General features: G+C 42.7%; 15 protein-coding genes and 1 pseudogene across 32 annotated transcripts; 7 read left to right on the top strand and 9 right to left on the bottom strand.

The window, feature by feature from the left end:
- Nucleotides 1–4,199: 4,199 nt before the first annotated feature.
- mphosph9 (M-phase phosphoprotein 9) lies at nt 4,200–23,572 on the bottom strand. Of its 2 annotated transcripts, none has more exons than XM_080018385.1 (24): nt 23,494–23,572; nt 22,343–22,611; nt 20,989–21,136; nt 19,901–19,990; nt 19,293–19,819; nt 19,009–19,156; nt 18,824–18,896; nt 16,231–16,334; nt 15,248–15,352; nt 13,240–13,706; nt 12,956–13,105; nt 12,779–12,866; nt 11,934–12,149; nt 11,653–11,700; nt 11,432–11,496; nt 10,279–10,380; nt 8,678–8,908; nt 8,376–8,581; nt 7,805–8,050; nt 7,559–7,679; nt 6,272–6,363; nt 5,930–6,120; nt 5,350–5,418; nt 4,200–5,201 (listed from the first exon to the last, which is right to left on the bottom strand). In XM_080018385.1, the coding sequence occupies exons 2-24, from the start codon at nt 22,573–22,575 to the stop codon at nt 5,100–5,102; spliced, it is 3,822 nt and encodes a 1,273-aa protein (XP_079874511.1). In that variant the 5' UTR covers nt 22,576–22,611; nt 23,494–23,572; the 3' UTR covers nt 4,200–5,099. The 2 variants fall into 2 exon arrangements, with proteins under 2 accessions (XP_079874511.1, XP_079874512.1); XM_080018386.1 differs by having other exon boundaries at nt 8,400–8,581.
- A 1,400-nt stretch (nt 23,573–24,972) lies between these two features.
- Nucleotides 24,973–28,369, bottom strand: cdk2ap1 (cyclin dependent kinase 2 associated protein 1). Of its 2 annotated transcripts, none has more exons than XM_080017862.1 (4): nt 28,230–28,369; nt 26,067–26,167; nt 25,786–25,912; nt 24,973–25,657 (listed from the first exon to the last, which is right to left on the bottom strand). In XM_080017862.1, the coding sequence occupies exons 1-4, from the start codon at nt 28,252–28,254 to the stop codon at nt 25,590–25,592; spliced, it is 321 nt and encodes a 106-aa protein (XP_079873988.1). In that variant the 5' UTR covers nt 28,255–28,369; the 3' UTR covers nt 24,973–25,589. The 2 variants fall into 2 exon arrangements, with proteins under 2 accessions (XP_079873988.1, XP_079873987.1); XM_080017861.1 differs by lacking the exon at nt 28,230–28,369 and adding an exon at nt 27,496–27,633.
- Nucleotides 28,370–32,045: 3,676 nt separating this feature from the next.
- Nucleotides 32,046–51,367, bottom strand: sbno1 (strawberry notch homolog 1). Its single transcript, XM_080017863.1, has 32 exons — nt 51,251–51,367; nt 51,062–51,160; nt 50,723–50,950; nt 50,423–50,561; nt 49,319–49,419; nt 49,105–49,201; nt 47,479–47,639; nt 45,984–46,117; nt 43,168–43,258; nt 42,906–43,067; nt 42,623–42,758; nt 42,256–42,361; nt 42,019–42,172; nt 41,200–41,382; nt 40,975–41,072; nt 40,719–40,864; nt 39,277–39,477; nt 38,986–39,153; nt 38,714–38,883; nt 38,467–38,598; nt 38,242–38,377; nt 38,025–38,137; nt 37,862–37,933; nt 37,611–37,710; nt 36,538–36,612; nt 36,277–36,423; nt 36,076–36,170; nt 35,892–35,978; nt 35,101–35,238; nt 34,920–34,996; nt 34,627–34,820; nt 32,046–34,098 (listed from the first exon to the last, which is right to left on the bottom strand). Exons 1-32 carry the CDS (start codon nt 51,362–51,364, stop codon nt 33,956–33,958), a joined length of 4,197 nt encoding a protein of 1,398 aa, XP_079873989.1. The 5' UTR covers nt 51,365–51,367; the 3' UTR covers nt 32,046–33,955.
- Nucleotides 51,368–55,665: 4,298 nt separating this feature from the next.
- On the top strand, nt 55,666–74,928 carry kmt5aa (lysine methyltransferase 5Aa). Its single transcript, XM_080018247.1, has 7 exons — nt 55,666–55,888; nt 63,265–63,328; nt 64,947–65,211; nt 65,559–65,646; nt 65,762–65,821; nt 66,765–66,955; nt 73,229–74,928. The coding sequence occupies exons 1-7, from the start codon at nt 55,880–55,882 to the stop codon at nt 73,437–73,439; spliced, it is 888 nt and encodes a 295-aa protein (XP_079874373.1). The 5' UTR covers nt 55,666–55,879; the 3' UTR covers nt 73,440–74,928.
- A 1,050-nt stretch (nt 74,929–75,978) lies between these two features.
- On the bottom strand, nt 75,979–90,038 carry rilpl1 (Rab interacting lysosomal protein-like 1). Of its 5 annotated transcripts, XM_080017396.1 has the most exons (10): nt 89,418–90,038; nt 88,432–88,579; nt 86,463–86,581; nt 86,059–86,304; nt 84,135–84,317; nt 82,738–82,788; nt 82,498–82,652; nt 81,945–82,049; nt 81,173–81,260; nt 78,922–79,062 (listed from the first exon to the last, which is right to left on the bottom strand). In XM_080017396.1, exons 1-10 carry the CDS (start codon nt 89,703–89,705, stop codon nt 79,057–79,059), a joined length of 1,389 nt encoding a protein of 462 aa, XP_079873522.1. In that variant the 5' UTR covers nt 89,706–90,038; the 3' UTR covers nt 78,922–79,056. The 5 variants fall into 5 exon arrangements, with proteins under 5 accessions (XP_079873521.1, XP_079873523.1, XP_079873524.1 ...); XM_080017395.1 differs by lacking the exon at nt 81,173–81,260 and having other exon boundaries at nt 75,979–79,062; XM_080017397.1 differs by lacking the exons at nt 81,173–81,260; nt 82,738–82,788 and having other exon boundaries at nt 75,979–79,062.
- Nucleotides 90,039–94,229: 4,191 nt separating this feature from the next.
- On the bottom strand, nt 94,230–106,924 carry hip1r (huntingtin interacting protein 1 related; the record flags this gene model as incomplete). The annotated part of the gene is made up of 33 exons (XM_080018356.1): nt 94,230–94,239; nt 94,277–94,647; nt 94,761–94,822; nt 94,913–95,036; nt 95,150–95,255; nt 95,352–95,452; nt 95,856–95,918; nt 96,040–96,070; nt 96,201–96,259; nt 96,419–96,529; nt 97,818–97,954; nt 98,048–98,155; nt 98,256–98,342; nt 98,724–98,871; nt 98,965–99,159; nt 99,243–99,353; nt 102,160–102,354; nt 102,445–102,546; nt 102,644–102,760; nt 102,883–102,971; nt 103,057–103,240; nt 103,330–103,452; nt 103,983–104,117; nt 104,386–104,461; nt 104,538–104,595; nt 104,673–104,813; nt 104,959–105,020; nt 105,449–105,525; nt 105,629–105,709; nt 105,839–105,895; nt 106,083–106,225; nt 106,489–106,552; nt 106,844–106,924. 33 exons carry the CDS (start codon nt 106,922–106,924, stop codon nt 94,230–94,232), a joined length of 3,609 nt encoding a protein of 1,202 aa, XP_079874482.1.
- Nucleotides 106,925–107,232: 308 nt separating this feature from the next.
- On the bottom strand, nt 107,233–115,342 carry ccdc62 (coiled-coil domain containing 62). 3 transcript variants are annotated; one of them, XM_080018299.1, is made up of 13 exons: nt 115,020–115,342; nt 114,764–114,801; nt 114,593–114,673; nt 114,002–114,194; nt 113,650–113,816; nt 111,818–111,919; nt 111,554–111,725; nt 111,274–111,375; nt 110,539–110,627; nt 109,593–109,693; nt 108,289–108,418; nt 107,957–108,163; nt 107,233–107,855 (listed from the first exon to the last, which is right to left on the bottom strand). In XM_080018299.1, exons 1-13 carry the CDS (start codon nt 115,090–115,092, stop codon nt 107,829–107,831), a joined length of 1,482 nt encoding a protein of 493 aa, XP_079874425.1. In that variant the 5' UTR covers nt 115,093–115,342; the 3' UTR covers nt 107,233–107,828. The 3 variants fall into 3 exon arrangements, with proteins under 3 accessions (XP_079874425.1, XP_079874427.1, XP_079874426.1); XM_080018301.1 differs by lacking the exon at nt 107,957–108,163; XM_080018300.1 differs by lacking the exon at nt 114,764–114,801 and having other exon boundaries at nt 115,020–115,077.
- A 10,973-nt stretch (nt 115,343–126,315) lies between these two features.
- Nucleotides 126,316–131,513, top strand: denr (density-regulated protein). 4 transcript variants are annotated; one of them, XM_080017405.1, is made up of 8 exons: nt 126,316–126,453; nt 127,112–127,225; nt 127,315–127,334; nt 127,500–127,585; nt 127,782–127,870; nt 128,754–128,870; nt 128,962–129,101; nt 130,975–131,513. In XM_080017405.1, exons 2-8 carry the CDS (start codon nt 127,120–127,122, stop codon nt 131,017–131,019), a joined length of 603 nt encoding a protein of 200 aa, XP_079873531.1. In that variant the 5' UTR covers nt 126,316–126,453; nt 127,112–127,119; the 3' UTR covers nt 131,020–131,513. The 4 variants fall into 4 exon arrangements, with proteins under 4 accessions (XP_079873531.1, XP_079873533.1, XP_079873530.1 ...); XM_080017407.1 differs by having other exon boundaries at nt 127,109–127,225; nt 127,500–127,584; nt 127,790–127,870; XM_080017404.1 differs by having other exon boundaries at nt 127,109–127,225.
- Nucleotides 131,514–131,694: 181 nt separating this feature from the next.
- hcar1-2 (hydroxycarboxylic acid receptor 1-2) lies at nt 131,695–132,953 on the top strand (the record flags this gene model as incomplete). Its single annotated transcript, XM_080017403.1, is given in 6 exon segments — nt 131,695–131,885; nt 131,887–131,947; nt 131,951–132,111; nt 132,113–132,177; nt 132,180–132,334; nt 132,337–132,953. Coding segments are annotated over 6 exon segments (750 nt in total). The 3' UTR covers nt 132,454–132,953.
- A 1,240-nt stretch (nt 132,954–134,193) lies between these two features.
- clip1b (CAP-GLY domain containing linker protein 1b) lies at nt 134,194–164,280 on the top strand. 3 transcript variants are annotated; one of them, XM_080017301.1, is made up of 23 exons: nt 134,194–134,274; nt 138,152–138,324; nt 138,908–139,288; nt 139,386–139,522; nt 139,627–139,751; nt 140,644–140,845; nt 140,940–141,137; nt 142,423–142,526; nt 142,669–142,729; nt 143,654–143,758; nt 145,994–146,155; nt 146,987–147,082; nt 147,465–147,522; nt 148,061–148,158; nt 148,618–148,692; nt 155,953–156,029; nt 160,797–160,842; nt 161,025–161,065; nt 161,662–161,761; nt 161,847–162,012; nt 162,118–162,170; nt 162,259–162,371; nt 163,504–164,280. In XM_080017301.1, the coding sequence occupies exons 2-23, from the start codon at nt 138,237–138,239 to the stop codon at nt 163,736–163,738; spliced, it is 2,721 nt and encodes a 906-aa protein (XP_079873427.1). In that variant the 5' UTR covers nt 134,194–134,274; nt 138,152–138,236; the 3' UTR covers nt 163,739–164,280. The 3 variants fall into 3 exon arrangements, with proteins under 3 accessions (XP_079873427.1, XP_079873426.1, XP_079873428.1); XM_080017300.1 differs by having other exon boundaries at nt 161,022–161,065; XM_080017302.1 differs by lacking the exon at nt 143,654–143,758 and having other exon boundaries at nt 161,022–161,065.
- A 4,806-nt stretch (nt 164,281–169,086) lies between these two features.
- bcl7a (BAF chromatin remodeling complex subunit BCL7A) lies at nt 169,087–179,021 on the bottom strand. The gene is made up of 6 exons (XM_080018015.1): nt 178,915–179,021; nt 177,928–178,009; nt 176,995–177,091; nt 176,714–176,860; nt 175,523–175,629; nt 169,087–169,226 (listed from the first exon to the last, which is right to left on the bottom strand). Exons 1-6 carry the CDS (start codon nt 179,004–179,006, stop codon nt 169,152–169,154), a joined length of 600 nt encoding a protein of 199 aa, XP_079874141.1. The 5' UTR covers nt 179,007–179,021; the 3' UTR covers nt 169,087–169,151.
- Nucleotides 179,022–186,900: 7,879 nt separating this feature from the next.
- eif2b1 (eukaryotic translation initiation factor 2B, subunit 1 alpha) lies at nt 186,901–189,830 on the top strand. Of its 2 annotated transcripts, XM_080018376.1 has the most exons (9): nt 186,901–187,187; nt 187,295–187,396; nt 187,498–187,634; nt 187,734–187,850; nt 187,958–188,070; nt 188,155–188,223; nt 188,328–188,403; nt 189,313–189,438; nt 189,525–189,830. In XM_080018376.1, exons 1-9 carry the CDS (start codon nt 187,175–187,177, stop codon nt 189,678–189,680), a joined length of 909 nt encoding a protein of 302 aa, XP_079874502.1. In that variant the 5' UTR covers nt 186,901–187,174; the 3' UTR covers nt 189,681–189,830. The 2 variants fall into 2 exon arrangements, with proteins under 2 accessions (XP_079874502.1, XP_079874501.1); XM_080018375.1 differs by having other exon boundaries at nt 187,498–187,850; nt 189,525–189,708.
- A 15-nt stretch (nt 189,831–189,845) lies between these two features.
- Nucleotides 189,846–194,355, bottom strand: ddx55 (DEAD (Asp-Glu-Ala-Asp) box polypeptide 55; the record flags this gene model as incomplete). Its single annotated transcript, XM_080018374.1, has 14 exons — nt 189,846–189,980; nt 190,622–190,914; nt 191,029–191,197; nt 191,530–191,644; nt 191,760–191,852; nt 191,963–192,094; nt 192,187–192,269; nt 192,415–192,604; nt 192,778–192,927; nt 193,372–193,434; nt 193,556–193,647; nt 193,736–193,822; nt 194,028–194,078; nt 194,248–194,355. 14 exons carry the CDS (start codon nt 194,353–194,355, stop codon nt 189,861–189,863), a joined length of 1,746 nt encoding a protein of 581 aa, XP_079874500.1. The 3' UTR covers nt 189,846–189,860.
- A 223-nt stretch (nt 194,356–194,578) lies between these two features.
- Nucleotides 194,579–198,105, bottom strand: tmed2 (transmembrane p24 trafficking protein 2). 3 transcript variants are annotated; one of them, XM_080018131.1, is made up of 5 exons: nt 197,758–198,105; nt 196,836–197,028; nt 196,716–196,733; nt 196,270–196,377; nt 194,579–196,141 (listed from the first exon to the last, which is right to left on the bottom strand). In XM_080018131.1, the coding sequence occupies exons 1-5, from the start codon at nt 197,935–197,937 to the stop codon at nt 196,017–196,019; spliced, it is 624 nt and encodes a 207-aa protein (XP_079874257.1). In that variant the 5' UTR covers nt 197,938–198,105; the 3' UTR covers nt 194,579–196,016. The 3 variants fall into 3 exon arrangements, with proteins under 3 accessions (XP_079874257.1, XP_079874256.1, XP_079874258.1); XM_080018130.1 differs by having other exon boundaries at nt 196,716–197,028; XM_080018132.1 differs by lacking the exon at nt 196,716–196,733.
- Nucleotides 198,106–200,877: 2,772 nt separating this feature from the next.
- Nucleotides 200,878–213,576, top strand: ptpn11a (protein tyrosine phosphatase non-receptor type 11a). The gene is made up of 16 exons (XM_080018165.1): nt 200,878–201,194; nt 201,893–202,015; nt 205,454–205,648; nt 206,452–206,644; nt 206,829–206,945; nt 207,060–207,173; nt 208,909–209,005; nt 209,102–209,199; nt 209,430–209,588; nt 210,365–210,496; nt 211,422–211,576; nt 211,670–211,737; nt 212,412–212,563; nt 212,667–212,785; nt 213,297–213,382; nt 213,472–213,576. Exons 1-15 carry the CDS (start codon nt 201,181–201,183, stop codon nt 213,364–213,366), a joined length of 1,806 nt encoding a protein of 601 aa, XP_079874291.1. The 5' UTR covers nt 200,878–201,180; the 3' UTR covers nt 213,367–213,382; nt 213,472–213,576.
- A 3,374-nt stretch (nt 213,577–216,950) lies between these two features.
- Nucleotides 216,951–234,158, top strand: LOC307243526 (cytochrome P450 2D14-like; annotated as a pseudogene). The gene is made up of 9 exons: nt 216,951–217,109; nt 217,842–217,990; nt 218,673–218,776; nt 218,849–219,025; nt 219,127–219,215; nt 219,929–220,050; nt 220,151–220,292; nt 228,185–228,261; nt 234,102–234,158. The product of its transcript is annotated as a cytochrome P450 2D14-like (transcript).
- The last annotated feature ends 13,423 nt before the right edge of the window (nt 234,159–247,581 follow it).

Below are 247,581 nucleotides of genomic sequence, written 5' to 3'. Positions count from 1 at the left end.
TCCAGAATTTAAAAATGCCTTTTTGAGACGTGGCTTAATTTAGGATGAATGAGTCCTAGACTAGGAAGTCCTAGACTAAGGTAATGAGGGACTAGTCAGATCCTTCTGTCTGGTCTTAGTGCTGGTCTTAGTCCAGATCCATTAACCCAAAGATAAACCTACCTTGAAGGGTTCACTTAGACCTAGATCAGCTCTAATCTTCCTTCTGGAAATCAGATTTTATATATTTTTTTTTTAACCAAAACCAAGGCAAGTCTTTTAAGTATTTTAAACCGTGACCGAGAAAGGCTGAGAAATTTTACTTAGTGCAGAGTCTAATAAGATTAGGCCTGACGTGCAGATACATTTTGTGAAGCAATATATCAGTAAAACACATATCGGCGTGGTGGAGTATGAAACAAGATCTATTACACACACACACACACACACACACACACACACACACACACACACACCTGTGGAAAATCCAAGTGCAATATTTGATCAAAAAAATAAAAAGTACAATCCCTGATGTGCAATGTGTCAAAATATGTGCAATACGCTTAGTACTCTGATTCCTATTAATGGTGTTTTTTTTCTTTAAATGTTATATTGTTCAGAGTTCTAACCCTGATATGCTCTCTCTTTTCTGCTGTCACTTTTTGCTGCTGTAACAAGGTAAATATCCCCACTGTGGGACTAATAAAGGTTTATCTGATCTGATCTGATCTGATCTGATCTATCTTATCTTATCTTATCTTATATAACAGCAGAGGAAGGCGCCGTCGTCAGTCGAGCCAGAAGATGACGGTACCCTGAGGAAACCGCCGAGGCGCTTCCAACCCAATACAATTACCGCCTGGCCCTCATCCAGGCATCTGGGGCCACCGGCCCCAGCCCAGGACCTTACCCTGCGCTGCCCTGCCCCGGAACAGGAGCCGCTCCACACTGACACCGGGGCCTTCCACCCACTCACATTTTGTCGTTTGCCGCTCATCTTTTGCTGGATGACGCGTCCTTTCGGACCAAAGGCCCCGTTCTTTGATTACTCCTCGTCAGAAGAGAGCAGTGGGGGGGGGGGGGGGGGGGGGATGCTGACCCGAGCAACATCCATGTACTTCAACCGGTGAACGCAACGTAAATAACTAGGTAAAATGGCCCTGAATGTGCATCGTGTATTTTTCCGGATCTCGTCAATTAAGATTTTGATTTGGGAGATGAAAGAATGCTCTTCACTAACACAAGTAAGGAGTCGCAGGGTGCGATTTGTGTGTGTGTGTGTGTGCGTGTTAATATTTGATGAGGTGGTGATGCATCGCTGCCTATGAACAAAGCTCCAGGACTGTTAATTAGAGTGAGTGCTCATAGCTCTAAATACGCCGCACATTGGGATGCTGACATGACAATTACCTGACCTTGGACTCACATGAACTGGGGTGGAGGGCGACATAGTTCTGTAGGGCTTTCACAGGGTTCCAGGTAAAATCGCACTATTTTTAGAGGGGGTCTTCAAAAAAAGGCCACAACTCGATTGTCCCATCAGAGTCTTGAGGTCGGTGTCCGTTTATAGAAGGAAGACTTGTGCATGCATGCAACTCAATCAGCACTCAAAGGAGAGTGTACAGAATGTATGCGAGAGAGTATACGCGCGTGTGTGTGCGAGAGAGAGAGAGAGAGAGAGAGAGAGAGAGAGAGAGAGCGAGAGAGAGAGAGAGAGAGAGAGCTATTTGCAGCAGAATTCATCCGTGAGAGCTTGAAGAGGAAAGAACACACTGATGATCCCCAAAAGCAGCAGTGGCAGAGCAGACAGACGGATATGGAAAGACGGACCTAGAGAGACAAACAGACAGACAGACAGACACACAGACAGACAGACAGACAGACAGACCCATCCAGTACAACAAACCACCACCCTGCTAGGTCTGTCTGACTGGCTTTGCCATGATCAGTGGGCTGGAATCCCTCTGTTTACTCTGCTAAAAATAGATTCCACTCACTGCTGATGACGTGAGATCCAGTGACAGCCACCCTCACACCCACACTCCCCCACACTCCTCCACACTCCCCCACACCCACCAACCCACCAACCCACTCCCACTCCCACTCCCACTCCCCATTTCTACCCACATTCAGCTCTAAAGTGCCGAAGGAACCGCGCTGTTATTGGCATGGGGCGCTCTGGCTTGGCTGTGTGCCACCTCTCCTCCACTCTGGAAGGTGAGACAGCAGGTGGAATGGGAATATTGGAAGAGGGGAGCGAAGAGAAGGGGGGGGAGAGGTGACGAAAAGAAAAGAAAAGCGGGCGATTACAGGACAATATGAGCTCAAAGGTGCAAAAGCATGGATGGATGGATGGACGGACACAGAAATAAAGGGGGCGAGCAGCAGGGAGGAAGTGAGCCAGTGAGAAAGCGCAAGTGGAGGGAGGGGATCAATACTATGACTCATTCTTTCTGTGCTCGGCTGCTTCCTAACAACATTCATTAAAAAGTAAACCTAATCATTTGGCCGGTCTAATCAGATCCAGAGGGGCTCCATCTTTCACTTCCATGCAGAGTGACCCCGGAAAGGAGGGGGTGAAGGCCCAATTTCTGATCAAATGGCTCCGATAGAGTTGATAGGGCCGCGCGCTGGGTGTACCCTGAATACTGTACCCACGAATATATTCATAGAAATAACTTATTTTTTAAGCCAGATGACCTAGGACCCGTTACCGCGTCAAAACGTCAAAACACTAAGTTCCTACGCTGTACCATTCTGAAGACTGAATGGGATGTTAAATATGTTCTTACGTGTGAAAAAAGAAAGAAAGCTGTGGTTGTCCAAGATGTGGTGGTGGCGGTAGTGGTGGGGGCACAAAAAAAAAAAACAGGGATTGAAATCAGGCCCTGGAACTTCAGTGCGATGTGTGATCCAATCCAAGACAGAAATTATGACAATTAGTCTTAATAGTCTCTTTTTTTTTTAGGACTTGGTGTAATAAGATAATATAATAATCAAATAGGATAGAATAGATTAAAACTGATGCTGATCCCGTATTTCAGTAACCTGTATTTATGTATTTATTTACTTAGTCATATATTATTATTATTATTATTATTATTATTAATAATAATAATAATAATAATAATAATAACTATTCGTGTATCTTTATTTAAAATATATGTTTTTATTAGTAGTAGTATTATTATGGCAAAGACTAACACGCCCTTCTGAAATTGCTGATTTGACCAGCAATCTGGAAGGACCAAAACTGAAAATCCTTTGAGCACCAATCATTTCGAAGATTCTTACTATGCGTCTGTGTCCAGCAAACATATTCCAAATAAATAGGAGGGCTCTGGGCCATCTGTTGACAGTGCAATATTCATGCATGGGGTTGATGTTGAATTGCTGAAATATATAGTGGTGATTGTTGTTATCATCATTGATATCAATGCAAAAAAAAAAATAAAAAAAAAAAACAACACTCACCTGCAAGAGGCTGGAGTCCTCTGGGTGTTGGTGCTCGGCTGTTTCCCCACCGATCCCGGGTTGTTAGCGTGTGGAACGGCAACGTTTCACCAGCCGATCGGACCGGATGACAACCTGACAGCGCCGCGGAGATCCACGAGATGTTCTGCGACCGTGGGCTGTGCGTACACCGCTGCCCCGCGTTCCTGCGGCCTCTCGTCGACCCCCGCGCCGTGGACTCGTCGCGCCGATCCACCTCCACCATCGGAACCGCTGCGGCTGTGCAATTTCCCGGTAGTTTCCCCACCAGCCCGACCACGTCCGGTACCTACCGGGCAGGTTGTAGGGGCACCAGCGCGTCGCTCCGCCGTCACCGCGGCCAAACACCGACCCCCAACGGCCCGCGTTGGGTATTGCACGGGGTGTGATTAAACGACTTTGCCCATAAGCAGTGAATAACCAATTACGAGTACTTGGTTACTGCACTTAAGTACATTCAGTTTCAGATATTTCCGACTATGATTGCACTACATTTAAAAAAAAAAATATATCTATATTCTTTTCCTCTAAAGTCACTTTTCACTAAGAACAAAAAAGAAAAAAAAAAATGATATTTATATATAATAACAATAATCATGGAATGTATCCATTAAACTGATGAACTGAAAAAAAGCCCTTATACTATACTTATTGTATGTACTTATTTCAACATGCTCAAAAGGAAGGAGATGCTTTTACAAAAAAAAGAAAAGAGAAAAGAGCACGTGTTCTACAGTATATCAAAAGCTTGCTTTATTGTGCAAGGACAACGATGTTATACTGTAGCTCCAGTGAAATTCAGTTCAGATAGGTCATTGCAAACAGCTCAGAAACCTGCGATGCAACATAAAAAGTGCAAAAGATACACATGCATCAGACCTGTTGATAAAAATACTCAGTTTGATAAGCGTGTACTGTGTTTGCGTCTGTTGACGTCTGCTGGTTTGGATTTTACAAGTGGTCATTACTTCGAGATGGTCTCAGCAAGCGAGCTAAAAAGCAATTTAATGCAAAACAGAAGGTAAAGCCGTGTAAAGTAATGTTTAAAAAAAATATACAAAAAAGGCAACGTAATAAAGTAGGCAAAATATTTTTCAAGTTTTTGTGATTTGAACAAATGCAACAAAAGGAAAAACAGAACAACTTATTTGAATGCACTTGCAATTAACCCGTTAAAGTAGAAAAAAATGTCATGTAAAATATTGGAACTTACTGGAAATGTACACAAAAGAAAATACAAGAAAAAGACTCACATCCACACTGAAACGGCTGATTTAAAAACCTACCTCGTATACCTGAACATGGTAAGTAAAACCTACTCATATCTCCTGTGGCTAAAAAAGTAAGTGCCTTTACAAATCTGTGCATTACTAAAAATATACTTCACAACTGTGAGATCTTTCCAACATAGATATATGTATAAAAACATATTTTTCCCCAGAGTTATAAAGTAAAGTATAAAGTACTCCATTGGGCAGCTGTACAGATGGACGATGGCACAGAGAGAAACTCCAACACAATCAGTGCTGCGTAGAAAAACGGAGAGGCTGTACATCCCTATCTACACGACGGTCAAAAAAAATAAAATTTAAAATTAAATACAATTTTTTTTAAAAAGACAGACATTGCTATATATTGGCGGAGGAGCGGAGAACGTGGAATCTCTTCAATGTCATGCGGATGTAACCCAAATCGTGGTTCAGTCTCTCCAGGCGATTCTCTAAGGCCACCTGCGGACGCAACAGACAAGTGAGAGTGTGAGACAGCATCGGTTGCTACGTTGGTGGATGTACTGCTGTGTTGAGACATGCAAAACGTGACACATATTTAAGTTGAAATGATCACTTGATGGGAAATTCAGAACTGAGCGGCCTTTACCTCGTCCATCCTGCTCTGTAAACTCATTCGACCGCCTGCTCCCGGCATCCGACTCAGAGCCGCTTCGACCTGCTCGTCCGACGCGCACGAGCGCACACACACGCACAAAATTCAAGAACTTTCATGTAAGGTTTTAAGCAGTATTTTTTTTTTTTCCCCCATTGTCAAGGACAATGCAAAACAAATATAATCAATTTTCAATGTGATCTGTAATAATTTAAAAAATATATAATTCTCAATCTCTATTATTTATATTATTAAATCTTTATATCTTATCAACCTCATTGTCATCTATTAATACCTCTAGTCTATTTCCGACCATGCTGGATTCAATTTACAGTTCCCTGGCGTAATCTGTCATAAAAGCATTTTTTTCAAGGACTTTAAGCATTTCAGCACGAAAGGGGCTATTTTCAAGGTATTACACTACTTCAATTTCCGAGGACGAAATTCAAGCACTGCTAGCATCTCAAGGACACGGTAAGATCCCTGGTTTAGGGTCCAGATTACCAGCACGCTGTGATCTAAATTCCTGCGTGCCGCTTTTTGAATTTAGTATTATTGTTCAGATGGGACCTACCTGTATTTTCTCTTGCGTCAGCTCATCAAAAAGCTTTTCGGCCTCGCTCAACGAGTGAACCCTTTCCAGCACCGGCGAGTCTTCAAATGTGTCCTGCACATTTAACAAAGCCGACGCCCCGTCCTCACCGCGACCGAGCTGCGTGTTCCGTTCGACCGGGCCGGCCGCACCGCTGCCTTGCTGCTGCGGCTCTGCACAACAATACGAATGTTAGTTCTACAGTCATAGGGATAGATCTACCTCTACCTTTTTTTCTTTTTTTTTTTAAATACTGCAATAATCATTTAAAAATATCATAATCACTGATTCATTTCTTCAACTTTTCCTGGTTAGAAACATTACCTTCCGCTTTGTTGGGTGATGCAAAGTGGAGCCTCTTCCTCAGACTGGGACTGTGAAACGAGTGACGCCTCTGGTCTTGGGCTCCATCGATCCTGCGGAGATGGAACGGTGACCTAACCCTCTGGGGAACAGGAACACTTTCCCATCCCTCTTGTCTGGGACTTTAAGTAAATATATTACGGCTTAAAGGAGCGGCAGACAGGTCTCCCAGAAATAAGGAGTAACCACCATTGTTAAATACTTCAGTGTGTGAGTCAGTGGGAAGAGCTGAATTTTCTAAAGTGGCTGGGGCTCGATGAGTGCAGGATAGTAGTTGGCATGTGGAAGGTTACAATCGGGGCGGAAATGACGAGGGGGAAAGGGGGGGTCCAGACCCCTCTGCCTGGGAAAAACAGAGACGTCCCCCTCAATTTATCATTGTAACATAACTATATCATTTGAAATAATCACGACTCTGCGCCCCGATAGCAACCGTCTCTGATGGTACCAACTGTGACCATGGCGCGCCGGGTCCCCCGCTGTCGTGTCCGCCCCCCCCCCCCTTTTCAAACCAAATTTATGCCCTTAGTTACAATATTCACTTAAAACACACAAATATAATTTCTACTGTAATATAGGGATTTCTGCTGAAACATTATACTTGATATTGTACAAGACATTTATACTGTATTAGACATAGAGACTTGGTTAAATGTGTTTTTAGCACTATTTTGTCTTGGTTCTCGAAGGTCAATAGCAACAGTGGTGAACTTGTTAATAAAAGAAGAACAGGAAGGCAGAGTGTATAAGGGGAGGACCCGGTACTCAGTAGGATTAGGTATGTGTGTGTGTGTGTGTGTGTGTGTGTGTGTGTGTGTGTGTGTGTGTGTGTGTGTGTGTGTGTGTGTGTGTGTGTGTGTGTGTGTGTGTGTGTGTATGTATGTATGTGTATATATATCTTTTTTAAGTCATTTGTTTCACTTCCTTCTTTATCCTCTCCCACTGTGACAAATCCAAAACCATTCAGCTCACACAGGTCGCTAAAAGCAAGACAATATTTCCATGTCGTATTTTTTGTCAGATTCAACTAATCAATGTTTTTATTCAGAAGACTAAATGACTATCCTTGATAGAATTTAGAATATAATTATGTAAAATTATATTTTTATAAAAAAATAAAAAAATAAAAAAAAAAAAAAAAATATATATATATATATATATATATATATATATATATATATATATATATATATATATATATATATATATATATATATATATTTGTTTCAATCTGTGGGTATTGCCCACCTCGTCTGCAGGTATTGCTGCCTTGGCAACAGATGACCAAACGCAGTGGAATAGTTCTCGGTCGGAGAACGTTTGGGGCTGGACTTGGCAGACAGAGGCATGAGCAAGCTTTCTCTTTTTGCTGGAGAGAGAGAGACAGGATATTTCATCATCAGCTGAAATCACGGAACACCACTTAATCTTCTTCTTTTTTTTTTTTTTTTTTTTTTTAACACTAGGCTCAGAGAGAACGCTGGGGATACATACTGGGTGTAGCTGGAGGTAAGCTGCGGTGGGCCGGAGGGGGCAGAGATGAGGATCTGTGTCCTTCTGGAGATAGGCTCCTCTGGGCCCTCAGGAGAGGCGTCTCCGGTCCACCGCTGTACTTGACTGATCCAGATCCGTGGGCGCTCCGGGCCACGCCCCTGTCTGTCGGAACCCTGACTCTGTCTTCAACAGGATCTTTGTGTCTCCTTTCCACAAAGCCCATAGTGGTCCTCTGACTGCCACCCCCTGCAAAGATGAACCCCTCATTATGACACATGGAAAGTTCAATAACACACACTAAGCTGACAAGTATGCAGCATTAAAACCATAAGTATGTCAAAATTACACAGAAGGATGAAGATAACTTTCAGAACTCAAACTACGAACACTTTAACCTACTTCACTGGTAATCTTTAAAAATTACAAAGCAAATTACAAAATTTAAAAAAGTTTCAGTGCAAACAATTAATCAAAAAACGTATTTGAAGTAATTATGCTATCAATACCACCATGAAAATAAACATGGTGGTTATCTTATCCGTTTCAATCAGCAGCATCATGTTAGTCCTACTGTGGCACGTGGAGCTGTTCTTACAGGGCGCCCGGCTCTCTGTCGCTCTAGTGTCTTCTAGCTCCATTAAGGCTCTCATTGTGGGCGTCAGTTGGCTCGGCCCCTCTCTCCTACCCGGGTCCCGTGGTCCATCGTGCTGCTCTTGGGGCTGAGACTGATGCAACGACTGAGGGTGAAACTGATCACGCTCTGGGGGAGACGAACATCTATAAAGACATTTTTCATGTAAGCCAAAATGTCCTACATGAAATTATTTAAGCTGTATTAATATCAACTTAAATTATGAAAAAGAAGAAATTTACTTCCAAGTGCCTCCCTTTAAGAAGGTGTCCATAGAGTCTCCGGAGACCAATGACGTATCATTTTGTAGAGGGGATTTCCTTTGGCCGTTTGATCCATTAGTTGGATGGAATGGTGATTTCCTGCCTCCATTTGACTGGTCAACTGCAGAACAAGGAGACCTCCGGTGGGTAATATCTGGCTCTGTTTTGCATTTGCTGGGCGACAGCAGCAAATCAGGATGATGGAAAAGACTAGGGAGACATGAAACATGAAATTTAGGATCAGGGAGAGGATCTCAGGATCTTAGAGCCAAAATATTTTTAACAGTGACAAAAAAATTAAGTGGCCTTAAAATACTTAAACCAAAGACAAGAACACATATGAAATTGACAGCACAAAATTGTAATACAAGTACTCCTCACCTGACGACCTACCTGTCGAACGACCGTTCGGACTGACAACCAGCTCTCTGACCAGCCTGTACTGTACACTATGTACAATACCGCAGTGTCTCAGCATCAAGCATCTCATCACGCATCACCCTTTATATACTACATACACTGTATATACTAAATACACACACACACACACACACACACACACACACACACACACACACACACACACACACACACACACACACACACACACACACACACACACACACACACACACACACACACACACACACACACACACTACAGTGGTACTTTGACTTACGAGTTTAATTTGTTCCGTGACATAGAGCTCGTAATTCAATCTGCTCAAATTACCAATCAATTTTCCCCATTGAAATGAACTGAAATGCCATTAATCCGTTCCAGCCCCCAAAAAACCACCCCAATTTTTTTTTGGTGTTTTTAAATAAGAAAAATGTATTTATGAAAAACAAATATTGTATAAAAACATAATGAAATATAATAAAAGAGAATGTAAAGAAATAAACAGTTTTTTCCTACGATTTCATGCTTTAATTCAATCGACATCATCCGCTTCTTCTTCTCAGCACTTACTTTCTAAGGACCCATGATTAGAAAAAAAAAAAAGGTAAAACAACTGCACAAAAAGCACAAAACGTGAGCACAAAACACGAAAGAGATGCTTCCACGTTCAGGTAACCACGTGAAGTGAAGGAGTGACACGCGGGATGCTGGCCACATTCGCTCGCCACGCCAATTAGCGGCGGCGCACCTGAAAGTGGCTCCTTGTAACTCACATTTTTGCTCGCAAATCAATACAAAAAAATAATAATAATAAAAATTAAATTAAATTAAAAAAATCGATGGAACGACGGCTCGTAACTCGGAAAACTCCTATGTTAGTGCACTCGTAATTCATGGTACCACTGTTTACACTATATATACTATATATACACTGTATACATCTAATCTCATCACTGTTCTCAGTCTCAGCCTTGTTCCCTCAGTCTGTCAGTATTCACTACACTATCGTTCTCAATGGCCACGCCCCCTTACCGTGAAATAACACGGTCCTCACTTATCGACCAATTCACTTAACGACCTTATCCAAGGAACAGAACTCGGTCGTTAAGTGAGGAGTACCAGTATTTAAAAATGTAATCAATAGTCAATCTCAGCACGTATACTTTTCGAGTACTTACCCGGCCCCAGAAGGCTGTGTGTTACTGTGGGATGCAAAGCGCACCCGAGTCTGGCTCTCATGCTCCAGTTGTTTCACCTGAGACTCCAGCTTAGAGATCACCCTGATAAAGTAATCCCCAGGTACAATTTGTTGTATTTTAAAATTGTAAAATAGTTCAAACTGAAACCTTGAAAGAAATATCAAGTATATTTATTATAGTACACTCAGAATTGCTCATATTGCCTGCACTAAACAATGTACAACTGGCCACCCTTCTATACATGCAGCAGGGCTGCATTGAAGGAAGAAAGACCTTGATATGCACAGGCAGCATTGCTGTTGTAGTTTAAAGCTTTTATCTCTTCCATCAGAAATGTTTTTAAGAAGGTGGACAAAAAAACAAAGTGGTATTTGTCACATCTCTGATATGTTTTTTTAATTTAATTTGTCTACAAATACCATGTGTTGTAGACACAGCCTGCTGACAGCACAGGTTGAAAAGATAAATAAATAGATGAAAGCGGTATTAGGCCATCCTTAAGCTGGGTTTACACTGAATTTGAAAACGCATCTCATAGTCGGCTCCTCCCTCCTAGCGGCCGTCAGATGACCTGTGTCTCGGGTTTCTCGTCACAAAATATGTCAAGGAAAATGGGAGAGCTTGGTTTTTTCCAGGAAACAGCGAGTAGTTTTCTCAGCTCACATTTACCATTTTCCATGAATTAAAGAGCTTAGAAATCCCTTTATATAGTGTCTCCAAAGTGCAGAAAAAACACACAATTAATATAAAAATGTATTTATAGATAGTGAATATGGTGACCAATGTTAACCTTAATAACGTTGTTATTTTATATACGTACAGCAACTTATTTACTTAGTTTTAAGCCCAGTTCCAATAAAAAAGTGACTTTTAGTTATAGTGTCAGATCCAAAATTTGTTGCAATAGTTGAAAGATTGGAAGCATCAAGGGCCCTCGATCGGAATGCCCAATTCTCGGATCGCAGCATTTGGGGTGCAGAATCTGACTATTCTTACAAATCAATAGACTTCTGGTTGCTTGTCAGATTCAGTGTAAAGGCAACTTAGTATCAGTATGACATTATGCAAACATACATACATTGCACTGCAACATATTTTAGAAACACTATCCATACACAGCCAATAGCCTTACCTGTTCAGATCAGATATCTGCTCATTTGCGTCGATAAGCTTGTTTTCTGTTGACACCATGGTGTCCTGTAAAAAAGAAAAATACATCAAATTTGTTTCATAAAAAATGTGCCATGCTTATTTACAACAATTATTTTCAACAAAGCCATCACTGCCACAACATTACTCCAATCTGGAATTTGAGTGAAGGATCATACATTACATTTAGTTACAAAAAGTTACCTTGACTCCTTCATATTCCTTTCGCAGGGAGTCATATTCTCCAAGAAGCTGAGGAAATACAAAGGTTCAGGTTACTAACATCAATGGCCAACAAGTTGACCTCTTAGATACCTACACTCTATTGTTATAAGGTAGGTATGTTATAGAATAGAGGAAAAATGCCAATGTTCAATTACACTGTTCTATGAATTAAATGCATTAAATGTAGCCGGTATGTAGCATGTAGTTCATGCTAAATAAGTGGAAAAATGACCCTGCTCTGCATCTCCAGCAACACTCACATCCTGCAGCATTTTGTATTCCCTCTCCCTCCTGGCCTCCTTCTCATCTGTTTCCCGGCAGGATTTCTGTAAGGCCTCCTCTAGTTGTCGTATCTGAGCTTTCAGATGGGCTGCCAAGTTGTCCTTATCGTTGCCGGACCGTTTGCCGTCCTCCAGTTGCTGCTGAAGGGATTTCACTGTGGCACCTGCTACAGCGTAGCGCTCTGGCCATTCAGCCTGACAAAAAAATAATAATAATACAATTAAAAATTAAAAATAAAAATCACATTTCACATTGTCTAGGATGTCCTTCGTTTGTGATTGTGGCAGACAAGGTAGGTACATGTGGGTAGAGACTCCCACAGTTATATTTTCTTTCTTTATCTTTAAGTGTGGCACTAAATCATTTGACATCTCTATCTCAGAGCTTTACAGCGCCATTAAGTTCTTGCTGAGCAGGGAGATTTTTTGGTCCCGTCAAAATAAAAGCAGAGCCATCGACCGTGTCGTGAACATTTTGAAATCAAAGATGTCATGTCAAGATAGGTAATTATTTTGGTAAGTCAAGATCAGTAAAACAACCCAGGATGGAGTGTCACAATGGCCAAAAGTTTGACTTCTATCTGCAACTTTCTAAATAACTTCAAAGTTGTACTGTATTTGGGAAAGATGTACGTTACTTGGGGAAGTGACAGGGAGAAACATATGTGTACACCAAATGCAGTTTATAAATCAAAAATGTAGTGAATTCTACATATACAATACATATGTTGGCAATAACAAGCTTTTCCTCTAATTTGTGTCTCAAATTGACTAAGAAAAATAACATGGTGTTTGTACGCCTGAATTCTAAAAAGGAATCATACCAGTTTCTTCTCCAGGTAACTATTTTTGGCCTCCAGGTCTTGAACACGACTGGTGGCTTCAGCTAGTGCTTTCTCTAGATGCTTACACCTATAGATATACAAAAATAAGAATAGCATGAGGGAAATAACTCCATTCTATGCAGAGGAAAGTTTTAACAACACCTTTACTGAACAAACCTGTCTTTGAGCGCATGGTTGCTCTTCTCCAAATCCTGGGGCAGATCTCTGAGGCTAAATTTTTCTCTGAGGAACTTAATCTCAGATTCATAATAAGCTTTGAGATTGGCCACGTGTCTGGAGTGCTTTTCCCTCAGGTTCTGCCGAAGTCTAGGGAAGGAGGAAGAATAAAGCAGAGTAGAGAAGCAGGTGATTGGGTGGTGGTTTACCAACTTAAGCAATGCTCACTACACAGGGACTAAATCAACACAGAAGGATTGAGAAAATTGCGCTTTTGCACTCACAGAGACAGTACAACAGGGTCTTCTAGAGATGAGGCTCTCTCTCTGTGGGGGCTGATGGGAACTGCACCAGAGGCTGAGCAAGGCTTCAGGGTGCTGGTGTTGGTGTGGCTGCCCTCCTCCTCACTGGCTAAAGGGGCATTGGCTCTGTATTGCTGGCTGCTGGTGAGGAGGGGCTGGGGTTTATCCCGGGAGGTAGAGGGGACCATATGGGATGGGCTTCCCCAGGAGCGGTCCACCTTTTTGGGGGAAGTCGTGGCGACAGAAAGGCTGGAGGCGCGTGATGCACAGTCTGCGCTTCCCGGGTTGGCACTGCAATCGAAATTGCTGTCGGGGGTACCGGGAGTCCCGACGCGGGGATTTAGGTGTGACTGAATGGGAAAAGATGGATTGCTGAAGTGTGAGGGCGATGTGAAGCCAGAGGTACGGTCTGATTGCATCATGAGTCCCGCTGGGTTCAAGATCATCACCTTGGTAACAAACAGAGAGAAAGGTACCCCCAAGGTTCCCAAAGTTAAATGTAAGACTTTTTAAGATGTTTTAATACCACTTTGAATGAAATTTAATGCCAACTTCACAGCCGTACTGGAAAAAGTATGAAGGAGATAATGGAAAATCGGTATGGGTTTTAAACCCTAGAAAATAATTATTTACCAAATACTTGAATGTAATAAAACCTTTTATTACAATATTAACATTCTTATTTAATACATAATAGCTTTGTGAGGTGTGTAATCTAATAGCATAAAATGAAAAAGATACGTATTTGTTAAGAGCCCCCATCGCGGGTGCTATGTGAGGCCATGGAGCGGCCATGGCCTCACAGAGCACCTTTTGGTCACCAAAGCTCCTATTTGAACTGAAGCAAATTTGCACATTGTGCACATTGGCACAAACTGTTTTCAGTAAACAAAAAATAAAATATAATAAATAAATAAAGCAGGTATCAATGAGCAGGGTCCAGGTTAGTCGCAGCAATTGCACCTATGTGAAAACAAGCCAAAAAACTGAAATAAACGATAACTAACAAACCCCTCATTAACCACAAATAATATGTTCCCGTCAAACACAAGAGTTTGAAGTGTTGTTTCAAATGTCACCAAAATTCAGATAAATAGGAAATTATATTAATTTGTGTTTTAATAATCTATACTGAGATAAGCCTGCACTGTCCCTTTGAGTTTAAGTCGCCACTTGATGATGTCATTTCTCTGCTGCGCCATGGTGGCAACGGACACAGAACACAATTCCCATGTTCACGGGTGTGCGACCAGACCAGATATTCATGAAGTAACAGTTTGTTTAATCCTACAAAAGTTAAGGAAAAATATACGATTTTTTCTAAACGTAATTTAATATGTTGTAACGAAATTCAATACTTTAAAAGGCCTTATTTTGAGAATACTAAATTCAATGCTTTTTTAATACTTTTAAGACCCAGTGTATCCTTGAGTCTGAGACTCGGGAGATCCACCATAATGTCTGTATCGCATTTGTCCAGGGGCAGAATTTATAGGGGGTGGGGGACGACAGAGAGTTGTCCCCCTCAATATATCATTGGAAACATAACTATATAAAAAAAAATGTTTTTCGATTTTTTTTTGGGGGGGGCATTTTCATGCTGTATTTGACAGTGATAGTGGGGGAAGAAAGGGACCAGAGAGAGGATGGCATGCAGTATATAGCCACGTGCCGGAACCTAACCCAGGCCGCTGCGGTAAGGACTGAGCCCTGTATACGGTGCGCGCTAACTGGTGAGCTACCGGAGCGCCCCATAACTACATCATTTTAAATAATATAATAATATGCATTCAAAGCCCTCAATTATAGACGCAAAAAAATGCCACTCCATGAGTGTGTCGTCTCCTCTCCACCAATTTGCACCGCTTTTAATTTTAGATCATGTCATGTACTTGTTTCTCAAGCACGGTGTGATCTGTGCCGCATCACGCATGGCAACCCCCCTACACACACTTCTCAAATCAACTTTACACCCTTGCATGTGCCGTACCTGTGGTGACAAAGAACTCGAGGAAAGGGAGCAATCCCAGTCCGCGCATTTGGTGGCCGTTTTCTGCTTGCTCTGATAGATCTCTCGAAGAGACAGCTGAGGCTCCTGAGGCAGAGTTTATGGGGAAACGGAAAATGTTGGTTGGAAATAACAAATGCCACTAGTCAATTTCCAGCACAGTTCTATCGACCACTGATTATGTAACAATCATGGTTTATATATAACCAGCCTCTTCTAAAACCATCACTTGATTGAGATAATAAAATTTGCTGGTGAATTTTGGGATCCATCAATGACTTTAGTTAATTGCCCTCCGTGAAATGGTCAGCAACCCTGACTAATAATGAGGCAGACAGATTTTAACAGCAATACACCAATCAGCCACAACATTAAACTGTAGGCCATTGTAGACGCTTTCGGCGGTGGACAGGGGTCATTATGGGCACTCTGGCTGGTCTGCAGGTACGCAGACTCATACGCAGCAAGCTACGATGCACGGTGTGTTCTTACGCCTTTCTATCATAGTCAGCATTCAATTTTTCAGAAATTTGTGCTACAGTAGCTCTTCTGTGGGATCTGACAAGGTGGGTTATCCTTCGCTCCCCACGCCCATCAATGAGCCCATGGGCACCCATGACCGTGTTGCCAGTTAACAGCTCGTCCTTCCGTGGACAACTTTTAGGAAGGTTCTAACCACTGTATACCGGTAGCACCCCACAAGAACTGCCCTTTTGAGATCCTCTGACCCAGTTTTCTAGCCATCACAATTTGGCCCCTGTCAAAGTTGCTCAGATCCTTACACTTGCCCATTTTTTCTGCTTACAACACATCAACTTCAAGAACTGACTGTTCACTTGCTGCCTAATATATCCCACCCCTTCACAGGTGCCACTGGAACAAGATGATCAATGTTATTCACTTCACCTGTCAGTGGTTTTAATCTTGCGGTAGTGTATATTAAGCATTTAAGTGCTTCAACCTACAGTACTCAATGACGCCTCCTGCAGGAAGGGGTAGGCACCGCTGTCAAAACTGTCCGGTAGCGGCCGATAGAGGTCATTCTCACTCGAGCGCCAATATGTAAAACCTGAGAGAAGGAAAACATAAGAGAATCTGGAACAATTTGCATTTTAACATAAATTCATCATGGAGCTAGTCAGGCTGATATTGCCATTTCCAAGAGAATTTTATGGAATTTGTTCCAAGTTGTGCAACATGAAGGACCTCACATTTCATATGTTATATCCAACATCGGGGCCAGACATGGTTCTGCTCTCCGAAGCCTCAAAGCAGGTCATCCCCTTGGAACTCACTGTTCCTTGGGAAGACCACATTGAGGAAGCCAGCGAGAGGAAGAGAGGCAAGTACGCCGAGCTGGTGGAGCAGTGCCGCGCCAATGGGTGGCGAGCAAGGTATGAGCCTATCGAAGTAGGGAGCAGAGGGTTCGCTGGCCAGTCCCTCTGTAGGGCCTATAACATGTTGGGCATCACTGAACTGAGGAAGCGAAGGGCCATAAAGATGGTCACAGAGGCAGCTGAAATTGCCATAAGGCGGCTGTGGATCAGGAGAGGAGAGGCGTGGGCAAGGTAGTGCTGCCTGGACACAAGCTGGGACTTGGCCAATCCCGGCTGGGTCGCCTGGGCGACGTTGTCTGTTGCAAGACCCGAAACACCTGATGAACCCAGGATACAACACTGATGATGTGTTCAGGCACATCGCAAGATGTATATATAAAGCTTCTTTCTGGTTCAACCAGTGACTACCAGGAAGTCTGGCTGACTGCCAAGAATAGAGTGGCGACAGCTGGAGAGACAGCAGACAGCCCGGAGAGACGGCAACCGGGGTAGTTAGGGTTAGCAGCCCAACCTGCATCTTCAGAGACGGAGAACCCAAATTAAGCTACGAATCAACCCACGAAAAGATACCCCCAGGGGTGCCTGAGAAGGGGAGGATGAGCACCCCAGCTGGACGGACCAAAGAATGACAACAAATGGCAACGGAACTCGACAACGATTACAGTTTGTGTTTGCAGCAAAGTTTGCAAGAACCCACGTGGCCTGAAGATCCACCAGGCCAAAATGGGATGCGTGCAGACGGTGCAAGTGGCACAGCGCACAGGAGCAACTCCTGGTGAGATGCAGGAGGAGCCAGGTATGGAGTCAACCCACAATGCTCGGAACCTCCAGGTGACAAGCTGCAGCCTCACGCATTTCAGAACATCGTTGGGTCAAGTGGCCCTAAGCTAGCAAGGAGAAGGGGTGACTCCAGTTCAATGAAGACGCTGATTCCATCTTAGAAGGAAAAGCTAAGGGGGAAGCTGACAGATGCCTCCAATCAATGATCACCATCATTGTCTCTCTTGCCGCGGAGAGATTCGGGCTGGAGGAAAAGAAAGCAGCAAAGGCCCCACACAGCATGAGCAACAGAGCAACCAAGCTCCTCCAGCTCAGGAACAACCTGTAGATCCTGAGGCAATAGTGGAGCAACCCGAAGGTCTCCCAGGCCGGCATTCAGGTCAGAACAAATCAAAAGTGGAAGGCAACAGAGGCCGTCGAGGTTGCTGAGTCTCGTCTGAGACACAGCGCACTGGTGGGCACGGTGACGCGTAGAAGGACTGGCTTTGGTAGTATCACAAAATCACGCTACAACAAGGTGAAGGGGAAGGATAGCAGGAGGAGCATGCTACCGTTGGCATCATGACCAAGTCCTTAAGGTCATAGCCGACACCATCTGCAGCGGAATTAACCACTGCAAGCGCATCCGCCCACTGAAGAAAACCATCCCTTTCATCAGAGCTGGTCAGAGGCCAACAGCAGCTTCCAGGACCTCCTCCTCCGGCCTGCTCTCAACTGCACAGGACTAGGAGCTGAAGGTCGACCTGGTGAAGCAACTCAAGTTCCCAGTAAATGTTGCCCTCATAACATTGAGGCCAGACATGGTGCTGCTTTCCGAAGCGTCAAAGCAGGTCAACCTCTTGAAACTCACTGTCCCTTGCATCGAGAAAAACAACGAGAGGAAGAGAGGGAAGTACGCCGAGCTGGTAGAGCAGTGCCGCGCCAATGGGTGGCGAGCGAGATGTGAGCCCATCGAAGTAGGGAGCAGAGAGTTCGCTGGCCAGTCCCTCTGTAGGGCCTATAACATGTTGGGCATCACAGCAGTGAGGAAGCAAAGGGCTATCAAGATGGTCACAGAAGGAGCTGAAATTGCCTCAAGGTGACTGTGGATGAGGAGAGGAGAGGCGTGGGTGAGGTGGTGCTACCTGGACACAAGCCGGGACTTGATTAATCCCGACTGGGTCGCCTGGGCGAGGGTGTCTGTTGCAAGACCCAAACACCTAATGAACCCTGGATACAACGCTGATGATGTGTCTAGGAGCATTGCAAGATGTATATATAAAATTGATAAAAAACACAATACAATGGCACAATCTAATGGTCACTTAGTGTCCTACATGCCAATCCAGCGCTTATTGACAAAGAAGTAGAAATATGCTGTATGTGTGTACATATACAGTATACACAGATACACTACATACACACATCACTGTTTGTTGCTTGGTGTACAGTGTATAGTTACCTGATGCCTCCGACATCAGACTATCACTCCTCCTCAGAGGAAATAAGTTATGGAAGGCTCCAGTTGGTTGATGCTGAAACCCAATTGAGACAGAGTGGATGAGCCAAAAGAGCAGAAATGAAAAAGAGGCCATGGTGAGAGATGAGAAAGGAACCATCATTAAGAGAAAGCCTCGAGATTTATACCAGGTTCTGGAAGGCTGCATGTTCTGAGGGGCCGTGTTTGGGGGGTTCCCTTGGGCTCACTGGTAGCTCCTGGTAATCCTGGATTTGTCCCACCTTGGTCTTCTTTGACATTAGTTTCTGCCTCTGGGCCCAGGAGGTCAAAGGTTGGCTGACAGGACAAATGAAGAAGGGAGTTTAAATTAAAAGTTTCCGTCGTGTAAATGTAATATGCTGAAATATTAAAAAAAACGAAATGGTTTTAATCACAACTGAGCAAATGAACGCAAGACCAACTTAAGACCTACACAGATTCTTCTTGTTGGTGGGGCATTGGCCTGGGCTCCTTCATTCTGGCGTCATTACATACGCTCTCATGGCTTGCAATCACAGTATTGTCTGCGTCTTCCTGGAGAGGGGAGGACCAGAGTCGGTTCTCATACCTTTGTGCAGGATTGACCTCCTCAACCTCCTCAGCACAACCTTCCCGGTCCAGGCATGTTTCCCAGGCATTTAAAGTCCCATAGCCACTGCTCAGCACTGTTGTCGGCCGGTCTTCGAGGGTGTCCACTGGGTTGACCGTCTCTGTTCTATGAAGGGTAGGTGACAGGGAGCTGAAGGGAGTACGGGATGGGGCAGCCAGCCGGTCATTCCCGCTGGGCAAGGTGGTCGAGGGTGGGGGGTCGTCTGAGATGAACAGCAAATTATAGTCCTTTGTGGAAGCGGGGGTGGTGGTGGTGGTTGTAACAGGGGTCTGAGTGAAGTCTGCATGTGGCTGGCCGCTGCCCGGGCGGTTTTGAAGTTGAACCAGGGCTTTGATCTCATCTTGAATCAGCTGGAAAACCAAAGATTATTTACTGTAAATATAAAGAACATAAAAACTTTCAGAATTAGAGTTGACTGGCTACAGTCTCACCTGAATTTGGCACTGATATTGTTCCTGTTGAGCAAGGATTTGCTCTTGGTATTGCTTCTCAACAAGCTGAAAAAGATGCAACCATCTCCCCTGTTGGGTGAAAGAAAACAAAAAAACATTATGGCCTAGAGTTTCAATAAAAGGTGTGGATTGTATAAAACTATCATATTTTGGGTAGTTAAATTTTGCCCTTGCTAAATATTAAGGTCGTTTTCACAGCTAGCCCAGAGAGTCTGCCGGTCAGTTCATTTAACGCATCTTTTTGATTTTAGTCCGGTGCGTTTGTGTGTATACCCAACCACATTTCAGACCAATTAACACACACCCAGCGTACACTGCTTTATTTATACATGGCCACCATACATTGTTGTGTCTCATAAGAAAACCTTTATTGGTGCGTCTTCAACCTTGCAGTGTAAGACGAACCGCATTAAAACAAAAACCTAACCAAACTGTGGTGCAGTTTGTGTCGGTAAAAGTTACAAACGTTCTCAACAGGGAGAATGGACTGCTCCCTGCCTTTGAAGATGGCCTATAGGACAATAAAAAGCGACAAAATGACATACTAAAATTAGACATGATGATAGTTTTCCTCAAACATAATTTTTCAAATTTTAGGTGTCTGTGTGACATTTTTATTATTATTATTATTATTATTATTATTATATTCTTATATGGCATTTTTTAAATATTATTGTTTTTTTTAATATATATATTATATGATTATTATTATTCTTTTATATCAATAGAAATAAAGCAATGATTGTTATAAGACAAGACATCAGGTCATGAAAACTTTGCAGTGTGGTTCCTTCCAGTATGGGGTAGCGCGAGTTGTCTGTTCCCCGTAAATCATGCCGTGCGAGTGTGGCGTTATGTGTGGGGCATGGGTGGGGGGGGTGGGGGGGTGGCTGTCTACATCCTGTTGTCAGCTGTGATCCAGATAAAATCTGAAAGTGACAGCCAAGAATTGAGGCTGCCAGCTGCCTCCTGTGGTGCATGGGAATAACCGCTACAACAGCTAACCAACACGTAACCTTTTAATTGTCATAAGCACACGTGCATTTTCACGCGCACATGCTCCTCACCTCGCAGTCCTTCCAGATCTCAGGGTCTGTCTCCCCACTGCTCTGGATCTCCTGCACCAGGGCCCTGAGCGTCTCCAGTGAGCTTGGGTTGATGAAGGGGAGGTTCTTCCCCTGTTCGAAAGCATCATTTGTGCTCAGACACAGACTCCTACAAGAGAGCATGGAATTAAAGCTAATGATGATGTACAACATAATACAATACCAGACCTGCCAACCTTGGGAAAATATTGAGTACCACAATAGTGTAACAGGGAGTCTCCGTGGCGTTTGAGTTACTGCAGCTAAATGACTCCATCAGTTATTCACACCGAAGCCGCCTCATAATGAGGCTAAACACATCGTATGCGAGCTACTACGGCTAACTATATACAGTATACAAATTCATCTGATTAGGATATATACCCCTTGAAATGCATCGTCTCGTAAAGTTACCGAACATGTTTATCAACTAGAGATGCACAGAATGCAATTTTCTTGGCCAACTCAGATTCCTAATTTTTTTTTAAGTCTGACCTTCTGATTCCGATTTCCGATCTGCTGTATGTCGATGACTAATACATCATGTGATCTGATCACACTCACCTGATTGGACAGCTGCACATATGGACTACCGCTGCAATTTTCAGTTACCACAATAAGGAGATTGCTGATTTTGACACTGTTAAATATTGTTCATTATTCACTATGGAACAATAATAGAACATGAAACTGTCCCTGAGTTCCAACAAAATAAAATACATGGAACGTTCACTGAGTGCCAGTAAAATAGAATATGGGACTGTCACCAAGTTTCAGTATAATTCAAGCTGTAACTCACTGAGTTTTAGTAGGACACAACATATAACCAACATTGAAATGTCCAGTTCAAACTTCAAATGAAAGTCTCTTTCACTTCTATATTCCCCCCCCCCCCCAAAAACAAATATTTTTTTTATAAATATTCGTAACCAGCAAAGCTTCCAGTCTCCAATTTTGTGCAATTTGAACATGTGACACAAGTAATATTAATAAACTTTCAATAAACAGTGAACAGCGAGCCAGCAGGGCTTCAGGGTTCTGCATCCGAGTTACAAAGGGTGTCTTTCACTTGTGTAAGACTATAACCGGCAGTTACATCTTCCATTGTGGAACACGGGACTGAATCATTGACATTTTGTTCAACTGTGCCATTAACATGTCTGAGAAAGTCTTCAACTTGGAACAGGCATGTACCAGTTACTATAATTTCAGCCCTTGAATTTCCCTTACAGGATCAAGGTTGTGGTTATCTATATTTCCTGTTATAAACCGACCGCTCTACAAATATATCTCTATATCTTAACTGTATAGCTCTACAGCTCGCAGCTTTCTGCACCTGATCTTGTCGCATGCTGGTGTAATGTTGATCTGTCTGCTCCCTCCTGCACCACCGGATGTTGGGGAGGTGCGGGCGCATTCGTCCTCCGGCCCAGCATGCCCCGAAGCCGACGTCCCCTCAGAGGACACGCAGGAGACCTCGCTCTCCTTACCCCCATCAGCACTAACCTGGCAGTGGCTTAAAGCCCCCAAACTGGACACGTCCTCAGAGATACTATCATCTGTGGACATGGTTATGGGCCCGTGGAAAGGGGGTCAGCCGTACAACTGTAAAGAAATACAGAGAGAGAGAGAAACAAGATGTAAACAGGAAGGCCATGTTGAATTCTCATGATATTTCTTTAGTCCTTTCTTATAACCAGGGTGTCGTTGCTGTTGCCCATATTGTATTGTTGCTGGTGTTCCTATTATCGTGGGGTTATGGACGTCAAGCTCAAGAGTCCCTTGGCAATAATCACAACAATTTCAATATTGTTTCAAAATCGCTTGCCCCGGCGACAGAAAACTATGAATAAAGCACCGTTTTCCTCTTACCTCAACCATCTCAACAGGTGGCACAGTGCACATATGAAGCGATCCCAGTGACAGCGTTTGAGCGGCAAGGTGTTGTAGCGCCAAAACAAGACAGCGGCGTCCCCGTCTGTCAGGAGCACTGACAGCCCCAGTCGCTGAGCGAGTAGCCCCCGTTAACTCAACCAGCACAATATCATTTCGACAATGATGAAGCATTTTATTTATTCTTCCCCCCCCCAACACGCTTCGCCTTCAGAAGCACCTTACACATGTTAGCTAACATGTACCGTGGGAAAACGTGGCCGTGTAAACGTCACCGTTTTTGTTTTTTGTTGGTTTGGATTTTGTTCCCCCCCCCCCCCCCCCACGGCAGGCTGTCAAAGTTGCCCGTCAACTCCTGAGACGGAGTTAGAACATTTTAGGAAATACTCCACTGGACACATTTTCTGGATAAAAAAAAAAAACCACCGAAAGGCGTCGCAAACAACGCACCGGGCCAGCCCGCTAAGATTAGCAGCACTAGCCTGGGACAGGCTCACCAGCGCACCGCGAGAAACCCCGCTCAACGGCGTCCAGCTACGAACAAACCGTGAGGGTCTCGGAAGGCGCCACCGCGGGAGGGGGACCATACCGTACCAGTGAACTCGTAGCATCAGCTCCTCCATGGTTCCCCACTCGGTAGAGGTTGGCTCCGCTAGCTGCCGCTCGCTGGTTGGACGCCGCGCCGCAGTGGACGGAGCGGCGGCCGCTCCGCCTTCCCGCCCACGGCCCCGCATTGGACGACACGTGACCGGAAACGCAGACGCGCGATTGGCTGTTCCGCCGGTGCTGCCTTCCCATTGGTTGGCGTCAATCGGACGCGTCGCCAAAACGCCAAAACCAAGCGCACCAGGAATCACCGCTTGCTCCGTTTCCCTTTTGGGCATTTTTCATCTGTTCCATTTTCATTCTGTTTTATTTTTGTTTTATTCCCAAAAAAAAACAAACAAACATCCTATCTGATGTAATTTGTTACACTTTCAAGCGTTTTGTTTTTTTTCCTGAGGTATTATTAGTTTCAATGTGTGATGTTATTTCATAAGATGTACTTTTACTCTTATATCACTTATATTGGACTTGAAGATTAAAATCCACTTGACATCAGATATCTATATTGCTAGTCATGCTCACGTTTGATAACACTATTTAATGTTCATGGGACATTGTTATTGTAGAAAAGTAATAACAAATGGCAAATAATGTAAAAATTATATATCTTTAAACTCACTCCTTGGAAAAGGCCAAATACCCATTTTTCCAAACAGTTTATCTGACTGAGTTCCTGCATGTTGCATGTGCTGGTCAAACAGTTAAATTAAAGTTACTGTGTCATTTAACAACGTGCGATCAGCTATTTTCATTTTTTTCTACCTCTATAAAGAGCACTTATCTATCATAACCTGACCAAAACAAACCAAGAACAGCCAGTTGGAGTCCAGCTTGAGGCCTTTACTTTCCGTGGATCTCCCCATCTTGTAAAGGCTACTTCAATATTTCTTATGGCTTTTTTTTCCCCTCACCCTTTGTCTGATATTCTCGGCAACTAATGTGGCTTCTAAGTCTCCAGAGACAACAGGTCAAATACAAACTGGACTTTGTCATCGCATAGATAAACTACAATTACAACTTGATAGTTAAACTACTTACTGCAGGTCTCGCTCATGTAAAATTGACAGAAAATCCGATATGATTATCCTAAAATGCCTATATGTATTAAATGTGACAATGCTCCAAAAGCTTCAGAGGTAATGGCATATAAAACTAAAATTGATGGCGTCACCTTAGGGTGGCACTATGAAGCTCAAAATCTGTTGGATATCCAGAACATCCTTGTCCACTCCTCATGATGCGCAAAATGAAATGAGGATCACATGGCGCTTGTATTTACAACAGAAGCTATAGTGAGTTTAGTATTAAATGAGCATCTAGAGGGGGAAAAAAATGTCTAAAGACCCTGCCATGTCGGGGATAATCATAATAATAACAATAATAGTAATAATGAGGAAACTAACAAACAAAATACACTAACACTTTGTGTTTGAGCGATGTATAAAATGTTTAACCATGACAACGGTATTGAAAATACAATTTATTACACCGAGTAATAAATACATACAAAGATGCAAGTAACATTTTCCATTTTTATACCAAAAAACAACCTCAAAATGAACAAACCAATGCATTTGGCACGTCTCTGCTCTTCGCCTGCCCTGCATGGTTGCTAAGGGTCTCAAAATCAGACCAAATTTCAAAAAGAGTTCCTTTCCTTCTAGTCTAGCCCTGTACAAGCCATGCAGTGTGTACAGTCAACCCATGGGTTATCATGGGTCCATTGGCATGCATTAACCGATGTTTTAAATATGTAGTCAAAACTAAGACCCCCAAAGTGGAGCAATTAAAAAAAAGAAAATTTAAAAAAAAAAAGAAAAAGAAACCGCACAGTATGCTTTCAGTTGTCTGCCAATAACTCACACATTCTCGTTTTTTTTCCCCCCAGAACTCTAATGAATCATTATACAATTATGCTCTTGTAATATTTTCAGTTTTTCCCCCCATATTTTCTTTTTTTTGTGTCCATTTGAAATCTTTCATCTATTTAAAAGGAAATTTGAATAGATGCAATTTTTTGTTGTTGTTTTTGCAATGAGACGTTATTGGTTCTAGCAGAGCCAACTGCACGACCGACTCTGCGGCTAGGACCTGGCGTTCCGCTCCGTCTCCGCCAAGCACTCGCGTACCAACCCCCTGGCGTGGATTATACCTTGGAAAAAAAAAAAAAAAGAAAAGAAAAAAAAAACCCAACATGAAATTCATCAACAAACATCTCATCGGGGTGACCGGTGTTTACGAGCCATTTGTTGGACGCTTTGTGTGCAACGTGGACCGTACCTCGTTTAAGTCTCTCCATGGCACTTTTACTTCCAGCGTACGTTGGCCTAATCTCCTTCCCTAGCTCCTCGATGATGGCAAGTAGCTCTGCATATTTGCTCTGAGGCACCTGATTACCACTGGAACCCTGTTTTGTTTTTTTATTTTTTTTAATTTGGGGGTTGGGTTCGCAGGAGGTTAAAACAACACAAAATATTTCACATATAATCAACACTTCCACCACAATTGTGTGGCTTACTGTGGCCACGAAAGAGGGAGAGTGAAATGGTGCTGGCGGTTACCTGAGAGAATCCCAAAGAGGGCGGCCCGTAATCGTTCACCAGGGGCCTGTACGACTGTAATGTGGCCAAGTTGGCTGCTGAAGGAGACTGGATATTTCCAACTATAGGAGAGAGAAAAAAATAAATAATAATAAATAAACATAAATGCACAAAAAATATATATATATATTTATTTTTTTAAACAGACATTTTATGTTTACATGTTATACTATAGTCATTCCTGTGTAGATTTAAATTGGGAAATGAAAATGCGATCGAATGTACATTTTCACTTTGTACTGTGTTAATATCTAGGGACAAAAAGAATCATTTCATACACCTTTTGTGTTGTATTTTTTTTTTTAAATGTCAAAGCTACAATAGACAATTTTGTAGCTTGCGTTGACGGTGTGTATTGCAGGTATTTTCAGTCTACATGCAATTTCCCCAATTAAAATATTTTGAAATGGGAAAACATACTTTGACATTTATATTCTGTAATAGTTTGAGATATCTGACTATTTATGACACACACACACACGCGCGCGCACACACACTTTTTTCAGACTGTAAAACTTGTTATTTTTAAACGCCAATTGTCTCTATAAAAGTTATCACGATCCTGAAATAATGCTGGATCTCACATTCTGAAAATTAAAAAAAAAAATTAAATAAAACTATGGAAAATATCCATTTCTCTGAGCATATCCAACACAGTGCAGATTGTGATTTCGCCACAGCATTTAAAAAAGTTAATATTAAAATGCTATTTTTTAATTTTTTTGGGGGGGCGGATTAATATGGATGTACTCGTGTTTGAGGGGAAAAAAAACGGCACAACTAAAAACGTGCAATTATTGTCAGGAATAATCATTTAAAAAAGAATAATAATAATAATTATTATTATTATTATTATTATTATTATTATTATTATTATTATTATTATTATTATTATTATTATTGTCCGCGGTCTTTTCGGGCTGGCCCGTGTAATGCGCACCGGCCGCCGCTGGGTGTCCTCGAAGGGTCGCGGAAAGCAACAATCCCACCGGCAGATCAATCAGCAGCTCGGCGCGGGGGAGCATCATGGAGGAAACGGAACGAGGCTCAAGAAGACAAAGTGAGAGGTTCTTGTCACGGCGCGGCGGCGCCTCCCGGGCGGGCGGGCCGGCGCCGCGGGGTGCGGGGGGCCACGCCGGCGAACCCTTCGCCCTCCCTCGACCCGCTCCGAGCCCGTTAGCGTCGCGGATGGCGCGCGGAACATTAGTAATAATGGCGGATGGGAATTAGCCTAGCTCCCAGGATCTGACCCTACACACACACACACACACACAAGTGGACAGAAAAAAACTACAGACGCGGTCTTTCTCCAGGTATTCTCCGAGACCCCGCGCCGAACACTCGATTTAACGCGCCGAGGCTCGGATTTTCGCCGGGCTTTTCCCCTTACCCTGGTTCGCGGAAGTTCCCGGAACGTGCTGGTGGACGTTGGGTTTGTAGGACATTCCCAGAGACATGGTAAATGAAAGAAATAAAAATGACCCGAAATTCAGTGAAGCGTCTGTCTCTCACTTTTTGTTTACAACAGCGGCACCGGCAAATATGGCCGTCACTTTATATTGACACCCACTGCGCTTTGTAGCGCTGGAACTCTGCGTTCGGGGATTTCTGGGTGAAATAAGTACAAAAAAAAAAAAAAAAAAACCCGCTTTTTATCCCCCCCACGTCGGGTCAACTTCTATTAACCGGCGCTTTATTTAAGAGCTTCCAATTTTTAATTTTTCCCCCCCTCCACTTAATTACTTAGTTAGGGAATGTATTCGAAAGTGGCTTTTTAAACGCACTACCGAGCGCCAAGTTTCATAGTAAAAAAAAAAAAAAATAATAATAATAATAATTAAAAAAAATAATAAAAAAAAAAAATAAATAAAGCATCTCAACTCTCAGGACTCTTGGAAGTTTTCCCACTTTTTGGAATCACATTTTACTTTTTTTTGTTTTCCCCCCCTCTATGGTGATATAACAGATAGTGGGGCTGGATAGTGGTAACATGTTAGTTTAAAGTTGTTGTTTTTTTTTTTTTTTAAAGTGGTTTATCCGCTTTTGTTTGCCGAGAGGAGAGAACACACGCGCATCTTGTAATATATACAATATGTAAACATATACATATATATGTATATATACCTGGTTTTGACTGAGCCGCATCCATGGCTTTTCCCTCCAAGGTTGATGTTGTACGAACGGAGTGTTGTTTTTTTTGTGTGTTCTTCTCACGTGGCGTGGATCCGCTCCTCCATTCAGCTTGGTGTGTACGTCGTGTCCGGGCGGCACATCTGCTCCGCTTGGCCGCTGGCGGACACACGCGGAGCCGCTGCTTCGGGCCCCGCAGCCCCACGCACGCACGCACGCACGCACGAACGTGTCCTCGTGTGTGGCTCCACGCACGCCGGGTGACTGTTTTCAGTTCATCTGTGTGGACTCAATGTCCCCCTGCAACGCCCACTGAACATGCGTATATAGGCCTGCGCGTGTTTCAGGGTTATGATATTTAAATTAAAATCTGGTATAATATTGAATCGTCATCAATTAGTGGGAAGTCATTTGATCCACAGTAATAGATGGATAAATATTTTTGACCCCTGATTTGAACACTATTAACTTGTGGTGACTGCTAAAAAGCAACCTTTATTTTCAACCAACTGTTCATGGAGGACAGTGCTTTTAAGTGGGATCAACACATCCGGCCGTTATTAGCTGTGTCCATATATTATTATAATAGATATCATGATGATATATCCATTATATTTCATATTTTCATATGTATACCCACTGACACCTTGCATCCTTACTTGAGAAAGTCCATAGGTTTTTGACATACAATGTAAAACATGTGAAAATGCTCAATACAGAGTTCATGCAAATTCAACCTTATGCGCCGTAAGAAAGGGCAGAATAGTACAATAATGAGGCTCCAGACGCTTCTCCCACAATAACACCGTCATGTCAGAAATGTCACAGCTACACACTGACGCGTCTCAATATTGCACCATAGGATATGATATGACGGAACAAACAGACAGAACATGGGTGTTTAAGTGAGATACTGTTACTCCACTATTAACCAGCGGTGGAAAAACATGTCGATGATAAAGGCCAAAATATACATATATATATATATATATGTATTTATAATTTTTAAATTCCATCAGTGTACAGTGTCTTCTCCTTTTCCGAGCAGGCTTTGTGTGGTTTTTTTTCTTGTGTGGGCGGGGCCTGAGCGCCACTTATGCAAATGACGCCCAACCCCCATCGATCGGTGTGTCGACGGGCGAAGGGGCGCGACACCGCGGCGCTGCCAAAAGCCGTGGCGCGGCCCAGAAATGGCGGCACACCGACACTCAAACTGGGTGTTGGTAAACAATCGCTTCACCCCACACGATGCTACACAGCGGGCAGGGCCGGGGTGTGCGGGTTTGGCGAAAGACGATTTTGAAATTCGGGACAGTCGGACATGCGCGCCACGCGTCGAATGTCCACCTGGGAATGCACGTTTTAAGTGTTATGTAAAATAAAACCTGATCGTCAAGCCAGTTACAAAACAAAAGTTACAGTCAGGCCCGCTGGAGAAAGGTAGACCAATACGGGGGCAGGATACTAATACCGCAATACTCTAGCCGGTTTGGGTATTTGATTGTTGTTTTTTCTCCTTTTCTAAGAAATCTAAGAAATGCATGTTCTATTTAGGACAACCTGAAGGGAATGGATGAGTCTGGGCTGTGGGTAGAAAATGTATTAATGCATTCATTTGTATTAATGTATCAATCATACTGTTGGAAACACTGCAATAGGCTACGGCATCGGCCGTATCACCCAACCCACCCAGCCATCCCAGTGTGGTTTCGGAATTTTAGATACTCGAAGGATACCTAAATGGAGTTGGGACAAACGTCAGGTGGTACGGCCACTTCAGATGGAAGGAAGGACGGAAGTTAGGACATGCGAAACAAAGCTCCCGAGACATCGGTCGATTTCGATCATCGGCGCAATGATTAAGAAATATATATACATTCGGTATATTTAGGTGAGTCTGTGAAACGCAGGGGGATCGCTGCTGGATGTCAGCCTTCATCTCACAGGAGCTACGCTAGCTGATTCCATATGCAGCCCTGCATTGCGCTAACACAGTTAGCGTGCAAGGGTAATATCCCCCGAAAACTGGAGTATCCCTATTTCCCTATTTTTTTTTTGCACCATAAACCTGTCTCATGCTACCTTATGAGGTACCACTGATCATGTGCAGTAATATTAATTTGCATGAGTAGTAGACAAGTGTGGGTATTTGTTTGATTCAACATGATATTAGCAGCGTGTTCCTGTAAAAAGTTGCATCCTCAGAATAGCCAAGTGACATTTCCAAAAGCGCCAAAGGGTTTGAGACCATTTATCCATGTGTTAATATTACGTAATCCGGTACATTATGTCTGAGCTGTAGGATCCAACCGAGGACATGTGACTTACTTTGGCCAGAACAACCCGGGCCACCTGAGCATGCATTGGCCTGGGAGACCGGGTTATAGACATGGACGTATGACCACAACAAACTTCTCAGCAAACGGAATCCTCCGCGGGGCCCCTTTGAGGACCTTCATGGCGGAAATGGCTGCTATACTGTGGGAGCCATTGGTGTGGCCGTCATGGCGGCGGCACAGAAACCTGGTGGGTGGTGGAAGTGGTGGGGGTGGGGCGGCGGGGGCTGTCAGGCAGAAAGAGGCCTCCCGGGCCTGCTTGGCAGCGCCTGATACAGCAGACAGGCACCAGCATGTGGACAAGGCTGCAGCTCCTGCACTTTAAGAGGCCAAATCCCCCAGCGTGGGAGGAGCGCGGAGAAGCCTGGGAGAGTTGGGTTCGAGCGGCCTCAGCGAAGCCGTTGAAGACGATGACCGCGTTTCACCTGTGCATCGTATCCCATCACATCTCGACCCCTGGAATCATCGGCAGGGTTATTTGATCGACTGAAATAGCGCACTGCAGAGCACCACTCAGAAAACACGAGCTTTTTATTTTTAGAACCGGTATCCCGCATCAGTCATTTACAGCCCACTTGGTATGAAAACTGGGAATGTCAAGCTCAAAATTTGGCCCGCTTTCTAACATTTATCAATTCTTTCGAAGTCTACGTCTAAATATAAATAAGAGAAAATGCTATTTCCAATTTTTAACCTGGGAAACCTGAAAACATTTCAACCACAAAAGACTTTCTTGGATTCGTAATCGAATATGAAATGAACATGGACGATATGCGGCTTGCAGTAATGCATGTGTGATCTGGTCTTCAAATACAAATGGTTTGCGTTTATTTTTTAAATGTTGGAATAACATTCGTCAATGTTTGGGTTTTTGATCGACAAAATGTGAGAACATTTCTTACAAAGCTCAAACATGTACAAACTAAAAAATATGCGTTCATTTGATCATATTTTTCACTTGACTCGTGCATGATCACGTGCATCAAACATTTTGAGAATTATGCTTTCCACTTTTTTTTGTGATTTTTCCAAAGACTAGGTCGTACAGCATTTGTTAAAAAAAAAAAAAAAAGGGCAAATTAGGCCCCGGTGGAATGATTCAAACAGAAAATCATCTCTGGGGCCCGCCCCTCACTCATTTCTATCTAACTTCAAACGGGGCTATTGACATTTAAACATTAGCAGGAAAACAATGTGGAATTGTGGGTACATGCAGTTAGGTCTCAGGACTTCAGTCGTGCAGCACTGATTTATAGTGAGGAAAACTAATTTCTCACCAACTCGAGCACTTCAGAACTACCATTAAAAAAGGAGAGCTTGACATCTTCACGTTTGAAGACAAGAAGTAATCACGTCAAGATATTTCTAAACTTGTAGAGCCAATCCAATATCACGGGGCACAATCACTTGTATTTCTCATCCAACAAGGACGGCAGCTGGAGAAGTATACCAAGCTTTATTGGTCATTGCACTCATTCAACGTAACGCAGCCTTTTTTTTTTGTACAAGTCAATCAGTAGTGCAACTCGTGCATGGATAGAAAGGAAAGTCCTGTTGGGGTTCCCCCTCTGCTAACTCAACAAATCACCGGTTGGAACATTACACACACACACACACACACACACACACACACACACACACACACACACACACGAGCGCGCGCACAGACACACGAGCGCACACACACGCACAGTTCAGCAACGGGAAAGTGCATCTGCTCCCCAGAAACACTTTCCGCTGCGTCGCTGAACTGCGTACAAAATGAACATCGTTACGAGGAACCACTCCTGGCTCCCATTTGAACAATTATTTATTTTTATTTTTTTTAACTCGGGTAGAAGAAAATATTCACAGGTGAAGGAGTGCTAAATCCACAGGTTAAGGGTGTCTGGAAATACCGCCTGTGACGCGTTCCTTTACAGCCGTTCTTATTAACTACTTCACTGCTTGTAGTGCCAGACTTTGGTCTGTTGCTTCCAGTGGCAGTCTCGAGTGAATTTGAAGAAAGATTTGTGTCATTTGTCAGAGCTAAAAGTGTAAAAGTAAGATTTGGAAAGTAAAGGTCATGCGTTGTTTTTAAACTTTTGGCTTTTCCCATTTTGATTTGAAAAGGACGGTGGTCGAGTTGTCACCCCTGAGCTCAATGCCGTTCATGAGGGGAAGAGAGAGGGGGGGGAGAAAAAAAAAAAAAGTGCCTGCAGTGCCTGGAACTGGTCTAAGTGACAGAAAGGAAAAATCAGTACTTGCATTTTTGTCAATAAAATATATTTAGTCAATATATTTCACATCCTTCTATGTTCAACTTTTGTCAAGACAAAGACAATATTAAGACCAAAAGGTGGAGGTGACGCAGGTTAAAATTTTCAGACTTGATGTAAATAATTTACAAATTTAGAAGCATTGTTACCCAAGCAAAAAGAAACAAAAAAACAAAACTACAATATCATACAAGTTTCTATTTGTAATAGTCTCATACTTATAAAAGGATTGAGGAAAATTCCAAATTACAAGTGTGATCACTTTAATGCAGCTGAATTTTTTCGAATATATCGTTTATGGATATAGTAAATCAAGAACGCTAAGTCATAAGCATCACTGGTCATATGAAAATCATTTGGGAATGATGGACTGATTATAAATGGCAAAAAAAAAAAAAATGTAAAAAAAAAAAAAAAAAAAAAAAGACACCTTTACTCACACCTGGTATTGTGTACTGTGACAACTACTACTTAAACTGAAGGAAAATCACAAATAAGAAATACAGGTATGACATTGTAGTCCGCCCCCCAAAAAGACAATTTCTTTACATTTCTAAGCTTTTAAATCCCTTGTGAATAAACCTAATTTAGTGCAGTTGGTCTGATTGACCTTTCTGCAGATCTTCCAAAAGGGCCTGGTCACATTTGGGACAGTGTGAATTTAAACACATGCACAGGGGGGGGGGGGTATCTATACAATTTGGGGGGTGGGGGAGCCTCAGGACCTCCCCCATCTCTCTCAAGAAATGCATCTCAAATCCTTCACTCTGAATGTCAGAGGACTGTAAATAATCCACCGGCCTGTTTAGGTCAGAGCATCTGGTCTTCAAAGACAGAAAGATTAAAAAAAAAAAAAAACCCTGAAATCAGTTCTGTGTGACTGCTGCTTCACAATAAGGAGTACCATTATGGGATGGCTCTCAGGAAAGACCGAGAATTCACAGATCCGGAAGGAGGAATAATGGTGATGATGAAATGAACTCCTTTTAGGTTGGGAGGCGATTTGTCAAGTTCGGAGGGGGGACACACACACACACACACACACACACACACACACACACACACACACACACACACACACACACACACACACACACACACACACACACACACACACACACACACACTATGTGCCAGGCAAATGACTGAGACTTTGGGGGTGAAGCTGCTGCCACTTCTGCTGCTCCTGCACGGCCAGCTGCTGGCACTGGTCTGAGGTCGACAGGATGTTGAGCAAAGGCGACACACAGTTTGCGGGAATAATCAAGCCTGGGGAGGAAGATGGGGGGGGGGGAGCAATATATTTCTGTTAAGGACAACTGAAATCTTGATGTTTGACACTGCACATTACAAAATGAAATTCAAGGGCTATCAAGTACTTTTTCAAGCCCTGTTTCAAGGACTTCAAAACCAATGTAATCCTATTCTTAATGTCATCTTAATTCATTAAAATATAGTCATTATCTCATTGTCTATTATTTAATCTAAGTATATCTAACATACATACAAATCTCATTGTCATCTATTATAAGTGTTTCAAACTATTCTGGATTAAATTAAAATTTCCCTGTAATCATTTTATTACATTAGGATTTGAACAACCAAACCAGGGGGAATATCACAGGTTTTCAATGGCTGCATTTTTTCCCCCCTCCAAGTACTTTTCAGGCACTCAGCACAAAAGGGGTCTATTTTCATGGTATTCCAGTACTTAAAATTTCTGAGCATGAAATTCAAGCACCCGGGTAAGAACCCCACTAATGTGAAGCGCTCCAAACCCTGGGCTCCTTGGCCTACCGACTATCCTTTGTCCATCTTCCGTTCGGAGACGAACGATCTGCATCTTGACATTGGTTCCGCTGACGGAGGAGAGCACATTCTCCACCTTCGTCCACACGCTGAGCACGGAGCCACACAGGACGTAGTACGATCTGCACCGCAGGCCAACATCGCACTGCAGACCCACCGAGACCTTCTTACAGTTCCCACGCCTGTGGGCAGATCAACAGCCAACAATGAAATATGTTGCTTAAAAAAAAATAAAAATAAAATAGTAATAGTAAAAAAAAGTGTGGACATAGTGCACATACCAGTATGCATGAGAACAGATCTTTGCAGAGGACATGTACTGGTCAATCCAGTGTTGCTTGGCGTCTTCTGACAAGACCTGGAGGCCAAAAGAAACAAAAACCCAATCGTGATTCAACACATCAGGAGAGTCACCCAGTGTGTTCTAAGGTGGTGGTGTCAGCGGCATCAGGGTGACGTTACCTTTTTACAGCGCTTCTTGATGTCGGTGTATGGCTCCAGTTTGAGCTGTTTGCCGGTGTTGGGCCTGTACACCAAGAAGAGCCGCTTCTTGGTGTTCACCTCCTTCACCAATATGGCCGTTTTCCTGTTGTTCCGGATCTTAACGTGAAAGTGGGATGCACAGGAGACACATTATCATGATGAAACTGAATTTAAATACCCCAGATGAACTCCACTCAAGTCTCAGTGACTAGAGTTCTGCTTCTTGCACGTAATATTCTGCTACAGTTACACAATATATAATTAGGGATGGGACGATACCACCTTTTCGTTTCAAAATTTTATTTAACCTAAGTATCTGCCGATTCTGATCAAAACTGTTTTTGGTCTCAAACAAGAACTAAGCTGATCATTTGCATCTAAAAACCCAATATTCACCGTAGCGTTGGGGGGGGGGGGTTATTCATTGACAATGGCATTGGATTACAACATATATTATTTCTGATATGCGATCCAGTCTATTTGGCCAATATATATGATTTCAAAGAAATGTTGTGTTGTTTATATTAACATTCATTATTTGTTAACTGTTATTATGGGAGATTAAAGCTGCATTAAGCAACGTTATAATAATTCAATTTAATCTAAAGACTCCCTGTGTGTGAACGGCAGGACCGCCTGAGTGCCAAGGTTAAGGACTCATTCTCAGCAACCATGCGTTTTCTGTTTGGTTCTCGGGTGCGGCAAGCAGACGTAGTAAATATCAGAGTTTGTTAACATCAACAGTCATTTCCTTGAACATCCATCCATACCTGTACGTAGAAGCCATCGTCTGGTCCACTCTGCTCCGCCCAAGCATGGGTGGCTTCTTCCCACGACAACCCCCTTTCCACACTTACCTACAAGAGCCACAACGATTAGAGTGATACGAGTGCCGTGCAGCAGCTGATAAGCAGAGTACGGTCAAAGTGGTCATCCTGTGACACTTAAACATACTGTGTAAAGTTCGACGTGTCCTGAGGTTGTGTAGCCAGGTGTGAGGAACTTCTTGCAGTCCATTTTCTTCACCTTCTCATCACCCGAGCCCAGATCTGTAAAAAGAACCGGGGGGGGGGGTGTCAAGGTGATGTAATGCCTTCAACATCCAAGGCTTTTCTTCTAGATTCCTTTCTCGTGCAACTTGGACACCGTGCTCACCCAAGATGCCCATGTCGTATCTGCCATTCCTCTTGGCTTCCAGAATGACCGCCGCTAGCGTTTCAGAGAAGTAATGGAAGAGGGCATTCTGTTGCTGCACCTCCATGCCCAGTATACGGTTGAGGAACTTCCCTATGTTGTTGTAGTCTGGAGAAGGCGGCGACAGATTTGTTTTTTTTAAACTCCACGACCATCATTGCAGGGAAAAATAAAAAAATAAAAGAGCATCGGGGTCAGCGTAATATTGTTCATACCACCTACCTTTGTCAAGTGACATTGAGCCGAGTCTGTCTTCTACATTGATGAGACCAACTCCTATTAGTCCACCTTGAATTTCTGCAGAGGACCCATCCAAAAATAATGTTTTTTCGTGTCTTACATAAAATAAACAAACTACATGAAAATCCTTGGAGTGAACCTAGTGCAGGGCAACGAAACGATAATAACCCCATTATTTTTTTCCTCAATGTTGAAATAAAGAGCTTGGTAATGAGATTTGTAAAGTTATTGACGCGTTTGTCAAGTGGCAACGCAAAGCGAATCAATTTGGACGACGTAAAGATGACCTTTCACCTCTAGCCAATTACGTTTGTAGGTCAGCCCCTCCCTCCTGGGAAGGTTGCGCTTGCAAATATACACTGCAGCGGAGACAGAGCGGTTGACAAGAGGGCCACATACATCGATATTTTGGCGTTTATTTTGGGGACAATTAAGTTCCGTCCCAAAGAAGACGGGAAATATCCATTGTGCCACAAACTTTATTATCTCTTTAGATTTTGGCCTACTTGCCATATTTATTTTATCTAAATGTTATGTAAGTGAAATGTTAATTAAAGCAGCTGCACTTGTTCACTTCTAACTTACATCACGAGAGCTGTGCAATGTACATTATATAATTCTGTTTCGCATTTTATCTTCAGATTTGTTATCACCCCTTATTTTCTTTTGATATTTATTTTGTAAAAAAAACAAACAAAAAAAATAACTAAGAAGGTGAAAGAGGATGCTTAATGCTGCCAAGTTTTGTTGGAAATGTATATATATTTTTTTACAATTATGTGTTTCATTTTAGGAGTGTTTATTTTGGACTATTTTATGCCACCAATAAATGCGCTTTTAAAATGCATCATGGCATACAACTGTCTTCTTTATATATATATATATATATATATATTAAAAAAAAAGAAAGAATTTATAATTGAAATATTTTGCTATCGAATGGTATAAAGTATTTTATCGTGATAACATTTTTGGCCATATTGCCCAGCACTAAGTGAACGACACCAAAGAAACCTGTCCAAAGATACATTTGTAAAAGCTTGCGACGCTCGAACCTTTGAAGAAATCCCCTTCAAAGTCCGAAGGCGGCGACACAAGGGGAACGTCGAGTTTCACAATGGATTTCATCACAATCTCCAGAGCATTTCTGCCATACTAGAGAGAGAGAGAGACACAATGTCCGTCTGCTGCATTAGAATGCGTCTCAAGTAACACCTTGTCATCGGCTCTAACTTCTGGAGTTCAGGACCAGCAAATACAAACAGACGTAAATTCAGAGATTTCCATTTTAGACAATGTTCCTTACCTTGTTGTCAAAATTATATCGGCTGAGGTCTCTGGTTTCCGTGGCTCGCCGGTCTCCATGAGTGAGTGCACCCTGATAGAAAAAGCAACAGATGTACTGTAAGGGGCCACCAGTCATCCACCAACAAATATGTATAGTTCCTCTACATTAAACCTGAACATACCAGGCTTTCTAGCCTTTTGGCGACGATGGATGCAAATCTCTGTTCCCCTGCCAGCTCTGATATGAGAAACACATATTCGGGAGCGGTGACCTGATTGGACCTGTGTGTTCTCCCTGTGTGGAATAAGAAGAAGAGAGGGAGGACGATCAGCACCTTTGGATTTATTTTTATTATTATTTTCTTTATTTTTAATCGCAAAGACAAGGTGTGCACTGACCGAACTGCTGAATGGCTCGGTCTGCACTCCAAGGCAGCTCCAGAGTCATGTGAACTCGCCGCCTCTGGTTCTTGACACGACGATCGGCCTGCAAGGATATACCCGAGCTGGCAGCTTCGGAGATGATCGCGATGTTCTTGAGAATAAAATAGAATAAAATAAATCGGGGATTATTTCCCTATTCAAATCCACCAAAGACGAGCAGAAATGTACATTTCCGCCTACCTTCTCTCCGTCCATGAACCTCTGCTTCTCTGTGAGATTGAGGATTTCAACCGGCACGTCAAGCTCTGAGCGTGACTCATATGTTATGCTCCCATCGTCGTTGCTGACCACCCGACCCTTCCGCCCGGTCATCTAAAGCGTTGGGGGGAATTGGAGACATCAGCCCACTTAAAACGTACGAACCAAACTCATAATGTAGATCCGAACTAATAGAATTCACGACAGCCACTTGGAAGGTCACCAGTACCTCCGCTACGTTGTCCGGTCCTCCCAGTTCGTCTATCAGCTCGTCCAGGGTGTTGGGAGGCAGATCCCCGGCCAGCTTCTCAAGCTTCTCCATCAGGTCTCTCTTCATCTTCTGGGCGTCTTCCACAGCATCCTGACCCGTGAGGCAGCTGTCCTCGCTCTCGGCCTTGACTAGTGAGGGTCCCGCGGGGTAAGAAAGAAGAAGAGGTTACCATTATGCCTTTTAAAATTATTATTCTGCAAAACGTGCTTAAAAAGAGCTCAGAGACTAACCTAAGGTATTCCTGGTGGAGGGTGTGACAACAGGTGCTGTGAACGCCAGCCTGGTCGAGCCGAGCCCAGAAGCTAACAAGGCACTTTGAATGGAGTCTGGGTCGATGGTCTTCTTTTTCCTTTTCTTCTCTTTCCCTTTCTTAGGTTCTTTCCTGATAAGCCACGGATCTAGAAAAGAGAGTATATTAATGTTACAAAAAAAGCTGTGGTACCCACCCAAATGATCGATTTTTTAAAATAAATAAATAAATAAATAAATAACTACTAATAATAATTAAAAAAAACCCTCACCGTCTTCATCGTCTGACTCATCTCTGAACGGGTTGAAATCGTCGTCGTCTGCGGAGCTGACTGACTTTAAACTGTCGTCGCTCTCGCAATCCCTATCAGAGTCTTTGTCTGACTGCTCCGACTGGCTCTCCTCCGAACTGCTGGCCGAAAGCCCACCGTGCTTACGGGGCTTCTTTTTGAACTGCTTTTTCAGTTCTGGACCTGCGGTGCAAATCAATTTGGGAGCTACGATGAGTCCTGCACACCCTTACCATTATGGAATGAGTGAAGATTAAACTGATCATGTGGCACAATTGTCTTCCTACTAGGGCCCAACTATTTGGATAATTTATTTTATTTGGATTATTTATTTTGGATAAATAATCGAGTAGCGTTTTTTTTGGACCAATATTGCGATTAGTTTTTTTAGATAAGTATGCAATTTTTTTCCCTTAAGTTCCTTATCTTCTGTATTATTCACTCAACACAAGCAATAAATCCTTTTATAGCAGTGGTACTCAACATTTCCCAGGTCAGGAGCCACATTACTAGAAAATATTTTTACAAGAGCAAAATTTCTGTAACGTCCCTTTCCGCCATGAAACCATTATGCATATAAACAAATAAAATAAAAAAGGCTACTAGTAATCTTATTAAGGAATGAACAGGGTTAGATGTATGCAATAAAGGAAATTATTATTATGACCATATTATTATTACCATGTTTTTATTATCATTGCAACCACAAATTTACTATTATCCACTAATTATGTATGAATGTATACGGTAGATGGGAGACGGCGAACCGGAAGTGACGTCACAAAAGCGACAAGCCAACTCTACTGCGCGTGTCTGCTGTGGCTGAGTGCAGGGTTTCTGCGCTGCAGTGGTAGATGCAGTGGAATGTGGATGTCTGGAATATCGCACTTAAATTAAGTTAAATGGCTTAAATAAAAACCGTGTATTGGTATAAAAGTTTTTCGGCTGTTGTGGTGCTTGTCGCTTGGAAGCAGATGAAGGATTTGGACACAGTGGTCTTGCGTGGTACGATTCGTCTGGTGATAAGTTGCGGCTCCAGGTTATTACCTATATACGGTAATAATCTAATTAAATATGAATAATTGATAAAATTGCCACTGGAAACCAGGTGATCAGCCATTGATCAGTCAGTAAACGGATCATTGATCACTACCAGGAAACAGATCTCTATAGATGTCACAGAGATTGACGTGTCTAATAGGAAGTTCATTTTTGAATACTGCAGACAATGTCTCAGACAAAATCTATTGAAATACTAAATAACACTTTAAAGAGCTGCAACCAGTTTGAAAAGAGCAGCGGATTGAGTATCACTGGGTTAGATCGTGGAACATAAAACAACATTTTTTTTTTTTTTTTTTTTTTTTTATAAATCGCAGCCTTTGCGGTTTGAATTTGATTAATCGTTCAGCCCTACTTCCTACCTTTCCTTTTCTTGCCCTTTTGCTCGACTGCCTTTGCAGCAGGAGTGGGCATCTTTTTGGCTGAGAGGTCAATGCCCAGCAGACTGAAGAGCTTCTGTCTGTCGGGTGCCGGGAAGTGCTTCTCAACCAGGGACTGGAGCACACCTCTGGGGAAAAAAAAGGAGAAATTATAACGAAAAAATAAACTCAGCACTTGATATTGTGTGTCATTTTTTTTTTTATATAGTGTGAATCAGGTGATTGTGTAAATGATTACTTTGCAGTGGAAACAAAGTCATTTAGCTCTCCTCCCCCTTCTTCCAAGGCCTCGAGTGTCCGTGCCTCCCCTGTTGACTGAAGACCAATAACCACACACTGGGGCAGAAAAGAAAGTTTGTCAGATGAATTCACAATAATAATAATAACAACTGTGGGCAGCAATACACAATATAAATAATGATTAAAAAAAAAAAAAAAAAAAAAAAAAAAGACTCCATCCCACCTTCCCATTTTGGATCTCTTCCCTCGCCAGCTGGACCACCCTGCGGACCTTGGAGGCGATGCAGAGGTATTTGAAGAATCTCTGGTGAGCAGACCAGAACTGGCCCCACATGGACTTCTTCATGCGCTGTTCAGCGTCCATCAGGTTGGCTGCCTGCTGGAACTTTTCACGAGCGCTGACCCACTGTGGCAGAGGAACGGGGGCAGAGGGGCAAAGTGATTTGTGAGGCTTTTTGCTGAACACGCCAAGGGGCTATAGGAGCTCTGGCTGTAAAATAACCTTCCTGGGCAATTTGTGCTATCAAAGTTGGGACGCTGACCGCTGATGCTTATCCACCCTAGTTGACTTTTACACATTTGATGTGAACATTTAAAATTAATTAACAGTGTGACTGGGTTCATCCTGGCACTACAAAATACAAGTACCCAAAAGTCAAAGACTTAACTACTTTACTTATTCATCCACATGGATGTCAGGACCCAAGGTTTACCAGCAGAACATTGCCCAGAGCATCACACTGCCTCCGCCTTTTTAGCCATCCAGTTTTCTAGCCATCACAATTGGGCCCTTGTCAAAGTCGCTCAGATCCTTACGCTTGCCCATTTTTCCTGTTTCCACCACTAACTACGAGAACCGACTGTTCACATGTCCCATAATATATCTCACCCCTTCACAGGTGCCATTGGACTGAGAGGAGCAATGTTATTCACTTTACTTGTCACTTGGTTTTAATGTTGTGGCTGGTTGGCACACACACACACACACACACACACACACACACACACACACACACACACACAATGTGCCAGGCGTTCTTACCAGACGCACGGATTTGTTGTACATCTTGATGTACTGCTGGGTCAGTGGGACCTCCTCGATCTTGAAAGTCACACCCGTAAAGCTCAGCTGCCTTGCAATGTACATCCCCCTCAGTTTCATATCCATGGCCACGATTTCCATCGCACCGACACCTCTAAAAATCAGAATAAAATAAACGTGATGTCATCACTCATCACCCCACCAGACCACACCATTTTGACAATTAAATGTATTCACCTGCGCTCAACGGCTTGGATGAAATTTCCAAATTCCTTGAACGGGGTTCCCTCGCCCCAGATGCCAAGTCTGTTCATGTAGGCCATGTTGCGAGGTTCGGAGGCACCTGGATGATGAGAGTAGAGGAAACAAATAAACAAACAATCTGAGAGCCCCGACAAGCACCTTTCCATTCTGCGCCGCGTCAAACAGGCATTAACTATTTATTAACTATTAATTGAATATACAGAAAGGGTGTTATATCGTGATGTATATAGTTATCGAGATACGAAACGACCCATATAGGGATAGAAGATTTTGGTGTATGGCCCTGCCCAAGCCTGATCCAGTTCGTATTAGCTGGATGTGGAACTCCATATGCGCTCACCTGTCGCACTGGCGTACACGACCCGCGCCTTGGGAAGTTTGTTCTGCAGCTCTTGCACTGCCAGCCCAGTTTTAGTCGGCTTTGACGATCCCACTGGACACACGTTTTTCGCCTTGTGACACTCATCGTAGACGATCTTAAGATTTTTACAGTTAAAGAAAATCACAACTTAATTACTAGGTGCAATAACAATTATATTGAGTACGATCCAGAAGGTAAAAAAGGATTAAAGTGTATAAAAAAAAAAATAAAAGTCTTGGCGTGGCCTGCGTGAAAAGGATACAACTCCATCAAAGTCCTCCCCGCACCAGTGGAGGAGCTGTTGGAATCTGGTCTTGTATTTGCCTCCGGATTGGCTCTCGCCAATCAGCGAAGAGTATGTGGCGAAAATCACACCTTTCTTTACACTCCCATTGTGTTTGGAAGAAATCTTGCCATATTTGAACTGCGTATTAAAAGACAAGAAACAATTCAACGTTTAACACCCAAGTCACAAGGAAATGAATGCATCATGCATGGGAGTGTTTGGTGATATATCTCTGTACCTTATTTAGCGAATGGACTTGGATGTTCTTTGCTCCTATATCCCGAAGATCCCTCTCGGCATCGTACTTCAAGTCATTCGAAACGCTAAACCTAAACGAAAAAAAGATGTCAACATGTCAAGAATGTGTTATTCCTTCGTGCTTAACCATTTGTGACTGTGTTCACAGTCCCTTTCCCATATGGAATGAAAGCTTTAAAGCCACTGCAATGTTTTGCATTGGGGTAATGTGGGAAAAGGAGCCGTGTCAATGCTCTGTAAAAATAGTTAAAAATTTTTCCACTCTTGACCTAGTATCATTCCCAGGAAAATGCTGGTACGGCTGTGAATGGAAACAGTAACATTGCCGGGACAAGAACGCAAGGCAGGGGTGGAGCTGAATGTGAGTACCGGCAAAGCACAAACAGTGGGTTTCTACAAATATTTATTTCGTACAAATTTTTTGAAAGTGATTTGACTGGCAAGAGGGAAAGAAATGCAAGAAATTAAATAAATAAATGAATGAATGAATGAATGAACGAACGAATGGATACAATTTCAGAAAAATGCTGAGTCCGATCCAAACTGTGGGGCTGTTTCAAAGATGGGAAACTGAAATACGTTCAGTCTCTAAGGAGACGGGTCTTTTTATTCTTACATTTTTCTTCTTAAAAAAGGCCACTTAGACCCTAGACGTGGTCTTTTAGAGTCAAGAGTGTGGTGCGGGCACATCAGGCATACAGTGGGGCAAAGAAGTATTTAGTCAGCCACCAATTGTGCAAGTTCTCCCACTTAAAAAGATAAGAGAGGCCTGTAATTTTCATCATAGGTACACTTCGATTATGAGAGACAGAATGGGGGGAAAGAATCAAGGAAATCACATTGTAGGATTTTTAATGAATTAATTGGTAAATTCCTCGGTAAAATAAGTATTTGGTCAGCTACAAACAAGCAAGATTTCTGGTTTTCGCAGACCTGTAACTTTTTCTTTAAGAGGCTCCTCTGTCCTCCACTCGTTACCTGTATCAATGGCACCTGTTTGAACTCGTTATCAGTATAAAAGACACCTGTCCACAACCTCAAACAGTCACACTCCAAACTCCACTATGGCCAAGACCAAAGAGCTGTCAAAGGACACCAGAAACAAAATTGTAGACCTGCACCAGGCTGGGAAGACTGAATCTGCAATAGGTGTGTGCTTGTTGTGGAGAAATCAACTGTGGGAGCAATTATTAGAAAATGGAAGACATACAAGACCACTGATAATCTCCCTCGATCTGGGGCTCCACGCAAGATCTCACCCCGTGGGGTCAAAATGATCACAAGAACGGTGAGCAAACATCCCAGAAGCACACGGGGGGACCTAGTGAATGACCTGCAGAGAGCTGGGACCAAAGTAACAAAGGCTACCATCAGTAACACACTACGCCGCCAGGGACACAAATCCTGCAGTGCCAGACGTGTCCCCCTGCTTAAGCCAGTACATGTCCAGGCCGTCTGAAGTTTGCTAGAGAGCATTTGGATGATCCAGAAGAGGATTGGGAGAATGTCATATGGTCAGATGAAACCAAAATAGAACTTTTTGGTAAAAACTCAACTTGTCATGTTTGGAGGAGAAAGAAAGCTGAGTTGCATCCAAAGAACACCATACCTACTGTGAAGCATGGGGGTGGAAACATCATGCTTTGGGGCTGTTTTTCTGCAAAGGGACCAGGACGACTGACCCGTGTAAAGGAAAGAATGAATGGGGCCATGTATCGTGAGATTTTGAGTGAAAACCTCCTTCCACCAGCAAGGGCATTGAAGATGAAAAGTGGCTGGGTCTTTCAGCATGACAATGATCCCAAACACACCGCCCGGGCAACGAAGGAATGGCTTCGTAAGAAGCATTTCAAGGTCCTGGAGTGGCCTAGCCAGTCTCCAGATCTCAACCCCATAGAAAATCTTTGGAGGGCGTTGAAAGTCCGTGTTGCCCAGCGACAGCCCCAAAACATCACATCTGCATGGAGGAATGGGCCAAAATACCAGCAACAGTGTGTGAAAACCTTGTGAAGACTTACAGAAAACGTTTGACCTCTGTCATTGCAAACAAAGGGTATATAACAAAGTATTGAGAGGAACTTTTGTTATTGACCAAATACTTATTTTCCACCATAATTTGCAAATAAATTCTTTAAAAATCAGACAATGTGATTTTCTGGATTTATTTTTTCCTCATTTTGTCGCTCATAGTTGAGGTATACCTATGATGAAAATAACAGGCCTCTCTCATCTTTAAAGTGGGAGAACTTGCACAATTGGTGGCTGACTAAATACTTTTTTGCCCCACTGTAAGTGCTTTCCTTGCCCGCCAGCGGCACTGGAGTGCGGCGCCAGAGAGGGAACGAGCGGAAAGGGAGAGGTAGAAAGGGTGGAGAACTTTACTTCTCTGGAAGCAGGGAGTGTAGGACAGGTTGAAAATGATCACACCGATTTAACAAATTTGGGTGAGGGTTATTGCGTCCGGGGACTGGGCTCTGTCCCCGCTCCCTCAGCGGAGGGAACCGAATCCACCAGGGAGGGGCAGGGGGACGGGAAGCGAAGGTCTCTGAGAGTCAGGAAAAAACTAAACCAATTCCATGACCGTTGCCAAGATTGTCCAAACGATCGCATCTACACTGGACGTAACGTACTAACCTTAACCAATTACGTAATGTATCTGTAAGAGACATAATGTGGGAACAGACTTCATATAGAACTTTTCTGTAAAGGAGGCCAATGTGTGAATGCCTGCCTACTGCCTTTGCTGGATATTTTTTATCCAGCAATGTTCCAGATTCCATGTGGGGAAGGGCTTACCAAAGTGACCTCTTCCTCCCCAAAAGGTAATTTTCATAGATTATCCCAGCGATGGTTCTTCCTTTCCCAACACCAGCTCCATCTCCTATCAGATAGGCGGCTCGGTCGCCGTTAGGAAGGAATGTCTCATGTTGCTTTAAAAAGGAAAAATAAAATACATTTTAGCTTTGTAACAAACAAATGTCTAACAGATCGCTCTCAAGCTACTTTTTGGTTCAAGGCTACGAGGGACCCATGCACCCCCACACACCTTTCCCTTTGAAAGCAACTACACCACCCGAGGATAACATTATGTCCCAATATCACCCTTTGCATTATTAGACTTCAATTAGAAATAAACACAGACATCAAATGTTTTTTCCCCCTCGTCTTAGTTTCAGCTTTCCGGGTCAAAGCTAGCTTTATTTCATTAGTTATTGTATATTACCAAATGTTACCATTTTAAGTTATTTTCCTGTTTATCATTAGGTTATTTATTTAGGTTTATTTTTTATTTTTTATTATGTACTGTCAACTAAGATTTTGTATTTCCACAATTTTCTTTTTTATATTTTTATTCCATTGCTTTATTATTTAATGTGAGCTGTTGCCGCCATTGCAATTTCCCACGGCAATGAATAAAATATCTAATCTAACTATGAAGGAAGAACTGTCTGTATGTCCTTCGATTATCTTGACAACCGTTCATCTGATCGACTTCAAATATGGGGTGTGTATTGCTCGGGACCCAAGGGCGTGCAGTGTCGAATTTGGTGCAATTTAGACATGTGACACATGTAATATTAATAAACTTTCAATAAGCAGCAAACAGTGAGGGCGGGACTTCAGGGGTCTGCGAGTCACAAAGAGTGACTTTCCTTTTAACCGGCAATTTCATCTTCCATTGTGGAACACAGGACTGAATCAATGACCATTGAATTTTGTTGTGCCATTAAATGTCTTCAATTTTGACTGGACACAAATAATCTTTATAATGCTCCAAATGCAAGTACTAATTTCATGAAAGTTATTCTCACCATACACTGGCACACTGTATATAGGCCAGTATGTTAACACAATACTAGAAAACACAATATATAAAAACAATGTATAATAATAGTAGTCCATGCAGGATCACTGGGTGGTGAAGCTATACTCGGACAGTTTAATTCAAAAAATAAAAAGGCCCTATTTTACTTATGTCAGACTACTTTATCCAAGCCTGGTTGAAGCAGTCACAGACCTAAAGGGCTATAATTTGTAAATTGAAAGAACATATAGTGTTAACAATAATAAAACAATCCTTTTTTAGATGAAAAACACTCAATATAAAGCTGGTCAATTAATGTTCTTTTTTCTCTCCATTTTTCCTACCAAAAAAATAAAATAAAATAAAAAATAAAAAGGCCATTGAATTAGACCGTTACTCATTCTCCTGCTGTCTGGTCACTGTATTATCAGTCAACAACAAGATACATCTTCAAGCTAGGTAGTTAAGAGAAAAGGAGGTAAAAACCTGAGCTGCATATGTGATAGCTTCCAGCTGCAGTGCCGACAGCCAGCCATGATCGATGGTCTCTTCTGTGATGGACAGTCTGTACCAAACGTCAGGGGGGTTGACGCTGGAGAGAGAGCTGGTCTCCACGACGGCGTCGGGATGCCGAAGGCCAATTCTCACTGAAATGCAAAGACGAGAATGGTCCACGGACCAACCATCGGGATCGCGGCTGGATAAACAGGAGTCTGCATACCGGCCATGAACCAATACGTGTCCCACCACAGCAAAACTCGCCGCCTGGCGCATTTCTAAAATCGCCCGGAGCAGCCAAATAATTTTTTGGGGAAAAAAAACAAAAATAAAAAAAACCTTTCTTGAAGGAAATTTAGATTTTTCCAGATTCGTGTTCCTTTGTTTTTTTTTTTTTTGTTTTTTTTTTTGTTTTTTTTTAATCTCAACGTATTTTCAAAACCGAGTTTGATTTATAAATAGTAGAAAAATGTTAAACTGTGGAGTTACATATTCTCGTTTGATTACATGGGGAAACGCAGTTCACTTACGAGACACGGAACAGCGCTGAATAACGCCGATCGATGGTTTCCTTTAAAGCGAGCGTCCAGGTGAAGATCATTCATCCATATTCCACACGATATGAAGTCATAATGTGAAACTGTTTTGATAGTATTCAACCTTTAAATTGTACTACTTTCACACACACAGAGCCACAGTTGTAAATCAGGCGTAGAAGAAGACGAAGAAACGCGTCACGCACCTACGTCACTTCCGTAAACAGCCGGTTAAAGCGCAGCACGGGGGTGTTTCGGTCTCACTTATCTGTGAAAACTTTATTCTCCGCATTGTTATGGATCACGCAAAGTGGGTGGCGGAGGCTCTGAATCGTTTTTCAGACCTTAATCTGACCAGTGCAATAGGTCCAAGTCAGTGCTAGCAGCGCGTACTGGACTTTATTTTCCCCTATGATAGTTCTCCGACAGGGACACGGAGAACGACAGCGACGCTGAATCTGATATTATTCCGGACTTGGAGAACATTTCAAACAGTAGATTTCAAACTTAATGTGACAATGAAACTTGAGTATTTTCAAGAACCACCGGTTGAGACCGATGATACGTCCGTTGTTGTTACAACGGAAGAAGTTGATGACGTGAGTCCGTTGAGTTGGGGACAGATTTTCTGAGACTCGTATTATTGATACTCTACATTTTGTTCTGTTGTCCGTACTTTTAAACTCTAAAATATTACACTTTTATAAAACATGTATATTCTTACTGTTAAATAAAAGCTTTTTTAAAAACCAAGTTAGTTGTGTTGTTGAGCTGTTCGTGAGTGGCCCATTCAGCAGTATGTTAAGTAGCCATGAGGCTTTGTGTGTCCACCAACCATTTGCATTCTGGGAGCTGGCTGAATGAACCTGGTGTGGGTAAAACTTTGGCGTTGATGATCTCAGAAACACAGTTTGCCACACCCTTGTGATTAACAAGTCATAGCTTTAAAAATATTTGCTTGATTTGCACAAGTGACACCTTGTTTGGAAGCTCTGATTCTCCACTTTCAAATGATGCGAGAAAAAAAGAAAATCGCGAAAGCCGCCAAATGACCCTTAGGTGGGTTACATATATTTACATTTCATGGGCATGTATTCAGCATAGGTCTCTGCATGACCCAGTTCTTCCTCTTCTTCCTCCTCAGGTTCATCCTCCTCCTTCATTCCGGAAGTTTTCTAAACGTAAGATTTAGACACATTTAGATGGTAAGGAAAACAATAAGCGAACATGATGATTTAATGCTATCAATTGGGGATTGTATTTCCCCTCCCACATCAACTTAATATACTTACAAGAGAATGGGAAAAATGTTGCACTTTCATGTCGTCGTTAATCCAAATGCGGGTAGGATCTTTAATTGACATCTCCTTTTTTATTCCATTGTTAAGCTCATCTGAAAAACAAGGACAGTCTAAAAAAACAACTATCATATTAAAGAGACGTAACATTAATAGTAGGAATAGGCACAGGTGCATGATCGCTGACTCTACAGGTATGATGCACCTGGACACCCTTTGTCTATTATGAGAATATTTACAGGATATACTAGCTCCCCAAATGTCCTAATCAAAACAATGCTTTGCAGGAACTTAAGTCATACAGACTGTATTTCCCCAAGAAATGATATGGACAGTTAGAATCATGCCGTTACCCATTTAATAGTAAAACAGGACAAACAATGTGGACTTGGAAAAAAAAATTAAGATGATGCCATCATCATCATGCCATATTACCATCAAACAAGTTAATATTGAACCAAAAAGGTGAATTGCATCACATTAACAAAAGATAGATTGCTAAAAAGTTTTTTTTGGTAAAATATTAAATGGTTATGTCTGACACACCCAACAACCCTATTCTATTTAAAAGCAGCATGTTCCAGTAAAATGTGCCATAACATATTGATGTCTAAATTTAGGCATGACCTGCAACAATGACTTGGTTAGGCCAGCCTCCTTAGATTAGTTAGTGCTGGTTGGCTGCAGAGATAAATAGCTGGATAGTTCCCTGTCGTCATGCTTGAATAAAATAAAAAAAATAAACAGCAGATAACCATCGAACTTATATTGAAACTCATGATTGAACAGATTTGGATTTTTTTTTTCATGCAAACCTTCATAAATAAACATCTGAACATACAAAGCAGATGAATTTTCAATGAATTAATAATAATAATAATTCAATTATTTATTATTATATTATTCTTTGTTATTTAAATTATTCATTGAATAACTAAAAGCAGCCATTTTCAAACAGTGTAAAATCTGCCTCAAAAAAAAAATAAAAATAAAATAAAAATAAAAAACCCAATCTGTATTGTTAAAATAGTTCATGTTGTCTTTATCAGGCATGGTATTCATTCCGGAGGAATAAAGTGAGTCAACACGTTCACTTACTTCCACCTGTAGATGTTGCTGTAGCCACGGGTTGGGCAATGTCTGGCGGAGGCTTGAGTTTCATGAGCTCCATCAGACTATTGCCCTTTAGAGTAGTGCCCTTCAGGTTGCTCGTCCTAAGAAGGTCCTTCAACTGAATCTTTATTAAAAATAAATAAATTCAAAAAATAAAACACACATACACCACAGGAAAAATAAATGTGCAAGTACACCTGAGCTAATAGGATCTGTTATTCTTTGCCCTGTACTTTATCATTTTGTTTTAAGAAAAGAGACACCCTGTGCATTCCAAAAACGTACTTGTTCTCTGTTAGAAGGCACCGCTGTGGACACGGAAGGAGAGAGATTTGGAGAAGAGAGGCTGGTTGATGATCCTCGCAAAGCCGAGGCGACATGCACCACCTTAGTTACCGTTATGGTGTGTTTGATGGGGTTTGTCGTTGATTGCTTGGTTACAACGGTTCCTAGCGACGGCAACTGATTCAGTTGATTTAAGACAAAGTTGGTAGTTGATGGCTGAGGTTTGTGCTGTGGGTAGAATTATGAAGACAACAGGAGGGAAAGAATGTTGAGTGTTAAACAGAAACAAATCAGCAGCACCAGAACATCGTGGCTTTTTGGAATGGCTCTTCTACTTACTCTGATCAAAACTGTGGAAAGGGGAGCTGCGGCGTCGCTCCTAAGCGCTCCCATGGTCTCAGCCCCCTGACCATCATCAAGGGCACTGATCGATATGGGCTGAAAGAAGGGAAGTAATATCATTAACAAACAGTCTCATGATGCTAAAAATCAAGACTCCTATGAAGAAATGATGTAGGACAGCCTTACTTGCTGAGCTGAAGAAGACTGTGAAACATCCTGAGAATCAACATCGAACAAATCATTTGGGCAAATGCCACTCTCACTTAAGGCTGTCAGAAGCAAATCCTGTCCAGGATCCATCTGCAATAATAAAACGATAACAAAAAAAATACATGTAAGCACTATTTCAACCAATCATACGACTTTTTGAAAACAAGGTCATATTCGGCAGAGCATGGTGTTACCCACAGAGATACAAATATTTGTAAATAAGTCTAGAATAGCAATTAAATGACAATACTTCAGTCACAGCCAGCCTTGGATTATTATTGCACTTGCTATTGGCCAAGATACATCATTGCATTCTTTGCAGAATGTCCAAATGTTTACACGCAGCCCTATCATTCACTGACTCAATTTTCTATTATTAAAGCTGTAATAAAATTGTTATATATTTTCATAATATAGCTGCTACCATGAATAACAACGGTGTCATTAAACACTAAATAACGGAGGAACAAAAACGGGAATGTAATGAAAAGGAAAGAGTGATGAATAGCCCAATAAAAACCTTAAGTGTATAAGATATGAAGTACAGTATATAAATATATTACAAAAAATAAACATGCAAGACATCAGGACGATGCGTTATATCCACCCACACGCCAACGTTGATTGTAACGCAACTGTATTTCTACCCAAACACGCAGCAGAAGCTAAATGTTTACGCCATTCCACGTTTCGCGGTCAACCACCCGCTCGCGGATTGACCGACATAACAACTCCATTAGTGTTCGACTCCACATTTAGTTATTTTTGTTCGCATTGCTTCGCCTTTACCTTTCTTTTCTGGTTGGTTTGTTTTTAATCCACAGCAAACTGCGGTCTCGACGCCTTCCGCCGTGCATCTAAACACACGACGGGCGTGGAAGAGCGGCGACTGGCGACTTCCAAAGTGACCCAGACCGAGACACGTGTTTGCTGCCGTGCTCCACTTCCTGCTCCGCCTGACTCATGGGAGGCTTCCCCGCTCCGCTAACACGCTTTAATGCCGCTCTTTGGTAGCCGTGCGGCGGCGTAAAGGACACCCGCTGCCCGTCCCCGACGCCGTGTTGCAGCGGTCCGAAGGATAATTTTCGATTTTCCAATGAGTCACCGCTATTGCTAACTTCAAAGGAGGAGTAGCTTAGCCTAGCTGCGCGTGTTGTGTGGAATAACTGACCGTATCCAAACGTACAGTAACCACAGTGACGCGACAGTACGGTCACACGCCCGGCTAACGACTGATTAACACACACCGATGCAAGTAATACTTTCACCAGCGGCTTTACACGCGTGGGTGGCGTAAACTACCGACACAAGTAGTCTCTCTTTCTGTTCCCCACTGGCGATGCACAGTAATCCAGTTACAAAACGCTCGCCGGGCGTCAAACGATGCCGGTTGTACGTTGTGTACAACGCAGTTGTAGCCGGCGAATAAAACAAACCCGCCTGTTTATTATGGTGACTGCGGGTTGTTTGGGTATTCGCACGGCCCAAAACGCGGGACAACTTAAAAGACGCCAAGTTGTGAACTAAACCGCAAGCGTAACCAACTTAAGTCGGTGGCCGAGACCGCGCTAGCTGGCTTAACCACCCGCCTCGTTGTTTTGATCCGGCTGTCGGCGCTGGTCCCCCCCCCCGCTCTGTCACCCTCCGTGCGAGCTAGCTTCCGCGAGCCCTCGCCGAGACGCGCCCGCCTTCGCAGCCGATCGGTGGTGGTGGTGGTGGTGGTGGTGGTGGTGCGGGGGAAATAACTCACGTTTCACAGCCCTGTGTGATGTCTGCGCCGCCCGGGTCACTCGCGGGTTCGACGCCGGTCGTTTCGTCATAAATAAAAAAAAAAAAAAAAGCCGCTTACTTGGTAGTTGTGCTGGGGGGGTGTGGGAGGCGGCGGTGGGGGTGGGAGGCGCCGCTCGGAGGGCAGTCCGTGGCAGCAGCAGTCTTGTTGTCCTCTCCGCTCCGCCGCTACGCCATCTTTTATCAAACGCTCAGCCGCATGCTGGTCACGTGACGCCGAGCCCGACAGCGGCGGTTCCCACAGTCGAATTCCCGCTCCCCCGCCGGCGGAATCGACGCCCCCGGCCGGACACCGGCCCCCCCCCGGCGACGAGAAGCCGGCCGCGGCACCGGCAAGAGGGTTGTCATTTCGAAACTGGTCAACATTAACGGCAAAAGATAGCACGGGCGGCAAGCTAATTCGGAGTCACGTGACTCTGCGAGCCCTCTCTCGGAAGTGACGCGTCGGCGAGACTTCCTGTTCCTGCTTCTTCCTGCTCACTTTGTTTTGCCGTTGGGGAGGTGGACCAAAAAAAAGACCTTTGGTGTCTAATGGGCAACCTTCAAAAGTCCACTTGGGGGTGGGGGGTTAGGTGAATGGCGAATTCCAACTGCACTCTGGTCAAACTCTACATTTTCCATTCATTCTTTTTGAAGTTACCTGTAACATGTCCACTGGTAGGAATATCCAGTGTCACACTTTCACTTTCAAGGAATGTCGCTTCGCACGAACAGGCGATCATCAGGAACTAGTTTGTGCTCCTCTTGTGACGACAGAACCCTGCAATAGAAAGTGCCCACGATGTTGAAGGTTTAGGTTTAATGACAACACCCAAACTATAGCTCTGTGCGGTACTGAGAATCAACCAGTTTCACTAGTGATACATTGGTGTTTATCAAACAAATCATTGAAACACATTCGATAATGAGAAATAAAACTGGTAGGTGCACTGTTTATGGTCAATAATAACCTTCTCCTTATGGGTTAAGTATACATTACTATCTATCTATCGATCGATCTATCTATCTATCTATCTGTCTGTCTGTGTCTATCTATCTATCTGTCTGTCTGTCTGTGTCTATTTATCTATAGCTGTTTGTACTTGAGCAATGCAATTTTGTCAAATAAAAAATGAAATGTGTCTTTCCAAATAAATACTTTTAACTGATATTTCAATATCAGACATTTGATACTCAGATATAGAATTTCCATGCACCAATTCTGTGTACAGCCTGGCTGCTTTCACTTTTGAGATACTACAATTAATTACAGTCTAATAAAGATGCATTGTATTACAATAGTCATTGTCAAATATATTAATAAGAGCTAGTCAGTTTGCTGTAGCAGTGAATTGATATTAATCAACATTTCGGCCCGGATAGTTCTTAAAACTGTGATCAAACTTAAAGTGAAAATGAATCCATAACCCTGTCTGTGCTGGCTGGGTTACATCACAAAGTCACGGAATGCAATATGAAACCGCAACGCCCAGGTTTCCCAGATTTTGTCTTCACTCTAAAGCGGTGTCTTAGAGCAACACTGTCCACTCCCTTTTCTCAAAAATACGCCATCTTCTAATTGTGGGGATATTTTTTCACCCTTCCGCCACTGTTCTTTTTTTGTGAATCTCCATCCATGTAGACAGTTTACTGACTCGTGCCCTATCAGCGCGTTCTATCTATCTATCTATCTATCTATCTATCTATCTATCTATCTATCTATCTATCTATCTATCTATCTATCTATCTATCTATCTATCTATCCATCCATCGAACTAACCATCTGTCTGTCTGTCCGTCCGTCCGTCCGTCCGTCCGTCCATCTATCTATCTATCTATCTATCTATCTATCTATCTATCTATCTATCTATCTATCTATCTATCTATCTATCTATCTATCTATCTATAGTTCTATATATCTATCTATAGTTCTATCTATAGTTATATTCTACCTATCTTCTATATATCAATCTTTCTTTCTTATATGTTCTCTCCATCTTTTCATCATCCTTCTTCTCTCTCATCCTATCTATCCATCCATCCATCCATCCATCCATCCATCCATCCATCGAACCATCCATCTATCTATCTATCTATCTATCTATCTATCTATCTATCTATCTATCTATCTATCTATCTATCTATCTATCTATCTGGGTAGACCTGACACCAAGAATGGAAACACTGTATAATGGAGCACATAATACATAAAATAGCTGTTTCTTATAAAATGGCTGCTAAAAAAAAAAGGATAAAATAGGGGCCTTTTGAAAACAAAATAATCGAATGGATTACCACTTTAAAGATGAGTGACTGGGATTGGTCAGTGGATAATTTAGCGTCTTTGACTGACAAACATCCACCATACGTGTTCGTTACAAGCTTGTTCCTGTTCACCGCCGCTTACTACGGACAGAGGAAAGCCACTTGAACCCGGCAGAACATAAAATGAGCCCGGTTCGAGGCTCAACTCGTACTGTTGCACTAAACCGCGCTGGTCTGGACCTACCACCAGAGGTCGACCCCCACCCTCCTCCACCCTCCCCTCCCGTCTCATTTGCAACATGGCGGATGCGTACGTTACGCAGAGCTACATCGGCTGAGGAGTTGTTTTTTGTTTTTGTTTTTTTTTTTTTGCTTTTGTTGTGTTTTATCAACACATATATTTATGAACGCATTTCAAGAGAAGGCCGAAGCCCCGACCCGGGAAGACAACGACGAATACACGCGACGGGTGATCCGGCACACGATCGAATCGGCGAGGACTTGATTCATTCGCGGACGGATCAGTTTTGAGAAGGCGCAGGAAACGGGAAGAGACGCCGAAACGAGTCCAACATGAACGGGGTAAGTTTGCTGGTTCGGCCGCGTGTTCACGTGTGTGGGTATGTCGGGGGGTGAAACCTCGGGTGAGGTTCGTGGGTGCACTTTGGCGACTTTGTGTGGACGGGCCGAGGAGGAGTTGCAGTTTAAATGCCCACATTTCGGAGACTTGGGACAGCGAGACGGGGGCGGCGGGGCAGGGTGTTATTGTTGTGAGTGGGACAGACCCAGCTGCGCTTATAATCATAGTAATTCTGGAGCATTGGCCGTGGGGTCTGTGTGGAAATACCCGAGGTGTGCCCTTCTCGAAGGGGTGATGATCGAGGAGGCCCGGTAAGGGACTGCGGGCGAGACTGGGCGTGGAGGTCTCCCCGACCCACCCGTCCAAAATGACACCGCTGTTTGGGAAAAGTTTGACTCGATTCGAAAATGAGCACCAGGGACCCCTTTAAATCGGATAAATGCCATTTGTAAACGGATCCTAGAATAGATATGGATACTTTATCCATCCCCGTAAGGAAATTGTAGCGTCAGAGCAACTCACATCAAAAAGGCAATAATAATAGTAATAGTAATAATAATAATAATACACTACATGTAAAATATTGTGTAGGTCGCCCTCGTGCCGCCATGGCGTGGACTCCACAAGACCTCTGAAGGTGTCCTGTGGTACCTGTCACCAACACGTTAGCAGCACATCATTTCAAGTCGATGATCAGTCGACTAATGGCTTGAACTGACGACCATTATTCGACTAGTAAAATCTTAAATCAGGGGCAGCCCTTGTAAATAATATAATCATTGTCGTCTGAGAACAGTCCGGAAACTTCCCGAATCCCCGCTCTGTAATTATGCGGGACTTTGGGAGCGGGCCGAGGGACTCTTGTCTGACCATGTCAGACCAGACGTCACAGAAAACCGCGAATTCTTTCTTTAATCGCTCTCCTTTTGCGGGGATGGGGGCCGCGCCAGGCTGAGAAGAGGGAGTTGGTGTTTGAGGCTGATCCGCTGCGTCAGCTCCGGGTGGTCTCATCCCCGGTGCGCGCTGCCCGGCCCGAGGGCGCCGCGGCCGGGGAGGGATCGGAGGAAGCCCCGGCGCACCTGGACCCCAACACTGGTCAGACTTCGTGTTTGATAACAACATGTGTAACATAACACAACCGATCGGCGCGACGACCCTCAATGGGATCCAGACGTTGAAACCCCTGGGGAAGTGCCCTTTAGTTCAACTAAACGTGTTTGTTTCTCTGCTGTAGAATTGACTTTTCATGTCGTGTCTTTGTAGGTAGAGGAAACGGACAAAAACAGCTGTATTGAAAATAAATCTCATAAATGTATCATTGTTATCGTGGAAGATTTTATTGTGGAAAAATGATCAAGATAGTTTTATCGCCCAGCCCTACTACTAACCACTGCATACTGGGAACACCCCACAAGTCCTGCCGTTTTGGAGACGCTCTGACACAGTCGTCTAGCCATCACAATTTGGCTGCTGTCAAAGTCGCTCAGAAGTTGCACTCCACGCCCATTTTTTGTAATCTTTGAAAATGGATTGTAGGAATTAACCCCCCCCCCCATCTGAATAAGTCCACTAACGGAATAAAAGGCGCCGCTGGAAAGACTAGCGCAAACGTTCAAAAGAGGAATTAACACCAACCGTCTGTGAAGAAACTGCAGATGAGGGAAATGTAAGTATTTAAAATGTTTTTCTCCTGTGTATTTCTTTCTAAAAAAACCTTTATGCAGTAGATGGACTGTAGGCTGCGGCGTGCTGCCATGCATTTCTCCAAACAAAAACCAATTTTTCAAGAGTCTTTTGTTGTAGATGTATTTATTTGATTTATTTTCCTTTTTTCCCCTAATAAATGACTCCTTGTAGATCTAATGTGATTTCTTGACTCAAATTTGTTCAGACTCACATTTTGGTGGACTCATTAGGTGAAATCAGTAAAAGTTTACATACTTTATACAAAGGCTCAGGAGTGGGCGTGGGCAGCAGCATTTTCATTTAAAGCCACACACGCACTGAAATTGCAGGTCAGGAACAGGAGGGTTATATATGCATGTAAGAATGGCTAACATGCAAAATCTGAGTGGTATTTTCAGCAACAAACTTCAAAGAAATGTTTTGGGGACCGCAGAGACCTATATTAACTTGTGGAAAATGAGCAGAACAGGTCCCCTTGAAAAGAAACAAAGTGTTTTATTTGTCAAGTATACAGTACAAACCAAAGTCATTCGGTATAATGAAATTATTGGGGCATGACAGGCAACAACTATGTAGTGGCCATTAAAAGATAAAATATCAAGGTGAATATAAGGAGGAATTTATTTTTTTAATAAAATAAGTCGAATATAACAGAAACACAATACAACAGAAAAACAATTAAAAGAACCTAAAGCTCTAAGCTGCTTTCAGCGGGCCCTCACGTTGCGTACATCGGGGATGCTGGGGAGATACCGGTTGACACAGCAATGCACTTTTGCGACCATCAAACACTGCCAAAGGAGTAAGATGTTATTAGGAGGAGTACATTAATGTATTAAAAATGACAATTTCTATTGCCAACAGTCACCACTATGGCGATAATTCAAAATTGGCACATAAATGTCTTCAGGCCGGGACTCTTATGTGCATTTTAAGTTTGAGGCAGCTTTGACAATGTACAGTCGAGTTGCAAACCGCTTCTTGTTTCGTGTGGAAATAAATATGGAAATTTGACAGCTCGCCACGGCGTTCGATGAAGACTCAAACTTTTAACAACTTTCATCCGTAAGCTCTTTGTATATACGATGACCAAGTTTGAGGTGGATCTGTTTAATCTGCTAGGAGTTTGTGAAAGTATGGCACCTGAAAATGGCCAGACATAGAAATTTGACGCCTCGCCACGCCCACATTGTTAGACGAAAAAAAACAACTTTTATCTTATTTTAATCCTCAAGGTATTTTATATAGGCTGTGCGAGTATGGGCTGGATCTGATGAACCCCCTAGGAGGAGGTTGCGAAAGTTTGCATAAAATACAAGAAAAACACACAAAATTCAAAATGGCCGACTTTGGTTGGGGGAGCTAATGAAAGCCAATGTGAAATATGTCCTAAACGATGAGAGCAATGTGCATACCAAATTTTGTGAATATCGGAGCAACTATATACACACACACACACACACACACACACACACACACACACACAAACACTGTGTTCCGCGCAGACAGGTTGGGGTAGTCGGGGAAATCCAAGGGTGGAGGCATCTGCCTCATCATCAACAGCAGCTGGTGTAACCCCAACAACATCAAGACTCTCTCCCGCTCCTGCTTGCCGAACCTGGACCTAGCTGACCATCCCATGCTGTCCATTCTTCCTCTCCCAGGAATTCAGCACGGTCATGTTCACAACCGTTTATATTCCATCGCAAGGGAACACCGCAATATCGGATCGGATCTATGTGATGTGTTGTGTGGACTTCAAAACAAACATCCGACGCGGCTGTGGTGGTGGCTGGGGACCTTTAACAGGTCGAACCTTAAAAAAAAGTTCTGCCTAATTTCCATCAACACATCCCGTGTGCCATAAGGGGAGAAAGAACTTGGGAGCACTGCTACACACTTTACAATAACGGATACAAGACCGTCTCGCTCCCTGCTTTTGGGAAACCGGACCATCTCGTTGCTTCCTGTTTACAAGCCTAGCATCGTACCCGGAACGGTATTGACGAGGGACGTAAAGCAGTGGTCGGACCAATCAGAGGCCGATCTTCAGGACGCTCTGAGTGATGTAGACTGGGACATGTTCCAATCAAGTTCCAGTGACGTCAGCGAGTTTACGGAAGTTGCTATGAGTTTCATAGCCATGTTAGCGGACAGCATCGTTCCCACAGTGAAAGTTAGGATATTTCCAAACCATAAACCGTGGGTCGATAAATCCATCCGCGGCACTCTGATTGCTCGCACGGCCGCTTACAACGACGGTCTTGTATCTGGCAACATGGACAATTACGCGTCCTATAAACTGCAGAGGGCGGTGAAGGATGCTAAACAGGCATACAGGGACACAGTGGATATACAGATGGGGCAACGAGACACCAGATGCTTGTGGCAGGGGCTGCGGACTATTACTGACTACAAGAGCAGCCCCTCCCCTGCCAGGAGCGTGGACGCCTCCCGAGCCAACGAACTGAACTTCTTTTGTGTACGGTTTGAGGCTGACAACAACAGCGCCTGCTCGCCGGCTAATTTGAGATACACTCCTGGGGATGAGCGATCACTCTCAGTGTCTGAGCATGGCATCAGGAGGGCTCTGATTGAGGGCTCTACAGTTCAGCTTTCGACACCAAAGTCCCCACCAGACTAGCTGTCAAGCTGCTGGAGCTAGGACTTAACACTCTGTTGTGTGCCTGGATCCTGGACTTCCTCACAGCCAGGCCCCAGGTGGTTAGGGTGGGGAGGCACTCGTCCAGCACCCTCATCCTGAACACAGGATCCCCCCAGGGCTGCGTCCTCAGCCCCCTACTGTACTCCCTGTACACACGACTGTGTGGCCAGGTCCAGCTCCAACAACATCAAGTTTGCTGATGACACTGTCATGGTGGGCCCGATCACCAGCTATAACAAGAAGGCCTACCGTGAGGAGGCTGCTGACCTGTCACTTTGGTGCCAGGACAACAAAAGGCAAAACTAAGGAGCTGATTGTGGACTTCAGCAGAGGATTACAACTGAGGACGCGCTGTTGATGATTAATGGGACTTCTGTCGACAGGGTGAGCAGCTTCAAGCACCTGGGTGTCCACACCACAGAGGACTTAACATGGACTAAACACTTAGACACTCTGGTGAGAAAGACGAAGCAGCGTCTTTACACCTCAGGCAGCTGAAGAAATTCAGTCTCGGTGAGGATCATCAGGTCCTTCTACTGAGGAGCAGTGGAGGGCATCCTGACAGGCAACACCACTGCCTGTTTTGGGAACTGTACTGCTCATGGCATGTGGGTCCTGCAGAGAGTGGTGCGTTCGCTGAACGTTCCCCCTCAGAGCGTGCTTTTAGCACAGGTGGCAACATTGTGCCCTAACATAAGAGCAGCTTTAAAGCCTGAGAGAGTTGACAGATTAGTCTTTCTTGCAAGAAACTTGTAGTGATGTTGCCAAGAATATATATAAAGATATTCAAAGAATTTACAGTAGCATAATCATCCTAAACATTTAGGTTTTTATTTCATTTAATCAGTGTTGGCATTTGATGTGATAGGAATCACAGCAGTTGTTTACATATATTTTTTTATTTTTTATTTTTTATTTTTCAGTGTTAACCGTAAAGCCATGTTGGTTCTGTTTGTCACCTGTTTGTTCCGATAATAAATAATTGTAAATTATAAACCATAATTAACCTTCTGTTTTATTTGGGGTTCTGTCCTAAGGATACTCTTAAAACTGTAAGTTGGGCATTATTATTATTATTAAATATATATCGTGATTTTGGCAGTTTCTCCTACCACGTGCCACCCAAGTCACGTGTTCAGGGACCTCCGGCACAGAGACACGGAAGACGGGGGTTCTAAACACCAGTTTATTCTAGAGAGTGCGCCAGCTGGAATAAGCCCAGGAGCAGATAGCATGTCTCATGACACGGCCTCCTATCCTGTGTGTGGGTGGGGATGTGGGTTTTACCTGTTGCTCGTTAGACCAACCAATGAGCAACAGGTATGCAACCACTCTGATCCTAGAGCCACACACGGTTTCACATTCTGACTTGGCATCACACGGAATATCGAAGGATTATCTTGACCTGCATGCATGCGTCAAAGTTGAGAGATACATCTCGTCTCGTCCACGAAAACAGAACATACAATTTGTCATAGTTTTTATTATCAAAATTTTTAGCTCGTGAATGTCTCGTCTGAGTCATGGAAAAAAGGTAGTTGAGGAACATTTTTCGTCATAGTTTTTCGTTAACAAAATGAACACTGCTTTTCAATGACCACGCTGGTTTATTTATGGGAGGGGCTTCACTCAAAACTCTGGAACAATAGCCAGTGAAACCAAAGATACTAATCAATTACCACACCCACACGACGCCCCTCAGACCCGAGACACACAAGAATAAAACATTGATTACAGACACTGGTGCATATGATCATTAAATTTAATGAAGATTAGCCATTGCTAACCCTGTTGAATTGATGCTGCAATTTGATTAACCGATGGCAGCCATTTTGTTTATTTGGACCAGATTTGTAGGAGGAGTTACGAAAGAAACATTTTGGACTAAATTTAAAATTGAGGAAAATCATGACGCAAATATCTACCAAGTTGGAATATGATAGCACAATGCATTGAGGAGTTATGGTAAATAAAATAGCCCCCCCCCCCGACATTTTTTGTGAAATTAATTGTGGCCAAACTATGGGATGCAGGAAATTTCAATTGAATAAATCGTATCCAGGGCAGTCCAGACATGCTGTGGTCCAACTTTGATAAACATTGGGGCTCAGCATTCTGAGTTTTTTTTCTAGATGACATATAACCAGGGCTTAATTTGTGCCGGATCCTGCCGGAACATGATCTGGGACCTCCGATCTCTAAACGGGCTACTGGGCAGTAGTTCAGGAGGTAGAGTGGGTCGTCTAGTAGGTCTAGTAGGTTGCCAGTTCAATCCCCAGCTCCTCCTGATAGCACGCTGTAGTGTCCTTGAGCAAGACACTTAACCCCTAACTGCTCCTGATGGCTGTATGAATATCTGTGTATGAATAATTGCAAGTTGCTTTGGACAAAGGCGTCTGCTTAATGATGAATGTAATGTAGACAACAGAAGAAGAGCATTCAATGACATAAGTCACTGAATCATCATCATCATCATCATCATCATCATCTATCAGCAGATCTGCCTGCCACACATGCAAATGGCATTTCCAGGGCCCTCCGACACAAAGACACAAGGCAGAGATGTTGCAAACACACCGGTTTATTGTCCAGAGTCTCAAGATGTAACAAGCCAGCAGCAGATGAAACATTGTCGTGTGTGTGTGTGTGTGGGCATGGTGATGGTGATGGTTTACCTGTTGCTTGTTGATTGCTCTGACGAGCAACAGGCGTACAGACACCCTGATCCCAGGCCCAATTACCTGGAGGCAGGACAGGTGTGGCTGCTTAAACCACACCACACCCACACCCCAAACAGTAAACAGGATGTTGGCAACGACTGCTTCCACTTTGTGTTTGTATGTAGAGTTAGGAAACTAGTGCTTACTATTTCTATTTAACCCATTTTCCTGTAACTACCACTTTTGTTAATGTTTGTTAATAGGGATGGGAGTCAACAACCATTACTCTTAGATATTAGTGGTAATGGTCTTATGGGCCTATTTTTAACACTAGTGTGTAAACAGTTTTTCACTTTTGTTTTCACAGGACATTTTATGTAACAGCCATTCCATTACCCTTTTGAGCTGCAACTCAGAGAAGGAAGATGAAGGTAAGTCTTTCTTTATTGCTGTATGTATGTATGTATGTATGTATGTTTGTATGCATGTATCTATGCATGTATCTATGCATGTATGTATGCATGTATGCATGCATGTATGTATGTATGTATGTATGCATGTATGTATGCATGTATGCATGTATGTACCGTAGGGCTGGGCCGGTCATGAAATTTTTACTGCTAACCGATCATCACCCAATAATCGAATCGATCGGCATTATCGTCTCGTCTGGGGGGGGTGGGGGCTTTGTTTTATTTAAGTATGTTTTTATGTTTTTGTGAACAATATTAATTGTCGACTTCGGATAAAATAGAATAATATAAACCCAAATAATAGCCACATTTAAGCAGGTGCCACTGTGTTTAAGTAAGTGGGAGAAGGAAGACAATAACTCCTTAGTCTACTGCAAAAGGGGGATTAAAAACAATGCTATTTGAAATGCAAGGTAAACTCCAAAGACAACGCCCTTCATAGCCAGCGCGATTGTTGCAGGGAGAGGAAGTATTGTCGGCTTTGTTTTAGAGGGATCGTGTGGTGTTTAAGCACACATAAAATGTTTTGCTTGTGTCGATGACCGTCGATAACCAACAATTGTCCGATTATTAAATAAATGGCCCAGCCCTGGTATATAGTATATATACTGTACTGTATGTATGTATGTACTGTATTTCCTAAAATATAAACCGGCACTCAAATATGAACTGGGTCTATTATTAATTCTGGGGCGTGAACAAAAAGAAGCCTGCCTCAAATATAGACCGGGGGAAAAACTTATCGGAGCTGCGGCGCTGTTCCGGTGCAGAGCTCTGCTCCCACACAAATCAGATATAAAAAAAATTGTGTTTTTATTTAATTATATTTTGTTTGTTTCATTTTCTCCATTTCCTACTTCTGCATAGCAGATCACTTCTTGGGGCAAATGCGCCTTTCTGAGCGCTCTCACTCTCCAGCGCTACAAGCAGGAAGTGGTGCGTTCATGGTGAACTCGGAAAACTATAGTTCCCCCCCGTCGGCTACCACCACAAGTGCAACTTTTAGGGTAGCGACTAGCTTTCTCTTTTTTCACCATACATGTGTTTGCATGGCATGGCGTGGCACCCAGACGGAAGTTTAATTTCAAATTCATACTAAAATATGCTCAAATATGGTTATTAAACAGAGGGAATTAGATATAAAAGCCTGCCTCTAATATAAGCCAGCTTCCAATAAAGGCCTGCTATCCTCTGAAGTTGAGGTAAATAAAGATCCTGGTCACTATTTGAGGAAATACAGTGTGTGTGTGTGTGTGTGTGTGTGTGTGTGTGTGTGTGTGTGTGTGTGTGTGTGTGTGTGTGTGTGTGTGTGTGTGTGTGTGTGTGTGTGTGTGTGTGTGTGTGTGTGTGTGTGTGTGTGTGTGGAAAGTGTTGTCTCCAATATGTGTGTTTAGCTGTTTGTTTGTCTAGAAAGCTGTTTATAAACTAGCACATAAGCCAGGATTGAAACGCATGGTTCCATGAGACTAAAGTTATATTACCTAGCCAGTATTGGATAAATACAACTTTTAAGACCACCGGCTCATCATCCTCTTTTCATTTTCATTGTATGCTCGCTCGGCTCCTTCCCACCCAGAAAGGAGACCAAATTCCACGGGTTTTAAAAAGCACGACCCCTCGGCGGGGAAGGAGGGGAGCTGCAGTAAGCGTGCGTCGTGCTGGTCGGATGAGATGCTCCGCTGCTCCCCGCCAGAGCTCTCTCTGCCACTCGGCAACAACAGCAGCATGGCCCACACTCCCCTCCACCACCATGGCAACAACAACAAGAGCACTGCTCACCTGGCCCACCAGAGGAGAGGTGTCCGGCATAAGGTGCGCGGGAAGAAGACCACGCTCAGAATGTAAGTCACAATACTTTGGATGAATCATTACGTGACTTTATATCATTTTTACTTGGCAATAATTGATACCCTGTATCCAATAACTTATCCTGTGCATATAATTGTATTTGTATATTCTGTATATATTTTAATATATTTGACTATTTCTGTTTAGTATTTTTGAATATTTAAAAAAATATATATATATTTTTTTCCTACTGTAAAGCTTTTTTATTTTTTTCTGTAGAAGCGCACCAATCATCACCATGACATATTCCTCCTACATGTAAGTGCACCTGGCAGAATAAACGCATTCTGATTCTAATTATTCTTTTTTCTTTTGTCATTTGTTTTTCCGTTTATGACAGAACACATGGCAAAAACTCCCAAAACCGAATCATAACGGACTACTTTCCCATGCGGAGAAGTTTAAGGAAAAGCAAAGCGGAACTCAAGGTTGGTTGGGTCAGCTAGAAACGCATATTGGTTTTGTGTTTGTTGTTTTTTTTGTTTTGTTTTTTTCTTTTCCTTATATTTCTTGTGTTTTACTACTGTGCCATTTTGTTGCCAGTGTGAACAAAAGAAGCACATTGATGATCTCATCACCAATGGCATAGAGGAAGGGATGGAGGTAAGTGATGTTTTCTGCTTGGATTTCTGCCTTGTGCTGGCCAATATAAAGTTGTAAACCAGTGGTATTCAAGCTATGGGGCACTTCCCCCTAGTGGGGCTCAGAGGAATTGCAAGGGGGTGCGAGAGAATATAATTTAAAATAATATACAGTATTTAAAGTTTCTAAATCTAATAGGATAATAGTTTATTTAAATAAATACTTTTGGGTTTTTTTAAACATTGGGGGAAGGTGCACTGGGAATATTGCCAGATTAGGTGGGACAGCTGGGGGGGGGGGGGGGGGGGGGTTCTTACTTTCATTAGTTCATTGAAAAGAATACAATTCATATTTAAATTTTTTTTTTTTTCATTAGATGTTTGAATACCACTGCTGAGCACAATTTCCCCAAATCCAAAATGTTAAATTTCTAACTATTAACCACATTGCCAATTCTTCACTTGTCCTATATAAAAACCTATATGCGTGCATGCCTTTCTCAAGACAACCAATTAAAATTGTGTTTTTATTGTAGATGTATTTATTTTATTTTCGAACTTGTCCGCGTCTCCCACACGAGATGGAGAATGGAGAACGGCGACGAAAGTCTGAACTAACTTTTAAATTAGGCCTTGTAGATCTAATGTAAGTGAAGACTCTTGATAAGGTGAACTGAGTGGAAGTTAAGGCGTAAATATAATGAAACGAGGAAACCATGCTCAAACCCCATTGGCTCACAGAACTTGGGGCCCTGGGAGGGTGGCTCCTCACACAAAAAGCAGCCCGTTTTGGAACAAGAAAGTTATGTTGAATGCCATTCTAACGCATGTTAGAATAATCTGAGTGGTATTTTCAGCAAGGACATGTTTTTGGGACCTCAGACCTATATTAACTTGTGTAAAAGGGAGCATAATAGGTTCTCTTTAACAGAACAGCTGTGTTCTGTGCTGTGTTCCATCTTCAGGTGCAGCATATCGAAGGCAAAGGGAGGGGTGTGTTCGCCACGCGGTGTTTCTGCAAGGGTGAGTACGTGGTGGAGTACCACGGGGACCTCCTGCAGATCACTGACGCCAAGAAGAGGGAGGTGGAGTATGCTCAGAACCCCACCACCGGCTGCTACATGTACTACTTTCAGTACCGCTGCAAAACATACTGGTACGATAAACTACTTCTTCTGCATATTTTACATTTTTTTTCCATATATTGCCATTTAAATATTTTTTTTTTTGTTGTATTGCTTTATCTATCGATCACTCTTATTTATAATATTGCGTGATGATTAATGAGTCACCAGCAATGTTTGCTCAAATTTTTCAACTGTCTGAGTGAACACAAACCCCCTGAGAATTACTCTGCTATGTGCATGCCACGGCCACCACCTGTCCAACCCCTAAGATCATGACAAATGACATGTCAGTCAAGTACAGTAATAATTGCAGTTAGATAACGTCTAATAAAATGTACTATATCTAGGCCAGTTACAGTGAAAAAGAAACAAAATTGTTTTTGCTTGTCCATTACATGTCCATTGAGCTACAGTATACTATGTAGTTCTTGCAGATGTTAGAAGAAGACCTCCTGGGTTTTAGGTGATGGTCTTGCTCTGGAAAAACATCAATAGGAAGAAATGAGACACATCCGCTGTGGGAGTCTCTGTCCACAGGTAGGGGTTTAGGGAGGGAGACTTTCGAGTCTTTTTTGCCGTGGTTTGCCAACATGGCGAGAGTTTTTATTATAAGCTTGAACAAAAAGGCACGCTGGCCACAAGTATCAATAATAATAATAATAATGGCGGTGATGATTATGATCATTTTGGGCGCAGGAGGAATGAATGGTGCGGCAATGCCCTCTGCAGGTCAGACAAACATTAATAAAGCTCCCTGCCCCGAGTCGCATGCTGATTTGGCCAAGTCGAGGCAGCTTGGCGGCTGCAGGATAAGGAGGCATTCTGCAGTCTACAGCCACGGCTTGACCACGCCCCTTGGTCCGCCACATACCCCCACCGCCTGACTTAGGCTGGGAAGCCGTCCAGTCTACTCTCTGACTACTGGACCGGATCTGGAGCACCCTTTTGCGTTAAGTCGGACGAGGGGCTGGTTAGCTCCGAAAAGCCGGGTACAAAACTTGAATAGTAGCCGGCCAGCCCCAAGAACTGCCTCAACTCCACGGTCTTGTGTCTCGGCGTGCGACCACAGCAGTTTTATCAAGCTGGGGTCAGACCAGGCCTTTACCCAAGTGGTACCCCGGGTACCGTACCTCCCTCTGTCCCACAGCACACTTCTTTGGGTTGGCGGTGAGCCCCGCCTGTCTCACTGACTCAAGCACTGCGCCCACATGCTGCATATGCCGCTCCCAGGTGTCGCTGTGAATGATTACGTCGTCTAGGTAGGCGGCGGCGTATGCTACATGCAGACTCAGAACGCGGCCCATGAGTCGCTGAAAGGTGGCTGGGGCACCAAACAACCCGAAACAGAAGTGTGCAAAAGTGGTACAAGCCAAACGGAGTGGAGAGCGCCGATCTTTCCTTGGACTCCTGAGACAAGGGAATCTTGCAGTAGCCCTTTGTTGAATCCAGTGTCGTCAAAAAAGAGCCGTAACTAACTGGTTGAGGCAGTTCTTCGACCCCAGGGCATCAGGTAGGTGTCAAACTTTGACACCGCGTTGGCCCTTCGGTTGTCTACGCAGAACCGGACCGACCCGTCGGGCTTACCCACCAGCACGATGGGACTAGTCACTCATCGATTTCTCTATCAGGGCCATGTCCAGCATGGCCTCTAATTCCGCCTGCACGATCTTGTGTTTATGTTCGGGCAGGCAATATGGCCGAGAGCGCACCTTCACCACCGGGGGTCGTCTCCACATGGTGGTGTATGAGGGACGTGAGGTCTGGCAGGGAGGAGAAAACATCAGAGAAGCAACGCTGAAGTGCATCCACGTCAGCCCTCTGGGACAGAGAGAGATGGTCACTTAACATGGCGGTATGATCGGCTGCTTTTTGAACCTCGGGCCACAACTCATCACGCTCAATGACTGGTGTGACCAGATCCATGGACGCCCCCTCCCTCCATTCTTTTAAGAAGTTAAGGTGATAAATCTGTGTCACCCCCTGCCTGTCAGACCGTTCCACCTCGCCAACCTGCTGTGTGACCACACAATGCCCTTGCCACGTCACAAGAGATTTAGAGCTGGACATAGGGAGCAACACTAACACTTTGTCTCCCGGTGCGAATTATCTGAGCCCGGCATCCCTGTCATATAAGAGGCACTGACGTTCCTGAGCCCGGGGCAAATTCTTCCGTGATAACGGCCGAATCAGCGCATGTAACTTTGCTCTCGGGTCCACAACATACTGTATTTCGTTTTATCTGGTGCGAGGGCCTTCCTCTAAGTTTTCTTTAATTAGGTCGAGCACCCCACCGGGTCCCGTGCCAAAGATGAGTTCAAAGGGAAAAAATCCCATGGATGCATGGGGAACCTCCCGCACCGCAAACAACAGGGAGTCCAACCACTTGTCCCAATTACGGCAATCATCGTGAACGAACTTCGGAATCACGTTTTTCAGCGTTTTATTAGAGCGCTCCACCAGGTCATCGGTCTGGGGATGGTAATTGCTGGTCCAAATTGAGCGGACGCCCAGAAACTCGTAAAGTTCCTGAAGTGTACATGACATAAAGGTACTGCCCTGGTCGGTCAGGATTTCCTTCGGAATCTCGACTCGGGAGATGACCTGAAACAGCGCCTGCACTACTTTTGGCCGTAATACTGTACAATGGCACCGCCTCGGGGTATTTGGTTGCATAATCCACTAGGACTAAAACAAAACGATACCCAAGGGCACTGCGGTCTAATGGCACTGCGGTCTAACAGCCCTGCGTTCTAACGGCCCGATAATGAGGCCGCACCACCCGCCAAGAACCCCTGTGCATCACCGCAACGCAACACTCACATTGCCCTACCGACTGTGAATGCACTCTCCAAGCCTCTCTCATCAACGCGTCAAACCCTGGCCAATCCGTGCCCAAAATCAGGGAGTGCGAATAGGCTAGGCTTTTTCCCCTTGTAACGAATTTTGAGCCGGACCATTGGATACGCGTGAACATTCCCATGCATACAACGAACCTCAACCTGTGATGCCTCCACCAAAGCCCTGGGTCAAACCAGGCATTGCTGGACGCGTGTGCGAACAGCTCGAGTCCGGCAAAGCCTAATGACTACCCTCTTGTAGCCTTACCGGTACTTGGTCCGGCGGGCTGGTAACCCGGACCACCTGGCCGAGTTCCATCCGGGGGCCGCCCACAGTGCCCGCACCCCTGCCCAGACGTCTGTGCAGCTCCCTGATTTCCCGCGGCAGCACCGCACTGGGAGCTGACGCGGGACAGGGTGGGGACAGCACAGGAAGGGGAGACAGCATCCCGCGGCTCCACAGGACCCAGCCGGTAGACATCTGCCCTCCCCCGGGCCGGCCTGTGGGAATGAAAAGGCGCATCTCCCGGCGCCCGTGGGTGCAGCGGAGCCCAAGCGATGCCGCGTGGGTCCTGGGGTCGGACGCAGCACCCCCACTCCTCCGGGTATCGGGACGGGCTGGGGACCTGCCGAATCCTGCCTGGATCCTGGGCTCAGACGTGGGTCTGATCCTCTGCCCGGCTCCTGGTTGGCGGCGGTGGACCAGTGGTCGGTTGCAGCGTGCTCCTGGTTTAGGGAGGGAGATGGAGTCTTTCTGGCGAGAGTTTATATTATAAGCTTGAACAAAAAGGCTTGCTGGCCACAAGTATCATTAAAAAATAATAATAATAATGATAGTGGTTTCGGGTGCAGGAGGAATGGTGTACCGCTTTGGCTCCTGGTCGGCTAATGAGCCTGTGCGCCGATACCCTCTGCAAGACAGACAAACATTAAGAAAGCTCCCTGGCTTGCAATGACATTTCACTGCATATATGTATGAATTTATGTATATGTGACAAATAAACCTCTTGAATCTCTTGTCCCGAGTCGGACCAATCAGCGCCACGCAATTCAGCCAAGTCGAAGCAGCTCGGCGACCGCGGGTAAGGGAGCCTTGCTGCCATCTGCAGCCGCGGCTTGACCACACCTCTTGGTCCGCCACATCCACCTTTCAGAGATCAGGTTTTGTTCAGGTCAAAACATCATCATATGAGTAAATTGTTTAGGCGCAGTGAAGTTACCTTAAATCTTCATTGTGGATCTAGTCCATTCATGCGGCACTAGGTAAACTCAGCAGGAAGGGCTCCTCTGACCTCTGCGAGGGTTTACACTGTAAGTGGTCTTGTTCAGGAAACTGAGTAGAATAGACATTGATCTTCAAACATCAGATTTTGCTCGGTTCAAAACACAAACATGATGCAGTGTCCTTTTCACTTCTCCAGTGGTTGTACACTTTGTACAGTTTGGCCCCATCTGCTTCTTGCCTTGACTCGATTGATTCGCATTAACTGGTCCTATTGTGTCACTTCAAGACTATTTCTGGATGTTGTTTTGATACAATTTCATCAAACTAAAGCCTCTTTCACAATCGGCACCGGATGCTTGAAATGTACCGCAGATGTTCACAAGTTGTAAGACCTCCCCACATTCCTGAGAATGTGCTGATTGATCCTTGTTTAAGTTTTTGTTTCGCTATGTACTTTAATTCAGCATATTCACTGTTAATGGCCTCCATAGATTGTGTGAGAATGGCCTCGTACTTCTTTGCCAGTGTAGCGATGTCTGTTGATCCATACTCAAAACTGATGTCCCAACTCAATGACTCAATGTCAAATGCAGACCACGCATTTAATTCATCCTCTGGAAAATCAGCGTCCAAGAGATCACAAAGCTTACGAATAAACAGAGAGAGTAATATCTCTGGTATTTGCCTCATCAGCTGTTAAGGCCCTCATCTCTGACACAGTCACTACACTGAGCATCCTCCGCATCACATTTCACTGCATATATGTATGACCGTATGTATATGTGATGTGATGTGTATATGTGATAAATATACCTCTTGAATCTTGAATCCTTCAAGTATTGGCAATGCAGGTCCTCGATCTCGGGTCTTGCAAAGCAGCACCCTTTCATCACAGTCAGGTTGCGTCTTTGAAGAGAAAGGCAGTGTTGGGCCAGCTCGCCCAACACATCTCCAAGAGCAGTGAGAGTAACCTTGTACTTTGGACCACTTTTTTTTGTAGCAGTATTTTGCCATCGGCTCTCCGTTATCAGTGGGTTTTTTTTCCTGCAGTATTGTAGAACAGTGTAGTTTCTCACAACAGCTTTCACAGCTTGGTGGTGCGACAGCCATCGCACTTCGCTCAAAGGCCTGAACGACAGTGAATCCCCATTTAGAACCCTTGCTAAGTTCCTCGAATTTGCCCTTTTTTTTGTGACGACCGGGAGAAACTGAAATACACAGTTCTGAGAAGAATTTCCACTTCTCGCAAGGCACATCTTTCCAAGCATCATCAATTCCCAAGTCCTCCTGTGGGCCACGCAGCGTTATGTGGTATTTGCCATCTCAAAGCTGCAACAACATTGCGCTTTCCTCGCATTACTGAGGCACCATCGGAGGTCAGCATCACCATTCTCTGCAGTCTAGTCCATGGTTGGAGTACAACTGAGCGATGGCCTCTACAGCATCGTGAGCAGTGCATGCTGTTAACTGAATGATGCTGCCGAAGAGTTTTGTAACTGACATTGTTTTCCTCCCTGTATTTTATGTATAGCACTAGCATTTTGTGCAGTTATCTGCGCTCTCATCTACTATCAGGGTATGCCGAGGGGCATTTCCAACATTCCTCCTCATCTCGTTCTGTACAATATCATTGAGTTCACAAATTCAAATGTATAATTTTGGCTTTGCCCGTTTTCTGGTATACTCACATACTTTGCCATATGATCATGGATTTGTTGAACAGACAGCACTGATGCATTCACTTTGATGGCGAGTAGAATATTGTAGATGAGAACTTAAACTTGCTTGGAGTCTGATTTTTATTAAAAAAATTTTTTGTGTGTGACGGTCCGTTCCTCTTCTCTCGATCCTCTGCGCTCTCCTGCAATAATGTCCCCGATTCCCCTTGCGTCTTCAGACAATTCCAACAGCTGGTTATTTTATTGACAGTTAAACTCATGTGTTTCACCATATTCACCTCATGTCATTTTTTTGCGTTGAAGATATTTGCATCGGTTGATACCACTTCAGTATCACCTTGAGACATCTCTAACTACTTTCAGAGCATTAAAGTTTGATTTGAACCATTTGATTTCTATTTCAACTGCTGAGTTACTACAGGAGAATATTTGGAGTCACGGGAGGGGATTTAGAAGAAAAATAATGCATAAACAATAATAATATCCAAACTTATAGAAAGGACACATTCCAGCTCAGGTTCCTTATCCGAATGATTTTTGATTTTTTTCCCCTCCCCGTAGTGTCGACGCCACGAAAGAGACGGGGCGTAAGGGCAGGTTGCTCAATCACAGCAAAAACGGAAACTGCCAAACCAAGCTCCACGAAATCGCCGGCACACCCCACCTCATCCTGGTGGCGTCCCAAGACATTGACGAGGGCGAGGAGCTGCTCTACGACTACGGTGACCGCAGCAAAGCCTCCATCGCCGCTCACCCGTGGCTCAAATATTGATCCAGAGGAGGGGTGAGAAACAAACCAACGTTGGTATTGTTCTGCATTGGCTCCCATCAAAAACACGCCTAAGTACCATGGTACATGATGTACCTTTTACTTTTTTTTTTTTTTTTTCGTTTAAAGGCATACAGCGCAAGACGTTGTCCCATTTCAGCTATATATGAAGTAATTTTAAGTCGATGTTTGTGACACAAAACTATCCTCTTTAGAACGTAGTAGCAGACGCGGCTGTAAAACGGGAGTGAACACCGCGTAGTTGGTGCCATGTTGTTAGGAAGGAGAGTTGTATAAATAAAGCTAAAATAAAACAAGGAGCAATCAAATCGACTCCCAAGCATTAAGCGTTAATTTAACAGTCAAATATGTAATAAATAAGGTAATATATTCCTTCTGTAAGATGAAAGTTTTTACAGCAAGTCAAGGGTCAGGGTCCAGTCAGCATGTGTGGCTAAGACTAAATCGCATCGTCGGACCTCTGCATCGGTTTTGAAGGACTGAGATTAGAGATTGACCGGTCTGGAGTGAGGGGCATTTCCTCCTCAACAGTGGACTGACTGGTTTTGATCAACAGCCATTGCGAACACCCCACCGATATATCAATTTGCACAACGACAAACCGAGACATCACCGATCGGCCCAGAGGTGGAAAATCCGGGTTTCGGAAAGTAAGAAAAACTCCACTCTGGGATTTTGGAGTCGTCCGTGCGGATCTACTGATTAACGTTGGCCCAGAGTTTGGATGGAGCGATCCGTGCAGGGCTGGAGCAAAAACACGGCGGCACTTCTACCCATGAACCTGGACTTTCCAGCCTCTGCCAAACTCCTTTAATCTGTAAGAATACTCGGAGGGTCTCGTATGTGTGTACGAGGGAATGGATGTGGGATTGACTTGAATACATTATTTTGGGTTTTTTTTCATTAAAGGTTTTCCATTTTTAAAGATGTGGTACGCCCGCTTTGTAAGATATCATCCGTCCGTTGGTTTTCCACGTCGGTATGGCACCGGATCGCGTTTATTTTTTACATTTTTCTATTCCTGTTTGAACGAATGCATTCACAGCATGCCGATGGTAGTTATCGTTTAGCCCTTTCCTTGATACGGTTTCTCTTTATGGGTTATTATCTAAGCAATATTTACTATAAATTACCAGAGAACTCTTGGTACACACCTTTAATGTACATACATTTAAAAATGATATAATCGCGAGCTGGTAAAAAAAAAAAAAGAACTCCTGGAATGTGGTTCCAGACACTGAATTGTGACCTATTGTTTTTGTATAGCTGTTTTTACAATTTTAATCTATATGTCGATAAATCCTGTCAGAACATTCACAACCAAATGCTCCATGTGAAAATATTTAGCGCATGAACTGCCAGCAGGTCATTTTTCCTTTTATTTTTTTGTTTTAATTTTTCAAATGTATTTTTATCCCAGTACACATTTACCCTGACTGCCTTTTGTGATAAATTATAAACTGAAAGTGAATGAATTGTTGTTGTTGTTATTATTATTATTATTATTATCATCATCATTATTATAGAGCAGTGTTTGGCCTGGATCTGGTTCATTTTGTTCATCTATAAATAAAGAAAATTTGCCTCTTTTAGAATTTGGTAGTAAATATATTATCCTGACCTTGTTTCATACTTCTGGGAAGTGTGTGTGTGTGTGTGTGTGTGTGTGTGTGTGTGTGTGTGTGTGTGTGTGTGTGTGTGTGTGTGTGTGTGTGTGTGTGTGTGTGTGTGTGTGTGTGTTGCTTTTTTTTATGGGATGTCACCCTTTGCATGATGGACACAAGATGCATAAATAACCAAAATAACCCAAAAAATATTTTTACCATTTGTGTTAATATTATTTTGTTCACTCAATGTAAGCATTTTAAGCATAAATTAAATATGTGGTTGTAGCAAGTTGTGCAACAGCTGTATTCACTTCCAACCCTAACTGGGGTTTTTAAATCTAACTAATACTATTTGGTGGTGATATTTGAGCGGAACACTTAATAAAAACATTCTTCTTTTAGATATGGGGGAAAGAGTACCACTAAGTACTCTTATTTATAAACATGCGCCTTGTAATCTCTAATGTACTGTAGCAGAAACACCTTTCACCAGCCCTACAGTTAATTTCCTGTTTCATTTGAGTGAATTTTCGACTGATTTTGGAGTTGAGGACCTTGCATATTCAGTAATCTTTCATTCAAATGTATGCATGTCTCCAATATGTTGATTTTTACATCCAAATCACCAAGCCCAAAATGTTATTGCTGTCGCAGTTCTTGTTATTCCCTAATACAATAAGATCATAAACATACAATTTTCTAAATCACAAAGGGTTTCTATTAAGACTGCAGTACTGCAGGATACTGTATATTGTGTGTTTATACTTTTTCTTTGGAGCCACTAACTGCTTCTCTACATACCATGCTTGTTTCCCTTTTTTGTGTTTTTTTTAATAAAATTATTTTATCAATGAGAAAGCTATTTTCAGCCCTTGTACACAGTCTTGAATAGATAACACAAAAGATGAACCCAGTTGCGCAGGTGACAATTTGCTTTTATTCTAGATACAGTAAATACCATCGTTTTGTGGTGAGTTGCCGTGGCGATGGCGATTAGGTAAAACAAACAAAGAAACAGTCAAGCTGAAGCGGAAAGTAGAGTCAGCAATAACTAAAAGGGGATAACAAACTCAACCCATTTCCGGGGATACGGGGGAAGAAGTTCATTTTAGATTTCAGCGCTTCTCCGGGTGGATATTTAGATAATGACTTGATGTTCCAAAATGAAAACCACACCCTTTTATACGTCTTAACACATCCGGCTTGTTGTACAGTAGCAAGCATTTCATAGATGGTCATTCTGGCTGATATGTTGAAAGATTTAGCCAGTCCAGTGGAGTATTAAACACACGTACAATGGCATCATAATTCATAATTTCAGATGGTGCCTGTTGTGTTCCAGGTCTTCATTGGATTCATCATGGGGATCACAACAGAAACACAATAATGTGAACACAGCGCGACGGTGGCAAATGTTAAACACAGTCCAAAACAATACGGAGAATTCTGCCTCTGAAATCGGGGTTTTGGTTTTTCTATTGTACATGCATCATCGACGTGGACTCGTTTTACCTTGTATCTATTTATATTATTCCTAATTTCAATGTCTGCGCTGTGACACTGACCTGTTGGAAGCCGGAAGCTAAACTCAATTGTCTTTTGTGATGTTGAATAAATCAAATGTATTATATGGACGTGTTTTCTTTTTTCTATGTGCGGACTAGGATCAAAGTCTGTTTTAGGTGAGGAAAAAGAAAAAGAGGGATAACCCTTTTTCTCCTCCCAAAATATGCTTATAGATGGCATCAAAACTGACATAATATAATGCGTTTCTAGTTCAGTCCTTCAAATGGGTTTACATAACGTCATAAAAATTTGGGCTTTGAGTGCAACAGGCAAACCATTTGTATTGATTAACTTACAGTAACCGTATCTTTCACAAAGTAAGTCAAATATACTGAAACAACTTCAAATATAATTTGAATGTATTATTAAGCATGCCTGTGAGCACAAACGCATAATAAGCGTTTGTCAGGATTGAATTAATAGACCGCTGAGAGTGAGCAAATAGCTTTGCAAAAAGATAATGGGAGTCTAGGAATTTGAACTCAAACTACCAGCTATAGTTATATCAGTTATATCCAAGATAAATAGTGATGGAAAAATACATTTGCCACCGTTTTAGCCCTGTGTACTCGCCCCGTAATGTTGATTTATTCCAGCTGACCAGTTTACACAAGTCAAAAGTGCCACTGTTTCACAGAATGTGACATCAGCAAGTTGTGAGTTACTTGGATCAAAACAAAAATGAAACAAAAAGAAAACAGAGGGAAGCTATAGCAGCAGGAAACCCCAAAAAAATACATTCCAGACTTCTTCCCTCTCTAGACTCAGAACCTGTAACGAAAGAGTCACGAAACGGCATCTACATTTGTTTTAATGCCTTCTTGACAATTGAACATGATCACCGATCTGGAGAAATGATATCAAGGGTCTGCGTGGCTTTTCTTCACATATTTAAATGCAATTTTAATTTGATTTATTTAATTACATTATTTAGCTTATGCACTTTAAATGACTGTTAATATAGAATAAAAATGACTTATTACTATAAAGTCGGAAATTATTCATACTAGGCAATGGGAGAATACGTCCCTGGTTATTCAACTTTTAATATCACAATTAAGGATTCAGAGCATTTGATTTTCAACTCAAAGGCGATACGCTCGTGTCTGTCCGTAACGCACCTTGCCCTCAGAGAGGCTCTGGTAGTTTTAGATGGGAGTGCAGCTTTAATGAAAACGTTGTTTCACAGGGGTAAGCAAAAGAACATTTCAAAACATTTATCACTAATTGCAGGAGTTTGTTCACATTCGTGACACTCAAAAAGCAGCGGTACTCATGGGATATGCGAATGAAAATAGGTATTTAGTTTGCACCCTGACCAGCCAGACGGACTTGCTGTGTTCACTGTGTCAGTGGGATGCTGTCGACAAGTGTTGTGGGAAACCATGATTCCTTAACGTGATCATTGGAAGATGAAAGACATAAGGTAAGATAAAATAAATATTTTAATGAACAAAAGAGAAATATAGGGGAATAATGCAGGGTCAAACATAGTGAATCAGGCTGTCTGGTCAGGGGAGTCATATAATAAAAGCGTCATTTCAAAGTAGCAGTTTAAATGTATTTCAATACAACGTCCACACGTAAGCCCCTAGCGTTTGCAGAGCCGGTTTGAATTTGAATTTGTATAATACTGTACTAGTTGTATACATCGGAGGGGGGGAATAAATAAAGTTCATAGGGCACAAAAGTGTCACTGTCAAAATGAGTCGAATAATTAAAAAATAAAAATGAGATAATTAGAAATAAAATAATTAAACGATCCGCTTGTATTAAGAGGTCTGTTAGGGCATAAAATATCATGCATCTTACATACATATTGTATGTAGATGTCTACGTAACAGGTTCTTGGTCATTTTAAGTCTTTTTTAAATATATTAAAAAAATAATACTAATACTTTGAGATTTTCTTTTTTTTTTTAAGTTAACCACATTCGTTTAATGAAAAATCGTAACGTAGCATGTGAAGGAGACAACACATACTTTGAAAGATTCGATTGACGGAACCTTAAAAAAGCAAAACCACTTATTCTCATATTTGTATTATTATCTATGATATTTAACGCCGGACTTATTTTGTTACCACTTGAATCCCACAAGCTGAGAATTACTTTGTCTCCATGTGCCAAGGTTGATGATTCTAATACAGTTCTTTTTCTTTTTCCCTTCGCTCCGCCCGTCCGCCCCCGTCGGCTCATCGCTCCGTCTCTTGTCGGCTCGTCCTTCGCCCTGGATGGCGTTTCCTTCCTTCCTTCCCGAGTGTTTGTGTTTTGGCGTTTCAAATAACTTACATGCCGGACTACATGTGCTGCAAAGCCTCCTGGGCCTGCTCTGTGTAGCCGTCGTCCTTCCCCGCCCACGAGCCCGAGCCGTCGCCGAACGGCGCGCCTCGCGGGGAGCCCCGCTGCTTGTCGCGCGAGAAGAAGCTAAACCTGGGGATAGAACATTTAAAAACACACACACACACACACACACACACACACACATATATATTACACACACACACACACACACACACACAACATTTCATTGTTATGATGTTGAAATGCTCATGCCCATAAAAGGTGTGCAGTTATTCTAATTCTACCATGAGTGAATACTTGATTCTGACGGGGTTGAAGATTTCTATCCTTTCTATAATTTTAGGATATGCGGACAACTCCCTGTTTGGCCATCTGATTAGAGATATGCAGATTGGACTTCCTGTCTCGTTTGTTTCCGGTCTCCTGTTCGACAAGTGTGGGAAAAGTACCAAGACCTTCTACTTGAGTAAAAGTACACACGCTCTGACACAAGTTTACTCTCATCAAGGTGAAAGTATCACACTGATCTTTCGACTGAGGTAAAAGTATAAAAGTGGTTGCGCTTTAATGTACTTAAAGTATTAAAAGTAATGGTAGTCTATAATACAGTATAATCATTCATATTCCGATTACAATTTCCAAAAGAATGCTTACATATATAGTTACTTATATACTTCGCTAAATAAAAACACACACACACACACACACACACACACACACACACACACACACACACACACACACCCTGATTTAAAAAGTAGCGCGACTGTGTTAGAAATGTAGTAAAAAGTACATATTTGCTTTGAATCGTAGTGGAGTAAAAGTCGAAAGAACAGATATTTTATAAATGTACCTAAGTACAGTGACAAAGTACTCGTACTTTGTAACATTCTACCACTGGAATTTCCCTTCCAGTTATTTGAAGAATATGACAACTCTGAAAGACAAGAGTGGAGCTGAAGAAAAATAAATGTAAAAGAAGAGAGCCATCCAAAGCCCCATTATTACTAATGCGGCAGGAACACGACAGAAACATTGTTGTGTTGAAACGCCGTCCAACCGGACAAAATATCCTTTTCAAAAACAGGAAGCTCAGTTTTTATTGACGAGCACTTTTGTTAGCTCTTTCGGCTACAGCCGAGCTAACGTCAGCGACTAGAAACAGGAAGTTGCGCCGCTCTCTACAGGCAACCTGCTGTAGCCAATGTTACTGCTTTGGAAGTACTGCCGCAATTACAAAAAGTAGTTTCTAAATAAAATGTGATGTTACTGTTAATCAAAACATGTTAATCAAAACAACAAAAAATATACTAAGAAACGTGTGACTATGAGGTGAGTTTCCCGTTTTTGAAAAAAAGATTTCATTTGATTTATTTGGCTTAAATGTCATTAAATAGTGAAAATGATAAAATGCACAGTATGCAACCATTTATTTCCCCGGTATAAAATATAAAGTCTATCTGGCAATACTGTGAGCTTCGTGTTTTGGAAAAGGAGATTTTGTCTGGTTGGACTACATTTAAATAGCAAGAAGCTGCAGCAGAGTGGTAAGTTTCTCACTAGTAAAGCGTTCAGTCAGGTTGTGCTATGAACAGTTGAAAATGATGGGAACTATATTTTTAATGAGGCCTGGGTTGGAAAGCAGCGAACCTAACCATTAGCTCCTAAAGCTAGTCTGTATGTAGTCGAGTACCTTTGGGGTTTTTTTCAATTTCCCTTACTGATTTGACTGGAAATACCTCCACAGCCATTAACATAGTGCCGTCTATGGGGAAAACCAACATCATTTTTACTAACCTATATAACCACATCCATATTTCAGCTCTATAAAGTTTAAATCTACTGTCAGTGGATTTTAACATTTGCTCACTTTTAAATCAAAAAGTGCAGAGGCTCTTGTTTTATGACTTTATGCAAAAGGTTAATTGTGCATTTCTATTAGCAAAACCCTTGTTTCCTGATCAGTGCAAGTCACACAAGCCCCGAGAATCACTTGCGTCAGCTTAGCGCATGAGTGCTATTGTGAAAAGTTGTTACTTTGTGAGTTGGGGGGGATGTGAGACAAGGACGGCCTACAAGTGACTCTTCTGACTGTCTGATTTCAGAGAGCCCCACCATTAGCCAATCAGAACAGGACAGAGGATGAGAGGGGGGTCCATGCCACGCAGGCGCATGCAACGGAGATTGTGAGCTGAGAAGATGAGAGCCACCGAGCCCCACCCGTGCAATGTGGACATACAAGAGATATGAGACGTCTGATTGGCTGTAAAGTGGGGTCATCTGGGATTAAACCAGCCGCCACCATCGGCATAATAGCTGTGAAGATCCTGTCACATAGAGGTAAAGACACAAACACACACAAAAACAACAGAAGTGAGACAGAGAGAGAGAGAGAGAGAGAGAGAGAGAGAGAGAGAGAGCGAGCGAGAGAGCGAGAGGGAAGACAGGGACGACGTCAAATTCAATCCTCTATGTAAGGAAAACCTCCCCTTCCAGCTCCAACAAAGCTTTGGCCAAACAGAGAGCCAAACTCATATCTACAGAGCTCAAGATGAAAAACATCAGATTCTTCAAATCTTTGCACAATAAAATGATATTAATCGTTTTTTTAATCCCTACAAATACAGTATATATAAATACATAAGGTAGCCATTGTTTTTGTATGATCTTTTGTATAAGGTTATAGGATAGATAGAGGGTAGTTTATAGGTATATGGGATAGAGTTTTGTTTTGAACTTTGGAGTCTAGTCGACACGTCTTACAATTTGTTGAGACGTATTTAGAAATGTCCACCCAATCACTCTACTCTGTTCTAACTCAATATTGGCCGTATGAGTTTGACTCAAGGTTTTCATGACTCGGGTGAGTAGAGCATCCACGTATTAATGATAAGATGCATCTGCATGTGTATGCGTGTGCACGTTTGTGTGTGTGTGTGTGTGTGTGTGTGCGTGTGTGTGTGTGTGTGTGTGTGTGTGTGTGTGTGTGTACGTGTTTGGGCGGAACATACAGCCGTTTGATTCCGGACTCTGACTGCATGGTCGACCGGCCGCGTGCCCTTAGTTCGGGAGATGGGGAAGGAGAAGGGGGTACAATGTCTTCTTCCGCCTCCTCGCTGCAACAAGAGATCCTCTTATCATGTTGCAATTAGAATATGACGGAAAATTAACAGACGCAGGAATAGCATCAGAGGTGGACAATCGGGGTTCAGAAAGTAAAATTCCACTCCAGGATTTTGAGCCAACCGTGTGGATTTCCTAATTAGCGTCAACCCAGAGGTCCAATTAATGAATGAATCCAGCTCGATCAGTGCAGGGCTGCAGCAAAAACTGAAAACTGAAATTATCCACCTCTGCACGACATACATTGCACAACTTCCATTGGGAGGAAACCCATGCAAATATGGGGAGAACATGCACTTTCCAGAATAAGCCTATGGTCTATGGTAGGTCTAGGTAGGTCTATGGTACTACAGGTACAAGGCGACAGGGCTACCCTATGCGACACCATTAATCAAATCAAATCAAATCTCCCATAATATGAAGTAAAACCTACTTGTTTACCTTTTGTAATAAGCAAGCTCTTCTTGCAGCAGGAAGACTTTGGCCTTGAGCTCATTACGTTCGTGTAGCACATCTCTCAGTTCCTGGAGAGTGAACCGGGGCCTGTTTGGATCTTTGGGGTCCAGGCCTCCGAGGTCCTCCTCACAGAAGGCCTCCTGGGTGGGACATAAGAACATCATACAGAGGGCGCAATGACAAAGCAAAAAGGAAGGAAGGAAGGGAGGGAGGAAGAGAGGATACCTTTGTGAAATATTGGAACACAGCAGGCATGTCCTCATCGCACATCGCCTCCTGGTGACAGAAGGTAAACTCTGGGTCAGGTTCCAATATCTCTTAAAAAAAGTATTCTCCCTTCCCGGCTCCCTTTGAAATTGCAATGTCTTGGGACGTTGTGAAGCAGGAATAGAAATGCAGGACAGTCACAGTCTGGTACGTAAATGTAGGAGACGTGAATAACTTCAATTTCGTGCATCGTTCGTCATGCTTTTCTTCCATGAAATGCATATGAGATGCATTTAATCCAATATACTGGAATTGGGGTACGATATGGTTTGACTCCATGTTTCACACTTGAAATCCATAAAATTCCATTAGTCAGTGCTGAGGAACAGAGTGGGGATCATGTGCTCTTGAAGGGTGAGCTATCTGAGGTTTCTATATTTAGGACGGTCAACGTTCACATAGCTGTGAGCTTCACCCAGTTGGCTCAGTCGTGCACAGAGCCCCTGACAGTGTGTGTTAGGACTTAGGATAGGTCAACCATTTTCCAAGCCAGGCCTTATTAAAATGTTGGCTCTAACCAACTGTTCCCAGCACAACCTCGCTGAATGCGCTACGAGTGAAAAACTTACCGCTCTGCTGCAGCTTCTCGCTATGTTTAAATGCAGTGCAACCTGACAAAATCGTCTTTTAGAAAACAGGAAGTTCACAATATTTCCAGACAGTCTTTATATGGTATAATGGGGGACAAACTTGTGGCAAACTGTAAATTTGATGAGGTTTCTCTTTTTTTTCATTGACTGGCACTTACGCAAATAAGCTCTTTTGGCTACAACCGAGCTAACCTACGAGACTAGAAACGGAAAGCTGCGCCGCTACCTACTGGCAACCTACTGTTGCCAACGTTACGCTTTGGATGGACTGTAGTAAATCCAAATAGCGGTTTTAAATAACAGGTGATGCAACCGTTAATCAAAAAAATAGACTAAGAAATGTGTGACTATGATACTAGTTTTCCGTTTTCAAAAAAGAGAGAAGCTGAAGCAGAGTGGTAAGTTTCTCAATAGTAGCGCATTAGCGTTGGTCACCATTCACGTAGCCGTGAGTTTCACCCAGTAGTGCACAGAACCCCTAACAGTGTCTGTTAGTTATTCACACACACATGCCCAAATTTAGGGGGGGGGGGCATATCAAACGCGGAGAAATAAGGATCAATTGTCGTTCTACAAGACCCGAGGCATACTGTATGAAGACACACCAAACCGTTAGTTTTAAAGCAACCACCACACATCTCTCCTATGAGTGAGTCACTACCACGTTTTTCTCCGGGGAGGTCCTGATATAGAGTTAGAGTCAGAACAAACACGACACTCCGGGTTTTTTTTGTTTTTTTTTAGTTGTCTGACATTCCGCTTTACCCATAGCAACACCGCCTCTTCCTCAACCTCTTCGACCCCCTCCCCCTGCCCTGCGTGGCCGTGGGACTCAGAGCGGGGTGGCGAGGCCAGGTGAGAGCCTCCAGGCATCTGCTCAGGGGGGTAAAACCCTTCTGAGAAGGTTCCCACGCCCTCAGCCCCCATCGCCGCAGCTCTTATACCAGGCTGGTGGGGTGAGACACAGTTTATTAACTGAAACCGAGCCATTCCATTTCCAGTTTTTCTTAGTCAATTGGTTAAGTCCTCGGAACTAACTGCATTTCTGGGTAAAATGCGATGGGAAAACATCTACAAATAAGGCTCCTCTGTCTGGCCTCATCCATGTTCCAAAGTTGTAACAACATAAAAATAACATGGTTTTATAGCAGCGAAGTGAGACTATGCCGCTCTCTTTTTATTTTTTTTTAAGTGGCAGGAATGCAAAGATCAGGCATGCGCAAGAGGTGAAAGTCAGCCGTGGTGAATTTGATAATCCAGTGAAGCTCGTTGTAGACAGTAAGCTGTGGATTTGGGGGGAAAATAAATCAATCGAACAGAAGAAAGTTATCCTCGGGAAAGAAAGAGACGTCTTGGAGTGAAGACGAGGGTAGCCCTGGATGTTGGAAAAAAAACAACCCTGCACTTTCAAATACAATACTGGGACTGTAATCCACCCAACACAGACGACCAGATGGATTCGCACTTTAATGTTATTGATTTGGTTTTGTCAGAACAATGATATGAACTAGAGCTGAACAATTAATAGAATTCGAACCAACATCGCAATGTGATAGAATGCAATTTTAATTTTCATGACTGTGATTAAAACAAAAAGTTTTTTGTTTTTGTTTTTTTAATGTTACACAATCTAGCCAATAGGGCTGTCCAGGGCCGACTCTTCCTATCGGCGAGATAGGCGGCCATCTAATGCGCCATTCTGAGGAGGGGCGCGGAGAGGGAGCGATCGCAACCCAATTATCGAATACTGAAGATGCACGTGTTAGTGATGCGCACGCCAGCGTTGGGGTACCCGCGATCAAATTCATGTCGTTTTTAAAATGTCCGTATGGAACGAGACTACGTAACGGGGACACTTTCTCCGTGACTCTCTTACCATCCCAGCCTGTAGAGATTGTTGTAACTGAACCTCCGCACTGCCCCCCGGTGAGACCCGGTGCTCCGGCCCGGGCCGCGTAGCTCTGTGTGCGGTGTGTGCTGCTGCCAGAGCCTGGAACACCTGTAGAGTCTGGACGGAGCCTCTTCCAGAACACTGCGTCTGTTTTTGTTTGTTTGTATTTTTACCTTTTTATAATTTTATGAGCATGAAGCTGTCCCTGAGCACTTAAAGTGGTGCTCCGTGTCTGTGGACCTATGCAACATATGTTTTTAGAAACAATAAATCATTTCTGCTTAAACACTGCATATTTTTGGAATGTTAATTTTCCGATTCAAACAATTACAAGGCTTGAAGTTAAAAAAATCAGTCAATATTCTACTGTGATTGAAGGTTTTTCTTTTTACAATTCAATAGTTTAAAATAAAGATATGTTATTCACTCAATTCACACATCAATTCAACTAATTTCATCATAACACGTAGGCCTGGCCGACGGGAAAGAGCAGTTTATATGTTGACTGTATCCAATGTTGTGTTGGTCATACTATAGAATGATTTAGTGCTTATGTTTAGTGAATAATTCAGAAGATGAGCAACTTAACATAAATTGCATACCAAATTGCAATCGCAATAATGAGATAAAAAAATATATATAATAAATCGCCCTGATATGAACTACCAAAATGTATTAATCACAGGGCCCTTGACCCAGTTGTCCTACAAACCGTATCGTCACATTGCATCATCAAATTTTAATGCAGCGATAACCTCGAAGCTCACATATAAACCTTTGGATTTTTTGTTGTTGTACCTGTGCGGGTGAAAGGGGCTGAAGCCGGGGCTCCTCAGAGTCCTGGATCAACATGTCTCCTTGCAGGCATTCTCTTAAGCGGGTCACTTCCTGGCGTAGGGCGCCGACTTCCTGTCCCCGCGCCTGGGCACCGGCTTCCAGCTCCACCTTCTGCTCAATCAGAGCTTTCCCCTGGGCCTCCACCACCGAGATCTTGTGGCGCAAATCATGGTTGATCTTCATGAGACGAGTCTGCTGCTGTTGGAGCTGCAGAAATGTCAAAGGAAGATAAATGAATGAGTTAATAAATAAATAAATAAATAAATAAATAAATAAATAAATAAATACATAAATAAATGAATGAATGAATAAACAAACACACAAACAAACAAATAAATAGATAAATATGATGTAAGTGTCCTTACTGCTTCTATGTCATCATTTCTCAGCGCCAGCTCACGGTCCTTGGCTCGAATCTCATCCCTCTGCTTGTCCACAACCTCTTTAAGCTTCTTCATCACCTGTCTTTCCCTCTCTGTCATACCTGGTGAACCAAAAGGTAGGGTGGAACAAAAATTGTAGGTAAAAAATAACATCAAAATCAATTATGTAATTTTACTAAAAATGTGTCAAATTAATAGGGATTCTTAGGCAAGGACCGGAAAGCATGGGCAACATCTATATTTCCTGATAATTCTCCACTGTATCCTTGCAGATTTTCATTGAAATTTAAATTAAGTATTTCAATTGCATGCAGACTGTCCCCACTGCTCTAATCAAACAATCTTCTCGTCATTCGCCAACGGCGAATCTCCAAAACAAACACACACGCACACAAGCTTTCATGCAGACGCCGTCTGAAATGTAAAACTGTGAATCACTCCCTGAATGACAACTGTGGGAGAGACAAGCTGTATTAAAGTTCATGCTCGGCTCTGAAATACTCTATAGAAGTGTGTGTGTGTCCAGCAGGTGTTCTTGGGACGCACACAGAGGACGATCTGTCCCTATTTTGCTTTTGGTGAGGGGGGACAGTAGCCCCTCTGTGACGTCACGGCAGAGCATCCAACACATGGACAAGGCTGGCTGTCGTCAGGCTGAGAGAAGGCCGGCTTTGTGTGCGTACGAGACACAACCAGAGAGAGAAATTTGAAGTCGATTGCCAGAGAGACGTCATTAGAGTAAGCAAAATGTTGTCCATAGAGGAGAATTCAACACATTTTCAAGGCGAATGTTGTTTCCCAACCGTAGTGAGAAACAAGGCATGTAGACAGTTAAATTACAAATTGCGCACAGGTTGTGCAGTGTTACATTTCAAATATTTGAAGGGAGACACTTGATAATGTTTATTTGCAGTTGTTTTTGCAGTTTTACATATTTTGTGTATCATGATGGATGCCTGGTCTGGGGTGGGCACAGTATGATGTGGAAAACTCCAGGTTCAGAGAGTAAAAATCCTGCCATGTTTTAGCTCCAGGCGCGCACTGATGGACCTCGAGTTGAGGCTAATTTGCAAATCCACGTGGTTGACTCAAAATCCTGGAGTGGAGTTTTACTTTCTGAACCTGGATGTGGATTTCCCTTATATTTCCATGTTTTTTATATTTTAATATCTAAATAACACCAAGTGAATAAAGTATTTTAATGGACATTATTTTTTATTAATCTTATGTTTTATAATCATAGCATGTTGCAATGTTAAGTGAATGTTAGTAGATGCTATATCTTTGCAACTTTTCCCACTGTCCAATTGATAAATTGGTGTTCGGACAGGGAGGCTAATAATGCATCTAGCATTTGATGTTGTAGACAAATAGTTTAGTAATCCTGTTTTATAAATACAGGTCTGGAATTTTAGTCATCTAATTTTAATTGAAATTAATATTTTGTATATTCTGTATATTTGTATATATCTGACTATTTCTGTTTTGTATTGTCTTTTTTTGGCAATTTATTCATTTTTTATTTTTATTTTAATTGTTCACTCTTCAGTCTATTTTATTAATTTAATAATTCTCTTTTTTTATATCCTTCGCTATTTGTGTTTTGTATTTTTCCACTATTTGTACATATTTCTTTGTATTTTATCTTTACTTTACTTTTTATTCTATATTATACTTCTTTTTTTTCCCGACTGTTAAGGTTTTTTTTATGGTAATTGTCTGTAATGAAATGCATCAAAGCTCACCATGACAAATTCCCAGTATATGTAAATGTACCTAATGGAATAAACTGATTCTGATTAAAGCTGATTCGCGGAGAACTCTGTATCCGGTGATGGAGCCTCCCACTAAATTTACCTTTTTCCCCCACCTTTGTTCCCAACACTACATTGAAGACAACCTGAGCTCGAGAACATGGATCAAACACTCTCTTTGGAGCGGGTGTCCTCACCTTCGTGTCTCTGCAAGTACTCCTCGCTCAGCGGATCTTTAATGGACAGGTTGGTGAGCAGGGCCTTGTTCTCCTCCTGCAGCTGGGCAATCTGGGACAGCAGGTCCTGGGCTTCTCCCCGCCACACATCCTCCACAAGCTCCAGCTCCTGTGGTTGGAGGATTTCACAAACATAACTTAATGAAACCTAATAAATAATGTCATGTACACATTCCTTTGTTCTACTATGTTCATCTGGTATCATTCACTGTGTAACGGTGTGATATTCCGTTATAACACTGTAATAAGTCAATCTAACCCATACTGCTGTATACATATTTGTTTTTTATTATTAATCATGTACAGAAACATCCAAACATATTCACATTTATATGTATACCCATTCAATACTTGCATCATTGTTGCCACTTAGCCCTGTCATAACTTTTGTGTTTTTTCTTTATCTTTATATAGCGCATAGAGCACATTGTGCAGTCTTTATATATTATTTCGTTTTGACTGTTAAGCATTTTTCCTATGCTTCTGTGTTTTTATTATTCATTTATTTTTGCACCAACTGTTCCCAAGACAAATCCCTTGTAGATGAAAATGTACTTGGCCCAATAAACAGACTCTGATTCCGATTATGACCTTTGCTTATCTCTAACAATAATCTTTTGACTCTTCAAACGAAAAATACATGAAAATTTCAAGTTTAAGTTCAAGAGATTATTGGTCACATACATATACCTGCGGTCATACATATATGCAGTGACATTTGGAAGAGTCATGGGACACTTTATCAATCGGCCAATGACAGTGCTGCAAGCCCTGTCACTGTCACGGGAACCGGTGCAACTGAGACTTGTTATAATAATAATATTATTATTATTATTATTATTATTATTATTATTATTATTATTAAGACACTGGGAGCAAGGTGTAATGACCGCCCTACGTCACGTCCACTCAAGTTTCCATCCACGTACGACATCTAACTCCCAGACCTTTTTGTGCTTTTTCTCCTTCTCCAGGCGGTCCATCCGCTCCAGCCTGAGCTTGTCCAGCTCCAGCCTCAGCTCCTCGGCCTCCGGGCTGATGCTGTTGCGGCTGACCATCACCTCCAGGATCTCCAACACCCGCACCACTTTGGGCATCAGCCGCGACAGCGCCTCGCAGCCGTACTGGTCGATGATCCTCTCGAACTCCTGGCCCACCACCGCGGCGATGTCGTACACGTCCATCACCGTTAGGTCCGCCACGTTCTTCTCCAGCGCCGAGCCGAAGTCCTCCATTGTTGCCCGGTGTGTGTGTGTGTGTGTGTGTGTGTGTGTGTGTGCGTGTGTGTGTGTGTGTGTGCGTGTGTGTGTGTCACTCCCTGTTTTCCTGTTGGAGTCCCCGCGCCGCAAACTTCCTTTCCCCCCCTTTGGAAAACTATTCACTCGCCGCCGCTCCTCGTATTTAAGCCCACAAACCGCACGGTACTCCCGCGGTCTCTTTGACTACCGCATCTCCGTTTCCTCCCCGTACATCGAGGATCCAACTTCATTTATTCGGAATAAAGACGCGCTCCGTCCCGTCGCCCCGCCGCTGCCCCGTCCTCTTTAGCGTCCATGACGGAGCTGTGGTGGCCGCTGGCCGGACTGCAGCTACAACTGCGCATGACAGGAACCACAGCCACATCAACTTTTGTTGATTGAGTTGTTGTGTTTACAAGTCAAGTTGTTTTTTTTTGTCTTTTTTTTTTTTTTTTTGTTCACTTTCTGATATTAATTGCCTCACTTATTATTTCGTTTTTAGAATTATTCTGTTTTGTGTTTTTTTTCTGGCTATATATTTGAGCATTTTTTATTTACCGTATTTCCTCGAATAAGAACCGGGCCTATAATAAATGCCGGGAACGTGGTCTACACGAACGAATAAATCTATACCACGCATCTCATTTCAGCATAACTTGCATTTCCACCGCTTTAAATTCATAAATTCACACAATCGACATGCTATTTTCAACACTTTGTTGATTTGGATTGAAGAATATTTATTAGTCACGTGAAACACCGCACTACAACACATGCATATATACACTCACACACACATGCTTTTTGGATGGTGGCCAGTCAAATGTGGCCTCTGCATTTCTCCCATCCTGGCTTGTCCTTCCTGAGGAGCCAGGAGCAGTGGGCAGCATTAGTCGACGCCCCTGGGGACCTGGTACCAAGTGTCCATTGCTGGTGATGTGTGCATGTTTTTGGTGGGGGTCCTTATCCTAAAATAAAAACACTGTTTTTATTTTAGATGGATTTATTTTAAAGAAGCACAGCACCCAGATGGAATTTGGATTTAAAATCAAAAGCCACGGTAACTATTGGAGGATATACGGTGTGTGTGTGTGTGTGTGTGTGTGTGTGTGTGTATACAGTATATATATATATATATATATATATATATATATATATATATATAATTTTTTCTAAGCTTTAAAAGTTAGCTTATACATTGTTATAATTCATATTTAATGGCAATAATTTATCCTGTCCAAAGTATCATATTTTACATATTCTGTTAATTTTTATGTATCTGACGACTTATGTTTTGTATATTTTGTTTTGTATTTTTGGGCTATACATATATATTTGACAAATAAAATTTGATTTCCGTTTTTTTCAGACTTAAGCTTTTTTTCCAATAGTCTGCAGTGTAACACAACAAACCTCACCTTTAGCTGTAGACTTTATAGCGGATCCTCTGACTCATATTTTTATCCTTACCCTTTCCAACAATGAGATGCCAATGTTCTCCCTTTGCTGAAGGAGGGGACCCCTAAGTTGTTCATAACAGACAGGGCCGATCGCTAACTGATGTGTTTTAGCCAAAGTCCTTGGAAAGTTTGTTAGTGAACAACTTAAAGAATCACATCAGTCAGGATTTAGAAAAAAAACACAGCACAATAACCGCTGCTATAAAAGTGCTGAATGACATTATTGAGGCCCTTGAGTGCAAAAAAAGTAATTAGATGTATATTTATATATAGTGCAGTTCTTTTTATTGATTTGTCCAAGGCTTTTGACACACTTGACCATGTCACCATGTCTGACCATGGCAGACAGACTCTACAATATCGGCTTATCTGTGTGCGCTATACGTTGGTTTTCAAATGACTTATAAGCTAGACCACAATCTGTCTAGTTTGCTAGGTCTTCCTATTCCTTCCTCCCTGTATCAAAAGGCGTGCCCCAGGGTTCCACACTAGGACCATTGCTGTTCTCCATATATATGAATCTCTTGTGATCATTTATCATAGTTATCTATTGCCCATCCCCTTCAGCAGTACAAACCATTGAATTCCTGCAGTCTGCCTTTAATATTGTTCACTCCCATTGAACTCAACTTAAGTTTGTGTTAAATGCAGACAAATCCAAACTCGTGCTATTTTCAAAGGGCAAAAAGTTAACATCTAATCTGCTCAAGATCTCAACTGCTTATGGGATTTATATTGAAATGGTCACAACATATAAATATTTAGCTATAGTTATTCATCAGAAGTCAACATTTAATTCATACATTGAAAACCTCGTCACCAAGCTGAAATGAAAATTAGGTTTCTTTCTTAAATAAACTGACCTAGTATTTAATTTTGACTGGATATTGTGTTCATTCGTTTGTAGTGCATGACAGTTGTATATGCCTGTCTGTTTTGGTTGATTTTATTGTTGTAATAATGTTTATGCTGCTGTCTTGGCCAGGTCACTCTTGAAAAAGAGATTTTAACCTCAATGAGACTTTTTTTTTTAAATCTAGTTAAATAAAGGAGATATATATATATATATTTATTTATTTTATATATATATATATATATATATATATATATATATATATATATATATATATAAATATATATATATATATCAGAACAAGAACACATTACCAGTATATGTAAATTACCTGTCAGAAAAAACTTTCTGATTTCATTCTTTTACTCATTGGTGTGCGCACACACGCACACACAGTCGCCCTTGTACCTACCACGCGCCTTCAAGTGGCATCTTCAGGGACCTCTGGCACAGAGGACGGGGTGGTAGAAAACACACAAGTTTATTGTGGTGAGCAGGCTTGATAGAACGACCCCGGAGCAGATGGACACAGGTCAAGCAAGGGCTCTGCTCTCCTTAGTGTGTGTGGGGATGGGGGTTTTGCCTGTTGCTCGTTAGACCAACCAAGAGCAACAGGTATGCAGCCACTCTGATCCTGGGTCCACAATTACCTAGATCCAGGTCAGCTGCTCAAACCCTCCCCCCAACACACACACACACACACACACACACATACATAAATACATTTAAACATACACATATATATATATATATACACATATATATCTACACACACACATATATACACATATACATATATACACACACACACACACACACACACACACACACACACACACACACACACACACACACACACACACACACACACACTCTAGTATTTCATGGTTTCTCTCAGCTGCTACTGTTTTGTAATTCTTCATATGATTTTATCTTGCAATACATCTTTTTACGTCAAAAGACAACTTTTACCCCATAACGTTTGGGGACACATTGTCAGTGGTTAAAATGAAGAATATAAGAAGAGAATGGTCTTTATTTGTCACACAGCACACAACACAACACATGCACCCATGCTGAAACGGCCACCAACACACACACACACGTGCTTCAAATGGTGGCCGGTGAAACTTGTTCTCTACATTTATTCCATCCCGGCTCGTCCGTTAAACACCTGGGATGGCTGCGCTCTGGGGGGGCAGCCAGGAGCAGTGGGCAGCATATGCGAACGACGCGTCCGGGGACCAATTCTTAATGTCGCTGGTCAAACGACAAAAGTTTTGCATGTTTTTGGTGGGGGTCCTTACTGATGTTATATGGAGGAAACCCCATGTGAGCACAGGGAGAACATGCAAACTCCACACAGAAAGGCCCCGGATTGGGAGGCAACCCACCAGAGCATGGTGCCAACAGCCCCCCAGGCGGGAATCAAACCTAGGACCTTCTTGCTGTTAGGCCGCAGTGCAAGCACTGTTAAAGGTCACACAATAAAAGTCATATGAGTGTTATAGACACAATAAAAGTCATATGAGTGTTATAGACACAATAAAGGTCATAATACAGGGGGAAAAAACGGTATTACAAAAAGTGGAATAGAGAGCAAAATGTATTTGTAACAAATGCAATCTTTGCCTCATATGATGATCTTATGATATTATAATGTTTCACAAAACATTCTGACAAAAAACAAAAAGGACACGGCCTCAGTTAGTGAAACAGAAGTTGAAAAATCCAAATGACATTATACTCACGTTTCAATAACTACATAAATGTTGCAGAGTAAAAAAATAATTTGCTGTTTATCATTTATATTTTGAATATATCTTAAGGCATTGGTTTTTCTCCCGCGATAGCGTGGCAGTAGGAAGTTGCGCTGTAGTGTTACAGCAGATGCTCTTCCTCCAGCTAGGATTCCCCCGTTCCAGGGTCGTTTCTTCGAAACTAGAATCGGATCAAAAAGAGAGAACGTCACATACGTGTGCACCTCATCATCACTATGAAACAAAGAGTATATTCAAGCGGAGAGGGGTCAAGGGTCAGGGGCACTCACCGCGCTCTTGAAGAGGTTCCCAGATTTCACAAAGATATTGGGCTTCCTCAACGACAGGGCCGATCTGTTGAGGTCCGGACTTTTCTGTGGGAGAGCCTGGGGTAGGGGGACGAGCTTCGAGGGCGGAAGGTTTGATGTCGGCGAAGGGTACTGTGACTCTAAATAGGACTGAGGCGTCAGGTAGTTTGACGGAGTCGAGCTGTACGGCAGAGAAGGTACATAGGGTTGGGAAGAAACGTAGGGTTGCGATGGTGCGTACGACTGGGGTGCCGGGGACGTTTGCGCGGACGTGTAGAGCTGTGGAGGCGCCAGAGGCTGTCCTTGAGGCGGCAGGAAAGGGTTAGTATTCGTGATGGTCTGCGTGCTCAGGTAGGGCTGCATTTGGGAATAGGAGTAATTTGTGGAGTCTAACAGAGTAGGAGGCGGCGGCGGCGGGAAACTGTCGCTCTCGCCGGTGTCGTCCGTCTCGGCCTCGGAGCCGGTGCCGGGGCTTCCCAGCTCGTAGTGCTTCTTCCTCAGCTCCCCGAGACGTATGCGCTCGTGCTCGAGTTGGCTTTCCAGCTCCAGGACCTTGACCTTAGAGGTAAAAAAAACCCCAAAAAAACAATACAGATAGAGTTGGGTCAAGGTACGATTTGGGTGTGGAGTAAAAGCACAAAACAAAAGGAGCTCACGTCCTCATGGCCTACCTGAGCCTCCATCTCCTCCTTTTTGAGCTTGATAAGAGAGATCCCAGAGAAGTCCATCGGGCCTACGAAGCGAGACAGGCGTATGAGATCACATGTGGGAATTGACGAGAAGTTATACGGCCCGCCGGTCCCATTTTTTTTTGAACGCTCACTTTTCTCGGTAATCTTCTGCTGCCCGTGCTTGGTGGAGGTGACCACCACCGCAGCCATGTCATTCACGTGGCGCGAGGCTTGCTGCAGCGTGTAGAGCTTCTTGTTGTTACGGTCGGCTTTCACCTGGACACGAGATACGAGCGTTGCTAGAGTGATCGCGTTTGAAACCGACGCCAGGAAAAACGACTCCCTTTTTTATTCCGGTTGTGGAGATCTTAACTCGACTGAGTTCCTACCTTGGACGCAGCAACTAGCTGGGCTGTGCTGGCAGCAATCTCATGTGAACAGGCGATGAGCTCCTCATATTTACCGTTGTCAGACACGACCCGATCAGCGGAGTCTCTGACGGAGAAAGTGACACGTACTCAAAATAATACATATGAACTAAGGACTTTAATGAATTATTTCGCCATTTTCTGGAGGAGTTGCGTAACTTACAGCATCTGAGTCGCCCCCCAGCCAACGGCCTTAGAAGCCGAGATGAGCCCCTCGGTCCAGCGCGAGTTTTTGGCATAGAACTCATCCGCAGATGCTGCTCCCTGTGAAAGGAAAAGGTCTGTTCTTAAAGCTGTCTGCGAGCGTCCTTTTATTCTTTTGCTGTTTGCTGTATATTTACAGTTAGTTCATAGATGTCCTAGATGTGTGCGCAGACATCTAGGACGGGTTCGGCTTCATAGAGAAACAGCTTCTCATTTCTGGCAGAGAAATTGTCGTCTCATACATTGGCATCGGCTCTTGGGGGCCGATGAAGGTCAATCGTTGCTGTTTGTAAAATAATTCCGGAATTGGATAATCCAAAAGGAAATTCTGATTAACCGGCTGTTTGGGGTCCTGACATAAGATTATTTGTACTACTGCAAAAGTGTATATTCTTCAAATAATATCTCATCTTACTGCATGATTTTTTTTACATTTACACTAAGTTTCATGACTCCTACTCACCCTTCCCCCTTCCACGATGTCTTTTTGCAAGTCGGTAGCTGCTGTCACCAACATATGAATGGCCTGGAAAAAGAGACGTGAATGAGAGCGTGCCATGGAATCTGAGCCTCAAAATGGTTCCACAGAAAAGGATCAATCGAGTCAATCGATCGGGAGGAACGGATTCATCGGAGCGCCGTCTCACCTTCATCAAGTCTGAGCAAGACCCAAGGATGCTTTTGTGAAAAAGAAAATGATTTGGATGTTTAATAGTATGAAATGAGACATAATTCACAATGAGGATATACAGTAATTGGAAGTTTCACAGTTGCTATAATATATGAATATACAGTGTATATCACTTACCTCTGGTTGACCTCTAGTTTAATACCAGATGTATCTCTTCTTGCCTGATTCAGTATCTCCTAGAGATAAAGTTAATAAAGTGAAAAGGTTGTTCCATTATGCTGTGTCTGTGTTTTTGTGTATGTGTGTGTGTGTGTGTGTGTGTGTGTGTGTGTGTGTGTGTGTGTGTGTGTGTGTGTGTGTGTGTGTGTGCGTGTGCGTGCATCCTTTGCCCTTACGTCCATGCGCATAACAGCCTCCTCAATGGCCGTGGACGTAGCGATCATCTCATTATCCACCACATATCTCAGTTCTTCCTTCTGCACATCCTGCCCTTTGGGTTCCAACTCCTTAACAATCAATACATAAATTGTGTTTACAGAACGTTTTGTAAAGCAAGTTTCACTATTACTACTACTACTAATAATAATACAAAAATTCATACAATAATATTATTATACAATAATACATGTATTATTATTATGAATAATAATAACCATACTGATAGAATAATAATTATATTAATTATAATATACTACTAATAATATAATAATGATAATTATTTTTTAGTATTAAACAATAATACATTTATTATTATCATCATCATCATTATTATATAATTATTTTGACAACCTACTAGATCTACTTCACACTGGGCAGGTGTATTGCTGGGGACCCAACAGTATGTGCAGTGTCAAATTGGTGCAATTTGGACACGCTACACATGTAATATTAATAAACTTTCAATAGACAGCCAACAGTGAGGCAGCGGGGGGCGGGGCTTCAGGGCTCTCCGACTGACTCACAAAGAGTGTCTTTCCCACGGTGTATGACTTTAACCTGCAGTTTCATCTTCCATCATTCTGAACAGACACGCTAAGAACTGAATCCTTGCCATTTTGTTAATCTGTACCATTCAAATGTCTTAGAAAGTCTTACATTTTGTGGAGATGCACTAGTTATTGTTAATAATAATAATCCAACATTACAATATCATAATGATTATTAATATACATAATTATCATTACAGGTACTGCTTACTTAACGACCGAGTTAAGCAACCAGGTCGTTGAGTGAATTGGTCGATAAGCGTGGACTCTTGTTATTTCACGGTAAGGGGGCGTGGTCATAGTGAGTAGTGAATACAGACAGACTGCAGGAACGAGACAACGAGAGTGAAAACGGTGTTGAGATGAGATGTATACAGTGTATATAGTGTATATAGTACCTATGGTATATAAAGTGTATTTAGTATATATAGTATATAGCATATATAGTGTATATTGTATATATTGTATATAGTATATACAGTGCATCTAGTTCATATAGTATATATAGTCTATACAGTATATAGTGTACAGAATATAGTATATATATATTGTATATAGTATAATATATATAGATATATATTATATATATATAGTATATAAAGGGTGATGCGCGATGAGCTGCTTGATGCTGAGACGCCGTGGTATTGTACACAGTGTACAATACAGACTGGTCAGAGAGCTGGTCCTAAGTCCAAACGGTTGTTAAACAGGTTGGTCCTTAAAAGAGAAGTACCTGTACTATATCTATACATCTGTAATAGAATACTAATCAAGATCAAAATAAAATCAATTCTGTCATATTCCAAACCTGTGCCAAGTGGAGGATGCGTTGGATGGTATAGCGTATGGCAGCGGGGTCTGCCCGCTGCAGGGTGGCCTGGAGCTTCAGCTCTTTCAGGAACTCAAGACAGTGGGTGGCGCAATCCCGACAACCGTCAGTCAAACCTAGGCGAGGACGGTGCTGCCTTTATTACATATATTTACGCACATAAATAAATAATTACAACGTTTGCATGTGCATGCGTGTGTGTTTCTTACGGTCAGCGTGGTCAGTGGGAGCCGAATGTGAGGTCGCTGCTCCGTTGACAATAGTGTCGGCGGCGAGGTGGGAGAACTGTGTGACCGCTCTCAACAAACCACTGGCATCTATAAGAGAGGGAGAGAACTGACTGGGATAAATACCTTGAATTTTGACACAAAACGAAGGCATTCAAAAACCAAGAGAAAGACAGAGATTTGTACCCACCGTTCATGTTTCCAATGTACACGATTTGGCTTTTGTGCATTTTATCTATGGAGCCCAGGGTGATTTTTGCTCTGTTTATTAGGTAGCCTGAAAAAAAAAGAGAAAATGGATGGAAAATAGGGATGATGTAGAACAAGGGCTGCCAACCTTTTTATTATCACGGACTGGACCACCTTGCACAAAATGTTCACAGACCGGGGGGCTGAGTGGAGTGTGAGAGAGTGACTGAGATAATCTTCCTGTCACGCACGGAGCACTTTTTGTTTTATTTAATTGGGAAACGGAGGAAAACAAATACATCTAAAATAAAAAAAACCCTGTTTTTATTTGCTTTGTTTGGAGAAACGGGGACGCAGCCCGGTGGTTGGTAACCTCTGATGTGGAGGATTGAAAGCTAAAATCAATGACCAAACCTATTGGTTACTTAATTGGATGAATGACTTTCTATGATTTTAATGATTTTTTTACCAGGTGAGCTTGTGCACCGGACGTGTATGGGGTCATCCACTTTAGCGACAGCGTCCAGTATGATGCCCTCAGCCTCCACCACGGCACACTGGAGCAGACAAAACTGCTCCTCCTGCAGCTTCTGCGTCAGCTCTCCCTCACGGCATGCCTGAGACCAAAGCAGACATCATTTCAGTCAGGCAGAAATTTGGTATAAATTCCATTCCACCTCCTGGTCCCAAAGACCACCAGACGTACATACCTGATGGTGCAGTTGGGCCTGTAACTCCTTCAGCTCCGTACTACTTCTCTCTCTCTCATGGTCCAGGGAGCTCTGCTGGAGCTGTGCTTGCTGTCTCAGCGTGGAGAGCTCTACGTCCTTTTCCATCATGGATCTGAGTAGCCCGTCCTTCTCCGCCTTGAGCCCCGCTAGGGCGCTGTTCATGTGGGAGCCAGCCTGGGGAACAGACATGTTAAACAGTATATCCAATGAGCCCCGCCACACACTCTCCAAGTAACACTGAGGCGTGGTTCACACACCATGTCTTTGTTCATCAGGGCATTGTTAGCACGTGACAGCTCTGCCCGGGTCTGATCCAACTCTTGTCTCAGTCGATCAATCTCTAATTTCTGCTGCGCGTTGATGGAAAGCTGTAAAAAAAACACAAACACGATGAAGGCATAAATGCTACCTTGTGCTGACCCCAAACTGCGGACCGCATTTTACCGTCTACTTGCAAAAAAAATATTTTTATTACTCTAGTGTTGGACCTTTGGAATAGTCTATATCCCCTTAGCAGGCGCCAAATATCACAGGAGGGGAGCAAGGCCTTTTGCGTTCTGGCTGTCAAAAGTACAAATCCACAAAAATCTTTCTAATTTCTCAAAAAAAGTATTTAAAAAGTAAGAGCTCATTATTAAATATCACGCCACTGTTACCTTTCTCAAAGCGGACAATAGTCCAACATGTCTAAAGCTGAGGATGCCTCCTCAAAGTTAAGCTATATCCCCCGATTCACTTAAACATTGGTTTTATATGAATCACCAGCTGCTCTTTGTGCCACAAAAATATACTGATGCATGAGGTGGGTATTTGTGGTATTGCTCTAAATTGGTTGTCCTCCTACTTGTCAAACAGGAAGATAGGTCAAGTGTGGTGTTCCGCAAGGTTCAATTCTGGGTTCCCTGTAATTCTCTTTATACATGATTCCCCCAGGCTAAAAGTATCTGAAACACGACAACGGCAGAATGCACAGACGTGATTGAGGTCTCATTAGAACCTGGACATTTCAGACGTCTTGTCATTTGAATTTGATCAATATCGATAAACATTTGGAGCAGAAGTCAGGGAAAAACCGTCGTCATTTCATTCGTTTTCAGGAGCGGGCAGCTTTGTGCCATCATCATCCGACATTATATAAGTCCAAACTTCATCTTTCGGAACTCATTCCCCTCCAGGCACTTGCGAGTGCAACATCTAGACAGACAGCTTGAGCCGGGGCTGCGCATGCTGCGTTTTACAAAACCTGATTGGTCCACACATAAGTGCACAGGAACTGTAGGAGTCTAAAACAGTCCAAAACATATTTTGTGTTTGTGTCCTTGCACATGGAGTTCGCCTGCAGCTTCACCAGAGCAACGGGTCCGAATTGTGTCTGTTTTATTTTAGTCCCAAAAGTTTAAAAAAAAGGGGATTAAATGGCTCTGAGGGACATGCAGTGTTCAGTCCATTTGAATGGAATCGTGAGGCGGGACTCAGTGGACTACAGGTAGTAGACAGCCACCTTCTAATATTTAGGATAAAGTAATAACAATACCTTGTAGTAGTAATTCTGCGTGCCACTAGGACTCTGAGAACTCACCGCACATTACCTTGGCTGATGCTGCTTTCAATGGAAACTCTGAAAATTGTAACTCGTAACACATGCTGTAGTAATGCTAATTGTAATGGCGAGCAAAGCATGATTTGTAATTGGTGTCGATACGAAGTGATGATGTTTTGGTGTGGGGGAGGTGTCGAGCCGCCACACCTGTCTTGGGTCTAGGCAATTGGGCCCATGATCAGGGTTGCTGTACGTCTGACGCTTGTTAGAGTAATCAAATAGCAACAGGTAAAACCCACATTCCCACACACACAGGAGAGGAGGCCTTGTCATGACTTGCTTTCCATCTGCTCCAGGCTTGTTCCACCTTGCCCACTCTCTACAATAAAACTGGTGTTTTCAACCCCATCACCTGTGTCGGAGGGCCCTGAAAACGCCACTCGGGCAGCATATTGCAGGAGGAACGGCTACAGGTGTTTTATGGAAACTCTGAAAGCTGTAATTGTGTCTAAAACGACTAAGCCTGTACCCTGTGTATTGCTACCTGCAGCCTTATTTTTTAGGGGTCCATCCCATAGGCACAGAACACTATTGTTCTTCGGATTTTTATTACTTTCCTTCTCCTTGGCACTTTTCGGGCTAAATGTGTCTGGAACAGGAGGACCGCTGCAGCTACCGACACGGTTGAGGTGTCATCAGAACCAGGACATTGCAGACATCTCCTGGTTCAAGTTTCATCCAAATCGATTCACATACGGAGCAGGAAGAAGTGAAAAACACAACAAAATATGACCGGAAGTAGCCAAACGTTCGTGCACCACCGACACGCCAATGTTGGAAAACTCGGTCGGGTAGTGGAGCGAGATGAGTTTGTGGAGTGAGACGATTTGTGACATCATCATCCAATTCTTATAAATGTGTAGGTTGTGGTTCCAAACGTCCATTCGCTTCTTGCGCGGTGTAGACTCCATCGTCGTTACAAACTGCGTGTGTATTGTGTTACCTGCTTGACATCGGCCAGACTTTTAGTTTGATATTTTATTCTTTTGCGCTTTATGTAAATATAAACACATTCTGTTCACCTCTAACCCCCTGCCGTTTACTTTCTGTGGCATTCGGGCCAGTCGTAACACGCAAACTGAAGGAGTCCAAAACATATTCCGTGTTTGTGTCTTCACACATGGAGTTCGCTTGCAGCTCCGGAGCAACAGGTCTGAATCGTGTCCGTCTTATTTCAGTCCCGAAAGTTTTAAGTTGAATGGAATGTTTTGTGGACTACAGGTAGTAGACCGCCACCTTCTCATTTTCAGGGTAGTCATAACAAGTGTATCCTTGTATTAGTAATTTAGGGTGTCACCAGGACTCACCAGGTCATTACATGAGCCGATGCTGCGTTCGGTGGGAACTCAGAAAATGCAACTCATTTAAGAAGTAATGCTGATGTAAAGACGAGCGACAGCACAAACTGATGCTACATTATATGGGAACTCCAAAATTTGTAATTGGTGTCGATAATGGACCCTGTATAAGCTGCCTGCAGCTTTATTTATTATTATTATTATTTTACTGTTATTATGACTTTTTGGAGAGGGCAGTTTTAATGTGTAAATTGAACTCCTGCTCCTGGTCCAAACCTGCTGTTGTAGCTGAGCCCTCAAGGACTCGAGCTCTCTGTTGTTCCTGTCTCTCTCCTGGTCCAGAGAGCTCTGTTGGAGCTGTGCCTGTTGTCTCAGAGCGGAGAGCTCCGCGTCCCTCTCCCTGGCGGAGCGCAGCAGCATGTCCCTCTCAGCCTGAAGCCCCGCTAGTGTGCCGCTCAGCTGGGAACCTTCCTGAAGGGCAAAATACCAAAAAGAAAGTGAGACAAGGTTAAAGGGTGTGTCCATTTTATAGTTTCTCGTCCCTTCTTCCATCCGGCGTACCATCTCTTTGTTTCCCAGTACGTTATGAAGATGAGACAGCTCTGCTCTCAGCCCCACCAGCTCCTTGTTGAGTCGCTCAATCTCCTGCTGCTGATTATTCGCCTGATATGGGAAGGTACATTATTTCATACTAAGGATATTATTATTATTATTATTATTATTGTGTTGTGCGAGGAGTGGTAATGGTTTAAATCCTAACCTGGCCTCTATTGTTTTGATGGAGAAGATTCAACTCAGCAGATAGCTGCTGCTTGGACCTGAGCAAATCGTCATGGTCTTGTTTCGTGCTGGACAGCAACCTTACTGTTTCAGCGTTCTGCAAACATAACACAAATTAAAAATTTGAATACTTTGAGTTGCATATAACGCATAATCATGCACAAGGGCAACTGAAACGTGGACAACAAAAGCCATGTCTCACAAGAAGGGCTGATTTACCTTCCTCATGAGGTCGGCGTGGCTGGAAACCAGCTCTGCGTGTCGCTCTTTGAGTTGGGAAAAGTGAACCTCTGCCGCCTGCGCCCTGACTTTGTGTTTAGAGAAGAGAATATCAATAGGGGGGACGAATAACATCATCTCTTCATCATCTATCATCTATAATCTTGTACTTACTGTCGGCCTCCTTGTATCCGATCTGCGCCCCGGCATTGGCCGCACTGGCACAGCGCAAGCCCTCCATCTCCATCCGCAGCCGTTCATTTTCCACCAAAGCCATCTGCTTGTGGGTGCGCTGCTCCTCCAGGTCGGCGTACAGATGGCTCACTTGAGACTTCAACTCGGTGACACATCGCTTCGCCTGATCAAAAAAGGGTCCAAATATTGAAAGATTGAGCTGTCTGTGCGAGATTTACCGTACCATATCTCTGTTTCAGACGCAGGAATTACCTCCGTCTTGATGAGGTGCAGCTCTGGTTTGAGGACGTCGAGCTCTCTCCTCAGGCTCTCCGTTTCCGTCTCTCTCTGTTCCGTCTCGGCCTCCGGAACTCCGATTTGGCTGAGCATGTAGTACTTTGACAACGACAATTTTTGTTAACGGCCAAGAAAAAAATTAAATAAGTGGAAATGTAAGGCTTATACATTATGGGGTGGTTTCGCGGACAGAGATGAGGCCTAAATATAGACAAAGTCACTTCTAATCTGGACTAACTGAGCTGGCCTTTTCTCAGTCATGGTTTCAAATACTCCAAAGACTAAAATCTGACTTCCAGAAGGTAGATTAGAGCTAATCCAGGTCTAAGTGAAGCCTTCAAGGCAGGTTTATCTTTGGGAAATGGATGTGGCCTCTAGGTCGACCAGGTTGATTTGGACTATGACCAGCACTAAGACCAGACAGAAGGAGCTGACTAGTCCCTCATTACCTTAGTCTAGGACTTCCTTGTCTTGAACTAATTCATCCTAAATTAAGCAACGTCTCAAAAAGGCATTTTTAAATTCTGGATTAATTTAAGTAGGATTATCTTTGTCCACATCTGGATTAAACACCAGTGGCGAAACCGCCCCCTAAAAGTGCTTAATCCATGCACTGAGTCTGACTATACCTGTGGCATGGGTGTTGTTTCCCTGCTCTCTGGCTCCACCACCTCCTCCTCCTCAGGAGGCTCCTTATTGGCAATCACGACCACCGGCCTCTTATACTCTGCCAGGGCAGATGCTCGGAGGAAGTTTGGAGGTGACTACATAACAAGCAAAATATTGCAGTCGTCAAGAACAATATGGGGATGTAATGTAACACAGTCATGGCAACTCTGGCTCATGGCATGTCTCAAAAATATTGAATTATGTTCAATGTATGTATGTATTACCCAAAGGTCTTTGCCCCTTGTTTATACTATTATAATATTCTACCTCTCATGAAGATAAAATGAACCTGTTCCAAAATGGTTCACACATACAGCATATAGAAAGACACAGATATTGACACTCCTTCACTCCACGACTTACATCTGGTAGATCCGGGATCTGAATTCTACTTTTAAAGTACTCCATTTCTCTGGCTCTGTTGAAGAACTGCGTGAGACTGATGAAAAATAAAAACGTCAGATATGAGATCCATGGCGGACCTAAGAATTTATTGTTGAGAAATGAGAGTGTACCTGGCGAACAGATCCCTGAATCGCTCTCTGTGTCCAAGCAGGGCTTCGTGCACAATACCTTGAAGGCAATGGAGATGAGTGATTTAGATCTTCACCTCAGGTCACTACACCTCACCACACAGATCTATCACTCACAGCTGTGAAGTTTGAACATCAGTTTGACGCTGAAGTGATAGAGAAAACTGCAGTCCAGGATGAGCGGGATTAAAGGTGGCAGTCTGCACTGCCCAGCCACAGTGGTGGACTTTGCACCGCTAGCATCCAGTTGCCTCAAAGCTGTTTAGAGGAAAAACACACACACACACACACACACACACACACACACACAAAAGAATTAATAGACAAAAATGACCAGAGCGCCTCAGCTTGGAGATTCTATAATTGTATCTGCAAAAAAGGTGTGGTTGATGCTGTTACAAACCCGTGTCAGCCATTTTCAGTCCAGCGTCCATGTATTCCAGCAGTTCCTGTGTCATATCCAACCTGCAATGCATATATATACACACACACACACACACACATATATATATATATATACAGTATACACACACACACACACACACAGTACACATAGATACACACGCATATAGTGTACACACACACACACACACACATATATATACAGTATACACACATACAGTATACTCATATATAGTATACATATATACAGTATACTCATATATATATATATATACACTCATATATATATATATATATATATATATATATATATATATATATATATTTACACATACATACGCGCACACACATACATATATAAACAAACAGTACACACTATATACAGTATATACTAAATACATACAAAGTATACTATATATCGGATTTATTTGTTCGGCACGTCCAAGCAGCGGCTGTCAAACAACAACCAATGGTAGAATTGGAAAAATTACACTTTGTTCTTGTCACTTCCTGCTTCTCTCTCCACAGTCTCGTCACTGGCTTCAAGGTTGCCCGGGATTGTCTTGTGCTGTGGTAGAGATGTTTACAATTCAGTTTCCATCACTTAGATGAATATTTGTTAGAAATCTCCAAATATGACAAATACATTTGTGCGTGATATATTTGTGCACCTTGACATGAAATTCCATTTTAAGACAGAGGAACTTCGCAGATAAGGCCACAATGTGTCCATAGCGATCGTGTAGATTTCCCTAGAGGTAAAGACGAGGAATTTGAAATCTCAAATACACAAAATGAAAAAAAAATGGAATGCTTTGATTATTGAATAAATTAAATGACCTTTCATGATTCCGAACGGGTTGTCGCTCACTCGTACTCACCCAGAGAATGCCCATATCTTTGACATTGCAGCAATATCTGCTGGAATCCCTGACAGCCTGTATGCCAAATAGTTTATTATTATTATTATTATTATTATTATTAATAATAATAAAAATCACTCAGACAGTATTATTGTGAATGCTGCCACATTAGAAAACCGTTTTGGTTTTTTTTAAGATCTGAGATCTGTAACTTTACTGATGCAGACATTTGTATACTCGAATGTGGGGGGCTCATGCTTACATTAGGGTGTCCATCCCTCAGGATTTTGTGCAGCACGTAGCACAACTTCCAACAGACCATGGAATTGCTGGACAGAGGCAGGTTGAGGATGTAGGACCAGAAGGTGGCGGCTCCACCCTCCTTGTGTGTGCCCATGATGATGTCTTCACGGCTGTCAAGGAAATTCAGAAAACTGCACAGCAAGAAACTATCATGGTAGGCCTAACATGCCTGACACGCAGCTCCGGTTTCAGTCCAATCGACTTGGGCGAATATTGCGTTGCCAAAGATGTACGGCACTTGCATGAGGAAGTTATTAATTTCACCCGCCAACATTTTTTTATTTTATTTTTTTTTTTATTTTCAGAGCTGCGGTGATTTGAGCCGCAAATCTCAAGACATTTGTAAACAAGGCGGTAAAGGATACTCCGCACATACTTCTCCTTCAGCGGGGTTTCACCGGGAGTGATGGATTTGCTGATGCTGTGGAGCTGGAAGAGACGGAGGAGCCGCGACAGATCAACGACCATTGACGGTTTGAAGAGACTGCGACGAACACGACAGTACTTCCAAGCCGCTTGAGGAAATGACCCCACTCTTGCACCCCGTATAGAAATGGTTCAAACTAGTTGAAATATTTGGATTTCAAAAAAAATAAATAAATAAAAGTTATAATTTAATGAAGAACAGATCCGTACTGACACACATATGCGGCTACGGGGAGTCGCTGAAATGAAATACTATAATTGTCTTATATTTCAACAATTTCTAAACGAACTCACCTGTTGTTTCCCAAACTGCTCTTTCTCTGCCGCCAAAGTCTTTTCGCTCTTGTTGTCGCTTTTGTTTTTGGCTTTATTCATGTTGAAAAGTCCCAAGTAAACGGTCGATGGACGAATTTAGTATATATATATATATATATATATATATATATATATATATATATATATTTTTTTTTTTAGTACTTTCCCCGTTCGTGCTCTTCCTTCAAAACAAAGCAGGTGCGCGTTTCCAAAACGTCTTTTCCACCGACTGACGACGCGGCAGCAGTTTCGCCCTGTGTGGCACCTTCTTTGCCCAAGTTTAAACCTTGTTTAACGTTGAAAAATGAACAACAAATAAATGGTATCCACAAACACTTCGATGCCACAAATAACAAGCTGCCAAGCGGTTGTGTTCATCGATATTTTATCCAAAGATTACAATTATTATTAAAACCCTTAAAATCACTCAGGTTGAGCCTGTTCGGAGGGAGTGGAATTTGAATGACAATAACGCAGAGGAAAAACTGGCCACCAGTCACAGTCCCTGTAGAACTGGTTTAAGGTTTAACACCCCGCCCATTTGGGAGAACTGCCCTTAAAATTGTTTTTTTGCAAATTAAAATAAAAAAATAAAATAACAACAAATAACAATAATAATAATAATCATTGATCTCCAATATCCATCTAGGGGAAAAAAATCCAACAGTGCATGGAAAATGCATATGGAAAACATATACACAGTAAATTATTCACCATGTGTAAAATAAAAATTCAATAAAAAGATCAGTTTAATATTTTTTTCTTAAAAAGGCAAGGTATAAAATAAGTGATTCATTTTTCAGTCGGAAATGAGATGCACGGTCGTAAGAACCTCCTCTTGTAGAATTCCCCTTTAAAAAAAAAACAACAACAAACAAAAAACAAAAAAACAAAACAAAAAAAACCCCAAACATTTCCAGTCAATGTCTGTCTGTCCTGTGTGGCTCCTCGTTCGCTGCTTGGGTCATGCTTTAGGTAGACTTTCACTGACCTGTTGGGTGAAGGAAATTCAGTGAAATAAGGGACACTTGAGACAAATAACACATAATATAGTATGTCAACAATTTAGGTTGGGTTTAATAAGTCATCCACCTGGGGCATCAAGGCCGCACTCTCTTGTGAGGAGGTCTGGCATGCTTGATACTGGAGGGCCTCACTGTCATCAGGACTTATATTTTGCTCAATGGCGGCCTCATTAATGGGCGAACAGGCCATTAGCCTAGTCTCCAAACTGGCAACCCTCAGATTTGACTCATCCAGAAGCCGCTGCAGACAACAGGCCGTAAACGAAAAGCTAGCCTGAAAGCAGAGGGCACGGAATAGACGCAATTCTTTGAGAGAGGAGAGAGAAAAAAAAAAATAAAAAATAAAAAAAAGAGTAACTCGTTTCCTAAATCAATTGGTCAGGCCCCTTCGTCTCTTACATCTTTTGTGGCTTGAGACAGAACGTCCGGTTCGCCGGCGGCAAGGGGACCCCCGTCATTGGCACACCAAGAAGTTCTCATCCTCAGTACAGGGGGCGACTGCGCGTGCAGATTTTTGAAATCCTCCTCACTGTGAGAGAAAAAGATATAAACGAATTAACAGAAGAATCAGAGTGCGAAAAATCTGATCGTGTGGAAGAGCAGACCGAATACGGCAAACAACGAGAACGGATCGGCAGGCCGTTCATTCCTACGGGGAGTTGGATTCCACACGGAACTAACGTGCTGCAGTGCGGAATATCTGCGTTCAGTGGAGGCTCTAATGCCTTCACATTTTTCAACTCAGGCGACAAGTTTCGCTCTGACACCGCGACCGGAAGTTACGTCGGTCAGGTTTTTTTTATTGGAACTGAGCTGAAAACTAAGTAAATACGTCACATATTGACTAGAACAATAAAAGAAGGAATCTCTGTTCTGTCTGTCCAATCTCTGCATGTCCTTCGATGATCTCGACAACTCTTCATCTGATCTACTTCTCACTTGGGGTGGTGTATCGCTAGGGACCCAAGGACGTGCAGAGTCGAATTTGGTGCAATTTGGACAGGCCACACGTGTAATATTAATAAACTTTGAATAAACGGGCAAACAGAGAGCCGCTCAGCGGGGCTTCAGTGCTCGACCTGGGTGTTTCACCGTGAGAAAAAGTATTTCTCTGGTGTTTTTTTCCACTGTGAGTCGCGGCGGCTTTCTAGGAGTGCAACCCTAGAAGTGCGACGATGTGTGGATGAGCGAACAGGCCTGTTTAGAAGGGGCGCTGCACAAGTAAAAAATAGTGGCGTTATTAATATTTTATTTTCATTATCAATAAATCTCTTAATAGAAGTGAATTGTGCATATTTTTATATGTCTGAGAAAACGACTCGTGCTGTACTGAGAAAAAAAACGAGCTCTCCCATTTTCGTACATTTTTTTGGGATAATGATTTGCCCTTGAGGCCATAGGGCTGCGCGATAAAGCGATCTTGATACTTTTGACGATAAAGTCTTCAACGATAAAGATGATAAATTTGGGACATTTATTTTAGATAGTTTTAAGAGTCCGTTTTCCTCTCCCTACAAAGACATGACCAGACACGTACGGGGGGGGCTGAGGGTGCCCTGCCCAGCTGCCCCTTGATGCCCATGGTGCCCTTTTTATCAGGCCGTAAAACCCATCTGTAGTTTTTGCAAAGACATCATCAGCATGTCCTGTGTCTTGCACTCTTGCTGTATAACTCGGTCCGACCGGGCCCAGTGTTCCCTCACCTGCAGAGTAACTCTGGACCACTCTTGTCCCTCAGAGTTTCACGGGCACTCTCCAAGTTTATCTGCAACAGCTGAATGTCATTCTGCTGATTTTCACACACCTAGAAAAACCAAATTGAATAAAACAATTTTTCATTTATTTATTACACATTTGAACGACATTTCACTTTCGGCAGGAAAACATCTGTCAAAAAACCTTAACTAAAAAGGCGCTGCCTATACAGCAAAGTTCTCAAAATTCGGTGCAACACGATTTTCCTATTTTGGAGCCTATAAGTGAGGTTGGCGCAGCTCAGTGAGACCATCACTGTGACAAAACCTGGAGAACCTCCTCAGGTATGCTGCCAGACCGGATCGGTGCCTCTGACGTCAATAGACGGTGAGGGAACGGAGAATGCAGGAAGAGTTACTCCCAAACCCACGATATAACAACAACAACAGGAAGTGTCCAACCACGGCCCACTGCTGGCTATTGTTTCAAGGACTTGTGCTTTTTCTTCCCCTTATCGTGTCAAAATAATAAAAGTTGATGCAGGCCGGATTAGACAGATAAAGCCTACTTCACAATCCCACAGACGTCAAGAGAAAACCGAAAGTCCATTCATTCCGATGGAGAGTCGGATTTGGCATGTGTTCAAAAAGGGCTCTTATAAAAGTCTCTTATACAAAATAGTGAAGTTATTAACGTTAATGTTGGATGTCACCATATCCACTATCGATAAATCTCTTTTCAAAAAGTGATTTGTGTGTATTTGTCACACTTTGCAAACACCATGTCCAGCTGAGCAAGCTACTCGCCACATATTTTGGGACGCAGCTCACACAGTTCATCAGACGGCCACTAGGGGGAGGATCCGACTGTCGGATGCATAACCGACTCTGTGTGAAGCAAGTTTAAGAGTGTTCGTTTCAGTCGTAAAACACGGCAGGTTATGGTAACACACACCTGTCGCAGACAGTGGAGCTCAGACTCAGTACGTTCCTGTTTGGAGCGAGCCAACTCCAGCAACTCGTCCTTCCAGGTTTCCCCGTCACCTGGGAGGAAACATCACCAGTCTTAGGAACATATACAGCAGAGGAACGCATACTAGTAAAATTCAATAACTCCAGCAAAAATGAGAGAATAGCCAGTCCGCCCTAACTCCCAAAAGATAACTTTAAAGAAAAAAGGTGTCAGAGAAATATCATTGCAAAAACGTATTGTTTGCAAACGGAAATTATGTTATTTCAAGTCATAATATTCACTATATATATATATATTTTTTTTTTAATTGTCATTAACTGACGGCATTTATTTTATGTTGAATATTCAATAAAAAAAAATTACAAATCTACATGCCTTCATGAATTCATTCTTTATATAGCCTGCCTATCAATTGTTTTTAAGCTCCATAAATACCGATATTATTTGACCGGAATCTCGCCCATTTGTCCGGGACGTTGAAATCTTCCAGGACACGTGGAATCAATTTGTTCTAACGGAAACTGTGATATTTTTAGATATTTGGCTACTACCGTTTTCTATTTTGGCTCATTTTTAATTTAATAAAAAATAAATACATTTTCAGACTTTTTTTTTTTTTTAAATGCCATTTGTCTTCAGAGAAAGGCACCATTTCTTGCATATTAAAATGAATATGGTGTCAAATTAAACATTGGTTTAAATGAGTGGGATGTGCACCAGAGAAGGCCAGATCCCGGCGAAGTAGCTGCTGCTCCTGTTTGAGGTGAATGATCTCCTCTCTCTGGGCGCTGCTCTGTGTCATGTGCTGCTGGAGCTCAACTGCAGTACAACAGGAGAGCAGGGGGACATTATAAGCGACGGCACATTTCAAGTTACTTGACATTTTACGGCATGGAGCAGTGTAAAAAAAAATCATGGTAATAATTGAACGTGGTGCCTACTGGAGTGAAAGGTATGGCACCACTGACGAGGTGAGGATCTTCACATGGTTCTGTACCTCTGAGGTGTGCATTGTCACGCATCGACTCGCTTTGGCGCAGTTTATAGTCCTCTATGTCCCGCAGCAGCCTGCCTTCCTGCGAGCGCCTCTCTTTCAGCGAGTTCTCGAGGTCGTGCAGGCGTCCCGTCAGGTTCTCGATGTGAGTGGTGGCCTCGGTCACATCCTTATCCTGAGGGGAACGACGTCTCGCGTCAGTCGATAAACCAGACGATAGCAGGCTACGGGGGAAAAAACATTTTCGCTTGTGATTAAACGTTGTACCTTGAGTTTGAGCTTGGAGCTGAGTTCCTCCTCCCTGACCTGCAGGGAGCCCACTTGAGAGGAGAGAGCAGTGACGGTGGAGCTGAGGCTCTGGTTCTTCTCCTAGGGGAACGCCAACGACAATGTCACTTAGAGAACGGAGAATGATGGACGTTTATTTTTTAAGAATTTAAGAAATCTCATTTGCTACAGGATGAGTAAACAAAAAAAAAAAAAGGAAGACAATTTGTCTTTGCGACCAAAAGCTATTACCTTAAAACCATAGACGCTATCACCATCACTAACTTCATAGTTCCCGTTGTTGTATTGTCAAGGTATTGATGCTCTAAATTGTTCATGTTCAACATTCCGGTACTTATTTAAAAAACACAGCACATTAAACCTGGAGGTAGTTTTCCCGAAAATCTTAAAACGTTTGACATTCTGTACGATCAACGGCTGTGAGACAAATAGACAAATATTGTATATAAATAGGGTTCTATATTTTCAGGGTTCATTCTGGCGCTACAAAATGTCATACAACGATTTTCAAGTACTTTTAAAAATTTTTCCCCCATTTTCAAGGACTTCACGCAAAACAAATACCGTCAATTTTCAACGTGATCTTCATTGAAACACAATATGTTCTTAGTACCACTGTCTATTATATTAGTATACATCTATTATATATATATTATTCATTTCATTGTCATCTACTATTATAAGTATCTATTTCCAACCATGCTGGATTAAAGTGCCAATCTCGAAGATTTCAGTTTTGGTGTTTTTGCCGGCACCTATGGTGGTAATTTTATTGCAGTTGTGTATTTGGACTTCACTTCCCAAAGTTCTAAACAGTGTCCGTCGCCTGTGTGATGTCAGCCAGTTGCCTTCATCTGAACGTTGAATTTGTTTTTTTTGTTTTTTCTTCGGATTTGCACTTGTTTTTGAAGTTTCATCGTCAGTGGTCATTGATCTTTTTCTGGCCATAGTAAACGTTTACTCGCAACGACTGGGAAAAATAAATAAAAAAAATTAAAAAAAAGAACCCATAAGCCGTGTGACTTCCAGGCGGCCGCCATCCCCTCGGTGAAGTGTTTTGTGTGACCCACCAGGGCTTGCTACTGTTGCCAGGGGGCTGGCTACTGTTGCCCAGGGCTCGCTACTGGCTCACGTTAACCATTCCTTCCGCAGGTTCACCTACGGGGACCTTGTTACCACTTTTACTTCCTCTGGATAGTCAAGTTTGATCGTCTTCTAGGCACCGGGCGCAGGGGCAGCGGAGTTGAAGACAAAGTCTGTTGCACTAGATGGAAAATGAGTTACTAACTGTGCACCGCTTGTGATTTTCTTCCCTGGAATGTTGCCACTGACGCCCGGTTTGTAACAATCAGAATAGTGCAAATGCACGGGTTAAGGGCTTTCAACGGTGGGCCATAGGCTTGTGTTACCTCATTCGGTGAGTGACTTGTTTGACATTTATTTAAGTGAAAATCTTTGGAATTGTATCTCAAAAGTACATTTCCCTGGTGTAATTATGTAGTATAAGCGATTCTATTACATTACGATTTGAATAACAAAACCAGGGAGAATAGTACAGGTTTCCAATGATCACATTTTTTTCCCCAAGGACTTTTCAAGCACTTTGGCATAAAAAGTCTTATCTTCAAGATATTCCAGTACTTAGATTTCTGAGGACAAAATTCAAGCACTTCAAGCACTTCAGGGACCCGGTAAGAACCCAGCTTTTTGGGGCATTGGGGATATTGCGCAACAGCAAGACTCTGTGTTACCATGGTATTGGTCAACACCAGATACCAACATCCATACAAACTGGTATACAAGACAAGTACCTCAAACTCTTGGCATTTTTGGCTGATGTGCTGCTGTTTCTGTCCGAGTTTCTGTAGCTGCAGGTGGGTTCCAATGAGCTCTCTTTGTAGGTCTTTTTCCCTGGTTTCCACAATTTTGACACATTTAGTCAAGGCTCGGATCACCTCATTACGCTTTTGCAGCTCGTCTATGCAAAAGGAGCAAAATCAAAAATTATACATGCGTCACATAATCCACTGAAATTGATTTGTCGGCAGGAGGGAGGAGTGGCTACATGCACATTAATCCATGTTCTACGTCACGGTTGATGAGTCATCTCATGACCATATTATTATATTGGTTATTATTGATATTATTTTGTTGTGTCCTCACCTGCCATGCGGGCACATCTCTTCTCGAGGGTCAGCACTCTCTGGCGGTCCTGCTCCCAGGCCCTGAACTGCTTGTGGTGGGAGGCAGACAGAGAGTTCAGCTCCCTGTCCCGGTCCTTCAGCTCGGCGATGAGCAGCTGCAGCTCCCTCCTCTGCTTCTGGATGGTGGTGCTCTCCAGGTCACTCATCGGAATCTTTTACGGGAGCAACACAAACACAGGTCTTACAATACATCAGATTTGACTGGTGTCACGGCAGCACTTCAGAAAAAGAAAGAATAGGCGATCACAGTGAAATAATAAAAAAAAAGATTAAAAGAATACTAAATAAAACGAATAAAAAATAAAACGGATACCAATGTCAACGACGGCAAAGTAAAATGAATAACGAACAAAACTAATACGAAATAAAACAAATAAAAAAATAATAAGAAAATGAAGTGCATAAAGAATACAGTGAATAAGGATGAAACTTTGGCCCTATACAAAAAAAATGAAAGCTTAAAATAGAAAATATTATAGTATTCAATCACCAATAAAAATAAAAATAAAAAATACGCCAATCAAACCAGAATACATGAACAAAAACCTGCCAATTGTCTTGCCATCCCGTCTATTCCGCTGTTGGGTCGCGTCGAAACACTGCTGTCCTCCGCAGGCACTCCACCATGGCTCTGAGGGAAGAACACTTCACTCAGCTCACACTCACATTCCAGAGCACAGTTACACGCGAACATGTGAAGAGATTGCTGGTGTTCACTGACCTCCGCGGGGTTACTGTACCGGGGTTCGCTCAAAGTTCCTAAATAAAATCAGAAGTTAACCGGTCAATCAATTTGTCCGAAAGTGGATGTACCGAGGAGGACTCGGGCTCGGAGGCGCGTTCCGGCGTTCTGCCTCGCTCGCTTAACGGGTCATTTCTGAGACGCGAGCCGTCTCCCCGGCTTCCCCACACACCGCGCTTATGGCCTTCAACAAAATGACAACCCAAAGCCCCTTTCCGTGGTCAAATTCATTTACCATACGTCCGTAAAAAACAGGCGGACGGGTCTCCGTGCGCTCCGTCGGAACGGGGCGATCGTCTCTCCTCCATGTTTGAAACTCATACTGAGCAGCTGTTCTTCGAACGCGGCGGCGTCGGCGACTTTCGCGGAGTCCGTGGGTTGGTTTCCCCGGACGCTGTGGACTGAACGGGGGGCGGCCACGGCCGGACGGTCACTCCGCAAACCCCATCGGCGCGAAGCTGTGAGGTGGGCGCCGCCGCAAGGACACGGGGGGCCGCGCTCCGCCGCCTCCACCGTTTCGGGGTGAGGGTGGAGGCGGCGGCGAGGCGCGCGCGTCGAATTACGGTTGCCACGTGACTGTGACGTCACACAGAGACTCACCGACCACTCGCCGGAAGTGGTTTTCATTTCGTTTTGAAGGTTTTGCCGCTGTCCCACCGCGAGGCCAGTTGATGGCGGAGGGATGGAGAGATTTACACGACACGAGATATTTACTCAGGACTCACACTTGCCGGTCAAGTTGTGCGTGTGTTTGAGTGCGTGAGTATGTGCGTGTGAGTGCTCTTTATTTCAGGCTTCCTGTTTCCTGCGTTTTTCAGTCGAAATCCACCCAAACACGTGTTATTTACACATTTTCCAACTTGTTGAACAATATATATATAAATATATACACACACAGAGATCAGCCACAACATTAAAACCACTATTTTTAACCAAGTTGCGATGCACGGTGTGTTCTGACGCCTTTCTACCGTGGCAGCATTAACTTTTCAAGCAACTTGTGCATTAGCTCTTCTGTGGGATCGAAGCAGACGGGCTAGACTTCGCTCCCCACGTGCACCAATGAGCCGGGCCTGGACCCTGTCTTTGGTTCACCGGTTGTCCTTCCTTGGGCCACATTTGGTAGCACTGCATACTGGGAACACCGGTGCCACCGTTTTGGAGATGCTCTGACCCAGTCGTCTAGCCATCACAATTTTGCCCCTGTCAATGTGGCTCAGATCCTTGCACTTGTCCTTCTTTTTTTTTTGCTTCTCAACACATCAACTTCAAGAACTGACTGTTCACTTGCTGCCTCATATGTCCCACCCCTTGACAGGTGCCATTGGAATAGAGATGGGCAATGTTATTCACTTCACCTGTCAGTGGTTTTAATGTTGGGGAGGGGGGCGAGAGAGAGAGAAACATATATTTAACAGTAATATAAGTGCATTATATATTTTATTGGCCTAATGATGCTACGGCAGGGGGAAGGGTATTTAATGACTTGGCCGCTGTCATTTATTTCCACCAGCAGGTGTCATTAGGTGCATTGTGTTAAATTGGGCCTTGAGTTATTAATCTATTTGCAATACATTTGGCTTGAAAGCCTCAGTGCCTCAGCAAGCCTCACTTATTCATCGCTATCTGTGTGTTTATGTACGTACATGGGTGTGTGCTAGCAGTGCCGCACACTCACTATGATTCCTCATCTTATTATTACTGTTGTTATTATAGGCAAATCTTGCCACTCCGCCCACAGCCTGTCTCATCTGGTGGGTTAGTGGGGTGTTTTCAGATATTTTACATGCATTTGGCTCTAAAACTGTGGGAGGACAAGCGCCCCCACCCCCCTACACCCTGGCTGATGTGGCAACCGGGGGGGCGTCATCACTTGGGGAATTCCGCAAATATGTTTACATGTGTTTCTATGGCGAATGGATGTCTTTGCCTTCCTTTGTCTGTATTTTCCCATAGCAAGTCTTGGCACAAAAAGTGGGATATTTCGTAAACCGTTGGCTGAAACGTTCCACAACGTAAAAGTACAGCCGTTGCTCGCTGGCCACAAGTATTATTATTAATATAATAATAATACCAATAATAATAATGACAATGATGATGGTGATAATTTTGGGTGCGGGAGGATTGGCGTTCCGCACTCTGGCTCCTGGTCGGCTGACGAGCCTGTGCGCCAATCCCCTCTGTAAGACAGACAAATATTGAGAAAGCTGGCTGCCTCAAGTCAGACCAATCAGGGCGCTGATTCAGAGAACTGTGATGTCGTCCGCAGCCGGTGTTTGACCACATACCACATTCCACATGGTCCGCCACATGCCCCGACAGCCCACGACACCACAGCCGAGCCCCCCCCCAACCCCCCCAGAACAGGAGAGAAAGTCAGCTACGACCATCTCCGCTGGCATCCTATGGACCACCCGGAAGTTTAGGGGCTGGAGAGCCTGGTACCCCGGGTGATCCGAGCATTTGTGTCATTCATGAGGTGGAGCCACTGCAGTGGGGCGTGGTCTGAACAGAGGATGAAAACTCGTCCCATGAGGTAGTAGCGGAGGGAACCAACTGCCCACTTGATCGCTAAACACTCCTTCTCCACCGTGCTGTACCTTGACTCCCGCTCTGAGAACTTGCGGCTGAGTTACAGCAGCGGTCGCTCGGTCCCCTACACCTCCTGGGACAAGACCGCGCCCAGGCCTCTGTCGGACTGGTAGGTCTGCAGAGAGAAGGGGAGAGAGAAGTTAGGGATAAACAGCACTGGCTTCCCACAGTGTTGACCTTACCCTCGTGAATGCCTGCTGACACTTCTCTGACCACTGGACCAGATCTGGAGCACCCTTTTGAGTTAAGTCGGACAAGGGGCTCATTAGCTCCGAATTGTCGGGGACAAACCTCTTATAGTAGCTGGCCAGCGCCAAGAACTGCTTCACCTCCTTGGTCTTGGGTTTTGGCGTGTTTGCAACCGCAGCAGTTTTATCAAGCTGGTGACTAGCCCTTCACCCAAGTGGTACCCCAGATACTGTACCTCCCTCCGTTTCACGACACACTTCTTTGGGTTGGCGGTGAGCACAGCCTGCCTCAGAGACTCAAGCAACTGCGCCAACATACTTCATATGCCGCTCCCAGGTGCCGCTGTGAATGATTATGTCGTCTAGGTAGGCCGCAGCATATGCTACATGCGGATGCCATGAGTCGAAAGTGTGCGAAAGTGGTACAAGCTGAACGGAGTGGAGAACGCCTTTGACTCCTGAGACAAGGGAATCTGCCAGTAGTCCTTGTTTGAATCCAGTGTCGTAAAAAAAACGAGCCGTACCTAACCGGTCAAGAAGTTAATCGACCTGGGGCATCAGGTAGGCATCGAACTTTGACACAGCATTCACCCTTCAGTAGTCTACGCAGAACCGGACCGACTTATCGGGCTTACCCACCAGCACGATGGGACTAGATCAGTCACTTGTGGACTCCTATTACGGCCATATCCAGCATGGCCTCTAATTCCGCCTGCAGAATTGTGCATCTATGTTCGGGCAGGCGATACGGACGAGAGCACACCTTCACCCCCGGGGTCGTCTCCACATGGTGGTGTATGAGGGACATGAGGCCTGGCAGGGACGAGAAAACATCAGAGAAGCAACGCTGAAGTGCAGCCATGTCGGCCCTCTGGGACAGAGAGGGATGGTCACTTATCAGAGTGGTATGATCGGTCACTTTTTGAACCTCCAACCCCAACTCATCCCGCTCAATGACCAGCATGACCAGAGCCACGGACGCCCCCTGCCTCCATTCTTTTAAGAGGTTTAGGTGATAAATCTGTGTCGCCCCCTGCCTGTCAGACCGTTCAACATCATAATTCCTGAGCCCGTAGCAAATTCTCCCGTGATAACGGCCATATCAGCGCATGTAACTTTGCTCTCACGTCCACAACATACTGTATTTCGTTCTTACTGGTGCTAGGGCCTTCCTCCCAGTTTTCTTTAATGAGGTCTAGCACCCCCCGGGGTCTCCTGACAAAGAGGAGTTCAAATGGAGAAAATCCCTTGGAGGCTTGGGGAACCTCCCGCACAAACAACAGGGGGTCCAACCACTTGTCCCACTTATGGCTATCGTCGTGAACGAACTTCCGAATCATGTTTTTCAGTCTTTTATTAAACCACTCCACCAGGCCGTCAGTCTAGAGATGGTAAACGCTGGTCCGAATTCAGCGGATAACCCAGTAACTCGTAAAGTTCCTGGTGTGTATGCGACATAAAGGTCGGTCAGGATTTTCTTCGAATCCCAACTCGGGAGATGACCTGAAACAGCATCTGCGCCACACTTTTGGCCACACTGCTTCAGGGTACCTGGTTGCACAATCCACAAAGACTAACACAAAAACGATATCCGCAGGCACTGCGGTCTAATGGCCTGATGAGGTCTATATTGATTCTTTCGGACCTTGACTAGGGGGAGGGCCCTCAATGGCGCTCTTGGCGTAGCCAGAGGGTTGACTAACTGGCACTCAGGACACACAGCGCACCATTTACGCACATCTGCCCAAATGCCCAAATGCCCGGCCAATGGAAGTGGGCCATTATCTGCTGTCTTGTTTTATCGTGACCGAGGTGACCAGCCATCAGGTTATGGCGAGCTCCTTTCCTGTGTGAGTGTCACGGCTCACTTGATTTAACCTGTCCCTTATCACCGTAAAATACGGGCGAGTGTGTAAGGCGTCTGGGCCCATCAATACGCCATCGATTTTAACTACCCCCTCAAAGGCCAGGCGTAGGGTGTCGTCTCTTGACTGCTCCAGCGGAAAATCGTTGATAGGGAAGGTCAAGGGGACCGGGGGAGATCCCACTTGGGATCCCGCCGCCCCTGCACCTGTCGCGCCCGCTGACGATCCCTCCACATCACCGCGCGCCACGCAACACTCGCATCTCCCAACCGCATCTCCCAACGTGAATGCACTCCCCCAGCCTCTCTCACAAACGTGTCAAACCCTGGCCAATTTGTGCCCAAAATCAGGGAGTGTGACAGGCAGGAAATAACTACAGCCTGTACCCTATGCTTTTTTTTTTCCCTTGCAACGGATTTCGAGCTGGCCATTGGATACATGTGAACATTCCCATGCACACAATGAACCTCCACCTGTGATGCTTCCACCAAAGCCCAGGGTCGAACCAGGCATTGCTGGACCATCATCTGTGAACAGCCCGAGTCCAGCAAAGCCTGATGTCTACCCCCTTAATAAATTAATCTTGGATCTTGAATCTTGAATCTTGTAGCCTTAGCGATACTTGGTAAGCCCCTTTCCGACCGGGGGAGGTGTCCGGCGGGCCAGCGACAGGGACCACCTGGCCGAGTTCCTTAACAGAGCAGTCCTGGCGGTCATGGCAGGACCGCTGCAGTGTCCGCACCCCTGTCCCGACATCTGTGAAGCTCCTGGCTGGAGAGCCAGGTACCACCAGGTCAACCAGGCGTTTGTTTCATTCATGCAGTGGAGCCACTGCAGAGGGACGTGATCAGAGAGGGTGAGGGTGCAAAACCAGGACGCAGTTCATGCAACGGCCTCAAGGTGGCAGGGCCCGTCCGTCCGATGCGTTTTCGAACGCAGTGTCAATTCAACTTGAGGGAAAGGAAAAGATGGGAATTGTGAGGAAACAAGAAAAGTATCATTTGTGGTGATGGCAAAAGATTTGTAAGATGTCAAAGAGAAGGTGAGATAGTATTAGTTTTGCACATGCTAACCCAATGTTATTTATTTTTTGATTGCAAGTGTATAATTATAGAGGATTTTTAACTATGACATTACTACATTTACTACATTTCGGAAATGTTTTTATATAAAGCAAAGCATGTACACATAAAACCAAAAGTAGCCACAATTTCTACTGTGAACAAGTTATTATTATTTTTATTATTATTAAGGGTCTAGCCTGCAGGGCTGGAATCCTCTTGTTTTTGCTATGATTTTTATTATTATTAATCTTATTGGCACTTTTATGGCTAAAAGTATCTGGAACACAGCAACCACAGAATGCACAGACATGGTTGAGGCCTCAATGGAACCGGGACATTTCAGACGTTTTTTTTTTATATATTTGACAAATATGGATGTACATTTGAAGCAAAAATTTGTGATAGACTGTTGCAAATTTACCGGAAGTCGAAAAATGTTGGCGTGACTTGATTCGTTTGAGGAGTGGGACACTTTGTGACATCATCATCCAACGTTGTATAAGTCCAAGCTTCATCTCTCAGAAGTCATTCACATCCAGCGACTTGTGCCTTGTGGACTGCCTAGCGTTTTCTACATGTAGACAGCCCGAACTCATGCTGTGTTTAATGGAAACTCTGAAAACTGTAACTCGTGCAGAGTTTTACAAAACCCCAAAAACTATGATCGATCACAGAAGGCGGTTTCGCACCACAGGAAGTTCTAAGAACCTTTGGGGGAACCAACCTATTATTTTGTGTCCGCACGCTATGATCCAGGAATGACCATAGTTGTTAAAACACTGTTTAAGAGGGACATTTTAACTAAACAACACATGAGGAACATTCACTGTCCACGATGAGTGGAAAAAAACACATGAAAAATGTAATACTGTACTTAATTTATACCAAACATGTCTATATTTATACACAATTTATTTCAAACATTCAAGCTACATAAAAAAAACCCAAAAAAACTCGGAGCAACCCTCGATCACGACAGCTTTTCCTCGTTGCGACTCGATCAAGTCACATCTCCAGTCAGTAAAGGGGTGGACAGAACATCCATCCTTAAAGGGTTTGTCACACTTGTGTTAAAGAGAACAACCAAACAAATCTCAGAAAACCATAAAAGGTTACAAAACAACAAGTGAAAAAACAAACTGCGGCATTCAATATAAACTCTGAAAATTGTTACTCTTGCTGCATTTCCCAGAATCCGGAAAACGAATACATACCTAACACGATTAAACTGGATCCCATGTATTGCTGCCTCCAGCTGTATTAATCCCCATTGTTATTGCCCTTTTTAAATTTTAAATCTTTTTGGGCTAAAAGTATCTAGTAGCAACCACAGTACGTACAGACATGGTTGAGGTCTCATTAGAACCCGGATGTTTCAGACGTCTTGCTGTTGAGTTTGATCAATATCGATCTACATTTGGAGCAGAAATTTGTGAAAAACTGTCCAAGAAGTCCAAGCTTCGTCTCTCGGAACTAATTCACATCCAGCCACTTGCGAGTGCGACACCTAGACGGACAACTTGAGCCAATGCTGCGTTTAAAGGAAACTCGGAAAACTGTGACTGTGTGCGTTTTACAGGTTGACAGGTTGATTGGTCCAGACGTAAGTCCACGGTCATTGGTCAAACACATGAGCATGAGAAATACACATGAAAAATTTGATATTTAATTTTAGGTTTCAGGAAATTATTTCAAAAACATTCAATGTAAAGGCACTTAAAGGCTGATCACGTCATCATGGAACTCGAAGATTGTACCTAACACGACGAAACTGGAACCCGTGTATTGCTGCCTGCAGCTATATTTAGGGCTTCAGCCCACACAGACACCCAGACAGAAAACTTGAGCCAGGGCTGCGTTTAAAGGAAAACTATAACTCGTACTGCGTTTTACAAAATGTGCGACACCTGGAGTGCCGGTAATTCCTCCGCTGTCTCCCCAGTCGCGGCGCTCCCCTGCCGGGCAGCGTGCAGTGGTGCTGATGCGGTGAATCTTCCTCAAACACCAACTTGAACTCAAACTCGCCCTCCTTCTTACCCGAGCCTGGTGTGGCCCCCACCCCCGCAAAAGGAGAGCGATTAAAGAAAGAATCCGCGATTTTCAGTGACATCTGGTTTGACACGGTCGGAGAGAGTTGAAATACCTAAAGGGCCAAAACCAGTAACATGTTGTTTTCCACTTGCCAAAAATGTATTGCAGCGCCTACCTTGTGACTGAAAGGTTTTTTCTGCCTCACTTGGTTTCACTCCTGATAGTTATATTTGACAGATTATTACCCACCCAGTCTTTTTTGCCAGTTGAAATAAATGTAAAGCGCCAATACAACTCATAAAATGCAGTTTTGCACTTGTCAAAAAGTGATTGCAGCGCCTACCTTGTGACTGAAAAGTTGTTTGACTCAAAATGACGATGTGTTATATTTTAAAGATTATAGCCCACCCAGAGGACGGCAACCACTTTTTGGCGGATGATCACTTTTTGGCACGACACCTCGGAAACCTGTAGTACATACCAAACATGACTAAACTGGACCCCATTCATAACATTACGTTGTACTAAGCAGTTGTTGGCTCTTTAGTTTGTGATTCACATGCACTAAAATTCACCAGAATGCAGGAAATGAAGTCTTCGTAACTAAAATTTGGGAAAACTGATACGTACCAAACAGGACTAAATGGATTGGTGTATTGCTGCCTGCCGCTATTTTAGTATTAGGTATGGGTTTAGGGAGGGAGATGGATTCTTTCTGGCCGTGGTGCGCCAACATAGCGCAAGTTTCTATTAAGGCGTTCAACAGAAAGGCTCGCTGGCAACAAGTATAAATAATAATGATGATTTCTGGTGCAGGAGGAATGCTCTGGCTCCAGGCCGGCTGACGAGCCCATGCACCGATGCAAGACAGACAATCATTAAGAAAACTCCCTGCCCCGAGTCAAACCAATCAGCGCCGAGCGGGCGCTGATTCGGCCGATTCGAGGCATCTTGGCGGCCGCGAGAAAGGGAGTTATGCTGCCGTCTGCAGCCGCAGCTTAACCAGCCCCTTGGTCTGCCAATCCCCGCTGCCCAACTTAGGCCGTGAGGCCGTCTGCCATGACCATCTGCCAGAAAGTCAGCCATGACCATCTGCGCTGCTGACCTATGGACCACCCGGAAGTTAAAAGGCTGGAGAGCCAGGTACCACCAGGTCAACCAGGCGTTTGTTTCATTCATGCAGTGGAGCCACTGCAGAGGGACGTGATCAGAGAGGGTGAGGGTGAAAGCTCGTCCCAGGAGGTAATAGTAGAGGGAACCGACGGCCCAGTTGATCGCAAAACACTCCTTCTCCGCTGTGCTGTACCTTGACTCTTGCTCTGAGAGTTTGCTGCTGAGGTACAGCACCGTTCCCTCCACCTCCTGGGACAAGACCGCCCCCAGCCCTCTGTCTGATAGGTCGGTCTGCAGACAAAGGGAGAGAGAAGTTAGGGTTAAACAGCACTGACTTCTAACAGGGAGCTGACTTTACCCTTGCAAACACCTGCTGGCCCTTCTGACCACTGCACTGGATCGAGAGCACCCATCGGACAAGGGGCTGGTTAGCTCCGAAAAGCTGGGTACAAATCTCCTATAGTAGCCGGCCAGCCCCAAGATCTGCTTCACCTCCTTCTTGGTCTTAGGTCTCGGTGTGTTCGCTACCGCAGTGGTTTATCAGGCTGGGGTCGGACCAGGCCTTCACCGAAGTGGTACCCCATATATTGTCCCACGGCACACTTCTTTGGGTTGGCGTTGAGCCCCGCCCGCCTCAGGGACTCAAGCACTGTGCCCACAAACCACATACAGTATGCTGCTCCCAGGTGTCTCTGTGAATCATTACATCTTCTAGGTAGGCTGCAGCGTATGCTACATGTGGACGCAGGGCATGGTTCATCAGTCTCTGAAAGGTGGCTGGGGCACCGAACAACCGAACAACCATCATCTGCCTCCGATACCTTCTGTTCTGTGCACCTTCCTCCCCTACACCAACCGCCTGCATGACCTCCCTCACCACATCCATAAAGCTTCTCTTTGACCTTCCTCTTTTCCTCTTGCCTGGCAGCTCCATCCTCAGCGTCCTTCTCCCAATGTAACTCTCATCCCTCCTACACGTGTCCAAACCATCTCAATCTCGCCTCTCTCTCTTTTTCACCCAACCGTCCGACCTGAGCTGTCCCTCTAATGTACTCATTCTTAATGACACACACACTATACACACTATGTACACTGTACACATTTCATCTCATCACCGTTCTCAGTCTTGTTCCTGCCGTCTGTCAGGATTTACTACACTAGCATTCGCAATCGCCACGCCCCCTTACCCTGAAATAACAGGGGTCCTCGCTTATCGATCAATTTGCTTAACGACCTGCTCCTGGGAACGGAACTCGGTCATTAAGTGAGGACTACCTGTACATACAGACGTGGACAAATTTGTTGGTACCCTTACAGCTCATTGAAGCAAGGCTTCATTCCTCCTTAAAAGTGATGAAATGAAAAGCAATTTTCTCATGTATACCTGCTATGGTATGTCATAGAGTAAAGCAAAGAAACTGTGAAAAGAGATCAATTATTGCTAAAGCCAGTCGCAGCAAAGCAGCCCAAAACATCCTCCATGTTTCACAATAGGTATAGTGTTCTTTTCTTTGAAAGCTTCATTTTATTATAATATATGAACATAGAGCTGATGTGACTTGCCAAAAAGCTCCAGTTTTGACTCATCTGTCCAAAGGACATTCCCCCAGAAGCATTTTGGCTTGTCAATGTGCATTTTAGCACATTCCAGTCTGCTTTTTAAGTTTTTCTTTCAAAAGTGGAGTCCTCCTGGGTCTTCTTCCATGGAGCCCACTGTCACTCAAAAAGCGACGGATGGTGCAATCAGACACTGATGTACCTTGACCTTGGAGTTCAGCTTGTACCTCTTTGGAAGTTGGTTTTGGCTCTCTACAATTTGCGCTATCCTTCTGTTCAATCTGGGGCCGATTTTCCTCTTGCGGCCGCGGCCAGGGAGGTTGGCTAGAGTCACATGGACCTTAAACTTCTTAATAATATTTGCAACTGTAGTCACATGAACATCAAGCTGCTTGGAGATGCTCTTCTAGCCTTTTCTTTCTGATTTCCTTAGACAACTCTCTCTCCTTTGCTTTCTCTGGTCCATGTTCAGTGTGGCGCACACGATGATACCAAACAGCAGAGTGACTACCTCTCTCCATTTAAATAGGCTGAATGACTATACGATTATAACATTACAAGATTATAAGATGGAAGACATGTGTGATGCCAATTAAAGACAACAATTAGTATGAAATATCACTTTAATCCACTTATTTGTAATCTTTTCCAAGGGGTGCCGACAAATCTGTCCGGGCCATTTTTTTGAGTCTAATTGACCCCTTTAGCGCTAATCGATCTCTTTTCACCGTTTCTTTGCTCTACTTTGTGACATACCGAAGCCATGCAGGCAATACATGAGAAAATTGAGTCATTTCATCACTTTTCCGAAAGGAATGAAGCATTGTTTCAATGAGCTGTAAGGGTACCAACAAATTTGCCCACGTCATATATGTATTTTTATATATATATATATGTGTATATGTATGTATGCATGTGTATATATATATATATCCATCCATCCATCCATTATCTATACCGCTTATATATATGTATGTATATTTAGGTGTGTGTGTGTGTGTGTGTGTGTGAGAGAGAGAGAGAGAAGTCGGCTTTAATACGTTTACCGGGTCACCCTCCGGTGCGATTGGCGGCGCTAAAGCACCCCGCGCGGGCGTCCATTCATACAGAAGCAGGAAGGGGACTCGCGGCTGGAAGAGAGGCGTGCTACACGTAGCGGCTCGGCTGCTTTCTCACAAGTTGAATTAACGTCAATAATGCACACGACGTTATCGCACGGACGACGACGACGACGGTGTTAAAGAGTCTCTTGCGAGGGGGTATGCGCCACGGCGATTGTTTGACTCATTTTCTTTTCGGGTTTTTTTTTTTTGGGGGGAGGGGGAGGGAAGGGAGGGAGGGGGACGTTTTTAGAGAGAGAGCTGTCGGCGAACCGTTAGCACGGCGCGTGTTGTGCCGCTCGGTGGGTGACAGTTCGCTCGGCTCACGCGGTCGGTGGGGAAAGCTCAGCCCCGGGCCGCCTCGCTACTGCGTCGACGCCACCATTTGCTCGGAGTACCGGTGTCATTCGTAGAGGGCGTAACGAGGAGCGGAATTGCGGCGGGTGAAGGGTTCGTGTGCTCCTAAGGAGTGCCGCATGTGTGGGCTCAGCTAACGCTAACTATCCTGTCGGCTGAACGCGACTGCTTCCGTTCGGCTATTCTGTTGTGAAACATGCTCACCGAATGACCTCATGCCTGTGATATTTAGAGAATATCTGCGATCCCCCCCCCCCCCCCCGAACGTTATTTATAGCGTCCTTTATTATGATGCAATGTGGACCCCTCATCACCGGCAGCCCATTTGAAGCCAGTGCGCCGCTTGGTACAAGTCACAACGTTCCGATTTCTACCGGGGCGTGTTAATAGGCGTGCACGGCAACGGAGAAAGTGACGTGATTGATGTGCGCTCAATGGCGATTCTTTGTGTCTCCAGAAGCGTGGGGAATGGCAACTACTGAGCTCATGGAGTCGAGTTCTCCAGAGAACAAAGGGGACCATGGCAGGATGGACTCGGATTCAAAGTATCCACTGAAGGTTCTGTACTGTGGAGGTAACGACGTCTTCCGCTTACCGACGCAGTTCTCCATCTGTTTGTGTTCATTCTATGAATTAATGTCATTCTGCGTTCTTTCTTTTCAGTGTGCTCGTTGCCTACGGAGGTAAAAAACGTCATGAATATCAACTAATCATCAATAATAATAATATACTCTTTATTTTTTATAACGGGGGTTAAAGTGGCTTCATGAAGTATTTACATTGCATGGTGGTAGCTATGCTCATGTTATTGTACTGCATGTAACTGTAATTGTACCCTGTGATCGCAGTACTGTGAGTACATGCCCGAGCCGGCCAAATGCAGACAGTGGCTAGAGAAGAACTTTCCAGCTGTATTTGCCAGATTGACTGTTGGTGAGTCTCATCGGATGCTCTCAGCGTGTGCTTCGGGGGCATGGGTGTAATGACGGGAAAAACGATTATCCTCCGTGATCAATTTCTCTTTGTAAAGACCCAGTCCTTAAAAGGAAACACTTTGCCAATTCACTGTGGACGATGATGATGATGATGCTGCTGTACTGATCACTCTCCTGTTCCTTCTGTCTTGCTGGCGTGGCAGGTACTGTGCCTAAGCAGGAAACCAGCAGCGGGGAGGTGCTGCCGGTAGGCGAGGAGGAGGAAAAAAAGAAACAGAAGAGAGGTTTGTCAGAGTTGCTTTCAGACGAAGAACCTTTTTAAATTAAAACAATTTGGGGATTATTTTTGAGCTGTTCATGTGTGTGTTGAATGTACGGTGACCTTGCTTTCCATGCTCAAACTCACCTTGTAAACTGTTGTTAATGACTTGAGTCTCGCTACTGAGGATGGGCGATACCAACCTTTTTTAATTCAATATGATACCGATACGTTTTGTTAAAATTTTAATGATAAAGACACTGTTCGTTTCATAAATGGGTTCTATGTGATTTTTCAAAAAAATGTTAATTTTAGGAAAAGAAAAAAATGTTTTGTTTTTTTTTCATTAAAAAAAAAAAAATCCTTACACTCAAAAGCAAATCACACGACAAATTTACTACAAAAGCAAATATGAGTACAATTTAAAAAAAAAAAAAAAAAAAAAAATGTTTGTGCTAATGAGTGTACAAAATAGTTGAGTATTTAACAGAAATACTATGATTAAATAATAATATAGATAAATAATTATAACGTGATATGAATAAATTAAAATACTAACAACATGTGCACTTTTGCACTTAAAGATTTCTTAAACAGGCCATGATTTTTCCAGAGCAACTATATATACTTCCTGACAGCAATGTTTGGGGGGGTGGGGGGGGCTTGGTTCTGGTGTCACATCGGTTTCTGCAGTCATGTGACACGGGCCAGCTAAATATGTCAGGGCTGTTTATTGGCACTAATTATACAAAAGTATTATAATCCTGGAAGGGCAGCCAGCCACGTTTCGTATGTATTCATATAATTATCAATATTTTTGGAAAGGGATAGAAACCAAATGAGTAGCTTGTGAGTATCAAAGTATGGATCCGCCCATCCCTACTCACTACTCGTTTCCCGCTCACCAGGTGGAAGAGGCCAGATTAAACAGAAGAAGAAAACTGTGCCGCAGAAAGTGACGATAGCGAAGATCCCAAGGGCCAAGAAGAAATATGTCACAAGAGTGTGTGGCCTGGCAACATTTGGTAGGACTTACGTGGATGCGACAATATCAAAGCTTTAAATGCCTTTTTCCTTCCTCTCAGCATGATCCCATCTGTGCTTTGAACCTTCCAGACATTGACCTTAAAGAGGCTCAGCGATTCTTTGCCCAGAAGTTCTCTTGTGGTGCCTCAGTTACAGCCGAGGATGAAATAATCATTCAGGGAGATTTTACAGATGACATCATTGAAGTTATTCAAGAGAAGTGGCCTGAGGTGAGTTGCGCATGTGTTGTTTGTTTTTTTTTTAGTTTTTTTTTTTTTTACCTCAAGCATCTGAAAATGTGTTTTGAATAATCTCAGGTAGAGCATGTTTATTTTTTTTATTTAGTTGTTGTAGAATCGTTGACAAATCCCGCAGGTTATTGTCAGTGTTTTAGTCTTGAATCCTGAGTCATTGAGTTTGTCTGATTGTGATTATGCTGAGGAAACATTTCAGTTAAGTGGCCAGGCAGGAATATACAGACACTGAACAAGAAATTGAAGAGGAGTGAAGGAAAGGAAGGAAGGAAGAGGCAACAGGTAGAGGAAGGACAAGCTCTGCTAATTACCTTGAGAGATGGATACTGTTCTGTGGGCCCTGCGGACTTATGTTGATAGGTGTATGCCGCAAAGAGTGGGACCTATTCATACCTGATAAGGACGTTTACCAGCTGTGTCACAACAACGCAGGGCCGCTCCTCTTATCAAGAGTTAAATAAACAGATGTTCTGAGTGACATTTTTCGGTGTAGGGTCTACATGGCCTACAATGTAGCTTAGCGAACCCCAACAACCAAGGTTACGATAGACTGCTTTTGATTTGATTTTGGTCAAAGAAAGAATTATCCTTTTAAGTGATGGCTCGAATTGAATCAAATGAGTATCATAGAAATGACCAAGTTGTTAATCATTTTGACCATAATAATTAAAAAATGGGCACAAAAGTAACATAAGCCCCTTTCCCACTTGCACTCATCCGTAAATCTACTGGCAATGTTCTATATTGGTGTCATGTGGGAAAAGGAGTTGGGAGTTCGTTGCTCCAGAACCAGAACGCTGCACAACTTATTCACGTGCACACTTTAGCGCACATGCACCAGTGGACGGCAGTTGAGCAAGGTTATTAGAGACAGGGGTGCAAACAATTTGGGTGACTTTTGAGAATTGTCCAAACCGTTCGGAAGCGTTAAAAAAAAAAAAATGGGGGCGCCACCCATTTTAGCATTTTTCTTTATCCGTCAGAGAACAACTGCATCCGCGATCGATTAACTAGTGGACTCGTTCTCTGGTTTTATGTTAGACGCGGACACCCAAAGCAATGCTGCATTCATGGGCTCGAAAAACTAATACTTGTCAGATGTGAGGCCTTTGTTTTAGTTGAAATTAGAATGAAATAAACTGAAAACAAACTATATTGTGTACTTAGGAAACAGATTAAAATACATATACAGGAAATGTCTTTAGTTGTTGTCGCTTTTTTAGTCTATTTGGTGAAACTTGTGAATATGTAGCCTTTACAAGAGTTGTTATCTTTGTGGACAGACGGCATGAATGAGCATGGCTCAGACCTCATCTGGTGGAGCGTATCTTAATTTCTAAAAAATATAAGGTGACTAAAAATGGCAACCATATTTTCAGTTTTGGCAACCAAAAGCTGATGCCTGGTTGCCAGCCTGGCAACCACTTTAAAAAATTATGTTGAGCCCTGGTTTAGGGTTATTGCATCTGGGGACGGGGGCTCTGGGACCTTATTGCAGTGGTGGGAACAGAGTCCGTCTGGGAGGGGCGGTGAGACGGGAAGGGAAGCGCTGGTCTAGACTGGACATAATGTTCATTTTGTACTGTATCTTTAACAGTCATCTATGTGGGAACAGACTCCATTCCGTATAAGAGGCCAATGTGGGAATGACTCCCTACCCCTTAAAAAGTTGTAATCTTATATTTTAGTTGTAATATACATTTAATCTTACCGGGTGCTATTTTTGGCATGGTTTTCTTCAACAATCCCAGTTTATTCAGTTATTTAATACTCTTGCAATGTGTAAGGGTGTTAACAAGACTTAGAAGAGACTCGCAATAACACAAAAGTGCGTTTTGCTTCATTACAGGTGGATGACGACAGCATCGATGATTTGGGAGAAGTCAAGAAGTGAAGAAACAATATGCACTTTTACTGACATGGATGTAACAACGACACCCTGGCCAAATGTACACATTACCATTTAAAAACATTTTATATCTATTTTATTTACTGTATATAAAAAACTGTGGACATGGCCACTCACTTGGCATTTTAGTTATTGATAGCTGCTTTCTCATTTGCCAAAAGTGTGGTATGATGTGAATTTCTCCCAGTTGCTCTGCATCCAAACTAACTAGGCCAATAAATTTCAGTCTCATTCACCCGTCACTCAAGTCCTTCTTTACAGCTTTCTATGATCGTTTTGAAACTGTCCGCATTGTATAAACAGGTGTATTTGGTTATAGAAGTGACCTATGGCCGCAACTAGGTCACTCAAGTAGCCATAGGTTAGTTGTTTTTCAGGAATCTTTGCACTGCAGTCAATCCCCGTGAGCATGCTTATTCCTCAGCATAATAGTTTGATAATGAAGGCACATGGATACAAGTTATCCATGTTCCCCTGAGCAAATACCATCTCTCAGAAAATAACTTTTACTGCCTGTGTGATGACTATATGCTTTCACATGTTAGAGAATGATTTGCCATCCAGCGAACATTGGCTCTAAAGGAGCCACCTGGTGTCCTGTATCTCTGACACTATTACGAGCAGTAGCCAGGTACTTGGTCTTTGCCGATTGTGAAAACGATGAACTTGAGTCAAGGAGATAGCTGCTGTGCCTTTGAATCGCCCATCTCGGATCAGGTGTCGCCTCCGATCCTGGTGCTTGAGTTCATGTTTGTGTTGGTGGGGAACTTTGTCGCCCTGGGGATGTTCGTCTTTCATACGGACAACTGGAAGCCCAACTCGGCGTACCTGACTCACCTGGCCGTTGAAGACTATCGTACTATTCTGCCTTCCCTTCGGGGCCGACTACTACCGGCGCATAAAGGACTGGCTGTAGGGGGATATCCCATGTCGGATACTGCTCTTCCTGTGGGCCACCAACCGTGCCGCAGGAATCCTTTTCTTGGCCGCAGTGGCCGTTGACAGTTACTTCAAGATTGTTCACCTGCTAAACCATATCAATGGCATGAGCCTGGGGTATGCTCTGTGGGTCTCTTGCCCTGTGGGGCCTGTGCATCCTCGCCGCAGGGTACCTCCTCACCAACAAGCATTTCTTCTATGGTAACCATCACAGTGTGAGAGCTTCAATATTTGCATGGGGTTCAGTCCTATCTTGACCTGGCATAATACATTCTATGTGACTAAATTCTTCTTGCCCACTGCAATCGATGCTTTCTGTACGATCAGCATTACATGGCAGCTTAAAAAACGAGACGGTGGACACCGGTGGGGGGGGGGGTGGAGATCAAACGAGCTGTTCAGTTTGTCTTGGCCGTGGCCTTGATCTTCATGATCTGTTTCTTCCCCAGTACTGTTGTGCACAGCTGTGTGGATCCTTGAAGTTTGGTATAACGAATGCAGGCATTTCAGAGAAGCCAGCCTGGCATTTTCCTCTTCTGTGTGCTTCCCATACTTCAATAGTGTCCTGAACCCTGTTAACGCCTTCTCTAGCCCTGCCTTTGCTGGTAGCTTTCACAAAGTTGTAAAACAAACTGCTAAGAAAGAGACAACGGAAGGAACTGGTTGTTTCAGCTGACAGTAGATTCAGCAGTAGACACTTCAAGGATGTCAATACAGTTTAATGTACAGTATATACACACATTCACTTTGTTAGATATTCTGTATGTTGTAGCAAAGCTGTAATGCAATGCACTATCCCATATGGGGATATACAGATATTCCCACAATTGTAGTGTTGACTGTGCTGTTCAATTACAATAATATGGCAATGTGTAAAGAAAGGCTGTGCTGTGTCCATTTGTTGTGAGAATATATACTCAGTGATGTGCTAGTTGTTGAAAATATGTAATTATGTCACCATATATAGATGCTAGTTTCCCTAAATATGTGTCAAATAAAAACACTCAAACTCCACTTCAATCTATTTTTCCCCCGTCACGTATGACTGCATTAGAGACTTGCTTTCCGTTACAGTTTGTCGCCGAAATGAATGTCGGTCGCGCCTGGAGCATGTGGCGCGGAGACAGCGCGGTGTTTTGAAGCTGACGTCACAGTTGTGATGGGAGACGCGCGAACGATTCGTTCCCGACGAACGTATCTTCTAAACGACTCGAGTCCATAGGTCACTCCGGCGAGAGTGGAAAGAAACAGAATTACTGTCATAATCCATGTTTTTATTTTCAGCCGACTAAAGTCGTGCCAAAAATGGCAAGGCATTGGGCTTAATTCACATTGAATGTTACGCTTAGGCTTACACTTAGCGTTCAACCAAAATGAATACAGGTACTACTCATTTAACGACCGAGTTCCGTTCCTAGGATCAGGTCGTTAAGCGGATTGGTCGATAAGCGAGGACCCGTGTTATTTCACGGTAAGGGGGCGTGGCCATTGCGAACGCTAGTTTAGTGAATACTGACGGACTGCGGGGACGAGACTGAGAACGGTGGTGTGCGATGAGGTGTATACAGTGTATATTACAGTGTATATATATAGTGTATTTAGTATATATAGTATTTAAAGGGTGATGAGCGATCAGATGCTTGACGCTGAGACGCCGCGGTATTGTACCCGTGTACAATACAGACTGGTCAGAGGGCCGGTCGTAAGTCCGAACGGGCGTTGAAGAGGTAGGTCGTTAACATTACATTACATTTAGCAGACGCTTTTATCTAAAACGACTCACAATTATAAAAACACTGACGGACGCAGCCATCAGGAGCAATTAGGGGTGAAGTGTCTTGCTCAAGGACACCACAGCACGCTAGCAGGAGGAGCCTGGGATCCAACCAGCAACGTTGAGATTACTAGACGAGTGTCAAGTTAAGTGAGGAGTACCTGTAATTTGACAGAGATATACGGTTCTCGTGATAATTCCGTCCGCAAATCGGAGCCAGCCGACTCTTGAGACCCTGTCATGTACACCAGTCAACACAAGCCAAATAAAATGAACGAACAGTCGGAAAAATAAACGACTCTATTTCTTTCGCTGAGCGACTCTTGGGGGGGAGGAAAAAAGAGACCAGGTCTCCAAAAAGCAGTCGAACCTCTCACCACTCGTCCCGGCAGACAGACAGGCAGCCTGTCAGACGGGCAGGGCTGGAGCGAGGTCTGCGCGTTCCCACCTCATAACGGTGCAGGGGCCGCGGCGCCGCCGACGGGGCCGCTTAACGGGAGAGCCTCCCGTGGAGGGATCGGTACCGGGTAAGCCGCCGTTAAGTTTTCACCATTTCGCCAGTTTTCGTTTTGGCCCGCGGCCCAGAGGAGTCTTCTCCGCGGCGCTAATGTTTTCACCGCCAGGTTGTTGCGCTACGTCGCTAATCTCCCAGCTAGCTAGCTTTCGACCGTCACATTCCAACAGGGACCAGGGGGGCTTGTGAGAATACGAGAGAATATCACAGGGGGGGGGGGAAACATGTCAAATTTAGTCAGCGTTGTAAAATAAAATGATATTTTATCGCAACGAGGCGTTGTTGCGACAATATATATACAACGAAATACGAAATAACTTAAGTGGAGTTACATCTTCTCGAAGACACAACACATACTTCAAGGCAGCGCCTTGGAGGGTCGACCCGTCCGTCTGTTTGCGCTGAGCACGAACGAGCGAGCGGGCTCCGACTCCGGCGGCGTGTCCGCCTGGGTTCACGGCGGCGTGGGAGCAGTGAAGATGATCCCACCGTGGGATCAGAGTGCCCCTCGACACGTTGTTTGCCCCGGTACGTCCAATATTGCGAAGCGACGTTTCACGGCGCAGCTTACGAGCACGCCGCCGACGCAACTCGTGAGAATCTGCCGTTACTCAATCGTCGATGCGATGCATTGGATGAAGCCGTGAATGAGACATGTTGATCCGGAAGGTCTTGAAAGACACCAGCATACCAACACCATGTCCGTGCTCAGGCCACACGGAGAGGCGGGCACTTTCTATTGGCCTCCCTTTGGATCCGGTTGTTTTCTCTCTCCTCGATTACTTTGCGTCGACACGTTCGTAAAGGTAATAATCAAATGCACGGTTATGAGGACGCTGCCCCTCGTTTTCATCACGTCAGGTTCAGCTCGAGACGAAGCTTGTTTACGGTGGTCACCATGGAAACGCAGCCATAACACGTAGGGCCTACATGGGAGTGTCTTCCAAGTTATCGCCCATATGCTTTACCCGCCTGGAATGGGTTGACTGGGTTATGTGGGCAATCATCACGAGGAAGTCGACGTTGGAATTGATCAGTCTTCTGTAAATGAATGTCTGATTTAATAAGCCGGTGTCTTATTAGGCAACCTGCCAATTGGGACCGCCTTCCATAGGCGTTCCTAATCGGCGCTCCATTGGCCTCCTTCAATAGGTCCGGACTGGAGGAAAAAAAAAAAAGCTAAATTCACTGATGCTGAAAATAGAAATATTTATAAATTAAATTACAGAAAGTCAAGGCATTTTAAATGGATTCAGTGCAATTCCCAATTGATATAAATAGATTTAAGTTGAATGCAGAAATGTGGCGGTGTCCCCCCTGCGAAACTGGCTACATGAAATTCCGTGAAGAAGCTATTGTGCCTTCCAACAAAGTAGAGGTGTTTTTGAAAATAGACCCTGCTTCGGGAAAGATAATTCAAGCAAAAGCCTACAAACAAATTACAGAGACAGGGGACATAATAAATAGGTGAAACAGAGGACAGGCATGAAACACTCTGTAATGGCCTTAAGAGTCAATTCCACATTTAATCCAAGCAGCAATCATCCTGGCCCATTCTGTTTCTGCTGTTGTTGATAAAGTGATGAAAAAAGAGGAAACGAATAAGGCTATTGGTCCAGATAATACAAGTAAAATACGACTGCTACTACTAAAGTAATACACTAATACGTACTACAATCCTGCCGCGATCAACTGGCCATATCTATGATACCACAGGGTTCAGGGCTCTCGCCATGTAGAAGCAGCCCTTTAACTAAGACTTTAACGATGGCATTTGTGTTGTTGACACCTTCAACACTGAGGACGTCCAAATGTGAAACAGAGTGAAACAGCACAAATACTTGGGTATCATCTCGGACCGTAACTGTGCTTTGGAGCCAGTGTTCATTGAGGAAAGGAGAATGCATCATTGATATTCCAAAGTTTCCTTTAAATTATCATTTTGAGAACTAAAAACACAAACTAATGGGCCAAAATACATATGTCCCAGGTGCTGTGAGACATAGTTATAGGAAGTGTGTGGTTGGAGTTATGTCTGCTTAAGGTAACGTAACTAGTTACTGAGTCTAAGGGGCAGTGACTTTTTTCTCAAAGGGGAATTTGGTGGCGCATGACTTTATATCGTAAATAAATAGAAATAAATGCTTTTTTGTTATTTGTGCTTCTAATATAAGGTTTTACTTGGTTGAACATTCAGTCAGAAAAATGCAGAAAATTCAATAGGGAGCAAATACTTTTTTCAAGGCACTGTCTATGCTTACATATTCAGAATTCCATGTTAAAATCCAAGACGTTGCTAATGTGCATGCATTTACACTTCACACCGTTACACTCAGTACACTGAGTGGAAACATTCCTTCGAGATTCCGGTCCATTTCTACATGATAGCATCACATAGTTGCTGCAGATTTGTCAAGATTCAAGAGGTTTATTGTCACATACATATACATACTTCCATACATATATGCAGTGAAATTACTGTGATAACGCACAATATGTTCTAGACTGAACACAATAGCTACCTAAAAATTTCTACTTGACTAACTCACTGATTCCTAAAGCGTAATGCAGTAAGTCGAATATTATAGAATAAAATAAAATATATAGAATCAAATAAAATCAAATCAAATAAGAACTCAAAGGTAATGCAGAGTGGGGGTACAAAATAGAGTAAAGGTAATAGGCTTATGTATCTGGGATAGACTTATGTATATGTCGGATGCTTATTCATGCTGTGAATCTTCAGTACCACCACATCCCAAAGGTGCTCTATTGAATTGAGAGCCGGTGACCATGGAAGGCATTGGAGTACACTGAACTCACTGTCATGTGGTGGAACCAGCTTGAGATGATGAGTGAACTTTTAAACTCAGACAAAAGCCTCAAAATGTGGTTGAATAGGGCGTTCTTGACCTTCTTAGATCAATAGTATAGTCATGTCTAATGTCGTGTCTGTTTATTTTGCTTGTGCTTTTCCATTATGATGAAAACCAAACTAGATGAATAAAAGATTTTATATTTTGTGTGTGACGTGTTTGTGTTCAGTCATACGTTATTTATTGCTGGACTAATTAATTACAACACTAATTCAGTTCTAGTTAATTTCTCCTGACCTGTTACAGATGACTTGAGACACTGTGCCTTCTCCATCTCATGCACATACAGGTAGAATTCCAAGAGTGTCCCTTGTGACTGTCCTTTCAGTTGTGGCTAAACGGTCCCCAGGAGACACAAAAACACAAGAGTCAATAGTAGATAGGTGCTGCTTCCAGGCCTTGGGGCCCTTCCCCTGGGGATGGAAAGCCGTCTGGGAATACAGGCCAGTCAGGGGACTGTGGAACAGCTGGCCTAAAACACAGCACATAAATGTGCCGGAGCTCAGGACAGTGTATGTGACACTGAAGCATTTCTTGCCAGACGTAAAGGGTAAGCACCTTCTTGTGCTGACAGACAGCACCTCTACTGTCTATCAGGTCAACTATTAAGGGTACTTTGAGGGTGGCTCAGCGGGTTCACATTTGGACATTGCCTTATCTTTTGAGCCTCAGCCCCAGCTATGGATTTGCCGGTCATATGCAATCAGGTGGAAAGACTTTCTGTCCCGCCACAAGCCGTTCCCGGGGGAGTGGAGTCTCAATCCGGAGATGGCAGGAGAGATTTGGCACAGATGGGTAGAGGTGGACTTGTGTGCCTCAGAGAGGACAACATGCTCACCTTCAGTATTTTCTTACCATGGACATGCAACCCACTTGGTCCAGATTGGTTTAATAACATTACAGCATCTTCATCTGCAGATGGTTAAACTCCACTTTAGCTTCAACCAAAATTTTGAAGAGTTCTGTATATGTCTATATATAAGTTATATTTGTTTTTGTCTTCTTTCTGTGAAGTTGGGACATTGTTGGTTCGTGGTGAGGGCCTAGTGGCCCAGCTTGAACAGGCCAGTTTGCCCCACTCTTGGGCAGAGAGGGAGCCATGAGTACAGGTAAGCCAAGTGGACTCAAGCCTCCCACCAAAATAGGCCGTCCGACTGGGGTACCAACGAGGCCACTGGCTTCCTCAGGTAGGAACCAAAAATGTGTATTATACTATATATTTTATCAAGATCAAAGCAATTGTAATTTTTCATCCTCAAAATGTAAACTAAAGAGAAGATGTATGAATGCATTCATAAGGATACATATGATAAACTTGAAATATGTTGAGAATAGTAGCTGCCAGAGAAGCAAAGCAGTAGCAGCTAGAATACACTAGGCTACTCATACAAACAGACAATATATACTACTGGCTTTGTATAAGCAGAGTGATTAATATCAATAGTCATATCAATAGTTTTCTGCAATTAATTAAGATGTATTAAAAAGCTTAAAATAAAGATTAGCATGTAACCTGCCATGTCATCGTATCTGTGCCTTGCATACAGGTTGTTCTCAACAGGAAATTTAAAACAAGAAAATACATTATTTTTGAAGTGTGTCTGGTTTTCGGTAAAAAAAAAAAAAAAAAGATGAGCGAAACATTTAAAATATTCCTAGAAAGCTGATCATCGCAGCAGAAGAAAGAGGTCCCTTTCTGATATTACAGTAGTCCGGTACTAGATTGAAAGTAATGTATAGCGGTCATGAACGCACATATTGTTTTTCCAGGTACTCCAAAGCCGGTCCCTCCAGAGAAGTCTATAGGCGACGTCGACTTGCCCGCCCAAGATGGTTCTGGGGACTTTCAAGTCGGAGAGAGGGTCTGGGTCAATGGCAACAAGCCCGGCCTCGTGGAGTTTGTGGGGGGCACGCAGTTTGCCCCAGGCCAGTGGGCGGGGATCGTGCTGGACGAGTCGATTGGAAAGAACGATGGATCGGTGGCGGGGGTCAGGTACTTCCAGTGCCAGGACGGGAGGGGGATATTCACACGGACCTCCAAACTATCCAGGACCGCGCTTCCGGAGAAGGAGGCGAACGGAGGGCAGGCCTGCTCATCCCAGGAGGGCGCCGCAACACTTGGCCCTGCACCTGTCAGCGCTACATTAACCGGTAACGTCCAGAAACACTAAATGCTTTGCAGAGACGCCATATGCTCAAATGACTTGATTAATCGAGGAGAAGCCTTCTAAAGACATTGTTCTTTCAGCGCCAGAGGGCCCTGGAGTAAAGACAAGTGCAACACCAAATAAAGCCCTGCCGGTCAGCCAGTCGGTATCCAACCTCTCAGAGACGGACTCGGCGAAGAAAAACAGAAGAGAGCTGAAGCTGGGAGACCGCGTACTGGTTAGTAGCTCATTTATAAAAAATAAAATACAGTATGTGACATTACCACTTGGCTTCATTTCACTTTTTTATTTTTATTTTCAACCGTCTGTCTCTGCTTGGAGGTGGGGGGCACGAAGGCAGGAGTCATACGCTTCCTGGGCGAGACGGACTTTGCCAAGGGAGAGTGGTGTGGAGTGGAGCTAGATGAACCCCTCGGCAAGAATGATGGAGCCGTAGCGGGAACCAGGCAAGGGAGAACATTAAAGAATAGTAAATCTGTAATTCTACGCTAATGTGATGTGAGTCGGTATGGCGCATGGCAGCTATTCTTCTTCTGGAAGGTATAGACTCTTCTGGACACTCCACAAGGGTCAATGTAAATGAATTGTAGTCGAGTCGGAGTTGGAATCCGTTTATGGAGATAGTGCAAGCATTAAAAAACACAACAATTCCTACAATGACTCCTTTCTGTGCCAGGAGAGCAAACTCCTCCTCTGAAAGGCAATGCACAAGGCACAATTTTTATTTCACATTTAACTTCCACTTTTAAGCTTTACCTTGCACTAAGTTAAATTAAATTTTCTTCAATTTATTTTAATATAGTACAGAAGTTATTTTATATGTATATACACATATGTATACTGAATACTGTATGTATGTATCTGTATAAATGTATATATGTCTGTGTATATGTATATATGTATGTATGTATGTGTGTGTGTGTGTGTGTGTGTGTGTGTATGTGTATGTGTGTATGTGTGTATATATAGTAATGGATTCAAAACAACGTGTGTTTTTGTACATTATGTGTTTTGTCATGTATGTCATTGCTGCTGCGACACTGGAATTTCCCTTTGGTGATTAATAAAGTATCTTTATCTTATCTTTATAACAGTCTGAAAAAATAGCCAAATATACAAAGAAAATAGCCAAATATAAAAAAAAAAGTAGCAAAATATACCAAAAGCAATTATATGGACAGGATAAGTTATACGTCGTTAAAAGATATCATACTAATTCTTTCAGCTCTAAAAATGCATTTAAAAAAAAGAACGTTAATAAAATTGTGTTTTATTTTATTGAAATTGATAAAAAATATAGTAATAACTAATTCATTCATCTTTTTGCCTTCTCCTCAGATACTTCCAGTGCATGCCGAGGTATGGTCTTTTTGCTCCGGTTCACAAGGTCACGCGTATCGGCTTCCCCTGCACCACCCCAACCAAGACCAAGAGCTCACGACGGAGGTCCACGCTGAAGCGGAGCCCCAGCGCGTCCTCCATCAGCTCCCTCAGCTCGGTCACCTCTTCAGTCAGCGGAAAACCCAGTCGGGCCGGCCTGGTGAGCCACGGACCGATCTCTTAAGATGTAGTGTGTGTGACCTTCCGACAAGGTGAAGTCATCTCAGTGTTGTCCCTACCCGACTCCCCTCCAGCTGACCGAGACGTCCTCCCGCTACGCCCGCAAGATCTCCGGCACCACGGCCCTGCAGGAGGCGCTGAAGGAGAAGCAGCAGCACATCGAGCAGCTGCTGGCTGAGAGGGACCTTGAGCGCTGCGAGGTCGCCAAGGCAACGAGTCACGCGGGAGAGGTGCAACAGGAGCTGGCCCAGCTGAGGAAGGGACAGGATCAGGTGAGATGAGAAATGGAATTGGAGTCATGGATACTGAATTTCCAACACAACCAACATTCACAAACACCTCTAGTGAGTTTGTATTTTAAGGCTGGATCCAAAAATTACTACATAGTAAACTGATGCAAAATCGATTAACATCAGAGATACCAAGGCCACTTCTTCAATCCCCAATTACAGTCCTAACCTTTAAGTACCGGTCGATACGAGGTACTAACCCTGTTATTTCGGGGCCATTAAAACATAGCAATTAATATCCAATCATTTTTTTTCTCCATTAGAAATATCACTTTTCCATTAAACGACAAAACACGCAGCTTGTAATATTTGATGTTTGGATTGGGTATATTCTCTGATACTACTACCCTCTTTATAATAGCAGTAACAGACTCTATATTTAATTTGTACAATTAAATATTTGTATGTTAATATATAAACATGTAATATGAAAATATATTTAAAAAATAAAAAGTAATATATAATAAAAATATATAGAAGAACAATCTTTAATCGTCACACAGCACACCACACTACAACACATGCACGCACACAAACATGCACATGCTTTGGATGGTGGCCGGTGAAATGGCCTCTGCGTTTAACCCATCCTGGCTTGTCCTTCCTCCATGGGCACAGCCAGGAGCAGTGGGCAGCATTCGTGGACGCGCCCGGGGATCTGGTGATGAGTGTCCATTGCTGGTCAGACGATGATGTGTGCATGTTTTTGGTGGAGGTCCTTACTGACGTGAGGTGGAGGAAACCCCATGTGAGCACGGGGAGAACATGCAAACTCCACACAGAAAGGCTCCTATTCTGTGTGGAGTTTGCATGTTCTCCCCGTGCTCACATGGGGTTTCCTCCACCTCACGTCAGCAAGGACCCCCACCAAAAACATGCATATATAGTAATAATACTATAATAAAATACCATACATAAATACAAAACGAAAAAAAAAAAAAAAAAATAGATTACATTTACATAATAAATATATGGTCCGACCCCACTATCATAAGAGAGTAGTTATATTTATTTGTGTATAAATCAAATGTAGTGTTAATTTTGTAGTGAATTTAAGTAAAAATAATATTTTTTGTACAGTTAACTAAATAAGGATGATTTAAATTGTAATTTCTATACCAATTTAAATTCATTATAATCAGTCATTTTAACCGCTAAACCCTAGTAGCTATATTTCTATTGTACTCCATTCTATTGTTATTATTTTCAGTATTTACACAATGTCGTAAACTGCTGAGATAGAAATACCATTTTGCCTGCATGTTAGTATGCCATGGACATGGAGGCGAAGCTGGATCAGCTGCGTATCCTAGTGGAGAAGGCCGACAGGGACAAGGTGGAGCTGCTCAACCAGCTGGAGGAGGAGAAGAGGTGGGTGCTCTGAAGGAACCGGCTCATGGACGAAAGCATCCCTAAGTTCATACCTGGTCTGAAACAAAGTTTTTATACTGGCCATAGCTACCACGCTTTCATAATCGCAAAATAATAAGAATGGGTTTTTTTTGTGTGACAGGAAAGTGGAGGATCTACAGTTCAGTGTGGAAGAAGCATGCATCACTAGAGGTGACCTGGAGGTAAGAAAGTTAGTCGAGAAGAGCTCACCTGTTTCTTATCAGTTTTATCTCTCACTCTCTCTCTCTCTCTCCACCTCTCTCTCTTCTCTCTCTCTCTCTCTCTCTCTCTCTCTCTCTCTCTCTCTCTCTCTCTCTCTCTCTCTCTCTCTCTCTCTCTCTCTCTCTCTCTCTCTCTCTCTCTCAATTCAATCACAGCCAAGCTCAAGAATGATCTTAAATCCAACTTAGTTGTGATTTCTGTGTTAAATTGCTATTTTAAAATGGCAAAAACTGGGCGCTGTTACCCCGTCGCTGTATCACTTTTCTTATTGTTCTTCCTCTCTTCCTTGTGAGTTACTCGCATTTATTCGTTCCTACTCAATGTCATTTCCCTCACTTGCCTGGTCTTGCATTGTTCTTCACTCTTCCTCGATTCGCCCTTTGTCCCTCAAAGTTTTTGTGCCCCTGCCTTGATAAATGTCGCCTTGCTCTTCAGCCTGCGCCGTCTTGTCTTATCATAACCAGAAGAAAATAACATTGTGAATGCTCCTTCTATCTGTCTATCCCTGGAACCCTGGAATAGAAGCTGCCGTGACGCAAACATGTCGTCGATGTTTGTAATATCCTGTCAGGCGAGAAAGAAGTAGAATGGAACGATCAAAATATATTGGAATTAATTAAGATAGCCGACCATATCCGATGACAGAGGAAATTCATCCTATCTGGTTTGGGATCACTACCAAACATAAAGGCCCTCCTCTTTACTTCACTGCCTACTGATCAAATGACATTCGTCCGTGTTTTCATTAATTCCGGTCTTTCTTTTTTTTTCAATTGCAGTGTGTTGTGTCTACCTTCTGTGTGTGGCACAGAGCTGGCATGTCACTGTGGCACCGGTGTGTGTTTTTCCTCTTCTTCTCCTTCTTGTGGTTCTCTTACTAACAGACGCAGACCAAACTGGAGCATGCCCACGTAAAGGAGCTCGAGCAGAGCCTGCTCTTTGAAAAGACCAAAGCGGAAAAACTCCAGAGGGATTTAGAGGACACTAGGGTAATATTGGAAGATCTAAGAAGAACTGGGTCGCTTAGTTAGCCAAACCCCATCTGTGTGCCAGACACAAGTGCGATGTTAGAGTGTACTTCACACCAAATCTGTAATCGCATCCGACGGTCGGATCCTTCCCTCGTGGCGAATCGTCGCATCACAAAATATGTCAGGGAAAATGGGAGCTCCTTTTTTCACACAGCGAGTAGTTTTCTCGGCTGGACATATATATATATATTTCCTTTATATAGTGTTTGCGAAGTGTAAACAAAAATTTATTATACGCACAATTCACTTATATAAAAAGAGATTTATTGATAGTGAACACGGTGACATCCAACATTGACTGTGACTTATTTACTTAGTTGTAAGCCCAGTTCCATTAAAAACGTTGTTGGCGTCACTTTCGGTCGTAGTGTCAGACTGAAACTTGTCGCATGCGTTGAAAAACAAGGTCACATGACTGAGTTTTTGCGTGCGGAATCCAACTCTCAACTGGAATTATCAGTCTTCTGGTTTGTTCTTGTAGTTGGTCGGATTAGGTGTGAAGTAGGCTTTAAGCATTTTAAGGCGTCATTTTCAGCATTTATCTTGCAACATTTTTGCAAATCTGTCAACTATATGGGAAATGCGTGGGATTATTTTGACAATCTTTTTTCTATTATTTAATCTGATTGGTGTTGGGGATCATCATTCAAAGGGAATAGAAACTACCTTTTGCAAGCTAAAAATGGTTCTGAAATCAGTGAAGCGTGAGGACAGGGAAAGACGTCTTTGTATGATGAATGGATGATATTTCCGAATAACTTAAATTATCAGTGAGAACTAATTTTATGAGTATTATAAACAGCATTATGTTTATAATTCCTGTATTCCCTCAGTTTGAGAATTGTCGCATGTATTCTATATGTATTCCTATTTTGTAAATTGTCAAAGGGAATAACATTATTTGCAGCCTCTAAGCCTTAGTAGAGTCATGATCAAAAATAAAAATACAACAAAAAAACATTAAAAGATAACAAGAGCTGCACTCCTTTAGTGAAATGACCTGTTGTGTTAATATACAGTGTTATATATATTACATAATGGTCAGAGTAACACTTTTCTCAATTGTTACCAACTCTTTTAAAACGGATCTACAGATTTGATCACTTAATTCCTATGATTTCCGCAACACAAGAGAGCCCCAACATCAGAATAACTTCCTTACTCACTTACTATTGACTATTTATCACATTGAAATGGTAAATCAAGCAATTTAGAACCGATTACATGTTGTTCACTGACGCTTAACTAACAAAAGATAAATGAAGAATCCCTGGTGAACGATTCATCCTGGCTTTACTTCATGTGGTCCTTTGTGTCTGCGTCATGCATAGAAATGTAGAACTTGTGGGTTTGTGGGTTACGGGATCTATTTACAATACTACCCTTTATGGTTTGACAGAGTTTCCATTATACAGAGGGTGTTGAACAGCTAGATTAGTGTCAAAAGACATGTATGAATGTGGTCTGTGCTGTGAGTAGATTGAATAAATTGCTTTTTGGTTTGTTTAAATGTAATTATATAGCTGCAAATTGATTGAGTTGGCTGCATAGGATGAAATGAATGTTATTTTTTACATTCAATTCAGTAAACTTGTGCATAAGGTCTAATAAACTGGTTGGAAAAACCCTTATACTGTATATAATCAAGGCATCAGCCTATCGAGACACTAGTCATTGTTGATAGATTCTATAATACTATAATAATAGTTTTAAAATGGCTAAAAATATGAATATCATATAATCAAATTTGAATAGAGCACAACATTTTTATACTTTTGCTATTTTTCCACTGATCTTACAAGTAATTAATAGATGTTTGAAATGTGACCACTGACAGCTGTGTAAGGCTTGGCACTGGTTCTTGGTGTTAATCTGGTGCATAACTAGTTTTATATATTTATTCTTGATCCTAAGCAGCTATTTGTTGAAATCAGTCAAGGAAATTCCAGCTTTGACTTGATAAAATCTCTTTTTAAAGTCTCTTTTAGTACCAGAGTCTGATGGCAGTTGGCAAGTTGTCTCGAGACTAGGTGGCAAAAATCATCAAGATGACATATCCATTAGTTATGATATAGTATAACAATTATAGTTTAACAATTGCCAGATAATATGAAATATGAGTTAATACGTGTCAGTTTTTGTCTCTTGTCTATCTCATCTGTTCGCACACGTCCCTGCCCACGTCCACTGCAGGTGGCCACGGTGTCAGAGCGCTCCAGGATCATGGAGTTGGAGAGGGAGGTGGCTGATCTCCAGCTCAGGCTCAGGGCCTCCCAGCAGACGGAGAACGCCGCGTCGCTCTCCCAGCAGCAGCTCACCCACCTCAAGGCCCAGGCACAATCTCAGGAGAAGAAGGTTCGTAGGCGCCGCAGGAAAGGGAGCCTTGCATCGCCGGCGTGGTGCTGCTTCACCGTCGCGCAAAAATTTAAAAATTCCGCTTCGAATGCGTAAATAATGGAAACCAGCTCTTGTGTTGCAAGATCACAATTGCAAAGCTGCACTAGTTCTCTCCGACCAGAACAGTAGCTCTGTGTTATTCAGAACAAGATCAAGTTTCACACTGAAATTGAGCACTATGAGTAGTGATGAGAGGTTCTCTTTTTTGAGGTTTCGTTCTTGATGAGTCACTCAGGAAAGAGTTCAGAGTCGTAGTAAAGAGAATGAGAAGAGTCCGTTCGCTCTGATTTGTGAATAGAATTCTGCCAAGAATCATTTAATCCTGTCAAAAATAATATATGAATTACACCAGATGCCTCGACCTTTTTTTGCCTTGGACTCTAATTTAGTCCTCAGTAATTATTTTCAGTCTGCGAGTCAAAGTTTAACTCCCTCGCCCACTCTTTTGCCCGGGTGACACCAGACTCCCCAGTCATTTAAACGGTGTTGTTCGCGACGAACGAATCATTCGCAAGTCTTGCATCACTAACTATTACTGGGCCACAATAATAGAAGAAGAAGAATCTTTACACGACACGCCACACTACAGCACATGTATACACACACACACATGCACATGCATGGCACAGTATAGGCACAGTTCTATGGCTTTGTGACATTTTGTGACATTTTTAGCGGGAAACAGGGTAGCCGTGGGACTATTTCACTGTAAAAAAAGTGTTGCCGTGGCAGAAAATCAGGTTGTTCCATACTCATTGTCCCCCTCGCTATTGATCTGTTTCTCTGCAGATCAGTGAGCTGAGCGTGGACCTGGAAAGCAAATGCAAGGAGCTCCAGTGTTCACAGCAAGATAAAAACACTCTCGAACAACAGATCAATATCCTGGTGAGACCAGTAACACACACACACACACACACACACACACACACACGCACACGCACATGCACACGCACGCACACACGCACACACACACACACGCCATTGAGTATCGCAACAGACTAAAACTAAAGGATCACAATATGTGGATTAATGTATCTAAACTGCGGAGCTGCCAAGTTTAAATGACCCAGGATGTTTATGTGTTTGTGCTCGCGGGCATCCTGAAACCAGCCTCATTAAGAGAGAGCTCTTGTTTTTACGCACCATACTCACATACTTTGCGAGCGCCGTCACTTCAGGATGAGGAATGTTAGTTGTGATTAACGATTGTTAGGCTTGCAGACGAAACACTCTTTTTCTTTTTTTTCTCCCCCCCCCATCTTTTCAGAATCAAAAGCTTGACGTAGCCGAGAATGAGAGAGGGAGAGCTGAGAAAAGAATGCAAGGTAAGCAACCCCTCACTGTGTTTTCATCCCGGTTTGTTTGTCTTATTGTGGATGGAGTTTTGAAAAATGTGATGACTTTTAAAGGGGAATTTCAGGAGAATTTCATTCATTCTTTAGGGAAGTCGAATTGTTAAATGTTGGCGGTGCTTTGTCAGCTGGATAAATCGTTTTGGGGTTTTTTTCCAGACAAGTGGCCACCAGGCCTGGGAAAACAAACGATTTTCTCTTCTTTTTAGAGGAACGGTAAAAATCTGAAAAAAATAAATAGATCTGTAGACGCCTTTTCACACTTTGCTTATCATCCTCATGGGACAGGGCTTTTTTAGGGCTGTTTCATATCAGGTCAGGTTTGATTGAAGATTGAAGGTGACCATCCGTCTTGGAGGGACAAATATGGAAAATGTATTTGGAATTGTATTTCAGAACATTCCTAGTATTCATGGGCAAAAGGACACATTCCTCAACATGAATAGTACATTTATAGTTACATAGAGTGTGAGGTAATGGTGCTAGTTAATTCTCCCGTGGGTTATTTCAGAGCTGGACAAGAGCGTTGAAGAGGTAAACAATGAGAGACAAACCCATCGAGAGAAGTTCCTGCAAAGGGAGCAAGATCTCCAACGCCAGCTGGTGCAGGTAGGACGACACACGTTGAGGCTTACATATGTATCACTAACTTCTGGATTCAAAGTAGGAGGAAAAGGATACAAAAATGATTCAAATGTCCAAAAGCCATGCACGGTTCCAATCCCATCTATGCTGACATCACACAAAAGAAACAACCCAAAACTTATTTTTATTTCTTTATAGTCCATATTTATCTAATTATTGTTAGATTTTGGAGTTGACATACAGTATGTTTTTGACATTTGACAAAGGTCTTCTTTTTTTTATGTCGTTATCTGCAACTTCTAGGTTTGCATTGATAATGTCCAGGGTCCTGTTTCTGATGGATTCATCCTCAGTGATAATATGTTGAATAAAAATTTAAGAAAATTAATAATCAATATCCCCATTAGAGCTTTGGATGGGATCTGTAATACCATTAATACCATACCACACCACCACAGAAACATTCCTTTTTTGTTTTTTTAGAGTACGGATGCGATGGAAAGGATGGCCCAATCCCTGGAGCAAATGACGAAGGAAAAGAAGACATTAGAGTCCCAGGTATGGATTCGATTTATTTTTCATGTATTTTTCAGCCGCATATAGTGATGTTAATCCTACTTCTGTTTTTAATACTTGTCATGTTGATATTGTAATTTTTAGGTAAAAAAAATTTAATTAAAATTCAAATATATATATACAGTGGAACCTCGCATTATGAGTGTACCAGTTAAAGAGTCATTTGTTCTACGAGCCAAGGCTCGTGGGAATTTTTGTCTTGTTTTACGAGTGGAAATCCACATAATGAGTGAGGTTCATACAGCGACCGCTAGGCTCGCACACGCTCTCCCGACAAGCATGGCCACCGCTCGCTCAGTTCACGCGGATATCTCGTTGTGGAAGCATCCCTATTGTGTTTTCGCAGTGTTTTTCTTTTAGTTTTGTGCGTTTTTTGCTTGATAAACATGAAAAAGGAACACGTGTAGTGTAACTACACCTTTTCTTTTTTAAAACCCATAAAAAGATCTTTGGGTGATTTTTGGGTGGTTTTTGGGACTTGGAACGGATTAATTATATTTCAATGAATTTCAATGGGGAAAATTCATTTTGTAAAACGAGCTCGGTCGTGGAATGAATTAAACTCGTAATGCGAGGTTTCACTGTATATATGTTTTTTTTATTAACTCTCAATAACAAGAGTTACTCCAGCATATTTCTACTGCAACTCTGATCGCGACTTCTTGGAAATAGTCATCAGGATTTGCGTCAAAGTGAAGAAATTCCTTTGCAAAAAGAATGACACTCCCTTCCGTATAAGAGCAGTCGCTTGACTCAGAAGGAAACGCAGGGCTCCACACCAACTTTTACCACCTGTAGCACTGGTGCTTCCGACTGAAAACTTTGAAGCGCCACTGAAATCAACATGCAACACAACACATTCATATTTTTTCCATCTTAATTGTATTATTGATAAATGCTTTGGTAATAAATAGACAATTTACAGAAAAAACAATGTGCTGTTTTTTTCTTTTAAAAGTCACAATTTTGAAGTGGTGCTTTAACAGAAAAAGTCATGAAGTTATATTGTGCTTTTTTAAACATAAGACACAAAATGATAAATTAACAAATGTAAACATAAGGTATGTGGTCAGTGCATTACTGTCATTAACAACCATGATGAGAGCCTCAGCTCTCCATCGCTCTCTCTCTCACTTACACGCACACATACCACACACACACCCTTCAGCTGTCAAACAATGGTTGCATATTCAAATTCGAATGCTATTAGAATTTAAAAAAACAAATGACGTTCGAATCTTACGCATAGGTCGACATACATCCTTTTTGTGCGCGCAAGTGAGTGAGCTTAATTTACGCGCTCTATTTTTATTTCATCCGCCAGCTGAGCAGGTGCAGGGACAGCTTCAGGCTCATTAAATTATAAAAAGGTAAAAATACAAACAAACAGATGAAGTGTTCTGGAAGGGGCTCCGTCCAGACTCTACAGGTGTTCCGGGGCCGCGATTGTACAATTTAAATTTTGCACGATTGCCCAACGGGCAATAACACAGGCTGAAAGTTGGTGAAATTGTAACATCTTAAAAGTTTAATTGATATTCGAATATATTCAAACTTATGTGTTCTTTCAGAAGGAATTCTAATGTGATTTTGGCCAATGTTAACAGCCCACACCAGTTCTCGCACCCTCCTAATGTTTCACATGATATACGGTGACGATTTAAAAATAAGAATAAAACGGTTGGCATATTTTGCAAGTCGCGCTGGTGCTCCTAGTTCTAACATTTAGTAGCACTGTCTCCATAAATTGTCCCAAAATGCTAATAAATGGTCGCAGTCCCTGAACCTATTATTTCAAACGGTTTGCATTGGAATATTTACATCACAAATCACAGATAAACATGTGTGCTTCAATTTTACATTTTCCTTGGGCCGCCGTGTATGCCATCTGCATATTCCACTCTGCTGCTGCATGTGCTTATGTAAATGTTATGTGTGTCTATCAGTGCGTCTTCACTCGGGTTGACGTCCATTATTATAGAACGCATATGGTGAGCAGCCGAAGCCGAGATAACATTGACTCACTTTAAGCTTTCCTCTGACTGTGCTTGTCTTCACAGACAAACTGGCCATGCATGAAGTGCTGGAGGCCATCACTCTTAGTTCTCTCTCCCCAGTCCCATCTAGGTTTTTCTTCCAAGGTCCCGACAATTTTGATCTTGCAACACAAGAGCTAGTTTCCATTATGTGTGTATTTTAAGTGGAGTTTTAAACTTTTGTGCGACTTAGTCTTTTTACCATTGGGTCTGATTTGTATAGTTTATATTTGAATTGCTTTTATGGGTTTTAATATATTGAAGCTACTTTGGAAACTCCGTGAAAGAGTGTGTGTGTGTGTGTGTGTGTGTGTGTGTGTGTGTGTGTGTGTGTGTGTGTGTGTGTGTGTGTGTGTGTGTGTGTGTGTGTGTGTGTGTGTGTGTGTGTGTGTGTGTGTGTGTGTTTGTGCTACCCTTGCTGCGGCCTATTTGAAGCCTCCTATTTATCGTGGAACATTATTGATTGATTTATTTATGTAGCTATTCTTAACAACATTGTATATGAAGTATTAATATAATTTATATAAATTAATATAATACTGTATACTATGGGATTTAGACTAGGCTTGGGCAGAAGGATAATTAAACCGGCAAGCGACTCCATCTCCATCGTCAATTGACATTAATGACAGACAATTTTTTTTATCCACCAGGAAAAATCAGAGCATTGTAACGGTGTACAGTGTAAGTGCAGTTCGCTGTGTTCTGAAACTGATTGCAGGAGCCAGAGAGAGCCCCTCTCGCCCTCTCCGCTCAGAGCTGTTTTGAGCCCCGTTCACACATAGTATGTAGGTCCCGTTAAATTACAGGGATAACCTTTCCGGCACCGCTATTGATTCTTACTATTCACACATGCAATTACATTCTGAAACATTTCCATCTTGCACCATTTCACACATGCCATGATGATGCCAGAATAGATGGGGTAAGGGACACTCCAGCAGAAGTCACAAGTTGCGTTCCCGGTCCACACCCCCCGCGCCAAAGAGCAACAGACGGAGCACCAACTCACACAGCTTTTTCACTTGCTCACACGTAGCACAAAAACATAAACATAAATACGCTATGAATAAATACTGAAATAAATAAACTAGGCAATGAATATATAATTGTAAATATAACATTATAGAAATGTATATATACATTTGTAAATATACAGACGAACTGCGCAGAGCCCCCACATGCGTTGGCCGAGACAGGGGGATCTTTTCGAATCATGGGCTCGTTCATCACTTTCATAGCGCCACTGGGTGTAGTGAGACCCTCCTGTCTATTTACGCAACAACATCCGCAGTGGAAAAGAGGTCTCAGAGAATTGGAGTGGAGTTTTTTTTATTTCTCCTCCAGACAGCGGTGGGCGAGTGTGCCGGCCTCGAGTGCTGTTTTTTTTTTAGTCTTTTTTAGATCTGTTTATTTTCATTTGTTTCCTACTTGTGTGAAACAACATTTTAAAACACAACTGAGCTAAGGGACCGTACCGTTCCAAAAATCCCTGTGTCCCCACTGTCCCGTGCTGCGTCACGCACGTCTCCCTGTTGCTTTCCGTTGCTATGGGACTTAATTTAGGAAAAACTAGATGTTTTTGTGTAAATACGTGACTTGTAAATAATAAATAGAAAAAAATGATAATTATAATAAATCCTGCACAGATCTTGCCATTACGCAGTTGTGTTCAAAAAAATTGTTTTATGCAACTAGGAAACAAATATAATAAATTAGTCTGTCTACACCACTGTCTAGACAGTGCAGTGAACCCCCTGGGGTGGAGGGTCTACGGCATGTACGGCGAACCGCTGAGAAAAAAAACTCTACGTCAACTCTCTGAGTTATGTTCACGTTATACTGTATATTATTGTAAGTGTGATAATCAGAATGTCAATGTTATAATACTGCAACATGAGCACGGTGCGTTTCTCCTCCCCTCCCAGCTCCCACCCCTATCCCACACTTCAGTTCATCCATTCATTCATTAAGATCCCGTGCTTTATTCTTGATTCTAAAACTGATTTCTGTCATTCAAAATTTTCTGTAATCTGAACTAATTCTCTTCCCGATCTAAGCTCTAGTGTGCATAGGGAAGAGCTATTCACAGAGAGGTTAGAGAGAGAGAGAGCGAGAGCTGGGGCAAGGTGCGCACAGCTCTACTTAGATTTTAGACTTTCTACGAGCCGAGGCTCATGGGGAGAGGCTCGAGACTTGAGATTTTAGTTCAAATATTAAAAAATAAATTCAAAATTAATATATGGCGGTCAATGCTGATATGGTGACAGGCCTCCACAAATAAATCAGTGTATAGGAAACACTACCGTGCATAATTGAGAAGAGAAATTGCGTGCTTTGCGTCCATCAGCGGCCAATTGATCCAAAACCTTAAATAACCACTCAAACCTGATCACTCTCTCCTAAGGACACACTGACCACAGCTGGCCGTGTGCTCCGGATGGTCAGTCTCATAAGCACTGTAGAAATTGATTTGAAATCAGAGACGGATCATCCCCACACCAACACATACACGCTGGCTACTGTACGACTCTGTACATGGATCTGTTTGACGTTCAAAATATTGATGACTGATCAAGGGACATTATGTTCAGAGTGAATGACTGCCTTTAATGTGTGTTACCCTAACGAAAAGATTTTGTAAACAGGCGATTAAAACTGTCTCTGATTGAGGCAGTATTAGAGATAGATTGAAACTGAACGGATAGATAAATACTTTTTTCATCTCCAGAGGGGAATTGCAGTCTCACGGCAGCTACCCTCCAAAGTAGGCAATAATAATAAAGTAAATATAGCTTAAGGCAGCAATACACGGGGTCCAGGTTAGTCGTGTTAGATACGAATTTGTTTTCCGAGTTCCCATAAAACACACTATCACTTCGTATCGACACCAATTACAAGTTTTCTGAGTTCCCATGGAACATAGCATCAGTTTGTGCTGTCGCTTGTGTTTACATCAACATTACTACTAAAACGAGTTACAATTTTCAGAGTTGTTCGAATGCCTCAAAATAAGGAGGAACACGATGGAGGGTATTTTGCAAAGAGAATGTGTTTCTTTACAAAAAAAGATAAAATATTGTCTCGACCCAGCGCAGATACTGCCCGACGCAACCACTACAGACTGATGGGTTCTACGCCACACACACCTTGCATTAATATATAATTAATTGGATGATGATGTCACAATGCGTCACAAAGCAAACTCATTTCTCTCCACGATCCGACTGGAAGTTGTAGAACGTTGGCATATTCTGCAACATTCTGCAACTTCCGGTGAATTTTAAACAGTTTTTCACAAATTCCAGCTCTAAATGAAGATTGATATGGATCAAAGTTGAACCAAAAGATGTCTGAGACGTCTCAGTTCTAGCGAGACCTCAACCATGTCCGTGGGTTTGGCAGTTATTGTGCGGCAGACAATAAATCTAACCATAAAAAAAAACCTAAAAATAAACAGTGAACAATAAAACACACACACACACACACACACACACACACACACACACACACTTCAGTGCACCTTTTCTCCCTTCCTCACCTTGATTCCCCCCGTAGGCTGTGACGTCATCTTGCACATGCCGGAGTGGGACGCGGCATGTGTCGGCAGTGATGCCTGGTTGGCCAGCACATTGGTTTATTTAAAGGACACTTGGCTCAAGGGCTGCCTGCGTCTTTGGCATCTCTAGTGGAACCGCCACGTGGAGATCTAGAGACTCATACGCCACCAAGTTGAAGCTGGTTTTTAGGATGGAGCAAAGTGGTCGATGTGTGAAACGGTGAAAGAACGGGGCGAAAGAATGACAAGCCTCACAGAGGAGTGTGTCCTGTGAGTGTGTCTGTGTCGCCGTCACAGTGAAAGCACAATTGAGCGGCCGACTATGGGGGTGAATGTGGGAGGAGCTTAGAAGGACTTACATAATAAGAAGCGCAAGTGTGTGAGGGAGGGAGGGAGGGATGCTTTGAGGCGACTCCCCTTCTCTCTCACTCTCTTTCGGGCTTGCACTGCGGGGGATGAGCGCTGATGGTTTATTGATGTCTAGCTTGCATTAGTGGTGCCGTGTGTGTGTTATGGAAAGGGGGAGAGTGGTGAGATAACAACAGCGCACTAGTGTTTGCGGGCGCCAATCGACTTGGCGGGAAAGGACAGCGGCGGTGAGCTTGGGGGAGGGGGCAGGGCTTCATAGATATGGACCTCGCCACCCGGTATAGGGGACTACTCCCGTACCATCTCCTCCACCCGTTGCCAGGTAGGACCAAAAGTTAGTCCTTAGCACAGGTTTTGGTGGCAGATAGGCCACCGCGGGACACTCGAGGCGTCATGGTTACCGGACGACATACTTCTTATTCGTCCATGATTAGTCCATCTCGTCATGTGTCTGATTTGGTGCAATTCTGGGGCTTCATGTAAGATTCATGTAGTTATCCTCACTATTTTGTTGGAAGGATGTGCTGTTGGCAAATACTGATTTCTAAGTTGAGTGTGTGACCTACATAGAATATGGAATTGCATGGAAAGCTAAAAAAGTAAAACAAAATTAAAAAAAAAACTTTTGTGAAGCCAAATGCGCAAGCAGGCTGTGTTGTGCAAGTTCAGCGTGTTTTATTCCACGATGGCTGACAGAAAAAGCACTGACCGGTATTTGATGGAATGAATCATTGACTCGCTCTTATTTTAATGCTGGTTGGCTCACAGCGTATGTATCAATGCCACGTGAGGAGCACGGAAAATATGCTCGACTTGTATGCTTCCCAAATCACCGGTGTGCGGACATGCATTTGGGACGAGGGTGGCTCAGGAGGTATAGCGGGTTGTCCAGTAATTAGAGTGTTCCTGGTTCGATCCCCAGCTCCTCCTGGTAGCACGTCAAAGTGTCCTAGAGCAAGACACTGAACCCCTCACTGCTCTCAATGTGTGCCTTGCACGGTGGCTGCTGCCATCAATGTGTATGTGACTGGGTGAATATGAGGCATGTACTGTAGAGCGCTTTGAGTCATGTGACTAGAACGGCGCTCGAGAAATGCACCATTTACCATTTCTCGTATTGGTGGTCAACACAGTCGACCAAAACAATTCAAAGAAGTGGAGTTCATTCCATGAAAAATAGCATTTTCTGACTCCTTTTTACTTTCTTCCATCTCTCTCTCTCTCTCGCTCTCTCTCTCTCTCTCTCCCCCCATCCCTTCCTCTCTGTGGCGGCTGCAGCTCGAAGCTCTGAAACAGCAGAATTCCAGATACGAGAAGGAGCAGTCTCTCTCCAAGGAGCAGCTGTGTAAAGAAATGTAAGTACACAGTTAGGTGCACGTGCGGCCGTTCCCAGCGTTGACTCCACCCAGAAATCATTTAGTGTTTAAATTCATAATGTAGATAATTAGTAAATCTACCGATGTTAAAAAAACTCCTCTTCTTAACTGATGGTTGCAGTTATGCATCTAGTGCTGCCAAGTACCACAAAACGGGTATTTTTACTGCGTCTAAAGATGCTCTATGTTCAAAATGATTGGCAAGAAAGAAAGCTAACCCGCATAAGCTGTTTTACTATTTACAAATATTTTAAAAACAAAAAATAAATGTTAGGCAACGCAAATACCTCTCCTTATTGTGACTGCGTTAGTAGTCCCCTCATAGCATCTGATTAGGGGGTCAATTTACAGACCTGTGCCTGAGTGTGTGTTTATGTGCATGCCTCCTCATTGTGAGTCATCAGAGCCCCCCGGCTGTGATGTCATAGTTCCGGATGGATTTGGACCGGCCCAATTTTAGAATCTGTTACATCATCGCCCTGTAGCGTCCTGGACGCTTCAAAGCGACTCAGTCTCCCGTCTGCCATACGTTCTTTGAATGAAAAGCAAGCTCCTTTTCGCTCGGGGATGATAAAAGGGACATTTCTGCAAAGAGACATCGCCAAATGCCCCCCCCCCCCCCCGCCCGCCTGTCCTGATGATGTGCCACTCGGCCCTTCTTCCCAAGGCACATCCTTCCTCTCCTGCCTTCTGCTGGAAACGTTACATCATCCCACAGTGGCTCCGCCTAGAACCGCCTGGCTCTATTATGACCTCAGAGCGCGAGCGTGTGTCTGCGTGCGTGCGTGCGTGCCTGTACGTGTGTGTGCGCGCGCGCGCGCGTGCGTGCCGGTGTGTGCGCGCGCATCCACGCACACTCGCGCGACTGAATAATACAGAAGCATGGCTTTGTGACTTTTATAACATCAATGTTTCATCAGTGTTTTGGTTCGTCTTGCTGTACGATGTATTTTTTATTATACACTATTTTTTGCCTTTATTTAAATATTTGACATATAGGGTATATTGGCATTTTAAATAATAAGGCAGCAATCGTAAGCAAGCAAAAAACTTTTTTCCACAATATAATACTAATGACTTCTTAAGTATTTCTTGATAATCTTAATTTAAATGTATATAGTATGTTATAATAGTCTACGTTGAAGCCGTTCTATTCTAACAGCTGCCCACTTGAATATCTTGCGATGCGTATGCTTTGGGATCGTGGTATTAAAGAGTTAAGATAAATACAACTAAACCTCATATATATATATATATATATATATGCTTACAGCACTGACCAAAGAGATTTGGCATTGAAACCAGGTTGATATATACAGTATATAGTATATATACAGTATACCGTATTTTCCGGACTATAAGGCGCACTTAATTTTCTCAAAAAACGACAGTGCGCCTTATAATCCGGAGCGCCTTATATATGGATTAATTCTGGTTGTGCTTACTGACCTCGAAGCGATTTGTGTGGTACAGGGCGCTCTTTCAACATGTTTTAGTACGACTTTGGTAAACTACAAAGCCGCACCGCTTGCAGCATTACGGCTACCGTAGTCAGGAGCATCGCGGAGCAATACATACTGTGCTTCACCCTAATATAACAGTGTGTGTGTATGAGGACCCCAAAATGGCACATGTCAAGAGACACGCTTACGACGCGGACTTCAAACTCAAGGCTATCAGTCACGCAGTAGAACATGGGAATAGAGCATTAATGAATCAATGGTACGGAAGTGGAGGAAGCAAGAAGATGACCTGCGCCAAGCAAAGAAGACCACTCAAGAGTTTCCGAGGGAACAAAGCGAGATGGCCACAGTTAGAGGACAAAATTGAACAGTGGGTTATTGAACAGAGAGCAGCAGGTAGAAGCGTCTCTACAGTCTCTATTCAACTGAAGGCAACAGCGTTAGCGCCGGACATGAATATCAATGACTTTCGAGGTGTTCCTTCTTGGTGCTTTCGTTTTATGAAAAGACGTAATCTCCATCCGCACACAAAATACCGTCTCGCAGCAACTGCCAAAAGATTACGAAGAAAAGCTGGCCACTTTCTGCGCATACTGCAAAAACAAGATCACTGAAAAGAAGATCCGGCCAGAGCACATCACCAACATGGACGAGGTTCCCCTCACCTTTCATATCCCCGTAAACCGCACTGTGGAGAAAACAGGGTCCAGGAATCATCACTGAACTGCCAGGTCACAGCAACGACACTGACTCGGATAATGACGAGAGGGATCCGGGCATGCTGGATGCCATAATCGCCCAACTGTTAAACTCGGACACTGAAGATGAAGAATTTGAGGGATTTGTGGACGAGGAATGAACTGAAAAAGTGAGTGTATTGTGTTGTATCCTACGTGTTATAACTGAACAATTTTGAGAGTTATTGTGAATACGCTAACGTTTGATTTAGCGGTATCAGACTGTTTTTTTTACGTGTTACAACTGAACAAGGTTGGGAGTTATTGTGAATACGCTCATTAACATTTGAACAATGTTGAGAGTTATTGTGAACACGTTTCATAAAGTTTGACTGACTGACTTATCAGATCTGACTGTTTTGTTTCGCTTAATGCGCCTTATAGTCCGGTGCGCTTTATATATGAAAAAGATCGAAAATAGACCATCTATTGACAGTGCGCCTTATAATCCAGTGCGCCCTATAGTGCGGAAAATACGGTATATATTATTTTGCCTGCTGGTTTGATGTGTCACTGAGAGTATATGAATGTACTGATTGTAACTGTAGTAGAAATACATTAACATTGTATATAAGTAACATCTTAAAACATGTTATCATTGCTTGCTTATTAGATGCAACTGATCTATACGTTCCTTTACTATAGAACAATAATATCCCATTTCCATTTGACCATTAATGGTCTCCGGTAGTGATGGGAAGTTCTGGGATGCACTGCAACCCTGAAATTACCCCGGAGGAGCTCTATGTGTAAACGCAAATGTCTGGTAACGCAAATAGGTTGGACCGGACATTAAACTCACTTTACCCAGCTAGCACCCTGGTACAAAGTCTGCGTAATGTCCGATTGAGCGGTATGCGGGAACAGAGCAGGTGATTGTCCGGAGAATTCACAGCGAGCGAGCGGGCGTGTTGTGTGTTGATGACGTCTATCATGCGACTGGCACAAGATAGACGGATCCACAATGCTGCAGCTTTCTTTCTCTGTTGGGATCTTTGTGCACGGAGCATAGCTCCTTCATACTCCTTTCTGCTTTTCCTCTATATTCCTTTCCACTCTTTTGTTTATATTGTGGATACTTCCAAATACATGAAGTATCAACCCAAAAAAAGTCAGTTACTGATAAGTCGGTAGCCTCGTCCGCCATCTTGGGTGTGCTGTAAAACTCTGCAGTGTTACATGTCATTGCGGCAAGTCCTGCCTCCTGCACGCTCTACCCAGGCTCCGGACCTGATAATCCAGACATTGTCTGGAGCTCATGTGTAGAAGCAGCTCAAGGCAGTCACCCAGAGTTTTTGGGAATCCCCCACCGGCCCAAGCACCCATAGAGGATGCGCACCAGAGACTTCCACCGGTTATCACACCGAATGGATCAAATTCTGATACTGAAACGAGTCATTTCACGTTGTGATGCTCAAAACGAATTATTCACCGTTCTTTAGCTGCTCCTTTTCCCATGATTGTGTGCGGGGGAAAATTATTTTTTTTTTTGGGCCCCTGTCGGACGCAGCTGTAATGACATGGTGACAATGACACACTATGTCAAATTGGCTTCAAAGCCAATTTGTTCATTGGGGCTTGCACAGAGGACGCACTGAACCATAACTCACAGGCAAAGCGTTTATTTATTTCTATTTTATTTTTTTTTGTTTTTTTAATGGAATTCAAAATGTACGATCAATCAGAATTGAGGAGTAGTAAACTACTAAAATGGGACAAATTAAAATTCATGGACAGTTACTGACTGTTACTGTGGCATGGAACTTGTGGGTGAGTGAGTGGCTTTGTGCAGCCCGAGTCAGGCCTTCGCTCAGGACGGGAAGAGCGAGTACTGAGCGAGTCAGTGAGTCAGTGATTCGGAGTCAGACCCTGAGTTCAGCTGGCTCCGGGCGGAATGGGAGAGCGAGCGAGTGATTGATTTGTGCTGCCTGCGTCAGACCAATCGGCTCAGGACGGGGTGGGGGGGCTCTGGGCTGGGAGAGCGAGTAGCGCCAAAGTGGTTTATTTTCTCACAGGGCTAGGTTAATACAGTCATTTACTTGATACATGTCAACAAATACAGTTAATATAAGAGTTGCACAATAGTGTGAGTGACACGTTGTCTAGCAAGTAGCAGGTGGGAGTGGCGAGTCAATGAACGAGTGAGGGGGGACGAGGAGTCAGTAAAAAGGAGTCAATTAGTTCAAACTGGCACATCACTAGTTGCCAGTTAACTCATGTAATGCCGGAGGCTTCCAACTCCACAGATGTCTACTCAAGATGTTCTGAATCAAATGGCAAATTTAGTATAGAATTTTTTTTTTTTCTTAAAACACAAAAAGTCTGTGTTACGGTTTGTTTTGCTATATTTGTGTGTGTGTGTGTGTGTGTGTGTGTGCGTGTGTGTGTTGTGTAGTGTAGAGCCGCTCAACACCTCCTGCTCAGGCTTCCTTAAAAGGAAGACCTTTGCTTGTGACAATGACATTAATAAGGATTTAATGTTTTAATTAAAAAACAGATTTCTCATCACTACGTCTTTGTTTTTTTTTCTTTTCCTTTTCTTGCAGCGAGGAGCTGAAGCTGGCCACTCAAAAGTCTCAACCTCCTGAGGAGGTATTGTGATTTCTCGAGATTTTCCCCAAATCCTAATTCCTCTCATTATGTAATACATTAGAGGGTTGTTTTTTTTTTTTAGCCCTAAAGACAAGACCCCATGCTGTTACTGAGCACAAAGAGCTCAGACGGGTTTACCCTGCTCCTTAAAACCGCTTGTGTTTACGTGTGTGTCCCAGCAGAACGTGGACCCTAACGGTCTCCAGCCCGACATGAAAGCCCGGTAGGACATATTGAAACTTTGCATGTTTATCTACTCTATTTACAGTATTTATTCATTTTTTCGTCCCAGCATTGCTCAATTTATTAGCTTTGGTTTATGACTGAGAAGATTTTGTATTTATTTATTTTTTTTTCACTTTCGTTGCAGCTTTGTTTGGCTGTTTGGTGGTAATGTTGGTGGAATGGTAGTTCAAGCTTATATTGGATCTATAATGTGTAATCAAAAAGTTTGTCCTGATTTTCGAAAGGCGTGGGCTCGCAACGGGACACCGCACAGGGATCTTTCTGTGTCATTCAGTTAATGTCAGAAAATAAAATAATGAAATAAATACAGCTACAATTAAAATAAAAGTTTTATTTTCTTTTTTACTTTTTTTTGGTTTGGTGATTTATTTATTTTTTATTATCGCTGAGTGGGCTGGTCCCCACCCAGAGTCAAAGTCAAATATGTTGGACCTTGAATGCATTTTTATTTTGTGTTATTTACAATATTCTTTCTTTTACAAAAACAACCTTTCTGTGTTGTTTTCTCAGCAGTTCCCAGAGTAGAACATGGGGTAATGCAGTTTTATGAAGTGGTTCTGCTTTTTTCTACAGAGGAACAATATCTAATCGGGAAACAAGGGAAGGAATCAACTTTCAGAAATCCGCCTCGCTCTCAGACAAGGACCGGGAACTGGAAAGCCTGAGGAATGAGGTAGAAAATAAAGACAGGCTTTCGAGTGCCTCCGGAGACGTAGTGATTCGACGGTTCGGTCCTGAAAAGTGCTCTGTCCGCGCAGATCGCCGTGCTGCGGGGAGAGAACGCCGTTGCTAAAACCCTGCAGTCGGCCATGGAGACGCTGGAGAGGGACAAAGCCCAGCTGGCCAGTCGAGTCCACAGTCTGGAGCGGAGGCTGGTGGCACGGGGAGCCTCCGACGGAGAGGAAAAGGCCTTTTCGCCCACAGGTGAATGGGTCGACTCCCACAAATCTCTCAAAAAGATGGTGTGAAAAAAATCGTATCTCCTCGAATTTGTGATCAAGCTACTGATAGACGCTTACGCTTCTGCAGGTGATTTGGCTCTGGGCCAGCTCAGGGAGGAAAAGGAATTTGCCGAAGGCCAGGTACGACCTTGTGGGACCCCTGGGCTTAAAACATGGCGGAGTCGTCTCGCCCCTGACGCAAATCTCATAATCTGCTTCATGCCGTCAGATCAACTTCCTGAACAGCGTGATCGTGGACCTGCAGCGGAAGAACGAGGAGCTGAAGATAAAGTTGAAGAAGATGGCTCTGGCCGAGTTCAATGGCAACGAAGGGACCGACAGGTGAGACACATGACATAGGAAATAATACACTTAAAATATAATAATAATACACGTGTCTTTTATTGGTTCTGACTTAATAAATCTGTAAAAGCTCTAAGCATTAAACTTGATGTCGCCCATTCATTTTCTCTAAACATGAGTCTGGAATGGCCAGGGTTGTCAGCAATGGCTGCTAATAAGTTTGTTAGATTTCTACATAGTTTTACAAGTGTTTTTAATCTCGAGGGCCGGTGTCACTCAAGTCCTAGAAATACAAAAATAATCACGTGTTAATTCATACAATTAATTCATATATCATCTCTCTCAAAGACATGGACCATAATAACCAGATCAGATCAATCAACCTCTAACCAATCAGAATAGCCAAAAACAAAATAGTTTAACGGAACATAACTAGCAAACCACTGGCAGCAGAACAACAACAAAGTATTCAACGCATGATTCTAAACATACCAATACACTTACCACTTTAAATGCACAGAGAATATGATATGATACTTTTTTTTAACCTTTAACCCTAAATTATTATTATTATTGGACTGTGTGAATAATAATAATAATAATTAATTACACAACAAATAAATCAATAAATAAATAAGTCGACACTACGACCAGAATTGATGTTGGTCAAGTTTTTTTTTTTCAATTGGTCTTAAAACTAAGTAAATCCATGTAAATATAATACTGATGTGATTTAACGTTGAACGCCGACATATTTCAGTTTTTTTTATTTTTTATATTTTACTTTTCTATAAATCACTCTCTATCAGTGAATTTGGTTAAAGTGTGAATAAGTGAATAATTTTTTTTTTTGTTGTACAGTTGTACAGTCCAACTCGCTGTTGGACTGTACAACAAGCGCTCCCATTTTCCCTGACATGTTTTGTGACGCGATACTCACACACAGTACATCCGGTAAAATGGCGCAGACTATAGACCTTGCTAAATTGTGAGCGTCTGAATGCTCTAAACTAGAGTGAAAAATGAGTGCCACATTGGAAGTGATGCAAAGTGATGCGTAGAGGAGAGGGAAGTTGGCCCAAATGCCCTCATTCAAATGTTGAGATTGGGGTGAGGTGGAGTTATATTAAAGGTTGTCTGAACTCCCATCCCCTTCCCGCTGGTCGTACAGGCTGGAGGAAGGGTTGCAGAAGCGCGAGCGGAAGGCTCCGCCGCGCCTTTTCTGCGACATCTGCGACTGCTTCGACCTCCACGACACGGAGGACTGTCCCACCCAGGCCCAGAGCCCCGACTCCGTCCCCCACTCCACCCATCACGGCAACCCGGCCGACCAGCGTCCCTACTGCGACATCTGCGAGGCCTTCGGCCACGCCACCGAGTCCTGCAACGACGACCAGACCTTCTAGAAGGCCACTCACTACACTCTCCACGACCCCTAACCCTCCTACCTTGGCTCTTGCACAACCAAACAGATTTTCCATATTTATTTTTATACTGTATTTATGTACATCACTGTCAACCACTGCCATTACACCCCCCGGAAATCCTTTTTTTTTAACTCTACTGAGTTCAACACAGAACCGCCGTTTGTAAAATGAAGAATCTCGTCGTCGTCTTTTTTTCGTGGTGCGTTTGTGACGGTTCTCTTTTTCGTGATTCGTTGACAAACGAAAAAAGGGAAAAACATTTGACTTTGCACATTGAAATAGGAACGTGAACCCAGCTTATTTTTTTAAAGCGTCTGTATCAAAAATCACATTCCAAAAATTTAAACCAGATTTAAATAAAAGAAAAAAAGCTGCCTTGTCATGTTTTGTACTTTTACGGGTGACATCTTTTAATTCTTATTTATGGTGTATTAAGCTCTATTTTAACGATTGATTTGTGTTGGAGAATTCAATAACACCTAACCATTTTTTATTAAAACTATATGCGATCTAAAAATAAGTGTGTGTGTGTATGTATGTATATGTGTGTGTATATATATATATATATATATATATATATATATATATATATATATATATATATATTTATATATATATATATATATATAAGGATTTAAAAAAATGTAATCGCAAACAATTGCATTTATTTGCAGTTACTAGAGGGAGCTCATGATTTGATCATGATTTCAAATTGCTCACCAGGTCTTTTTTTTTACGACTTGCCAAATTATCATTCCACAAATATGCTTTTTTGTGTAAGGTTCACATGATTTTGTTGGTGGTGAATTTATTGCATAACTTGTTTATCGCCAGAATATGTAACGTTGGCTGTGTTGAAGATCTGCTATGACTCACAGTGATATGCATATCAGGAATATTATAATATTGCATTATATAACTTATCAGCCCTACTGTAGTAATGACGGGATATTAGCACCATGTCCCAGAAAGTCACCAAAATATAAGTAGAAGCCTCTATCACTTAGTATTGCACTGTCCACTTTAAAGATTTAACATTTAAAAGAACATTCAAGAAGCTATTTTTCTTTTGCTCAGTTGTTTTAATTATATCGTTCAATATAAAATACTTAATACCTAATAAAAAAGACTGTTTTATATTGCCTGTGGATTTGTTAACCTGTTGTTACCTGTTATGTTGCCTGTAGAGAGTAACTTTTTTCAACTTATTCAATATCACCACATAGTTCATAAGCACAACAGTGGGTCATAATGAAATTGTCCAATTTAACAATTTATATTGTATTCTGTGACTAACCACTGATACTTATGTGTTACTATTATCAGGTGTCCTCCTCTGAGAAAATGTGTAATGTACTATTGAACAAAAATACCATATTTTTGTTTACTGTGTTATTCTCTGCCCTGTTGATCAAATATGTCATGTTTGATAAAAGGTTTCCACCTTAAAGGAAAAAAAAATACCCAGCATTGTACAAATATGATAAAGCACATTCTGTACTTTCTACTTCCATAAGTGATGATATTGTGTGCAATGTTTTGTACGTTAACACCTTGGATGCCGTCTGTGAACGGGATCCTGACACTGTTAAAACCTTTTAAAGATGTGTTTAGCGATGTGACTTGTTTTCTATGTACTGCATTCCCCCGAAGGTTCAATAGAAATATGAAACAAAAATTGTCTTGTTTTGTCAAGTGTTTAGCTTTTTTGCCCATTCTTCTTCCCACTCTAAATAATTACTGGACAACAAGGCAATCTCTTACACCTTATACCTATATTATTTGATAATGCTTGGCTTGCGGTGCTAGTTCTGTCAGACAACTTGACGTCGCCACATGCTTCCATGCCCTTATTTGGCCGGCCTATTTAACCAGTCGATCCCTACCTGCTTTGGTGCCTGCTTGCTTGTTGCACTCCCTGGCATCCACCTGTTGGGCTCTACTCTTCTATCCCATGGGAGGATTCGCGCTCATCCTATATTTCTAGCTCATGGAGGGTGCCTGTTTGCTGTACACCTCATGAGCAGTAGAGCCGAGACTCCAAAATACAAACAATGCTAAATAAATCAAGATAATTTTAAAGGTAAATCCTAGAGTTGATTGTTAGAACAAATGCTCCAAACGAGCTAGGTGTCAATACACCCTCAATAAATAAGCAGACTATTGACCGCTTATTAAGGGTGTATTGACACCTAATTCGTTCGGAGCATTTGTTCCGATTCCTGGAGTGTCGCCCCCCCTAGATAAGTTTGTTTGGACTTTATTGTGAACACAAAAATCACGCTTTTTTCCGGACCAATTCAACCGCACCGAGACCACCTCAAGAGGGTGGTTTGTCTTGGCCGGCTTGCAATCAATCGCTCCACGGAGCGGTTCGTTTGCGGTGAGAATGCAACCGACCCAACAAATCGACACAACTCGCTTGCTGTAGCCGGCGGGGGCGTACGGAGGCAGCGCCGAGGTGTGAACACACAGGGCCTCCATGTGCAGTTAAACCCCCCCAGCAGGTTTTTTGATATCTGGATTTTTTTTTAAATATTTGTCAAACGTATTCTTCGAATTATGTCAAAGTTCACAACAGCAGGTACGCAGTAGTAGTTTTTAAAAATATACCCGGTACTAAGGGATCAGTGTGGGAAAAAAAACCCCAGTAAAATCCACCTTGTTCCTGTTTTCACAAATAGAATAATACTTTCATCAAATCAGAAACTGTTAGAAATGCAATAGTCTCCTTATTATAATCTTCACATTACATTGCATTTAGCAGACGCTTTTATCCAAAGCGAGCAATTAGGGGTTACGTGTCTTGCTCAAGGACACTACAGCATGCTAGCGGGAAGAGCCTGGGATCGAACCAGCAATCGGCTGCTCACTTCGGCGTCAAAGGTATGCATCAGAGTTGCCAAGGCCGCTTATAATACGCGGCATTGGACCTTAAAAGTAGTTCAAAACCACGTGTAAAACGTGTTGATATAAATAATCTATACAACGGGAACGCTGTTCACCGGTAACGGTACACGCCACCATGTTGCCGACCGCACGGACCCGCGGTCAAGGACTTTGTGCGTAAAAGCCCAGCCCGATACGACGGGGAGGGAAAGTGGAACGTTCCTCCAGAGCTCAATGCGAAATCGGTGAAACAAAGAGGGAGGGAGGGGAGCGCAGAGGGGGAGAGAAGGGGGAGAAGCGCACGAAACCGCCCGGAAAACTCACGACCAATCACGAAACGGGTTGCAAAGCGCGCGGCGTTTTGTTGACGCGCTGCGGCGTGAACGCGAATCGACCCGGAGCCCGGGCGCAACACTCGAAAACACGTTGTTCCTGGAACCGGAGCAAAGCAAACCAACCGCAGCTCCCGAGACTAGTCTAGACCTGTCTCAAACGGTCATTCATGTTTCTCTTTTCAGTCGCCTATGAAATACAGAAATGCACGAGACGAGGGGGGAAAAAAATAAAATGAAAAAAAATAAAGTTTTGTGACTTTTATTAAGAAAACAAAACCATTGGGCATGATAAAAACCAAGCACTACTGATGGAATAAATAAGTCAAACCAAACCATAAATCTGTACACTATCTAAAGTGAAACATGGTCCCGAGAATAACAACATACAAAGATTTCAAATCTCACAGCTCCTTTTTTTTGTTAGTTGTTTTTTTTTTTTTTGTTTTTTTTTTTTATACAGACAGTTCTGAGCAAAACTAGTAATAAGCAATCGGCTCGATCGGGTGAAAGCTACAACGTAAGTACGATTTTTTTGTTTATAACGGTTAATGTCAATACGTAGCATTTTAAGTTCCAGCGCCGCTGGACTGGGAATGAGGTATATGCTAATCCATCTTCTAAAAACTGAGACAATTCTTTTTTTTTGTTTTGTTTTTGCAAGTCTTCTTTTCTCTCCATCCGTGAGACTGCATCTGATCAAGTGATTTATCGTATGCCTATCTTTATGTTGTCTACTGTGATCAAAGTGATGCCATTGATGACCCACAACCAAATCTTAACATGTACATTAGAGGTCATCATTAGAGGTCTGAATCCTTACTGGTAAATTCAAGTAAATTGCACACTGGGGTGGATGACAAAAACAAAAAATTAAATCCAAGAGTTTGATGCGGATTCAGCCGACAAGACAGCACCTTAAAGGGGGATTATACATGTAGAACTAATGCTTGAGTGAAGAGCCATGGACCTGCTAACATGGGCCACGGCTCGTGCGTAGGTAGTGACACAAACGGTACATTTATATTGATGGGTGGGTTGCTTTGGTGAACCAGAGAGGAGAAGCGGTACCAGCGCTGTAAGTCTTATTTCAGGGTCGGGGGAATAAAGAGAAACCACAGATTTTCTCGCTTTGCCTTCAAACGACAGTAAACAAGTATACAATTATTTTGGGTAGTGTTTAAGTTCCAGCTCCCATTTTTTTTTGTAACCAGAACACAATATAAAGAATATAAAGAAAATGAAGAAAATATATGCAAAAAAAAAAAAAGGCACAAAAAACGTAAATGATACAACATTTTGACCGAAGAAATGTTCTGTTTGATCATAGCGACACAAGGCACACCTCCAGGACCTACTGTATGCTACCTACGCCCGCCTTGTACTATCTGATAATCCACGAGTTTGACTTGACCGGTACCGTCACTCCATCTTCCCTCTTCATGAGAACTTATTTAAAAAAACAAAATAAAAAATAAAAATAAACACAACACCTTCCATGAATCAGAGGGAAAAAAAATGACATCCACTACAGCAGCAAATCTATCTGTGATCAATTGTGATATACCATAACAGTGCATTGACCCTCCTGAGGAAAACAAATACAAAAAACCACCCCGACAGGATTTCCCCTTAACAAATATAGAACATTAGTCTGGACAGTAGGAATTAATAAAAAAAATGGGATGATTTATTGGGTGTAGTGTTACTAACTGATTGATGTCTGTGTGTGTGTGTATATTGGTGTAATTCCCAGTGTTATTTTCCTTTAACAGATACGGGTCAGCGTTTCTCTTCTGGCGCTCAGGTGTGGCGGTGCAGGGGTGCCTGGATTCAACGCTTCTCGTGGCATTTTGGGAGTGTGTGAAGAAACATAAAAAGGAAGCCCGAAGGGGGGTGGGGTAGGGTGAGATTTGTGAATAAGGAAATATCCGTTTCTCGAGAGATGTCCACGTCTCCCTTTGATATTGATAAGTATTTTGGAGATTAGGGACAGAAGAGGATAGAGAAGGGAGAAGCGGTGTGTCCATTTTCCAACCCCCCCCCCCCCCCCAAAAAAACCCCAAAACAAAACAAAAAAAAAAAAAAAAAACTTGATAGGATGGTGGGAAGAGGGGGGAAGAAGAAGGACGAGAAGAATGAGAAAAGAAGGTTGGAGGAGGAAAAGCATTTTAACTCTCCTCAAAGTCCTGAGACGAGGACTCCGGTTTGCTTTTCTTGCTGGGCAGGGCCTCCTCCTCCAGGTCCTACCACAAAAAAAAAAAAAAAGATTCAATTAAAATACAGTAGTTTAGCCTCATAGTATTAAGACACAGGAGCTCACACACAATGTAGAAAAAAAAAATAGATTACTTTCATTTTTTTTTGAATTATTGGAATAAGATGTATGAACTATATTATGGACAATATCAGGCTACAATAAGTACAAGAAATGTAATCGTAAAATCGATGCAAACTCCTGATTAAAATGCATAGAACAGCAAACGAGGACACCTGGAGGGATTCATAAATGGGTAAATATTGAAATACTAAAATAAAGGTAGGACTGTTTATTTTATTTTGCCTTTATTTAACCAGGAGGTCCCATTGAGATCAAAAATCTCTTTTACAAGGGACACCTGGCCAAGGTAGCAGCCGTACGTATACGTAGGTAAGGCTTCTTTCATAACATAATTTTGCTATTGAACATAAGCAACCACCAGTTATTAATAAGAATAAAAAATGCAGAATAAATAAGTTACAATTATATGAAAATATATACAAAATAAGAATATATAACATAATAATAAAAAAATAAATAACAATAATAAATATAGCTGTGGGAAGCAATACACAGGGTCAAGCTTTGTTGTGTAAGATCAAGAAGAAGGAATTACAGTTTTCCGAGTTCCCATAAAAAAAAAACCCCACCATAATTTCATATCGACAGCAATTACAAATTTTCGAGTTCCCATGGAATGTAGCATCAGCTTGTGCTGTCACTTGTCTTTACAACAGCATTACTACTAAGACGAGTCACAATTTTCCGAGTTTCCATTGAATGCAGCATTGGCCGACGTAATGAGTCCTGGTGACACGCAGAATTTCTAATACAAGGATATGCGCCTGTTGCGTGTTGTTTTACTTTATCCTAAAAATTAGAACGTGGCTGTCTACTACGTTAGCTGTAGTCCACAGAACCCAACGGTGTCTGTGGAAGGAAACCACTCCGTGTGGACGGCCCCAACAACACGGTTCCATTCAAACAGATGAAAACACTGCACACTTCAGAGGCATTTCATCAACTTCCTTAACCTTTGGGACTAAAATAAAACAGACACAATTCGGACCCGTTGCTCTGGAGCTGCAAGCTCAACGGTATTTGTTAACACAATGTTTTGGACTGTTTTCGACTCCTACAGTTTGTGTGGACTTACATCTGGAACAATCAATGTGCACTTGCGCCACAGCATGTTGCTCTTCTGCCGTTCAGTTCAAATATCACTGAAGAGCCGTGTTTTAAGAATTATGACCGTTCCTGGATGACGCAGTGTGGACACTAAAGAAAAGGGCGCCGCCAAAACATCTTCGAGGAGCCATTATAGTTTCCGGGGTTTTGTAAAACGCAGAACGAGTCACAGTTTTCCAAGTTTCCTTTAAACGTAGCCCCGGCTCAACTGTTTGTCTAGATGTCGTACTTGCAAGTGGCTGGCGGGGCATGGGTTCCAAAACGCTTAGACTTATACAACTTTGGACGTCAAAAAGCGGCCTGCTCCTGAGAGTTATAAATTCACAAGTTTTCTTTTTGCACCATCCTTATTTTGGGAAACGGCAAAGGCAGTTCTGAGATGTAGTATTCTGCACAAAAAGAATACTAGATTATGCACAAAAGACAAGCCCACTCACCCACTGAGCAAGTCCAAAATGAGATCCAGACAATTACATCTCCACTTTACAATATCATCCATCAAAAGACCCAATTACTCATGCGAACAAGAGTGAATTATTTTGAATTCAATGACAAATCAGGTATATTTCTTGCCAATGAATTCAAACGCTATAGAGAAAAAACACTTGTTACAGTGTGGCTGTTATGCCACACGCCACGCTAGTGGTGTTTTCAGGGCCTTCCGGCACAGACGACGGGGTTGAGAAAACACATAGCTATATCACTCAGATAATCAATCAAATATCTTATTCGTCGATGATATCGACCACCCAAAACTATCCAGAGAGCAGGCTACCACATTAGATCAACCACTAACTCTAGAAGAGCTCAGGGAAGCTGTCTTTTATTTGCCCAACAATAAATCACCTGGATCAGATGGCTACCCAGTGGAATTCTATAAACACCTCTGGCCACTCATATCCCCACTATTCATCAGAATAGTGCCTCCGCACATGAACACTGCTTTAATTTTGGTTTTGCTCAAACCCAATAAGGACTCAACCCTCACCTCCAGTTATAGACCCATAAGCCAAATTAATTGTGAATTAAAGATCATTAGTAATACACTAACCAACAGAACTGAAAAAGTAATTCCATTTATAATTCACCCAGACCAAGGGCAGGGGGCAGAGGGCGCAGGCTGAGTAGGTTGGGTCTCGGCCCCGCGGTCGGGGCCCCGCTGGGGTTGCCCGCCCCAAGGGCGGCGGGGCTTGCGTCTCGCAGGAGGGGTGGCCCATTGTGCCGGGGCAGGTTGGACGTTCCGTCTGGTCCTGTGACCCGGGTGGGGACCTGAGCCTGGCCGAGTGTGCTCAGTGCGGGCTCCCTATGTGGTCTCCTTCAAGGGGGTGGGGGCAACTCCCATTGTCACACCTGGCTTCTTGGGGATCTGTTCTCTGGCACTTTTGGTGCACAGGGCACTCGTCGCTGGGGGGCCGGGCTGTGGGTGGGGGACTGTCTGCTGTCCTCTGTTCTGTGGTCCACATGTGTGGCAGCCGGGGGCTGGTCAGGAGCGCGGAGCAGCCCGCCATGGCAGAGGTACATGGCGGAAGGCTCTGCGCCTGTGGCTGATTGCTGTGGGTTGGGTTCCTCCGGGTATGGGTACGGGGGTTGTCGTGGCCGCTGCGTAGCCCACTGCACCCCTACGTTGATCTGCTTGTGCTTCACCTATCTCTCCGAGCGCCAGAACTCAAAATCAGTACATACGCCACACAATAGGCCTAGGGTTTGCGTGACTGGTGGGGTGCGAACTCTGTGGGTAGGGATGTGCCAGGCGGCTGCGATCTTGCCTGTCACGCTCCTGCCCCAGCATACTTCATGTCTGTCCTGCAATTTCAATACCACTCTTATTAGCTTAGAACACATACATCCCCACACAAATCTTCTCGGGGCGTTCCTGCGTTCGTGGAGTATTTATACGGCTGCGGGACTCAGGGGTGGGTTCGGGACCTTTTTCGCTGCTTGGAGGCGCTACGATAAAATTTCGACCTTATACACCAGAACCAATTGGGACAACTCCTGTGCACTCACCGGTGGACACATCACACACCCAGGCACACTCATCACAGGCACGCGCACGTGCACACGCGCACACGCACACACGCACACACACACACACACACACACACCACCACCTGCTTTGAACTCACCCCTGAACACCCTCCTGATTACATCCCTCTCGTTTCCTCTCTCATTTACTGCCATAGCTTACAGGAAAAGGCCACGTGCCCAATTGCTGTTCCAGTTTTCCCGGACTTAGTTTTGTCGATACATGTTGTCGTCTGTTGTTTCTATGTTCCTTTTTTTCCATGTACATGATGTTGTTTGGGTCTATGTTTATTTTTCTCATCCATGATTCCCCCTGATCTGAGTAGTAATGATGATTAGTTATTTATAGACCAAAACATGGTAAGATCGTTCTCCAAAGAAGGGGATTGGTGGTTGTTCTGTGTAACAAAAACTGTGCTCTTGTCATCCCACAGGTCGTCCACAGGGCAGAGTTGTTGCAAGAAGTTCCTAATGATCACAGAATGAATAGAGTGGCATTGCAGGTTGAGAAGTTCAACTCCCCTTTCAGACTCAGTCCGGATGACAAGACGTCTGAAACATCCCGGTTGTAATGGGACCTCCACCATGTCTGTGTGTACTGCGGTTGTCACGAAAAACACAGTGAATAAAAATACAACAACGCCAAGCAATAACACTGGGGACAAATATAGCTGCAGGCAGCAATGTATGAGCGAGTCGCAGCAATTGCACAAATGGCAATAATCGTATCAATTGAAGACAGCGCAGCCCTATGCAGAGGCAAAGGCTTCTACACTGAGCTCGGTGCACACTGCGTCCAATGTGAAAGCCATAGTTTCCGTTATCTGGTAATTGCTGTTTTTGACTGGGAAAATCTGTTGAAGTCCGACAGATTTAAATCTCTCAGATCATAACATCCGGTAAAAATTATTCCCTCTAAGCACAATTTGAATTACTGCTGAGCAATAAAACAATAATGATAATTATGACCAATAGAGTTGATCATTTCGATAAAAAAAATTAAGCAGATATGTTCTGCGTTCGGCATGTTGCAACTGAAAGGCAATCAGTTTGGACAATATAAAGCTGACCTTTCACCTCTAACCAATCATGTTTGTCTATAGAAACAAGCCCCGCCCCGCCCCCCGTGGACAGGTTGCGTTTGTAAACACAGTACACACAGAGCGCAGACAGCGTGCAGCTCTCAAAACCCGGAGAAGCAGAAAGATGATGTACTGTTGACAACAGGGACAGGTACATCCATAGTTTGGCGTTTTTTTTGGGGATAATTAAGTTCGACCAAAAACAGATGGTAAATATTCTTTGTGTAAAATATGTCGACGAGACGTCCCGACGAAGACAGACAACACTGCAAACTTTGTTATTCATTTAGACCTACATGCCATACTTAGTTTTTTGATTTAATTTGATAAAAAAAAATATTTAAGTGAAATATTCATTAAAGCAGCTACAGTTACTTACTGTCCACAAACGTACATTTTTCAATTTCAAGTCCTAATATTCGCAAAATGTATTTATTTTTAAAATGCCGTTTACTGACTGAACTGATTTTATTTTGAATATTCAATAAAAAACATTGTGATGATTTCATTAATTTATATAGCCTGCCTGTCAATTGTTTTTAAGCTCAATAAACACTGATGATATTTGACCGGAATGTCTCCCATTTGTCCGAGACATTGAAATCTTCCAGGACACGTGGACCGGCATCAATTCAACACACCACGTGCTTGGACTGCCACAAATACAACTCATTCGTTTTGTGTCTGTGGGTTTAACAGTTTCTGAGCGCCAGGCACTTTCAGCCCGGAGAATGGCTAGGAAAATAATAATAATAATAATAATAATAATAATAACAATAACAATAATAAATATAGCTGCAGGCAGGAATAAACGTCCAGTTTAGTCGTGTTATGTACGTATTACAGTTTTTGGAGGTTCCAAGGTTCCAGAATCTGTGCTCTGTGATAATACGCAGGGACGTTTGGAGTGGACCGAGGGACTCTCTCCTATCACAGATTCTTTCTTTAATCCTTTTGCGGGTATGGGGGCCGGGCCGGGCTCGGGTTGGGAGGAGTGCGGGTTCAAATTGCTGTTTTAGGAAGACCTGCCACATCAGCTCCAGGGGGCCTCATCCCCGCTCCAAGCTGCTTGGCCAGAGAGCCGGGGAGAGAGCAGCGGAAACGCCGGCACTCCTGCTGTACGATTGGCTGTTCGTGTCACATGGTTGTTTCTCTGTTGTTCAATTGGCTGTTCGTGTCACATGGTTGTTTCTCTGATCTGTTTGACGCGACGTACTTACGAAGGATTACGAAGGTAATCTAACTTCCCAAAAACGTTGGCGTATTTCTGTGCAGATTACAATTTCACCGGTTATATTTTTCCGACGCATTCCTGGTACATAAACGCATCACTCATTCGCACCGTTGAGTGGCCTCGACGCGATGTGGTCACGAGCTTCTGTGGATCCAGGTTTTTTCGTGTTTTTTCATGAATCCGGCAAAGTAATGGCGACCAAATAGATAAAATATAAATCAAACAGATCCACAGACATCTACCAGGTAAGAAGGTACATAAACACACACATACACACCTAGTTTGTAAACTCTACCCACTATTGAGTGACATAGTCTACGCCCCACTCTGGACACAGTGCAAATGTACATTCTGAATCCGAACCTGCACATTTGTAGTACATAGTATGATGCTGTCACAAAGCGTCTTACTCTAAATCTCATCTCGTTCCATTAGTTTTCGAACGTTGGCGTGTCGGTGAGGCACGACCACCTGGATACTTGGGGTCAAATTTGGTTGGTCTTACACTAACTTCTGCTCCGTATGTAGATAGATTTGGATGAAAGTTGAACCACGAGATGTTTGCGACGTACCGGTTCAAACGAAACGTAAACCGTGTTCGTAACATCTGCCGTCGTTCTATTCCAGATACTTTTAGCCCGAAAAATGTCAAGAAAAATTGTCCAACAATAACAACAGGGGAAAATGCCAAGGTGGAAAATAAAAAATAAAATCTGAGCAAATACAACACGGGTCCAGCCCTAACCTCCATACCTGAGTGGCTTTGCTGTCTGAGGAGGAGTCTTTCTCTGCTGAGGACACACTGTCTCTCTTGGCACTTTGTACTCGTTCTGAGGTCTCTGAAGAAGGAATGCTCTTGCCTAAAAAAAACAAAAACAAAAAACACGTTTTTTGTTGTTTTTTTTTTTACTTACTTAAGGGTTAGATACGACAAAGCACTTCCGTACTACTGTGGTCCATTCTCTCAATTCTCTCTCTTTGAGAAGTGAATAACATAGATCATCTCATTCCAGTGGCGGCTGTAAAGAGGTGGGATATATTAGGCCACGAGTGCACAGTCAGTTCTCGAAGTTGATGTGAAGCGGGAAAAATGGGCAAGTGTAAGGATCTGAGCGACTTTGACAAAGGCCAAATTATGATAGCTAGATGACTGGGTCAGAGCATCTTCAAAACGACAGGTCTTGTGTGGAGTGTTCCCGGTATGTGTGTATATATATGATGTGTGCACACACACACACACACACACACACACACACACAGACACACACACACACACACACTATATTAACACTTGCTAACTAAAAGACAAACAGCTTCACATGATATTTAGAACAGTGTTTCCCAAAGTGTGAGCCATAGCCCCCATGTGGGTTGTGAAGGTACTGCAGGTGGGCCACAAGAAGTAATTTACAATAAATAAAAAGGATTTCATTTCAAATGTTGTCATTCATTTTGAAATTACCATAAAATATTTATGATTAAATATTTACATAAAAAAGTGATCTAAAACTTAAAAAAAAAATTTGAACTAATAAAACAGAACCATGGGATTTAAATGACGTGTTATCTGACCTATTTTGATCCGGATCATATCATCTATCTCAGATCTCAAGTTTTTCAGATTTCAAATTGGGCAGCGGAATTCTTAACTTTGGGAATGGCTTGATTAACTGCATTGTGACGGCTTATCACTAGGGGGGAAATGTTGCTTTTTCTTTGAAATTAGAAAAAAAAAAAAAAGAGTAAAATATTAAGACTATAAAAGGATGCTCGTAATCCAGCCCAAAAAGAAACAAAACCACCAACGAAACAAACTCTACTTGTAGTGAACTAAGAATGGAACCAGGGGACAAGGAGGAGCCCAACACCGATCCATTCGACAAGACAGAGACCCTATATGTGTGTTTCAGTTAGAGTGTGTGTGTTTGTGTGTGTGTGTCGGACCTCTCTTGCTGTCGGGGCTCTGGTCACTTTTGGTTTCGTTGTCTCGGTGAACCGCGGCGGCGGAATCAGGCGCCGGGCTGGTGCTACAACTGTTTTCCTGTTTCACCGGAGACGAGTCAGCGATGGAGCTCTGGTTGCTGTTGTCGTCTGGGGGAGAAAAAGAGGTGATTAAGTTGAAATTGTATTATCAAAGAAAATATATCAAAATTGTTTTGTAGGAGCAATTTGTTCATAATTTTGGGAGTGAAATTAGGCTCCGATGTAGATTTATTTACGCCCACCGTGCATATCCATCATCCCTGGAGAAGAGCTGTTCTCTGGAGTGGTCAACTCAGATCCATACTTCTCATCTTTGCCTTTCTTCTTATTCTTGTTCTTCTAAAAAAAAAAAAGAGTAATAATAATAATAAATATAGCTGAAGGAAGCAATACACAGGGTCCTGTTTGGTCATGTTAGGTACGTATTATAGGTTTCAGAGGTTCAGTAATCCGAGGTTACAAAATCTGTGATTATATGTGATCGCTCTGTGATTATATGCGGGGACGTTTGGAGCGGACCGAGGGATTCTCTCCGAAAGTGTCAGACCAGACGTCATTGAATTGAAAAGCAAGGATTATTAAAAAATATATATTGGGGTTTTTTTAATCGCTCTCTTTTCCTGGGGATGGGGGGCGTCATCCCCGCAGCACGCTGCCCGGGCCAAGAGCGCCGCGTCCGGGGAGAGAGCGGAGTAGGCGCCGGCGCTCTCGCCGTACAATTGGCTGTTTCGTGTCATGTGGTTGTTTCTCTGGTGTACGATTGGCTGTTCGTATCACATGGTTGTTTCTCTGCTCTTTATGATTGGCTGTTCATGTCACATGTAAAACGCAAGACCGGCTCAAGCTGTCTGTCGTACTCGCAAAGTGGCTGGAGGGGAACGAGTTCCGAGAGACGCAGCTTGGATTTTCATCAACTTCGGTTGATGTCACAAAGCCACCCGCTCCTGAAACTAATGAAATTACGACAAGTTTTTCCACAAATTTTTGCTCCAAACGTCTGAAATGTCCCGGTTCTAATGTGTTCCAGATTCTTTGAGCGATGAGCAATAACAATAGGGATTTAGCCCTGTGGCCTTGGACCTCTAATAATACGAACACTAATAATAAAGAAATGGATTAAAAGCAGGGATTATTATGGGTATTCCTTGAGCTCTTTTTGACCAGAGTGAACTTACATCATCTGACTTGGGCTCTGTCACTGGGACCCACTTGTAGATGCGGAGGGACGTGTCTCCCACGGTCACCCATTTCTTCTCCCTGTGGAGGAAAAAATAAATCGCCATGCTGACTTAAAAATACCGCCTGGCTCATGATATGATGCAATAACACACAACTTACATTAAAAAAATAAATAAAAAACAACCATAAAACTGGCTCTAGTAAATTGACTTTCACGTAAAATCGATTTCCCGGGGCACCGTTCAATACACAATGAGTTAATTGTATTTTTAATATTTATATATGTGTATATTTCTGAGATTATTCAAACGATCAAATAGTGGCGATCATTATTACTAATTTTATGATTATAATTATTCTTCTTTAACCCCATCCAGACTGAGTCATTGCGTGCTACTACAGTACAGCAGCCTACTTCCCTCTCCCAGTCAGTCCCAACCCCCCACCGGTGCGCATTCTCCATTCGACCCGAAAAGGGCGACGGCGAAAGCGCTTAATTTAAAACTCCACACGGACGACAAAAAAAATAAATAAACTCCCCCGACCCCCCCCCGTGCGATCGTTCCGAAGTGAGAGTTAACCGCCGTTCCCCGAGCCCCCGCGTTGAGACGCTTCGCGGTGCGGCGCGGCGCGGCGGGAGGAATGGCTTCATGTGACTGTGGAAATGGCTCCCGGTTCCAACCCCGGACAGAAAATATATTTGGGATAAATAAAACGCCGCCCCCCTCCTCCTCCTCCTCCTCCTCCTCCTCCTCCCCCACGCGTGTAAACCGTGCGTGCAACACATTGCACTAGTGCGCCCCAGTGCACCTGAGTTGCAAGTACATCTCGGGATTCCGCTCCGAATGCCCTTTCGATCGAACGCATCCCTCCTCCCCCAACAAGCGAGCCTTTCCTCCTGTTAGGTAACAAAAGGCTGCTTCTTTCCCCCCCCCCCCCCCCCCTTTCTTTCTTTCTTTGACCCTCCCTCCCCTCTTTCTTACCATTTTCGTACTTTCTCGATGGCGGCCATGACCCGCTTGATGTCATCTTTGGCCCGGCTCCGGGTCTCCGCGCGGACCGACCTGCCCGACATTGCCGCGGTGGGTGTAATAATTTCGGAGCTCGCCGGCAGTTCAGACACAATGCAAACAGCGGAGCGCGCAGCGGAGCCAGTGCGCATGCGCCGACTGGAGGGGGTGGGGGGGGGGGGGCGAGAGAGAGAGAGGGAGAGAGAGAGAAAAAGAGAGAGAGAGAGAAAAGAGAGAGAGAGAGAGAAAAGAGAGAGAGAGAGAGAAAAGAGAGAGAGAGAGAGAGAGAGAGGGAGAGAGAGAGAGAAAAGAGAAGAGAGGAGAGAGAAAAGGGAGAGAGAGAGAGAAGAGAGAGAGAGAGAAGAGAGAGAGATGAGGAGAGAGAGAGAGAAAAGAGAGAGAGAGAGAAAAGAGAAAGAGAGAGAGAAAAGAGAGAGAGAGAGAAGAGAGAGAGAGAAAAGAGAGAGAGAGAGAGAAAAAGAGAGAGAGAGAGAGAGAGAAGAGAGAGAGAGAGAGAGAAAAGAGAGAGAGAGAGAGAGAGAGAGAGAGAAAGGAGAAGAGAGAGAAAAGAGAGAGAGAGAGAGAAGCGAGCGAGAGAGAGAGAGAGAGAGAAAAGAGAGAGAGAGAGAGAGAGAAAAGAGAGAGAGAGAGAGAGAAAAGAGAGAGAGAGAGAAGAGAGAGAGAGAGAGAGAAAAGAGAGAGAGAGAAAAGAGAGAGAGAGAGAGAGAAAAGAGAGAGAGAGAGAGAGAGAGAAGAGAGAGAGAGAGAGAGCGATCCGCGGTGTGATCGGAGAACAAAGAGGCGGCGGAGCGGGCGAGCCACCCGGTTCGCCAATGAAAGGAGCCATGGAGCGGGCGGGAGGATGCGGCCCCACTTCTTCTCTTCCCTTCCCTTCGCCGCACGGGGAGCGCGGACTCGTTCTCCTGCTGGAGGGAACGCGATCGACGCGTCAATCGAACGAAAAGAATGAAGCGTTTGAAGTTCGCAGCCCCTTATCCGCGTAACCGCGCGACCAAAAACGACCCCCGGTCGCCACTCGCCGGTTTTACTAAAGAAGAAAAGGGTTTTTTTGTTGTTTTTGTTGTTGTTGTTTTTTTAAATGAAACAGAGTAGTCCAGTGGTTTCATTTCGAAGCTCTGTGCCCGCTAGTGTGCAATTCAAATTGAACTGAAATTAATAAATAATGGAAGTGAGCTCTTGTGTTGCAAGGTCAAAACTGCAAGGCTGCATTGATTCATCATTTCCAAGCCGGCACAGCAGCTCTTGCGTTTCTGAGAACAAGCTCAAGTTTCACTGGAAGGGAGGGGTATTAGTAGGCCATGATAATAATAATAATAATAATAATAATAATAATAATAATAATAATGATAAACATAGCTGCAGGCAGCGATATGCAGGGTCCAGGGTCGTCGGCCCTTCGTTAAAGTTCAATGGACGAGTGTGCTTTGGCTCTCTATTCCAGTGTGTTTTGTAACTGCAGAAGTCCATTCGTTCCGGCCTGGTGGAACCCTTTGCGGTTGTGTGCGGGTTTCCGACACTGTAACTAACGGTGGTTATCATCCTGAAGTAGGGCTGCGTGATTATGGTTTAAAATGATAATCACGATTATTTTAGTCATTATAGTGATCACGATCATTTGTCCCGATTATTAATCCATTTTGGGGAACAAAGTTATTTTATGGCACTTTGTAAATGAACAGAAAACTGCCTTCACAATTATATATGTATTTTATAAACCTTTAAATAAATAAATAAATAAATAAATGACAATTGTAGAGGATGTATAATTGTGTGTAGTGGGCTACACATTTTTTGCTGTAATTGTAACAAATCTGATGTCGTTGGTTATTGTCCTTATTGCAAGGTTTCTTTTGGGGGGGTGTTTTTAATGCTGTTGCTAAGTGGGGTGCTGAGTATGTCACAATGTGCTCCAAGTCATTGTGGATGGACGTTATGTGTACCAAATTAGTATTAGGATTCATGGTAAGAGGGTGGGAGAGAAATTCAAATGGAGGAAAGAGCATGACAACTAGTGCAAGAAAAATGTATTTTTGAGCAGTAGTTGGACAGGACAAGAGAAGGGCAAAATAAAGCAATGTGTTTAAATCAAATAGTGCTTGGCTTTCACTGAAAGAATGCACTGAATTATAAAAATGCCTGTAAACAGTCAATGTTGTTGTAATAAGCTACAAAGCTGCTGGTTGGGTCATGCTGCAAATGTCCAGCTGTGCTGCGTGCGTGTGAATCTACAACTGCATAACATGACCTCTGCTTAATAATTACACATGTATTACCAGTAATTGTTAATAAGCATGTGTCATTATTTACCAGTGATCTCTGAATGGCTTTACCAATTGGCATGGCTATATTCTGTCACGCAAAGTCATCATTTTCAACACCAATACAGCTGGGAACCACTTCAGCATACGTTAATGCAAATGTTGTCTTACAGAAGATATGTTGCCTTGGCAATTCTGACATTGCAATATAATCTCCTCTGAAAACATTGTCTTTATTCTATCAGACCTTTTCCTGACGTGATAAAGGCAAGTTCCTTCCATCAAAACATCATCTCGGTCACTTGTTGTCCATGTCAGAACATTTTGGGTCTTGCGCTTCAGTACAGCTGTTAAACTGACGGCTGCACACTGCGTGTTCCTGGAGTCTCCAAACCGTGCATCACCCTGATCAAATGAGCCTCTTAACACTGAGATGTGTGGAGTATCAACAGGTACATTTTAAGAAACTTCATCTGAGTTAAATGTTGTCAGAGATTTTAAAGCAACTTCTGTCTGCGTTTCTCCAGTTGTTCTTTCTGTGTTTTTTTGCAGTCCTTACTTTAGAGTTTGTTCAGAGGTTTCATGAAGTATTTGAGTCTTTTTTTAAGAGGAGAGTGGCTGACCTCTAAAGCAACATGTTCTGCCCATCGTTTCTTTGCTGCCTTGGAATTTGGGCTTCTTTGAGGCATCTGGAAGGAAACCCCAAAATACAAAAAGAATGAAAATATTTCAAAACACATACACAATAAATACATGTTCACTGTATTATGCAATTGCTTATGGTTATTGTAACCAGTAATTACAATTCAGGAAGATTGTATACATTGATATCTCTGGAATGTCTATAAGTTCTGATAGTGATGTAATATGGTTTTTATTTAATTTTTTTTCAAATATAATAAAGTTTTAATATAATAATAGTAATAAAATAATACCTCACACTTTGTAACTTTGTACGGTTTGGTATGATATGGTATGGTATGATATCTCCGTTGCGGCATACCTCTGTGCATGGCGCCATCGTGGTGAGGTGGCGATTGCTGATCACCAACTTCTTCCACAATGATGAGCCGCCGAGCTGGGTGAACCGCGAACGACGCCATGACGACGTTCAGACTGTCTGTGGGCTCCATCCATGACGTCCATAAAGTTCTGACGTCAGTTACATCTGCACGTGCCGCCATCTTGGTGAGGTCCCGATTGCTGACCAATCACTAGACTGCAATGCTGTCATGTGACCTGTGCGTGCCGTTACAAAACCCACTATGTGCGAAATCTGTACTTGTGAATACATACAACAGTGTGCTTAATTCTGTAGACTCCAGCTCTCTTAACAATACATTCAAAATAAACTGGATCAAACAATATCTAAAAAAACCCTACTTCTATGGGGAATTTCATCTCTCTTCACGTCTTTTTGCATTTCAGTGGCCGAAAATTCATTCCGCTTTGTAACTATAGTATTTTAAAAATCCCACTTAAACCTTCCAATTTTCATCAATGGACTCTTTTGGCATGGGCACTGATTTACAAGCACAATTTCCCAATTTTAAAACAACTGTCATATTATATATAAGAACAAGTCGTTATTTTATGATAGATGGCTTAATAATGATATTATACTAGTTAGTCAGTTGTTTAATAAAGAAGGGTACAGCGACTAAGATTTACTTGACACGTACAATATTCCAATAACTCCAAAATCATTTTCTGTAGTTTTCGACGCTATTCCATCTGGTATACACATGTTATTTGGGAATGTTTACCACTCTCTACCCCTGTCAGTGTCACCCCCTGACCCAATTCAATCTCCATGAGGTAAAGCTTTTTTTTCCTTTTAATAGAGGTTTGAACTCCGGAATAAAGGCTTTGTTTGCAGACAACATGGTTTATATTCCCACAGCACCTTTTTATTGGAATAGTTTTGTTCGTTACATTGACTGGAAAAAAAAGTTCCTTCTAACAAATAGGATCAAATAATTTTCATTTAAATTGATCCATAGACTCGATCCAGTCAAACATTTCTCACAAACGTTAAAGAGAGACAATGTTGTAAATTGCTCTTTCTGTGAATTACATTCTGAAACTTGCCCCCATTTATTTTGGTCTTATAAATGTACATGTTCATCAAAGATGTTCATTTAATAGTTGACAACATTTTCTTAGATTTTGCTTTTTACTATAGAACAATTATACTTGGTTGCTATGATTATAGTGACAAAGACGATAATGCATTTTCTTTATTAATCTAATTTTACTTCTCGCCAAATTCCACATTCATAGATGTAAATTCACAAACAAAAAAACATATTTTCTTCTATTTATGAAGGAAATGGAACGATGCATGTCAACGATTTCTTCCTCACAAAACAAAAAAAAACAAAACAATGAATGTATGCAATATGTTTAAAGTTTTTAAATAAGCTCAGTCATACTCTCACACCCTTATTTCTACTGAATTTGTTTATTTTTTACTATTTTATATATTTGTTTTTTGTTTATTTGTTTATTTATTTGTGTATTTTGAAATAAAGATAAATAAAAAAGAAAACCTGTGTGGGCCGTCATTTGCGCATGTTGCCGCGAAGATAGTCATAGAAGGTTTTTTACTAAATGATTCCAAAATAATGGATCTGGATCAAACTTTGATGATGGCATGTCGCAACTGCCCAGAATACACATTTCATTCACCTTGTCTGTAAGTGCGGCGGGTCCATGACACCCATATACCACTGACGTCACTTTTTCCTCAAACGAAAACAATGGGGCTCTCGCCGGGACGGGAGCCCTACAAATAAGCGCGGTTCTTCACAATCTTTGTGACGTTTTGTGACGTTTGGAGTGGTTAGCGGCATAGTGGCGTGGCCCAGGGGTTATTTCCTCGTAGCCGTGGCAGATGAAGAGAGCAGTTGCACTGGACGCTGGAGTTGTCATCTTAGGAACTATTAAACGCCATGAGTTAGGGAAGAAGCGCTTTGAATCTGAAGGAGGATCGCGTCCAATCCAGGTTACACTTTCATGTTGTTGTTTTTTAAAATTTTAGCAACATTTGTGGATACAAAAATATCAATAGAGCTTTAAACATGCGAGGATGTCTCTGTGGATATGTTGAACCAATTTGGTGAGAAAGGAGCCCAAGAAATCGAATAATATTATTTTATGTAGCGTTATAAAATCAAATATGTTAATTCCACTTCAGAAAACTCTGTAAACACATTTATTACAGAGGCTAGATTTCTTCCTTTACAATGACAGCAAATATATGCCTATCTCTTATACAAATAAAATAATGTCATATTTATGATGATGGTTGGTTTCGCGGTTTCCTTCCGTTGGCTCTATGGAATAAAAAAAATCGGAATAAATGATGGTATTAATTAAACAACGTTTTATTATATTATACTAAATTACATTACATTACATTATAAACGTTTATTCGCCCAATGTTAATTACGTAAAATGAAATACGGCAATGTAATGCGAAAATATAACGCTAACACCGCCCTCCAGTGGTAGCAGTTACAACTGTGAGGTCGGCCTTGGTCTTTTTAAATTAAGATTCAAGATTCAAGAGGCTTATTCGTCACATACATATACATACTTTCATATATATATGCAGTGAAATGTCAATGCAATGCAATGCAATGCAATGCAATGCAATGCGGTGATTACACACAATATGTCCTAGACTGAACACAGTAGCTACCTAACAATTTCTACTAGACCAACTAACTGATTCCTGAACGTAATGCAGTAAGTCGAATACCATACTATAGAATAAAATAAAAATATATAGAATAAAATAAAATAAAATAGAATAGATAAAGGCAATAGGCTTATGTATATGGGATAGACTTATGTATATGGGATAGGCTAATTATGTATATACAGATATGTGCATTACAGTGGCATGTGAATAAAGTGAGGTAGTGTTGTGAGATATACAGCACAGTATACAACAGTACGGCGCCGCAATACGGTGACACCGAACAACCCAGAACAGTGACACAGTATGCGGTACAGTATGCTACAAACAGTACAGAAGGTAGTGGAGCCTATGTGTGTGGCTCAGTGAGGACCCCTGGTGAGGTCAGCATCGACAGTTCTTATGGCTTGCGGGATAAAACTCTGTCTCAGTCTCTCTGTTCTTGCTATTTGAATGTGGAGGCGCTTGCCTGACCTCAGCAGCTGGAACAGTCCATTGTTGGGGTGGTGAGAATCCTTCATGATCCTGCGCGCTCTGCTACTACACCTCCTGGTGTATAAGTCCTGCAGGGAGGGGAGGGTAGTTGCAATGGTACATTCAGCTGAACGCACCACCCTCTGCAGAGCCCGTCTGTCCTGAGCAGTACAGTTCCCAAACCAGGCAGTGATGTTGCCTGTCAGGATGCTCTCCACTGCTCCAGAGTAGAAGGACTTGAGGATCCTCACCAAGACCCGGAATTTCCTCAGCTGCCTGAGGTGGTAAAGACGCTGCCTCGCCTTTCTCACCAGAGTGTCTGTTTGTAAAGTCCATGTTTAACCCTCTGTGATGTGGACTCCCAAGTACTTGAAGCTGTTCACCCTGTCAACAGAAGTCGCATTTATCACCAAGAGCGCATGCGTCCTCGGTTGTAATCCTCGCCTAAAGTCCACAATCAGCTCCTTAGTTTTGCTGACGTTCAGGTGTAGGCTGTTTTCCTGGCACCAGAGTGACAGGTCAGCCACCTCCTCGTGGTAGGCCTTCTCACTGCCGTCGGTGATCAGGCCCACGACAACGTTGTCGTCAGCAAACTTGATGATGGTGTTGGAGCTGGACCTGGCCACACAGTCATGTGTGTACAGGGAGTACAGTAGGGGGCTGAGGACGCAGCCCTGGGGGGATCCTGTGTTCAGGGTGAGAGAGCTGGACATGTGCTTCCCCACCCTAACCACCAGGGGCCGGGCTGAGGGGAAGTCCAGGATCCAGGCAGACAGCAGAGTGTTCAGTCCAAGCTCCTGCAGCTTGACAGTCAGTCTGGTGGGGACTGTGGTATTGAAAGCTGAACTATAATCGTTGAACAGCATTCTCACATAGGCCCCCTTCCGGCCATCCAGGTGCGTGAGCGTGGTGTGCAGTACCTGGGAGACCGCGTCATCCGTGGATCTGTTCTGCTGGTACGCGAACTGCAACGGGTCCAAGGTGCGGGGGAGGGAGGCGCAGATGTAATCCTTAATCAGCCTCTCGAAACACTTCATGACCACCGAGGTGAGGGCCACCCGACGGTAGTCATTCAGGCAGGTTGGAGAGGCGATCTTCGGGACAGGAACGACGGTGGACCTCTTGAAGCAGGACGGGACCACTGATTCTGATGTTGAATAAGCCAGGGCACACATCTCGCACATAAAATATGAACCGAATTGCACTTTTATGGATTTTTTTTTTTTGAGAAATGTTTTCTATATTAATATGTAATTATTTTGTTTCTAATTAATTGTTTGATCACGATGTAGACTTCATTTGTTTGTAAAGTTACAGATTTTATTGTTGTTATTATTATTATTGATGATATTATTATTATTATTGTTATTATTGATTATATTATTATTATTATTATTATTGTTATTATTATTATTATTTTCGAAGCATTTTATTTTTATGCGAAAATCTGACGTATTTTCCAAACACGACGTCTTTACGTCATCACTACGCGCCCGACAGGAGGCATCCCTTCTGGCTCTCGTCTGATCTGAAAGTGATCATAACAACGTATATACGCCATTTAACAGTTTATTGTGGCTTCAAACCCTCCACATTTATCGGGCGCTTACCTTTTTTCGGTGGTGATAGTTGAAAATTGAACAATTCCGCTGTTTTATTTGGAAGAAGACAGTCGCGTCGTACGCATGTGTCACCACAGCGCAGATTGCTAGGGACTGGTTTGACACTAGCAGATTTACTGAGAACACGTCGCTCTCTTTGTTGTTAAATCGAGATGAACGAAGAGGGTGAGTGGCTTTGTCTCCTAGCGCCGTTGTTAAATGTCAAGCTATCTACCTTGTTCACAACAACCCAGGTTCTGAGCCCAAGTTGTTCAATCTGGACCTTTTGACAGAGCTTGTGGAGTACTTCAGGACCCAGATGAGGAAGGATCCAGACATGGCGTCGGCGGTGGCTGCCATCCGCACACTGCTGGAGTTCCTCAAAAGAGACAAAGGTACGTGTCTGATATAAGAATCCGATGTGTCCTCTTGATCTGGGCTGGATCGTACAGTACGTCCTGTATCACTGACTCGTCCCTTTTCCCTGTTTTTGCAGGGGAGACCATCCAGGGGCTGAGGGAGAGTCTGACCTGGGCCACGGACTGCCTGACCGGGGAGGACTCTTCCGTGGCCGTGTCCTCGGCGGGGGAACTCTTCCTGCGCTTCATCAGTCTCACCTATCTGGAACACGAGGTCTCCCGGAGAAAAAACACGCACAAAAACACGTGTCTGGGTCGCAGAGCCAGAACATCTTTTTTACATGCGCTTCACTTCCATGTCGGTCTGTCCCAGGATCTGTCCCGCTGTAAGAAAGTGATGGAGGAGCGAGGAGAAATGTTTCTGGAGAAAATCTCGTCGTCCAGAAACAAGGTGGCCAAGCTCTGCCACACCTTTATAAAAGATGGCGCGGTGAGTAAATTGACGGTCATCTACGGTCAAAAGTTACATATTCAATCCCTTCTCCATATTTCATTTTAATTTGGTCGGTCAAGTAAATATTTGCGTTCCCCTTTCAGAAAATCCTAACTCACTCATACTCTAGAGTGGTCCTCAGGGTGCTGGAGAAAGCCGCCGCTGAAAAGAAACGCTTCTCAGTGTACGTGACGGAGTCTCGACCCGATACAGCAGGGTGAGCATTATAAATCAAATGAGACCAAATTAAATGTTGTGCTCCATATCGTGACATTCTCATAAGGGACACGCCTTTTTTCAGGGAACAGATGGCAAAAGCCCTGGGAAAACTCAACGTTCCAGTGACTGTCGTCCTAGATGCAGCTGTGGGGTGATTATACTGCGTGTATATATATTTAGTTTTCGATGAAAACAAGTTCTAAATGCTTTGATAATTAAATTGTATTTATGGAAACTGTTTTGATGTCGTAACAGCTACGTCTTGGAGAAGGTTGACCTGGTGATTGTCGGTGCAGAGGGGGTCGTGGAAAGCGGAGGGATCATCAACAAGGCTCGTTATTTTAATTTTATAGTATTGGCAAAGCAGCACATTTACCTCGTGTCGATTACGCACATTTTAGTATTTTTACAGCTTATTGTGGGTAATCACCGTGTGTCATGACATTTCACTGCGTATATGTATGACCGTATGTATATGTTTGTGACAAATAATCCCTTGAACTTGGCCACACGCACAAAGCAGGGTCAGGTGGACTGCATCAGCGAGCGCAAACCCTAAATCTGTGTTTTGTGCTGTGAGCACATTTCAAATTCCACTTAAAAGTAAAATAATGGAAATTAGCTTGAATGTTGCAAGATGAAAATTTCAAGGATGTGAGAAGGCATGTAAGTTGTCAGTTCCAGCCAGAATAGCAGCTCTGTGTTCATCAGAACAAATTTCACACTGAAAGTCAGAACTATTTACGAGTGACGAAAGGCTCGACGTATTTTTGAGATTCAGCTCTTGAAGTCACTCATTTTTCCGATTCTCTTTGTTCATTTGATTCAGTTGGTGTAACACATGGTGAGCAAGAGTATAACAGTAGGTTTGGCACAGAGGTGTGAATGTGGAATACTCAGAAGAACTATTCAATTCTGTCAATAATTTATTTTGGTGGAAGTGGAGTAAATAAGTTACATTTAATAGTAATTGGGCCTTGCTTCAACTTCAATTAAGTCCTCAGTAGTTATTTTAAGCCTGAGTCAGTTTAACTCTTTGCCGGTGTAACCTCTGACTGCCGTTCACTACGAACGAAACGTTATCACTAAATATTAGCGAGCCATAATAATCAGTTCAATCATTGTTTCTGATGTTGTTCATGGGTTAACAGGGTAAAAAAAAAAAAAAAAAGTGTTCCCTGGCAGAAAACAAAAAAACAGGTTTAAACACCGCCTTAAACATTTTTCTCTGCTGGTGTAGATCGGTACCTACCAGATGGCGGTGTGTTCTAAAGCCCACAACAAGCCATTCTACGTTGTGGCGGAGAGTTTCAAGTTTGTCCGGCTCTATCCACTCAATCAGCAGGACGTACCCGACAAATTTAAGGTATGTCCGTGGCTTGGTGTAATGTTTGCGATGATTTGGTTAGATTTTTACCTTCCCCTCTCTTTGTCTTGTCGTTTGTCCAACAGTACAAGGCCGACACCCTAAAGACCGTGCAGAACCTGTCCGAGGAACATCCTATGATAGATTACACACCTCCTTCCCTCATCACTTTACTTTTCACCGACCTGGGCGTTCTCACCCCGTCTGCTGTCAGCGATGAACTAATCAAACTCTATTTATAAATGGCTTCAAATAAATAAATGAGAAGTTAAAATGTGTACATTTACTGTAATACAGGTACAGCCTTTCTGAGTAGACACTTTACAGTATATTTAAAATGTTGGAAGGTATAAATTGAAGGGTAGTATCCCCTGTCTTTTAGGGATAGAAAATATTTCCTGACTCCCCCCCCCCCCCCTCCCCTATTCTCCGGTCAACTGTTTGTCAAAATCATCCTTAGTGATCCTTCCTTTCTTCAGTTTCTTCAGCAGCCTGGTATCTTCTAGCAGCTCCTTCATGTCCTCCTCTTCTACATCAGAACCCTGCACAAAATGTGAGGAAAGACATTTAAACAATTTCTTGAAGACCAGGGGGTTCTGCTAAGGTCTCAGGAAATAATGTATAGCATTAGGACAGTGGTGTTTGTCCAACCACCGTGAGAGCTCACTAGGTTTGCTGTGAAAATAACACTTAAAATAAATATTGGTAATCACTGTGTTGGTAATCACAAGATCAAAATGGCAAGGCTGCGCTACTTCATATTTGTGAGTTCCACCCAGTAGACCAACTCTGTTCCCCATGAAAGGTTAGACTTTTTTTTTTGAGTCTCTTCCGGGCGTGTCACCCAGTTAAAAAGAGTCACTGGTTTTCCGACTCTTTGCTCATTTGATTCAATTTGTTGAATTCACAGAGGACTTATGATGAATGTGAGTTATTTTCAGTTCCTGAATTAAAGTTGAATTTGCTCACCTACTCGGGAGTGGCTCCTGGTTTAAGAGTCATTTTGTTCGCTACGAACAAATCAGTTGCCAGTTGTGCATTAGGCCATAATATTTGGCCTAATGGCCAAACAGTTCTACAGGTTGCTGACATTTTTAGTGCTTAACAGGATAGTGGTGTGCCGAGGAATTATTCCAGTGGTGCCTCGGCAGAACAAAAAGGTTGGGAAACACTACCAGGGTACCTCATCAAGCTTCCTTTTGGCGGCATTCTTTCTCCTGCGGTCCTTTTTGCTCTTCTGTTTGGACCAGGCTTTGTTCTTCTCAAAGCTTTTCTTAAAAGATGGCGTCTCGCCTCGCTCCTTCAGTTGGGCCAACAGCTTCTGCCTCTGTTTCTCTCGGTTCTTGTCCTTGTAGCGGATTGTGTCTGTATCCACCGTCGTCCCGTTAAAGTCGGGAAACGTTTTGCCCCTGAGCTCAGGCATCTTGGGCATACGGAGGAGGGCGAAACCGCGGGCCAGAGAAACAAAGTCCAGATCTGGATAATGAAAAGCAATAAAACCGCACAATGATATTTTAAATATATTTTTTTGTTTACTGCGCTTGGGGAAAAATAAATAAATTAATTTTAAAAAAGTGAGGCAGTGTTGACCTTTTACTCTGAAGATAAGACTGCATTCGTGTTTGACATAGGCTTGGACGCAGGAGACAAATGCTCTCATGCCTCTGTCAAACATTGCCCGATCTGCCAGAGCCATGACTTTCACCTTGGGCAGGATGTCCACGACATCCTTGACTGGGCCCATCTTCTGGAGCGGACACTGAGGGATGAAAAGCCATTCATGTTGTAAGAAACTAAAAATATACAAGTACCCTAAACACAGGGATCCAACCATAGCTTTGAAAAATGTCAATGTGTGTTATTCTCAAGCACAATGGAACGTCTGGAATTGTAATAAAAGGGGACATAAACTAATGGGGGAGCAAACCTCCCAACAATAGAAAATAAATAAAATAAAATACATGAATTGAGCATTTCCTTGGGTGGGTGTTCTTGCGGTGGTATTAAAGGGCGTATTAAAATCACAAATGTATCGAAGATATACAGAAAGTCCATGGAGCTCGAAAGCGACACGAAAGCAGTTAAACTCACTTTCTGGTTGATGGACAAGAAATTCACATAGGATTCTTCCATTGGCAACAGGAAGACGAGGGCGTTGCCCTGATTGCCGATGCGAGCCGTACGTCCACAGCGATGTACGAACGCACTAGGACAAGGTCAGGGAAAGAAAATCAAGACTTTTTCATGGTTGCTTTTGGTTATTGTCAAGTCTTGTTTATGTAGTTCATATCGGTGATTCACCTAACTTTACGCTCCCTTACCTGGCGCTACTCGGGGGGTCATACTGTAGCACCCAGTTGACGTCGGGGATATCGATACCTCTGGCCATGACATCAGTGCACACCAGGATCCCGCTGTGGGACGGAACCGCACAAAGGCAGTGCCAAGTTAAAAAATAATAAACAATACAAAATGAACAATCACTCCACTTCTGATAACAAGGGTTATATGCGTTGTGGCTGACCTTTTGAGGTCTCGGAATTCCGCGAAGATCTTGTTGCGCTTGTTTTTCATTTTGCCGTGGATGCAGTGGACGGCAACGTTTTTGACCAGGGTCTCCAAGGCGCGGCCAAAATATTCAACACAGGCACACGTGCTGAAAGCGAGACGACAAAAGGCAAGGCGAAGCAGTGAATACTCTGAAGAAGTGAATGCCTGCCCGTCGTGAAGTTTCCATATAAAGCATACCTGAAGAACACCAGCTGCTTCTCGTGTTTGTGCTGTCTTAGAAATGCCACGAGGTTGTTGAACTTATCCTCTGTTCTGCAAATCTAAAGGAAACTAAAAGGTTATTTTAAAATCAAAAGGCTACTGGTGCGTGGTGCATATTATTATTATTACATTCTTCCAGCCTTCAAACTGGAAAGTGGGTTTTTGACGGAAATTCACGGTTGCCTTGGACTTGTTTCCACTCACAGTGTAGTAGTTGCAGAGCCTAGCAGGGGTTTTCTGGACGGTGGTAGCAGCCACCCCCTTCTCCTTGACCGTGATGCGAACTGGGTTCCTGAGGCCGGCCCGCACCAGCTTCTCCAGCTCCTGGGTCTGAGTGGCAGAGAACAGGCCTGTTCTCCTCTGCTTGGGCAGGTAGCCCAAGATAGCGTTTAGACTAAACACAGAGAAAAGCCTGTGTTACTGGAGGAGCATACTCATTTGGGGACAAAATAAAAATTTAAATCAAGTATCTGAATTTCAAAATGAAAACACGGTAAAATATTACTATAATACATAGTCACAAAATATAAGTAATAAACTGCTCATCGCTTCACCAGTGTTTTTTACCTGGCCACGAAACCCATGTCTAACAATCTGTCCGCCTCATCAAGAACCAGGACATCGAGGCTCTTGACTGAGCTGGCTAGGTCCAGACCATCTGCCTTCCTCCTGAACATGTCCTCTAAGCGGCCCGGCGTCGCAATCACAATGTTGGCCCTGACGTGAGGAAATGTAGTTGCATGTGCTATTAATGTAGATGCAGGAAAAATTTTAACCACAAAAAATTTGCAATTGCGACCAGGCCGACTTGTCTTGCATGTAAGGATTTTTTTTAAATAAAAGTCATTAGAGATTTGTTTTACTTTTATTATTGTTTTAAATCAATGTTATAACCATTTCTGAACATCAGCCACATCAGGGTGTGTACATTTTTAAACATAAATCTTGAAAAAATAATAACATCCTGCCTAATGTGGATAAAGGCTTTGGGAAAATAGTGCCTCAATCCCCTTTTAAGGGTTATATTGTTTAAAAAGTTTACTGACAAAGCTTGAGACTACCCGTTTTATTTTAATAAAAGAAGCAACTTCCCCACTGTTCCAAATTTTCATAAAGGAAAAAATGTCTATATATTTTGGAATTGAGTGAGGTAATATGTACCCATGCTCCTTGAACTTCTCCACATCTTCAATGGGATTACTACCACCGATCAGCAAAATTTGCCTGCCAAAAAGTAGGAGTCAAGAGTTAAAACGAAACACAAATGAAGTGATAAAAGCTGAAATTCTTCCATAATTTCAACTCCATTTCAAATTCAGTTTGCCTGCTGGGACACGCCGCCTACCGAAATTGGGGAAACTTAAGGATGAACAGCCCCATCACTTCACTGATCTGAAGAGCCAATTCTCTGGTGGGAGTAACCACTAGAGCACCCACCTGCGAGAATTAAGATTCATAGGTGATAACCAAAATAATTAAATGCATAAATGATAATTAAATCACACACACACTTTTTCATCCATACCTGCATTTTCTTTAGTTTTTCTTCTCTTTTCAGCAGGATTTCAATTATAGGAATTACAAAGGCAAGTGTCTTCCCACTGCCAGTCACCTGGAATAATTGTTTAAAAAAAACCAACATTTAAACAGAGCGGGAAGCATATTTTGGAATAGAAACCGCATGAAATAAACAATCACACGGAAAACTGAATCCCGAACTGACGACCGGATGTTGTGGATATCTGAGGTCGTGTGATCTAACTTGTTGCGGCGACTAACGGACCAAAAAGGAGATGTCATTGCGTGGTTCCACTTACCGCCTCTGCAGCCACGTCTTTGTTGCGCATAAACAGCGGGATACACGCAGACTGCGGGGAGAAAGTTAAGAGTAAGCTAACAAGTTAAGAGTAAGCTAACAAGTTAAGAGTAAGCTAACAAGTTAAGAGTAAGCTAACAAGTTCGCGACTATGGGACCGTGGTGAACGTTAAAGGTTCCAGAGTACACACTGCAAATGTATTGACTGTGGGTAACCTTACCTGCACCGGGGTCATGTGGGTAAATTTCAAGTCATCGAGCGTTTGTAAAATATTTTCATTTAGTTTAACTGGTAAACTATCCCATCTCCCTTCTGTTACGTTGTCCATGCTGGAAACGGAGCTATGCGCACGCCGCTTTCTCTTCCGGTGCAGCAATGTTTATTGTCCGGGTCGAAACAGGAGCAAGCACGGAACGTTATAAATATATAATATGTATTTCACATAATATTTATATTATACGATACCGAATGAAGACACCATATTTATCGTATATTGTTACATTTACATAACAATGAAAATGTACAGAGATTTCATGAGTACGTGGCCCTTTTTTTTTTTGTAATTTTCACTTTATTTCATATTTTGAAACAAGCAAAAATAATTTGACAGAATTTTGGATTTATTACAAAACCTGGGGTATTTTTTTTCCACAGACAAACCTACATTTGTAGAGTCATTACTTAGTTATTCTGATTTATATCACACAAAGGGAGACAGTGTATAGAATACAGCAGGTTTACCTGCTAGAGTTCACCGGAAATGACGATGTACAAAATTGGGGCATTCTGAAAAAGATACATTTTAAGGTGGTGCAATCGCCTGCTGCCTGTATAAGAAAAGCCTACGATACAATTCTGTAACTTGTGAAGAAGAAAAAAAACAAAAAAAAAAAGGATATTAAATTCAATAGCATCTAAAGGTCGAAATGTTGCACCAAAATGGATATGCTCTTGAAAACAATAGTACAAAACTGCTCACAACTTTATAACTTAAAATTAAACCAAACAAAATTACAATTTCTTCAAAGTCGAAGCCTCTAAAGCACGCCACCAGTGATTAATTTCAGATTCCCCACGCCCAGCATCAATTACCAGGTAACATCTTGTTATCTGCCTGAGCATCAGAACCACAACCTGCGTAGTGCGGTTTCAATTCCAGCCCTATACTAACATTTCTTATAGACCTCAAATAGTTGCCGATAAGTGGAGTGAAGAACTAAGATGTTATCATTCATAAATTTAAGGGTGTTGCTAAACTGTATTGACTGTTGACTAAAGATAAGCATTTCCTGGCTGGCAAATTATTCAATAATAAATGCTTGATGCTGAGCTATAGGCCCCACTGAAATGAAAGTTCCTCGGATATTTAGAGGATCTCCCCATGTCATTTGTTGTTGATGTTCAGAATATGCTGAACAGGAAACAGGGAAGAGGGAAGGAGAAAAAAAAAAAAAAAAAGACTCAAGAAATATTCAAACTGACACCATTCATAAAACCCCCTGGCATCCCAGGCCTTGAACCAATACATTGTTTTGCAGTATTTATCATAAAAAAGCTCCATTGACTGGTTAACAGGGAAAACATTCTGTGACAATTCCTGACTTATGTGTGTCAATATGCATTTTAAAGGGAAATAGGGTACACTTCCATGTCCAATTTTTCAAATGTATGATCTGACAGTCATTTGCACAGGACTGCAAAAGCATGTACTCTATAAGCTAGTAATCAATGTACGGATTAAACGAAAAGAACCATTCAGTCAAAGGAGGAAAGACGCTGTTGACACCACTGACATAAATCCAGGAATATTTTGGCCTACAGTTCAAAATGCATACAACCATCATAACGGCATTAACAAAGATGGAACCCACCGGATAAAAGAGAAAGTAATCGAGGAACCATTGTATTTAGTTTTGACTGGAAACGGTCAGTCTCCCTCCTGTCTTGGTGTCAGGGATGGTAGAGCACACAGAAGAGCCTCGAGACAGGCTACACCACCCGCCGCACTTCGAAGAACCTCTTCAGGTAGTAAATCTGTCCCAGTGTCATGGCAACAAGGACGAGGGCTTCGAAGAACGACCAGAGCACCACTCTGCTGTTTGTGTTGTCATTGACTAGAGGAAGAGAATAAGCAAGCGGATTTAGGATATATCTTTTTTTAAATAAGAAACAGACAATTAAAAAACACACACGCACGCACGCACGCACGCACGCACACACTCCTTTGAGACTGGAAACTCACTTGCTCTGTGTATCCTCTCGCGGACCTCCATGTACTCCTGCTCGTGTTTGACAGCGGTCATTGCGACCGCCAACTCATTGATCATCTCCTCGAGCTTGTTTTGGTGGGCTGAAGTAAAAACAACACCACCATTCACTAAACAATTCAGTTCTCACAGGACAACCATGCACATCCAAATCTTATCTTAGAGTGACATGCATTTACATTTCTACATTTACAATCCCATGCTTTATTGAACATAAATGGCCCATCAATGGGGAAACTTGACCATTGTTTCATCCAACCATTCAATTCAAAATCAACATAAGTGCTTCCAAAGAAATAAATATAGCACGCGGTATTAGTTTACACTGCGGAGACGCCGGTTAGATAAAGCTCTGTGCAGTGCATCACGCAACAATAAGTCTATTTCACAAGTGTCAGGGGTAGCCTGCTCTGGGCCCTACCATCCCAGCTGTCACCACCTATAAAGTCGAAGAGAGTGGCCCAAATAAGGTGAAGCAATAGAAAGGCAAAGAAAGAAGGCAAATAAAACAAAACATAGAGTATAACATTTCTCTCCCTACCTTCCGTCTCCATGTCTTGGCCTTTGGGGGCCTCTCCGATATCTATGGTGAACATGACGATCTTGGGTGTCATGGTGGACATCTTGTTGCTGAAGCAGAACTTGTAGATTCCGTCCATGTGTGCTGCCACCGAGTACTTTCCGCTCGACTCTCTGTCTCCTTTATAGATCTGCTTTCCATCAGGCCCAGTTATCTGCAAGTGAAACAATGACAGTATGTCACATCAAGAGGATAGAACAATTAACATATGGTAATACAGAGGTGACTATATATTCTTTGCTTCTCATCACAAAAAATAGGTGATCACAGTAAAGTAAAAATTGGCAATAAACAATAACCTACAATTAAGCAATACACTTCTAACAACATCTCTAAATGTAAAGCAGCAAGTTGTGCATGTATGCATATATAGAATATCGGATTTGTGCATATACATGTTACAAGTACCATATGCATGTATGTTACAAAATAAAAACACGATCAAATATAATTCTTACGAACAGAAAATGGACCAAGAGGACCAGGTCAGATATACTTAATCTTCAGAATAACTATTCTTGATTTTAAATGTGACTTAAGAAATCTGGACATCGTACAATTGTGGCTAATGTTAGCATCGGTTAGCGACAAGCCTAAGTATGGTATTTCCTGATCCGTGAACTCAAAATGAATTACACTACTTTGATCAAAGACAGTTTCTGACAATAAAGAAGTTTGTCGATTCCTCAGAGAGGGGGAAAAAAAAACAAAACACAAGCGAACACACAAGTTTATTCACAAAATTAAAAACAGAATCCATAACAGCCGGTCGTTAGGCTAGCGGCACAGATATCTCAGGCGGTTCCGCACCAGACGACGGGCCTTCTAACGCCGCCGAAGTTCGCCGGGGAATCAAGTGAGACGAGTTCGCCAGTGGTCTCACCTCGACGTCGATGTCCAGGAAGCCTCCTTCGGCCACCTCAAACATGAGCCCCATCTTGGTCCCGGAGTTGACCCGCTCGTAGAAGCACTCCTCGGCATGGGCGTCTATGCTAACGAAGTAGCCGGACGCAGTGGCACACAGGGCGGCCAGGAGGACGACGAGCTCCGACAAAGTGAACATGTCTCGACTTTACCACGGGCGGGCGACGCCAACCTTCTGTGTCGACGGCTTGACTTTATTGAGTATATTTATATGTCTATTATTATAGTATGACGTGCAGTGACAGCGTTCCCCGAAAGCTAAACTGTGACCGGGCTGCGCTTTGCAGGAGAGCGGTCTTCGCCAGCAATAGCGCACTGGCCGTGTGATTGCCACGTAAGGGTTAAACGACAAGCGGCGAGGGCCAAACTGAGCAAGAGCGCTTTGTCGGGGGCCGCGTCGGAACGAACAGGCGCACTGTCAGTCGCCGTTTACGGTCCAATTCAAGGCGAATGCAAGTCAACTACAACTGGAGGTTTAAGTCTTTAAGTCTTCTTCCAACTCTCTCCATTTCCTGACAGATGCAATATGTCACAGAGGCATGCCTTTAAATTGCTATTACTTACATGGTTGGTCTTTCAAAGAGAATGTAAATCAATTAAATGTTGATTTAATTCAGTTATATTATTATTATTATTATTATTTTTATTTTATTCTTCTTATTATTCTTATTCTTATTACTATTATTATTTATTTTTTTAATTATTATTATTATTATTATTCTTATTATTATTATTATAGTATTAGTATTATTAGCGTTGTGATTATTATTGCTGTGGTATTACACTAATCTCTGTCGCAATGTAGCTGAATGTTATTCTCCCTTGTAAGTCGCTTTGGATAAAAGCGTCTGCTAAATGTAAATGTAAATGTAAATGTAAATGTAAATGGATACAAGCCCTATTGCTTTTGTTCATGAACAACCGACGTCAGTAGTCAATGGGTGGCCTAGATCCCCCGCACTCACAGACGTGATGAATAAAATGTGTTTTCAGGGCAGTTCCGACATGCAGTCGTGCCGAGTTTGGTCCAGACCTGTCCATTATGGTGGGATTATTAAGTAAAGAACTGTATTTTGTGCGCGTCGCTGCAAGGTCACATGACAGCATTGCAGTCTAGCGATTGGTCACAAACAATAATTATGATAATTCATAAGCGATTACGTAATACAAGGAACATGTATTTATTGTGTATGTGTTTTGAATTTTTTTCATTCTTTTTGTGGTTTTGATGTAGAAGAAGAAGAAGAAGAAACGATCTTTATTTGTAGCTCACTACACGCAATTTATCTCTTATTTTACTCTAATTGAAGTCAGTTAGACCACCTAAGTTTATTTATCTATAGGTTTATAAAATACGTTATTATTGTGAAGGCAGTTTTCTGTTGATTTACAAAGTGCCATAAAATAATTCTGCTCTCAGAAATGGATTTAATAGTCGTGATAAAAGATCATGCTCACAATGTTGACTAAAATAATAGTGGTTTTCATTGGAGCCATAATCATGCAGCTCTACTTCAGAATGATAGCCACCGTTAGTTGCGCCATAGGAAGCGCACCCACAATTGTAACCAGGCCGGAACAAATGAACTTCTGCAGTCACTAAACACACCGAAACAGAGAACCAAAGCACACTTGTTCGATTGAACTTTAACGAAGGGCGGTCTAACCTGGACGTATTGCTGCCTGCAGCTATATTTATTATTGTTATGGTTATGCTGTAATTATGATTGTTGTTGTTGTTGTTGTTGTTGTTGTTATATATTTTGTTAACTATAGTCGAGTTGATATTAGACACCAAAAAAACAACAATTTATTGCATTATTTGCCAAAGATCATAGGGGATTGTTCTTTTAAAGGGTCTAGTGATATAGAGACACTGTTTTTCATTACGGCCAACTCATGATTTATTATTTACTTTACATTACATTACAATATGTCATTTAGAAGGCGCCTTTGTCCAAAGCAACTTAAAATTAGTACATTTGTCACAGTATCAAACCAACTGTATGTCCCAGTCACAGCCAGATAAACATTGTATGCGAACAAAGCAGTACTAATAGAGTTAGAGAGCTTATTTCTTTACTATATTGTATATTATATTTTCTTGTCAATGCTGTGGAAAAAAAATAGAATGCTCACTTGATAAATGAAGTCTTTCTTCAAGAATTTGCTCATGACTATGTGTTAAGAATAACTACCCTCTGTCCAACTCAATGGACACTTTACTAAATGTCCAATCATTAACAAAGGATTCCGGAGGACTTTGTAAGAGTGTATGTAAGACTGCTGTCCAGTGTCCAACCCCATTAAGAGTAGAATTCAGAGGCAACCACCAAGTTGACACAGAGATGTGCACTAAGCCTCGACCTGTGACAGCAGAGAATGGAGGTGTGATGACGTTTCAGTTCTGTTGCTTTGGAAAATATTGTATTTATTGAATGGATTTATTCCATAGAACTCCAAAATGCAATTTATAAACAAACAAATGTACAGTATATCAGCAAAAAAAAACAAAAAAACATCTGCTGATGCGATTGAGGGGCAGATTGAGGAGGAATCATAGTAGGAGAGGTGCACCTATCCATAGGGTTTTGTCTAAAATCCTGACATGGAACTTGTCCCAAAACGGTATAAAATATGTACAATTTATTTCAAGAAGATAATATTGATGCAAATATGTCTTTGAGGCTTTTGATATTGTAATGTTAAGCCTGTTAACCTCCAGTGTGCCGGCTGCGCAAGAGATAATTCGAAATCTGGGTTAAAGACGCTTTCATTTCGCAGGGCACTGAAAGGTTATCCCTTCAAATTGGCCGCTGTAAAGGCATCTTCGCACCGGGCTGTGTTGTTTGCAACTTCGAACAGCTCACTCGGGAGCCCCGGTCTCCCACCCCCGAGCACCCGCTTGAACGCACCACGAAGCTGTCCATAAAGAACGTGCCCGTAGCGCGCATGTGCGGGGGAGGAAGCGCCGTGCCCGTTTATTTCGCTCCGCTGAGCCCGCCGGTCGCAGAGCCCCCTGTTCCGCTCCAGAGGAGGGGCTCCGGCAGACCGGGCGGCCCCGGGGTGATAAATCACGCCAACCCCGTCTTGTGTCGCATGTTTGGTGACGTCCAATTATCGACTCGCTCTGGAAGTCTCCGGGGCCGCGGCCTAGAGACTTTTCGCGGCGAACGTTATTGGACGTTTCCGAGCGCTTGGCCGGGGTTTCGGCGCACGGGCTTTTCCTGGGCGTGGGCCGATGAGGCGCGCCGCTGTGCGTTAGAAAAGGCGAATAGTCGGGAGATCCTAGCCAGCTAGCCGGGGCTTCACAACTCCCAGCGAGGAAGTGGGGAGCGGAAGAAGAAGAAGAAGAAGAAGAAGAAGAAGAAGAAGAAGAAAAATGACATCTCGGAGGTAAGGGGACTGGAAAACAATGTCTCAGCTAATTAACAAGCGCCGCTCCCCCGGAGACTCCACGGGTCGTTTCGAAAAGTGCTGACGGGTGGATGTTGTGTTTAGCCGGGCGGGGGGTGCGGGGGGTGCGGCGGCGGCATACGCGAAGCTAACGAAGTACCACATCAGCGTGATGTCCACCGGCAAACTTTGAGCCCCGTGTGAAAACGTTTCGTCAACGCGCCACAGCTGACCTTAATGGAGTCCGGGCTAATGCTACACGGCGCAAATCACGCGTCAGAAGCGCGTAAAGTTAAGAGTAGCGTTGCGCTGCTTTAGGCCTGTACACACACACACACACACACACACACACACACTCTAAAGTGCACTGTTGGCATGGCTGTGCTGGGGGGGGGGATGTTATTGTTATTTGCTGCTCACAACACAAAGCACCCTTTTCAAAACCTTTTTTGTTGTTGTTGTTGTTGTTGTTTGTTTTTGTTTGTTGTTGTTTTTGTTTTTACTTGAGTGTTTTCATCTCACGCCAGTGCAGTTAAAAACCCCGGGAGACAGTTTTTTGTTTTTTTTTGTCCCCGTCCCCCCCCCCGACATAGTTAATTTGGTTGCACATGCGCAGTGCGTGCGGCGCCGGCACCCTTTTATTCGAATTGCGGTGCGTGTCCACCGCCGCGGGTTGACTTTTACGTCCCTTCCGTCAGGTGGTTCCACCCCAACATCACTGGCGTGGAGGCTGAGAACCTCCTGTTGACCCGTGGGGTGGACGGCAGCTTCCTGGCCCGACCCAGCAAGAGCAACCCCGGAGACTTTACCCTCTCTGTACGGTGAGTTGGGGAAGGCGCTTCCAAGTGCGGGACTTCTCTGCGCTTTGCTGCGATTCCTGATTTGGGAATAGGGAAATGGAAAAAATCGGACGACCAGAAAGCCATAAAATATGTTGGACCGAAGCTGCCAAAGTTGTGGAATGTGTCGACTTTCTTGCTTAAAATCAGAAGCAAGGAAGACGGTTATATTTAGAAACTTTTTTTTCCAAAAACATTTATAGCAAGGACAGTTGCCAGAATTATAGGCATAACCTTCATTCAGTAAGAACAGAGGTGACATCATACGATTTGTATGTTTATTAAAAAACACAACTGACTTACAACGGACTGCCTCGTAGCTGGCAGCTAGTGGAATATTAACCGATAGAGCACAAGTCTAATTTTAATCATTGGTATAATGATATCAGGGTTCAAGCCTTTTCCTTGTCCTGTTTCAAAGTATCCTAAATATTGCGTGTGTTAGTGATTGGGATAATGTGCCACTTCTTCTCTGTTATTTGCTATATTGTCGGTGGCATCTTGCAATACACCCTGTCATCTACATTAGCTGCTTGTCTTTTTCCAGCATTAAGGCTGTAGGGAAATTACCTCTACTCTTCTCTGATGCCTGCCATTGTTGATTTAAGTAGCCGATTGAGATTTTTGCTATAAGCTTCGTCAGTACTAGTGTAAGTTTCGCTTTATTCTGAAAATGATCCCGGTTTGAGTTGACATAATGTATTTGAGTGTTAGTCAATGAAACACATTTTTAGTCTAATTTTAGTCAAATGCATTTGTCATTAACATGACTGCCTCACACATTTAGAGCTTCTGGGAGATTTCTGAACAGTGATTTTTAATACAGGTACTCCTTACTCATCGGCCGAGCTCCGTTCCTAGGACCAGGTCGTTAAGCGAAATGGTCGATAAGCGAGGACCCGTGTTATTTTCACGGTAAGGGGGCGTGGCCATTGTGAACGCCAGTGTAGTAAATACTGACAAACCGCGGGAACAAGACTGAGACTGAGAACGGGGATGAAATGAGATGTATATATTGTACATAAAGGGTGATGGGCGATGAGATGCTTGATGCTTAGACGCTGTGGTATTGTACGCAGCGTACAATACCGACTGGTCAGAGAGCTTGTCCTAAGTCCGAATGGTCGTTAGACAGATAGGTCCTTAAGTGAGGAATACCTGTACAATGAATGCACTTCAATGTTCACATCTTCAAGGTTTTGATGTTTGGAAAATAATTTAGCTCTCTTTCTAACTTGGTGTGAGACAGCTTTGAAACTAAGTTTGACAGACTGACTACACTGTTCATAATATAAATTATAACTTGCAAAATATTATTGCCATTGCTTTCTCAAATAATTTAATGTACGTAGAATATGTCCAAATTATAACTCTCTACTTAGAATGGGCAGAGGCATTGCTGTAATATTCATAATTCAGCAATAATTGCATTTATCCTTCTGGTCTTCCAAGAAGGGGTTATTTGTGCACATGTGTTGATTTCTTGCAAGTTGTTTGTTTTATAAGCAACTATGTTACAGCCTGGATCAAACAGAGATTATTAGAAACTCAAGCTTAGGTACTTTAGTTCATTTTATCTGAATTTAATGCATCTGTTTTGTAAATATATGGAATAGACTTAAAGTTCCTATGTGCATTTTGTTTTTCCTCAAGGGGGAGCTCTAGTCTGCAACAATCTGACGAAAAACAAGCCAAAAAATTATTGTTCTATTCAAACCCTGATTATTTTTTTCTTGCAAAATCTGAAGTCACGGGCCATAAGCTTTGTCAGCTTGGAGAAAAGAGGGGTCAACTAAAACAGAACCAGCTGAGTTTTTCCACATACTCAATGCCAAAACTGAACTTGTGATACCATATGATATTTTGATGTTTTTAGAAGATGTGAAATTTGACACAGATCAAATACTACAACTTCAGAGGACTTAAAACAGTGCAATGCTAAGAAAAGGCTGGATATCATTTACTATTATCCAGGATGAAATCCCCAAAAAAAGAAAAACGCCTTTGTTATTTACAGTAAATTTAAATCTGATTAAATTTCACCTTTTATCCTCTCGGGGGCTTTGCTTGCAAACTGAATTCTACCAAAGTGTCGCAGAATACTTCCTATGCAGCACAAAAGCACATTGTGAAACAATGGATGGCTCAATACGCATTTATGTGAAATGAAGGTTCATCGAGAGGAATTCTGTTCATTGTGGGTGGGGATTATAGGGTCACAGCAGAAGAGACACGTTTATGTCGCGAAAGTTGCAAGGCTTCAGATACGCTGCCATTTTAATCAATATGGAAGGTCACACCAAGCAGAAGTGGCATGCTGCCTTCCCCTCATGTTTTTTTTTTTAAGGACTTGGCTATGCAAAGCGTAAAGTGTGTGTGTGTGTGTGTGTGTGTGTGTGTGTGTGTGTGTGTGTGTGTGTGTGTGTGTGTGTGTGTGTGTGTGTGTGTGTGTGTGTGTGTGTGTGTGTGTGTGTGTGTGTGTGTGTGTGTGTGTGTGTTCAGTGCAGCACCATGGTACTTTTGGCATTCCTGCAGTTTCTTTTACACCACTGTCGTAAAATTCAGTCCGGTGTCGGACAAAAAAATATATTTTATTGAACAAATTTGAACCTTATCAGTCACGTTTGAATAACAGTCTTTACAAACGCAGATATAATGTACACCTAGCTTACAGCGCCTCTTGCACGGACCTCGCCGCTTCAGCGAGCACTCAGTTCACGGCCACGCGGAGCCTCTACAGGGACACGGCCTGCTACCGGGAGAAGGAGCGGTTACATTTTGTATGAGTAACTGGACATTTTTATTTTTTATTTTTTTTAAATACATTTTACCAGGTCAAAAAGTGATGTAGTGCCGTAAAGCATAACACTCTTTTTTTTCCCAGGGTTTCATACCAGAACACCAAAGTTACATTGTGCAAGAACAGGTGTTTGGGGGGTGGGTGTGAACGAAAGAGGTGGTTGATATTGCAAGTCAGTGTCCCATCAAAATTATTTTGAAGCTGTTATTTTAAGGCAGAAAAGATACATAGTGTTGCTTTAAAGGTGATTTAGGTTTTAGTACTGATCAAATTATTTACATTCTGACAAACACAATCACTTTATATTCCTGGATCCTTAAGCAGAGCGTTTCTCTTAATGACTAAACCTGGTTAATTAAAGGATTTATTTTGTTTTTATTTTTTATTACTACTCCTCCTCCAAATAAAGGGTAACCCTTCAGAATGACTTCTCTCCCGGTAATGATGAATTGGATGCTTATCATGATTCTTATAACATCACTAGCAATCACATTCACATAATCACATTTGAATTATGTCCATGTCCACAAAACAATTCAAATACAAACTACTGATGATGATTCAAGCTCGTCTTCCACTGACTGTCATTTCACTTATCTGTTGTGCCTTTTGTTTTGCAGGAGAAATGGAGCCGTCACCCACATCAAAATACAGAACACGGGGGACTACTATGATCTGTATGGCGGGGAGAAGTTTGCCACATTGGCAGAACTGGTGCAGTATTACATGGAGCATCACGGGCAGCTGAAAGAGAAAAACGGAGACGTTATCGAGCTCAAGTATCCACTCAACTGTGCAGACCCCACATCAGAAAGGTGATGATCCTGGTCTGTGGGACGGCACGAGTGGTCCGCTGATGTTTGAATGACTTCTTCATTGAAAGATCTCTCAAACAAACCAAATTTGTAGCTAGTATGCTAAGATGACTTAAGCTTTTTAATTTGTTATTGTTTAAGGTGGTGCTGGTGATATTTCTACGGTGGCGACATACTGTATATGCATGTGTGCAGATGCCTTGTATCATGTTGGCGTCGTTTACATCGCGAGCTAAGAAAGACAATGGAGTCACTACAATATATTTGGGCAGTTTGCCGGACAAGAAATGGCCTTTTCTCAGTCGTGATTTAAAATACTCTCAGACTTGCCCTACTCTGGAGATTGGAGCTAATCTAGTAAGTGAAGGCTTAAATTAAACCTGGCCAGAGGTGGGTTTAATGGACGTGGGCCTCCAGGTCAACCATGACAATGGAGAACATGGATTATTTGGACCAGCACCAAGACCACACAGAAGGAGCTGACTAGTCCTACCTTACAGTAGTCTAGGATTTCTTAGTTGAGAACTAAATCATCTTAAATTAATCTAAGTCTCAGAAAGATTAGTTTAGTCCTGATTTTAGATTATGAAACTGCCCCATAATGTTTCAGATTGAGCGATTGTGTGTGTGTGTGTGTGTGTGTGTGTGTGTGTGTGTGTGTGTGTGTGTGTGTGTGTGTGTGTGTGTGTGTGTGTGTGTGTGTGTGTGTGTGTGTGTGTGTGTGTGTGTGTGTGTGTGTGTGTGTGTGTGTGTGTGCCAGTTTACGATATGATCATCATTTCCTATTTCATTTCTTCTGTCAGATGGTTCCATGGACACTTGTCCGGCAGGGAAGCAGAGAAGCTGCTGACAGAAAAAGGAAAGAACGGCAGTTTCCTGGTGAGAGAGAGCCAGAGCCATCCCGGGGACTTTGTTTTGTCCGTCCGCACTGGCGACGACAAGACCGAAACCAGCGACGGCAAACCCAAAGTCACACACGTCATGATCCGCTGTCAGGTACTCCTCATCATACTGTACTATGAATTATGAGGCCCCGTTCCCAATATTGTTAAGATGAACTAGAAAATGTACTACCCCCGTCGTATCATTTATTCAAAATATGCTGCTAATTTCGCTATCAATATCAACTCTTCTGATTGCTCTATAAGAACCTGTGTTGTGCTCGTTATCTGCCGTTCAGCATGACCTGTACGATGTCGGGGGAGGGGAGAAGTTTGACTCGCTCACCGACTTGGTGGAGCACTACAAGAAGAACCCGATGGTGGAAACCCTGGGTACCGTGCTTCAGCTCAAACAGGTACTCCCGCGCCTCTCCACGGCGTAGGCTTTCTTACACGGCCGCTACAGTGAGCGCCGCTCATCTGACTGAAACTCTGCTGTAACACTGCCCCCTCCCCCCCGTGCTTCACAGCCCCTGAACACAACGCGCATCAACGCTGCCGAGATCGAAAGCCGAGTGAGGGAGCTGAGCAAATTGGCCGAGGCCACAGACAAAGTTAAACAAGGATTTTGGGAAGAATTTGAGGTAAGAAATTTATTCTACTTTTATGAAGTTTATAATGTCGAGTTTTTGTTGACCTAGAGTAGGGAATGTGTAAATTAAATTATATGTTTATCACTGAAGTCACACTTAAATGTGGTGTTGAACTACATTATATTGAGAGGTGTTTGAAATGTTTTGTCCTCTCTATTGACATAGATAAGGGGGGCAGAATATTGGAAACACCTGAATATAATGCCACCGCCACCAACTATGACATCGATGCTAACATATCATTGAACTAACATCCCTTCTATGACAGCCTACAAAACCCTGAACATTATAGGCAACATAAAACCTAATTTGTGGCAGAGCTGTTGTACACACACTGTTCTGCCACAAACCATCACTAATAACCACTTATAAGCAATGTTTTTCACTCCACCTGTCGGTGGTTTACATTGCTCATCTCGTTCCAATGGCACCTGTCAAGGGGTGGGATATATGAGGCAGCAAGTGACCAGTCAGTTCTGGAAGTTGATGTGTTGGAAGCAGGAAGAATGGACAAGCGTAAGGATCTGAATGACTTGACAAGGCCCAAAGTGTGTTGGCTAGGAAACTGTAAGAGCATCTCCAAAACGACAGGTCTTGTGGGGTGTTCCTGGTATGCAGTGGTTGGAATTATGTTAACAATTTATAGACTATCGATTAATTGCTAATAAGGATTTAATAGATTAAGATTTTGTCTTATCTGCACCAGACTTGATTTGCTACGTAACAGCTGGCTCATTCTGTTGCAGAGGACGGCAAAAAATTTAAATATTTAACTCGCGCAAAGACAATATTCCTGTATGCACGAACCAGCTCAGCCTCGAACTAATCCATTTGGAAATTTAGTTAAATTAAATGACGCGAAACGGTCGCGCACCAAGTCACACAATCTCTGAGGTGCTCGACATCGCATGTCCCCACGCACCATGGCACCACCCCCTGGTGACCTCATTACCTTTTTTTGACATCAATTAATCGATGATTGTTTGTCAAGGTTAACAGCTATCGATTAAGGACATTCCTTTAAATTTGCATCCCTACGAAAAGTGGTTCAAGGAAGGACGGCCGGTCTACCGCTGACAGGTTCATGGGCTCATTAATGCGCATGAGGAGCGAAATCTAGCCCATTTGGTACGATTCAACAGAAGAACACTGTGGCACAAATTGCTTGAATGCTGGCTATGATAGAAAGGTGTGAGAACACATAGTGCATCACAGCTTGTTGCGTATGGGGCTGGTACTCACAGACCAGTCAGAGTGCCCATGCTGATCCCTGTCCACCGCCAAAAGCCCCTTCAATGGGCAGCTGAGCATCAGAACTGCCATGAAGAAGGTGGCCTGGTCTGATGAATCACATTTTCTTAGGGTAGGGTCCAATTGAGAATCTGTGGGATGTACTGGAACAACAAGCCTGATCCATGGGGGCCCCACCTCACAACTTCCAGGACTTTAAGGATCTTCTGCTAACGTCTTGGTGCCAGATACCACAGGACACCTTCAGAGGTCTTGTGTAGTCCATGCCTCAACGGGTCAGAGCTGTTTTGACGACGAGAGGAAGGGCTACACTGTGTGTGTGTGTGTGTGTGTGTGTGTGTGTGTGTGTGTGTGTGTGTGTGTGTGTGTGTGTGTGTGTGTGTGTGTGTGTGTGTGTGTGTGTGTGTGTGTGTGTGTGTGTGTGTGTGTGTGTGTGTAGATCCTGATATATATATATATATTTTTCTCTCCTCAGACTTTGCAGCAACAGGAGTGCAAGCTTCTTTACAGTCGCAAAGAGGGCCAGAGAGCGGAGAACAAAAACAAGAACAGATATAAAAACATCCTTCCGTGTAAGACTCTTCCTTTGCCATGGCGGCGTTTCACACAAACTTGTCATGTGAGGTCTTTCTAAGTTTTTTTTTTTTTTTTTTTTGGTCTATTTGTAGTTGACCACACACGCGTGGTGCTGAACGATGGAGACACGAATGAGCTGGGCTCTGACTACATCAATGCCAATATCATCACGGTCGTACCTGCCGTCATGGTAAACTGACTTCAACCTCAAGGACACACCCGCACATGTTCTGTTTTCCACAAATGATTTATTTACATACTGTCATCTCTGATGCTGCGCCACTGTACAATAGTTGTGATCAAAGCCGTTCTTCAGCTAGGAGTACGTCTTGTTATTTGGCTCTTGTTTTGACTTTGCAGTTGTGTTCTCTGGTCTCTCAGAGGAATTCCCTTTCATTGTGTGTCCGCCTGTGCCCGTAGCCGGAGCTGGAGTCCAAGTGCAACAGCACCAAGCTCAAGAAGTGCTACATCGCCACTCAGGGCTGTCTGCAGAACACCATCAGTGACTTTTGGAGGATGGTGTTCCAAGAAAACTCTCGGGTCATCGTCATGACCACCAAGGAGGTTGAGCGGGGAAAGGTATGGCCACCAGATGATCTGCGTGATACACTGTGCAATGTATTTCCTGATACAAGTACAAGGTGTATCTAAATGTGGGCCCCTCTTTTACGAAAACAACAACAAACAGTAACAGTCCAACATTTACTGTGTTGTTTTTTTTTTCTTTTTTTCATTTCACTTATATTGACCTTTCTGCATCTGTCTCTTCTTAAACTGGATGGAGTGGAAACAAGTCAGAATTTATTTTTCAAGGTTGTTTCCATGTTATTTATGTAATAGATATGTACTTTATTCATCCTAGACGGGAAATTCCAATGTCCCAGTCGCTCACACAATCACAATAGGCGAAATAATATTGAAACAAGACAGTAGAAAAATATGAAAGCAGAAGATGGTGATATATGGAACATTTGGAAAATATACAATAAACCTAACATCTTTACCCAATAAAAAAAAAGTGCCAATATACACCAAACATAACCATAAACAACAGATTTAACAAATATCCAATTTCTATACAATAATGAATGAAATATACGGAAGCAGAAAGATGAAAAGTATAATAAACCTATACACCAAGACCAAAAGTTGGCATACATATGCCGCTGTATTAAAACTCACATTATGATGATGTTAATGACTCACTAACTTATTTAATGTATTATATATCCTCTGAAAGATCTAGTCTTTGTTGCAACTACCTTCTCATCTGTCGTCTCTCGACCAGCAACCACATCACATTTGGCTAAAGTGTCTTTAAATGTCATTCATACAAGTTTGCTGTGTCTGTCCAGAGTAAGTGTGTGAAGTACTGGCCGGACATGTCGGCTCTGAAGGAGTACGGGGCGATGCGGGTTCGCAACGTCCGAGAGACAGCGGCGCACGACTACACCCTGAGAGAACTGAAGCTGTCCAAGGTCGGGCAGGTGAGACATGGCTTTTTGTCTTAATTTAGAGTCCTTGAAGGTCCCTTGAGGTTGTGCTGTGCCATTATTAATTCTTAAGATAAGTCACTTATTAGGAAATAAATTATCAATAAATGTAACTTCCGAAAGAGTATATCAACTTTTAGACTGAGGTCTGAATAAGATGTTTGTCACTAAAGTCTTGAATAATTGCTGAATTTATAAGTTTGACTTGCAAGACAAATGGACAAACTGGCTCCCTTAACTACTTATTAGGGATGCAAATGACAGTGTTTTTAAATGTTTTTTAAATTTGATTTAACGTTAACGCTGGTGCACAAAAATAAATTATTTATATATTAAAAAAAGATTATATAAAGATATAGATAGATTAGATAGATAGATCTGTCTGTCTGTCTGTCTCAAAACGCTGATGGGCAAGTAATGTGTATGGTGGTGTATGCCCTAACTGCGGTAGCCCTACTAAATTACCACAACTGGTCTGTCTTTTAAGAACATTTATGTTTTTACTATTCACATAATATATGTTTAATCTAACTTTCACAAAAGAGCTGTCAAGTCAGAAGCGTTGGTTGTGTTATGTCAAATAGTGTGATGTTTTCGTATTCAATTAAAATAGAAACAAATAGTTTTTATACTCAGCTTGCAATAGATATAATCGTGAAGAGATAATGAAATATGTCGAGTCCAGACATTGGCATGACAATCTTTTAGATGAATTAAAAATTAAAATACAGGAAATGCTTTGTGGTAGAAGTATGTTTTGAAAAGACATTTAAAAAACACTTCTCATAATAATGACTTTGCCAGCCTCAAAGCCTGGGAGCTCTGGCTGTGACAGCCTTATGGCCTTTAGAAGTTCTATCCGGTTGACTTGACTCATTCAGGTTTGTTGTCATTTTTTGTTCCACCTGACTTGACGCAGGGGAACACGGAGCGCACCGTGTGGCAGTACCACTTCAGGGCCTGGCCGGACCACGGCGTCCCCACTGACCCGGGCGGGGTGCTGGACTTCTTGGAGGAGGTCAACCTGAAGCAGGAGAGCATACTAGAGGCTGGACCCATAGCGGTGCACTGCAGGTACGCAGGTCAACGCCAGCGCAAACAAATCTGCCGTCACTTCCAGAGTTGATGGGTTAATATCAACCGTTGTTAAATGTTGTTCTCCTACAGCGCTGGGATTGGGCGGACGGGAACCTTCATCGTGATTGATATCCTTATAGATGTGATCAGAGAGAAAGGTACGTGCCTGATGCTACAAACTACAAGAATATGTATGGAGCAATATGATGGATTTTCTCATATTTATTTCCAAAAATTGGGTTAGTGAGATCCGTTGGTTGATATTGAGTCATTGATTTGCAGTGGTTGAAAGTAACAGTAGAAATACTTAAGTACATTTCTTAAGTATCAGTATTTACTTAATTATCTTAATTACCAGTTCCAAAGACTTGTGGTACAATTTTTACTCCATTTTTTCAAAGCAAATGTCAAAAAATTCAAGCATTGCAGCAGCTCAGTGGGGAAAGAAAGTACAGAGTAACAGCAGAGAAATGTAAATTAAATGATGGTATATATATGCTTACAATAAGCAATCAAACAGTAAAAAATACAAGTAAGTAATAATAAATGGCTCAGAATGTACATGAATAAGTACTATAACTCCACTACATTTCTAACAGTTGTTACTTGAGTTTTTTTAATCTGATTTATATTGATATGCATTTAATTTTGAAAATATGTATTTATATCAATACGCATTTTTTTTAAACCAAGATTTGTATTTATAGCTGTCAAAAGCAAAACAAATCATAATGAAGTAGTATAGTAGTATTCCCCTCGTCCCCCTTTTCTACGCCCGCTTTGTTTGTACCGTGACGAGCGGGTGTTAAAGTGTGACTTAACGCCACCGCAGGGGTGGACTGTGACATCGACGTGCCGAAGACCATCCAGATGGTCCGCTCCCAGCGCTCAGGGATGGTGCAGACCGAGGCCCAGTACAGGTTCATCTACATGGCCGTGCAGCACTACATCGAAACGCTGCAGAGACGCATTGAGGAGGAGCAGGTGTGTGTGGTTGGCCGCGCCCGAACTTGAACTTGTTTTTGTTGTTTGTTGCTTCCGTCATGAGTTGTCTCTGATTTTCTCCGTTTGCGCCTCGTGTCTGCAGAAGAGCAAGATCAAAGGGCGCGAGTACACCAACATCAAGTACTCGTTGTCGGACTTGACCGGAGGAGAGCAGAGCCCCCTGCCTCCCTGCACTCCCATCCCCACTCCCACCTGCACAGAGTGAGTGTCCCAACTTCCCAAAGTTAGGGTTCTTACCGGGTCCTCGAAGTGCTTGAGAAGTCCTTGGAAAAGAACACGATCATTGAAAACCTGTGATATAATCTTCCCCCTGGTTTTGTCATTCAAATTAACGTAATAAAAACCTTCCAAAATCGCTTTTTTTTCCAACATAGATAATTTGAGGGAAATGTGAATTTAATCCAGCATGGTTGGAAATATAAACCTATAATAGTAGATGCCAATGACATTATTACTAGATATGCTAATATAAATAATAGACAATGAGAGTAAGATATTATTTTAATTAAGATCACACTGAAAATTGATTTAGATTTGTTTTGAGGTGCTTGAAAATTAAAAAGTAGTGCTTAAAGTACTTAAGTCGTGTGTGTGTGTGTGTGTGTGTGTGTGTGTGTGTGTGTGTGTGTGTGTGTGTGTGTGTGTGTGTGTGTGTGTGTGTGTGTGTGTGTGTGTGTGTGTGTGTGTGTGTGTGTGTGTGTGTGTGTGTCAGGTTGAGGGAGGACACTTCCAGGGTGTATGAGAACGTGGGGCTCATGCAGCAGCAGAAGAGTTACAGATGAGATTCACCGGTTCTGGGTAAAAGACCTTGTTTTTCCGCTTACGCGCTCCTTCTTCACGCACTCTGAACCCACCATACATGTAGGTGACGATATTTCTGTCGCCAGCCACACCTTGACGCCTGAGACTCGACCATGCCGCGGAACATGGAACAATAGAGAATTGTGACAAAGCAAACGCGAGAGACCAGACCAGACCATCCCGATGTCCCTCCGCTCGTCGCTCATCCAACACGGACACTTGCCCTCTACGTGTATTCTAAACCACTGTGATTGTCAGAAGAGCCGGATGCGGAGAAGCCTAACACGCCCAAACTCCCGATGAAAGCCTGGGTTTATGGTTTTAAAGCCTCCCTCAAGCTGGTCCTAACAAAGGGCTGCGACTAGCAAGCGCTCTCCTCAGAGGGAAAATTGTTGTTGTTTTTATATATATATATATATATATATATATATATATATATATATATATATATATATATATATATATATATATATATATAAAATATGTGTGTACTTTGTCGTTTTTTTTTTTTTTTTTTTTAGTTTTTTATTATTATTAACCAAAGGAAATATATGTAGAATGTTTTTATTTGGAAGTCAAGGAGGCTTATTCGAGTCGACACAAAGGCTTGTGCCCAAACCACACGTCATTTCATTTAACACTTCCCAAATGTCTCGTTTTCAGCCCATTAGGCCTTGGAACAAAACAGGTGATGTTCTCTAATGATCACGCAGGAATCCAGTTTTATTTGTATTTTATTAATGAATGGACAAACTATTTACTGTTGAATTCTAATCCACTCCCTGTATTTATTTATTTTTTAATACAGAAATACTGCTTTTGAAGAGAAACGAATCATTCAGGCCGTCAGAAGCATAAATTAACTGTTTAGTTCGACTTTGCATCGTTCATTTCTGTTGCCTTTTTTTTTTTTCCTATTAGTTACCATTCCTGAGCTCAAGCCGAATGTCCTTAACGCTGCACTTTTTAAGCAGAATAACAGCCTTGATACGTATGCTTGATATGAATAACAAACCTAGTCTAGAGGTTAGAAGACAGGTCAGGGGGTGGGGTGGGGTGGGTTTAGGTTTAATTTAATCCCCCTGATACTCCCGCACTTCTCGCCAGTTACTCTTCGACAGGGATGGACCGACCACCAATGTTACATCTTGAATATCGGTCCCAGCAGTATAGACCCGTGAGCATTTGTTTGGAGCCAATAGAACATAATTGACAAATCTTATTTTTCTTCAGTGTAGAGATTCTGTATTTTAGTGTCTGATCTGTTTGTTTGGAATATGTTTGTCTATGATGATTAGAGGCTGGTGTTCTACACATCCAGTATCGGTCCATCCACCCCACATCCACCCCACCCTTCTCAAACCCATATGAGCTCTCCCCCCCCCCCCAACTTTTATTCCTTCTTTCGAATGACGAATGCCTATTGCGTATTGTTGCCTGTCGTGTGCACCACATGTGCTTAATTTTCAGTGTCAGCGTAATGGGAAGCAGTCACCTTTCTGAGCTTTGAGAGTATAAATAGTTTTATTTTTATTTTGTTTTTGTTTTTTTGTGTCATTATAGGCTAAATTAAATTTTTAGTCTTTACAGATACACGCCCACGTTTGCAAGCACAAGCATTAAGCATTCTGAATGGGGCAGTGCAGTCATCGGCCTCATCCGATACAAGTATTTCTATGTCTTACTGTTCTAAAAGAAAATTGTCAAACTAAAGCATTTTAACTTTTTTTTTTCAACTAGATAAGTGAGTTCTTACCATCAGCTGCAGTATTTCTGGAAGGTCCCAGGCTGATATTTATACGTGCATTAATAATTGTAGTGAGGATCCACCTGCCCGCTTGGGACTTGTGGCTTTTTGACTTTCCAATTTTTCAAAAGTTTTTTTTTTTTCTTTTCTTCATACTTTCTCTATCTGCACATTTGTTATGTTTTTACGCCTTGAGAAACTGCATTGTAACTATTAATTTAGTCCTTAGGATATTAACTCGGACTCTAAATGAAGAGGAGACTACAGCTCCTCCTGACTTTGCCTTATGGGGCAGTTCTCATCGACCACTGATCCAGGATTGAAAAGCCTTTTGTGCCCTTTGTTGTTAGCTTCATTTGGGGCTACCTTCATCATGGAGGAGAACACATTCACCTTAAATCAGTGTTTTGGGGTCGCTTCCTTCCGTCACAGTATACTTTGCTCAGTAAAAGGACTCTGTGAAGACATGGCTGTATTACGCCAAGTGTCGTTATTTTTTTTTTTCCATCCTAATCCATTGACTGAGTTGATATTCTACAGTGTGATGTACTGTATGCAGTTTTCCCATTTTATTATATTGTAGAATGTATGGGTCTTTGTGTGTACATGTCTAATGTTTAGTGCCGTGATCTTGACGTTTTGTGTCCAGTGGTCTGTGTGAGGATATGCAAGTGCTTTTTTGGGAATATGGAGTATGGCTTGTTCCAGCCAGAAGCTCCTTGATACTTGGTCTCTTTTTTTATTTTATTTTATTTTTTATTCTCACTGATCATAAAACCGCATTCTCTTAATTATTATATAAGCAATTTATATGCATAGATGTGCCTTCTATGCATATGCTTATGTGTATGTGATAGCTATTAAAAACAGTGCTCTTTAGATCCAATACCATTCAGAACCCTTAACACATAAATGTGAATTCTGTCATTCTGAACATCCTGAACAAAAAGGAGGAACAGTGATTGCAATGCAAACAAACAACTATATTTTTAACATGTATATTGTACATGAATACCTGGTAGAGGAGAATGTACTTACTAAACATATCTACTTGCCAATAAGATATACTGTATGTATATTCCTACAGGACAGCTTTCTCTCTGTGACACAGAGAGGGATCTCCCTCGAAAGCTTAAGAGGTTTATTGTATTGTATGACTTTCAATGCAGTTAACCATGTTAACTTCTTCAATAACAATAAATGGCTAGCTCATGCCTCATTTGGTGTCAGTGTCTTTATGTGTGATTTGAATTTGCACTCTGCTGTGTTTTTCGGAGTGCTGGGGCAGATGACGAACTCTACCCGAAATTAAAAAAAAAAAAAAAAAAAAACAACCAGCACATGAAATATCGGTGAATATTTTATTTAATAATATTTTATTACAGGATTGCACAGGATTTTGAATAAGGGTCCAGAGGAAAGACCCTGGATACCTGACCAGATTAAAACGATCGAATGCTTTTAGTATAGATTATATTATCGAGATCAGAGTTAAAAGCTGTGCCCTTCTGTGAAAGCCCACCGTTGTTTTACAGACAATTAATTGTGTCTCCTTGCAAAATTACCTTAAGTGATGTCTGTAAATATGTTAAAGCACCAAATTCTGGTTGGCGACGCTTCATTATAATCTGATTTCTATTTTGGGCCACACAGGACTTGGAACAATGATTCTGACCTGAATCCGGCTCAGCGGGATAATAGCATTCTGCAAGAAAAAGAAATCTGCAACAAATGCTATAAATTTCATGGGGTTCTTGGAAGGACTTTAACTGAAACACACTTTTCAGACCTTTTCTGTCTCTAGCTGAGTTCCTTAGAATGGAAACGATTTTTCTTCTCACTGGAGTCTGTGTTCTTCTTTTGCTCCACTTGAAGCCGGAAAGGCCCAGAAACTTCCCACTGGGTCCCAATCCTGTTCCGATATTTGGTAATGTCCTCCAACTGAGTATAAAGAACATCCCGAAAGATCTAAACAAGGTACAACGTGTCTAGCCATCAAATGATGAGTGAATGCTATAACTCTTTGTAGGTACTTGTTAGACCATACTGTTTGCTATTAGCAGGCCTGTGTCTGCATTGCACAACCTGCTCTTGGCTTCTCTGTGGGTTCAGGGTTCTCCTGCAGCTGCAGTGCTTGGGTTCAGGACGTTCCTGCAGCCGCGTGGTGTCCGTGCGGTTGCGGGGCTCGTGGGTGACTGCAGGGCCTTTCTGAATCTGCTGATTATGTCTTTCCCCCTTTTCTTCTCCTGTGTTGCTATGACTGTCACAGGAAGTGGCCACGCGACATTCATTTTGTTCCAATCTTTGACGATTACATTTTTTTTTTTAAATCAAATACATGTTTCACTTGTGATTATCCCCCTCCTGGAGAAGCAATGATGATGTGTTGTTCAGCTGACCAAAACATGATAAGATCATCCTCTCAAGAGCCATAAATGTAGAACAGAAATGCTGTGCTCTTGTCAATTCGGTAGGTCACCCCAAAGGACGTTGATTTTAAACTTTATTGTAAGCAGTTGTTCTTGATGACGAATAAAGAGCGGCGTTGCAATTTGAAAAGCACTTTCAGATGAACCCTGCCTTGGACGCAATGGCGTTCAGATGCTCTGCCGTCGTACGTCCAACCTGCCGACAGCGCAGATTAAAATAAAGAAATGAGTTTAAAACAGATGACATGATCAGCATTATGACCGTCTCCTCGTTTTCCAGGTGTCGTGGGAAAGTGCAGTGTGTTCCTCGGCGTGTGCAGTCGTTCCCCACGGTCTGCAGGCGGTAAGGGAGGCTCCAGTCGGTCAGGCTGCTGGATTTTTCTGCACGACCACAGGGCATGATGATCCACCATGTGACAGGGAACAAAGGTTCGCTATCCCCTTCTATCTCTGGAGGAGGCAGGCCCAAACTCTTAAAGATTTTGCAATATGTTTCTACGTCATCATTGTTGGCAACCGCAACCACACTCTTCAAGGCCTGCAGGGTGAATAGTGTAATGTGTTTGACGTTTCGCTTATTTATATTGACAATTGCAGGGCTGGCACGTACCACTTTGACGCTGAATGATCCTGCATGGCCGCTCATTACTTTTAAAATTAAAAACTTTTTTTTTGTGAGTTTTAGAAAGGATTGTTTTCTTTTAAAAGGTACGAATTAGCCCAAGACCAAACTGAGCACTCACTCAGCTGTCCTGAATGAAATAAGTTGTTTTGTCCAAACGGGGGTCGCCCAAACCAACGTTCTCAATCAGATTAATTGTATTTGAGCTGTTTTTTTTTTTGTTTTTTTTTCTCTAAAACAAAACCCCCCAAAAAACAACAACAACAAAAACCACTGTACATCGTATTTCAATATTAATCTATTTCATGTCAGCAACCCAATTCCAGAGATGTCTGGCTGGATGTCCAGATGATAGATAGATACATGGATAGATAGATAGATGGATGGATGGATGGATGGATGGATGGATGGATAGATAATAAACTTAAAAATTGTACTATAAACAATGCACCTCTGTATCAATAATTCCCATGGATTCCCAATTTCCAGGCTCCCTCATGGCAAACTACGGATCCGTGGGGAGAGAGCACAGGTGCTTTGCTCTGACCTCCATGCAGAGCTTCAGCCTGGGAAAGAAATCCATGAAGAAGCGGGTCTAAGAGGAGACCCAGCACGTCTGCAACCGCCTGGAAAGCCATTTGGGTGAACGATTTGTCCGTCACCAGGGCTCGAGTGTCATTTTTAGCCACTTTTTCTCTTTGCCCGGTGAACCGGTGCATCCCATGTTTCTGATCCGCGGCGCTGCCTCCAACGTGATCTGCTCGGTCCTTTTCCCGAGAACGCTACGAGTACGACGGCCAGGTTCACTCCTTCATCAGCCACAGCTTCGAGCAGCCTGGTTAGTTGGCACAGCACAGAGCGCTCCTTTCTGAGGAAGCTCTGCCCATGAAATGTTCACCTCTGGATGTCGACCGCTATTCACCGCTGCTATTGATTTCCACAGATTTACGAGGGGTTTCCTCCGCTGAGGCGACTGCCACCTGCCACCCTTCCAGAGGGTCTTCAAGAATAACGGGAATTTAAAAGAGACAGGTCAAGGTCATAGTGGAGCGACACAAACTCACACTTGTTCCAGGAGGAGAACCCCTAGGATCTCATAGACGGCTATCTGGATGAGTTAGAGAAGGTGTTTCTATAATGCACACCATGAATGACCACGTTCCTCTTGCTCGGGCATGTACAGTATGTGTTTTTGTCAAGTTACAAGAGGCATTCTAATGTTCTTGTATCTTAGAGGATCAGCTAATGATTGGGGAGGTAGGTATTCTGTCGGTCTGAGTCAGGGTAGGCAGTGGAACATCAGAGAGGTATTGGTATTGAACTTAATGGCAACGACGGAGCCAGCCATCACTCCAAGAATCCGAAGATGCCAAATTTGAACAAAAGTATGCACTAGATGAGGTATTTTCACATCGAAAAAGCTGTGCAAATCTAACATCACTATGCTGTGTAAATTGAATGTTCCTCTTACCATCACCTATCATGCCTACCCTGACAGCACGTGACCGCAAGGTAAGTTTACTACTGAGGAAAAGGTAGGTAGGTATTGTTCTACATATTCTGTGGAAACTCAGCTAGTAGGTGAGTATACTATGTATACCTTTGGATACCTCCACCATCACAACGCTATTTTTTGTGAGTTCATAATGATCCCTCTCTTCTTATTTTGTTCCAGCCCAGTGTCACAGAGCGATAGACAGAGTCTCGGGGGAGAACCCAAGTATTTTGTTCAAAGATGGCCACAGGATGGACGCCTGTCACGATGGCCCAGTTTGACGAAACGCTGCGTCTGGCCAACACCGCTCCGCTGGGGGTACTCCACGCCTCAACCAGGGATACCAAGCTGATGGGTTATGACATCCCCGAGGTATAAGCACAAAAAAAAAAAGACTGGCACATTTTCATTTCTCCCCCGCTATCTTTACTTATTTTTAAATTTGCTTTTCATCCCTAATGTTTTTTCCTCGGGGACCCTTGTCATTACCATCCTCGTCTCTGTGCTGGTTGAGGGGGCATACTAGGAGCGGCCAGAGGACCTCGACCCCGCCCGCTTCTTAGACGAGGACGGACAGTTTGTGAAGCCCGACGCTTTCCTGGCAATTTCTGCAGGTAATGCAGAATAACTTCTTTCATTTCTGTCCATGCATGCTTTAGCCTGCACATTTTTTTATTATTTCCCATTAAAATCGAATTGGTCAAATTATCAGGGAATTACAGGTAGATGCCGAGACTTCCTTCTAAGAAAGCTCGTGACCGCCTGACAGTTGACGTGCGGGTCTGAACTTGGCCTTACGTAAGTCACGGTGAGTTTGCATAACTCGTGCTTAATTATGCAAATGTGTGAGGAAAGAATCAGACATAACTTGCCTCCGGCAAACAGTGAATTTTAATAAGCAAAACCACGCAATCTGAGGCCAAAACAGCCATTGTGGCATAATTGGATATTTTCCCGGTTCGAGTTGCCGAAAGTGCGCTCTATCGACTAATTTAGCGGCCAATAAAATTGTGTATATAAGGAGCAGACGCACCCACACACACACACACACACACACACACACACACACACACACACACACACACACACACACACACACACACACACACACACACACACACACACACACACACACACACACACACACACACACAATTGAATCAAGAGGGCTGTTCTTTGTTTTGCTTGAATGAGATTTTCTTAACTTGAATGGGTTTTGGAAATTATATCTATACCTATATCCTACGCCCTCAAAGGTGCCTTTGCTCCATTCTGGGTTTTGAATCAATGCTGTATTGTTTTGCAATATCTTTAAACAATGCATAGTATACTAAATGTCTATGTATCGTTATTATTTTGAAACACCATTTTGTAAACCGCTGTGTCGTTCCAGATCACCCCATTGTGAGGTGGAGGAAACCCCATGTGAGCACAGGGAGAACATGCAAACTCCACACAGAAAGGCACCTATTTGGGAGATAACCCGCTGGAGCACGGTGCCCACAGCGCCCTGGGAATCGAACCCAGGACCTTCTTGCTGTGAGGCAGCAGTGCAATGCACTGCTCTGTAAAGGGTTTTATGCAATTCCATGGCACAAATGGGTGGACGTCACTCAGGGAAACCACGAGGGGGCGGCCGCGAGCCACTGTGTGACGTCACAACCCTACTTACAGTTCAACCTGTCCTTCTCTCAAGGCCCCCCGGATAACATGTTCATACATGAGGGTAGAAAAGTGTAGATAATCATTTCAATGACACGGTAACGGTTAAATGTAACAAGGCAGCACGGTGGACTGTGTGTGAACTGTGTGTGTGTATGTGTGTAGGAAGGGGAGAGAGAGAGAGAGAGAGATATCTCGCTATATATATATATATATATATATATATATATATATATATATATAGCGAGAGAGAGAGAGAGAGAGAGAAGGAGATATATATATATACTGTATATAAATATATATAGATATATATGTATATCTATATATATACAGAGAGAGAGAGAGAGATAGAGAGAGGAGGTATATATATATATATATATATATATATATATATATATATATATATATATATATATATATAAATAAATATAGAGTGAGAGAGAGAAGGGGAGGATAGAAAGATAGTATTTTGTACTTGCTCTATTTGTTGACAATATAGTTACAATGAATAAAAACGCAATTCTTGTGTCCATGGAAATGTCCATGGAGTCTTGGCTGCATGTGCTGAATGGCATCATTACATTACATAACCATTATGGACCCTAATTGCGCAGCTCGACAGAGAGATTGGATTTGTATTGTATTGCGCATAATAAGTGCAGCTGTTTAGCTTTGGGGTAAATAAAGACAAGGGCCAAAAATAGTACTATTAAAAAGGATGTCCATATGATGCCATGAATACAAGCCTTTGAGGCACTTACACAAGTCATATTGTCATTTCTTTACAGAGTAATAAGAATAACAGTGATAATAATAATTATAACAACAATAATAATAATAATAATAATAATTATTATTATAATAATAATAATAATAATAATAATAATAATAATAATAATTATTATTATTATTATATTTATTGTTTTTATTATAATTATTATGATCACTGCATCACACATAATAATAGTAATAATAATAATAATAATAATAATAATATGATGTAATATGATGTCATTTAGCTTAGTCCTTTTAGTTTCGTATTATAAATTCCCCGGTTCTGTGAAATGCAGCTCAAGTTACAAAAAGCAGCCGTCTGCTTGTTGGGTGTAAATCAAGGTCATTGGTATAGCGCACTGTGATGTCATGTGGGGCAACGATGACGGAGTGACGCGGTGACGATTTTCTGTGGATTATTTATTGTTTTCTGTGTCCAAGTTTTCTGATGGGTTACGATTCCTTGAAACGCATTATGGACTCTTACAGTTTGTATCTAACGACTTTTTCCAATCCAGAAAAGGGTTGACGTCTTTCTGTGATTATATTTAGAATTGTCCGGGTCCTAGTTTCCCGATGCGTTCTAAGTAAATGAAACGCATCACGGACTCCTACAGTTTGTATGTTACGACATCTTCAAATCCCGCAAATTCGGCGGGATTCAGTTGTTACACACTCGACACGGCGACGAATTTCTGTGATTAAATATTTTTGTGTGTCCAAGTTTTTCGAGGGGTCACGATTCCAGGTTGACGTTTTTTTCCGGGATTATCAAAAATTTTCAGGGTAATATTTTTCCGATCCGTTCCGAGAATATGAAACTCATCATGCACTCGCCGATTTTCTATCTCACCACTTCCTTGAATCCCGCAAAGTGAGGAAGCAAAGCATAACATGTCACAAAGGGTCTGAAGTTTTTGAACGGTGACGTGTCGGTGAAGCACGAAGCATGAAATTTTCGGTCAAATTGAGCCGGTTTTTCATTATTTTCTGCTCCATGTGTAGATGGTACGGATGAAACTTGAACCACGACATATCTGTGATGTCCCGGTTCTAACGACACCTCAAACGTAGCACAAACATTACAATAGGGGATCCATGCCTACGGGATAGACCCCTAATCATCATCATCTTCATCATCATCTTCATCATCCTCATCAACATCATCATCATCAGTTACGAGTCAAACATTGTTCACATTGTCGAAAATAAACTTTGGTTATCCCAGTCTTCCCTCCTCCACTCCTCCCCTTCCCTTTGGCTGCTGCGGTGGAGTGTGCGCTCGGAAGGAGGCGGAGCAGCACTCTGGAGGGAGGGTGGAGGAGGAGAGTGGAGGAGAGAGTAGTGGGAGCGCATCTCAGCACTGGGATGCTCCGGCAGTCCTGTCACAACACGCTGTCATCTGGACCTCGAGGAGCCACTGCTGACAGCGCAAAGAAATGCTTTTTTTGAGGCATCCTCTTCACCCGGGTAAGTCTAAATTGATATTTCACCCAAGAAGCGGTGTAAAGCCCACGGTCGTACGTGCGTCATTTAGGTAAGCACACTTGGAATTAATGTGGTTGTTTGCATCCAAATGCATGCCTTACTTTCAATCTAGATATGGGTGTAGTGTGCGGAGCAGCCTCATGATCGACCGAACCACCTAGGCAGCCGACCTATTGTAAGGTTGCGTTTGTCTGAACTCGTCTAGAAAAGGAAAATCGTAATCCTGTCCATCCCGCGTCGCCTGGAAGCAAAATAGGGTTCTGAACACATGGAGGCTAGCATGGACCAAAGAGTGTCTAGGTCACCAAATACTTCTCTTACAGCGAGTGTGTAGGAGGCATGGAAGCGTCGCCCCTTGCTGCCTTTTTGCTGTAATACAACGTGGCATGTGTCAAAGCCAACAACCAGGGGGAGAGAGGAAAGAGGCATGGAATGAGTCAGATGCATGTGTGTGTGTGTGTGTGTGTGTGTGTGTGTGTGTGTAATGGACGGTGATCAATTTGCACTCCTGTATTCTTCTGCCACTTTTTATTTTCTCTATTATCCACGGTCTCCAAGGCATGTCTCAGGCTGATTGACTTTCTCCCCTTTCCCATGCTCCGGCTAATCTCCCACCCCCATTCCCACCCCAGTGGTATTGAATGGTTGTCTGTGTGTGAGTGTGTGCGTGCGTGTGCGTGTGCGTGCGTGTGCGTGTGTGTGTGGGGGTGTGTGGGGGTCTGTGCGTGCGTGCATGTGTGTCTGTGTGTGTGTGTGTGTGTGAGACATGGTGCAGAGTGCTCACTGCTGACTTGAGTGGACAAAGTGTTGATGCAGATGTCCATCAGGCCTTTTTTTTTTTTTTTTTTTTAACAGCTCTGGCCGCTGACCTCACAGTAAACACTTTTCTGGCTTTTTAATTAGACCCAAACCCAAACTGTAAAATGTCGGCACCTTCTTTATGGAGGGAGTTTGGCCCGGCAACTGTTTAAGATTCAGGAGCAGATAACACAGGTGAATATCACCCCAGCGTCCCAGTGTGATTGGCGCTTATGCGAGAGTAGGAGAGATCAATATATACAGTTTAATGTATATTTATATACATTAAAGTCAAAACAAAAACTTGAATATTTTGCTACTGTATCTGTGCACAATGTTCATTCATTCAACACATCGCAGTGACTCCCGTTAAAACGTATTAATAATTTATTTATTTCAATCATGCTCAAGTGTCGTTTATGTAATTAAAGTGGCATAACTACACTTTTTAATGCATTTCTCTAAACAGTATGAGTAAAGAGCATGGGTCTTTAATGTGGTATTTTAACATTAATATCGTATTTAACACTAACTCTTTCTTAACTGGACTGACTGACTGTATCTCCCATTAGGAATTCTTAAAAAGAAAACAATGAAAGACCAAATTCATTACAGAGAAAAGTAAGAGATTAGAAGAGGAAAAGAGGAAAGATGTTAGACAGCAACTCACCACATCGAATGTTTCTGCGCTGGGTTGCAGGGTGTGGTGGATGGACTGCTGTGTATTTACTGTATACAGGGGGGGAAGAGAGAGAGAGAGAGAGAGAGCGAGAGAGAGAGAGAGAGAGAGAGAGAGAGCGAGAGAGAGAGCGAGCGAGAGAGAGAGAGAGCGAGAGAGTGTGTGTGTGTTTTTCTTTTGTTTTTCATTTTCATTGTCGTATTGAAGTTTACATGTAGAACAAAGCAATAACAACATAGAACTTACAATGAGCTCTTGCTGCTTTGATTCCTTTGGGTTTTGTGTGTTGTTCTCCATTGGTAGGTTAGAATAATAATAATGATGATAATAATAATAATAATAATAATAATTATTAAAAAAAATAATTATAACAATAATAAATATAGCTGCAGGCAACAATACACAGGGTCCAGTTTCGTTTTGTTAGGTCTATCTATCTATCTATCTATCTGTCTATCTGTCTGTCTGTCTGTCTGTCTGTCTGTCTGTGTCAATTTGTCTATCAATCAGTGACAGAAGTTGATGTTTGGTGTCATGTGTGGCCTAACGACGTATTTACGGACGTAAATATTAATTTAACAGACCTGCAGACATTTACCAGGTATGAAGGTACACACACACACACACACACACACACACACACACACACACACAAACGCACACGCGCACACGCGCCTAGTTTGTAACCTCTAGCCACTACAGAGCGATGAGGCTTCACCATGCACCACGCCAATGGACATTTAGAACCATAATCTGCACATTTATAGTACATTGCATGAGGATGTCACAAAAATGTCTAATTCTAAAATTCACCAAATTCCATTCGTTTTCAAACGTTGGTGTGGGGGTGAAGCACAAACGTTCAGCTACTTTGGATCCCGGTTCTACTGACACCTCAGACCGTAGCTTCTGCAGTTGTTTTGTTCCAGTTAGTTTTAGCCAAAAGAATTCAGAGGAAAATAATAAAAATCTGAACGATAACAAATGAGGGCCAACCCCCATAGGGGTCCAACAATAGGGGTCCGTTATTAGGGTTCCAGCCCTGTGGGCCAGAGTTTCCGTGAGGACAAATTGGTGCCGGTCCACGTGTCCTGGAAGATTTCAAAGTCCCGGACAAATGGGAGAGAGTTCGGTCAAATATTATGCGTGTTTATTAAGCTTAAAAACAATTGATAGGCAGGCTATAAAAATAATGAAATCATGAAGGCATGTACATTCATAATATATTTTTGATTAAATATTTAAAATAAAATAAATCCCATCAAGTAACGTTGGTATAAAAACAAATATTACGCATATTACGACTTGAAATGAAATAACATCTGTTCGTGAAAAATGAGCACCAAGTGCAGCTACTGTAATAAACATTTAACCCAAATAAAATTTTGACAAAATTAAAAACGAAATAAACATGGCAAGAAAGTCTAATGTCTAATATGTCTCATCGACATATTTTACAACACAATGGATATTGACCATCTGCTTTGGGTCGGAACTTTTAAAAATAAATTAGAAAACACCAAACTAGGGATGCATGTGTCCCTGTTGTCGCATTACATCATCTTTCTGCTTCTGCTCTGAGCTCTGTTGCTGCTCCGTGTGTGTGTGTTAACAAACGCCATCTGTCCAAGATGGAGGGGGCGGGGCTTATTTCTATATAGGAAAACTTGATTGGTTAGAGGTGAGAGGTCGGCTTTATATCGTCCAAACTGATTGGCTTTCCGTTGCAACTTGGCGACCGCGGAAATGAAGAGATCTGCAGAATTTTATATGGGAATGATGAAGTCTATTTTGTTTTGACGCAGAGGAAAAAATATATGTTGATGATTACCGTTATCGTTTTATCTCCCAGCACTAATTCAAATTGTGCTTAAGGGGAATTATTTTCACCGGACATTATGACCGGAGAGATTTAAATATGTTGGACATGGACACATTTCCTCAATCAAAAAACAGTAATTTCCGGAAATTACCGGATAACCGAAACGCTGCAACGGGCTGGGCCCCTAATAATGATAAATATTTCTGCAGGCAGCAATACACAGGGTCCAGTTAAGTCGTGGTAGGTACGAATAACAGTTTTGTGAGTTTCCCTAATCAGACAACACAAATTCAGCCCGATTCTGACCCGATTTTATCATGGCTGACAAATTTCGAATGACGAGCGGGTGTCTTTACCCCGTGTAGTGTAAACTTTAATTCACCTCATCTTATGTTGCCGCTGTGTGGTAGCAGACGACCAAGTGTTGTAGTAATCCATCCAATGAGTAATTTTGCCAAGCCTCCTGTTAACAAATTCTTTTAAATAAAACATATTTTACAAAGATCGCCCGACGTGTCATTTGTTTAGTAAAAAATGTGTTTACTACTAGTCTTTGCATACTTTATGTCAGTGATGCGGTGCCAACAACCTGAAAAACGCTCTTCATCCATCAGAGGTTGAGATATGATGTCTCAGCGTCGGTGATGCAGATTGTGATAGGAGTTGATCCACTGTGTTCTCCTCTCTGCTCGGACAGCTAGTAAACTGATTGTATTTTGGGAGTTTGTGTTTTATGTTCCCTCGTGAGAGATGCGGTGATGAGCCTCTGTGACTAATTATAGTTTTCCGAGTCCTGCTGACATGCGGAATTACTACACCAGTAACAATTTTCAGAGTCCCATGGAACTCATCATCGGCTCCTACAGTCTGTGGCTCGAATGCTGTACAATAAGGAGGGACACAACACCGCATCTTAACACCGGTTTAGAAGCGAACAGATTGCGTTTTTTATATAAAAAAGGACAAAAGAGATAAAGCATCAAATGAAAAGCTGGGTGTTCTGTCAGGTTGTCTCGTCCCGCCCGGAGCAACCATTACGGACCGATGGGGTCAACGCCACACACCTCACACGATTAGAGATGTGTGGAGCTCGCCTCGCACGACCTGCACATATATAACAAATTGGATGATGATGTCACAAAGCTCCCTGCTTCACAAACTCAAGTCGCTCCACCACCCGACCGGAAGTTGTAGAACGTTGCCGTTGATTGGTGGTGTGCGAATGTTCTGCAACTTCCGGTAAATTTTAAACGTTTTTTCACTAATTCCTGCTCCAAATGAAGATCGATATGGATCGAACCTGAACCGCAAGATGTCTGGCTTGATGATGGCTTCCCAGTTCTATCCAGACCTCAACCATGTCTGTGGATTCGGCAGATGTGGTGGGCCAGAGACTTTTAGCCCAAAAAATGCTAAGGACAAAATTAACAATAAAAATCAGAATAAAAACAATAGGGATAATGATGACAATAATAATAATAATAATAATAATAATAATAATAATAATAATAATAATAATAATAATAATAAAATAATAATAATAATAGTAATAATAATAATAATAATAATAATAATAACAATGGTAATAATAGTGGTAATAATAATAATAATAATAATAATAATAATAATAATACTACTACTACTACTACTACTACTACTACTACTACTACTAATAATAATAAATATAGCTGCAGGCAGCAATGCGCAGGGTCCAGGTTAGTTGCAGCAATTGCATCAATGTGAAAACAAGCCAAAAAAATAAATAAACAATAACACGCGTACTACTACACAACGTAAACTGGAAACCCCACATTAACCACTGATAATGTGTATAATATGTTAAATTACTCAAACTCTTGCAAACATGTATTATTTGGAGAAATAAGCAATGTGCCAGCAAACCAGCATGTTTTCCTTCCATCTCCTCTGCCCTTTAAATGTAAGCTGTGTGCGGAGGGTGTTTAAATCACATCCGCCTGCAGACGTGTTGGCTGTCCAGTCGTCGCCTCTAGTGCACCGAGTTGGGTATTTAAAAAAATACACTGACGTCAAGGTTTTCACGCAGAGCCGCTATGCCTTACCAGATACTTACCAGAGAATTATCAGAGAGGAGGTTGAGGTTTGTGTGTGTGTGTGTGTGTAAATGCGTGCGTGCGTGCGCGCGTGCCTGCATGAAAGGGTTACAAGGTCTCCATGGCATCATTAGACAGAGGATAAAGTAGGTGGTGATGGGTCTCTGCAAGGGAAGAGCTAAGCTCCATAAGCTGCTTCCAACACCACTCTGACATGCTTTCTAGTGCAGCGGAGAGGGAGGGGGATGATAATATTGATAATAGCGGATATATAGATGCACTGGGACCACTCCCATGGTGGATCCCGAAAAAAGAGTTGACGGGGTCTGTTGTGCTATATAAAGTCTGATTGGTGGTGCGGCAGGTACATGGCGACAGTAAGTGATGAATGAATAATTCAATGGGTTGTTGAATGGTGTATTCGTCACCAGTGCATTCAACACTCAGTGGAAGCTGCAGCACTGTTATGAATTTGTGAAGATTCCTATGGAGCGTAACGGATACCAGGACCCCGAGACGTACCTGAAAGGTGCCTGACTGAAAATAATGCCAACACGACAGGGAAAATAACAGGGTATTCAGAACAGATGTACTGTACAAAAGAAGAATAGATAGATAGAATGATTGATTGGTATTTTTGTACAGTTATGTGGGAGGTGACTGACATGGGGACGTGCTGAGGTGTGAGTATTAAGGGAGGATGATAAAATAAGAAAAGGATGATTTTTTAGAAAAGGGTTGCAAAATAGACGTGGGCGTAGTGAAATTTTCCACTCTAATTCTGAGGGAAGGGTTCAGGATTCCTTGGGGAGTGTTCTGTAAATAACTGGGGTAATGCTGGGGCAATGTTCCTGATGATGACTAACTTCCCGTCAGATCTGGAGACCGGTACGGTACCCTCAAGCTCATTGCTTGGAGCGGCCGCAGCACAGAGAGAGAGAGAGAGAGAGAGAGAGAGAGAGAGAGAGAGAGAGAGAGAGAGAGAGAGAGGCTTCTTTTCTCTCCGATGATTAATCTGCTCCTCAATCTAAAAGCCTGGTTCAAACAAATGAGACTGAAGCGCCTTTTCAAACGCTGGAAATTTGACCAAATTATTTCCGTCGTTCGCCAAGCTGATATGAGGTAGAGTTTGTTTCTCAAACACAAATTAAACCACTTCTCCTGTTCTGAGGGGGAAAAAAAACAAGATAACAGGAAACAGAAAGAATTCAACCAGTCTGAGGAAGGAAAGCCTCATAAGTGTGACATAATCTGTCAGAGCAAGCCTCGCCATCACACACACACACACACACACACACACACACACACACACACACACACACACACACACACACACACACACACACACACACACACACACACACACACACACGCACACACATTCTGCCAGTGTGGGTATATGCTAGAGGTGTACAGAGAAGTCTGTATCTGTTTCTGTATCTGTTCAGCCAACAACATTACCTGTCTCTGTATTCGGATAGAAGACTGTAAGTGGGTGTGGTTTATGCTAGAAGTCACATTAAATTCGGCAAAGGTTGTATTTGCTAACGTATTATTCACTGGAAATGCAATTTTTATGCCTTCAGAGCCTCAAATTGATTTAATGTTGGCATGTAATTAATGATGACGTATAATTCCACATCCTCATACTGTAATTCTCATTTCTCTCTCTCTCTCTCTCTCTATCTCTCTCTTTCTCTCTTTTATTTTTAACTCAACTAAGTTTTATGGACAGTCTGAAGCCCACCACCATCCCTCTTTAACTGACATCTCGTCATCCTAGACTCGCCACTTCTCTCTCTCTCTCTCTCTCCACCGTTGCAACTTAGAGGAGACATTGCCCACAGGCGTACAAAATACAGGGTGGAGTCATATAATGACAAACAAATTCGGGTGGAAGAAATAGCTGTTTTCATCGCATTATTTATACTCGAATAACATATTAGGATTCTGCTACATCTCGATTATATGCACTGGGTACTGAAAAATCCATTCCGTACCGTATCTCTACAAATGTGTGTGTGTGTGTGTGTGACCCCGCAGCTCTTTGTCAGTCCAAATAGTACCATGGAGCTAAAAATGCCTTGGTTTCCTTTTACTTCACGTCAATTTGCAATGCTTCTCCCTGGGCCGCTGACCGTCTGTGACAGGTTCCCTCTCTCTCCCTGTGTGTGTGTGTGTGTGTGTGTGTGTGTGTGCGTGCGTGTGTGCGTGCATGTCTGTGTGTGTGTGCGTGTGTGTGTGTGTGCATGCGTGTGTGTGTGTGTGTGTGTGTGCATGCATATGTGTGTGTGTGTGTGTGTGTGACGGGGGGGGGGGGGGGGGGGGGGAGTGTTTATGTGCACATTTGTTCATTTCATTTTCCATCAGCGTTAATATTGAGACCTCCAAGGTTGGTTGACAGGAGCATGGAGTCAGGAAAGGAGGACACTCATGCCGACTGAGGGGGAGAAATGGAGCAAAGGAGGAGAGGAGGACCTTTTAGCTCTCTCTCTGAATAACTTAAAAACGTATAAACTTTTTTCAGATTTCCAAATATTTACAAAACCGTTACCTCTCTCTAAATATTTCTAAATATCCATAAATATGTACAAATATTCATGAATATCTATAAAAATGTACAAAACCGCTGTGACCTCCAAATATTTATACATATACATATGTATAAATATGTACAAATATTTGTAAATATCTATAAATGTTTGTAAATATATACAAATATCTGTAGCTATCTATAAATGGTTGTTGATATTTATAAATGTTAATATGTAAATGTTAATAATAAATACATGATAAATAAATAATAAATGTAAATATTTGTGTTCTTTAAAAATGAAATGTTGAGTCTTCATTCGACCTTGATTCCCAGCAGAACAATCTGTAGGGAAGGTTTCAGCCCCCCTGGTGACATTGGTGGGAAAAAACATTAGTGTGTGGCCACAAATTAGTAATGCATGGCCACAAGATCAATAACTCGTGGCCACGAGTTGGTAAAGAATGTGAATGAGGTAATTAAATTGTGGCCACGAGTTAATAAGACGTGGGAACATGATAACTAAATTGTGGTCACGTCTTAAAAATGCATGGCCACAAGATACGGAATATGTTATTTACCGACAATGCTCTGTACGGCTATTATCACGCGTGGAGCATGGATAAATTTGATTTCATTTAGTTTTCTTTTAATGTTTGGGATGAATGATAATAATATCCTGCAGTCTCTTGCGGTTAAGCACAGTGCCATCATTAGTAAAAGACACTCAATTCAGCTGCTCACAATGCACGGGTTGAAATGCAAACGATATGCGGACATTGGGCCTCATATGGAAGGACCTGGAGACTACATGACGACAGGTGGATGCATAATAAATGCCTGAGGAATGGGATCATTACAAAAAAGGATGTTTGTTTAATCCTTCTCTGACCCAAACTCCTCAGCTATGTGTCGAGCCCGGAGACTACAGCACAGACAGTATTTTGCTCAAGGAAAAAACTATATTTGGCACGTTGATTGGTACGATAAGTTAGAGCCCTATGGAATTTGCCTAAATGGTTCCATAGATGGATTTTCCGGCAAAATCATCTGGTTGAAAGATGCTTACACAAGCAGCGACCCACATGTCATAGGAGGCTACTTTGCGGAGGCTGTGGAGCAGACTTGCGGTTGTCCTCGGATCATCCGGGCGGATCTGGGAACTGAAAATATGGTTATCCGAGACGTTCAAACCTTCCCCAGCCGCCGTGGGATTGACAACAGATGTCGTAATCAGAGCTACATCGCTGGAACCATGGAGTACTGGATACAATTCTTTGGCAAAATGAAAGACGGACGCCTGTTTTGTTGGTGACTACCTGGACAAATCTCCTGTGCAACTGAGTTTTCGGAACATTATTCAGGTGAGGTTGAAGAAGGCCCGTGGCTTGAAAGTTAATACCCTATGTAAACAATCCCCACTTTATAGCATTTTTTCCCAAAATGCTTCTCGGAAGATTTTTTGTGCGACTATTTTTCAAAACACGTTATGGCAGCACGCCCGGCGCCAGTATGAAGTGATTGAGGGGAGTGTTAAAAATTGTGAGGGGGCAATTTTTTTCAGAAAATAGAATGAATTGATTTGACCATTCAATAGCCTCAGAAAGGCTAAATACCAACAACATAAAGCTACTGTTTCTAAATCAAAGAATACATTTATTAATCAGAGGACTCACAAAAGTAACTCAAAATCAATCTCTCGCTCTCTCTCTCTCTCTCTCTCTGTCTAGTTGACTGTCCCTTCACTTCCCTGTTGTTTCCTTTCTGTCTGTGGACTGCTACAATGGGGGGGAAATGGAATTAGGCCGAAAGCTCTATTTACAGTGACGAAATGCAAGCAGACTAAGTAACCAAACTAAGTGATGTCTTCTGTCCGTCTATCGTCTATCTATCTCCTCTGCTCTGTTTCAGTGCTATGGATAGCGCTGTCGTTTTTGCTATTTTTCTATAGATACATAAGGCTTGAAGGAGCAAAAAATACAACTGAGGGGGCTAAGCCCCCTTAAGACCCCCTGTGGCGCCGGGCTGTGCCGCCATGTTTAAAACATGGAATTTACTCCTATTGAGGCAGCTCTCTATGCAAATAAACATGTTTGTGACTCAATGATCATCTGCATCTCCATGGCTTAATTTTCTTCATCTTGAGGGAAGGTTCCATTGCTACTCTTTAAGAAAATTGAAGAAAATGAAGATAGTTTTGGAGAGAGGGAGATTATGTAGGCAGCTGAATATGTATTTAATTGGAATGATTTGATTGTAGCCTAATGATAATGGGTTGGGTAATTGACAGCTTCGGTCATGTTGATGTTCTATTTTATTTATTTTTGAATCAAACAATCTTTCATGATGAATATTCATCGTGGTTGTTGTCAGGCCATTTTAACATTTCACTTTATCGCATGATAGGGTAACCTCTATTAGGGGCTTTAGTTTGACACACATTGAGTAAGGCCACATTGTGGTGGAAACATTTGCAATCACTTGTCAATAAAAACATAACCTCATTAAAACTTATTATTATCTATTTACTCATTATTATCCATTTGACCGGTCTCTCAACCTTTCTCTCTTTTACTTCTCTATTTTTCCTTTTAGGAAGACCTGGATAAGATCAAGGCAGTGTGGAACACCCACCGCATCCGACCAACATAGAATTTCAATGCACTCAGTGGCATCATGATGTATAGTGTGCCACAGCTGCGGGGTTCTGAGGATTTTCTTGTTCCACACAGTAACCTTGGTGCCTGCAAACAGGCATGCAAGTTCCTTTCAACCATTTCTTGCCACGAAAGCGTATTTGACCTGTATTCTGCAATATGATCATGTCAGAGTCAGGCCCTACTTTCCCCGCAGGCCACTAACGTACCACAAGCTCAATAGCTTTATTTAAAATTCAGGAGGCTGTTCGCTCTCCCTCATCTTTAATTGACCTGCCTTAGCAACCCGCATACATGACAACTGAATTCATTACCTTTGTCCAGTTGTGTGAGTCACTGAAGTTAATTTAACTTGTTCCACAAATAGGTCGACTTAACCTATTCCACTTGAGTTTATTTATCATGCTTTGCTTGCTTACTGTTGCTCTTGGCATTTTTCTCATATGGAAGCAACGTGCATCTCATTTATCAATGATACAGTGTCAGTATCTTACTATACATTGCGTTAACATTTCTGTTATGTGTAGGGGGGCAGTGGCTCAGGAGGTAGAGCGGGTCGTCTAGTAATGGAATTGTAGGTTGGATCCCCGGCTCCTCCTGGTAGCATGCTGATGTGTCCTTGAGCAAGACACTTAACCCCCTAACTGCTCCCCGGGCGCCACTTTATGGCAGCCCACTGCTGATTGGTAAAATGCAGAGAAATGCATTTCGTTACCTCAGTACTTGTACTAAATGTCAGTTTATGGCTGCACAGGCGCAGCCATAAACAGGATACCAGATAAATACCCAACTACATCTTAATTAAACAATAAATGTTCATTTATAATAAAATAATTAAATAATATGGTAAACGGTTGAGTTAGAAAACAGGAGATTAAAGCAAGTTAAACACAATACACATGAGGGGAGTAGACGGGGTGTTCTGGTAAGGGGGAAGTATTTACTATAGATTGAATTGGTGGGATTGCATTTGGATGCATACAGGGAGCTTGGCCTGTTCAGGTTGGTGGTTTGTCCCAAAAATAATATTAATAGCGTCTGGATTATTCTTGCTGGAGTAAGGATAAGATACGGGTGTACCATGCAGAGTGCTCCTAAACGAAAACAGTTGATGCATGATATAATTCATGAATTCGGAGCAAAAACATACATTATTAATGGGTTAGTCAGGTCCTGTCTGTGGACGGTTAGGGTTAGTCCCACCTCAACACATGGCCCAATCACAACAAGTTAATCACATTTAAATGTCACATTTCAAGTTTTGTAATTTCTTGCACCTCAAAGTTGAGAATAGTATCGGTCTTCACAAAATTACCTAGGGAGAGACATTATCGAGGTTACACATTGATTCAGTCATTAGTTCAGTCCAATCTTACTCTTATGGAAACACAGGATTGTAGAATGTAAATGTTCTTGTGAAATGGCCCACAGTCAATCAGCTGGCTATTTGCATTGGGTCTGGGAGATGTGTGGGGGACTGTGGCAGTCCCTGCTACCACAGGCCACCCAAGTGGCATTTCCACGGCCCTCCGGCACAGAGACACAGGAGACAATGGGTTGTAGACACCAGTTTATTGTAGAGAGAGGGCTAGATGGAATTAGCCAGGAGCAGATCGAACATATCATGAGTGAGTGTGAGGATGGGGGTTTTAACCTGCTGCTCGTTTTCCCAACCAATGAGCAACAGGTATGCAGCCACCCTGACCCAATCACCTAGATCCAGGTCAGGTGTGACTGCTCAAACCATCCCATCCACACAACACATACCCCCAACACCAAACTGAGGCCAGGAAGAATTCCTAGCCGAAGCCCCCCCCCACCACCACTACCACCACCAAGCATAGAACAAAAATGAAAAAAAAAAAGTTTAAAACAGACTCAGAGTTCCAATACCTTGAATAATAAAAACGCTGGACTCTGAAACAGGGTTTCCATACCTTATACAAACAAATATCCCAAAAAAATGAACAGGTCCCCTTCCAGAGGACCTGGTTCCCCGGAGCAGCACGGTTGACCGGCCTCCTTCCCCCAGGGCGACGACAGGCCCCCTCCTCCCTTCCGGAGCGTGGGGCCTCTGCCTGCTGCGTTGGCTGGTGAAGGCGTGCCCGGACTTGGCTGTTGCGGGGGCTGCTTGGAGGGGTGGCCTGGCTGCTGGGCTGCTGGATGGTCCCGGCGGTGGCTGCTGGGCGGAGGAATTCGCCGCGGTTACTCATTATGGTTGCTGAAGCTGCTTCTCCCCCGGTCCTCCCCTGATCCTCCCCCGGCCCCTTAGGTATTCCTGCTGCCAGTGGAGAGTGTTGGTGCTGAAGCCGTCCATTGACCTCCTGGTGGCTCCAGGGCGACTTCGGGCTTCCCTTTCCCATGTCGGAGATTCCCTGTTCACGTGCCACTGTGGCATTTCCTCCTACCACACGCTACCCAAGTGACGTTTCCAGGGCTCTCTGGCACAGAGACACGGAAGACAATGGGTTGCAGACACCAGACACCAGACACCAGACAGCCCAACCAATGAGCCACTGGTTTGCAGCCACCCTGACCCAATCACCTATATCCAGGTCCAGATCCAGGTGTGGCTTCTCAAACCATCCCATCCCCACACCACAGGGACAAAGAGAGGAGTTGAATGCCTCTGTTCCTATCTTCTCTCGGGGTCGTCTGGTAATTGTCTGTAAACCTCTGTTGTCAGGCACCGACATGGCGCGAGTTTTTATTAATAACTGCAAACAAAAAGGTTCGCTGGCCAAAACGGTAACATAAAACAGCAACAAAACAATCAGTGTCAGGGTCTGTGTGGCTTGCGATCTGGTCCGCAGCGCCTCATCTCCTGCACCATGCGATCCACACTGCAAGACAAAAAAAACAAAGCTACAAATGACATGTAGCTATTTAATCAATATAAAGTGCTTAGGAAAATTGAAAATAAAGAGCCTTCCTTAGCCTGGATATTTTCAAAAATATGTTTGCTTGTAAATCATCTGCTTGCCAGCAGCATTGCCTATGAATGCAAATGATTCTATCCAAGTATCATAGACTTTTGAAGCCATTGATGCAGCCTAGCCTAGCTTAGGCCTACTTTTTGCAGCGTTAGTTAGCTAGATAATAGGCCATTGTCACTAGAGGGCGCTGTACCGGCGTACTGACTGAGCCAACGGCAACTGTCAGTTTTAGGCGTGAACAGAACGTGACAGGGTGTAGCAAACAGCAACCCAGATGCACTTATTGGCTTATGACATTAGTTGATATATTAACATTTTCCTTATTTGCTATACAGGTTTTAACGATTACAAAATAAAATAACAATAATCGATAAAATAAAATGATAAATTATCTGCGTTTATAAAGCTCTTTTCCAGCCACTAAGGCCACTCAAAGCACTTTGCATGTTACACTCCTCACATTCACCCATTCACTACCGAAGGCAATGTCAGCCGTGCAGGGAGACAACTAGCAGGTCGGGAGCTCTTAGGGGCTAGGTGTCTTGCTCAAGGACACCTTGACAAATGAGCCGGGTGGAGCCGTGGATAGAACCCCCCAGTGAATCAAGATGAGATCCCTTTTTTGTGTCGTTAATGTCTCCAACATCAAAATTAGCAATATTCGATCCCGTGATGAGATTTAGAGTTATTTCTCATTATGCCTCAATTGTTTCTCCTGAGAAACGATTGCTACGCGATGTCTCGCAGTGATCCATGTTTGAGTTCTTAAAGTCGTCTCAGTGGTCTCACTTGTGTCTCGCCTTTGAATGTCTCAGTCTGAGCAAAAAAAACAAACAGATGAGTTCAAGTTCTCAAATCCATCGAATATAATCTCAAACATGTCTCAGTTACCAGGACCTTGTCCCACACTCATGGTGGTTATCAAGCCTGTCCATTCTACTTTTGGCAGAGCGTTTGTACATAAATGCTTTGCTCATCATACAATACCACCACTACTTCAAACTAAATATGAAATTTAATCTTGGTATGTTAACATACCAGCTGAAATCATATACTCCACTCAACTCCATTATAAAGCATAACTCATAATAACTAGTTGCTGTATGAAGTGGGAATTTTTTCGCACTAAAATTCTAGTGGTGCACCTTGCTGATCAAGGCATATCATCTTCGAATTTAGCAGGCATCGTCTGATGCAGGAGTTGTTTTTGCAATCCAATATAAAATTGAATGAATCCCAGTTTTGGTTCAGAAAGTCCATTTTAACATTGATGTTGGAAACCAGGCATGGAGGAGTAATATACTGTAGAAGCATATATGAAATGCATGTAATGTATATTAAAATAAAGCAATATTAGGTATTTTCATTGCACTTCACGTAAACCTAATTGATAACAATAATATATTTAGAATAATTTACCTCCAACTGCAGATTTAATCCACGCAGTCTCCCCACCCGCTCCTCCTCCAAATTTACATAATGTCCTTTTTGTCCTTTGTCGGTACAAAAGAAATGGGCAGAGATGCAACTACAACAGCAAATCAATTAAACTGCATTCAGTCTTTGGGCAGAGTCAAGCAGAAAAAAGCGGCTGTCTCCCTTGGATCTTGCCCCTGTATTCTTGTCTAGAAGCAGTGGTGGACACAGTACACAAACATTGTATTTGCGTCAAAGTACAGACACACTCTCATATTACTTGCGTAAAAGTAAAGGACCTCCTTTCAAAATGTTACCAAAGTACTGGCTTTTAGATGTATTTAAAGTGATAAATGTGAAGATTTCCGTTTTGTTGTTTTTGTTCGGCACCTATGGCGAAAAGGGGTAATTGCAGGTGTGGTTTGTTTTTTACCTCACTTCCCAGAGACGCAAACAAGGGTTGCCTCTGTGACGTCAGTCAGGTAGTTCGCTGCTGCTGGGTGATGGAAAACGCATCACTCACTGCGCCACTTGTGATTTAAATGCATGGTGGGAAAGTCGCCGTAGACACCTGGTTCTCAATATTCAGAGTACTGCAAATGCAATGGCTGTCATCAGTGGGCCACAGGTTCCATAACCTTTGTGTTACCTCAGTCGGCGATAGATAGTGACTTAACAAACATTTATCTAAATTAAAATCTTTGAAAATGGCACTTTAAGTTTCGAAAGTAAAAGACCCCTCTCTCCTTTCCGTTCCTTTGACTGCATTAGAACTGTTAAAATGCTATTTTTGCATCCTCAAATCAAATTTTTTGATAAACATTATACTTTAATAACACATGTTCTGTACAAAAGTAACTGCAGGAGTTGGAGTAATGCAGTGGAGTAAAAAGTAGAATATTTTCCTCACATTTCTTGTGATAACTAAGGATTAGTCATATCCCTGACTCCAACAACTGCTCTCTGGGGTTAATCCAGTTCCATTACATTAAAGTACACAGGCATTCTTTTTTAATTTGCTTCCACATGTTGCTACAGTCAAGATTAAGATAGCTGATCTGTTAGATAAGAAGAGTGGATTGAATAACCATCGTCCTCCACATGAGTTTTCCTCTGTTCATAGAGGGGGGACATGTTGTCAAGTCAAAATGAGATGCACAAAAGTACACTTTATGAAAGAATGACTGACCTTTGTTAGAATCATGACAGCAAAGGAGGAAAAAACGACCTCGCAGGTACATCTCAGCTTTCATATTTTGAACGAAAAGGATAATTTATATGGAACGAAATGAGTGCCACAATGTTTTGAATATTTAAAGCCATTGAATTTTTACTATTGAAATTTTAACTACTTTGAACTCATAACATTGACACTTTTCACCTTTAAAACAAGGTATTTCAATAGATTCGTTTTGAATTGACATGATATTTCAAGTTTTGTCATTTCAAAAACTGGATTTCAAATTTTTCAATGTTTACAAATTCAGATCCAAAAATTCAAGTTGCATTTATTAATAGAAATATATATATATTCAGGTTGCTCGAATTCCATTGGTGTAATTCGGATCAGAAAATTCAATACCAGTGTCCTGGTTACCAAGGGCATCCAGGTCGAAGCAATCCGCAATCAAACCGACTTCGGGCCAATCAGAGCGCAGCCCGCCAGTCATGTGTTACAAGTAAAAAGTATTCAGTATTTAGTTCAAATATGTTATTACCAAGATAGGTACAGTATATACAAGCAGATGTGCAGGCCCCGACGTGGATTCCAGAGTTTAATTAACGAGCGAATACATTTCACTTCATGCTTGGGAAGTAGTTTTATGGTATACTGTACCCGTCAGCATCAAGCAGGGCAGTGGAAGGGGCGTGGTCTCCTTGCTGCTTGGAGTCAACTATGTGTGGGCTCGAGTCAAACTTACTTGTCAAGTCACAACAAATCTGGCAATTTATTCATAAGGTATTATTGAGCGATAAATAGTGTTTTACAAATGCACAATAATATACCCATTGCATGGTTTTCTTCATTTAAAAACCGAATCACAAATGACTGATAACAAAAACTAATCAGAAAACATAATTACAGAAACACAATGCTAGGGAAACTCAAAGCTCAATAAAAACACATACAGTATGGATTGTGGAAATCTCCTTGCATCCTCCTCTTGTTAATGGGAAGAACCCACCGCTGCCGAAGGCGAAGAATCAGTGCCACCGCCCTTCCTCCTGTCACAGAAATAGCCGGTGCTATGAAACGTGATGTATTTATAGATTATTACTCATCCCAGCAATGAAACTCATTGTATTCAAAGCTGGTGTGAAATATAGACAATGGACGCTAAACTCACAAACTAATCCAACTACTGCGAATAAACCGACTTCAAATGCAAATATGATGCAAAGTAAACAATTGAAAAACGAAAGCAAGGATTCTCTGAACCCATTAAACCTTGATACATTCCACAAGATGTAGTTTGAATGATTGAAAGTCACAAGAGTACCGTCTGAAGACGGTGTGAATTGACGAATCACCACGGCGCGATGCTCTTAGTGTGAAATGGGTTAGGGTGACTGACAGGCCGCGCCCTGATTGGCTAGAAGTCAGTTTCGGTTCGATTACTTCGATCTGGTTGTCCTTGGTAACCCGGATGCTGCTATTGAATTTTTTTGTATTCAATTTTCTGATCCGAATGTGACCAATCGAATTTGGGCAACCTGAATCTAGTTTTCCGAATATTTAGATTTGATTAGATTGAACTTTATTGTCATTGCACAAAATACAAGTACTGAGACAACAACTCAATATTTGCAACTTATCTCTGAATATTTCTGAATATAGAAACATTGGGAAAAAAAAACACATATTTGTGATCGAGTTTTTGAAACGGCAAAACTTTTTTAATTTGAAGTTTAATTCGTTCCGTGACAGAGCTCGTAATTCAATCTGCTCGTATAGCAAATCAATTTTCCCCATTGAAATGAATTGAAATGCCAGCTCCCAAAAAACCACCCCAATTTTTTTTTTGTTACATGTTTTTAAATAAGAAAAATATATCTATAAATAACAAACATTGTATTAAAACATAATAAAACATAATCAAAGAGAATGTAAAGAAATAAACTGGTTTAATAAAGTGTATTAACCTTGGAGATCAGACGACTTGGACTAACGGAAGATGCTGGCAGAGGTGGAGGGTGGAGGAGATAGGCTGAGGAGGTTGGAGGAGATGTTTCGTTTCGTGCTTTTTCGGTCGCTTTCTTTTGTTGCTACACTTTATTGCTGAACTTAATTGCTGCAATTTTTTTTTTCACTTCACTTTCGCTTAACTTAAAAAAAAAAACAACAACTTAATCTTCTTCACCGATGTTTGCCACTTAGAAGGAAAAAAAAATGTAATCTTCACCGATGTTTGCCCTTTTTGCCACGCCTTCCTCACTTTCGTCTCCAGGGCGTTTCAATAAAAACCTTTCCAAGGAGGTTTGTTTCATCCTGCCTTTCAGAATGTTTCCGAAATGAGTTAGGCAAGTGTCGTTATATAGCGATGACGCCCAGTTGCAACTTTTTCTGGGTGTTTCCTTTCAAAGAACTCTGAAAGTCTCTCCCACATTCCCAACATTTCCTTTATTTCACTTGTAGAGATAACCTCCTCCGCATCTTGCTCCTCCGCGGTACCAATTTCCTGCAAAACCTCCGTAGGCTGCTGCGTCTGTAGCTCCTTTAACTCCTCCGTCGTCAGTTCGTCGGAGTGCTCCTCGGTGAGCTCGTTCACATCTTCTCCATCCACCTCCAAGCCCATGGACTTCCCGAGGGACACAATCTCCTCCACCACTGCCGCTTCGGGTTGGAATCCTTCAAAGTCCCTTTCGGACACAACCTCAGGCCACAGCTTCTTCCACGCAGAGTTCAAGGTCCTCCTTGTAACACCCTGCCAGGCCATATCGACAATTCTGAGGCATATCACGGTGTTGTAGTGATCCTTCCAGAACTCTCGAAGGGTGAGGTTTGTGTTCTCCGTCACCTCAAAGCAGCGGCGGAACAGGTGCTTGGTGAAGAGCTTCTTGAAATTTGAAATCACCTGCTGGTCCATGGGCTGCAGGATAGGGGTGGTGTCGGGTGGAAGGTAAAGAACCTTTATAAACGTGAACTCTTCGAGGATGTCGTCTTCGAGGTTCGGCGGGTGAGCAGGTGCATTGTCCAGGACGAGAAGGGCTTGCAGGGGTAGGTTACTTTCCTGGAGATACTTCTTAACGGCAGGACCAAAGACCAGGTTTACCCACTCCACAAAGAACTGCCTGCCTGCATTTTTTCTTTTAGGATCTTATGCGACTTAAAGGCTCTGGGGCTTTCCGAATGATATACGAGCAGCGGCTTGATCTCGAAGTCGCCACTCACATTGGCGCACAGTGCGAGGGTTAACCTATCCTTCATGGGTTTGTGGCCTGGCATCTTCTTCCCCTCTGCAATGATGCAAGTCCTCCTTGGCATCTTCTTCCAGAAGAGCCCTGTCTCGTCACAGTTGAAGACTTGCTGGGGGATGTATCCTTCGTCCTCTATCATCTCGGCAAAAGTTTTGAGGTAATCCTCAGCCGCCTTCACATCCGAGCTCGCTGCCTCGCCATGCCTGACGACTTGAAGCAGCCCCGACTGGCTTTAAACGACTCTTCCGATGCCTCGTCCGTTGAAGTGCCTGGGGTCGGCTGCAGCAAATCAGTGTAGATCATTTTTGCCTTCTTGCAGATGATATCCTCCATCACGTTATCCCGTCAACCACACCAACAGCAGATTCTCCATTTTTTTATGGACAGCGGTCCGCAGCTTAGACATTATTTTAACGCCCTTGGCTGGCGTAATCCCCTTTATCGCCTCCTTCTGCTTCAGTATGGTACATAGCATAGAAGTACTACGCTCGTACTGCCTCGCCAATTCCGTCACACGCACACCTCACTCATGTTTTTCTATGATTTCATGCTTTAAGTCAATCAACATTATCCGCTTCTTCTTCTCAGCACTTACTTTCTTTGGACCCATGATTAGAATTTTTTCGCCCGAAACTATCATTCTCATAATCATCATCATCATCATTATTATTTATTATTGATACTTGTGGCCAGGGACCCTTAACCCCTACTTACCTATGGGATTCAAATTTGTTTCAATTCAAGATAAAAAAAAATGCAATGGCTTTAAATAATTAAAACATTATGCATACATATTAATTTACCAAAATGGAATTTTACTGAAATAAACAGCTTTAAGAAAAGGTTTGTGCACATGTTCAAATATTGTATGATGTTCAAAATAATTATCTCCTGAAATTAATAGATGTTTTGATAATAAAAGATGACAACAAGATAAATATTATAATATATATTATAATATATTATAATACATTAATTAATTAATTAATTAACAGAGATCACATTGATAATTGATTGTATTTGTTTTGTGTGAAGTCCTTGAAAAATGAAAAAAAATAAGTGCTTAAATAAGTACTTGAACGTCCTTGAATTTCATTTTGTAATGCCAGAATGAACCCTGCATAGAAAACCTAACAAATATTGGCAGGCTAGTAGACTGATGAGTAATGAAACTCATTTCTTGCCACCCAGTTAATTTTTACACTATTACACTTTACCTACCGTAGCAGCGACCGTTACCCTCATTACTGAGCATAAATTCCTCATTTGAAAGCTTCTACAGTTATGACTCCGGCCTTGTTGTTTTCTACGACCTGCCCCTTCAAGGCCAGGTCAACAGTTCCACCTGGATGCCTGCCCTTCCCAGCGCAGTCCACCACCCGCCCTTCCCCATGAAACGTTTCATGCTCTTTGATCAGTTCTTCACGGTTGAAGAAAGTCTGGATGCAGTCGTCAGATGTCAAAAAATGTAGCCTTTGAATTGATGTCATGTAATTCTCCAACATTGGCAGGTAAGGACGACAAAAGATCCACGCATGAAAAGATTAACAATTCCAAACGACTTCCTCGGTACATGTACGTTCCCACGTGATCTCAATCCGTTGTGTTACAGTTTGTTTCCTCCGCTGTTCTCCACGGGAGGGCTGGACTACCATCGATAAAACGAAGCTGACAAAGGCCTGTCTTCAGTTGCGTGCAGAATAAGTCTGCTTTACAAGTGGTCGTTGAATTCCTCATATAAAAAAAAAAAATGGGCTCAATATGACGTGTGTGCAAAATTTCTCTGTGAATGTCATACATCTGAAGTAATTGGGTTGAGATTTACTTCCCCCCCGAAATATAGATCAAATTTCCAGAGTTATATTTCAAGGAAACAAATCCCAAGAAAAAAAGTTCACCACACAACCTACCTGTGGAAGTGATTTATTTTGTAGTTTTGTATGTATGTATGGTTATGTATGTATGGTTATGGTTATACATGTATATCTGTCTGGTTCTGACTGGTCAGTTTGTTTTTTTTTTTTTAATGGCTGGACAAGACAATTGACACTCAAAAGTCAACACACTTTTGAAATCATACACTGTCTGGATCTACTAATGTTGAAGGTCTGGAGTAGTCTCTGCGAGTAGCTGTTTGTACCGATCATACCGGGACATAAATGAGACGCCGATGAGGTCTCTACTGTTCATTCGGACTCAGCGCCGTCCCCACCTTCAGTCTCGCTTGTGTCTTTGTTGTTTCTCCGAAGAGGAATGTGGGGAAACAACGGAGCCACAGGTGAGCAACAGATTTTTGCTATGGGAGACCACCACTCTCACCCCTACAGTACCTCTGGAGCTGCCGCTGCCACACCTTTTATTTTTTTTATTTTGTCATTACCAGGGAGCCAATGGGGAGGGGTTAAAGGTGCCGTTTGTAGAATTTTGCGACATCTAGCAGTGAGGTTGCAGATCGCAACCGACTGAATAACCCTCCCCATGGCGGTGCAACATGCCGGCCTCCGTGGAAGAGACAGTCCCTGCAAAATCTGTGTTAACACAAAAGGCCCTCTCTAGAGCCAGTGTTTGGGGTTTGTCCGTTCTGAGCTACTGTAGAACAAACATGGCGGTGTAACATGGCAGCCTCCGTGAAGCGTACCCGCTCCCTATGTAGATAAAAACAGCTCATTCTAAGGTAACGCCAGCACAACGATTCTTATTTCCATGGGATTATACACTAAGTAGAACATACTCATGAATATTACCTTCCATTTCTGCCGGGTCTGTTCCGTAAATTCTACACACTGCACCTTTAAAGAGCCGCATGCTGCTCCAGAGCTGCGATTACTCACTGTAACCTGTCTGCAGTAACTGCTACTTGCCCATATTGGGCTCACTACTTGTTAACTGTGTACGTAGATAGATAATGTACACATGTTTTATTTCTTATTTTATTTAAATTTTAATCTCTTTCTTGACTCTACAGTTTCTTGCTGCTGTAACGCCCGAATTTCAATCCGGAGATTAATAAAGTTCTATCTTGTCTTATATTATCTTGTCTTATTGAAGTAAAAAAAAAAAAAAAAAAAAAAAAATATATATATATATATATATATATATGGAGATTTACATTTAAGTTAATTACAGTTTTTTGCTGATAGCTTACACACTGAAAGTTAATGCTGAGACAAAAGCATCAAAACCTTAACTTTTGTAACCATGCTTTAAACAAAGGCACCGCAAGTACAAACACATTTTATGCTTTGCACTTTGTTTGCAATTCTGCCACACACTTCTTGCAAAACACCACACACTGTTTCTTACATTAGACATTGGAAAACACTTCCATTCAAATTGTTAAACATGAAATTGAAATAGGCAACACCCACACCCGCACACCCACATGAAAACACTTCTACAGTAATTGAAAACCAATCAACCAATCATTTCTCAATTTACGGCACGCGTGGTGATGTTTTCCCCCTTTCCTAACCAGGGAAGACGTTGCTTGTGATGTGGATGAGGTGATGTGGCCAGACCCTAACAGAAGGATCCATACACCATCCACCCCCTCCCTTACAATCCCTGTAATAGTTTTTTGTTGTTGTAAAAACCTGCAAAGCAAAGAAATAAGTTGTATATATATTTTTTCTGAAGCCTTTCAACAGTATTTTTTTTCCATTGAAATTTGAGTAAATGTGCTGTAGTGGAACAATCTTTCACAGAAGCCTGTTTGAGAACATTAAAAATCTATACAAAGTTCTGGCGGCAGTGTTTAGTGTAAGGTAGCCGACATCAGTGTGTTCAAATGTTGTATGTGTGTATGATTTCATTGCAAAAATGCCATTTTGAAAAAGGACTGTTACAGGTTTTGATTGCAGAACATCTCACTTGCAGCGAGGAGTTTGGATTGGATGAAACTCACATGAGTGAGTTTCAAGACTTTTTTTTTTGTGATTGGCTTGCCCCACTTGTATATGGTTGCACCTACACACACACACACACACACGCACACACACACACACACACACACACACACACACACACACACACACACACACACACACACACACACACACACACACACACACACACACACACACACACACACACACACACACACACACACACGAGTGCCTCAACGTCCTGAGGGTCGTTCCGTCCTGTGGTCATGTCATGTTATGGGGGCAGATGTAAATCAAGCTGAGCCGTTTGAAATGACACGTGTCCTTGGTGCGGTGCTCCGAGAAGCTTCGCTCTCTCTGCGCTGTCTCATCGCAGCGTTTTCTCTTTTAGAATTCTGACGCAAAAGTAAATACAACAACAACATGATACCGAGCAGTGCCTTCTAATTAGGATAAGAACAGTTGTCGAGTGGCTTTTGGTCTGATTCCCTTCTTAAAAATAGGGTTATCGTCTTTTATTTTGTATAGTATTGGTTCCATTGCTTCTTTTTTTTGGTATCACTTGACAGATGTTCTGTGCCTCACCATTCCAAAGACAAATACTCAGACAGGGTAAGACATGGCCGAGATACTAGACGATGCACATCCTTTTGCTGTAGCCAAAATGAGCAGCTTGACCACACGTGAGGCGATATCAATGGCGTTAGATTGATATGAGCCACACAGGGAGAGGAGGTGCAGAGAGGTTGGATGGGCTGGAACT

The sequence above is a fragment of the Zeus faber genome (assembly GCF_960531495.2).
Source record: "Zeus faber genome assembly, chromosome: 17".
NCBI classification, from domain to species: Eukaryota; Metazoa; Chordata; class Actinopteri; order Zeiformes; family Zeidae; genus Zeus; species Zeus faber.
The sequence above is the reverse complement of the archived record's forward strand: the minus strand, read 5'-3'. Positions and strand labels throughout refer to the sequence as shown.

Excerpts from the sequence above, each read along its gene's own strand:
- kmt5aa (XM_080018247.1), top strand. Across the intron at positions 65,212-65,558 it reads AAGAAGACCACGCTCAGAAT|AACACATGGCAAAAACTCCC; the intron begins GTAAGTCACAAT and ends CGTTTATGACAG. Across the intron at positions 65,822-66,764 it reads GCATAGAGGAAGGGATGGAG|GTGCAGCATATCGAAGGCAA; the intron begins GTAAGTGATGTT and ends TTCCATCTTCAG.
- ccdc62 (XM_080018299.1), bottom strand. The coding sequence starts at position 115,092 with ATGGAGGAGAGACGATCGCCCCGTTCCGACGGAGCGCACGGAGACCCG. Across the intron at positions 108,419-109,592 it reads GGTCCAGAGTTACTCTGCAG|TGAGGAGGATTTCAAAAATC; the intron begins GTGAGGGAACAC and ends TTTCTCTCACAG. Across the intron at positions 108,164-108,288 it reads TGTCTCAAGCCACAAAAGAT|GCTAGCTTTTCGTTTACGGC; the intron begins GTAAGAGACGAA and ends CTCTGCTTTCAG.
- bcl7a (XM_080018015.1), bottom strand. The coding sequence starts at position 179,006 with ATGTCGGGCAGGTCGGTCCGCGCGGAGACCCGGAGCCGGGCCAAAGAT. Across the intron at positions 175,630-176,713 it reads GAGCCCCGACAGCAAGAGAG|GCAAGAGCATTCCTTCTTCA; the intron begins GTCCGACACACA and ends TGTTTTTTTTAG. Across the intron at positions 169,227-175,522 it reads CAGACAGCAAAGCCACTCAG|GACCTGGAGGAGGAGGCCCT; the intron begins GTATGGAGGTTA and ends TTTTTGTGGTAG.
- denr (XM_080017405.1), top strand. The coding sequence starts at position 127,120 with ATGGCAACTACTGAGCTCATGGAGTCGAGTTCTCCAGAGAACAAAGGG. Across the intron at positions 127,226-127,314 it reads GAAGGTTCTGTACTGTGGAG|TGTGCTCGTTGCCTACGGAG; the intron begins GTAACGACGTCT and ends CTTTCTTTTCAG. Across the intron at positions 129,102-130,974 it reads TTCAAGAGAAGTGGCCTGAG|GTGGATGACGACAGCATCGA; the intron begins GTGAGTTGCGCA and ends GCTTCATTACAG.
- tmed2 (XM_080018130.1), bottom strand. The coding sequence starts at position 197,937 with ATGTTCACTTTGTCGGAGCTCGTCGTCCTCCTGGCCGCCCTGTGTGCC. Across the intron at positions 197,029-197,757 it reads TCCTGGACATCGACGTCGAG|ATAACTGGGCCTGATGGAAA; the intron begins GTGAGACCACTG and ends TTTCACTTGCAG. Across the intron at positions 196,378-196,715 it reads AGGTGGTGACAGCTGGGATG|CCCACCAAAACAAGCTCGAG; the intron begins GTAGGGCCCAGA and ends TTTTTACTTCAG.
- mphosph9 (XM_080018385.1), bottom strand. The coding sequence starts at position 22,575 with ATGTCCACAGATGATAGTATCTCTGAGGACGTGTCCAGTTTGGGGGCT. Across the intron at positions 12,150-12,778 it reads GTTACCTGGAGAAGAAACTG|GCTGAATGGCCAGAGCGCTA; the intron begins GTATGATTCCTT and ends TTTTTTTGTCAG. Across the intron at positions 11,497-11,652 it reads AGGAATATGAAGGAGTCAAG|GACACCATGGTGTCAACAGA; the intron begins GTAACTTTTTGT and ends TCTTTTTTACAG.
- cdk2ap1 (XM_080017861.1), bottom strand. The coding sequence starts at position 27,562 with ATGTCTCTGGGAATGTCCTACAAACCCAACGTCCACCAGCACGTTCCG. Across the intron at positions 25,913-26,066 it reads CCTCTTTGGGATTCTCTCAG|GGTTCCAGTGGTAATCAGGT; the intron begins GTAACCGCCAGC and ends AAAACAAAACAG. Across the intron at positions 25,658-25,785 it reads CATGGAGAGACTTAAACGAG|GTATAATCCACGCCAGGGGG; the intron begins GTACGGTCCACG and ends TTTTTTTCCAAG.
- rilpl1 (XM_080017395.1), bottom strand. The coding sequence starts at position 89,705 with ATGGAGGACTTCGGCTCGGCGCTGGAGAAGAACGTGGCGGACCTAACG. Across the intron at positions 88,580-89,417 it reads AGGAGAAAAAGCACAAAAAG|GAGCTGGAGCTTGTGGAGGA; the intron begins GTCTGGGAGTTA and ends CTCCAACCACAG. Across the intron at positions 82,653-82,737 it reads TGTTCCAATATTTCACAAAG|GAGGCCTTCTGTGAGGAGGA; the intron begins GTATCCTCTCTT and ends TGTCCCACCCAG.
- clip1b (XM_080017300.1), top strand. The coding sequence starts at position 138,237 with ATGAGTACAGGTAAGCCAAGTGGACTCAAGCCTCCCACCAAAATAGGC. Across the intron at positions 138,325-138,907 it reads GAGGCCACTGGCTTCCTCAG|GTACTCCAAAGCCGGTCCCT; the intron begins GTAGGAACCAAA and ends TTGTTTTTCCAG. Across the intron at positions 147,083-147,464 it reads AACAACAGATCAATATCCTG|AATCAAAAGCTTGACGTAGC; the intron begins GTGAGACCAGTA and ends CCATCTTTTCAG.
- ptpn11a (XM_080018165.1), top strand. Across the intron at positions 202,016-205,453 it reads GACTTTACCCTCTCTGTACG|GAGAAATGGAGCCGTCACCC; the intron begins GTGAGTTGGGGA and ends TTTGTTTTGCAG. Across the intron at positions 205,649-206,451 it reads GCAGACCCCACATCAGAAAG|ATGGTTCCATGGACACTTGT; the intron begins GTGATGATCCTG and ends TTCTTCTGTCAG.
- sbno1 (XM_080017863.1), bottom strand. The coding sequence starts at position 51,364 with ATGGATCCTGGACAGGATTTGCTTCTGACAGCCTTAAGTGAGAGTGGC. Across the intron at positions 50,951-51,061 it reads TTTCCACAGTTTTGATCAGA|CACAAACCTCAGCCATCAAC; the intron begins GTAAGTAGAAGA and ends TTCTACCCACAG. Across the intron at positions 42,759-42,905 it reads GGGAGGACTTTGATGGAGTT|ATCGTCTACGATGAGTGTCA; the intron begins GTATCCTTTTCA and ends AAAAATCTTAAG.
- eif2b1 (XM_080018375.1), top strand. Across the intron at positions 187,397-187,497 it reads GTTCCTCAAAAGAGACAAAG|GGGAGACCATCCAGGGGCTG; the intron begins GTACGTGTCTGA and ends CTGTTTTTGCAG. Across the intron at positions 189,439-189,524 it reads ACGTACCCGACAAATTTAAG|TACAAGGCCGACACCCTAAA; the intron begins GTATGTCCGTGG and ends TTTGTCCAACAG.